The following is a 288,358-nucleotide window of genomic DNA, read 5'->3' as shown; positions in this document are numbered from 1 at the left end:
GTTAACTAGGTGGCTAACGTTAGCTAAGCTAGAGGATAGGGTTAAGGTTAGGGTTGAGGTTAGGAGTTTGGTTAAAGGGATAAGGTTAGGGGAAGGTTTAGCTAACATGCCAAGTAGTTGCAAAGTTGTTAGCAAAAATGTTAAAGTTGTACATGATGAGATTCAAAGACACAACCTTTGGGTTGCTAGACCCAACCACCCCGACCAACCACCCAACTTTTGTTTTTGCCATAATTAACCTTCTGTCTTATGTAACCATAGCAAACATAACACATCATACTAATTTGGAGGTCCCGGATTTACATTTACTATGTTACGTCTAGTCTATGAGACCAGGCTGAGATAAGGCATACTTTCACAAACTGTCTCTATCCCTCTCTCATTGTTGTGTTGTGTACATCTCCTATGTGGTTTATGCAGTCTGTGTGTATCTAACCTAAAGTAGCAGGCGTAAAAGTTTATCTCTGTCCGAGCTGGAAAGAACAGCCAGCTTGCAGTGGTGCAAAATGTACTCAATAGTCATAGTTGAGTAAAAGTAAAGATACCTTAATAGAAAATGACTCAAGTAGTAGTGGAAGTCACCCAGTAAAATACGACTTCAGTAATTAGATTTTTATTTAACTAGGAAAGTCAGTTAAGAACAAATATTTATTATTTACAATGACGGCCTACCCTGGTCAAAACCGGACGACACTGGGCCAATTGTGCGCCACCCTATGGGACTCTCAATCACGGCCGGATGTGATACAGCCTGGATTCAAACCAGGGACTGAAGTGACACCTCTTGCACTGAGATGCAGTGCCTTAGACCGCTGCGCCACTCGGGAATAAAAGTCTAAAAGTATTTGGTTTTAAATATACTTAAGTACCAAAAATAAATGGAATTGCTAAAGTAAAAATAATTTCAAAATACTTATATTAAGCAAACCAGATGGCACAATGTTCCTGTTTTTTTATTTTTTTATTGTGGATAGCAAGACAGACATCTGCCTCACCTGCCCTAAATGACGGGTTGCCACTGGCTAGTACACATTATTCAATTATTTTGGATAAGATCTAGAATATTTGTATTTGTCAAAAGGGCAGTTGAGCATCGTGTCACCAGAATAAGACCCTCGATATTTATTGGAAAGGAGCACCAAGCTCATCACCGTGCACTTTCAACGCTGTGAAATTCCTCATAATATACTTAATCTGTTGCCTAAGAAACTGCATGGTTTCCTGAGTAGTAGTGGGAGGGCCACACTCAATATCATCGCGTGACAAGTTTACTTCGATATGATGGAAATGACATAAATATTTGAGCATAAAGGCGTTTCCACCGCCATTTCTCGCATAATTAATTTTACAGACAAAAATATCCCACCATGTCGAACGAACAAATTAAAAACTGTTGATAAAAACGTGGTTAATGTAGTTAATTACGACATTTCTGCGCTGAACTAGGTTGAATATTTGGTTAATGAAAACTACAACTCCCTTCAGCCCAGTGTCCCACATAGTTCTTGACTTGATTTCTCTCGTGAATGATTTGATTTCTCTCTGGAGAAACGGCGCGTTGGGATCACAGAAATAACGAACTAAATGGAATTCAAGTCATTGAACCCACATCGGTCAATTAGTTGTTGAATAACCGGAGAAAAAAAAAACGAAATTTCGGTTAATCGCTCAGCACTTGCCCTCTCTCCAGTACTTAATTTTAGCCGGATCCTACTGGAACAGGATCTGGCACCTCTCCGTCTTGAACAGTTTCGTTTTGTCCGGATCCGGTACCTCTTCTGGCATAAAAAATAATTGTCACTTTTTGCAATGTAAAGATTCTAATAAACGTGATCAAAGTTCTTTCGAGTTGCCTCTTCTTTAATCCCCCCCATCTCTCACTACAATGAGATTCACTTTCTATTATCTCTCTCTCCCGCTCTCTACTCCGATAGACATGAGCCTGCAACTCTCATCTCTCCAGCATTGCAGTTCATAATGTCCGTATAGAGCCGCGCAAAGGGTTGAAATACATTTGCCAAAGTTATGGTTACTGCTGTCGAGAAATAAATTAAATAGGCCTAGGCTATTGATGGATTCAAGGTCGTTTTCATTGATCTCAGATTCTCAGTTTGTCAGCGTCTAAATTGCCTGTCATTTATCATTTTGTGCTTTCAAGACAACTTGGAACTCGAAAAAAAATAAGCCGAATCATGATGTCAGTGATCGTCGGAGCTCTAGAAGAGGCCAGAGTTCCCCATGTGGAATTTCAAATTGGATGACCATCCAAAACACATTTTTCCAGTCTGAGCTCGTTTTTTCCCCAATTTCGCAGTTGTCTTGAACGCACTGAAGTCTGAAGTCGTAGATTGCCCAGCTCCGAGTTCCCAGTTGTTTTGAACGCAGCATTAAAAAAGATTGTGCCAAAATCTCCAGTCGTAAAATGACGTAGAATTGCATTAAATGCGTTTATAAAAAGGCCAAAAATGTTCTAGACCCTAGGCCACAAACCTTTTTTCCCATGTGGGCAACTTCTGTAAATGCCTCTACTTACTGTTCTATGCCAATACGCAAATGTGATGATATGCATGCAATGCAGGTCACCCCCCTCTCGTGCTCACTTGTTCCTGCAACTCCTGATTTACAAATTAGGCACTGTCTAGCTCTTTTTTCTCCCTCAGTCAACAACGTCTAGCCTAGGGGTGTCAAATTTGATTCCCAAGTGCCTGTGGGTTTTTGGTTATTCCTTTCAATAAAGACCTAGACAACCAGGTGAGGGGAGTTCCTAACTAATTAGTGACCTTAATGAATCTATCAAGTACAAGGGTGGAGGGATAACCTGCAGACTCTTGGCCCTCTGTGGAATGAGTTTGACACGTGACTAACCCTTACCTAGCTCTCTCTCTCTGTGGCTTGTATTCTTTCCCCTGGCTTCCTTGTTTGGGCACTCTCTCCCTCCCCTACTCGCTCTCTCCTCTTCCCCCACTCTCTCTCCTCTTCCCCCTTTCTCTCCTTTCTCCCCCTCTCTACTCTGTTCCTCTCTCATTCTTCCACCCCTGGCAGTGCACTCTTAATCCCCCCGCAAGAGTCCATGCCCTTGTAGAGCAGAGAGCATACGCTGGCGACCATCAGCCCAGCTCCAGTTGATGAGGTAGCAGCATATCGCTTAGGGGCCCTGGCATGGGTCACATCCTGCCACGGCCCTGCCGCAGCCTTCAGGGAGGCACCATCCTAGTCAACTCCCCCCTCCACTATCACTGCACTTCATGTGTAAGCACTGAGCATTCATGGCTGCTTCACCCAATCATAATAACTTATCACAATAAAATAACAGCTTACAGTCAACGGTAGATCCACCTAGCCAGGTAAACACTTCTTCAATCACTAGATTGTAATACTGGGGTGGTGAACTATTAATGACTTATCACATAATTGTTAACAATATATAAATGAACGTCATATAAATGCACACACTCAATCTCATAGCAATATAACAAGGTCATTCTTCTTTCCGATTTGGATAATCTGGCAACGTCAAAGCATTCCCCCTAGCATGTCCATGTTTGTCTTGTCTTATAATGCATTTGTGTGGTATGGAGTCCACATACCTACAAATCCAGAAGGCTAAATTAAAATGGCGTGCTGACTGTTAATGGGGTGGGACAAACATATGACTTCACTGTCTGTTGTGGCTTCAAGCTCATGTAATGAATAATACAACAGTCTCCACCTGTATCAGTGCAGTCAATGGGCCTGACAGTTGCTATTTATATGTATATTTTCAGCACAGTGTCTTCCCTCCACGATCACACTCAGTCAACTTGTCCTTGAATTACACAGACAAGATAGCAAAACAATACCCAGAGAAAAGACAGTTCATTATCCTCTTTTAAAAGCTAATCAGCATGTAGTGACATAGCCTGATGCAAAATAGAAATTCCAGGAGAAAAACTCTCCATGTAACTAAATTATGCTTTGAATGAAAGTAAGCTCACCCATGCGGTTAATTTGACTAATTTTCTGAAATGACTTTTGTTTCTCATGAGGCGATGTAGCTAGCTAATGAGTTTGTCGGTCCACTCCAGCTGAATAATATGTATAGAGATCCTATTAAATAACTATTCTAGTATTCTAATTCATAATTCTATGGTCATATGACCCACAATGAGAGACAACTGGGGAATGCAGCTGATCGGTAGACTACTACGCTGACATCACAATGTCAGACCTGGGAAGCACTGCTCCCATTGCCTTCCCATGCCCTCCGCCCATTTTCTCGGTCAGTCACAGCACCCCACCCACCCTTTTCCCCACCCCCTCCCACTTAATGACCCCATACCTCATTATGATCTGCAAAGTCCCTTGGTGTCCTCTCACCATATTTATATTTATTTTTAATTGAACCTTTATTTAACTAGGTAAGTCAGTTGAGAGCAAATTCTTATTTACAATGACGGCCTACCAAAAGGCAAAAGGCCTCCTGCAGAGACGTGGGCCTGGGATTAAAAATTTAAAATAAAAACAATATAAATATAGGACAAAACACACATCAAAACAAGAGAGACAACACAACATATGGTCCCCCACAGCACAGCACACCCTATCTCTTTAAAGGTACAGCACTCTGGTAAGAATGTACTGTATTTTCAACCACATGGCTGTCAGGTAGAGTCATAGCATCTGTACTGAGAGTGGTGTTATTGATATTTTTGCTACGAGTGCTTTACTATGTAGATTCTCCTCTTGTCATTTGTGAATTATTCCATCCTGTCTCAGAAGCACTCTGCTGTAGCCAATGGTAATCTGCAGTGTGAACCATAACAATGTTTTAGTAAAGGGATGAGGGATGGGACTGGAGAAATGAAACCACTTTCAAAATTATAGACAGAGTTATGAATGCAAGGACTGACCATCCACGGTATCAAAGTTATAGTTTTAACCATGTTTTGAGGCTATACAGTGTTTGTTTACATTCACATTGTTTACAAACAATGGAGTTAAACAAGATTATATTTTGCATTCTGATGGGGTACAACAGTTAAACTAAGGTCATAAATAGATGTATTGAAAAGTTGTTGACAAGCAGCCAGCAGCCAGTCCTCCAGACTGCTGCCTGAGCATCTTTGTCTGCTCACACAAGCTGTGCTCTGCTTTGATACCAACACAGAAATATATAGAAAGTCACTGATTTAATATTTAATATTTCTAACGAACATCTAACAACAGATGTCTGTTTGTATGTGGTCTGACAGAGGTTTGAGGACAGTGAAGGTCAAATGCGTAAGCATCATAAATGATTGCACTCTGAAGCAACAAATCTATAAATTAAACTGTTGACAGGATTATATCTTTGCCCCTTGGTGGAGTCAATCAAACTAAAAGACGTCAAGAAAAGTCAAGAAAGTCCACAGCCCACTTGCCTGACTCCTGCTATTCAGAAGAGTAACATTTTTTATTAAGGGTCTGGAAAAATACACAACACTATTTACATAGATAGAGAGGCTCCTCAATGGGAGCAGCACTTGTGAATACAATTAATTCAACTGAAATACAATGAACTCTTATGACTCAGAGCAATGGATTTGAAATATTCTTTCAAAATAAAATATAAAAGAAATGAATGACGTCCAGAGTTACAAAATTCCTGTAGTTGTCATTCAAGACTATGTGATAACTTGTTGATCTAAGGAGGTTTTGAATGTTATATGATCACATATGACTCAGGCATTTGAGTCACCTGGTTCAAAGGGACAGTTCACCATCCTTTGATTGGCAATCAGTGTGTGGTGTAAACCTTTGTTGATTCCGTATTGAATAGCAGTGATTGAATCAACATGAATAGCTTGAAACATTCATGACTAAGACCTTTGTATAGACAGACATAGCTATCCTGATTTGTGCTGCAGCGAAAATAGAGAGGATGCATAGTACAGTAATGCATAGTACAGCAACGTGAAAGTGCAACCATACAGAGAACAGCTGAAGAGTAAAGGCTGGTAACAGTGCACCAACTCGTCTCTTTCTCCTGCTTTAAAAACCTTTTACTGCAGAGGACTAAATCAGTGTCACACAGAGTGTTTCTTGGTAGTCAAACAAATCTACTTTGAAACAAAAGTACTCCACTCGTAGGAGTGGTTTGTTCATAACCATCCTCCTTTTTGAGGCCACTAGGTCATTTGACTGCAGGAAAGGGCTACAGCTGGAATCCTTAATTGGTGAAACTGCCACATCCGTTTGGGATTACAACAACAAAGAAGTTACAGCAAACAACCAACACTGTTTTTCCCTCTGACATTATTGCATGCGTGATAGAACAGCACAATATGTACTGTAATTTTTTGACGTCGTTGCCGGAGTCTCCTCTCCTCTGTTTCAACAACAAAACAAAAACAATAACAAAAAAGACGCACACACACACACACACACACACACACACACACACACACACACACACACACACACACACACACACACACACACACACACACACACACACACACACACACACACACACACACACACACACACACACACACACACACACACACACACACACACAGATTTGGTCCTCAGATCCTCAAGAAGTTCTAAAGCTGCACCAATGAGAGCATCTTGACTGGCTGCTTCGCCGTCTGGTATGGCAACTGCACCACCCTTGACCACAAGGCTCTACAGAGGGTGGTGCGGACAGCCTAGTACTTCTCTGGGGCCGAACTCCATGCCATCCTGGACGTTTATACCAGGCGGTGTCTAAGGAAGGCCCAGGAAATTGCCAAAGACTTCAGCCACCTAAGCGCATGGACTGTTCTCTGTGCTACCGGAGCAACGGGTCTCAGACCAACAGGCTCCAAGATAGCTTCTATCTTGAAAGCAATTCGACTGCTGAATAGCTTCTCAGACTATCTGTACTGACTCTACCTGCACTGGCTATATACACATACACATGTCTCTATCCACACACACAACACACACACATAACACACTCACGCATAATGACGTCACATACACACACACACACGCCACCACAGACTCACACCCAGCATATGCACTGCTGCTACTTTTCACTCTTATTATTATATTTATATATATACTGCTCAAAAAAATAAAGGGAACACTTAAACAACACATCCTAGATCTGAATGAAAGAAATAATCTTATTAAATACTTTTTTCTTTACATAGTTGAATGTGCTGACAACAAAATCACACAAAAATAATCAATGGAAATCCAATTTATCAACCCATGGAGGTCTGGATTTGGAGTCACACTCAAAATTAAAGTGGAAAACCACACTACAGGCTGATCCAACTTTCATGTAATGTCCTTAAAACAAGTCAAAATGAGGCTCAGTAGTGTGTGTGGCCTCCACGTGCCTGTATGACCTCCCTACAACGCCTGGGCATGCTCCTGATGAGGTGGCGGATGGTCTCCTGAGGGATCTCCTCCCAGACCTGGACTAAAGCATCCGCCAACTCCTGGACAGTCTGTGGTGCAACGTGGCGTTGGTGGATGGAGTGAGACATGATGTCCCAGATGTGCCCAATTCGATTCAGGTCTGGGGAACGGGCGGGCCAGTCCATAGCATCAATGCCTTCCTCTTGCAGGAACTGCTGACACACTCCAACCACATGAGGTCTAGCATTGTCTTGCATTAGGAGGAACCCAGGGCCAACCGCACCAGCATATGGTCTCACAAGGGGTCTGAGCACAGGGCGCCAGTGGCGAATTTGCCAATCTTGGTGTTCTCTGGCAAATGCCAAACGTCCTGCACGGTGTTGGGCTGTAAGCACAACCCCCACCTGTGGACGTCGGGCCCTCATACCACCCTCATGGAGTCTGTTTCTGACCGTTTGAGCAGACACACGCACATTTGTGGCCTGCTGGAGGTCATTTTGCAGGGCTCTGGCAGTGCTTCTCCTGCTCCTCCTTGCACAAAGGCGGAGGTAGCGGTCCTGCTGCTGGGTTGTTGCCCTCCTACGGCCTCCTCCACATCTCCTGATGTACTGGCCTGTCTCCTGGTAGCGCCTCCATGCTCTGGACACTACGCTGACAGACACAGCAAACCTTCTTGCCACAGCTCACATTGATGTGCCATCCTGGATGAGCTGCACTACCTGAGCCACTTGTGTGGGTTGTAGACTCCGTCTCATGCTACCACTAGAGTGAAAGCACCGCCAGCATTCAAAAGTGACCAAAACATCAGCCAGGAAGCATAGGAACTGAGAAGTGGTCTGTGGTCCCCACCTGCAGAACCACTCCTTTATTGGGGGTGTCTTGCTAATTGCCTATAATTTCCACCTGTTGTCTATTCCATTTGCACAACAGCATGTGAAAGAAATGTATTGTCAGTCAGTGTTGCTTCCTAAGTGGACAGTTTGATTTCACAGAAGTGTGATTGACTTGGAGTTACATTGTGTTGTTTAAGTGTTCCCTTTATTTTTTTGAGCAGTGTATATTTATTTAACCTTTATTTAACTAGGCAAGTCAGTTAAGAACAAATTCTTATTCACAATGACAGCCTACCCGGCCAAACCCGGACGACACCGGGCCAATTGTGCGCCGCTCTATGGGACTTTCAATCACGGCCGGATGTGATACAGCCTGGATTTAAACCAGGGACTGTAGTGACACCTCTTGCACTGAGATGCAGTGCCTTAGACCGCTGTTCCACTCGGGAGCCCCAGCCTCCTGTACATGTACATATTTACCTCAACTACCACGTATCCCTGCACATTGATATGGTATTGGCACTCCTTGTATATAGCTTCATGCTTGTGTGTTTTATTTCTCACATGCTTTTTTTAATCATTTTATCTAAAACTCTACATCTTTGGGAAAGAGTTTGTAAGTAAGCATTTCACTGTTGTATTTGGCGCATGTAACAAATAACATTTGATTTGACACACACACACACACACACACACACACACACACACACACACACACACACACACACACACACACACACACACACACACACACACACACACACACACACACACACACACACACACACACACACACACACACACCCGTGAAATGCTAAATGTAATGTAATGGCTGCTGGCAGATGGGTGTTTTTATCTGTACACGTACCTGTACATCATGTCCTGTCCTGTAGTGTGATACCCAACACAACACACAGGTTCCAGTCTGGAATCACAATGGGTGACTTTCTAAGGACAGTAAGTGGTTCTGAGATTGTGACATAGAGCCACAATGACCTTACCAGTCTTATGTAACATCAGGCACTAAGAGCATGACAGTTCAGAGACATCAACAGCATTACAGTGCCAGGCAATCCATCCCTCTGTCCTTGCATCAGTCATTGCGTTATGCCAGCCCGCCAACTTGTTTCAGAAACATGAATGAATGATACCGATGAGACCATCTGAGAGACAATCTGCTAACTCGTTAGCCCTGACACAGTTCCTATTAACAATGGCTGTTTTATATGCTTTAATTACACTGATGAGGTACATGATACTGTTCAGCCAGTATCAATCCCTAGATCTACAGCAATATAAGTACACGACAACATACTGTACGTTGTACGCTCACCTCTTTGCTACAAAGCACTGCAGCTTTTTTTCTGTTTGTCAATGAAAGCCTCTCATTTTACATTTAATCGATACTATAGCAAACTAATTTTGCACGGACAAAAAGGAGGATGGCTATGAACAAACTACTCCACTCCAACGAGTGGCCATAAGAATGAGATCGCACACTGATGCATGTCAGAAGGTGCTTTCAACTGGGATGTGGTAGTAGCCCTGTCCTGCAGTCAAATTATCTAGTGGCCTCACGGGTGGAGTGATATTCTTATTTTTCATAATTTAATCATTTATAAACATTATTAAAAAAAAATTATGCAGAAAATCCGGTGTTTCTATGTCTAACAGTTTTGTTATATTCAGTATTCTATGATGTATATAAAGTGTAATATTGGGATGCAAACTCAGAATTGAATACATCAGATAATGACCAGATCTCCCAGTGGAAGAAATACTACAATTTCTTTCCCCAACACCAGCAAATTCTTTAGTTGCAAGGCTGGACTTTTCCTAATGTTGTTGAGAGACAAGAAGCATGGCAAAGAGACAGACTACTTGTTTACTCAACTTTACACTACTAGGCTACCTGTTCTCTCTCCCTCTGTCAACAGCCAAGTGGAATTCACATGATTTCACAAAGCTGGAACTCAGTCAGCTGTATAAGGAAATAAGCAAACAGGAAACCACTCACCCAGAGGCGGTGCTCCTAGTGGCCGGAGACTTTAATGCAGGGAAACTTAAATCAGTTTTACCAAATTTATATCAACATGTTAAATGTGCATCCAGAATTCTAGATCACCTGTACTCCACACACAGAGACGCATACAAAGCTCTCCCTCGCCCTCCATTTGGTAAATCCGACCACAACTCTGTCCTCCTGATTCCTGCTTATAAGCAAAAATTAAAGCAGGAAGCACCAGTGACTCGGTCAATAAAAAAGTGGTCAGATGAAGCAGATGCTAAACTACAGGACTGTTTTGCTATCACAGACTGGAACATGTTCTGGGATTCTTCCTATGGCATTGAGGAGTACACCACATCAGTCACTGGCTTTATCAATAAGTGCATCAAGGACGTCGTCCCCACAGTAACTGTATGTACATACCCCAACCAGAAGCCATGGATTACAGGCAACATTCGCACTGAGCTAACGGGTAGAGCTGCCGCTTTCAAGGTGCGGGACTCTAACCCGGAAGCTCATAAGAAATCCTGCTATGCCCTGTGACAAACCATCAAACAGGCAAAGTGTCAATACAGGGCTAAGATTGAATCATATTACACTGGCTCCGATGCTCGTCTTATGTGGCAGGGCTTGCAAACTATTACAGACTACAAAGGGAAGCACAGCCGCGAGCTGCCCAGTGACACGAGCCTACCAGACGAGCTAAATCACTTCTATGCTCACTTCGAGGCAAGCAACACTGAGTCATGCATGAGAGCATCAGCTGTTCCGGACGACTGTGTGATCATGCTCTCCGTAGCCGACGTGAGTAAGACCTTTAAACAGGTCAACATACACAAGGCTAGCCTCCCGGGTGGCGCAGTGGTCTAAGGTGCTAGCTGTGCCACCAGAGATTCGAGGTTTGAGCCTAGGCTCTGTTGCAGCCGGCAGCGACCGGGAGGCCCATGGGGCAGTGCACAATTGGCCCAGTGTCGTCCGGGTTAGGGAGGGTTTGGCCGGCAGGGATATCCTTGTCTCATCGCGCACTAGCGACTCCTGTGTCGGGCCGGGCGCAGTGCACGCTGACCAGGTCGCCAGGTGTACGGTGTTTCCTCCGACACATTGGTGTGGCTGGCTTCCGGGTTGGATGTGCATTGTGTCAAGAAGCAGTGCGGCTAGGTTGGGTTGTGTTTTGGAGGATGGCTCTTGAAATTTGCCTCTCCCGAGTCCGTACGGGAGTTGCAGCAAAGAGACAAGACTGTCACTACTACCAATTGGATACCATGAAATTGGGGAGAAAAAAGGGGTAAAAAATTATAAAAAATAACATACACAAGGCTGCGGGGCCAGATGGATTACCAGGACGTGTGCTCCTGGCATGTGCTGACCAACTGGCAGGTGTCTTCACTGACATTTTCAACATGTCCCTGATTGAGTCTGTAATACCAACATGTTTCAAGAAGACCACCATAGTCCCAGTGCCCAAGAACACAAAGGCAACCTGTCTAAATGACTCATGCACTCACGTCCGTAGCCATGAAGTGCTTTGACAGGTTGGTAATGGCTCACATCAACACCATTATCCCAGAAACCCTAGACCCATTCCAATTTGCATACCGCCCAAACAGATCCACAGATGATGCAATCTCTATTGCACTCCACACTGCCCTTTCCCACCTGGATAAAAGGAACACTTATGTGAGAATGCTGTTCATTGACTACAGCTCAGCGTTCAACACCATAGTACCCTCAAAGTTCATCACTAAGCTAAGGATCCTGGGACTAAACACCTCCCTCTGCAACTGGATCCTGGACTTCCTGATGGGCCAGGTGGTGAGGGTAGGTAGCAACACATCTGCCACGCTGGTCCTCAACACTGGAGCTCCCCAGGGGTGTGTGCTCAGTCCCCTCCTGTACTCCTTGTTCACCCATGACTGCATGGCCAGGCACGACTCCAACCTAATCATTAAGTTTGCAGTCGACACAACAGTGGTAGGCCTGATCACCGACAACGACGTGACAGCCTATAGGGAGGAGGTCAGAGACCTGGCCAGGTGGTGCCAGAATAACAACCTATCCCTCAACGTAACCAAGACTAAGGAGATGATTGTGGACCACAGGAAAAGGAGGACCGAGCACGCCCCCATTCTCATCAACGGGGCTGTAGTGGAGCAGGTTGAGAGCTTCAAGTTCCTTGGTGTCCACATCAACAACAAACTAGAATGATCCAAACACACCATGACAGTCGTGAAGAGGGCACGACAAAGCCTATTCCCCCTCAGGAAACTAAAAAGATTTGAAATGGGTCCTGAGATTCTCAAAAGGTTCTACAGCTGCAACATCGAGAGCATCCTGACTGGTTGCATCACTGCCTGGTATGGCAACTACTCGGCCTCTGACCGCAAGGCACTACAGAGGGTAGTGCATACGGCCCAGTACATCACTGGGGCTAAGCTGCCTGCCATCCAGGACCTCTACACCAGGCAATGTCAGAGGAAGGGCCTAAAAATTGTCAAAGACCCCAGCCACCCCAGTCATAGACTGTTCTCTCTACTACCGCATGGCAAGCGGTACCGGAGTGCCAAGTCTAGGACAAAAAGGCTTCTCAACAGTTTTTACCCCCAAGCCATAAGACTCCTGAACAGGTAATCAAATGGCTACCCGGACTATCTGCATTGGGTCCCGCCACCCACCACCCGCCAACCCCTCTTTTACGTTACTGCTACTCTCTGTTCATCATATATGCATAGTCACTTTAACCATATCTACATGTACATACTACCTCAATCAGCCTGACTAACCGGTGTCTGTATGTAGCCTCGCTACTTTTATAGCCTCGCTACTGTATATAGCCTGTCTTTTTACTGTTGTTTTATTTCTTTACTTACCTGTTGCTCACCTAATACCTTTTATGCACTATTGGTTAGAGCCTGTAAGTAAGCATTTCACTGTAAGGTCTACACCTGCTGTATTCAGCGCACGTGACAAATCAACTTTGGTGAAAATCTCCTAGAGATTTACTTTGGTGTAAAAAGTGCAAATCAATCCCAGAACAACAGCAAAGGACCTTGTGAAGATGGTGGAGGAAACAGGTACAAAAGTATCTATATCCACAGTAAAACGAGTCCTATATCAACATAAGGCCACTCAGAAAGGAAGGCCGCTCAGCAAGGAAGAAGCCACTGCTCCAAAACCACCATAAAAAAAGCCAGACTACAGTTTGCAACTGCACATGGGGACAAAGATCATACTTTTTGGAGAAATGTCCTCTGATCTGATGAAACAAAAATAGAACTGTTGGCCATAATGACCATCGTTATGTTTGGAGGAAAAAGTGGGAGGCTTGCAAGCCGAAGAACACCATCCCAACCGTGAAGCACGGGGGTGGCAGCATCATGTTGTGGGGGTGCTTTGCTGCAGGAGGGACTGGTGCACTTCACAAAATAGATGGCATCATGAGGTAGGAAAATTATGTGGACATATTGAAGCAACATCTCAAGACATCAGTCAGGAAGTTAAAGCTTGGTCTCAAATGGGTCTTCCAAATGGACAATGACCCCAAACATACTTCCAATGTTGTGGCAAAATGGCTTAAGGACAACAAAGTTAATGTATTGGAGTGGCGATCACAAAGCCCTGACCTCAATCCGATAGAAAATCTGTGGGCAGAACTGAAAAAGCGTGTGTGAGCAAGGAGGCCTACAAATCTGATTCAGTTACACCAGCTCTGTCAGGAGGAATGGGCCAAAATTCACCCACATATTGTGGGAAGCTTGAGGAAGGCTACCCAAAACCTTTGACCCAAGTTAAACAATTTAAAGGCAATGCTACCAAATACTAATTGAGTGTATGCAAACTTCTGACCCACTGGGAATGCGATGAAAGTAATAAAAGCTGAAAGAAATTATTCTCCCTACTATCTTTCTGACATTTCACAGTCTTAAAATAAAGTGGTGATCCTAACTGACCTAAGACAGGGAACTTTTACTAGAATTAAATGTCAGGAATTGTGAAAAACTGAGTTTAAATGTATTTGGGTAAGGTGTATGTAAACCTCCGACTTCAACGGTATATCTCCCTGACTAACTTCAAGCATCAGCTATCTGAGCAGCTTACCGATCATTGCAGCTGTACATAGCCCATCTGTAAATAGCCCATCCAACTACCTACCTCATCCCCATATTGTTTTATTTACTTTTTTGTTCTTTTGCACACCAGTATTTCTACTTGCACATCATCATCTGCACATCTATCACTCCAGTGTTAATTTGCTAAATTGTAGTTACTTCGCTACTATTGCCTATTTATTGCCTTACCTCCTTACTCCATTTGCACACATTGTATATAGACTTTTTCTATTGTGTTATTGTGTACTTCTGCTTATCACACGTGTAACTCTGTGTTGTTGTTTTTTGTTGCACTGCTTTGCTTTATCTTGGCCAGGTCGCTGTTGTAAATGAGAACCTGTTCTCAACTGGCCTACCTGGTTAAATAAAGGTGAAATACATTTTTTTGTTTATAAAAAAAATGTCTGACATCAATGTGTGAGCAACTACAATAATTGAATATGGTCAATTTCAAACATTTGTATATAACATAAACATACTGTTGACATGTAGGCTATGGTGTAATGGAATGTTTTGCCTTGTGTGGTAGGTTTTGTGAGTTTTGACACTCTTATGTAGGTGTTATAACCAGCCATAAAATAACTCAATATATGTCACAACAGGTCCAAATATGTGTCATAACAGTGTTATGACCATATTATAACAGGCTATGACAAGTTATGTCAGCTGTTATAACATATTATGACATGGTTATGACTGTGTCATAATGTTTTATGACGCTGGATGTCAAGTACAGTGTTACCAATGTGAGTCGTAAACAGCAAATGTGAGTCAACAACAAACAACAACAACTATGACGGTATCACATTTTTTAAATAACACACTCTGATGCGGCATTTATATGCACCTCATTTACTTTCAATAAACCAAATTGACACACAAATTATAGATGTGCTGTGTCCTGTTCTGATTTCATAATTCATACCCTATGAAATGATTTATCCCTCAGATGGTCTTCTCTGATACTAGTTGGCTGTGGCTGAGCTCCAGATGGGGCCAGGGTTAGGGTTTGGACACGATTCCAATAATGGGTTGGCATGAACAGAGATTTTGCAATCTCTCCGATTTTCGGGAATCAGAACTGAAGCTGTGTCCAGCAAAATTCCCAGCGGTGGGCAGACAGGGGGTGAGTTCTCTCCTCAGCAGATATAAGGCCTTGGTCCTATAACTTCTCACAGAGTACATCGTCTTTACAGAGGAGACACAGCTCAACATACAAACTGATAAACAGATATTTCCATCAAAATGTGGTATGTTATACTTTTCATATTCTTTCCTCAACAAAACCCTAGTTGCCTGGCAATTGTTGTCATTGCAGTACCAATCCAAATGAATCTCTGAAATGTCTTTGGACAATGGATCTTTGTAAAATGGCAGGGAAACACAGCTACTTAAATCTTTCAAAAAACATTCAAATTGCTCTAGCTAGAGACCTTTTCTAAATATAGGTTAACAAGCAAGCCCAGAGACTTCCTAAGTAAAGGAACCGTTAGTTGTGGTACTAGTGAGTGTTTGGGCGCTGTCTGTCAGTTGGCTCTGTGTGTGTGTACACTGTACTTATGTGTTCCTTCTGTCCACAGGTCATCCCTAGCAGTGCTCCTCGCGGCCTCCTGTGTCTGTCTGGCACAGGTCAAAATCAAAATCAAAATCAAAATCAAAAACAAATTAATTGATAAGATGTCAGACAATTCAGGTAGCTATCTGTCTAACTGACACATAACCAACTCCCTGCCTTATGCCAATACGGGCTTACTTTTTCTGATTTAGATTGAAATGTCAACAAAGTGAGAGGGATGAAACGTTTTCAAACAAAAACATGTACATTTTAAAGATCAAGGCGCATTGACAACCTTTCTTATCCCATGTCTATGTTAAGGTGGGTGTTAGTGACACCATTGATGCAGAATATCGCCCCAAAAATATTGGACTTACACATTACACGTGTGTTTTCACACGTGCAATTTGTCTATTTCCGAAACATATTATATTTGCTGGCCCATTGTGACTGGTTCGTGTAAGGATATCACTCACATTTCAATTACACTGTCACTCTCATCGGATGTTCTGAAGCCAATCTTCACTATGACTCCCCTTATGCAACTCTGAGCTGAGCAGACACAAGCTTTCCTATTCAGCCTGTTGGAGAATACAGTAGCTGTGGCCAAAATGAGGATGTCACCATCACTTTCAAGTGAGAACCTTGTTAAGTCTCACGGCTCACAGCTATTATCCCGATTATCTTAAAAATCGATTCAGCAGCGACACACATGAGATGACAGGGATCAAAGAGAAGGCAAGCAGGGAGGAAAGGAAGGAGAGATCCTCAGTCTCAGCTTCCTCCAAGCTGGATGGTAAAATATGTCATTAGGAAAATCTACAGAGCATGAAAGCCTTGAAAAGTAAAATTCCTCAAAAAATCCACCTCTCATCAAACGTTTCAGGAAAATGTTTGAGAAGAGAAATGACACTAATTCCATCCTCATCTAGGTTTCTGCGTATTGTGACCTCCAAGGTAATTCTGTGAAAGCTAGCCTTGTCTGGCTCAAGTCATGACAACACTTTTTTTTTTTTAGATAATAGTAGATGATTAATGAATTTACTGAACTTTTGTCAGGTCAAAGCTAAAAGGTTCCAGAAAGCTATTACCAAATGCTATGTGTATTCAAGTGAATAGTGTTGATTTTAGCAAACTCAAAGTCAAACTAAAACCAAGGCTGGAATTGTATTGAGGCACATTTCATTTTTCTGCAATAATCTTTTATGGTTGTGTTTGAGTTGCACAGCAGTAAGTGCTAGGTGGTGCTGAGTTGGGGATGTTTTAACCACATAGAGATTGTATAGAAATAATGTTGTTGTGTTTCTTGCCCAGACCTGCGCTTCAGGCGTATGGTTGGGGGCACCCTGGCCCCTCATGTCCCCTGGCAGGCCATGGTCTATTTGAGTAAAAACGTCATGAACGGGGGCTTCGCTGGAGGAGCTCTAATCTCTGACCGTTGGGTCCTGACCGCTGGCAGGAACTTGTTTGTCAGGAAGAGTAGGAAGGACACCCAGGGGAAAGAACCAATCATCCCCAAGGTGTACCTAGGCATCACGCGATACTCCCAAGCCAATGACTCCAAAGAAGTTGCTGTAGAAAAGGTGAGCTAGTATGCCCATTACCATCTCTTTCAAACAATATACAGACAATTCAGTATTTTCAGCAAGCAGAACTGCACTGGGCTCTCTCACCTACATCATCATTTGCAGTCTTACAGGTAGTTAGAGCACAAATACAGTAGATCATCAAAAAGAGGTCCTATGAATTATTCCCTTCCCCTTCTAGGTGGTTCTGCACCCAGGCTTCCAGAGCGTGTCAGACTGGGACAACGACCTGGCTCTGATTCAGCTGAAGGAGCCATTCACCCTGAGCGAGGCTGTGATGCCCATCCCTCTGCCTGAGAGGGGTGAGGACCTGGCTGAGGCAGCCCAGAAGAAAGGCATCATCACAGGCTGGGGTTGGGGGGTCCACTTCACCCCCGCTGAGTCACTGAAACACCTGGTATTGCCTGTGATACAGCATAGCTTCTGTAAGGCAGAGTACAACCGCGGTGGCAGCACTCCAACCATAGACGACAACATGTTCTGTACTGGAGCCAGCAAGTACCAGGAGAATGTGTGCTTTGGGGATGCAGGCGGTGCCCTGGCAGTCCAGGACCCCAAAGACGGCAGAGTGTATGCTGCAGGGATCCTGTCCTTCGATAAGTCCTGTGCCGTGAGGAAATACGCTGTCTACATGAAGCTCTCTGCCTACATGCCTTGGATCAACAGTGTCCTCAGGGGTGACAGTGAGAAATCAGCCAGTCTCCGCTCCAGTGTAATGTCTGAGATGTTTTCGAGTCAGTTGTAGCCTCCACTCAGCACAGTTTCAGATATGAGAGCCGGGGCTCATAATCTCCATTATGCCTTTGCTAACAAAGTCATTTTCTGACTTGATCTTGTAAAACTCTCTCAAGTTTCGACTTTCATTGAGTGTGTGCCCCCGCCTGATTGAGTGTGTCTTCCGATGTTGATTTCAAAGGATTTTCAATAAATTAATCACTCCTAAGAAGTTTGGTTTCCGATGTTTCACCTTATAACTTGTATTCACATTTTCTTCAACTCATATTAGAATGCTGGGAAACATGTTTTAGATAATCTCTACAAGCTGGAACCTGAGAGCATGTTAGAGCCATTAAAACAAGTAGCCTACAGCTAGGACATGAGACGATTTTGAAGTTCATTTAAGTAATGGAATTATTAAGGACAATTGTTATCTGGCCAATGAGGATATTGTGTTGAGACCAGCAAGGGTTTTTTAGTAGATTTGTCATGAAAATCATTCAAGAAGGAAATAAGTTGTTCTAAAATAGAGCTACATAAACGAGGGTCTAGAATCCCTCCCAGCAGGGGAATGGAGGTCATGTCACTCCTGGTTAGTGACTAATTTAAATACAGAAGACAAAAGGCTTGTCATCATAGCTCAACACTAGTTAATAGCTCTCTTGCTTTGGAGCAGCCTGCTGTACCACAATTTGTTCAGTTTCAACAAGAGATATCTCAGAAATGGCGCCGAAGAGTATGGCTGATGTTTTACATGCCCGTAATCAATTGTGCTATTTTGTTCATTTTTTTGTGTTGTTTGTAACTTATTTTTTTACTTATTTTGTACATAATGTTGCTGCTACCGTCTCTTATGACCGAAAATAACTTCTGGACATCAGAACTGGGATTACTCACCACGGACTGGTAGAAGCTTTTTCCTTTAACGAGTCAGACGAGAAAGATATACTGCTCTCCCGGGAACAGGCCCAAATCCCTGTCATTTGCGTGAAGAAAAGATGGAGGAAAAGAGGACGCAGATTGTTCTGAGAATCTGTAGGCGAGTGAGTAAACTCCCATTGCCATAAATTCTACTTGCTAACATGCAATCATTGGAAAATAAAATGGATGACCTAGGATTACGATTATCCTACCAACGGGACATTAAGAACTGTAATATCCTATGTTTCACCAAGTCGTGGCTGAACAACGACACGGACAATGTTGAGCTGGTGGGATTTTCAATGCACTGGCAGAACAGAGAAGCTACGTCTGGTAAGACGAGGGGTGGGGGTGTGTGTCTTTTTGTCAATAACAGCTGGTGAGCGATGTCTAATTATAAAGAAGTCTCGAGGTATTGCTCGTCTGAGGTAGAGTACCATATGATAAGTTGTAGACCCACTATCTACCAAGAGAGTTCTCATCTATATTATTCATAGCCGTCTATTTACCAGCACAGACCGATGATGGGACTAAGAGTGCACTCAACCAACTCTATAAGGCCATAAGCAAACAAGAAAATGCTCAGCCAGAAGCAGCACTCCTAGTGGCCGGGGACTTTAATGCAGGCAAACTAAATCAGTTTTACCAAATCTTTACCAGCATGTCACATGTGCCACCAGAGGGAAAAAAACTCTGGACCACCTTTACTCCACACACAGAGATGCATACAAAGCTCTCCCCCGGCCTCCATTTGGCAAATCCGACCATAATTCTATCGTCCTGATTCCTGCTTACAAGAAAAAACTAAAGCAGGAAGTACCAGTGACTCGCTCAATACGGAAGTGGTCAGATGCCTCGGATGCTACGCTACAGGACTGTTTTGCTAGCACAGACTGGAATATCTTCCGGGATTCATCCAATGGCCTTGAGGAGTATACCACCTCAGTCATCGGTTTCATCAATAAGTGCATCGACGACGTCGTCCCCACAGTGACCGTACGTACATACCCCAACCAGAGGCCATGGATTACAGGCAACATCCGCATCAAGCTAAAGGCTAGAGCTGCCGCTTTCAAGGAGCGGGACACTAATCCGGACGCATATAAGAAATCCGGCTATGCCCTCAGACAAACCATCAAACAAGGAAAGCGTCAATACACGATTAAGATTGGGGCCAGATAGATAACCAAGACGTGTACTCAAAGCATGCGCGGACCAACTGGCAAGTGTCTTCACTGACATTTTCAACCTCTCCCTGACTGAGTCTGTAATACCTCATGTTTCAAGCAGACCACCATAGTCCCTGTGCCCAAGGAAGCAAAGGTAACCTGCCAAAATGTTTACCGCCCCGTAGCACTCACGTCGGCAGTGATGAAGTGCTTTGAAAGGCTGGTCATGGCTCACATCAACAGCATCCTCCCTGATACCCTAGACCCACTCCAATTTGCATGCCGCCCAACAGATCCACAGATAACGCAATCTCAAACGCACTCCACACTGCCCTTTCCCACCTGGACAAAACAAATACCTATGTGAGAATGCTGTTCATTGACTACAGCTCAGCGTTCAACACCATAGTGCCCAAGGACCCTGGGACTAAACACCTCCCTCTGCAACTGGATCCTGGACTTCCTGACGGGCCGCCCCCAGGCGGTAAGGGTAGGCAACAACACGTCTGCCACGCTGATACTCAACACTGAGGCCCCTCAGGGGTGTGTACTTAGTCCCCTCCTGTACTCCCTGTTCACCCACGACTGTGTTGCAAATCACGACTCCAACACCATCATTAAGTTTGCTGACGACACAGCAGTGGTAGGCCTGATCACCGACAATGATGAGACAGCCTATAGGGAGGAGGTCAGAGAACTGGCAGTGTGGTGCCAGGACATCAACCTCTCCCTCAATGTGAGCAAGACAAAGGAGCTCATCGTGGACTACAGGAAAATGTGGGCCGAACAGGCCCCCATTAACATCAACTGGGCTGTAGTGGAGCGGGTCGAGAGTTTCAAGTTCCTTGGTGTCCACATCACCAACGATCTATCATGGTCCAAACACACCAAGACAGTCGTGAAGAGCGCACAACAAAACCTTTTCCCCCTCAGGAGACTGAAAAGATTTGGCATGGTCGGTTGCATCACCACCTGTTATGGCAACTGCTCGGCATCTGACCATAAGGCGCTACAGAGGGTAGTGCGTACGGCCCAGTACATCACTGGGGCCAAGCTTCCTGCAGTCCAGGACCTATATAATAGGCGGTGTCAGAGAAAAGCCCATAAAAAAGTCAGAGACTCCAGTCACCCAAGTCATTGACTGTTTTCTCTTCTACCGCATGGCATGGCAAATGGTACCAGAGCGCCAAGTCTAGGACCAAAAGTCTCCTTAACAGCTTCTACCCCACGCCATAAGACTGCTGAACAATTCATCAAATGGCCACCGGACTATTACATTGACCCCCCCCATCCATTTGTTTTGTACACTGCTGCTACTCGCTGTTTATCGTCTATGCATAGTCACTTCACCCCTACCTACATGCACAAATTACCTCTAACCTGTACCCCCGCACACTTACTCAGTACCGGTACCCCCTGTATATAGCCTCATTATTGTTATGTTATTGTGTTACTTTTGATTATATTTCACTTTAGTTCATTTGGTAAATATATTCTTAACTCTTCTTGAACTGCACTGTTGGTTAATGGCTTGTAAGTAAGCATTTCACAGTAAGGTCTACACTTGTTGCATATGACAAATAAAGTTTGATTTGATTTGAAATACATTTCATTTCAAATAAGTAAGTGAATTGATAGTCCATTTCAAGAATTGAAAAATCCTCTTTGATGATAAACGGTACCTTATGGTACTTTCCCCAACCCTGATCTCTTGAGTTGAAGTATTGAAGAGGTGCCAGCTTGACATAGCGATAGCATAGCCTTGACATAGCATAGCCTTGACATAGCATAGCCTATACATATAATGGAATATGTTATCTAGCCCCCATAAAAAACTGAAAGTGAAAATGTTTCAAACTCCTTGTAAAACCTAAATTGCATAATGTCAGACATACACAGTTCCATGAAAGATTTTAGCTTCTGCCAGTCACGAGAAACTGTTTTCATGTGTGTGCATGTGCTGCACAGAAGAAGGGATCGAGAGAGTGAGAAGGAGAAGAGAGAGAGATCAATTGTTGCGTAATTACTAGCCCTTCCCTCTGGAAATCCAAGAAACTGAGAGTGTTTGTATCTTTTCTGCATTACATTGGAGGGACAGACAGATTGAGCTATCTTTCATCCATTTAACAGTGGGAGCTCTTTGTCATGTCATTTGTCGCTGTGAAGTTAGTGAGCGATGAGACTCTGACAGGCAGTAATGAGCCTCTGGCCACTGCTGCATCATGACGTTCCAGAACCATGGAACATCACAGACAAAACAGTTCTGCCCAGGGACATCGTGAACCCCAAAAATCTGTGTGTGGGGGGGGGGGGGGGGGGGGGGGGGGCACAATGTATGTGAGGATGGCTGGGGGTGGTCCGGAGTGGGGCTATGCCCCCCCCCATCCGGAAGTTGGAGCATTTGGGATTTTTTAAACACCTGAAACAGCTATTACATGCAATCTAGAGCCATAATGATTATGCTTAATTCTACAGGTATGCATATCTAAGCATACCTTCTTGAGCTGTCTGTATCTTACTGGTTCTTTTTTTTAAGAAACTAAATATGCTTCTCTGCATTTCTGTTCAAATCTGGGTAAAATATTGAAATTAATGTGAGTCTTATTTAGTATATTTAGTTATTGGTTGTTTTTCTAAAGTCTACCAGCCTTGCCAGAAGGCATGCCAGCTAAGATAGTTAGACAAGCTTGCTACTTTAACTTGATTGATAGCTTTAGTTATGAGGTTGGGAGATTAGGAACCTATCTGGGCTAGCTAAAGCTTCTAACCACTAGGCTACGGGGTGGCAGGTAGCCTAGTGGTTAGAGCGTTAGGCCAGTCACTGAAAGGTTGCTGGATCAAATCCCTGAGCTGAGAAGGTAAAAATCTGTCGTTCTGCCCCTGAGCAAGGCAGTTAACCCACTGTTCCCAGGCGCCGTGGATGTCGATGATGACAGCTCCCTGCACCCCTCTGATTCAGAGGGGTTGGGTTAAATGCAGAAAACACATTTCAGGTGTGAATTAAAAGCGAGGGTCGACCGCTGCCTGAGATCAGTTTCATGAAGACAGATTAAAAGATGAGGGCGTTCAATACTAACTTCAATCAAAAGTATTGCTGGTTAACAGGGAGCCTTTCACCAGGCCGCCTGTATTGCTGGCCTTACCTGCTTTTTGGAAAGTCTGAGCCTTGGTCGAAGGGGGTGCAGTGACCTTTACAACATCAATCGTTCAGCTAAATGAAAAAACAAAGGGGGCCATGCAATAATTTGCTTTTAGGAGGACACGACGAGAGGGAAAGCTCCGTTAACAAGGGCAACTACAAGGAGCTTGCAGAGGTAATTGCACATTATGATGCTTTACTGGGATGTTGAAAACAATTCAGAATGATTTGATAGCTTCCATCGCCTCATTCATTAAAGTTATATTAAAGAGAGAGGTTGACGCGGCGCATTTATTTTGCGTGTGCTCAGGTAGGCTTTCCACTTTCCTCTGGTATTTATTTAGCAAAGATAACACATAATCACTCTGGAAATACACAAGCAAAAACTCATGACATAAATGTTGCAGCAGCCTAGGCGACACCTAAACATTAGAAATCTGACATGCCGTATCGGATGAAAACGAGACTATTTTTCAGTTTGATCAACTATTAAAAATTGCCCCACCGCTCTGGGACCTATGGTGCCACCAGTCGGCTTGCAGTTGTCCGTTATCGTCAGGTATGTGGATGATCAGGTCTTTTTTCAGGAACGTTTCTTGGGCCACTTTGTTGTGTCAAGTGGGCGAGATGCGCAGTCTGTGTTTGACTTTATGAGTTTTTGAGATGTCTGAGTTTAAGTTCATAGAGAAACTCGTTGTCCCAACCTAAGATGGTGCAGCTGTAATGGAATGTATCTGCTATTTGTATTTCCAGCTAAGTCCCCTCCTGTTCCCTGATTAAGAGGTGATGACTACTCCACTCCACTACCATTATCAACTTTCTCCTGACATGATCTGAAGCCTCGTCTCATGTGCCCGCTCATCCACTGGCACATTGAATATTTCCCCTCCAAGCACTGTGAGTACCCCTATCAATTTTCTCTCGTTACTGTATGTAGAGTCAATCACATACACATTCATATTATTACACATCAATGATTATACTCCTTGCTTGGACTAACTCATTCTTAGCTCTTTTGTCTAACTGTGTAGTGTGTTGTCTTATAGTTTTTGTCTTCCCAGTCAAATCCTGTCCTGCACTGGTCAAGCCTCTGAACACCTCAACTCATGCCTCATACCTTCATTCAGTCACTGCTGTGATCCCTTTCCAACACGGTGTAAGTAGCTGTCTCATTCCCATTCCCCATAATATTGTACTTTAAATGTCTTTATTAAATGCTTTAGGTTAAAATAATTAGTCTTTGACGATTTTTAAAATACACTTTATCATCTCTGTGCGTTCCACGGTATAGGCGCGGGTCTCACATCCTCCTAATTATTTTCAAGTCACCAGCCTCCACTGTTGTTTAGTAACAGGTCCCAGAAAAGAGAACATTATCACTCAACTGATATGCTCAGCTTTCCACCAAAATGTCTCAAAAGCCTAGCTTGATAGGAGCAATACCTCCTCCTTGTTTAGCAATATACAAGTGACAGCATTTAGGCTAGTATTGTGAGATATCAAATTCTGAACTAAATTGAGCTTCTTGATGTTAGTCTAGTGGGATCTGATAAGCAAGACACAGTAGATGCAATATGAAGATGTCCATGTGGCTCCACAGTAGGACGTAACATTCTGTAAACTCATCACCACCTAGTGTTGAGAACTGAGGAGAACAGAGGAGAGGGCCATTTTGACATAATGAAATTCCAAGAACGAGGAGCGCTCTTCCGCTGCCACATGTACAAAGATGACGCGCTGTGGTTCTTGGTACTTCAACGTCTACCTCTGTTGACAGCAGGTTGTCCAATTCCCTAAATGAAACAGTGGGGGGACGGAACCATTGATCTCAGGAGAATACAGTAGCTTACCTAAGATATCAACCCAGAGGCTGTTATGACAGGTGGGAAGATTCAATTCATACTTTGCCATTGAAAATGTACTTTAGCCACTCTTCTATAATGTAGCTATTTCATTACAAGTAAGTGTGCATAGCAACAGGAAATGGTTAACCAATCCTATTACACTACCAGAATGACTCAACATGATTTCGAAGCCATTTGTCAATGAAAACACAACCTTCATGTTTGAGGATTAAGAAGGCATTTTTAAAGCATTCGGTAACAGAGTGACGTGGTGGGTGCACCTCTGTCAAGTTCAAATATTAATGTCCCTGTCAGGGTACATTACGCTCTACTAGTCTCAGTGTGTGCATCCTCGCCAAGACTGGTGTTCCTACTGTGCTGACAGAGTTACATTAACATTCCCTCGCCCCCGGATCAAGGGCTAGGCCTCATGGTTTCTTGCAGCACATTGGTGCTTAGACGCTGCAGCTTGTTCGTTTCATCACCTTACCCTTAACACATCGTCTAGCCTAGGCCGGGTTCCTCAGGGGCCTACTGATAAAGTGCTCTCCCTCATCATTGTTACTACAAGCCTTGCTGTGTACACTTGACATCTGTGTGAGCTTTTGAAATTGTGTTGTCTTTTCCTGCAAGGATACACCGACAAACAACTGCAAAGCTACAAGTGATGCAACTATTATAAGGAGAACATCAGGCACAATTAGTACTCTGTGTTAATGTTTGTACCTATTTTAAATACACATTTAAACACAGACAGTAAGTTCTGATATAATCACAGTCTTCTGAACAACTCTGATCTCCTTCATGGTCAACAGTGGAGCCCTTGTGTGCAGCGGTTGGTGTACCATTAGGTAGAAGAGGCAATTGCCTGAGGCCTCATATTGTATCAAGGGTGAGCTGGGCATAATTTAAAAAAAAAATAACTTAGGTAAGCTGATATTTTTGTTTAACTAATTTCTTCAGTAAAAAGACAGGTGCTGCTGATAATACTGCCGTAGTCGTTGAGGCAGAGACCATGTGTCTGATGCTGTCTGGCCAAAACGAGCATGGCATGTCAGACCTCAGACTGGACTCTGCCTGGAGCCTCCAAATCACTAAGTCTGCCCCTGCTTGCGTGCAACTCTTTGAGGAAGGTTTACAGTTCCATACATTACATTTCATGCACTATTGCCCTCTCGCACACAGTTGAAAGCACTGCCTCCTACACCTCTGATCCACTAACTGGCCTCTATAACATAACACGACCTCAAGGGACCAAGACCACAGAGGAGAGTGGGTATAAAGGATACTGACACTCACTAGTTTCAATACCAGCATATCCCCACTTATATAATCAGAGGCTAAGCAACCAAGAGAATTCCTCTGTGTTAAGTAGCTGACAATTTGGCCCTGACATTTTTTGGACATCTTTTCTTTTAGACTCTGAACTGTGAGTTTTGAGGGTTGAGAAAAGCTCACTAAGTTTATATACAGGGCCTTCAAAAAGTATTCATAACCCTTGACTTATTGCACATTTTGTTGTGTTACAGCCTGAATTCAAAATGGATTAAAAAAGTATAATTCTCACCCATCTACACACAATACCCCATAATGACAAAGTGAACGCATGTTTTTAGAAATGTTTGCAAATTTATTGAAAATGAAGTACAGAAATATTTCATTTACATAGTATTCACACTCCTGTGTCACACCCTGATCTGTTTCACCTGTCTTTGTGATTGTCTCCACCCCCCTCCAGGTGTTGGCCATCTTCCCCATTATCCCCTGTGTATTTATACCTGTGTTGTCTGTTGCCAGTTCGTCTTGTTTGTCAAGTCAACCAGCGTTTTTGTTCTCAGCTCATGCTTTTCCCAGTCTCTCTCTTTCTTGTCCTCCTGGTTTTGATTCTTGCCTGTCCTGACTCTGAGCCAGCCTGCCTGCCACCACCATGCTTGAAAATATTAAGAGTGGTAGTAAGTGATGTGTTGTTGGATTTTCCCCAAACATAATGCTTTGTATTTAGGACATAAAGTTAATTTCTTTGTCACATTTTTTGCAGTTTAACTTTTTAATAGATTTTTATAAGTGCCCTTCTTTGTGAGGCATTGGAAAACCTCCCTGTTCTTTGTGGTTGAGTCTGTGTTTGAAATTCACTGCTCGACGGAGGGATCTTACAGATAATTGTATGTGTGGGGTACAGAGATGAGGTAGTCATTAAAAAAGAATGTTAAAATACTATTATTGCGTAGTGAGTCCATGTAAATTACACTTGAGTGTATATATACACACACAATAGTATGTGGACACCCCTTCAAATTAGTGTATTCGGCTAATTTAGCCACACCCGTAACTGACCGGTGTATAACATCGAGCACACAGCCATGCAATCTCCACAGACAAACATTGGCAGTAGAATGGCCTTACTGAAGAGCTCAGTGACTTTCAACGTGGCACCGTCATAGGATGCCACCTTTCCAACAAGTCAGTTCGTCAAATTTCGGTCCTACTAGAGCTTCCCTGGTCAACTGTAAGTGCTGTTATTGTGAAGTGGAAATGTCTAGGAGCAACAATGGCTAAGCCGTGAAGATGTAGGCCACACAAGCTCACAGAACGGGACCGCCGAATGCTGAAGCACGTAATGCGTAAAAATAGTCTGTCCTCGGTTGCAACACTCACTCCGAGTTCCAAACTGCCTCTGGAAGCAACGTCAGCACAATAACTGTTTGACAGGAGCTTCATGAAATGGGTTTCAATGGCCGAGCAGCAGCACACAAGGCTAAGAATCTGGATTTGGCGGATGCCAAGAGAACGCTACCTGCCCCAATGCATAGTGCCAACTGTAAAGTTTGGTGGAGGAATAATGATCTCAGGCTGTTTTTCATGGTCCGGGCCACAGCATACAATGACATTCTAGACAAATGTGCTTCCAGCTTTGTGTCAACAGTTTGAGGAAGGCCCTTTCCTGTTTCAGCATGACAATGCCCCCTACACAAAGCAAGGTCCATACAGAAATGGATTGTCGAGATAGGTTTGGAAGAACTTGACTGGCCTGCCCTGAGCCCCGACTGCAAGCTAGGGCTAGTCGCCCAACATCAATGCCCGACCTCACTAATGTTCTTGTGGCTGAATGGAAGCAAGTTCCCGCAGGAATGTTCCAACATTTACATTTACGTCATTTAGCAGACGCTCTTATCCAGAGCGACTTACAAATTGGTGCATTCACCATATGATATCCAGTGGAACACCCACATTACAATAGCACATCTATATATTTATTGGGGGGAGGGTGGGGGGAGGGTTAGAAGGTTACTTCTTTGGGTGTAGGGACTGATCAGAGCTTGAAGGTACGGAGGTGCCGTTCCCCTCACAGCTCCGTAGGCAAGCACCATGGTCTTGTAGAAGATGCGAGCTTCAACTGGAAGCCAGTGGAGTGTGCGGAGGAGCGGGGTGAAGTGAGAGAACTTGGGAAGGTTGAACACCAGATGGGCTGCGGCGTTCTGGATGAGTTGTAGGGGTTTAATGGCACAGGCAGGGAGCCCCGCCAACAGCGAGTTGCAGTAATCCAGACGGGAGATGACAAGTGCCTGGATTAGGACCTGCGCCGCTTCCTGTGTGAGGCAGGGTCGTACTCTGTGAATGTTGTAGAGCATGTACCTACAGGATCGGGTCACCGCCTTGATGTTAGCGGAGAACGACAGGGTGTTGTCCAGGGTCACGCCAAGGCTCTTAGCACTCTGGGAGGAGGACACAATAGAGTTGTCAACCATGATGGCGAGATCATGGAATGGGCAGTCCTTCCCCGGGAGGAAGAGCAGCTCCGTCGTGCCGAGGTTCAGCTTGAGGTGGTGATCCGTCATCCACACTGATATGTCTGCCAGACATTCTATTCGCCACCTGGTTATCAGAAGGGGGAAAGGAGAAGATGAATTGTGTGTCGTCTGCGTAGCAATGATAGGAGAGACCATGTGAGGATATGACAGAGCCAAGTGACTTGGTGTATAGCGAGAATAGGAGAGGGCCTAGAACTGAGCCCTGGGGGACACCAGTGGTGAGAACACGTGGTGCGGAGACGGATTCTCGCCACACCACCTGGTAGAAGCGACCTGTCAGGTAGGACGCAATCCAAGAGTGAGCCGCGCCGGAGATGCCCAACTCGGAGAGGGTGGAGAGGAGGATCTGATGGTTCACAGTATCAAAGGCAGCAGATAGGTCTAGAAGGATGAGAGCAGAGGAGAGAGAGTTAGCTTTAGCAGTGCGGAGAGCCTCCGTGACACAGAGAAGAGCAGTCTCAGTTGAATGACCAGTCTTGAAACCTGACTGATTTGGATCAAGAAGGTTATTCAGAGAGAGATGGCAAGAGAGTTGGCCAAGGACGGCACGCTCAAGAGTTTTGGAGAGAAAAGAAAGAAGGGATACTGGTCTGTAGTTGTTGACATCAGAGGGATCGAGTGTAGGTTTTTTGAGACGGGGTGCAACTCTCGCTCTCTTGAAGACAGAAGGGACGTAGCCAGCGGTCAAGGATGAGTTGATGAGTGAGGTGAGGTAAGGGAGAAGGTCTCCGGAAATGGTCTGGAGAAGAGAGGAGGGGATAGGGTCAAGCGGGCAGGTTGTTGGGCGGCCGGCCGTCACAAGTCGCAAGATTTCATCTGGAGAGAGAGGGGAGAAAGAGGTCAAAGCATAGGGTAGGGCAAAGTGAGCAGGACCAGCAGTGTCGTTTGACTTAACAAACGAGGATCGGATGTCATCAACCTTCTTTTCAAAATGGTTGACAAAGTCATCCGCAGAGAGGGAGGGGGGGAGGGGGAGGAGGATTCAGGAGGGAGAAGAAGGTGGCAAAGAGCTTCTTAGGGTTAGAGGCAGATGCTTGGAATTTAGAGTGGTAGAAAGTGGCTTTAGCAGCAGAAACAGAGGAAGAAAATGTGGAGAGGAGGGAGTGAAAAGATGCCAGGTCCGCAGGGAGGCTAGTTTTCCTCCATTTCCGCTCGGCTGCCCGGAGCCCTGTTCTGTGAGCTCGCAATGAGTCGTCAAGCCACGGAGCAGGAGAGGAGGACCGAGCCGGCCGGGAGGATAGGGGACATAGAGAGTCAAAGGATGCAGAAAGGGAGGAGAGGAGGGTTGACAAAGCAGAATCAGGAGATTGGTTGGAGAAGGTTTGAGCAGAGGGAAGAGATGATAGGATGGAAGGAGAGAGTAGCAGGAGAGAGAGAGCGAAGGTTGCGACGGTGCAATACCATCTGAGTAGGGGCAGAGTGAGTAGTGTTGGAGGAGAGCGAGAGGGAAAAGGATACAAGGTAGTGGTCAGAGACTTGGAGGGGAGTTGCAGTGAGATTAGTAGAAGAACAGCATCTAGTAAAGATGAGGTCAAGCGTATTGCCTGCCTTGTGAGTGGGGGGGACGGTGAGAGGGTGAGGTCAAAAGAGGAGAGGAGTGGAAAGAAGGAGGCAGAGAGAAATGAGTCAAAGGTAGACGTGGGGAGGTTAAAGTCACCCAGAATTGTGAGGGGTGAGCCATCCTCAGGAAAGGAACTTATCAAGGCGTCAAGCTCGTTGATGAACTCTCCAAGGGAACCTGGAGGGTGATAAATGATAATGATGTTAAGCTTGAATGGGCTAGTGACTGTGACAGCATGGAATTCAAAGGAGGAGATAGACAGATGGGTCAGGGGAGAAAGAGAGAATGTCCACTTGGGAGAGATGAGGATTCCAGTGCAGCCACCCCGCTGACCAGATGGTCTCGGGGTATGCGAGAACACGTGATCAGACGAGGAGAGAGCAGTAGGAGTAGCAGTGTTTTCTGTGGTAATCCATGTTTCTGTCAGCGCCAAGAAGTCGAGGGACTGGAGGATAGCATAGGCTGAGATGAACTCTGCCTTGTTGGCCGCAGACCGGCAGTTCCAGAGGCTGCCGGAGACCTGGAACTCCACGTGGGTTGTGCGCGCTGGGACTACCAGGTTAGAGTGGCAGCGGCCATGCGGTGTGAAGCGTTTGTGTGACCTGTGCAGAGAGGAGAGAATAGGGATAGACAGACACATAGTTGACAGGCTACAGGAGAGGCTACGCTAATGCTAAGGAGATTGGAATGAAAATTAACTAAACAACTGGGGAAGCGAGAGAGCAGGGCCTCCCTCACTAACCATTCACTGAAACACTCAAATATAACTTTTCCAACTTCCACTTTAGAAATTATAATTGATGTAAACTACAGTGGTTCAATGTTTCCAGGAATAGGCTCAAACTTAGTTTATTCAGCTAGATAACTTGGTACAGTATTCTTCTGTGAAACCCACCCAGTGCACCGTGTCCTATGACGCCGTAGCTAACTAGCATGCTAGCATCCAATAACACACGGTTAGCACCAATACACAATGTTAGCACCAATACTTGGTTACAACAAACTACCAATGGATCGTTCGTGTCCGTGTCTAGTTCCTTTCATAACGCAGAAGTAATTAAACGTTGGCTAGCTAACACAAAGTCAGTCCTGCTGGCTACACAAGTCGACTACACAACTCGAAAGTTCAGAAAGTTAAGCTTCCGTTGCAAAAATCTTATTGACTAAAAATGATACAGTACTGCTAGCTGTAGAGTTGGCTAGCTAGCGGTGGCTGCGTTTACCTTTATCTTTTATCTTTGATACAGAGACAACTATGTAGCTAGCTAACATTACACTAATCAAATCGTTCCGTTGTAATGTATTTAGTTTCTACAGTACTGCTAGTTGGTAAAGTTGGCTAGCTAGCAGTGGCTGTGGTGTTGTGGTGTTGACGCCGTTTGGAAAACGGCGCGAACGAACGAATACAGCTGGCTAGCTAACCTTGTTAGTTTCTCAAAGTTAGTTTCTGAAAGCTACACCTTTAGCTACACCTTTGTCCTTGATGCAAAGACAACTATGTAGCTAGCTAGCTAACATTACACTAATCAAATCGTTCCTTTGTAATGTAATGAAATGTAATATTTCCCGCAGACCGAGGTACAGCACGACTACTCACTCCAGCAGCCCTCCACACATCTAGTGCAGGGTTGTCCAACCCTGTTCCTGGAGAGCTACCATCCTGTAGGTTTTCACTCCAACCCTAATCTAGCACACCTGATTGTAATAATTAGCTGGTTGATAAACTGAACCAGGTTAGTTACATACAGGAAGGTTGCTCTCCAGGAACAGGGTTGGACACCCCTGATCTAGTGGAAAGCCTTCCCAGAAGAGTGGAGGCTGTTATAGCAGCAAAGGGGGGACCAACTCCATATTAATGCCCATGATTTTGGAATGAGATGTTCGACATGTAGGTGTCCACATACTTTTGTTGTTGTAGTGTATTGTGACTTGTTAAGCATATTTTTACTCCTGAACTTATGTAGACATGCCATAACAAAGAGGATGAATACTTATTGACTCAAGACATTTCAGATTTTCATTTTATATTAATTTAATAAAACATAATAAAAATGTCAAACATAATTCCACATTGACATTATGGTGTATGTAGGCCAGTGTGTGTAGCCCAATGACACAACATCTCAGTTTAATCAATTTAAATTCAGGCTGTAACACAACAAAATGTGGAAAAAGTCAAGGGGTGTGAATACTTTCTGAAGGCACTTTACTTCCTCAAAACAGACAGTAGTGAACATTATTATACCATAGGCAGGAAAATTCAATTGGTCAACCAGTGGAGGCTTGTGGGAGGAGCTATATAGGAGGACAGGCTCATTGTAATGGCTTGAGTGGAAAAATGGAATGGTATCAAACTGATCAAACATACGGGAACCATGTTTGACTCCGTTCCATTGACAACATTCCAGCGATTATAATGCACCCATTCTCCTATAGCTCCACCCACCAACCTACACTGTGGTCAACATGCTATGTAAGTAACCGGTGGTGCGCGCTAATAGCGTTTCAATCAGTGACGTCACTCGCTCTGAGACTTGAAGTAGGGTTTCCCCTTGCGTTGCACCCCTTGTGGCGCGATGGGTAACGATGCTTCGTGGGGTGTCAGTTGTTGATGTGTGCAAGGGTCCCTGGTTCGAGTCCGGGTTGGGGCGAAGAGAGGGACGGAACCTACGCAGTTACATAAAGACATTAAAAACAACAAACCCCATGTACAAAAATACACTTAAGACACATGTATCCTGTCCATTGTTTAGGGAAAGGAATGTGCCGCTACCTCGCTCTACTGTACAACCAAAGATGATGAATTGAGGCGTGAACTGCTTGCTGTCAATATTTTTGAAGAAATGTTCTACCTCTTGTGTGTATTATCATCGGTGTAAATTAAACATGCTTTTTTTTTGGGGGGGGGGGGGGTGTAACTATTTGACAATCATTTCATGCAACTGAAATAAAGTATTTCTTGATTTACCATGGCAAATCTACCTTGGCAATTTACCCTCCATGTTTTATGAATGGATAACTCGTTGGTGTAGCCCACTCTTTTTATTTCCATTTATGTAATCGATTTAATTACAACTTGTCTTGAAAAGTAGTGTCATTTCTTATCAAGATTGCGGGGGAAATATCCCTGCACTCTCCATATTTGAAATGTGTAACTAAATCAACCCAATTGTGATTGAGTAGAATCTATTATTTAATACAATTAAAATGTAGTCTAACAAGGTTATTTCAAATGGCACAAATATGATTTGGTAATTTAAGATGAAACGTTTGAATGAAGTGTAGACCTACTATTTCTATACTGGTATTTTACATTCATCAGCCTTACGGTTTCCGATCCCCTGATTTCAACTGGGACGGGAAAAGATAGCCTAGACTAGGAAAGTTGCAGCTGCCTAGTATCAACGTGAGATCAGCTAAATCGCTGGTTTATGTATGTGGGTTTTGCGTTGCAAACAAGCTTCTTTTAGCAAGCTGGTGCATGTAATCTCCCGTTTTAGTATCGTTTTAAGAAAGCCATCGCTAACACTTTCTGCCTCGTCTTTAAACGTGCGTAAGACACTCAGTCTCTCTCTCTCTCTGTTCTCGTAGTCTCACCTACACATCGCAGTGCCCTGTCGAAGATACTGGAGACTTGAATGCAACTTCTGGGGCTATGTGCCAAACACAGAGACACACACACACACACAGCTCATTCCCCAGACATTTGTCTTGTGTTTATGAAACGTGAGGCGCTTTGTACTTTTATGTTGATATTGGGTGATCACAATGTGTTCTGAGGTTTGATTGGGAGACTGACTTTAATTTCCTGTCTTCCTGTTTCCCTTCTCATCTGCATCCCCATGAGTTCCTGTGTGCGTGTTTGTGTGTGCATGTGCTTCTGAGAACGTGTATGTGAGTAAAAAACATTTTATTTCCCATAGGGCCTGAGTTCTCATACCATTATTAGACGAGTAGAATGTGGCTTTAGAGGGAGCCTTATCGGAAAGCCTTTCATGTTGCTGAACTGACAAATAAAAGTCAAACGGCCATTAATAATATTTGTTATCAATCGCTCTGACGTTGTGGAGAGGACACTGTGCAAACAGCTGTTTGGCTTTGTCTCATGTCCTCCACTGTATCTGGGAAACTAATATCTGCCAAGCCAACCAGGAAACATTCACAGTTGACATATTTACAGTGCCCGACCACACAAATGTGCCTTTACAACATGCAACAATATCAGAGATACTGTATATCCACAGAAGCCTGTGAACTCTACCAGAGCAACCCCGTCTTCCACAGAAAACTCATATTGAACTAGTCCGATATTTAATTGTTATAGATATGGCCGGTATACAAACACGCATTTGATAACGCTAGTACACACTTAAAGAGGGTTCGTCGAGTGTTCTTTGGTAAGGGTAATGGTGTTATGTGGAATCATAATGACTCAACAAACCCTTCAAGCCCTTCAATGGTTATTGTCCTCCAGCCACACCTGAGAAGCTGGGACAGTTCTGACTGGTTGTGGTGACTGTGGCTAACTCTCCCATGACTAAACTACTAGACTAAATGGTGTTGTATGAGTGACAGCCCCTCACTCCAGGTGAGAGCTGAGGGGTAATGTTTTCCCAGTGGACAGAATAAAGAAAAAGTAGAAAAGAGAGCTTTATATGGAGTTGAGAGGATTGTATGACAGGATGCCAGAGACACCAGCATGCGGAGATCAAGTCACTGAGAGATATGATGTAAGACAAAGTATTATCATACATGGAATCAGAAAAGTCTTATCATACATGGCATCAGAAAAGTCTAACTAGTGAAAATTAAATACAAACTGGAAAATATTGCACCTTTTTGACAATTCTTCCATGTGTCCGAACCCCCTGCAACCCCAATCCCCTCCTGTTGAATGTAGCGTTTTATATCACACATACAGTGGGGATAATTGAATTAAGTCACTAATAAAGACAGGGAGTTATCACTATCTCCAAAAGCAGATGATCTGATTTGCTTATATCCCTGGCCTGTGCATAAGGGCTGAACAAACCTTCACTCTAAAAGTTACTGGATTTAAATAGATTACTATTCAGTGTTGCAGATATCACTGTGTATGTGTGACATATTTCATCTGTCCTTCTGTGGTTTCTCTGCCTTTGTCATCCATTCTGATTGAGTTTGCAGATGAGGTTATATAACATTACACCATCAAAACATAGATACGATAGATACGCAGCAAAATAATTACAATCAAATCACATCAAATAATAACCAGAATTCCCTATTAGTTTTGTCTGTACCTGTCGGAATAATAGAATGACTAGCACGTCCTTTAGCTATTATTAGCAGAATCCACAAATTATTTTCCCTTCTGACCCTAGATTGGCATATCTCACCCTTTGACTGCACCAAGTGTAATTCTGTCTGACTACTGACATTACAAACACTATGACCTTCAGTATAGCATTAGAGACCTTTACAACAGTATGACTGGTAAAGCTCCCTGTAATGATGCTGTCTCTGTCGGAGGACACCAGCTTTCAGTCGCTTGATCCTGTTTGAGAATCCATTTTACATTCAGATGAAGGACATGATTAATTATTGACTCAGGAGACGACATTTCAGAGTTGTTACTTACTTCACTGTTTCTTAGTTCCTGTATGTCAACATGCTGCCCAGACAAGGTCTGAAGATAATAAAAAAAATAAGGAAGTTCAAATACGATATTGAAGCCAATTGGCTGAGAATATCAGGCATGAAATTATGTTTTTGACGGTCTGAATCGCTTACGGGAAACGTTGTGGTTCTGTTTCAACTGACCAGCAGCCACTGTGCACAAACTCAACTGCTTCACTCGTCATTCATTCAAAAAAAAATTCTTGGGTCTGAGAGGCAGTGCTCATTGGCTTTGATGTCATTTGGTAATGCATTCCCGATTTAACAAGGTTCTGGCTGACAGAGTTTGATTGAACAAAAAGGCCAAGGCTTAACTTCCTGAGAAGTGGATGAGATTATGTTGTAATTGGGACCAATTTGGATAGAGGCACAGAGAGGAAAGGCAACTTACACGCGACACTTACCTCGAGTCCCTTTCTATGCTGAAGTGAGTAGCACAGCCAATGAGGTTGACTTTTTAGGGAAAATCAAAATACTAATTATTCTGCTGCTGTTGGGAGTGGTTTGATGGTCTCCCCTTCATTACATTTTACATTTTAGTCATTTAGCAGACGCTCTTATCCAGAGCGACTTACAAATTGGTGCATTCACCTATAATATCCAGTGGAACAACCACTTTACAATAGTGCATCTAAATCTTTTAAGGGGGGGGGGGGTAGAAGGATTACCTTATCCTATCCCAGGTATTCCATGAAGAGGTGGGGTTTCAGGTGTCTCCGGAAGGTGGTGATTGACTCCGCTGTCCTGGCGTCGTGAGGGAGCTTGTTCCACCATTGGGGTGCCAGAGCAGCGAACAGTTTTGACTGGGCTGAGCGGGAACTGTGCTTCCTCAGAGGTAGGGAGGCGAGCAGGCCAGAGGTGGATGAACGGAGTGCCCTTGTTTGGGTGTAGGGCCTGATCAGAGCCTGAAGGTACGGAGGTGCCGTTCCCCTCACAGCTCCGTAGGCAAGCACCATGGTCTTGTAGCGGATGCGAGCTTCGACTGGAAGCCAGTGGAGAGAGCGGAGGAGCGGGGTGACGTGAGAGAACTTGGGAAGGTTGAACACCAGACGGGCTGCGGCGTTCTGGATGAGTTGTAGGGGTTTAATGGCACAGGCAGGGAGCCCAGCCAACAGCGAGTTGCAGTAATCCAGACGGGAGATGACAAGTGCCTGGATTAGGACCTGCGCCGCTTCCTGTGTGAGGCAGGGTCGTACTCTGCGAATGTTGTAGAGCATGAACCTACAGGATCGGGTCACCGCCTTGATGTTGGTGGAGAACGACAGGGTGTTGTCCAGGGTCACGCCAAGGCTCTTAGCACTCTGGGAGGAGGACACAAGGGAGTTGTCAACCGTGATGGCGAGATCATGGAACGGGCAGTCCTTCCCCGGGAGGAAGAGCAGCTCCGTCTTGCCGAGGTTCAGCTTGAGGTGGTGATCCGTCATCCACACTGATATGTCTGCCAGACATGCAGAGATGCGATTCGCCACCTGGTTGTCAGAAGGGGGAAAGGAGAAGATTAATTGTGTGTCATCTGCATAGCAATGATATGAGAGACCATGTGAGGATATGACAGAGCCAAGTGACTTGGTGTATAGCGAGAATAGGAGTGGGCCAAGAACAGAGCCCTGGGGGACACCAGTGGTGAGAGCACGTGGTGCGGAGACAGATTCTCGCCACGCCACCTGGTAGGAGCGACCTGTCAGGTAGGACGCAATCCAAGCGTGCGCGGTGCCAGAGATGCCCAGCTCGGAGAGGGTGGAGAGGAGGATCTGATGGTTCACGGTATCAAAGGCAGCAGATAGGTCTAGAAGGATGAGAGCAGAGGAGAGAGAGTTAGCTTTAGCAGTGCGGAGAGCCTCCGTGACACAGAGAAGAGCAGTCTCAGTTGAATGCCCAGTCTTGAAACCTGACTGATTAGGATCAAGAAGGTCATTCTGAGAGAGATAGCAAGAGAGCTGGCCAAGCACGGCGCGTTCAAGAGTTTTGGAGAGAAAGGAAAGAAGGGATACTGGCCTGTAGTTGTTGACATCGGAGGGGTCGAGTGTAGGTTTTTTCAGAAGGGGTGCAACTCTCGCTCTCTTGAAGACGGAAGGGACGTAGCCAGCGGTCAAGGATGCGTTGATGAGCGAGGTGAGGTAGGGGAGAAGGTCTCCGGAAATGGTCTGGAGAAGAGAGGAGGGGATAGGGTCAAGTGGGCAGGTTGTTGGGCGGCCGGCCGTCACAAGACGCGAGATTTCATCTGGAGAGAGAGGGGAGAAAGAGGTCAAAGCACAGGGTAGGGCAGTGTGAGCAGGACCAGCAGTGTCGTTTGACTTAGCAAACGAGGATCGGATGTCGTCAACCTTCTTTTCAAAATGGTTGACGAAGTCATCCGCAGAGAGGGAGGAGGGGGGGGGGAGGGGGAGGAGGATTCAGGAGGGAGGAGAAGGTAGCAAAGAGCTTCCTAGGGTTAGAGGCAGATGCTTGGAGTTTAGAGTGGTAGAAAGTGGCTTTAGCAGCAGAGACAGAAGAGGAAAATGTAGAGAGGAGGGAGTGAAAGGATGCCAGGTCCGCAGGGAGGCGAGTTTTCCTCCATTTCCGCTCGGCTGCCCGGAGCCCTGTTCTGTGAGCTCGCAGTGAGTCGTCGAGCCACGGAGCAGGAGGGGAGGACCGAGCCGGCCTGGAGGATAGGGGACAGAGGAGATCAAAGGATGCAGAGAGGGAGGAGAGGAGGGTTGAGGAGGCAGAATCAGGAGATAGGTTGGAGAAGGTTTGAGCAGAGGGAAGAGATGATAGGATGGAAGAGGAGAGAGTAGCGGGAGAGAGAGAGCGAAGGTTGGGACGGCGCAATACCATCCGAGTAGGGGGAGAGTGAGAAGTGTTGGATGAGAGCGAGAGGGAAAAGGATACAAGGTAGTGGTCGGAGACTTGGAGGGGAGTTGCAATGAGATTAGTGGAAGAACAGCATCTAGTAAGGATGAGGTCAAGCGTATTGCCTGCCTTGTGAGTAGGGGGGGAAGGTGAGAGGGTGAGGTCGAAAGAGGAGAGGAGTGGAAAGAAGGAGGCAGAGAGGAATGAGTCGAAGGTAGACGTGGGGAGGTTAAAGTCACCCAGAACTGTGAGAGGTGAGCCATCCTCAGGAAAGGAACTTATCAAGGCGTCAAGCTCATTGATGAACTCTCCAAGGGAACCTGGAGGGCGATAAATGATAAGGATGTTAAGCTTGAAAGGGCTGGTAACTGTGACAGCATGGAATTCAAATGAGGAGATAGACAGATGGGTCAGGGGAGAAAGAGAGAATGTCCACTTGGGAGAGATGAGGATTCCAGTGCCACCACCCCGCTGGCTCGATGCTCTAGGGGTATGCGAGAACACGTAGTCAGACGAGGAGAGAGCAGTAGGAGTAGCAGTGTTATCTGTGGTGATCCATGTTTCCGTCAGCGCCAGGAAGTCTAGGGACTGGAGGGTAGCATAGGCTGAGATGAACTCAGCCTTGTTGGCCGCAGACCGGCAGTTCCAGAGGCTGCCGGAGACCTGGAACTCCACGTGGTATGTTTTAGTGATTCAAATGAATAATTCACCTAATTCACATTTTTTAAATGTTCCATCTTACCTCTTCCAAAACATTTTCAATAAATTGATGCAATTTACAGAAACTTTCGGAATTGGATACAGCCGATGATTCAAATTACTACCCTAGAGCATCCCAAATCTCCGGGTGGTCTGTTTTTACCCAATTGTAAATTATATATTTTTCATATTGAGTTCCCCATGGAAAGCTTTCAAAAGTTGCATAGTCATTTTATGTAAACATGTTTCTCTGGCTAAAAGCTCTGATGTGTGAGAATCGAGTGATGATGATGATAATCATTTGGACAAACAGACAGGGATGCAGACAGGCAGGCCTGGTTTGGAACTATAAGAACTGGGGGCGTAGGTCCCAGATGGCACAGGAAGCCTGGCTGTCTCAGTGGCTCTTCCAAGACACCCCCTCCACTCAGGAATGAAACTCTCATTATTGCCCAGGCCAGGCTCTACACAGCTGCCCCATTACAACCAGGGTGTGCCGGACAGAGACACTCTGTGTGTGTGTGTGTGTGTGTGTGTGTGTGTGTGTGTGTGTGTGTGTGTGTGTGTGTGTGTGTGTGTGTGGTGTGTGTGTGTGTGTGTGTGTGTGTGTGTGTGTGTGTGTGTGTGTGTGTGTGTGTGGCTCTCTGTCTTTCTTTCTTTCAGTCATTAGCATCGCGACAGACTGTGGAGTAAGGAGCTGCTGTGACACACACTGTACCCAACACCGTCACTCACACTCCATTACAGAGGAAACTCATTCTGTTGCATGGCCTTTTAAGAGTCCTCTGTCTCTGAGGCTGAACGTCATGGACCAGCAGCTAATTCTAACAATATGTTCTATTCAGTATTCCAGAGACACTCAACACTGTCTGTCTGTCTGTCTGTCTGTCTGTCTGTCTGTCTGTCTGTCTGTCTGTCTGTCTGTCTGTCTGTCTGTCTGTCTGTCTGTCTGTCTGTCTGTCTGTCTGTCTGTCTGTCTGTCTGTCTGTCTGTCTGTCTGTCTGTCTGTCTGTCTGTCTGTCTGTCTGTCTGTGTGTTAGCACATGCATGTGCGCTTGCATATGTCTTGTATGTTGTAAATATACTATAAGTACTAGTCTATATCTGCGGAGCCTGTGCCTGTCTCTGAGCAGGAGTGACTGTGTTCTGTCTCTGTGGGTGGTTGGTGGGTTATAGGCACTGGGCCAGGCTTCTTTTCTTCACAGCTCCCTCAGTGGCTAAGTGCCTTTCCACGTTCTGACATGATGGGACATTACGATGGTCTAAATGAGAGGGGACAGGTATTAAATGTCTGTCACACCTGTTTTAGGTAGCAGCCTGCAATGGCCTTCTCTCTTGTCCTCACCCAGCCTTATTTACAGGAGAGGCAGCTGGACCATGGGTAGAAGGGGTAGAGGGGGAGCTTTCTCTCTCTCTGTCTCTCTCACTCTCTCTCTCTCTGTCTCTCTCTCTGTCTCTCTCTCTGTCTCTCTCACTGTCTCTCTCACTGTCTCTCTCACTCTCTCTCTCGCTCTCTCATGTTGTTTCATACTCATTTTCTGTCATATATTATATATTGCTCTCTCCTTTGCTTGATATAGAACATTCAATTTCTTGCTCACGACAGTTTTCTTGATCATCTCTCTCCCTCTCTCCTCTCTCTGACGCACATGCGCACACACACACACAGGGTCATCACCCAGGGAACAGTGGGGACATTGAGGGTGGGCATTGTGTTGGGTATTATGTTGGCTAAACACCCCAGAGCATGTCACACAGTTCCCCTGACATGAATCCATGTGAAAACATGTTGATATTAAGATGGCTGGAGCCTGGTCTGGTCTATAACGGCATGGGTGACATGTGGACCTCAGTAGGGCAGATAGGGCTCTTGGATGTGAGAAATATGCTCTTGATTCAACCATGATGAATAATTCTAATGGATTGCATAAACAGTATAGTGCACAGTGACTAAACACTTTGGTCACACAACCATCAGTGTCAGGCTACTCTCTGAAACCGAGGAGGGTTCTTCAGACAGACAACTGTCCCAACAAATCGCGAGGTTTGCTAAGGCAGGGCTTAAAATGTGGGCGGGAGTTGTTCTCATGTTTAGCTGGGGTAACAAGCAGATACGGCAGTGACGTCACCGGTGTGGCGCATCCCATTTCCAACTTGTCCTCCATGTCCCAACTCACGCCGGAACTTCTACAGACGCGTATGCAGGAAGATTGGTACATTGTGGGATGCAACCGTCTGTCTAGAGAGACTATTGTCATGCCATCTGAAGGTCTGCTGAGATTTGTCTGACTTCACTCCCACACAACAATTTCTCTGTTACTTAATCAAAGAAGAAAGTGACTCAGTGGAGTCTCATACAGTGAAAGCTGTAAAACTACCAGTACATATATTCACCAAAGGTTGCGACAGATATTCACAGTGACACTTATCTCTCCTCTTAGCCCAGTGTACAGGTGGAGTGGTGTGAAGAGGATCCCCACAAGCGCTGTGTGTGTGTCTCAGTCGGAGCCTAGTAAAACAGGTGTTCTCTGGACAACAGGAGGACTCCAGAGTGTCTTATCACAACAGAGTTTTTCTCCTCTTAGCCTGTTTCCATTCATTGTTTCACTGCGCATAGCTTAATTAGCAGTTGTTACAATAACACATGCACTGCACAGTGTGCATTAGCATAGCTATGGTAATTCTATGACGTGAATGTGAGGACGGCTATTGTGATGATTTTAGCCCTTTGCTGTCCTACTCCTCACTCAGTTCTACCTGTTTGCTAGGTGCAATTCCACGACAGGTTGGACCAAAGATATTTATGATGTTTTGGATCTTCCTGAAATAAAACCATATGAAGGCCCGTTGGGGGAAGGATGTTTTGAATACCTTTTTGAAGTCTAAATCCAAAATTATTCATGAGAAAAAATGTATTAAAATTGGGAATCTTTAGATGCTACAAAGTCAGTCTTGGTGTCATTTGAAATATGAGTAGTGTTTAGATTAAGAATAGCTAAATGTCTTTACATTCATTTATCCAAAACATTATAAATATCTCTGTTATGTAAATTAAAATTCAACATACATTATATGTACAAAAGTATGTGGACACCCTTTCGAATGAATGGATTCGGATATTTCAGCCACACACGTTACTGACAGGTGTATTAAATCGAGCACACAGTCATACAATCTCCGTAGACAAACTTTGGCATTAGAATGGCCTAACTGAAAAGCTCAGTGACTTTCAACGTGGCACTGTCATAGGATGCCACCTTTCCAACAGCTTGAGCTGCCCCTGTCAACTGTAAGTGCTGTTATTGTGAAGTGTAAATGTCTAGGAGCAACAACGGCTCAGCCGCGAAGTGATAGGCCACATAAGCTCACAGAATGGGACCACCGAGTGCTGAATCGTATAGTGCGTTAAAATCGTCTGTCCTCAGTTGCAACACTCACTACCGAGTTCCAAACTGCCTCTGGAAGCAACTTCAGCACAATAACTGTTTGTCGGGAGCTTCATGAAATGGGTTTCCATGGCCAAGTAGCCACACACAAGCCTAAGATCACCATGGACTCTGGAGCAATGGAAACGCGTTCTCTGGAGTACTGAATCACGCTTCTCCATCAAGCAGTCCGACAGATGAATCTAGGTTTGGCAGATGCCAGGAGAACGCTACCTGCCCCAATGCACAGTGTCAACTGTAAAGTTTGGTGAAGGAGGAATAATGGTCTGGGACTGTTTTTCATGGTTCGGGCTAGGCCCCTTAGTTCTAGTGAAGGGAAATCTTAACGCTAAAGCATACAATGTTATTCTAGACAATTCTGTGCCTCCAACTTTGTGGCAGCAGTTTTGGGGAAGGCCCTTTCCTGTTTCAGCATGACAATGCTCCGGTGCACAAAGTGAGATTCATACAGAAATGGTTTGTCGAGATCGGGTTGGAAGAACTTGACTGGCCTGCACAGAGCCCTGACCTCAACCCCATCGAACACCGACTGCGAGCCAGGCTTAATCGCCCAACATCAGTGCCGACCTCACTAATGCTCTTGTGGCTGAATGGATGCAAGTCCCCGCAGCAATGTTCCAACATCTAGTGGAAAGCCTTCCCAGAAGAGTGGAGGCTGTTATAACAGCAAAGGGGGGACCAACTCAACATTAATGCCCATGATTTTGGAAAGAAATGTAGTGTATATTCATCCAAAGACCCATCTATTCTGAACTATAGATTCATAGAGTTATATTTGGATGGTGTATGAGGGCGGCAGCAGGTCTCCACAGTGGAGTCTGTCTGGCAACACAACCACATGCCACCCTCCGGGTGGCCAGGTGCAGTACTCTAGCTCTGGCCCCTTCCCCTGATAAACACTACTCATCAAAGAAACATTCCTGCCAGGTATGTACTCTCTGAAGCACCACTTTTACATTTACATTTACATTTAAGTCATTTAGCAGACGCTCTTATCCAGAGCGACTTACAAATTGGTGCATTCACCTTATGATATCCAGTGGAACAACCACTTTACAATAGTGCATCTAAATCTTTTAAGGGGGGAGGGTTAGAAGGATTACTTTATCCTATCCTAGGTATTCCTTAAAGAGGTGGGGTTTCAGGTGTCTCCGGAAGGTGGTGATTGACTCCGCTGTCCTGGCGTCGTGAGGGAGCTTGTTCCACCATTGGGGTGCCAGAGCAGGGAACAGTTTTGACTGGGCTGAGCGGGAACTGTGCTTCCTCAGAGGTAGGGGGGCCAGCAGGCCAGAGGTGGATGAACGCAGTGCCCTTGTTTGGGTGTAGGGCCTGATCAGAGCCTGAAGGTATGGAGGTGCCGTTCCCTTCACAGCTCCGTAGGCAATCACCATGGTCTTGTAGCGGATGCGAGCTTCAACTGGAAGCCAGTGGAGAAAGCGGAGGAGCGGGGTGACGTGAGAGAACTTGGGAAGGTTGAACACCAGACGGGCTGCGGCGTTCTGGATGAGTTGTAGGGGTTTAATGGCACAGGCAGGGAGCCCAGCCAACAGCGAGTTGCAGTAATCCAGACGGGAGATGACAAGTGCCTGGATTAGGACCTGCGCCGCTTCCTGTGTGAGGCAGGGTCGTACTCTGCGAATGTTGTAGAGCATGAACCTACAGGATCGGGTCACCGCCTTGATGTTAGTGGAGAACGACAGGGTGTTGTCCAGGATCACGCCAAGGTTCTTAGCACTCTGGGAGGAGGACACAAGGGAGTTGTCAACCGTGATGGCGAGATCATGGAACGGGCAGTCCTTCCCCGGGAGGAAGAGCAGCTCCGTCTTGCCGAGGTTCAGCTTGAGGTGGTGATCCGTCATCCACACTGATATGTCTGACAGACATGCAGAGATGCGATTCGCCGCCTGGTTATCAGAAGGGGGAAAGGAGAAGATTAATTGTGTGTCGTCTGCATAGCAATGATAGGAGAGACCATGTGAGGATATGACAGAGCCAAGTGACTTGGTGTATAGCGAGAATAGGAGAGGGCCTAGAACAGAGCCCTGGGGGACACCAGTGGTGAGAGCGCATGGTGAGGAGACAGATTCTCGCCACGCCACCTGGTAGAAGCGACCTGTCAGGTAGGATGCAATCCAAGCGTGGGCCGCGCCGGAGATGCCCAACTCGGAGAGGGTGGAGAGGAGGATCTGATGGTTCACAGTATCAAAGGCAGCAGATAGGTCTAGAAGGATGAGAGCAGAGGAGAGAGAGTTAGCTTTAGCAGTGCGGAGAGCCTCCGTGACACAGAGAAGAGCAGTCTCAGTTGAATGCCCAGTCTTGAAACCTGACTGATTAGGATCAAGAAGGTCATTCTGAGAGAGATAGCAGGAGAGCTGGCCAAGGACGGCACGTTCAAGAGTTTTGGAGAGAAAAGAAAGAAGGGATACTGGTCTGTAGTTGTTGACATCGGAGGGATCGAGTGTAGGTTTTTTCAGAAGGGGTGCAACTCTCGCTCTCTTGAAGACGGAAGGGACGTAGCCAGCGGTCAAGGATGAGTTGATGAGCGAGGTGAGGTAGGGGAGAAGGTCTCCGGAAATGGTCTGGAGAAGAGAGGAGGGGATAGGGTCAAGTGGGCAGGTTGTTGGGCGGCCGGCCGTCACAAGACGCGAGATTTCACCACTTGTCTTGCCGTGTAAGTACTAGTCAAGCAGCCGGAGTCTGAGAGCAGCAGATGAAGATTTTTGTCATTAGTTACTGAGGGGACACTCATTGGATCAGCTTGACACACTGCCTCTCATTGGATCAGCTTGACACACTGCCTCTCATTGGATCAGCTTGACACACTGCCTCTCATTGGATTAGCTTGACACACTGCCTCTCATTGGATCAGCTTGACACACTGCCGCTCATTGGATCAGCTTGACACACTGCCTCTCATTGGATCAGCTTGACACACTGCCGCTCATTGGATCAGCTTGACACACTGCCTCTCATTGGATCAGCTTGACACACTGCCGCTCATTGGATCAGCTTGACACACTGCCTCTCATTGGATCAGCTTGACACACTGCCGCTCATTGATATAAACTGTGATCGGAGGATTATGACCTTTTGTTAGTGTTCGCATAACTTCCTCATCTTGGTCCCATGAGCTGACAGCTTGACAGACCCAAGAGGGATAGGGACACATGTTACTTGGAACTCACCACTTGTGAAATAATAGACCACTTCCTCTTTGACTAAACCACTTCCTATACTTGTGTTGCTGATACATGTCACTTGGGGACAGAGTTCATGCTGACCCCCAGCAACAGCTCTGCCACACGCCTTTGTAATGGAATCCAGTGGTGAATCCTGACGTCCCTGACAGCTGACCACAAGACCCATGACGCACAAGCCCCCGCAAAGACAACTTCAACAACCAACCCAGACTGAATAACATGACACGCATTAGGTGGACATACTGTATATGGTTGTATATTTTAGCCGCATCAATGAGACAACCGCAGCACTATGATAAAGGCACTTGACCGCAATATCTGGTCGGTGAGACAGTACTGTCTTGAACGCTTTCATAACACAACTCACCATCTTTCACATTATTTTAGTTGAGCAGCACATGGAATCTGGGATTAGATAGGCCTAATGATGATATATGCCCATATGTTAGCATCAGTCACATAGTTTCCCAACAACTCAGGGCTATAAACCTTACTGATGGAAATACAGTCCGTAGATGAGCTATATATGGGAAATCCAGGTTGTTCGGAATCAAGCTATGTGACTGATGTAACAACAGCTTTTTATGTACACGTCAGCCTTTCTGGAGTTAATATATCAGCCCTTCTGCTTGATGCACTGCCACACACTGGGAGGATTTCCAATGCGTCAATGTCAGGGAGTTAAATGTGTGACCCTCTCGGATCCCATCAACAGGCTAATGAGAGGGACCGGCGGACAGCACTAGCTAGGGAGGAGACATGGTTTATTCATCTAGGTATTGCTAGATAGGGCCCTATCCTGATCCCCAGAAGCCTGTCCTCCTCCTCCTCCCCCACAGGACTCAGGAGGACACTCCCACATGAAGGTCAGGGGACAGTCTTGCATCTGGTAGCTGTAGACGGTGTCGAAAAGACCAATCTGCTCCTCTGTGAAAGTGTTTCTCCAGTCACCAATTTTACCTGTAAACAGAACAAAGCCTTCATTGTTATGGCCAATCTCTCTCAACAGCACTGTAATTTTTTAAATTTTTATTAGGATCCCCATTAGCTAAGGCCATAGCGCTAGCTAATCTTCCTGGGGTCCAACACCAATTAACAAGATATTACAAACAACCACAATCAAGACTTCACAAACATTCAACAAGTTGACAATACAGATAATTAAAATACCTGACAGTAAACACATTTAACATTCAGTTTATACTTTCTATTTGCTGTCCAGTCATATGGTCTATCGCATTAGATGTTCTTTTATTTTTTTTCTTGAAGGTGGATTTACTTTTGCCTGAGAAATATGGATTGGTAAAAAATTTCATTCAGCTATAGTTCTATATAAAACTGTAGATTTAAGGCGATTTGTCCTTGGCTTGAGTTGTTTTAGCTGCCCTGAATTTGTCTGTCTGGTTTGGTGGTTATGCGTGTTGCTAGTATGTACTAATTGGACTGAAAAATACTGTGGTTTTTTTAAAAATATAACATTCCTAAAGAAAATAAGAAGACTAGATAGTAATTTGTTTTTAACGTGAAGCCATGAGAGATTCTGATGCATTTTAATAATATTCATTCGGTTAGAGCAATGAAGAGGTAATCTACCAGCCCTGTTTTGAGCCATTTGGAGCTTTTTTATATCTTTCTTTGCTGCAGATTGACCATATAACTGGACAGTACTCTAAGTGTGATAGGACCAGGGATTGACCATATAACTGGACAGTACTCTAAGTGTGATAGGACCAGGGATTGACCATATAACTGGACAGTACTCTAAGTGTGATAGGACCAGGGATTGACCATATAACTGGACAGTACTCTAAGTGTGATAGGACCAGGGATTGACCATATAACTGGACAGTACTCTAAGTGTGATAGGACCAGGGATTGACCATATAACTGGACAGTACTCTAAGTGTGATAGGACCAGGGATTGAATCACCTGATTCAGAGTGCTAGATGTTACATAGTCTGAACATTTTCTTGTAACAGCAATTCCCTAACCCATCTTAATAACAATGTTATCTATGTGTTCTGACCATGATAAAGCTGCGTCCAATATGACACCTAGCAGTTTTTTTTCACTTGCTCTACATGTGTTCTATTCATCAACACATTCAATTGGGGGTCATCAGCAAGCATATATCTAGAACCAAATACAATACATTTAGTTTTAGAAATGTTCAACACCAACTTGTTCATATCAACCCACTCAGACACCATTCTTAATTCACTGCTCAGTACATCTGTTAGCTCATTACATTCTGATGCTGCACTATACATTGTAGAGTCATTAGCATACATGACCACTCTTGCTTTGTTCATTACTGAAGGTAAATCATTAGTAAAGATAGAGTAGAGTAGTGGGCCTAGGCAGCTTCCTTGAGGAACACCACAATGTATATCTTTACTATTTGAAAAGCTACCATTAAAGAACACTTTTTGACTTCTCCTGGATAGATAGCTTTCCATCCAGGATAGAGCTGCATCCTAAAACCATAACATTTTAGTTTTCCTATTAACAGTTCATGATCAATTACATCAAAAGCAACACTGAAATCCAGCAACATTGCACCAACTAACTTCCTATCATCCATACTCTTTAACCAATCATCTGTCATTTGTGCTAAGGCCGTAATCGTAGAATGCCCTTCTTTGTATGCATGCTGGAAACCTGTTCAGACCATTAAATGAGAAATAATCCTTGATTTAAACAGATACAATTTTTTCCAGTAATTGACTTAACACAGGCAGCAAGCTTATATGATGACTATTAGGAGCAGTGAATGCAGATTTTTTATCCTTAGGTAGTGGAATAACCTTTAACTCTTTCCAGACTTCTGGGCACACCCCATACATAAAGCACTTATTAAAAGTATGAGACATTGGTGTAGATATTTGATTAGCTGTAACTCTAAGCAATTTGGCATCTAGATTATCTGTACCAGGCGACTTGTTATCTGAAAGAGACAACAGCATCCTTTCTACCTCTTCCCTTTCTACTTGAAATTTGAACCTGCATTGCCTCTCCTTCATGATACAATCTTTTACAAGGGTATATGACATGGAGCAATCAGTTGGAATCATAGCATTCCTCAACTTGTCCACTTTGCCTGTAAAATATTAATTCAAGTAGTTTGCGATGTCATGTGGTTTTGTAATAAATATACCCTCTGATTCAATAAAAGAGGCAGACGTTTGAATTCCTACCCATAATAGTGTTCAACGTTCTCCACAGCTTTTTCCCATCACCCTTTACTTCATCAATTTTGTGCTGATAGAATCCCTTCTTGTTTCCTTTGTTTAGCTTGGTCACAAGATTTCTTAATTTACAATAACTTTGCTTATCAAACAAGGTACCAGATTTATCATCATAATGTTGCTCATTAAATTTCTCAGCTCATCATCAATCCATGGGGCACCATTTGACCTCGCAGTGCATTTTCTTAAACCTCACTAGGGTAGGGGGCCCTATTTTTACCTCCGGATGAAAAGCGTGCCCAAAGTAAACTGCCTGCTACTCAGGCCCAGAAGCTAGGATATGCATATAATTGATAGATTTGGATAGAAAACATTTGGATGCAAGTTTACAAAACTGTTAAAATAATGTCTGTGAGTATAACAGAACTGATATGGCAGGCGAAAACCTGAGAAAGATCCATCCAGGAAGTGGGACTTTTTTCTTTTTGTAGTTTTCTATTGAATGCCATTACAGTATCCATTGCACTTCCTATGGCTTCCACTAGATGTCAACAGTCTTTAGAAATTGTTTCAGGCTTGTATTCTGAAAAATGAGGGAGTAAGACCACTTTGAATGAGTGGACCATTCAGTGTCCCAGAGGTTTTTCATCCGCACGACGAGAGCACGCCTTTCTTGTTTTCCTTTTATATTGACAAAGCTATTGTCCGGTTGAAATGTTATTGATTATTATGACTAAAAAGAACCTGAGGATTGATTATAAACATCGTTTGACATGTTTCTACGAACTTTACTGATACTTTTCGGATATTTCGTCTGTCTGTTGTGACTGCCTTTGAGCCTGTGGATTACTGAACAAAACGTGCGAATATATATGGATATAAAGAGGGACTTTATCGAACAAAACAAACATTTATTGAGTAAATGGGAGTCTTGTGAGTGCAACCATATGAAGATCATCAAAGGTAAGTGATTAATTTTATCACTATTTCTGACTTGTGTAACTCCTCTACTTGGCTGGTAACTGTTTGTAGTGATTTGTCTGCTGGGCGCTGTTCTCAGATAATCGTATGGTATGCTTTTGCCATAAAGCCTTTTTGAAATCTGACACCGTGGTTGGATTAACAAGACGTTAATCTTTAAACCGATGTATAACACTTGTATGTTTTATGAATTTTTATCATGAGTATTTCTGTTTTTGAATTTGGCGCTCTGCAATTTCACTGGATGTTGGCCAGGTGGGATGATAGCGTCCCACACCCCCTAGAGAGGTTGGGACGTGCTTATCAGCTATACTCATAAATAATTTCATAAACAAACTTAGCGACATTTCAGGATCATCCTTCCTACATACTTCTAACCATACTGTGAGTGCAGGGGAGGTCTATGGTACTGTTCTATCCTTCTGACACTGACTGACACACAACTCTAGTCAGGATTGTACTCCTGTTGAGCAAGGGAGCCTCACCTTTCCTCATGAATTTGCCTTTGCTGTGGTCCATAATCTCCTTTGGGATCAGAGTGTAGTTCACCATGGCGTTATCTCTCATGCTGCTGAAGCTGCAGTGTCTCAGGGAGTTGGTTAACTCCTCGCCCACCAGGGGGCACTGCAGGAAAGAGCTGATCCTCTCCATCGAGCCTTGCAGGTCCTGAGGAAAGTCAATACTCTTATTATAGATATGGACAAAGAGGGTGGTTTTCACAAAAGGCTGAATTGATCCTCTATGTCTAGTCTATCAACAACATTTGTGGCATACTAAGAGATGCTCATTAGGTTGGAAACAGTTGGTTGGTGCAACTCCAAGATGGCGTAGCAGTGCAGACGTTGTTTGTCTTTCTCCCATGTAAATTTTGTATTTTTCGTCTTTTTTGTATATATTTCAAAATATTTTCAATATCTTTTTCCATTTTTAAAAATTAAATATATCTTCCGGCAATATCTTCTTCTCTCCATATCCCCGGATTTCTACCGCAAGCTCTGGACATTTACACCTGGATCTTGCAGCTAGCTAGCTGCTATCCGAGTGATTATTGGCTAACGTCGGTCCCGGCGCTAACATCAATTATTCCGGAGCTAGCCAGCTGAAGAGTTCCATCAGCCACTCCTGGGCTACAATCACCTATCCGGACCTGTTTTACTGCCGATGCGGAGCCCCATCGGGCCTTCACGACTGGACTACCGACGTTATCTGCCCGAGGGAGTTATCCAACTGGACGCCTGAACACCTGAACGCCCATCTGCGGCCAGCTAATCGTTAGCTGTCTTATCGGCTGCTATCTGAATAGGTCTATCGGCCAATTTTCTTGGGCCACTATAACTATTTTGCCAATTGGATTGGTCCCCTCTACCACACGGAACCCCACTAATCTACCGACGGAAACGCACTAGGTGGCTAATAACAGACCATCTTCTGCCAACTTGCTACCCATGGCCCGGCTAGCTGTCTGAATCGCCGTGACCGCAACCGACCTCACTACTCACTGGACCCTTTTGATCACTTGGGTTAGCATGCCTCTCCTTAATGTCAATATGCCTTGTCCATTGCTGCTCTGGTTAGTGTTAATTGGCTTATTTCACTGTAGAGCCTCTAGCCCTGCTCAGTATACCTTATCCAACCTCTCAGTTCCACCACCCATACATGCGATGACATCACCTGGTTTCAATGATGTTTCTAGAGACAATATCTCTCTTATCATCACTCAATGCCTAGGTTTACCTCCGCTGTATTCACATCCTACCATACCTTTGTCTGTACATTATACCTTGAAGCTATTTTATCGCCCCCAGAACCCTGCTCCTTTTACTCTCTGTTCCGGAAGTCCTAGACGACCAATTCTCATAGCTTTTAGCCGTAACCTTATCCTACTCCTCCTCTGTTCCTCTGGTGATGTAGAGGTGAATCCAGGCCCTGAAGTGCCTAGCTCCACTCCTATTCCCCAGGCGCTCTCTTTTGATGACTTCTGTAACCGTAATAGCCTTGGTTTCATGCATGTTAACATTAGAAGCCTCCTCCCTAAGTTTGTTTTATTCACTGCTTTAGCACACTCTACCATGTCCTAGCCGTGTCTGAATCCTGGCTTAGGAAGACCACCAAAAACTCTGAAATCTCCATCCCTAACTACAACATTTTCAGACAAGATAGAACAGCCAAAGGGGGCGGTGTTGCAATCTACTGCAGAGATAGCCTGCAGTTGTGTCCTACTATCCAGGTCTGTACCCAAACAATTTGAACTTCTACTTTTAAAAATCCACCTCTCTAAAAACAAGTCTCTCACCGTTGCCGCCTGCTATAGACCACCCTCTGCCCCCAGCTGTGCTCTGGACACCGTATGTGAACTGATTGCCCCCCATCTACCTTCAGAGCTCGTGCTGCTAGGTGACCTAAACTGGGACATGCTTAACACCCCAGCCATCCTACAACCTAAGCTTGATGCCCTCAATCTCACACAAATTATCAATGCACCTTCCAGGTACCACCCCAAAGCCGTAAACACGGGCACCCTCATAGATATTATCCTAACCAACTTGCCCTCTAAATACACCTCTGCGGTTTTCAACCAAGATCTCAGTGATCACTGCCTCATTGCCTGCATCCGTAACGGGTCAGCGGTCAAACGACCTCCACTCATCACTGTCAAACGCTCCCTGAAACACTTCAGCGAGCAAGCCTTTCTAATCGACTTGACCCAGGTATCCTGGAAGGATATTGACCTCATCCCTTCAGTAGAGGAAAATAAGCATGCCCCATTCAAGAAATTTAGAACCAGGAACAGATATAGCCCTTGGTTCTCTCCAGACCTGACTTCCCTTAACCAACACAAAAACATCCTGTGGCGTTCTGCATTAGCATCGAACAGCCCCCGTGATATGCAACTTTTCAGGGAAGTTAGAAACCAATATACACAGGCAGTTAGAAAAGCCAAGGCTAGCTTTTTCAAGCAGAAATTTGCTTCCTGCAACACAAACTCAAAAAAGTTCTGGGACACTGTAAAGTCCTTGGAGGATAAGAGCACCTCCTCCCAGCTGCCCACTGCACTGAGGATAGGAAACTCTGTCACCACCGATAAATACACTATAATTGAGAATTTCAATAAGCATTTTTCTACGGCTGGCCATGCTTTCCACCTGGTTACCCCTACCCCGGTCAACAGCTCCGCACCCCCCGCAGCTACTTGCCCAAACCTCCGCAGCTTCGCCTTCACCCAAATCCAGATAGCAGATGTTCTGAAAGAGCTGCAAAACCTGGACCTGTACAAATCAGCTAGGCTAGACAATCTGGACCCTCTCTTTCTAAAATGATGCTCCGCCATTGTTGCAACCCCTATTACCAGTCTGTTCAACCTGTCTTTCGTATCGTCCGAGATCCCTAAAGATTGGAAAGCTGCCGCGGTCATCCCCCTCTTCAAAGGGGGGGACACTCTTGACCCAAACTGCTACAGACCTATATCTATCCTACCCTGCCTCTCTAAAGTCTTCGAAAGCCAAGTCAACAAACAGATTACCGACCATTTCGAATCCCACCGTACCTTCTCCGCTATGCAATCTGGTTTCAGAGCTGGTCATGGGTGCATCTCAGCCACGCTCAAGGTCCTAAACGATATCTTAACCGCCATCGATAAGTAACAATACTGTGCAGCCGTATTCATTGACCTGGCCAAGGCTTTCGACTCTGTCAATCACTGTATTCTTATCGGCAGACTCAACAGCCTTGGTTTCTCAAATGACTGCCTAACCTGGTTCACCAACTACTTCTCAGATAGAGTTCAGTGTGTCAAATCGGAGGGCCTGTTGTCCGGACCTCTGTCAGTCTCTATGGGGGTACCACTGGGTTCAATTCTCGGGCCGACTCTTTTCTATGTGTATATCAACGATGTCGCTCTTGCTGCAGGTGATTCCCTGATCCACCTCTACGCAGATGACACCATTCTGTATACATCTGGCCCTTCTTTGGACACTGTGTTAACCTCTATGGGCTAGGTGGGACGCAAGCGTCCCACCCGTGGTGCACTCCATCAACAGCAGGTGCATTTCAAGAGCGGCAAATTTGAATCCAAATAAATGTCAAAATTCAAATTTTTCAAACATACAACTATTTTACACCCTTTGAAAGATAAACATCTCCTTAATCTAACCACGTTTTACGATTTCAAAAAGGTTTTACGGCGAAAGCATAAATTTAGAGTATGTTAGGACAGTACATTTACAAGAGTTGTGTGTAATGTTTTGTCAATTCAAAGACAGGGTCACCAAAACCATAAAACCAGCTAAAATGATGCACTAACCTTTTACAATCTCCATCAGATGACACTCCTAGGACATTATGTTAGACAATGCATGCATTTTTAGTTCTATCAAGTTCATATTTATATCCAAAAACAGCGTTTTACTATGGCATTGATGTTGAGGAAATCGTTTCCCTCCAATAACCGGCAGTCAAGTCAGTACCACAAATTAAATAATTAAAATTAGAAAACATTGGTAAAATATTATATTGTCATTTAAAGAATTATAGATTTACATCTCTTGAACGCAATCAACTTGCCAGATTTAAAGATAACCTTACTGGGAAATCACACTTTGCAATAATCTGAGCACTGCGCCCAGAAAAATACGCGTTGCGATACAGACTAGACGTCATGTTGGGGAGATCTAAAATCGAAAATACTATGTAAATAATCCATTACCTTTGATTCTCTTCATCAGATGTCACTTCCAGGTATCACAGGTCCATAACGAATGTAGTTTTGTTCAAAAAAGCTCATCATTTATGTCCAAAAATCTCCGTCTTGTTAGCACATGACCTAAGCCAGCTGGACTTCTCGTCATGAACGAGGGGAAAAAATATATTTACGTTCATTCAAACATGTCAAACGTTGTATAGCATAAATCATTAGGGCCTTTTTTAACCAGAACATGAATAATATTCAAGGTGGACGAATGCATTCTCTTTTATACCGTATTGGAACGAGGGTACCCAACATGAACTCGCGCGCCAGGTGTCTAATGGGCCATCATCGTTCCAAGGCTCTTGTTCGGTCAGATCTCCCTCCAGAAGACTCAAAACACTTTGTAAAGGCTGGTAACATCTAGTGGAAGCAATAGGAAGTGCCAAAATATTCCTCAGCCCCTGTGTTTTTCAATGGCATAGGTTTAAAGGTAATACAACACATCAGGTATCCACTTCCTGTCAGAAAATGTCTCAGGGTTTTGCCTGCCAAATGAGTTCTGTTATACTCACAGACACCATTCAAACAGTTTTAGAAACTTTAGAGTGTTTTCTATCCATATATAATAAGTATATGCATATTCTAGTTACTGGGTAGGATTAGTAACCAGATTAAATCGGGTACATTTTTTTTATCCAGCCGTGCAAATACTGCCCCCTAGCCCTAACAGGTTAACAAACCTCCAAACGAGCTTCAATGCCATACAACACTCCTTCCGAGGCCTCCAACTGCTCTTAATCACTAGTAAAACTAAATGCATGATTTTCAACCGATCGCTGCCCGCACCCGCCGTCCGACTAGCATCACTACTCTGGACGGTTCTGACTTAGAATATCTGGACAACTACAAATACTCTCCTTTCAGACTCATATTAAACATCTCCAATCCAAAATTAAATCTAGGGTCTGCTTCCTATTTTGCAACAAAGCCTCCTTCACTCATGCTGCCAAACATACCCTCGTAAAACTGAATCCTACCGATCCTCGACTTCGGTGATGTAATTTACAAAATAGCCCCCAACACTCTACTCAGCAAACTGGATGCAGTCTATCACAGTGCCATCCGTTTTGTCACCAAAGCCCCATCTACCACCCACCACTGCGTCCTGTATGCTCTGGTTGGCTGGCCCTCTCTACATATTCGTCACCAGACCCACTGGCTCCAGGTCATCTATAAGTCTTTGCTAGGTAAAGCTCCGCCTTATCTCAGCTCACTGGTCACCATAACAACACCCACCCGTAGCACGCGCTCCAGCAGGTATATCTCACTGGTCATCCCCAAAGCCAACACCTCCTTTGACCGCCTTTCCTTCCAGTTCTCTGCTGCCAATGACTAGAACGAATTGCATAAATCGCTGAAATTGGAGACTTATATCGCCCTCACTAACTTTAAGCATCAGCTATCTGAGCAGCTTACCGATCGCTGCAGCTGTACACAGCCCATCTGAAAATAGCACATCCAATCTACCTACCTCATCCCCATATTGTTTTTATTTACTTTTTTGTTCTTTTGCACACCAGTATTTCTACTTCCACATCATCATCTGCACATCTATCACTCCAGTGTTAATTTGCTAAATTGTAGTTACTTCGCTACTATGGCCTATTTATTGCCTTACCACCTCATGCCATTTGCACACACTGTATACAGACTTTTTCTATTGTGTTATTGTGTACTTCTGCTTATCACACGTGTCACTCTGTGTTGTTGTTTGTGTCACACTGCTTTGCTTTATCTTGGCCAGGTTGCAGTTGTAAATGAGAACTTGTTCTCAACTGGCCTACCTGATTAAATAAAGGTGAAATAAAAATTAAAAAATAAACAGTGAATATCTACAACGCAAGCATTTATTTTTCCTAAAGCTATGTTCACGTAGTATTTCATAATGTCACTTAAAATAGCATTTCACAAAGGTCTATTTATAATCTATGACTAATATTTTCATGTCTGAAGGATAGCCTATTTCTGTAGTTAACACAACCTCAGAGACTCTTGAGACTGTAATACAACTGCTGTGATGCAAGTGTTGTGTTCTGATGCGCTTAAATGGACATATGGTTAGGGGTGACACAACTGCAATGAGGAAGAGAGAATGTAATGGGATGTTTGCAATTGATGACATCAACAATACATAGCAGACAGTGATAGACAAGAGTTATCCTACCAGCCACATCTCCTCATAAGAGATATAAAGAACATTTGCCAAGACTCCTGTTTGACTCGTCCAGCCTTTCACATGATCGAACCAGGACCCATAACTCACTGTAAAAAGGGTAAACGTTGGATTAGATCTGACATAACAGTAGGATTAAATCCCAGAATTGCTCAAGGTACAAATCATTAGTGTCAACTCACCTGATCCCTCCAGAAAACTACCCAGAAACTCATCAAATGAATTGGGTTCTGGGAGGAACTTGGCCATTTTATGGAAGTGGTAATATGACACAACAACATCTTTGGGGTTTCTGGCGACATAGATGACCTGAGAGTCGGGGTGGAGATAGTGTCACTAACTATCAATATATTATTTCCATTAGAGTTGCTTTACAAAATAGGAAATGTCTCACAGCTTTGAGAATAGTCTCTTCAACATAACCACATCCTACCTTAGCTTTGGAGCCCTGGAGTGCAGAAGCCAGCAGGTTGTAGGGCAGGTGAGTGGTGATGATTCGGTGCCCCTGGGTGGCCTCCAGCACCTTTGCACTGTAATGCTGTTCCAGCCAGGGGGCTCGGGCCCAGTTGGGCACCGTTTTGGAGAGTTGTGGGTCCCCTCTGTTTTTCACAAGAGTGACAATCTCCTGCATCCAGGTAGTCCCTTTAACCAGAGATCACAGAGGGAAAGAAAGAAGAGAGTTAAAGAGAGAGAGAGAGAGAGAGAGAGAAGAGAGAACTGTACATCTAATACCTCTGTCTTCATTGAATCCCTCTCTAAACCACTACTTCCATAAAGACAGATGGTCTGAGAGAAGTGGATCTTGAAAGCAATTAATCATTGAGAAGTAAAACCAACAGTAACAATACAATAACCTACTGGAGTCTGTGCATATACAGTTATTAAAACCCTGACCGTTTGCTTCAACTGCAAAGTGTGTGAACGAGGGAGAAGTACTGTAGTTGGCTAGTGTTGCAGCATGTCTAATGTGTTGTGACTCCGAGCAGTGGTGTTACAGAGCTGTCCTGTCTCACCTGATTTGGGGTAGGTGGCGATGACAGTGTCACTGTCCTGGAACTGGAAGTGGAGGGCACACTTCAGGGAGTCCTGGGTGTGAATGTGCCCAGGGAATGAGATGTGATGGAAGGTCTCTGTCACGTCCAGCCTGGCCATGTCTGTCTGCCTGTGTCTGCTTGTCTACCTAACTGCCTGTCTCTCTGTCTGTTTTTCTGACTATCTGTGAGGAGGGAAGTGTGAGATGATCTGGCTTCCTACAGACCTTAAATAGCCAAGCAGTACGATACAACGGGAACTGTAAGAGGAACTCGTGGGAGAAAAGCTGAGTAGATGTCGCTGTAGAAATCGTTTAAAAAGTCTGGGAATTTCCAAGGAAAACCTTTACTGTACGGTAGGTACTGGTACTACGGGAATTACCTGGTACTACGGGAATTACCCGTAGTACCAGATAGATCATTTTCTTTTGTACACCTGAAGTTGGGGCTGAGGAAAATTATCCGCACTGCCTGTACATAGAAACTGTCTGGTGGTCTGGGTCGTAAAGCTGGAATCCTTAGTTGCTACATAAATTTTTGGACTTAGAAATTAATTATATATACTCAATGATGCTTAAAGAATATAACTTATAAATGCCTCATGAGCTCAGTTCAACTGTCGTACCCCATCAGAACACAAAATACAGGTTTGTATTACTCTACATTTACATTGTTTACAAACAAACAAACACTATATAGCCTCAAAACATGGTTAAAGGCCCAGTGCAAAAATATTTTTCCCCCTATGTTTTATATATATTTCCACACTATGAGGTTGGAATAATACTGTGAAATTGGAGAAATTATGATAATACCCTTTAAGTGTAAGTGCTGTTTGAAAAGACCACCTGAAATCTCAGCCTGTTTTGGTGAGATGGAGTTTTGACCTGCCTGGTGACATCATCTAGCAAAATTCTTGCTTGAGAAATTGCTATTTGCTTAGAAGCTATTTTTGTTTCATTTTGAACATTTTAATTGAAAACAATCGCAGTAAGGTATTTAATTGTAACTAATAAATGATTTAATATTGAGATAAAAATGGCTGCATTGGACCTTTAAGGGCTCCTCTTTTCCATCCTTACAGTGGAAATTCAGTGTTACAGAATGATTGAAATTTAAAGGCGATGTTCCTGCGTTAGTGGTGACAGCATTCACGGTAAACACTGCATGTGTCGGCTCAATCGGAAATTACCTTTACATTTATATTGCGCAATCTGTAATGCTCCAGCAATACAAATCGAATAGAGCCCAAAACTATCATTTTGATATCATTGATGGTCCATCCTTGCATCCATAGCTCTGTCTATAAGTTTGAGAGTGGTTACATTTCTCCAAGCCCATCCCTCAGATTTTTACCAAAACACAGGCAGGGTGGCCACTTTGTTATTGTTTCAATTAAGGATTCTAGCTTTAATACTACAGTACTCTCTGCCAGACTGCAGGATTTGCTTGATTCATGACGAGGGTGACTGGGGGTCCCTGATTATACTACAGTGTTGAGTTTTATTTTTGCCACTGTTTAATTGACTCAAGGACGAGAGTTGTTAATGATGAGCGAAGAGTCCTGAGGGCGCCCTAAGGATGTTTTATCTAAGAGTTGATTATCATAATGCAAACAAGTCATGACCTTCGCAGCTCATCTCCATGGTCATGGATGGATAAGACCCAAGGCTCTCTTTACTGCTCCTGATAGAGAGCTGACTGTAATCTGATTCAAATTAACCTCTTACCTCCAAACACTTATCTTAAGAGTAGACTTCTAAGTAACCATCAATAAGAGGCTATTATGGGACGGTCCTCACGATAATCAGGGTGATAAGCTAATGGTATCCATAAAAATTCTGAATTCAGTCATAAATGAATAAACCAATACAGCGGCCTTGCGGCTAGAGTGTCTGCACTGAGATGGGTGGTTCCATCCCTGGTCAAGTCATACCAGGGATTGAACCTCATGCCTCTCTTCTTGGCACTCTGCATTAAGGAAATGGATTGGGGTTGAGGTCCTGCGACCGACTAGCGTCATGTCCATGGGGTGTACTTGCTCCTCGTTCTGGCTCGGACAAGGCTTACTTGTCTAAGGCTTTACTATTTAGGATTATTAGGAATACCTGTAATGTATCATGTGCTATTTAGCAGCAAAAGTTTCCAGGTGTAAACTCAACATGTCTGAATGTTCCTGACCTGAGCCCTCTATCTTCCAGATCCCATATAGAACAGTGAGAGGATGAAAGAAAAGGTCTTGAGAAGACCACAGAAAACCCCGGATTAGCTGAGTCAACCGTTCATTATGCCTTAATTCAGAGTGGGGCTCCAGAAATATGGACGTACACAGACCACTCTGCTCAACACGTATGTGGGCCACAATCATCTGTGAACACGAGTGGTCTAGATGAGCATTTATACAGCCAAGGATCCACAAGGGACTTGCTATAGGGTACAGATAAAGGATCTTAATTTGACCAGTTTCTCACAGTAGGAAAATAATCCTACAGCAACAGGAAATGTGAATTATTGTATGGATTATAATTATTGGACATTTTTGTAGGGGTTGATAAAGTTTTAGTTAGGATAAATCAAGTCTGACATTTTTAAGTGGAAATTACAAACTTTATAAGCCTTTTAAAACCTCGAATACAGTAGAAGTTTGCATTTCCTGACTTCTCTGCCGGCAGCATTTCCTGACTTCTCTGCCGCCAGTACGCACCCCTTACAGTTAGAGAGCTACCATGAAGCAGAAGCTGTGCAGCGACAGCATAGCAAAGCAGCATAGTCTGGTTAAAGTGTGGCCTAAGAGGGATTAAAGCAAGAATGACAAGAATGTTCCTCTATAATTATAATTTTCACTGAGGGTGCAGAGGTTAACCTTGTGTGAATTGAAGAATTGTGTGTTTACTCATGAGCATACATTTTTTTTCTATTTTTACTGATGTTTATTTAAAAAAATTTTTTTTTACAAATGTTGTAATTTAGCAGATGCTCTTATCCAGAGCAATTAGGGTTAAGTGCCTTGCTAAACTGCACATTGACAAATGTTTCACCTAGTTGGCTCAGGGATTCAAACCAGCAACCTTTCGTTTACTGGCCCAACACTCTTAACCACTAGGCTACTGTACCTGTTGCCCTGTGTTGTCGAAAATTCATACTGAGAGACTTTGTCATTTCTTCAAACTATCATCTTTATTTAATATCAATTCATTATTGCAATAATGAGACTAGTCAACCCAACAGTATTGACTTTTGGGCCCAGTAGCCTAACCTTTACAGACAATGCAGTTTCTATATGGTTGGCACTAAAGATGCTTATCTGCCTCTGGTGTTGTTTCTCAGATGCAAGAATGAATAGACACAATAAGGGTTTTGTTCTATACAATAGAATAGAATAAAACTTTATTGTCCATCCAGGATGGACATTTTTCTTTGGCATCACCTTCATTAAAAGAATCACATACATACATATATTCTTACACATTTAAACCAGTCAGTCCATCATGTTGCATGCACTAACAACATAGAGGACATTAATACATTCACTCACAAACGACCACTGACCCAACTGCACTAGATAGATAAGTACATATACCGATACAATTTACTTTGCATTTAGTAGTCCAACAGCACAAGGAACGAATGAATGTTTGAACACATTCTTCTTGGCCATGGGTATTCTGAAGAGCCGGCCAGAGGGAAGCCTCGAACTGAGGGTGTAGAGGGTGGGAGGGGTGACAGCCAGGGCCTTCTTTTTGATTGGCTTGTGGAACAGAATGCTCAAATGTGCTTGTGGTCGACCAATTACTTTGCTGGTTCTGTTTACTATTCTGGTCAGTTTGCTTTTGCTCCTCTACTCTCAGATTACCATACCAGACTGTCATATTGAACATGAGGATGCTCTCCACCAAGCTGCTGTACACCCTCTCCAGAACATCCTGGCTAACCCCAAACCCCTTTCATTTCCCGATTAAGAACAGGCGTTGGCTTGCTTTTTCTTAAAATTCCTATTCCTCCAGGCTCTCTTTATCTCAGTTACGCCCACCACATCTTATCTATGGAATGCCAGCTGTAGGTTTTTAGGCTCCTCTCCGTTCACACAGACATTTCATAGAACAGAAATGTCTTACTATTGGTTAAGTATATAATCGTTAACTATTAATATTTTTAAAAAATCAGGTAAATATGTCATTTTTCTATCACACCTGTCATATGCAGGTATTGTGACTCAAATATAGATGTATTTATATTTTTAGATGTATAACAGTGACTCCACTCCGAGTAGAGCAAAGGTTAACCCATCTGATTAAACTTCCCCTGACCCCTGACCCCGTCCGACCCTCAGCACATATTGTTGATGAGGTGCTCTCTGCAAATATTTATAACACATTTTTATAACATTTCTTATTTGAGTGGTCATGTCATCATTGGGCACTTTCCAATGTTAATCCACATCTATATCATTACTGGGGTTGTCTTGCTTATGGATTTCAAACTTGAGGGAGTTGTACTGAACGTTACACATTAACCAATATGCTTAACTTGATGTGTTTACTTTACAACCAAAGAGATAATGACAGAGAAACGGAGGAGGCATAATAAACTCTCTCTGTATTTGAGCCTGACCCACAAAGAGACACTTTGGGAACAGAGGAAGAGTTCGGAGGGAACACAGAGAACTGTGAAATCTGAAGAAGCACCAGACAGACTAAAGACAAACTAACTTAGTGTCGGCTGAGAAATGTATTGAAACAAGTCAAAATACACTTTTTTTGAGTTATTAACAAACAGAGTTAGAGAGAAAACCATAGCGGCTGTAGTGAACCAGAGGCTGTGAACCAGAGGAACAAGTCCAGGTCAGGCTGGATCCGCTTGTGTGTTAGTTAGGGTGTAGTGAGCGAGAGTAAGAGATGTTGTCTGGAGGTAGTGTATGGGGGACTCTGCTGGTACTGTCCTGTGCTCTCAAACTCTCCTTGACACAGGATGAACACATGAACAACGCACTGAGGCTAATGTCAGAGACACCACTGATTGATGGGTAAGTGACTAACACATTTTTCTCTCCTCATAAGACCCTAGGATGGGTGATTTTGAATGTTTAAACCAAAATGAATCTTTTATAATACATTACATCTACACATATTTGATGCATACTGTAATGTTAATGGCACAAAACACGTACCAATGTAAGGTGTGTATTGTGTATGTAAAGACTGATGCTGGAGATGAGAAGCAGGTACGGGGAGTTGAACATTTAATGAGGAACGGACAGGTAACAGGACAGGAACAGCGTCAGCACACGGGTAAACAAGGACATATGACAATCAATGCAAAAGCGGGGAACAGAGCAGGGGACCAGACAGATATAGGGGAGGTAATGCCAGAGGTGATTGAGTCCAGGTGAGTCCAATGATCGCTGATGCGCGTGATGGGGGGAAGGCAGGTGTGCGTAATGATGGTGGCAGGAGTGCGTAGTGCTGGGGAGCCTGGCGCCTTCGAGCGCCAGGGAGGAAGAGCGGGAGCAGGCGTGACAGTATGTGCTTCGATAAGATTTTGGAGGCTGTTTTTTAATGTTTCAAGATGGTTCTGTCCTAATGTACAGTTAAATAAGGGCTGTGTGTTAGCAGCACTGACTGGCCTGTATGAATAGTATCCTGCATTGATCTCTCTGTCTGACTCCACAGCCATAATGATCTGCCCTGGCAGTTGAGGATGAAGTTTAACAACCAGCTGAATAAAGTGGATCTGTACACCCTCAACAACACACACACCAACATCCCCAAGATCAGGGAGGGACGACTGGCAGCACAGGTACACACACGCACCCACACAAACTGACAAGGACTCACAAAACGGTGTATGTGAGGGTGGTTGATAATAATACATGTATTACATCAGGGATCCTAGATTCAGCCACGAGTCGATTTCTTTTTCTTGAGCGGATGGTCGGGGGGCCAGAACATAATTACAAATAATTTGTAGACTGCAAATTGACCGCAAGAAGCCCGCCAGTTGGGGAACTCTGTATTACCTAATAAACTGATCAAACGTTTACTGTCCACTTGCAGTTCTGGGCAGCATATGTACCATGTGACACTCAGTACAAAGATGCAGCCAGACAAACTCTGGAGCAGATTGACGTCATCCACAGAATGTGCATGAAATACCCAGAAGCCTTCATGTTTGCTACTAGCAGCAAAGGTGAGAGTCATCTACAAAGAAAAGTGTAATCAAAAGTTATACAGTAAGGGCTCTACTCAATATGTAAAGTGAAAGTGTCGTAGATTCCACAATCTACATTTAAAGGTCATTTCCAATTGAGCCAACATATGCAGTGTTTACCGGGAATGCAGTCTCCACTAACGCAGGAACATTGCCTTTAAATTTCAATCACACTGTAGAGCTGAACATCCGCAATACGGATTGAATGGAGCCATACATCTGGTTATGAGAATGAAACCCCTTTAGAACACTCAACTGTGAAACACCATAGATAACCGAGTTTTATTCACCCACCTGTATTATCAAGTATTTCTTTTACCACAGATATCCTGGATGCCTTTAGTCAGAACAGGACAGCCAGTCTGATCGGGGTGGAAGGAGGACACTCTTTGGACAGCAGCCTGGGCACCCTGCGCACCATGTACCACCTGGGGGTCCGCTACCTCACCCTCACCCACAGCTGCAACACACCATGGTGAGTAGGCTCTGCTACCCTGCTGACGACAGGGCCACCCTGGTCTGGGGACTAGGTGCCACAGATTATACTTACTAAGTGACAAGGTGATCAACATTTTTTTGTAGTACTTCATAGTTGCGATTCCTAAGTATATCAACGCTTTACGCACCATATGATGCTCTATCAAAGAGCACATACAGCTAAGATAGAAAGGACAAGAATGTAAATGAATGAGACAACAGGTAACAGCTGAAACTGCTTATTAATAGACAACAACAAAAAAGACTGTATTTCACTGAATTCTGTGGTGGGGAAAATAGGGGATTCCTGTCGCCACCTGTTTCAGAGGTGTCATATTCTGGGAGAGTCGTCTAAACAGATGGGCTAGCTAATCAAACCATGGCCCTGGACAGACTACAGAGCCTAGTGAATCCCCCAGCCCCTCACTGACTCATATCATGTTAGCAGGATATAGGAGAGTGGAAGGGAACGATCACTTCCAGAAGCTGGCCTGGTGTTTTACTGTGGTTGTGTGTGTTTTCCCCCCCAGGGCAGATAATTGGCTCGTGGATTCGGGAGCCGAGCCATCGCAGCACAATGGACTGTCTGAGTTCGGCAAGGTTGGTCTATCACACTGAGCCACACACACATTACAAATACCCACTCATAACAAAGGTCAAATCTATGATACTTTTTGGGGCATCTTTTAGTACTTCTGCTTCTGAGTTTAATTGGAAATCAGATATAAATGCCTGTCATAAACATAGGCAATATTCCAAGTAAATATTTTTGTCAAATGAGTAATTCCTCAGAATCTATTGGGTTACCCTCAAAGACTCATTTTCGTCTAGTTTGCCTTTAGATGTTCATTTGTTATAGCGTTATGATATCACTTGTATAAAACACACTGGATGAAAACATGTTCATTCTCTTGATCCTAGCTACAAACCATATCATTAGGTTTGATAGGCTGAATGAATCACATATATAATTGTCTCTATAACACCAGTAGGGCGACACAGTAAGAGGGTCATTTCCCCGGTCCTGGCAGAAACATATATCATTTTTTTTCACCCGACAGCAACTGATATTTGAGATGAACCGCATTGGGATGTTGATTGACTTGGCCCACGTGTCAGAGAAAGTGATGAACCAGGTTCTAGAGCTGTCCAAAGCCCCAGTCATCTTCAGCCACTCCTCTGCCTACGCTGTGTGCCCACACAAGAGGAACGTCCCTGACGACGTCCTGAGGAAGGTGGTGAGTGAAGGGGAAAGGGCCAAGGGGATAGTGGATTACAGAATACATATGAGGAACTTGGTCATTCCTTCTCCTTAGACCTCATCCCTTCCCCGAGGAGGGTGGCAAGTCAGGGGATAAGTGTGAGAGACGAGGGGATAGAGAATTGGGAGTCGGGTAGTGAGAGGAGAAGGACTAGGGGTGCAGCAGAGTGAGGGGATTGGAGGGTGAGGTGTATAAAGGAATTGGACCTGAGATTGAGTGGTGAGTGGACATGTTATCGGATGAAGGGGTATGTGACAGGGGGGATAAGGGGAAGGACATGGATTGAGAGAACAGACAGGGAACTGAAAAGAGGTTTAAGAGTGAAAAGGAGGTGTCTGGGTATATAGGCTGAGGGGAGGATGAGAAAGGGCTTAGAGGAAGGTTGAAGCAAAGGCAAAGAAAAGTAAGCAATAAGACTGCAACAAAAAAATGTGGTAATGTCTGCAGTGATATTAAAACTACAATGATATCAAAAAGAAGTTGGAAAAGCCATCCGATCTTTCCAATGCCTTGGAAAACAGACACAAACTAAAACGTTTTATTACATTATTAAACCCAGCTCACGTCAGAAGCATTTATTGTGAAATCTCTCAAGCTGACAATAGCTTACAAACAAGAGTCCGGGAAACATTTTAGCTATTCAGCTGTAAGGGCCCATAAAACTACAGATAAAGGAACATTGTGTTTCTGTATAGCACCATAAAATGTTAACAACAGAAGATAAAAGCCCAACTGACTACACCAATATGGTAGCTACAGTTCTTCATCGTAATGGTTAGTGAGTTAAGTTTATAGTTCTGACTTATCATACAGTTACGTGTCTGCGTCCTTTTTCTCACCAGCAAGACAATAAAGGAATTGTCATGGTGAACTTTTACAACGACTACGTCACATGCAGCAATACAGCCAACCTATCACAGGTGGCAGGTGAGTAGCTGAGTCATGGTCATCGCTTTTATCATTACTTTTTTACTCTCCACCACTCACTCACCCAACCTTGTCTCTCAAATTTTTATTATACAGTTTCTTCAGAAAGTATTCATACCCCTTGTCTTATTTCACATTTTGTTGTGTTACAGCCTGAATTCAAAATGAATTAAATAGATTTTTTTTCTCACTCATCTACACACCATACCCCATAACGACAAAGTGAAAACATGTTTTTGTACATTTTTGCAAATGTATAAACCATTTACTGAAATATCACATTTACATAAATATTCAGACCCTTTACCCAGTACTTTGGTGAAGCCCCTTTGGCAGCGATTACAGCCTCGAGTATTGACGCTACAAGCTTGGGACACCTGTATTTGGAGAGTTTCTCACATTCTTCTCTGCAGATCCTCTCAAGCTCTGAGGTTGGATGGGGAGCGTCGCTGCACAGCTATTTTCAGGTCTCTCAAGAGATGTTTGATCGGGTTCAAGTCTGGGCTCTGGCTGGGCCATTCAAGGACATTGAGACTTGTCCCGAAGCCACTCCTGGGTTGTCTTGCCTGTGTGCTTAGGGTCGTTGTCCTGTTGGAAGGTGAACCTTCGCCCCAGTCTGAGGTCCTGAGTGCTCTGGAGCAGGTTTTCATCAAGGATCTCTCTGTACTTTGCTCCGTTCATCTTTGCCTCGATCTTGACTAGTCTCCCAGTCCCTGCCGCTGAAAAACATCCCCACAGCATGATGCTGCCACCACCATGCTTCACCCTAGGGATGGTGCCAGGCTTCCTCCAGATGTGAAGCTTGGCATTCACGCCAAAGAGTTCAATCTTGGTTTCATCAGACCAGAGAATCTTGTTTTTCATGGTCTGAGAGTCTTTAGGTACCTTTTGACAAATTCCAAGTGGGCTTTCGTGTACCTTTTACTGAGGAGTGGCTTCCGTCTGGCCACTCTACCATTAAGACCTGATTGGTGGAGTGCTGCAGAGATGGTTGTTCTTCTGGAAGGTTCTCCCATCTCCACAGAGGAACTCAGAAGCTCTGTCAGGGTGACCATCAGGTTCTTGGTCACCTCCCTGACCAAGGCCCTTCTCCCCGGATTGTTCAGTTTGGCCAGGTGGCCAGCTCTAGGAAGAGTCTTCATGGTTCCAAACATCTTTCATTTAAGATTGATGGAGGCCACTCTATTCTTTGGGACCTTCATAGCTGCAGAAATGTTTTGGTACTCTTCCCCAGATCTGTGCCTCAACACAATCCTGTCTCGGAGCACTACAGACAATTCCTTTGACCTCATGCTTGGTTTTTGCTCTGACATGCATTATCAAATAGACAGGTGTATGCCTTTCCAAATCATGTCCAATCAATTGAATTTACTACAGGTGGACTCCAATCCAGTTGTAGAAACATCTCAAGGATGATCAATGGAAACAGGATGCACCTGAGGTCAATTTTGAGTCTGAAAGCAGAGAGTCTGAATACTTACATAAATAATGTATTTCTGTTTTTAATTTTTTTTAACTATGGGGTATTGTGTGTAGATAGAAAAAAATATTTAAATCAATTTTAGAATAAGGCTGTAACGTTAAAAAAAATTGAAAAAAGGAAGGGGTCTGAATACTTTCCGAATGCCCTGCATATTCACCTTTCTTTTCATGTTCAACCTAGATCACTTTGACCACATAAAGAACGTGGCTGGACACAGTATCATTGGTTTTGGTGGAGATTATGATGGAGTGGGCAGGTGAGTCGAATGAATTGACCTAGGAGTTATTCACCTAGTTACAATAAAACACCAATGAACATGATTGAGCAAAGTGTATTATCTTAAAAGGTGCTAATTGTAATATACCAGTAAAAAAATATAAAGTCATATGTCTGAGTAGTTTTTTTTTTTTTAATAAAAGTAATGTCTGAGTAGTAGTATTTAAAAAAAATATCAAAAGTCATGTCTGAGTAATAGTAGTAAAATATTTTATAAATGTTTTACATGGAAAGAAACTCATTCTGCTGGGGGAGGAGTGCAGAAGAATTGCATAATATTGGCTTCAGTTTGACACACAGACCCCTCTGTACCTGTGCTGTCTGTCAGGGTACCGGTGGGGCTGGAGGACGTGTCTAAGTACCCTGCTCTGGTGGCAGAGCTGCTGAGGAGAGGATGGACAGATGCTGAGGTGAAAGCTGCTCTGGGGGACAACCTGCTCAGAGTGTTCAGAGAGGTGGAGCGTGTGAGTACTACAGTAAAAGTTACACACTGACCTCTACAGCTTAGTACCATTCACAACACCACTGTTTCCACAAGATTGACATCAACACACAAGCCTTCATAGATCTATTTAAAAAGGTCTGATGCAATACAAAATACAGTGGCATACACACAGAGATTACAGGCATATTTAATGCACTATTTGGTCCAGTGCTTTGTTACCCTCCCTGACTCTGAACTCCTATCTTCCAGGTACGAGACAGCCTGAATGGTACGGCTCCAGATGATCTGCCCATACCTTATGAAGAAGTGAAAAACGACTGCAGGACCAGCTATGGCTACCCTGTCCCCAACCCAGACAGTGCTGGGACGATTCTCTCCCTCAGCCCTCTGGCCCTGGTACTAACACTGACTCTGAGTAGCCTGCTGTCCTGGTCTCTATAAACCCCCTCTACATAGACCATGCTGGGTGTGATGGTATTACCACCCCTTGTCTATGGCAGTAGGCTTCCCAAGGCATAGTAAGACCTTACCACTTGAGTTCTGCGGTCACTTCATCTTTCACAAGTTATATTGGTGATGTAGTCCATGAAGTGTTTGAAGGATTTGTACATAGTAACGTTAACATTACTAAACCAGTAAATTATTCTGAAACAGTGTTATACACATCACTGTTGACCTTATATCAAGTAAATCCATGACCAGGCTACTTTACATTTTAGAGTTTAAATTGAACGGTTAAATGTGGCCCTCAATAAACAAATAATCAGGAAAATTGTGTATTTTTGGGGTATAATAATAAACATCTAATAACTCTACCATGTTGTTTTACACCTTTCACTGCATTACTGACTTTTTTTACTTCAGTGTTGTACCATGAGCCATGTGACACAGGAAATACTAAACTGACCGCAAAGCTTTCAGAGGGGAGTTTATGGTTGATAGACAACAGTGAGCATCCCAAATAATTGATAGGCTGTTCCAGATGGGATTTTCTGAAGCCCTGACTGAGACAACTGCTCTACTTCCGTCTTCCTTTCTCTGTTCTTATACAGCCCTAGTCACGGAACACTGTCCATTGAGCACAATTTACTTCATTTTGACATAAACAAACTCAACGGCAGGTTAGAACGGTGTTTCATTCAACAAAACAGTGTCTATTATCCCATCTGGCTCAATCATTCTGAGAATGCTGTACAAACAGACAACCTGAACTAGGCAATGGTGTGTTTGGACTAACTCCAAGCTATTTTATTTACACTGAAATACATTTCCAATTCTTCAAAATATAAAAATCTGACTTTGCTGATAATCAAACATAACACACAGTTGAGAAAGACAAATGGTGGATTTTGTACATTCAATACATTTATAAGAGAACGGCACCATCTTGTGGTAAGCATTGTATCGGACATGAAGCACAGGGCAGAACTCAACACATTTTCAGTTTAGGACATTCAAATGTACTGTTTTAACAGATTTAATTTTTGAAAAGTGAGGCGAGCAAGCGAAAAGTAAAAAATTAGAAGTGGCTCAGCTTCAGAAAAATACTATAGCAACTTCAGTTCAACACCCAGTGACCTCGTTAAGACCCCATTGATGTCAAAAGTGGAATAGCATGAGAGACAGTTTTCCATAATCTGAAAGGAAGTTGTGTATCTCTTTACTTGATGCTTGAGGACATTTTTATTCTATTTATTTTTCTATGAGACATGTGAAGAGGGGCAAACAGTAAATCAACATTGTATGGACTCAGCTTCCTCAGCTTCCAAATAACTCAATTTGAACTTTCGAGAGTCAGACAACTTATTCATAGCTGAAAATAATAATACTTTGTATATAGAATTTAATATAAGTATTTTTAGAAGGACAGAATATTGTCCGCTGTGGGGAAAAGTTGAGCAGTTGCATTTATATTTTTTCCAAATAAACTTACTGTACAGGGGGGCTATGTTCCCATGCAAGCAAAAGAGAGGGGGATGAAAAAGGAAGAGCGAATGAGTTAATACAAGTGTAAACATCCTATCCAACAATAATGTAAAACAGTTCCACAGCCAGGCCAAGAAGGGCAACAAACCTCAAACCACAGTCAAATACCAAAGAGAGCAGTGAAATGTGGTTTAATAGTTGATCAAATGTATTTAATTACTTATAGAATGTTAAGTATCATGTCCTAGCAACTGCCTTCTTTGAACAGGAAAGTTCACAGTTTAAGGCAGAGAGATGGATGTGATACAACTAAACACAATTTGAGGTAAAGTCCCATTTGAAAGGTTATAATGACTCAGAGTAGAGGTCATGACCTGTTCACATTTCAATAATTAACAACTTTGTTCCTGGTGCAAATCATGTGACAACATCTCATGTTCTTAAACCATGTCCAACAAGTGGACAGGATGAAATGACCTTTCATTGCTTAGGTCATATTATCAGTGACTGATAGTTCATTGAGTCCCCCCCCCCAAAATCAAACAATTAGCCAATACATTCCAGTTTGAACCAAACTGACTTCTATCTCTGAGTTCCCCTCGTTGAGTCACCAATGAATCAGATTAAGTAACAGCCAGGACCCTGCTCTCTCTCTCTTTGCAGTCACAGGCACAAGACAGCAGTAATGAAAAGCATGAGTCAACAATTAAGTGGACAAACAACGCTTGTCAAGTGAGCCTTAGTGGTTAATAAAGCCACAGCTCCATGCTGCACAACCTGGAGAAGAGAGGGTGTTAACACCGTCTAGAAACAGCAGATCTCAATCAGTACAAAAACAAAGGACTAGCACACAGTCTTTCAGCAGAGTCTGTGCAAGCACACACACATCGTTTTTTTTTAAACACTTGGCACAACAACAAATAAGACTGACACAGTAAATACACACATCTCCAACTCCAAGAAGACCCGTCGTTCAGAGCGATACGAGTCTGGACCACACTGTCTCAGTCTGGTGAAAGGGAACCAGCCAGCTAGCCCAGGATGATATCAGGGAGAGATATCCAGTGGGTTGGAGGTGAGGTCTCTCTGTGGGAGAGGAGGATGGATGATGGTAGTTAGAAGCTGCTAAGATAAGTCCTCTCTTAGTGCCTCTTCCTCCAGTGTGCAGTGCACCTCGCTGTTGGAAGGCAGCAGTGGGGACTGGGAGGGCACAACGATCTTATAGGGTAAATCGTCTTTGATGAGCATCTTCCTGGTGGCGGAGACCAGGCGGGAGTAGTTATCAGGGTTGTACTCGGAGGCTCCACGCCGGGTATAGAGCAGGGGCAGGTTGTCTTCACGAGACAGGAAGAGAGGGGGCCGTCGCTGGCTCTCCCCGTCCTTCAGGGAGTCGGGTAGCGGCTTGCGCTTGCTCTCCGGCAGCAGCATGATGGACAGCACCGAGAGAACGGCGAAGGAGGCGAAGATGACGTGGTGGAGGAAGTAACCCCTGTTGTTCTGGAGCTCCATCATAGAGGAGGCAGCCATCCCCATACAGCCAGACGCTAGCACCAGCCCCAGACAACCACCACTGAGACAGAGCGAGAGAGAGGGTCAGGAGAGATATAGAGCTCACTAACATTGTCAAGGGCACCTGACCCAGCATTCTGCATTTTGGTTCAGACACACAACCCACATTTCATATGCCTCCCTCAGACAGACAGATGTCCACATACATGAAAAACAAGCACAGACAAACTAATGGCAGTTTAGTGTGATCAGGACAGTAGACATAATACTTACCGGACTACGGTGGGCATGACCTCACTGGCGAAGAATGCACTGAGCATGGCCAGGGCCTGGGAGAAGAGGAGCCCCAGCACAGACAGCCCCAACACCAGCACTCCATGCAGATCTAGAGAAGGACAAGGACACGTCTTTCTGATGACTCACTAAACTAGGCAAACTAGGAAACAGGCAATGTAAAACAAATTGACCTGAAATCACCTGAATAAATCTAATGGCCAATCAGAATCATAACAGTGACATCATTATGAATGAGGTCATCATGGCAAACCTATGGCTACTGTATGAGGAGAATAGTTACTAATGAACCATGTACAGGGGAGAGAAGACTGTATGAGACCCTGCAGAGGCACTTAAATATGTGTATAGAAATAGTATAGCAACATAGCATCATCATCATAGCACAGATATAAAACAGGTTAAACCTACACTGTGTGAGGGCCAGCAGCAGCAGTGAGGACAGGCCGGTGATAATGGCAGACAGAAGCAGGATACCACGGCGACCAAAGCGGTTGACGGACAGGCAGAGGAAGATACACCCCAGAGCTCCAGTCAGCACACGCAGGAAGTAACTAAAGTAGAAGTTGTGGGAGTAGCTGTGGAGGTTCCTGATGAAACAGTACTGGATGCCTGTGCCTATGAACCTGGAGCAGGAGAGTTAGGAAAGGTTAGGTCCTTGGCCCAAAACATGAAACTTACTCTGTCCAAACAGTACTGTTAAAAGCAGCTGCGGTAAATGGTAACATTATCATTCCTCGTGGCTGTATTGTTCAGTGGAGGGAGTCATATAGAAGGTCATAAAAGCTGTGTTAGATCCTAACTCACATAGTAAAGCTAAGGATGAGGCAGTTCCTCCAGATCACTCGGGTGGAACGCAACTCCAGGACTGAGTGGTAGCAAGGCTGGGTATAATCTGGGTACTCCGCATCTATCTCTACAGAGAAGAAAAGGAGAGGGGGGGAGAGAAGGAGAGATATGAGCCTGCATTCACACTTCCAATACCAAAGCCAAAGGGCACTTGACCCAAACGCTGTTCACTTGGTACAAACATATAACCCACATAGGAAATGTCTCTCCTCGGAACCTGTGCCTACTATTAAATCACACTAAATGGAACCATTCAGTCAGCCTAGCGGTTAAGAGTATTGGGCCAGTAGTTGAAAGGTCTCTGGTTTGAATCCCTGAGCTGACTAGGTGAAAAAGCTGCCGATGTGCCCTTGAGCAAGGCACTTAACCCTGATTGCTCCTGTAACTCGCTCTGGATAAGAGCATCTGCTAAATTGCCAAAATATAAAATGTCATGTGTATTGATTTGGACTAAGGTAATTCCAGTTCGCGATTTAGTACACTACGGTCATATTGAAATGTCCAACAAACAAAGAGCTCTTATCGTGACTACCACAGGAGAGCACATCTGTTGGATGCGCTCACTCATTAAGTGACTGGCTGCCTGTGAAAGGTGGGGCTGTGAGAGAGCTCAGTTGTCTAGCTGGCACAGGTAACCAGGCACACCTCTGAACCATCTCAGAAATGTCCAATGCTACGTGCACCTCAAACAAAGTTCACTAATATTGGATATGAGGGAATGCTGTGAGTGGACTGGATGGGTTGTTTGTTAGGTGTTGCTGTGCTGATTGTGGATGAGTGAAAAACAATAACGTAACATATGGGGAAACCGGGGCGTTTGGATGTATTACCCAAAGCATTAGTTAACCTTGTAGCTGTATTGTTAGAGGTAAAGATGAAGATTGTTTGTTTGGGTCCCAGGCAGGTGTTAACCCTGCCGAAATGAAGAGAGTAGGATAGAGAGTACAGCTACCATACACACACACACAGGCAGAAGAGACTGTCTAGAGTGTAGCCTGTTTGCCAGATATCCTTTCTCTCCACTGGTTGGGTTACACCACAGGGGTAACAACAACAAAAAAGTAAATCAGCTTCAGTGTAAAACACTGGAGCGAGAGAGGGCTATGTCTTAGCTATAAACTCCAGGCTTTCAGTTGCACTCGTCTGCCAGTCTGATACACCTGTTGGTTTGTTGGTTTATTTGTCAACGCTTCGCAACAATGTTGCTACTAATCCATGTGATCAATGACACGAGCGGTTCCAACAGATTCAAGACGCGACATTGAGCGGTAACACCGGCGATCGATTGAAACACCTAACGAACTAAGCATGCTGAAAATAAACAAAACTTCTGCAAAGAGATACACACAGTCAAAATTACCGCGTCAACCAACAGCTCTCACAGAGCGGAAGAGTCATTTTCATTTCCTCCTTCCTGACTGCTGATGCGCTCTTAAAGTGGCAGCACACCGTAAAGGCTCCGTGCAGGATTTCGCCGCAACCGATTACACTACCAAAGACTGCAGACATTATTCATTGACACAGACCAGCTAAAAGGGTCAGGATAGTGTGGGGGATGATGATACCTGAGAGCAGGTTCTCTGCAGGGTAGATGTCCTCACTGAGATACACTCTGTTTCTGGTGGAGAAGCTCTGGAGACACCTCTTAGCCTGGTGGATCTGACCTGTGGCCAGAAGCCAGCGGGGAGACTCGGGAAACACTGATGGACAACTGAGGGGGATACGAGAAAACAGGAATATAAAAACACACCTCTCTCCATCCATGACTCTCTTTCTCCATTCATGACACTCTCTCTATTTCCTGTCCTTCCACAAAAATGCATAATAATTATAACAAACATCCCTCTTTCTCTATCCACGCCTTTATACGTTCTGTCCCATGACATAAACAATATACACTATACCAGGGGTGGGCAAACTTCTTGGCTCGACAGCCACATCGGGATTTTGAAATTCAACAGAGGGACGCATTTTTTGGGGGACCAATTGTTTGTTCAAGTCAATTTGCGGGGGCCTCCATAGTTGCGCAGCGGTCTAAGGGACTGCATCGCAGTGCTTGAGGTGTCATTACAGACCCGGGTTCGATCCCAGGCTGTGTCACAGCTTGCCGTGACTGGGAGACCCATGAGGCGGCGCACAATTGGCCCAGCGCCGTCCGGGTTAGGAGAGGGTCTGGCAGGCCAAGATTTCCACTCTAGCGACTCCTGTGGCGGGCTGGGCGAATGCATGCTGACCAGGTCGCCAGGTGTACGGTGCTTCCTCCGACACATTGGTGCGGCTGGCTTCCGCATTAAGTGGGCATTGTGTCAAGAAGCAGTGCTGCTTGACTGGGTCGTGTTTCGGAGGACATACGGCTCTCGCCTCTCCCGAGTCCGTACGGGAGTTGCAGCGATGGGACAAGACTAACTACCAATTGGATACCACAAAATGTATGAGAAAAAAAACAACAATTGTAAAAAAAAAAAAGTCTTAAAAAAAAATAATAATTGTCTCGCGGGCTGGATTGAAGTACCCGGTGGGCCGTACTTTGCCCCCCCTTGCACTATACTGTGTTCACACAAAAAATGCTTATGACAGACTCACCACCAATAGGAGAGCAGCAGGAGCAGTGGCAAGGTAGCCACTGCCTGAAGAACTGGCCAATCACGACACAGCACCACCAGCCCTGGCAACAAGAGCTCTGCCACGACGGCAAAGAAACCACTGACCATTTCAACCATGAGACGATGGGGAGGATCACACAGCTCCAGTCCTGGAGAACACACAAAGGGAGATGCAGAGAGGATGAAGAAAGGAGATAGAGGAAAGAGAGAAGGAAAATGCAACTAGTAGCCTGACTGACCATAAAACTATTTGTGATCATTTGTGTGGTGTGAAATTCCTCTCTACTTTGACCTAAACTCCAATGCACTCAGCAAAGAATTGTCCACATACAAACACACCAGTTCACACAATCACAGGAAGGTTACAGCAAGAAAACCCCAACCCCCTAACAATGGAACAACATTGGGGAGGGGACAACTCTTGGCCTAGGGGTGGGCCTAGCCCAGAGAGCCTTGAGTTACCTCACACTCAAGCCATCTCAGAGAGGGAGGGGGTGTAAAGGGGGAAGGAGAGAGTCAGTGAATAAGTAATGCTCAGCTTGGCTCAAGGCTGTGTGTTCCAACCAGTGCCCTTTGAACCCTAACAAGACAGCAGTGCAACAAGATGGCACCCAGTTACCCGGGTATCCGACCCCCAACACGCAGTCAACCCCTAACCTGTCACCCTCCCCGATCCCTTTAACATCCCCCAATCACTTTTCCCACCAGTGATCCTTGATGTTTATTGGCAACAGAGGGAAACCCCCAAGTGAGAAATCCAGAGGCTAGGGGTTGGTGTGGGATCATAAGGTAAGGACTTTCTAACCCCCATAGCAGCAATAGAGGGCTATGGTCAACCTGGAAGTAACAAACATAAATCCGGGACTTTCCAAATAGTATGACATGTTACGTTTCGTATGGTATGTATTCATTTGTGGCTATGCATCATCCATTTCGTACAATATGTTATGAATTGCAATTCGTACAATATGTTACGAATTTACAAAACTTATATGATACGAATTCCAATTTGTTGTAGCTAATGTTAGCTAGGTGGCTAACTTTAGCTGGGTTAGAAGTTAAGGTTAGGAGTTAGATTAAGGTTAGGGGAAGGGATAGCTAACATGCTAAGTTGCAAAGTAGCTTAATTTTTTTTTAGAAAGTGTTAAAATCAAAAGTTGTCAGTGATGAGATTCAAACACACAATCTTTGGGTTGCTAGATGTTGGGCATTCGCGTTATACGCCCACCCACCCACCCCGCTTTTGTTTGCCTTAAGTAACCTTCTGTCTTATGTAACCATACCAAACATAACATACTAATTTGAGTGTCTCGGATTTACTTATACTATGTTATGTCGAGTCTATGAGACCAGGTTGCTATGGGAAGTATGGGGGAATGCCACACAGCCTTTTTTTTTTTACAACATCAATATGTATTTGTTCTCAATGTATGGACGTGAAACTGGTAACAGTTGTGAAAAAAGTCAATAGTTGGAAGAGTTGCAGAGTTAATTGAAAATAATGCCATTGTTGATTAGATACTTTTTCATTAGACTACTTTCTCTTTAACCATATGGACAATATTGAGACACAAAAAATTAAAACTATATATGAATACAGTTATCCAAGTATAAATTACCAGAGTTACGATAGATTACCAAAATGACTGAAGATTCCCGTAACTTTGGTAAATTACCAGTAGCTTGGCAGTACTTTTAGAAGAGTGCAAATGACATGTAGTGGCAGCGAATTGTCTCAGTTCCATTGATTTCTATACAATATTGGCGTGATTGATTAATCTGTGTGCGCTATTGATTAAAGTAGAACAAGCTAATCAATTTCAGTCTGGAGTGACCGTTTGGTAACTGTTGATGGGTGAGCAGTTAAGGTACTAATTTAGCAAAATACAATGGACAAAAATATAAACGCAACTTCAAAGATTTTACTGAGTTACAGTTATTATAAGGAAATCAGTCAATAAAAAAATCAATAATTAGGCCCTATTCTATGGATTTCACATGACTGGGAATACAGATATGCATCTTTTGATACCTGATACCTGAAGAAAAAGAAAAAAAAGAAATGTAGGGGCATGGATCAATATCTGGTGTGACCATCATTTGCCTCATGCAACACGACATCTCCTTCGCATGGAGTTGATCAGGCTGTTGATTGTGGCCTGTGAAGTGCTGTCCCACTCCTCTTCAATAGCTCTGTCAAGTTTCTGGATATTGGCAGGAACTGGAACAAGCTCTCACACACACGTTGATCCAGAGCATTACAAACATGCTCAACATGTGACATGTCTGGTGAGTATGCAAGCCATGGAAGAAGTGGAACATTTTCAGCTTCCAGGCATTGTGTACAGATTCTTGTGACATGGGGCCAACATCAGGTGATGGCGGCGGATGAATGGCACGACAATAGGCCTCAGAATCTCGTCACAGTACCTCTGTGCATTCAAATTGTCATAGATAAAATGCAATAGCGTTCCTTGTCCGTAACTTATGCCTGCCCATACCATAACCCCATCGCCACCATGGGGCACTCTGTTCACAACGCTGATATCAGCAAACTGCTCGCCCAAGCAACGCCATACACTCTGTCTGCCATCTGCCCCGTACAGTTGAAACCGGGGTTCATCCGTGAAGAGCACACTTCTCCAGCATGCCAGTGGCCATCCAAGGTGAGCATTTGGCAACAGCTCTGGTGGACATTCCTGCAGTCAGCATGCCAATTGCACTCTCCCTTATTAAAACTTGAGATATCTGTAACATTGTGTTGTGTGACATTTTAGAGTGGCCTTTTATTGTCCCCAGCACAAGGTGCACCTGTGCACATGCCATTTAATCAGCTTCTTGATATGCCACATCCGTCAGGTGGATGGATTATCTTGGCAAAGGATAAATGCTCACTAACAGGGATGGAAACAAATTTGTGCACAAAATTTTAGAGAAGTAAGCTTTTTGTAACTACGGAAGATTTCTGGGAAATTTTATTTCAGCTTATGAAACCAACACTTTACATGTTGCATTTATATTTTTGTTCAGTACACAAGTGTGATGTGTGTATAGTGAGTTTTTTTTTAATCTATTGTCTTCAACATCAGGACTTATTTCAGCATATTGATATGAATTTGGACATTTAAAACTGGTGTTTTGACACCATGACAACAGGAAGCAGCAACAGTATTTCTCAACTTATGTTTTAGTAATATAAACTCAGCAAAAAAAGAAACGTCCTCTCACTGCCAACTGTGTTTATTTTCAGCAAACTTAACATGTGTAAATATTTGTATGAACATAACAAGATTCAACAACTGAGACAAACTGAACAAGTTACACAGACATGTGACTAACAGAAATTGAATAATGTGTCCCTGAACAAAGGGGGGGGGGGGGGTCAAAATCAAAAGTAACAGTCAGTATCTGGTGTGGCCACCAGCTGCATTAAGTACTGCAGTGCATCTCCTCCTCATGGACTGCACCAGATTTGCCAGTTCTTGCTGTGAGATGTTACCCCACTCTTCCACCAAGGTACCTGCAAGTTCCTGGACATTTCTGGGGTGAATGGCTCTAGCCCTCACCCTCCGATCCAACAGGTCCCAGACGTGCTCAATGGGATTGAGATCTGGGCTCCTCGCTGGCCATGGCAAAACACTGACATTCCTGTCTTGCAGGAAAGAACGCACAGAACGAGCAGTATGGCTGGTGGCATTGTCATGCTGGAGGGTCATGTCAGGATGTGCCTGCAGGAAGGGTGCCACATGAGGGAGGAGGATGTCTTCCCTGTTATGCACAGCGTTGAGATTTCCTGCAATGACAACAAGCTCAGTCCGATGATGCTGTGACACACCACCCCAGACCATAACGGACCCTCCACCTCGATCCCGCTCCAGAGTACAGGCCTCGGTGTAACGCTCATTCCTTAGACGATAAACGCGAATCCGACCATCACCCCTGGTGAGACAAAACTGCGACCCGTCAGTGAAGAGCACTTTTTGCCAGCCCTGTCTGGTCCAGCGACGGTGGGTTTGTGCCCATAGGCGACGTTGTTGCTGGTGATGTCTGGTGAGGACCTGCCTTACAACAGGCCTACAAGCCCTCAGTCCAGCCTCTCTCAACCTATTGCAGACAGTCTGATCACTGATGGAGGGATTGTGTGTTCCTGGTGTAACTCGGGTAGTTATTGTTGCCATCCGTTACCTTTTTTTAAATGTATTTTTTATTTAACCTTTATTTAACCAGGTAGGCTAGTTGAGAACAAGTTCTCATTTACAACTGTGACCAGGCCAAGATAAAGCACAGCAGTTCGACACATACAACAACACAGAGTTACACATGGAGTAAAACAAACATACAGTCAATACAGTAGAAAAAATAAAAGTCTATATACAGTGAGTGCAAATGAGGTAAGATAAGGGAGGTAAGGCAATAAATAGGCCATAGTGGCGAAGTAATTACAACATAGCAATTAAACCCTGGAATGGTAGATGTGCAGAAGATGAATGTGCAAGTAGAGATACTGGGGTGCAAATTTACACTTGCTAGTTATCTACGTAAATGGCTGAATTAATAAGGAGACGGGGCATCATATAGTGTTAGCTTTCTTCTGTGTTTGAGATGTCAAAGCCCTTTGGATGACTTATCTGTACAGCTGCCCCTGCCATCATGGACAGTTGCTGCTTTGCGTGATGCATTGTTGTCTCTACCTTCTTGCCCTTTGTGCTGTTGTCTGTGCCCAATAATGTTTGTACCATGTTTTGTGATGCTACCATGCTGTGTTGTCTTAGGTCTCTCTTTATGTAGTGTTGTCTTTTGTTATGATGCGTGTTTTGTCCGATATTTTTATTTTATTTAAACTGCCCTTTTAGGCGTGTACTCAGGAGTGAGCGGTATTAGTAGGGTAAGTCAAGTGTACTTACTGGCGAGGTAAGAGGAGAGGAAGACCCCAGCCAACATGGCGCCCTGAGACAGGCGTAGCAGCAGAAACACTACAGGGCTGTTGGACAGACACACAGCTACTCCTAACAGACTGGACAGAGACACAGACAGCAGGAAGCCCTGTTGACGACCCAACCTGAACATAGAGAAAATAATACAGTTAGAGATATATAGCTTCCCATGCACACATATTAAAACACTCCTAACAGCCTAATACCATTAATAACATACACATGAAATATGTATGGTGAAATTAATACAATTGTAGTTTACAATTATACAAACATACAACAGAAACATCATGCACACACAAAATGGGGGGGTAGCTACCAGTCACACATTGTGCCCAGGAGGACATATCCCACAATCCACCCTGTCATGAAGCAGATGTGCTGCAGAGGAATCTTCCAGTAGTCACCACACACTAGGTTCCACTGTGGAGTAGAGACAGAGAGCGAGATGGTGAGTCATTCCACCTCAAAAAGAACAATAAAACCCATGAGGCGGCACACAATTGGCCTAGCGTCGTTCGGGTTAGGGGAGGGTTTGGCCGGCTGGAATGTCCTTGTCCCACCACACACTAGCGACTCCTTGTGCTGTACGGTGTTTCCTCCGACTCATTGGTGCAGATGGTTTCCAGGTTAAGCGAGCAGTGTCAAGAAGCAGTGCGGCTTGGCAGGGTCGTGTTTCGGAGGACGCATGGCTCTCGACCTTCGCCTCTCCCGAGTCCGTACGGGAGTTGCGGCGATGGGACAAGACTAACTACCAATTGGATATCACAAAATTGGGGAGAAAAAAGGGGTAAAAAGATCCGTAGCATTCCTGAAACATTATTTGTTGAAATATAATTGAATTGGCCATTTTAAATGTACAGGATTCATATAGTAACTATTTGGTTGCAATCAATTAGCTTAATTTCTCAGAGATAAAATAATGTTTCAGGAAGGCTAATCTTATCTGTTTCTAACTACAGAAACGATTTCAGATCAATCTGAGATGGCGGGTTGTCATGGCTTTCTGAAATGACATGGAATGACCCTTTTGCCACATAGTTAGGAATGGAGTAAAAGAGCCAAGTCAATGGAGCCACTGAAATAATGACATAATGGGTGGTCTATTTCTTCGTCCAGGATTGCATTTCCAGGGTAGAAAAATTCCAGGGGCAGATTGAGCATACCCTATTTTTAAGGACTGTTAATAAACATGCTTGGAAAATGTTTGAGACTGTTTGAAACTGAAGCTCCATTATCCCTTATTATTATAGAAGTAAGAATTATAGGTCAGTGGCACACACACACACACACACACACACACAGACACACAGACACACACACACACTTGAGGGCAATGGAAATCCTTGTGCGAAGGAGGAGGAATTCAGCTGTGTGATAGATATCATCTCCTGATTGAATAAGAGTGACTGCAGATAGGTTTATCACATTAGAGCCACTGCACTGTTTGGTTTCCAGTGCCTTCCACCATTCTTCACCCTACTCGAACGCTTTCTTTCTTCCTCCCTCCCCCATCTCTTAATTTCATTGGCTCCTTTTCCCTCCCTTGCTTCATCCCTATCATCCCACCCCTTACAACTCAGGGCCAGAAGGACCTCCATTCCTGCTGTATGATGTTGATACCCCTGTGGGGACATGAACAAATGTCCTGTGACATCATGGAGAAGGAAAGCCGGAGGGGGGGGGGGGGGGGGGGGGGGGGGTCAGGGCTGGTTGCTTCCTATCGCCAGGGAAACATGCGCGAGAAAATACACCACATCAGGGCTACTGTCTGCCTTGTTGAATTCCTGTACAGCCCGCACACTCCGTCTCTCTCTCACACACACACACCAGTATTTGCCTTGTGTCTGGACATTAGAGTAACTGCTGATACTTTTGTTTACTAAGATCCCGTTCCAGTATTTGCAGTGGGATGGGCCTGCCCCTTTTTTGATATTATAAATGGGCTGGTGAGGCTTGTCCAGGTGCAATAAGTCAACATTTAGTTAACTTTTCCCAAGAAGCAAAACAGGACAACGTTAGAGAGGCATTGACTGTACTAGTCTGAAATAATAATATAGGCCTAGTAGTAAGAAATATGGAAAGGGTTCCCTTAGAGCCAAATAAATTCAGTTGAACTCGAGTGTTCCTTGGTTATGAGATGGCTAAGGGTCAGTACAGAAAGATGAATTCTCATCCTAAGATTGACCTCTCATTTGCTCTGTTGAGGACATATCTTCCCAGGAACTCCATCAGGGTGGAAGAACACTGTTGTCCCTGCATTTCCTGTTGTGCTGCTATCATCACATAAACACACATTCACCCATATTCCATGGCTCTGCACAGCAGTTTCGTAATGTAATTATTATATAAAACAGACTAATGTGATCTGATAAATAGTGCTAATAGGATATTTTTTTATCTGGTAATCAAATTCAGCACATAACCAAAACACCATGTATCCTAGAGTTACAAACTCTAAAGCATGTTAACCAACATCAGACTTGAGCAATGAGTAGGCCTAACAGGGCATGCCGTGTCATCTATTGATGTTATCTAGTAAAGGCCTATTGATGACCGACTCTAGCCCCAGCAGTCTGTCTGGGACAAGATCAATTAACACAAATGGGAATTCAAAAGTTGCAAACCCCGAAGTTATAGGCTAAACCCAAATGTACTTTGAGTAGCGACTTTGAAAGGATGAATAACATTCGACAGGGCTTGGCATAGATATTTACACATTAGCTTGAAAAGGCTGCTACTTCTAAACCAAATTAGGTAAGGTAAATGCGTCGTCATAAAAACATCACTAGTACACGAATGATTGCTAATCTGGCAAAAGCACAAACTCTCCAAAAACAACCACCAACCATCGAATCCAAGTATATATTTGTTTACCTCTGTCACGTAGTTGCTCTGAAGCGCCGCAGCTTGGTCGTACTCCCATCCTCTCGTGCACGGCACTATCTCCTTTGGAATGCTGTCTATGAAGTTGGAGACGTTTCTAGGGTACTTGTAAAGTTTACAGTGACTCAGTCCAGAACCATTCACCCACGGTATGGCAAAATTGAGATAGCCTTGTCTGGAATAATTACTGAAAAGAAAACCCGAAGGTAAGAGGGTCGGGTCGGGTTTACAGTGGTACGACCCGGGAATCAGGGTGTAAAAAACGTCGCAAAAAAGATTCAGCATCACAGCAAAGTTCGGAAACCAGCTGAATATGGAAACAATTCTGTTATATCGTCCATATCCACCGATTTTGGTATAAATCTTCGTTTCAAAGTTCATTGTTAGAGACAATGCCGAGACAGCTGTTAGTCAGTAGTTGGACATCCACACACACCGCTGGGCATGGCAGGACAGGCTAGATGAGATAGCACAACTCCAGTCAAGTGGGCAGGTCGGTGAGTAACCGAAATGTCATTGGTGGGAAGTCTATCTGCTCGTAAATCAGTGTTCGTACGCACTGTAGCCTAGACCTATTTCGCACTGACAGATCGCCATATGTGTTAACTTCATTCAGAGGATGGCAGAAGGGATCAGGTTGTCAAATCTATTTGTACTGTGTCATTAAGTTAACATGGTCACCAAACACTGCTCGAGGAGTCGGGTAACAGGTGAGGTGAATAGAGGCCTACTGGAATTATATTTTGGAGTGGATGTGTCACTGTCAATAGAAACGCTTGTATGATTTCAAATGGTTACCCTCTTCATATCTGGTTCATAAGTAGCCTACTATAAATACTTCTGTGTTAAAAAATATAATGGCATCTACTGGTCATATTGCATGGCAAAAATAGCCCTGTTATACCCACAGGTCTTAACGTTTTTCTCAAAAGTCTAAACCCCTCATGATCATAGATCAGCCTAAACATACACTTTTCCAGGCATCCCCCTGCTGGCAAAGCAAATGATAAGCGGCAGTGTTTCAGCTACATTTGTATAGACAGTTTTCTAAATTGGTTTCAGTTGACCACTTTGGTGCCACAGAAGCCTGAATGTTGCCTTGAGGGCCTTTGGGACAAACTAGGGATGAAATTAAAATGTAAATTAGCTGTCAGCTAAATCTGGTGCAATGCATCCCTTCTCATACTCAGACTGATGATTTGTTGTACATTGTCCCTGCTAAATAAAGTATACATAGGTGTAAAGTGTTACACATGTGTACACTGATTGGTATTCTATCAACTTAACTTGCCTGTGATCAATGTGCTAATCAATCTTATTAATAAAAAATGAACTGTTGTTAAAGTTCCTCATTTGGCTCAGAAACTGTGTGCGCGTGTTGGCATGGTGCTAAAATAGATGTGCCCATCTCCCGAATGACACAAGGCATATTTAAGAGTGAATGAATGAGGACAAAGTAAAAGCAGAAAAGAGGAAATATTTCAAAATTTTATTTACGAACATAATCTCTGAGGAACAACAGCAGTTCTCGCGCTCTCTGTACATGCAACTGTAGAAAATAACAATTTAGAATTTTTCTTAACAGTTTAGTATTTTTGTTATTTTCTCGCCTTTGTTTTTGCAGGAAATCAACACAGCTAGAGGTGAAAGTACTGGATCTTTTACAGCACTGACGATAGCATCAACAAACCCCTTCCCCCATAGCTGCTCCAACAATATGTACACAATTCAACTACATTGTACAAATAAAAAAAGTTACATTGTTACATCACCTGCAGCGAGCGCACTGTCTCGTTGCTGTTAGAACCCCACATTCTACGCAAGTTTAGACTAGTACAAAGAGGAGGGTGCAAAACGTCCTGGGATATTTATTTACAACTATGTACAATGTCTCCAACGCATTACAGGAGGAAAATTTACACAGCGGAGACCTTTAACTTTAACATACCACAGGTGTCAGAAAGATAATAAATAGGTTATTTGTCACCATTTAAAGAGTAGTTCTCCATGCTTTATTAGTCATTTCCCATTCTAAAGAATCAGCTACTGTCTTGTTCAATAAAGAAAAACTAGAAAAAGGCTTGAAATTGTGATTCTATTATGTAAAATAACAGTATGTCCAGTTAAAATAAACAAATATTAAATGAACAGTAGAGGTAAGTTGTTGCAGACTGATGAGGTCACAGGGTAATCTAGGGCATGGCCAAGTGGTTCACTTTAGGGGGGAGATGGGAATGAGACCGGTGTTTGTTACATTTCCTAATATAAATTATTCTTCACTGGTGTGTCTTGGAAATAATATTTGGACGCGTGTACGAGACACCGGTGTCTGGACAAAAATCACAGGGGATGTTGTCTTTCTTAACCAAATGTATAAACAAATTCTCATGAAAAATAATTTGAATGGTTAAAACTATTGCTCTGTATGTTTGCTGCAAGCTTTGAATACCGAGGTTAGATTTGACACTAATTAGCCATCACAATTTCAAGCCTTTGTGGTTCAATAAATGATGAAATAAAGAAATCAAGGCAGGGCTCAAACCGTTAAGGTGAGAGAGACGAAACCGAAACACACTTGATGTCTTGTAAACAATATTGAGGGTGTGAGGGTGTTGTAACGGTATACATTCTGCTCATAAGAAGTTATTGACATGCCACTGGTGTTTTATGCTTCGTACAGAAGAAAAAACCCAAGACAAAAAGACAACACAACATACTCTGATCTAAAACACACAAGGATTCTGTTGACAAAACTCCCCCGCAGAAAAAAAAGCTAAAAAACTAAATCAAATCAAAAAAGAAAAACAATTGAAGGCTTCAAATCAAACTGCTGAAGTCTACATGACCCTGACTACCTGTGCTATGACATTTATTTATGCGTTTACTGCTTTATGACTAGATTTCCCTCTTTCAAAATGTCCAGGTGTACAACTAGTCAACTGCCCATACACTGGAGTAGCAACACACATTGCACTTGAATAGACACATACACAGCTATGTTGAAAGTGTGTACATAACGTCACACAATGTCACTTGATATTGCCATTAGGATGAATGTGCAGATCAGACAAAATATTTTTTTTTCTTCTTAAAAAAAATAAAAATAAATCAGGACCAACCAAAAAACGGAAACAATCAATTCTCACAAATCAATATTCCAATTGGATAAAAAAAAAAAAAAACGGAAACATCCTTAACTATCACTTTTGCACCATTCTTCCCCCCTTTGTGTACGAGTTAACTTAGTCTGCTTTTTGGTTCATAAAATTGAGGAGGTCAAAGTTTTATAATAGTCTAGGCCTTACTCTTAGCATGGTAAATAACCCAATAGAGCAAAGTATGATGGCCTACTGAATATGAATCAAACGGAACATTAAAACTTCCAGAAACCCCTGACAAATACATACACCTACACTTGGTACACTTGAGAAGCTAACGTGAAACAAACTACCTGCCTGTTAATATCACTGTCCACTAAATAGTTCTGAATAAACTATGATGAAACTCACTTTTAGAGTGATTGGTCATAGAAAGGTTTATTGACTTTAACAAAAAAGGAATTTGATTTAAAAGGCAAATTTAAAAAAGATCTCATTCATGGGCATGCAAGTCAAACCTAGTTCTTTTCAAATCAAAGAAACAATTTACCTATGTTACACAGAGGAGTATGATCTTTATTTTGGCTCCACCCTTTGAGTATTCGAAGAGCAGCACCTTATACTGTAAACTTATCTCCACTACTGTACAAAACTAGATAAATAGAGGGGGTCCATACTTGCGAACATTAGAAAAAGTTTGAGTTTAAACTTTCTCTGTCTCGAAATATGCATCAGCCAATTCAAATCACTGACATAGTTGCATTTGACAACACTACGTTAGCTGTTGCACATTACATAACCTGGCACATTTAGCCCTATGCTAACCTGACCAGTTGGCAGTGATTATTTCCTGTAACAAATTCCACATCAGCCTATCAAAGATCTGACTATACATCCACCAACCAATGGAATTTCTTAATATAGATCAACTTGGCTACCAAAGGAATATTTTAAGCCTCCAAATTCAAGGTTTACATTTGTTCAACTTGGTCTGTAAAGTATAGCCTCCCAATATTGCATGACACATCCTTGACTATGCTGCTACTAACGTTGGACAAAATTCAAAAGGCATGTTTTCACATATGACAAAATCACAAGTTTTTGCTTATCCGTTTCACACACATCCATGTGCTTTTAGGGGAAAAAAATATAAGGGTCATTTAAGTTTATCGTACATTGGCCAAAAAAAGTCCAAGCGTTATGGTCTTGTCAAATAGCTGTCATCGCAGCGAGGAGTCATATGCTGCTAAGGCGATTAGAGGCCCCTTCATGTCAAGCTTTTTTGTTTAAGATTCAATGGCAACATTTTTCTCTCAATATCTGTATCAATTAAGTACCCTACTGTGATTGTTTTCAATAAAAAAATGGTCAAAAATACAGTAGCTTCTAAAAAATTAATTGCTTGTCCAGCAAGAACTTTGCTAGGACTGTCTGGGAGTGGTCAGAGGGGCCTAATTGGAGGAACCTAATGAAAGGGATGTGTCACCTGAAAACTAAATTATTGGCAGAGAGGAGGGCAAACTCTGTTATTGGTCTATTAAACTTACATTCACCAGGCAGTCTAAAAAACCCACCCAGCCAAACAAGCTGACATTTCAAACAGCTCTTACACTAAAAGTGCATTATAATTGTGATCATATCTGTATTATTCCAACCTCACTGTGGAAATATATATAAAACACAGGAAAATGTTTGACTGCACTGCCCCTTTAAGGAAAAAACTTTACTAGTGGTCCTCAAAGCTCGATTCAAATAACTAATATGAGACGATGTGGAGGATTTTTTATAATGCATATAAAATGTTGTAGCCTAAATAAGAGGTGTTTTTGGTCTAACAGTAGCGTTATACTATGCTATTATATTTGGTACGTTAGGCCTATGTAGAATACTAATGAATCATTAAGTGATCTTGCGAGACATCGATTCAGCTTTGATCTAAACTTTATTCAAATCCTTAAGTCTATTGACGTACCTGTGCAACAATCTAATTAACATAAAAAAATCCCAATAAAAATCTGTCAATTTAAGCTAGAGATATGTTGTTTTGCATGGGATGCATCTCAATCCACCGCATCCACCCATGTCGGCCTTCCGCATCTGCGGTGGAATGTGGCAGAGCTACAGCACTGTTTGTCAGACCAGGAGACATTTTGAAAATCAGTCCTCTCACGAAAATGTCTGTAGCGTCCAAACGGTTGGCCGACAAACTAATATGACCACACTATGGGAAGATGAGACTATCAAGAACACGATGGGGTTTTAGTTTTGCTCTACAACCCCCACAACTGTCACGGGACATGTAACCTGGTATCGGTAATAAAAAAAAATGGAAGTATGGAGGTAGTTTTGTGCCAAAAAAAGGGGTAATATATATACACATTTCCTGATCGCCTAGATATAGGACAGACACTTCAAAACCTTAATCCTTATAAAAATGTTTTTTAACTGTCTGTTTTTCCATTTACAAATCAGTTATTCAATTTGTTTCTATAGCATAGTAGTAAAGCCTAAATTCAATATTTTATCAAATAATTGTATATATTTTTCATACCTAGAGGGGTCCTAAAATTCTAAATCAAATAGTTAAATAATCTACGGTATGACCATGTTAAAACAATTCCATACGTTAAACTCCCCTCACCTCCAAAGGCTTTGAGGTTCAACAAGCACCATTCTGAGAAGTGGCAGACAGTTGCAAATGGCAAAAATGACCAGGAGCCAGGCTCGCTACATTGAGCTGTTGGTCCAGTTGAAACTTCATGTGTGTTTTTGTAACTTTGATTAGCAGATGGTGCCGGTTGACATCTGTTAAGGATGCTCTCATGTAAAAGGGTTCTATTGCATCCATCTAAGTCAAGATTTGAAATTGGCTGATGCAGAATTTGTAACCTGACATAATCACTGCCTTCGGGTCAGGTTAGCATAGGGCTAAATGTGCCAGGTTATGTAATGGGAACAGCTAACATGGAGCATTTTATCACATGCAACTACGTCAACGATTTGAATTGGCTGATGTGCATTTTGAGACAAACATTTTTTACTTAAAAAAATAAATCTTATGTTCGCAAGTATGGACCCAGGGAGTTTGGAAGCTAACACATTCCATAATTAAATCAAGAATACATTTTTAAAACCAATATGGAATGAGGCCTGTATCTTGTGGATAAACAGCTTTGCTAAAAAATGAAGATTCTAAACATTTCTTTAGTTCAGTAGTTTTAGGTGGTATACAGAAGAGATCAGGAACAACAATGCCAATCTGATGTGGCCTGGAAAACGATTAACCTGTATATGATGCCTACGACAGTGACATTCAAAAAGGGAAGTTAAGGATTTCAAATATTGAGTTGGCTGTCAGATCCCAAGTCTTGTGGCCTGAAAGTTCTTCAACATCATGATGAATATTATTCCTAAAGACCCAAACATACAATTAAAGTCAAATTAAATGGGTAGGTGAAAAAAAAAAAATGAAGACAAAAAGAAAATCCCATCCAGAATGATAAAATAATGTGATGCTTTTGCTTGTTAGTGGCATTTCTTTCTTGACCAATCCAGATGTACCCTTGTTTGACTTGCCCAACACTGAGTAAATAAAAAATATTCACTGTAAAAAGGCATTTTCTTGGTTTAGATTTTTTTCAGATATAATTGTGTAATAAAGCAATGACTAATATAACTATTCTATTCTTTAAATAATTTTATAACCATTTTGCTACATCTGAGGACTATATTTGTGGCCCTTAGTTTGGGCATTGTTCAATACGGTGGGGTTTTGTACTACCTATGTACGTTCTGGTGATTCCAACCCAGGTAACTAATTTTCACCAGCCCAGGACAAAACCTATAGATGGGAACGTTACAACTGTGCACTGGAGTCTTTAAAATACTGACAACGTGTACACATTTTGGCCCATGGGTATGAGGGGGAAAGTGCTGCCCGAAAGTGAACTGTACATACAAAGATAATTTTTATTCATTTATTTTTTTACACTTAACTGAGTGATGTTACAGTACATACGTTATTTACAACTGTGCAGTAATGTGTGGCAAAATAAATTATCTAGAAGGCAGCAAGTATACATTGGTTAACGAATATAAAAACTGTACATAATTTACGGAATACAATTTTTTTTCAGTTTTCTTTTTTCCCATTAAACTAATATTGGCTCTGTAGTGTTTCAAGTCACTTCCTCAGAAACAATTAAATGCCCAAGTAAAGAAACAGACAAAAAGAAGAATATTCTCCTCTAAACCACCATCTGTTTAGTCTTGAATCGCAACATTCTTGTATTATTCTTTTATCCTGTTTTTCCATTTGCAGTCATAGTTGCAGGTGAACAGGTGTGTGTGTTCTACCTATCTTGGCAGAGTGTCAGAGGCTGGTTCTTCCTGCATGCAGAACCAGGTGACCAGACTCTAGTGGGGATGCTCCGGTTCATCCCCATTCTCTGCCTCACTCCTCTGCCCAGGCCATGAGGTGGAAGATGCCGTCTCTTCCCCTCCGACATTAACCCCCGACACACTATGGACCCTTGGCTGTACTCTGCTCTGCTCCGGGGCAGGATGCTGGTTCTACCGGGTGTGGTGGTGGGCTGTGGACAGAGGGGACTGAAGCTCTCTGACTGAGTGTGGCCTTATGGTCCCGACCAGAGAGAAAGCGTCCACACAGACCCTCCTGTCCTTTCAACAGGAAGAGGCTGGAGGTCCCGCAGATATCACATGTTGCACCACCACATCGCACATGCATGCCCTTCAGGCCATGTGCTGCGTTCTCCTCCTCAAGGCTCACCTGGAGCTCTGTGTAGTGCCTCATTCTCATCCACCAGGAGATGATCCAGAATGGTGGGAGGGCTCCTCTCCAGCGTTCCTTTGTTGTTTGATTTTACGGGGACCAAAAAAATTCAGAAAAATATTTCTATATCTTATCCCCTATTCTCTGTCCAAACATCACCTAAAAGGGAGGTGGTGTTGGGTGGTTCAAAGCAAAGCCGTTTTGCTTTTTATATTCTGAACAAAAGCATAAAAACTTGAGGGATGAAAGTGCAAGTTGTGTTTTTCCCCGGTAAAAAGATGCTTCCTCCTCTCATGGAAGGGAATCATCAGCAAGTTTTTTTTTCTTTGAATTTTTTCTATATAATATATAGGTTTTATTCCTCTTCAAACCGGCTAGCCCTTACCATACGTTCTGTTTGATGTCTCTTTGAAAAGTGATGATATTTGACCTCTAACTCTGAACGAGTGCATGTTTCTGTCACGCGGGCAACAGCACAAAGTCATCGTTGACGTCAACCATTGGCACGTAGAAGGAGGGGACCTCGTTGACGCACAGAGACTTGTGTACAGCAGGGTCCAGCTCCTGCACCTTCAGTTGCCACTCCATCCTCTGCACTGCGTTCAGGGCAGCTGCCTCATGCTGCTGCCGCATTAACAGACACGTCTGAGAAGAGAGAGAGGACATAATGAACCAGCAGAAATACAACTGCCATTCTCAGATAGCCCGCATTTCAACCACATAGCAAATGTGCCATAAAAGATGAAGTACAGTCATATCGTTACCTTCATTCGGTCATATTTGTCATCCACGTCTTGGATCCAGGAAATGAACTGGCGAGCGTTGAAGCGATCTCTCACTGACTTGTTCTCATCACCCTGAGTTAAAGATGACAAGAATTAAAGCATGTCAGATTAGATTTTTTTATATGTACACTACCGTTCAAAAGTTTGGGGTCACTTAGAAATTATCTTTGTTTTTGAAAGAAAAGCACATTTTTTGTCCATTAAAATAACATCAAATTGATCAGAAATATAGTGTAGACATTGTTAATGTCGTAAATGACTATTGTAGCTGGAAACAACAGATTTTTAATGGAATATCTACATAGGCGTAGAGGCCCATTATCAGCAACCATCACTCCTGTGTTCCAATGGCACATTGTGTTAGCTAATCCAAGTTGATCCTTTTAAAAAGGATAGATCATTAGAAAACATAATTGCAAAAGGGTTAGCACAGCTGAAAACTGTCTGAAAACCAGAATATGCTGACGAGTTTCAGAAGAAAGGCCTTTGTTTCTAGACATTTTGAGCCTGTAATCGAACCCACAAATGCTGATGCTCCAGATACTAAACTACTCTAAAGAAGACCAGTTTTATTGCTTTTTTTAAATCAGGACAACAGTTTTCAGCTGTGCTAACATAATTGCAAAAGGGTTTTCTAATGATCAATTAGTCTTTTAAAATGATAAACTTGGATTAGCTAACACAACGCGCCATTGGAACACAGGAGTGATGGTTGCTATGTAGATATTCCATAAAAAAATCTGTCGTTTCCAGCTACAAGTCATTTACAACATTAACAATGTCTACACTGTATTTCTGATCATATTGATGTTATTTCAGACAACAAAAAATGCTTTTCTTTCAAAAACAAGGACATTTCTAAGTGACCCCAAACTTTTGAATGGTAGTGTATATAAAATATTAAGAGTAATTGGAAGAGCTGACTAAACAAATCCTATGTGAATGGCCCTGTCTGTCAACTTTTTGCCCACCTTTTTTACCACCCACAGACGCACCTGACTCTCTGTTGGCATGTTGTACACCTCAGAGTCCAGTAACATTGTGCAGGCACTGAATGGGACGGCCTGATTGGCTATCGTCCTTGCTGCTCTGCAATGGACCCGCAGTACTTCTTGCTCACATGAGACAATAAGCTTTTCCTGGAAGGAGAGATATAGAAAGTCAATACAATAAGACTGGAGACAGACTGGACTTTCAACTTTACTTCAAAATCTTTTTGAGCAGACTGATAAGGTTAATGTGAAATGTCACAAATTTGTACGATTGCTTGGTTGGAGAAATGCATATTGCAGTTTGGATTTCTATTACATAGCAGCTTTGAACATTCATCAAAGGATTGTTCAAAGCACTCCTCAGTGCGACTTCAGAAGTGAGATGGATAGATATTAGGGAGGGTACAGTGAGCCCGTGTTCTTACCCTCTCTATGCTGTGCTGCAGTCTCAGCTTCCCCCTCACTGCCTCCTGCTGTCTAAAGAGCTCCTTCAGGGGCTCCGATAACGATGGAGGTGGAGCAATCTGAGAAACCATGGCAATGATTTGAGGTTATGATGTAACCAATCTTTCCATTGCAACAAAGTTCAAACTTTTGTTGTAAATGTGCTGTGCGGTTATTATAGGTTACAGAATGCAGTTACTTGACGTGCATTATTGTAATGAAATAAAATCTAGGAATCAACAGAAGTGTGAACATTTGGAGGGGAAGGGAGGTACTCACCACTGGGATGTGCAGCTTGCTGAGAGGCTTGCCATCCAGCAGGTAGGAGCCTGTGTAGGTCACGTACTCAGCGTAGCACTGAGGGGCCTGTGGTGTGATGTAGCACAAGATCTTCCTCTTCTCCTCAATTTTTTTCCGTATCTGCAGGTATTCGAAGTAAGGGTTGGAGCGGTCACTGTGGTAGGGTTCTATGTCATCCAGTTTGATGGCATTGACAATGACAGCCAGCGTCTGTTGAATCATCTCCCTGGTCTGCTGCATGGCTGTGTTGACCAGCTGAACCTGCGGTTTCGGGAACTTCCTCTTGCGTGGATGCTGCGTCTGGGATTCCTCTTCCTCCACAGGCCGCCCTTTAGTTTTGCTGACCACTACAGGAAGCGGCGGAGGGGGAGCCGGGGTAATGGTTGGTGTGGAAGAGATGGTGGTGACAGGTTCCTTTTCTTTCTCCAGAACAACAAAGGGGACAAAGGTAGGGGTGGGGATAGGGGTGGTTGTGGTTGTGGTTACAGCCATGCTCATGGTGACAGGGGTAGGGACAGGTGGAGGTATCACACTAGCAGGTATAGTGGTGGTGGTTGTACTCTCTGCTACTACTCTACTACTCTGCTTTTTTGTGGTGGTGGTATTCTCCTGTTTTGCCAGCATCTGAGCTCTGTTTCTGGTCATCCTCTGTGGGATCTCCTCCACCTTCTTGGGAAGGTCAGTTGACAACGTTGTCAGAGTGACCGTGAGCTTAGACGTTGTCTCAAGAGCCTCTGAAACATGGACTGTGCCAGAAATCGTGACAGCAACTGGCAGAGGAACTGAGGGGACTGGACTGCAAGTTGGCCCAACAAAGGGATCTGATACCTGCCCACTTTGTTCTGGTTTAACAGTTGTCAAGGAGCCCATACATGGAGTAATTACAACTGATAAAGACTCGGTCAGTGACATCTGCTTGTGATGCTGAGTATTGTTTGTATCAACAGCTGAGAACATGTTTCCATCGCTCTCATCAGTCTTTTCATATGTGGCTCTGTTTTCGAAGACCTGTGTTTTCACTAAGTTAATTTCTGGGACATTCTGAGGCTCAGGCTCAAATTCTGGTTGGAAATTGTGTTTTGGTGAGGGCACAACCAAATCCTGCAAAGAATCATTGAGTGTTAGGACCTCGGGAGGGCACAGGGGTTTGGCCAGGATAGGCAGGTCAACCTCCATAAGCTCTTCACCCTCTATTGTTTCAATAGCAGGAGGCCTTATATGAGCAGATGGAGGCTTGTAGTCGGCTGGCTCTGCATCTCTGATGTCAAGCTCTGGCATCTCCTTGTCTGGCAGGGAGGTCGGGAGGGAGAGAGAAGGGAGGTCAGGTAGAGAGAAAGGGCCAAGATCATCCAGCTCATCCACTGTAGCTGAGAATGGGTCTGTCCAGGGCACCACTGGCTCGTTGCTTACTGCTAGAGGCATATGGCTCTCAGAAGTAAAGCCATGGGAGTTTTGTCTGCCGACTTGTACTGCACAAGAAAGCTCTGAGTCCATCTGGTGATTATCCTCCAAGTTTGGCTTGCAGTCTGTGAAGAAAGACTCTAACCTTGTGGAGGATGAGGTGGTTGTCAAGTAGTTTGGTTCCAATTCCATGGGTGTCATTTCAGGTCTTGCTGGAGAAATTGGAATGTCCTCCACAGCCTCTTTTTGCTCGTCAAAGTCAGGGTCAGGTACATAAGACCTGTAAGCAGCATATGGAGGGATCACTGATGGATGGCCAGGTATGGCAGTAATGTGCTGCAAATCACTGTCTGAATGCGAGAAGGGGCTGGTTATCTTGGAGACAGCTGCCTCTATTTCTCCATAAGTCCTTTGAGGAGATTTCAAAATCATCTCAGAGTTCCAGCTGATGGTATGATCACTGGAGTTCTCCACCAGATTGGGTGGTGGATGTGGGGGAATCAACTGACGCACCTCTGTAACTCTTCTGTCTGGAGATTCAGCCCAGCTCTTCCTCAAAGGCTCTTCAACTCTTGGAGGAGAGAATGAGCAGATGTCCCTCGTCTCCTCAGCAGCATGATGATTAGTATCTGTTGGTTCTTCAAGATCCCCTTCTTCCTCCTCCTCCTCCTCTTCTTCTTCTTCCTCTCCATCCTCTTCGTAGTCCTCTTCTTCCTCCTCCTCCTCCTCCACAACAGGGGGCAGATACTCACTGCCACTGACTGGGTCAGAGGGAACAAGACTGCGCTCACTTTGATGAGGCTCAGAAAGGTCATCAATATCCAGGGGAGGAAGAGCAGCAGGTGCAGGGGTGGGTGGAGCAGCAATGTCCAGACACGGCTCCTGTGGGTCAGGTCTGTGGACTGGCGTTGAGGGCTTCATCAGGAAGTTGTTGTAGACACTCTCAGGTAGGTGTTCACAGGTCTCTGTGCCAGCCATTGCTGTGGTGGCCCGATCTAGTGCTGGTTCGGCAAGTTCCAGCCCGGGAGACAGCATTCTAATAGGTGAGAAGTAAGGAGGAGACAGGCATTCAAGTCTCTCCACTGATGCTGCCTTGTCTTCTGGAGGCTGGGAGGCTGCCAAGTCAAACTCAGAGGTGTCTGGCAAAATGTGTTGTAGAAACTTGCCAGCTTCAGCTTTGAACTCATCTTCCAGGGGTCTTCTAACATCAGACGAAGCTGATCGACTGACATGGGGCAACTGGAGATTCTTAGCCGGAGTTATACAAGTCCCTTCTTGGAAGGTGTGTGATGAGTTGGAGTACCTGTCAAAGAAGGATGGTGAGCAGGCATTCATAGACATGGTCATGGCTGATGAGTTCTGACAATCTAACCCATCAAACATATCAGGGTAGTCCTCTGCACTGCAGGATGGAGTCCGTGGCGTCTGCATGATTTCCTCATAGCTGGGACAAGAGATTACAGATGTTGGGGTGGGAACACCCGTTGGTCTATTCTGATCTTGCCTAGGTGAGGCAGGGAGATTTTCTTTCATCTGATGGCCTGCAAGCCAGTCCTTTGAATTTTGAGTGTCAATGGGTAGTGGCTTTCTTTCCGGAGACATAATTTGGGCTGGGAGACCAATATCTTTGAGCTTCTTCTCTTTCAATGCAGATTCTAAACTATTCGATTTTTTGGATGATAGTTCATTGCGATTTTTCTTTATTTCCTCAGTGGACTTCGTTTTATCCCTAAGTTTGGGATCCCCTGATCTGTGTCTTAGTTTCTCCATCTGCTTCATCCTCTCCTTATGCTTCTTATGGCGTTCTTCAATCTCCTGGTCTTTTAAACCTAACATTTGCCCAAAGCTAGTTAGTCTGAGATCCCCATCAACCAGAAGCTTTGAACGTGGACGGTTGTCTTTGCGAGCTGTGTCTTTAGACTGAATTACTTTTTCATTTTCTTCTTTAACCTTGGACTTAACATGGTCCGCCCTACTGTCTTTGTCCAAAGAGTCTCGGTTTCTTTCTTTTTTCACATCAAATTTGGGACTGTCTTCCTTTGATCTTTCCTTCAGATTGGTAATTTGAGGGCTCTCTTTCAATCCACATTTGATATCCTCCTTGGAGTGTTTAAGTGATCCAAAGCCATCCGTGTACTTGTGCTTCTCCTCTTTGACTTTCTCCTTATGTTTCTCTTTTTTCTTTTTGTCCTTGATCTTATCACTGATGACAGTACTCAATTTGTCTTTGTCAGCTTTTTTAGACATCTCCTTTTCAAACTCCAATGTCTTATCAAATTCATCTTTATCACCCTTAGACCCAAATGGAAATGTGTAAGGGTCCGCTTCTAACGGCATAGGCTCTTTCTCAAAGGGCAGACTTTCTCTGCGTCCATAGGATTCTCTTATTTCCTCTATCTTGTCTTGTTTATCCCCCTTTTCCTTCTTGACTTTGTCCTTCTCCTTGTCATGACTCTTTTTGGACGATGATGAAGATGAATGCCGGTGCCGCTCTTTCTCTCTGAACTTGTCTTGAGGATTAGATATGGAGAGTGAGTCTCGTCTCTCATCAGTAATGTCTGGAAGGCTGATGTTGGAGGAATCATAGTAGCTGCTGAGCACTGGCTCATGACCCTGATCAGTGAAGCTGTCTGAGGATAACTCACTGTTCTTGTCATTGGAGTCATCCTTGTAGTCATTCATGGCCTCTTCCTCCAGCTTCTCCAAGAGTGACTTTTCATTTTCCCCACTCCCCTTTGAGGGCTTTCTGTCGTTAACATGATCTTGCTTGTCTTTATATTTACTCTTGGTCTTTTCCTCACTGGCTTCCCTCTTGTCCAACAGCTTCTGTTTGTTTTTCTTCTCTTGGTTTGAGTCCACAGACATTCTGTCTTTGCGTTCCTTGTGTTTTGCATCAACAGCATCCTTATCTTTCTTATCTTTGTTGTGTTTTTCTAAGGAACCCTTCCTCTCTTTCCCCATATCAAATGTGGTCTTGTCTTTTTTCTTGTGGTCTTTTTCTTTCTGTTTTTCTGTTGTGTGTTTGGCCTCAGCAGAATATTTTCTGGGTTTTTCCGTTTGGAAGTGATCAAGCTCATCCCTGTCAGATGTGGAGTCTTTCCTGTGAGAATCGGACAACCCAAGGGAATCACTTAACTTGGCCACACTCCCATTGTAATTGTCTTCTTCATCCTCACTTTCATCTGTGAAAATGTCTGCTATCTTGTACCACGTTTTCTCAGGTTTAACTTTCTCAGGTTTTCTCTCCTCCTTCTTTACCTCAAGGACATCTTTATCCCGGTCAGCATGCTTGTCCTGTGAAGCCTTTTCTTTCTTGTCCTTAGTTTGTTCTGAAGACATCTTCCTGTCCTTGTCTTTGCTGTGTGTGTCTTTGTGTTTGTCTTTAGCTCCCTCCTTCTTGTCTTTAGAGCCTCTATCTGTGTCTTTTTCCTTCAAAAGCTTCTCAGTTGAGATCTTCTCAGGCTTCTCCTTATCCTGTTCTATGGATCGGTCTTTAGGCTTTTCCTTGTGTTTGTCAGCTTTTGTCTTTTCTCTCTTTTCCACCCCATCTCCCTTTTTCTCCTTCTCTTTTCCAGAGTGGTTCCTCTCTCTAATTTCACATGGTTTGCTGACAGTTTCAATTTCTTTGAAGGAGGCATCGTTCCCATAATCGTCTCTTATGGACTCCTGTTTGATTTTCAAGTCCTTTCTTTCTTTAGTGAACTCATAGGAATCTTTTCGGTCTCTACTGCTGTCCGTGGAGTCCTTCTCTTTCTTCTCTTTGACAGTATCTGCAGATTCCTTTCGCTTCTTCTCCTTTTCTACAGAGTGGCTGGTGTTGAGTTTCTGTTTTTCAGTCAAATCCTTTTTCTTGTCACAGATTTTTTCTGAAGAGTCTCTCTCTTTCTTCTTGGAGGTAGGCTCTTTCTCTGACCGTTTGTCATTATGATCTAATTTCTTGTCTTTGATTTTGTTCTCCTTCCTCCGGTCTCTGCTCTCTATTTTTTCAGTCTCAACGATCAGCTTTACAGTGTTGCTTGCTTTATATTCTTTGTAGTCCTTCACAGGAGGAGCATCCCAGCTGTCATCTCCATATAGGTCGCAGTCAGAGGAAAGGTCTGACGCCCATCGGTCATGGTGGTCGTCTGAGGCACTGAGCTTGGTGTCTTCTAGGTTTAAGAAACGGTTACTGACATCATAGACTTCATAATCAGGCTCTTCCTTCAGAACCTTTTCTTTCTTAGATTTTTCTTTCTCCTCCCTGGCATTTTTCTCCTTCTCCACCTTAATATGTTTTTCTTCTTTTTGCTCACTGCTCTTCCTGTCTGGTTTAGATGTCTTGTCCTTTGACTTTTTCTTCTTCTCCTCTTTATGAGTCTTTTGTTGTTTCTCCTCCTTGGGCTTCTCTTTTTCCTTGAGGCTCCTTTCTTTTTCAGTTTTCAAGGGCTTTTCCCTCTCCTCCTTGCTAGGCTTCTCCTTGGTGGACTCTTTTGTTTTCTTGGATTTCTCCTCCTTAGCAGTTCTTTGCACCTCTTTTCCAGAAGACCAGTCTCTGTCCTCAGATTTGCCCTTCGACAACCTGTCCTCCTTTTTCAAATGCTCTTTTTCATGTTTAGACAGCTTGACCTTGCTTTCAGCTGGGGACTCAGTGTCAACAAGGAGTGACTTCTGCCTTGAATCATCAAAATCAAATGAGAAGCTTTTAACAAATTTCTCGTTCATGTCTTGATTGAGCACTAAACTGGGAGCCTTTTCTTTCTCTTTGTTTTTGTGCTTGTGTTTTACTTTATGCTTTTTCAACACTTTGCCATCTTTATCCGTTTTGGAGACCGTACTGTCTGTGTTGGAGTTCTTGTGAAAGTCAGAGTTCTTTTTGTCTAGTGCATTGGTGTGCACATTGTTTTTCTTTCTGTTTTCCTGTGCTTTCTTTCTCACCTGTTTCACTGACTCGACACTTGAGTCTGCAGAGGAGTAGTCCGACTCACTGGAAAGCCTTGTTCTAACCGAGTCAGAGAGGGAGCTTACATCTGACCATACAGGAGATGACACAGTCTTCCAGCCATCTGTCCTCCACTGCTTTGGGTTATGTTCTGTCAGCGAGGGTGTCAGTTTCTGAGAGCTTATGCTTCCATGAGAAGAGGAAGACGAGGATGCAGAGTGAGTACTGAACGCAGAGGATTCTTTTAGGCTCATTGTGGAGTCCTTTATACAGTTCGAGTTCTTCATAGAGCCTTCATCATCCTCACTCCCTATGTCCCCACAATCAGAGTCCGAAGTGCAGAATTTGTCATTGACTTTACCAAATCTGACCTCCTTACTGACATTTTTTGTCTCCTTCTTCCTCTTCTTCTTAACTTTAGTCTTCTCTTTCTGCTGCTTAGTGCTCAGCGTAGCAGAGTCCCGGGCCTTGGTATTAGTAGGTGGCGCTGGTTGCCGTGGTGTGGGCATAGTTGTGAAACACAACGTTCCATCATCCTCGTCTGAGCTGTCAGAGAGAATCCGTCTAACAGCCTTCTTTGGTGTGAGCGAGTTGCTTTTGGAATAGGTTTTGACCACCTCCCCCTTCGGTACTGAAATTAAGCCGCTAGCCTTAGTGACACTGGGAGACTCCTTGCGGAACTCTTTCTTGAGCAAGTGCTTGTCGTCCACCGGAGGGACGCGCTCTTCCTCATCATCCTCGTCAAATTCATACTCGTCCTTGACGGGGGTAGTTGTTGTGGATAGGGGCTGATCCAGGCCTTTCTTCCCTTTCAGCTTCAGGCCCTTCTCAAACTCTGAGTCTGTGTTATTTCCATCAACCGAACTGGATGGTGCAAACGATGGGGCATCTTCTTCCTCTGAGGATTCTGAAGGGGAAAAAAAGAAAGAAATAACAGTTAAATAACAGCAAAGATCTGTCACACCCAGTGGTTAAAAGAAAAGCAAGGAAGTTAAAATACAAGTAACAAATGGCAGAGTGAAGGTGTTCAGAGCTACTCATGGTATAAAATGTCACACACCTGACGAGCTCTCCTCACTGGAGGTATACGTGCCTTTTCCAAGCAACAGATTTAGCATCGTTGGGGAGTTAGCAACCTTCAACGCGGTTTCTCCCCTTCTGTTGCTTTGTCGAGGGTCCCCTCCATACCTTAAAAGCAACTTTACCACCTACAAAGAAACATCGAAACATTTGTCTCAGTCCTAAACACGGCCGTTGGCTATCTACATGAGCAATCACAAACGTTACTGAAGTTACCTTGAAGTGCCCGTTGTTTGATGCGTCATGCAGAGGGGTGTCGTCATCCAGGCCCTTGGTGTTGACCTCTGCACCGGCTGCCAGCAGCTGCTTGGCCACGTCGTAGTAGCCTCGGTTGCACGCTTCATGCAATGCAGTCCAGCCTGTGAATCCCAAACACAGTTAAATAACAGCTCTAATGTTCCTCAAACGTAGGATTCAAAATTATTACAGCACTCAATTCTGAACATTTTAGATTGCTAGAGAAGCTAGAAATGTGCCACTATTTTCATGAATATAAAATATAATACAGAAGTATGGAGATATGATGTGAAAGGCAAGCGGTAGAGAGATCGAGAGAGAGAGGGGAGGAGGAGCAGCGAGAGAGCGAGGAGGAGGAGCAGAGAGAGCGAGGAGGACGAGCAGAGAGAGCGAGGAGGAGGAGCAGAGAAAGTAAGATGACCACCAGCCTGCAGTGGCAGCGACTCACCTGCAAAGTCTTTTACATTCACGTCAGCTCCCTCACTGATGAGCTCCTTGATGCGGCGTGCCTCTCCGCGGATGGCTGACCGGTGCAGCCTCGTCTCGCCCCTCTCATTTCTCTTATTTACTTTGTCTTTGGTTTTAGATGCAGAGTTTGGCGTTCCCTTCTGGCCCAGACTTGACTGTGACTGATGCTTTGGTGTTGTGTCTACAAGAACAGGACAAAAACAGAGTTTTAATAGAATTGGCATGATTCATTTCTATAGTAAAAACATAAGCCAAATGAGCATAGGGCTACATATTACAGTACCATTCTGTAACAGTGCAGAATATTTCATTGAAAAACAATTGTTACAACTGCATCGCCTGTAGGTGGCGCTCTTGCTCAGGACATCAGAAGGAGAACTCCAAGACTCCCAATTTCTCAAGTTCATTTCATCACATTTAGTGGATTAAACCAAAGCCTTAACCACATTTACATTATTGAGTTTGCAGAGCGTGGTCCTGAATGCCATTTGAAACTCACTTCGTCTGGGTTCTGTCTTTAAGGCACAAACTCAGGCACGGCTGTTTAACAGCAGCAACCCGCCAAATAATACAAGCAGGAAACATATAACCCAAATCAGAAGCACAACATAATGACTAACCCACAGAGATCAGCTCTATTACTTAATAAGAGGAAATATAGACTACTAAAGCCTATGTTTCCTAAACGTTTAAATCGCAATGTTTTAACGACAGAGCGTAAGTACAGCACTTGAAGAGGAAATGCTAGATCTGATTTATCTAATAACAGATAGCAGATATGAAATGAACAAAAAGCCTGGGTCTGGATATTCTGTGGTTTGGCCCAGATCTGATATGGCACTATTAGTCCCCTCAGACTCAATCCCTGGGGTAAGCTACTTTCATTTCCCTCATGGTTGAACGCTACATCCTAAAACAAAGCAGCACAATTTACCATACAGGAATGTGATTCCAACTTCTAGAGCCCAAAAATCTCCCCACAAACAGCCAGTCCCAGAAAAGAACATTGGATTAAGACAGCAGAGGCCCATTTCACTGCAGTAATGGAAATTGATGAGGGTTATCTTGTATAATTGAATTCTAATTAAGCAATGTGGTCTGTTCTTTAATGAAGCATGGCGCAAACGTGTGGCTGGGACGCTGAGCACCAGGGGACACAGCACCCCCCCCTTCACACCACCCCCCGCTGAACCCTCAGAGACGTGGCATCCATGACAAACACGCACCTGGACTGTTGACTGACTCTTCAGCCGTCATCTGCATGAGAAGAGCCACCTGCTGCCGCTCAGAGAGGGGGTACCCGGCCCGGATCCCTGGCATGCCCATCCCAAACGGCAGGCCTGACTTCCTGGTGTTGGTGGGCTCCTTTTTAATGCGCTTCCGTTCCGGACCTTGCTTTTCTGCGAGGAGAGAGGGGAATGGACAATGTGAGGCCTATGGGTAGCACAGACACACATACAAACACAGGATAGCAAATTGCTCAGGTTATAAATCGGCTTTTACTTCAGCAGTCAAATTGAAGTGATTTCATTTCTGACCACAACAACAGTCATTGATAACACTCACTCAACATCTCCATGGCAACAGGTCAGATAAATGTCCTCTGATGTTCTAAGGAACACTCTTGGTGAAACCCCTACCAACTTCTAGTCCAGTTTAGCCCACATCCATCTTCTGAGGCAGCGGATGGTGGTGGGCATTTAAACCCAGCTGCCACAGAGGCAGGGAGTCTGATGTTTACGTCTCTCTCAGGGGGTGTGTGACTTGGCAGAGTGACAGTGATTACTAAATGGCCGGTGTTCATTTCAATGTGGCCGAGCCAAGGTCATCACAATGGCGACTTGCTGCTGGACAAAATCAGCAAGCTCCTCAAAGACATGCCCATCAATTATTTTCAGTGTCATGAGGAATTATCAAATCCCCACAGCCAATGTCAGTCTTACTTTGCTATTGAGACACAAATACATAAACATTCTACATGTGCAACTCCTGGACGATTTGGAGGTACGCTCTGTCAATGTATGAAGCCCAAACTGCGCCAGCTTCAAGATCCTTCCAAAACATTCTGACATCCATAAAAACAAATGGACATGTCCTTCAACTGCGTCCATGGAGACAACACACATCGTCTAATCAAAAGGGGAGATCTACAAGCCTGCTCACTGTAGCACTCAACAGAGTGGATCGCTCAAGGCCACAAACACAATTAATAGGAGTAGGAAACATGGCAGCTCACGCTTCCGGTCACAAAACCCTTTCCAGAGATTTTCCATAGTCAGAGCTGATGAACTTTCACTAACATCTGTGAATACTTATGTCTAATGTTCCCCCACCCCTGATACACACTCACATTCTGAAAGGAATTTGCCATTTAGACACATTCCTTTTAATTCAGACTTAAACAGCATGAACCACAGCAGTGGATGTTTCAGGCGGTGGATGTCGAGGACTGAAAACGCTAGAGTTGCTTTTCCAAGCCTTTACAGTGGGCCCCAGTCAGTAACGAGCCCGCTTCAGTACTTGAAAAGGGCTGCTATCAAACTACATACAAGCTGCTAATTACAATGATTTTTTCCGACCAGATTTTGGACATGCATTGAGTAGGCTAAGTAGCATGCAAACATGTGTGATGCATCTTCAATGTAAACAAGATAGTGGGAAGATGGGAAAAACAACAAAACAGCAGGATGAGCCTCACACAATTCCATCCTTGTAATCCATGTGGAATAAGACAGAGGCATCTGAAAATGCAATGAAAGCCCATAGACATCCGTAGCTGCATCCATTTAAACAATTAAATAGTTAAGAAACATTTAAGAATATATATATATATATATATATATATATATATATATATATATATATATATATACATACATACATATATATATATATACATACACATATATATATATATATATATATATATATACATACATACATACATATACATACACATATATATATATATATATATATATATATATATACATACATATATATATATATATATATATATATACATATATATATATACACACATACACTGGCAAAAGAAGGCCTATGTTTACAATGTCATTTGGATTTTTCCTTTAACTTGAGAGATCTGATGGCAAAGTTGGAGGGAGACCAAGCTACCTCACTGTTCCCAAGAACGCCAACCTAGGCCAGGGGCGGGGCCCACAGCAAGACAACAGTCAAGTTACAATTGGCCCATGATGCCATTGTGTTAGCCTATTGTGGATACTTTGCTATCAGCTTCCCACAGTATGGGCAGGCAGAACCAGCTCGACCAGAGGAACCAGGTAGGCCTAGTCCGTTTGTTGTGTCCCCAAATTCAATAGGACAACAAAGATGACAAGCTCATATTTCTATCATTCCACTTGGGACATCAAACATGCTAACAGCCTGTCTTTCTCTGAGTGACAACTATGAATATATTCCGAGCAGTTGTGTCAGTTGGGGTTCCTGCACCACGGGAGAGAATTATTATTAGAGATAGACCTGATGAGCTCTGTTTGCTTTACTGCAATGTGTATGTAGGACTGGCCTTCCTGTGTGTTATATTACGTAGAACATGGGAATCAACTGTGAAGGCACAAGTGGGGCGACTAGGCAGGGTGAGATCTCATGGTCAATATGTAAATATATTAGCGCCACAACTCGGTCTTCATTCTTAAACTGAGATCGAAACTGAAAACAAAGCATGAACACTACTAGCGCTTACTACCACACACACACACGTCACCACCACCATGTACAGAGTAGACTGGGCCATCCTGATGTAGGCTACAGTACACAAGGGGTCAAAGATAGTCTGGAGAAACAATGGAACCTTTTCAGAACGCCTGGACAGAGTGCAACTACTAGCCTATCTAATACACCCAGTGGAGACTCAAGCTCCAAAACAACTGAACCCAGACCAAATCTGATTTCAAGTCAAGTAACAGTGAATAATTCATGGATCTTCCAAAGGATGGGAGATGAAACATTACAAAAACATTTCTCCCTCCAGGGATCTGAATAATAGTGGTGTGCAGCAGGCAGACAGGGCTGATTTGGGATGTGGTGGAGAAGACCTCAAGCCAGCAGCCCCTCCACCCCCGTCCCTACTGAAAGCAGCACCTGCTGCACCTGCTGATAAGACAGGATCCTGTATTCCTGCCATATCGTGAAGGTGATGTGTGTGCTAGCCTGCAAGTAGCTGATCTGCACTCATGACTGTCTCTTATCCGTCTCCCGCTCCTCATAGCTTTATCCAGAGCAGTCCCCTCGCTGAGCAGTCCTGGCCATGACTCCTACACTCCTGCTGCAAGGCCTGTGGATGGGCTCTACACCAATACAGGTTACAACAATCATCTGCTACACAAGCTACCATCTCTAGAAGAATGTCTTGTAAACTGTCAAATCCGGTGTGTTCAAGATAACAGAGCAATCACTGCAATTAGCTACATCATTCATCTAACAGATGCCTCGGGGAGAAAACCTTCAGCAGAGATCGAGTGCCCTGTTATAACCATAGAAATGGATGTTATGCACTCAAATAAGGCTCCACTACACACACGGACTTTACTTTATGTACTGACAGGGTAGTACTAGGCCTAGATAACTCACACAGTAGGAACACTGTCATCTTGTGGGTTTGGAGAGTGCAAAGACAACACAAATGCAGAATGCAGTAAATCCCTGTCTACAAAATGACCAACCGTATGAATTACGCATTTCAAATGGAGTATGTAGCCTAGTCCATGTTCGATGAGCTCCCTGTGTCCTCTGTCTGTTTCCATCAAAACTAGCCAAATAATAAGCGGATCTGAAGGGTCTGACTTGCTCATCTTTCATAGCTGAACACAAATCAAAAGTAGTCACGCTGTACATTTCTCAAAAGCCAAAATTATGCTACAAATTCAACACTAGCTGCCTCAAGCTATAGCTTCAAAACACTCTCTCATAGGCCAACTATGGTAAGTTGTGTTACAGATCCCATGCAAAAACACTGAGCATAGCCTCAGTCTGAACTCTCCATCAGCACACTAGCGCGAGGAGCTGGAAGCACAGGGGTGTATTCTCCCAGCAGCCCCGCAGCACAGTGAAAACAATAGACCTGCAGTTCCTTCTCTGAGTAGGAGAGGAGCCACGCTGGACTGACGGCCATAACCTCAAGGCAGATTGAGAGAGAGAAAATAGATATGACGTCATTAAGGAGGTTTCTGTTTCATCACTTGCGCTCTGTGTTATTTCTTTCCACTCAGGATGAGGGTAGAGCAATGTGAAGGCTCTCTCTCCTTCAGAGGGTCATATGAAGTGGAGAGGACTGCACAGCCTGCACTTCCCTCCACATTCTCAAAGTTCACTACTGGAATCCTTGTGGCTTTTCTGCAGGCACAAGGGAGCAGGCCAAGGGGCACACAACCCCTCCATACACGGGCCTACTGGGCCACAGGCTAGACTCTATCCCCACAATGTAGGGCCGTAGAAGGAGAGCTCACCATATCAAGGGGAGATACAGTATCACCAGAAAGACAACATCAACGTCAGGGGGAGGGGATAGGGCTGGCTGTAAAGCACTTACATTCCATAGGGTAGAGACAATAACACAGCATGAAAGGAACTAGCTATCAAGGCCAAGACAACAGAAGAGGGATGTGTGCGTGAAACCACACACACACACACACACACACACACACACACACACACACACACACACTACAGTGTGTATGGGTTAAATAAGGCAGCATGGAGACAAAACTAACACAATGAAGGATGAACCATTTAATGAATTTTTCCATTTTACAGCCAGGTTTAAGACATGTGGATGGAAGACACTGAGAAGGATAACACACACATTTCCACCCCGAAAGTGTATAAATTACAGGCAAAGCCAATGTATGAATTATGGTCTAGTTAATGTGAGAGACTGACAGACATCCAGCCTAGCTGTAGAGGCAGAGACTCCACCCTAACATTAGCATGACAATAGACAAGCAGAGCAGTGTCCTAGACAGGGGGAGGGGAGAAACTGAGGTGGGAGGCAACCTTTCTCTGCCAGGCTGCTAACAGGTTACAGGGTCACTACCACCAGCATACACACAAATACAAAACCAAGCCACTATAGCTGTGACTAAACAGTGATGACCAGGGGAATTTACTACGCTCCTGATTTGGTCACTCAAGCTGCACTGAGAACACAAATTCTATATCCAATATCTCTGCAAAACAGAGAAATACCATTTTCAAACGTTTTCTGCAAAAAAGCCAACACACGTCACCAAAAAAAAAAAAAAAGAAATGTACACAATGGTTTGGACTCCATATTACCCAAAGAAATAACAGCTGAAGTTCACAGCTGCATTTCAAACCAACCCAATAACCCAGCACACAGAGATGTGGGTTCCATTACCGTACATGTTATTACAGACCATCATCAACAAATCATTTCAAGATCCTCAAAGCCCAAACAAGCTGGAACAGTAGGTCCCCCTTTCTATCTTATTAAAGAATAACACAAGTGAGTGTCTCACCCCAAACCTTTTCAGGCCCTCGTGATTGACAAATCCTCGCTTAATTGGCCCATGTTCCGTGTGACTTTTTTCCTCTTTTTCCCAATGATGGATAGTTGAATCATGTTAAACCACGGCTAAGCAAAGCACACAGCCTTCTTTGAGGTGTTCTTCTTTGAGGTTATAAAGAAACACCGCCTGCAGGAGCTCCTCCATCACACCTCTCAGCCCAGTGCCTCTTCAACCTCAGGAGGCTGAAGAAATTCAGCTTGGCACATAAGACCCTCAAACGTTTATAGAAGCACCATTGAGAGCATCTTGTCGAGCTGTATCACGGCCTGGTACGGAAACTGTACTGTCCGCAACCACAAGGCCCTCCAGAGTGGTGTGGTCAGCCAAACGCATCACCGGGGGCACACTGCCTGCCCTCCAGGACACCTACAGCAACTGGTGTCACAGGAAGGCCAAGAAACTCATCAAGGACCTCAGTCACCCGAGCCACGGCCTGTTCACCCCGCTACCATCTAGAAGGCGAGGTCAGTACAGGTGCATCAAAGCTGAGACCGAGAGGCTGAAAACTGCTTCTATCTCAAGGCCATCAGGCTGTTAAATAGCCACCACTAGCTGGCTACCGCCCAGTACCCTGGCCTGAACTTCAGTCACTTTCACAAGACAGCTACCACCCGGTTACTCTACCATGCACCTTAGAGCCTTCTGCCCTATGTACATAGTCATGGAACACTGGTCACTTTAAGTCATGTTTACATACCGTTTTACCCACTTCCTATGTATATACTGTATTCTAGTCAAGGCATATCCGATTTAACTATTGCTGTACATATACTATACTTCATATATACACTACATATTCTATCCATATACTGTCCATATTGACTATACATCCCATCCACACACAGTTATACTCCGGACTCCGACATCGCTCGTCCTAATATTTCTATATTTCTTAATTCCATTCTTTTTCTTTTTAGTGTGTATTTTTAGATATTACTTAACTGTTGGAGCTCTGAACGCAAGCATTTCGCTACACCCCGAGTAACAGCTGCTAAATATGTGTATGCAACCAATAAAATATCATATAATTTCATTCTTCCAGCATGCAAAACTACACTTCCTGGCTGCCAGGCTGAGGAAGTGATGTCACATCCCCTCCCCCTCCAGTCTTACCTGAGTCAGAATCTTTCTGGTCTCCATTGGCTCCAACAGTGAAGGGTAGCTTCCTCTTGGATGCCTTCTCTTTCATCTCTTTGACGCCATCGCTGCGGTCCAATTTAGGAGTCTTGTTTGACAATACTTTATCCTGGAAAATAAAAAATAAAACATGAACACCGTATTGCACAGCTAAACTCAGCAAAAAAAGAAACGTCCTCTCACTGTCAACTGCGTTTATTTTCAGCAAACTTAACATGTGTAAATATTTGTATGAACATAACAAGATTCAACAACTGAGACATAAACTGAACAAGTTACACAGACATGTGACTAACAGAAATTGAATAATGTGTCCCTGAATAAAGGGGGGGGGGGGGGGGGGGGGGGGGGGGTCAAAATCAAAAGTAACAGTCAGTATCTGGTGTGGCCACCAGCTGCATTAAGTACTGCAGTGCATCTCCTCCTCATGGACTGCACCAGATTTGCCAGTTCTTGCTGTGAGATGTTACCCCACTCTTCCACCAAGGCACCTGCAAGTTCAGACATTTCTGGGGGGAATGGCCCTAGCCCTCACCCTCCGATCCAACAGGTCCCAGACGTGCTCAATGTGATTGAGATCCGGGCTCTTCGCTGGTCATGACAGAAATCACGCACAGAACGAGCAGTATGGCTGGTGGCATTGTCATGCTGGAGGGGTCATGTCAGGATGAGGCTGCAGGAAGGGTACTACATGAGGGAGGAGGATGTCTTCCCTGTAACGGACAGCGTTGAGATTGCCTGCAATGACAACAAGCTCAGTCCGATGATGCTGTGACACACCACCCCAGACCATGCCGGACCCTCCGCATCCAAATCGATCCCGCTCCAGAGTACAGGCCTCGGTGTAATGCTCATTCCTTTGACGATAAACGTGAATCCGACCAGCACCCCTGGTGAGACAAAACCGCAACGTCAGTGAAGAGCACTTTTTGCCAGTCCTGTCTGGTCCAGCGACGGCGGGTTTGTGCCAATAGGTGACGTTCTTGCCGGGGATGTCTGGTGAGGACCTGCCTTACAACAGGCCTACAAGCCCTCAGTCCAGCCTCTCTCAGCCTATTGCGGACAGACTGATCACTGGGGGAGAGATTGTGCGTTCCTGGTGTAACTCGGACAGTTGTTGTTGCCATTCTGTACCTGTCCCGCAGGTGTGATGTTCGGATGTACCGATCCTGTGCAGGTGTTGCTACACTTGGTCTGCCACTGCGAGGACGATCAGCTGTCCGTCCTGTCTCCCTGTAGCGCCGTCTTAGGCGTCTCGCAGTACAGACATTGCAATTTATTGCCCTGGCTACATCTGCAGTTCTCATGCCTCCTTGCAGCATGCCTAAGGCACGTTCACGCAGATGAGCAGGGACCCCGGGCATCTTTCTTTTGGTGTTTTTCAGAGTCAGTAGAAATGCCTCTATAGTGTCCTAAGTTTTCATAACTGTGACCTTAATATCCTACCTCCTGTAAGCTGTTAGTGTCTTAATGACCGTTCCACAGGTGCATGTTCATTAATTGTTTATGGTTCATTGAACAAGAACGGGAAACAGTGTTTAAACCCTTTACAATGAAGATCTGTGAAGTTATTTGGATTTTTACGAATTGTCTTTGAAAGACAGGGTCCTGAGAAAGGGACGTTTCTTTTTTTGCTGACTAACAGTAAAGACACACAGATGATAATTTTTTTAAACTGTATTTATTTAACTAGGCAAGTCAGTTAATAAGAACAAATTCTTATTTACAATGACGGCCTAGGAACAGTGGCCTTGTTCAGGGGCAGAACGACTGATTTTTACATTGCCAGCTCGGGGATTCGATCTAGCAACCTTTCAGTTACCAGCCCAACGCTCTAACCACTAGCCTACCTGCCGCCAAAATGGGGTACACTACTAGCTGGGAGGAATATTCTTTCATTAAAATAAAACAGTATTTTAAAATGAAAGGGACGATGTGGAAGGATATTTGTAGAACTTCCTCTAGATCAGTGCCAAGCTTTACCCTAATGTTGGAGACTTCCCTTAGCACTGGGAGTAGACAGAGCCTGGACAGACAGAGACACAGGGACACAGCCCATCCAGGACAGGACACACTGACAGAGGGACACAAAGAGAGACAGGCAGGCGGCAGCTGCGTATCCCAAAGCTTTACACTGCAGCGTGCTTCTGTCTGCCCCGAAACTTTCAGCGATTAGGGGATTTGCAGAGCGTGACTTTTCCATGGAATTTCCTCTCGGCGCTCCGGCAGCAGAGCAGCACAGAGCAGATGCAGACAGTCCCAGATGGGAAGAGAGAAATGGAAGGAGCGGTAACACTGCCGGGGTCTGTGGTCCACGGCAACTGGAACCCATCAGAAGACCCCTATTCTGCCCTTGAATTGCGTTCCCATGCAAAACTAGACAGAATAGTGAAAAAACATCACGGCGGGCTCAAGCACAAGAATAACCGCACACGGTGGTTATGTTTCTACGTTCATCAGCCAACAAAGCCTCTTATCCTAGGGAAGACCAGCAGTCTACGATGCAACAACCAGAGCCAGGTGTTCAACAGAAAGAGATGGAGGAGCCTCTTCAGCACATTGGGACCAAGTCTCAGTCTACAAGATCAAGGTCATCAAAACAGTCAAGCAGATCCTCAACGGCGAGTTCTGCAGCCATCAAAGCACACGCCAAGGTGGACGCAGCGCATGCTCAAGTCTCCTATGCTGAGAAGGAAGCTTCTGTGATGAAGCAAAAAGCTGACCATGATGCAAGTTTATGTTCTCCAATTTGAGAGAACAGCTGCTGCTGCGTTGGCTGAAGCTGCCGCCCTTAAAGAAGCTGTAGAATCAGAACGCAGAGAGCTTCGTGAAGAACTAGACACAGGGACACAGCCCTTAAGTCCAGTCCAACGTACTTGTGAGTATGTGCAACAACATGCTAGGCCCTACTTTTCTGAACTTCCATTTGAAGTAGAGAAACAAGAGCTTAGTGTTGACCTAGCTACATGCCATAATCCAGAAAGTAGCAAACGGAGCATGAGCAGAGACTCTCCGTTCAAAAGAAATGAACAGCAGCATGGTGGAAATGGAAAACAAGCCCACTTCCAGTCACATACACAAAGCGTCCCTGAGTCACAAGTGGCACCAGACCTCATCAAGTACCTCCTACGCCGTGAGATTGTGAGTTCCGGACTCCTGAAGTTTGATAATCGCCCTGAAAATTATTGGGCATGGAAAGCATCCTCTCTCAATGCGACCAGAGACTTGAATTTATCAGCCAGGGAAGAGTTAGATCTAATTACCAAGTGGCTAGGGGCAGAGTCGTCTGAGCAAGCAAAGAGAATTAGATCTGTCCATATTTTCAATGCAACAGCAAGGCTTAACATGGTCTGGCAACGACTAGAAGAGTGCTATGGTACACCTGAAGTGATCGAGAATGCACTGTTGAAGAAAATTGATGATTTTCCAAAACTGGCTAACAAAGACTATCACAAACTAAGAGAACTAGGTGACATTCTTCTCGAACTGGAGTGTGCTAAAGTAGAAAGGTACCTTCCAGGCCTCGCTTATCTGCACACATTTCGGGGGATAAACCCTATAGTAGAGAAACTTCCCTTCAGTTTACAAGAAAAATGGATAGCACAGGGATCCAAATACAAGGAGGACTATCGGGTAGCATTCCCACCATTCTGGTTCTTCGAGAGTCATCAGGAACCAGGCGAAAACTAGAAACGACCCCAGTTTCACCCTCTACACCTCAATTAACCAGGTGTCTATGAAAGGTGAGAAACCTGCCAGGTACAGCAGCAAGACACCTGTGACTGTATACAAAACAGATGTGTCATCAGAGCCCTCAGACCACCAAACCAAACCCAGTAAGACAAAGGTTGAAAGCCCTGACCATCACTGCCCAATACATAACAAGCCTCATCCTCTTAAAGTGTCGTGGGTTTAGATACAAAATTCTAGATGAGCGCAAATCATATTTCAAAGAGAATGGCATTTGTTTCCGATGTTGTGGGTCAACTCAGCACAGAGCTAAAGACTGTAAGGTGTCAATCAAGTGCTCTGAGTGCAACAGCGACAGACATCTTGCTGCTCTGCATCCAGGTCCAGCCCCTTCAAATACAGACACCGCTACAGCAGAGAAAGAGCATGGCTGGGAGCAAGGTGACGATGCTCTTCTATCTATCACCTCAAAGTGTACGGAGATCTGTGGTGAGGCAGTCAATCCAAGATCATGTTTAAAAATATGCCTAGTCAAAGCTTATCCAGCTGGGAAAAGAGAGAAAGCTGTCAAAATGTATGCATTGCTTGATGAACAAAGCAACAAATCTCTGGCCAAGACAGTTTCTCTCAATCTCTTCAACAAAAATGACAACTCTGCTCCATACACCATGAAGACCTGTTCTGGGGTAACAGAGACTTCAGGCAGGAGAGCCGTCAACTTCATGGTGGAGTCTATAGACGGACACATGCAGCTCACTCTCCCTACTCTGATAGCGTGTGACATGATGCCAGACGATAGGATGGAGATTCCCTCCCTCGACATTGCGTATCATCATCCCCATCTGCAACCAGTGGTGGACAAAATTCCAGCAGTGGACCCAGACGCTCTCATCCTCCTGCTCTTAGAACTAGACATCTTAATGGTACACGAGGTACGAGAGCAAATAAATGGGCCCCACGACACTCCTTAAGCACAGCGACTCGACCTCGGGTGGGTCATCGTGGGTGAAGTCTGTCTGGGAACGGCTCACCGACCAGCCAATGTTAACGTGTTCAGGACAAACATACTTCAAAATGGTCGCACATCCTATCTGAGCCCTTGCCCTGACATCATCCAGGTAAAAGAGAACTACAACAGTGTAGCTCAGAAACACATCTCTCCCTCTACAGTGCACTCAAGAGATCCAAGCACAACTGTGAACACAGACAGCCTGGGATGTTCCGTGTTCGACAAAACACAAGACGATAATAAACCAGCACCATCAGTGGAGGACAAAGCCTTCTTGGACATTATGGACAAACAGGTTTTCCAGGATGATGGAAACAACTGGGTGGCTCCACTACCCTTTCGCCCCACTAGACGTCACCTTCCTAATAACAGGGAGCAGGCCATGAACCGTCTCGCTTCGCAGGACTTTAAACAAAAAGCCTGACATGAAGCATCATTGTGTCAAGGCGTGTCACTTAACGATGTTCTGCTCAGTGGTCCAGACTTAAACAACACACTCTTGGGTGTCCTAATGCGCTTCTGCAAGGATTGCATTGCACTAACGGCAGATGTGCAACAAATGTTTTACTGTTTTGGTGTACGTGAGGATCACAGAGATTACTTAAGGTTTCTCTGGTATGAAGACAACAATCCAGATAGAAACATAACTGAGTACAGGAAGAAAGTCCATGTATTTGGGAACAGCCCCTCACCAGCCGTAGCCATCGACTGCATGAGACGAGCAGCTCTACAGGGTGAGAAGGAACACGGGTCAGAACCCAAGCAATATGTAGTGAGGAACTTCTACGTCGATGATGGGGTGACATCAGTAGCTACTACAGAAGAAGCCATCAACATTTTTAAGAGAAACACAAGCAATGTTAGCGGAGTCCAACATTAAACTACACAAGATTGCATCCAATAGTAAAACAGTTATGGAAGCCTTCCCTATGGAGGAACGTGCAAAAGACTTAAAAGATCTGAACCTAGGAGTGGATCCTCTCCCCTTTCAACGGAGTCTGGGACTTTCCTGGAACCTGGAAACAGACAGCTTCTCATTCCAGGTGTCCCACAATGAGAAGCCTTTTACACGGAGAGGCATCCTGTCCACAGTGAATAGTCTTTATGACCCCCTTGGGTTCGTGGCTCCAATAACAATGCAAGGTAAAGGCTTAATCAGAGAACTCTCTTCTGATCAGAGTGAGTGGGATGCCCCTCTTCCCACAGAAAAAGAAAAGAAGTGGAAAATGTGGAAGGAATCTTTGATAGAGTTGGAACATGTGTATATTCAACAGACCTACATCCCAGTCTCTTTGTCTACCACTCAAAGAAGAGAGCTACACATCTTCTCGGATGCCTCTACAGTAGCCATAGGAGCGGTAGCCTACCTGAGAGTTATTGACTCGGAAGGTCAATGCCATGTTGGATTTGTCATGGGGAAATCAAAATTGGCCCGTCGTCCAGCCCACACTATCCCACGCCTAGAACTGTGTGTGGCTGTGCTAGCTGTTGAGATGTATGAACGGATCAGAGACGAAATGGACATTGATGTAAATGCAGCCAAGTTCTACACAGACAGTAAGATAGTTCTCGGTTACATCCACAATGTCACCAAAAGATTCCATGTGTATGTTGCCAATAGGGTAACTCGCATCAGGAAGTCTACCCATCCAGACCAGTGGTGTTATGTAAACACTGACAGCAATCCAGCAGATCATGCAACCAGGCCCATACTAGCTGCACTCTTAAAGCACACCAGTTGGTTCTCAGGTCCACCTTTACTGACCCAAGCAAACTCAAGTGAGCCTGAGTCCATCAATTTTGACCTTGTAGAGACTCACGCAGATGCAGAGATTTGACCAGGTGTCACTGTCTTTGCCACTAAGGTTTCTGGAGCTCAACTCGGCTCTCATTGCTTTGAGAGGTTCTCAAGCTGGAAAGCTCTCAATCGAGCCACAGCACGACTCATTCATGTTGCCAGATCCTTTCATGACGGCGCGGACAACACCAGCTGCAGGGACGCAGAAAATGGACAGCAGAAAAGCCTAATGTAAAAGTAGGAGATGTTTTCTTATTGGAAGACAGTCAGGCGCACAGAAATGTCGGGCTTGTGGTCAAAACCTTTACCAGTAATGACAAAAAGGTTAGGAAAGTTGAACTAAAAATTGTCAAGCAAGGAGCTGTTAAGGTGTTTCTGAGACCATTCTCAGAGATTGTTGTTGTTCTTTCTGAAGCTTCCTAGAGACAAAACATAAAAATAAAAAGGACATGATTTGTTTCTTAATACATGTTTTATCTCATAGTGGCACAATTTCATTACACCAGGCGGGGAGTGTGCTGCCATCCTGTTAGAAGGTAACAGATCATTTTATTACAATGGTTAAGATGGATTTTCATTGTGTTCCATGGTGTTAATCGCCCCCTAGTGGAGCTTTCTGGTACTTAGAAAGACTGTACGCAAACAGGAAGTAGAGAATTTGTTTTGCACATAGAGAAGCAGCTAAAAACAACACTACGGTGCAGGTCTTTCAGTGTAGCCATTTCTTGTCACGCTTCAGCCTCGGAAAATATTTGTTTGTAAGTTGGATTCAAGCATTTAGCTAGTGATGATAATCTTGTTATTGATAGAGTTGCTTACATATCAATGTTGGTTGGTTGTATTTACTCACAAATTGCAATGCCTTTCATGTATGCCGTCAGCTGTATTACTTTGCTCGACTTGTAAAACATACAATACTGAAGTTTTGTTACAGTTTCTAGTGTAATATGCTTTGTTATTCTACAGAGATGTTGTACATTAGAGTAATAAAAGGAGATAGCCAATTACCATATGAGTAACAATTAGCTATATGGTTGGCGTCATGCCAGATGCATGATACCTTGGCACGTGCTTTGTATTTTCATGCAACTTGAAATGTATAATGTACAGCTACAGTATGTCTTCGTGAATTGAATACTAAAGTATATTCTTTTCTGTATTTTGCAGTTTCACAACATAAACGTTTTCAATATATTCATTCAAGAAAAGTCACGCCTTGGGAGTTTTAGTGAAGACTTAGTTGTTAGCTATCGGTCTTGTTTTGCATGGGAACGCAATTCAAGGGCAGAATAACCCCTTCGCTCCGTCAGCAAGCGGCCTGCTCCGGCACCAATGGCTCCCTTCGGCAGGACGTTCTGTCTATACAGCACAGTGCTGCCTCTCCCTCAAAAGATCGCTGTTGAAGGGCCATGTAGCAGGTCTGCTCGGGCCTGTCTGCTCCCAAACACTCCCATTTAGCTCTAAGAAGCGCAAGGATTTCAGTGTACAGAGTTCCAAAGACAGGAAAATAGATCTCTCCTCTATGCAATATCCTGCTTATATATTCAAATATCAGGCTAGTAAACTGCAACTTGATGATTTAAGTTTGTAGTCAAAGTTAAAAGAACTCTGAACTCAGATTTGAATGATTGCTATAATTAAAAACATCTCAAATGATTATAAAACAAATAAAACCTTATGTAATGCCTGTTTTTTCTAACCACTAGATTTAAAGGAGGGCCAGAGCAGCTGAGTTGTTGGCCGGGTGCTGACTGTGGTAAGGAAGGCTAATTAAAGAGCTCTGTGTAGGTGGCTGTTTACCACAGAGCTGCGATGCAGGACCCGATCAGGACAGATAAAAAGGTGGCATGTAGCAGAACGCTCGCTCTTTCTCAGGCTAGTTCCCACTGCTGCACACTGCACAGTGGCACGCTCTGCAGCCCGCCCTGGCAAGTCCCAGCCCCCAGCCCTCCTACAGTCATGAGACTATGATGTCATCCTTACAGTAGAGCGTAGACACACAGAAAGCTCTTCCTGCTGCTTAGAGCTGGGCTTAGCAGTAACTCTGTACACCAGCGAGAGGGAGGGAGGGAATGAGAGACAACATACATAGGTCTACATGTAGGAGGAATTTCCAAACAGAAAGACAGTACACAGTATACAGACAGCTGACACAGGCACACACCTACACAAAACAACATGTCAAGACAGACAGAGGCGTTAGCGCTAGGCAGAGCTAGTCTTGCTGCAACACACAGAGAAACGAGCTGGATTAAAAGACAGCTGTGAGCCACTGCTTCAAGGCTGCCTTCATGAGAAACCGTGTTTACTGGTCTCCTAGCAATGCTCTCGCTCCTCCTCTCCCTCCCAGAGTCTGATGCAATTCTGTGCGGAAGGCTGTACATAGCCGACACGCGTGTAAGCTGCACCTCTGGGTTCGCTGCTGAACCACGATGTCATCATTCTGCGTCTAAGCTCACTGTTGCCAGCATGAACAGCCACACGTCCACAAAAACACAGGCTGGCTTTAGCTGCCATTTGAAGGGACAGCTCTCCCCACTACCTAGGGGAAAACACCACTGAAATGTCTCCCTAATCCCTAGTATCACAACCATGTGGAGAAACAATAACACAGGAAATGACACCTGTTATTACGTTACCATTATAACTCTGTTCACATCTAATTAACAGCTCTGTTCATTAGAATCCACTCCTGGGAAATGATTTCAGTGGTCTAACATAGGATCTAGGGTGAACATCTCTAGGATCCATTCTCTCTTGTTTTGTCTGAAAGAGTACAGAGAGTCTCAGTGTCAGGTTGACTGTAGCAGAATGCCCTGGCCTGCCTGCCAACTTAATGCTGCGTTTGATGCATGAGGATCTAAATTTGCCACACAGTGCCAGAACCTCCGCTTCATTGATCAAAAATAAAGAAGATTAGTTCATAGATAAAACCTTGACTACCTACTCAGACGAGCCATATATAGCTGGCTGGCTAAAGCACATAACCTATGCTATATCATTAGTCATTAAGCTGATGCAACCCTACATACAGCCATTTCCCTGGCTCTAGGCTACATCTAGAAACACAGAAAGCATGTCCGTGTTTAAAGGGGAGGATTGTGTGATGTTATTCATAGTGCATTCAATATAGTAGCAAGGAACGTTTCAGAGAGCGGGACACGTGTATAAATTGCAAGTGATGCAATAATTCACGTAGGTAAAAAAAATTAAAAGTTTGACATAGTGCACTTTGCAAACTTGTATTTTAAGTGTTCTCAACAAGCTTTTTCTTCTACTGTAGAAATGTCACCATAGCCTAAGCCCAAAATGGGACCTCAGTCATAAGAAATAATCCCCAAAAAACCGACAATGGGCTCTTAGCCAGTTGAATGCCAACTCCCATCGAGCTGCTTATAAAGTCCATAATGATTTTTACCGTGTAATGAGGACATGACCCCTCGATGCAGGACTCAGCAGCAGGAGCGGTAAGGGGCTTGTGTGTGTGTGTGTGTGTGTGTGGATATATATGTGTGTAGATTTGTGGTGTCAGTACGTGTGTGATGCATGTGTTTCTTACCTTCTTCCCACCCTGCTTCTCCACCATGTCAGTGTTGAGTGGGAAGTCTTCCAGCTGGGGGGTTTTTGAACCCCCACCCTTGGGCATCGTTCAGCTATCGCCACGCCAAACCTCATTCACGCTTCCATCGCATCGTCATCGACCGTCTGCCAAAGGAGAGAGCGTGCGAGATAGAGATGGAAAGAGAGACGTTAGCACCGGGCCACTCGCCTCCACAGAAAACACATTTCCGCCTCGCCACACATTGCTTCCATTAGCAGTAGATCAGGCTACCCAATATCAACAATTACACCTGCACTCTGGTTTCAAAAGGTGAGGAAGAGCGCGGGATAACGGCCCTGTTCCTGACCCACTCTCCGCCCTGGAAGAGTAGGGTGTTTCAATGCTCTGCCATGTCCATAGGGTGAGAGAGATACTATAGTGGTCAATGCCGGTGAAAGACAGGCCTACAGAAGTAAGTCTAAGCAAGATTTTAATACAATCCTGACATGTAGCTAATCCCTTATTCACACAAAACACATTCCTAAATGAAACCAATGTAATGATCAAAAACATGAGAATTATATAGGTTGGGGGAAATTGTGCAATGCCAGTAAAACGGTTTTTACTGTTGGACAGGAGGAGACAAACATCTCTGCTTCATGACTCTCGGTAACAGCTGAGGAATGTCTTCAGGGATATGGCACGTCTGGACAACAGCCCTGCTGCCCTACCCTACCCAACATACATACTACACAGTGTTGGTGTGCTAGCAGGGAGTGGTGTGCTAGTGTGATGCAGGGAGTGGTGTGCTAGCAGGGAGTGGTGTGCTAGTGTACTCCAGGGAGTGGTGTGCTAGTGTACTCCAGGGAGTGGTGTGCTAGCAGGGAGTGGTGTGCTAGCAGGGAGCGGTGTGCTAGCAGGGAGCGGTGTGCTAGCAGGGAGCGGTGTGCTAGTGTACTCCAGGGAGTGGTGTGCTAGTGTGGGAGTGGTGTGCTAGTGTGGGAGTGGTGTGCTAGTGTGGGAGTGGTGTGCTAGTGTGGGAGTGGTGTGCTAGTGTGGGAGTGGTGTGCTGCAGGGAGTGGTGTGCTGCAGGGAGTGGTGTGCTGCAGGGAGTGGTGTGCTGCAGGGAGTGGTGTGCTGCAGGGAGTGGTGTGCTAGTGTACTCCAGGGAGTGGTGTGCTAGCAGGGAGCGGTGTGCTAGCAGGGAGCGGTGTGCTAGCAGGGAGCGGTGTGCTAGCAGGGAGCGGTGTGCTAGCAGGGAGCGGTGTGCTAGCAGGGAGCGGTGTGCTAGCGTGGGAGCGGTGTGCTAGCGTGGGAGCGGTGTGCTAGCGTGGGAGCGGTGTGCTAGCGTGGGAGCGGTGTGCTAGCGTGGGAGCGGTGTGCTAGTGTGGGAGCGGTGTGCTAGTGTGGGAGTGGTGTGCTAGTGTGGGAGTGGTGTGCTAGTGTGGGAGTGGTGTGCTAGTGTGGGAGTGGTGTGCTAGTGTGGGAGTGGTGTGCTAGTGTGGGAGTGGTGTGCTAGTGTGGGAGTGGTGTGCTAGTGTGGGAGTGGTGTGCTAGTGTGGGAGTGGTGTGCTAGTGTGGGAGTGGTGTGCTAGTGTGGGAGTGGTGTGCTAGTGTGGGAGTGGTGTGCTGCAGGGAGTGGTGTGCTGCAGGGAGTGGTGTGCTGCAGGGAGTGGTGTGCTGCAGGGAGTGGTGTGCTGCAGGGAGTGGTGTGCTGCAGGGAGTGGTGTGCTGCAGGGAGTGGTGTGCTGCAGGGAGTGGTGTGCTGCAGGGAGTGGTGTGCTAGTGTGGGAGGCCTTTCTGAACCACTGTTAGGTGCTAGCATGAACACCTCTATACACACTCTGCAGTGTTTTCATAGTAAAGGCCAACTCTGCAGTGAGCTAGTGAGGCCTTGCTAAAACCTCTGCAGTGTTTTCATAGTGAGGCCTATTCTGCTGTAAGCTTAGTATGGCCTCTCCTGCCCAGTTCCCTCCTGCTGAATCGCCATGCTACTAGATTAGCCCTATTCTCTTTAGTATCCACTGCCCTGTCTGCATGTGGAGAGGTCGCTTCCGAGCTCTTATGAATAAATTATATGTAAAGAGTTTCTCAATATTTTTTCTCCTTCATAATGCATTTTTCACCAGAGTGGGCCCGGGCTGGAGCCTGCCCCTCCTCCCTCTCCCTCTCCACTACCCGGGAACGCTGCTTGGCACTCAGCTCTGCCCTGGAGCCTGCCCCTCCTCCCTCTCCACTACCCGGGAACGCTGCCTGGCACTCAGCTCTGCCCTGGAGCCTGCCCCTCCTCCCTCTCCACTACCCGGGAACGCTGCCTGGCACTCAGCTCTGCTCTGGAGCCTGCCCCTCCTCCCTCACCACTACCCGGGAACGCTGCCTGGCACTCAGCTCTGCCCTGGAGCCTGCCCCTCCTCCCTCTCCACTACCCGGGAACGCTGCCTGGCACTCAGCTCTGCTCTGGAGCCTGCCCCTGCTCCCTCTCCACTACCCGGGAACGCTGCCTGGCACTCAGCTCTGCCCTGGAGCCTGCCCCTCCTCCCTCTCCACTACCCGGGAACGCTGCCTGGCACTCAGCTCTGCTCTGGAGCCTGCCCCTCCTCCCTCACCACTACCCGGGAACGCTGCCTGGCACTCAGCTCTGCCCTGGAGCCTGCCCCTCCTCCCTCTCCACTACCCGGGAACGCTGCCTGGCACTCAGCTCTGCCCTGGAGCCTGCCCCTCCTCCCTCACCACTACCCGGGAACGCTGCCTGGCACTCAGCTCTGCCCTGGCGCCATGGCCCTCCCTCTGCAGCTCTCCTACTCAAAGACAGCTATTTATATCCCAGAGCCAGCGACACACACAGTCAGAGGAACACTGCTCCCCTCTCCTCCTGGCATAAGGAAAGTGAGACGCGGCAAACCTCTGCCTCCACCCTGTTCTCTGGCCCCGTCCCCCAAAGCCCCACACACTCCAAGCAGCACAAAGTGGCAAAGGGGTCAACTACTAACAGAGATAAACAAAGATTCTATGATCCACACATTGTGCCGACCTAGTTTGAGCTATCTAGAACAATAAACTCCACACTATTTTAGGATAATCTAATCTACAACACCAAACCTCCATTGTAAATTCACACATTGTGACTGAAACCAGCCTTTGATGTTAGTGGTGTGAAACAGTTTCATATTAAATTGATATTACAATTATTTTTCTAATAACTTAACCAAGTACAATTTCCCCTCTGTTGGTGCCTGTAATGCCCATGGGAGGGTCAATAAGAACCTATTAAGTTTTCCTATATGGATTCCACTGTGTACTATATCAGTGACTGACTTAGTAAAACACTATTTATTGAAGCTTCTCTCCCCCTTTTTTTAAAAATCATGTAATAACTATATTATATACTACCACAGGCCTATATTATTATAGACATCACTATTCAGATGCTGTGCTTCTTGACGTAATTGTGTTATTAGGTTGTCTTCAAGGATTCCGGGGTGGTTTTGGCACAGGGGCTAAATAAGTGTATTATGTTATTGAGTCAGTCAGTTCCTCTATAGGGGTTTTTGGCGGAGAGTCTTCCATGTATTATCTGTGTGTTCTGAGCTTTCATCTCTTAGTGGGGAGAGGAACACAGACGACACAGAACCCTAAGAGGAAACACAATAACATCCATTCCAAAACACAGGCCTCATTTCCTCCGCCTTCCACCCCATTCAAAAGCTGCACAGCATCTGCTATCAGTCTGTGTGTGTGTGTCACACAGAGGGGCCCGCACTCCACAAGCCAACAGCTCTAATTCATCACATATGAGTAAGTCTATGCACTGTAAGGTACTGTAGAGAGGCCGAGGCCCTGGTCCAATGCTGGATCCTGCAGCATCCGCTTCCCGCTCTTTTACACGGGAAAACAACAAACCCTGGCTCTCTTCCTTCCAACCCCATAAAACACACACCATGTGTGCAGTCTGTCCACACTCCCCCAGGGGTCCCTTCCTGCCACTCTGTAAACAGGGTCCACCCTGGGGGTGGTCAGAGCTATTGATGCAATGTTGTACAGTTATCTTGCTTCAGCATTACTTACATGAGTAATGAAATTACATCACCGATTGAATTTCACTTTGACATTGTTTAGTCTGGGAGGCTAGGTAAACAAAGCCCACGTCATCCTCACAGCACTGCTTACAGTGGAAGAGCAGCTCACCAGGAGCCAAATTGCAAATGCTAAAGGCCCATTGGTGAGAAAGTTGATCTGCTATCAAGGAACAGCAAAATGGCGATAAGTGTGGTAAGTATAAATTTGGCATTTTAAGGCAAAGTAACGTACGTTCCTTATTTTGCTTGCAATATCTTATTGGAAATGCCTTATCCGTCCAATTTCAACAGCATAAACACGGTGCACATGGCAGCCATGTTAAAGGTCTACATAAACAGTCTTTGATGTGGGTTGTTTTGGTGAAAGCCCTTCCAGGCACCAATGTCACCTGACAGCAGTGATTGGTCATGTAACTAGGAACCACGCAGTTGAGGCATTAGACCAAGCAAAAAGCATTGGCTTGCTAGCTAGCTGACTATTCTCAACTATGATTGGTGCTTAGAGAGGGTGGGGGTGGGGGGTTCACACACAGGTTAGAGTTGTTACTCTTAGCATGAATCAGACTATCCCAACAGAGGCAGGGTTCATCGCACTGACCTAGTAGATGAGTGAAGAATGTGGTCTTTTATGGGTTCCCAATGGGGACGTTTTTACTGAGACTGACCCCTGGTCAGCAGAGCTGGAGGTTAGGCTCTAAAGTGCTTTCTCCTGCTTCAATACGCTACATCGAGAGCCCTCACCTCTTTCTCCTGCTTCTACACTACACAGAGCCCTCACCTCTTTCTCCTGCTTCTACACTACACAGAGCCCTCACCTCTTTCTCCTGCTTCTACACTACACAGAGCCCTCACCTCTTTCTCCTGCTTCTACACTACACAGAGCCCTCACCTCTTTCTCCTGCTTCTACACTACACAGAGCCCTCACCTCTTTCTCCTGCTTCTACACTACACAGAGCCCTCACCTCTTTCTCCTGCTTCTACACTACACAGAGCCCTCACCTCTTTCTCCTGCTTCTACACTACACAGAGCCCTCACCTCTTTCTCCTGCTTCTACACTACACAGAGCCCTCACCTCTTTCTCCTGCTTCTACACTACACAGAGCCCTCACCTCTTTCTCCTGCTTCTACACAGAGCCCTCACCTCTTTCTCCTGCTTCTACACTACACAGAGCCCTCACCTCTTTCTCCTGCTTCTACACTACACAGAGCCCTCACCTCTTTCTCCTGCTTCTACACTACACAGAGCCCTCACCTCTTTCTCCTGCTTCTACACTACACAGAGCCCTCACCTCTTTCTCCTGCTTCTACACTACACAGAGCCCTCACCTCTTTCTCCTGCTTCTACACAGAGCCCTCACCTCTTTCTCCTGCTTCTACACAGAGCCCTCACCTCTTTCTCCTGCTTCTACACTACACAGAGCCCTCACCTCTTTCTCCTGCTTCTACACTACACAGAGCCCTCACCTCTTTCTCCTGCTTCTACACTACACAGAGCCCTCACCTCTTTCTCCTGCTTCTACACTACACAGAGCCCTCACCTCTTTCTCCTGCTTCTACACTACACAGAGCCCTCACCTCTTCCTCCTGCTTCAATACTCCATTGAGAGCGCTCACCTCTTTCTCCTGCTTCAATACTCCATTGAGAGCCCTCACCTCTTTCTCCTGCTTCTACACTACACAGAGCCCTCACCTCTTTCTCCTGCTTCTACACTACACAGAGCCCTCCCCTCTTTCTCCTGCTTCTACACTACACAGAGCCCTCACCTCTTTCTCCTGCTTCTACACTACACAGAGCCCTCACCTCTTTCTCCTGCTTCTACACTACACAGAGCCCTCACCTCTTTCTCCTGCTTCTACACTACACAGAGCCCTCACCTCTTTCTCCTGCTTCTACACTACACAGAGCCCTCACCTCTTTCTCCTGCTTCTACACTACACAGAGCCCTCACCTCTTTCTCCTGCTTCTACACTACACAGAGCCCTCACCTCTTTCTCCTGCTTCTACACTACACAGAGCCCTCACCTCTTTCTCCTGCTTCTACACTACACAGAGCCCTCACCTCTTTCTCCTGCTTCTACACTACACAGAGCCCTCACCTCTTTCTCCTGCTTCTACACTACACAGAGCCCTCCCCTCTTTCTCCTGCTTCTACACTACACAGAGCCCTCACCTCTTTCTCCTGCTTCTACACTACACAGAGCCCTCACCTCTTTCTCCTGCTTCTACACTACACAGAGCCCTCACCTCTTTCTCCTGCTTCAATACTCCATTGAGAGCCCTCACCTCTTTCTCCTGCTTCTACACTACACAGAGCCCTCACCTCTTTCTCCTGCTTCTACACTACACAGAGCCCTCACCTCTTTCTCCTGCTTCTACACTACACAGAGCCCTCACCTCTTTCTCCTGCTTCTACACTACACAGAGCCCTCACCTCTTTCTCCTGCTTCTACACAGAGCCCTCACCTCTTTCTCCTGCTTCTACACTACACAGAGCCCTCACCTCTTTCTCCTGCTTCTACACTACACAGAGCCCTCACCTCTTTCTCCTGCTTCTACACTACACAGAGCCCTCACCTCTTTCTCCTGCTTCAATACTCCATTGAGAGCCCTCACCTCTTTCTCCTGCTTCAATACTCCATTGAGAGCCCTCACCTCTTTGTCCTGCTTCAACACTACATTGAGAGTCCTCACCTCTTTCTCCTGCTTCTATCGACAATGTACTGTAGCTGCGTTCTGTGTCTGTAAAAGTTTGTGGTAGATATAACGTCATTGCCCGGCAACACATATGTAATAGGACCATAATGTAATAGGATATCTATATATCTATCCATCGATCGATCTATTTGGAATGTGAAATGTGAAATGGAAAATGTTGAGCAGCAAAAAAGAAAATACAAACCAAAAAACTTGGTTAAAACTAAGAAAAATCCACAAATTCCGCATGAATTCCCAACGCAGCTGCTCTGGTCCAGCGATGGTTTGGGTCTCATGGTCTATCCCTTTCAGATGGTTAAGAATTGCATCTGTACTACCATTACTGCACGTCAATTCAACCTTGCAAAGTTTGCATTTCCTTCTCACTTAACTTCTCAAAGTATTGGCATACAGGACTTTGCTGCTGTCGCTTGCCTTTCTCAGCCATTTTACCAACCGTTAACGACAATGACAGTGGTGGAGAGTAGACTCCAAAATAATTGCTTCCTCGACTGCTTGCACGTCGACTCCTTTTGTCGACTCCCATTTCAGTCAAGATTCGATAGGAATCGACTCCTAAGCTTCAGTATTTTTGGAACAGAGTCGACTGATTAGTTGCGGTATTTCCGAGAACCAAAAATGGCATCTTTCATAGCGAACTAGGAAGGGATGGAGAGAGAAGGGATGGGCACTGTACAGGCAGGTTGACAGAGCCAGAGCCTATCTACCGGCAATCAAAAGCTGTATCTCGTAATGGAATGCTGTATCTCGCAATTTCTTGACTTGCAATATCTCGCAACTTCAGTAAAGCAGGGCCCACTATGCTGTTAACTATCTGCAGCCACACAAAAAAAGCATCTGAATCCCACCCCTAATATTTCTACGTAATTTGAAGTCTGGCTACATTTTCTGGTGCCTCCCTCATTTCAGCATCGGTGTGGACATGAGAGGGTGTAGCCAATATGTGTAGGCTATCACCTACAATTGACATGTAGGCAAATTATTTATGTACATTTGCATATATTTAAGTTTTTTTCTTAAACAGAATAGTGTTTTTTTTGGTCTTCAAATAAATGTCATTGGATATTTTGTGGTTTGGACACCAAAACACATTAAGACATTATTTTACTGTAATAGAGGAGAACTTAACATTTGTAACAATACCCTTTTTACATCTCGGCTCCCAAAATTAACAACAGAGCAGACCCTACTAACATGAAAGCTCAGTTTGTCACGCGGTGCCGCCAGCAGCATTTTAGCCACAGACTTGTGCTAGCTGTCTAGTCTGTGTTTAATAAACGTGCAATGAGAATAATCAAAAACATTTATATAAGGAATTGGGAACTCATTCTGAGAAATAATCATCTTATCCAGGTAGGCCACTTGATTTCAACGTTCTAAACAACGTGAACAGGCTGTTGTTCAAACAGTTAGAGACAAGAGGATGTACCGTTCTACAGTATTAGCAAGCAAATAGTGCCAAGTTGGCTAGATTGTAAATATAAAGATTAGCTGTCTATTCACGAGCGGGTGGGCATGTGCTTTAGAGATTGTTTATGAGACCTGTGTTCATTTTCTATAATGCCTGCTACCAGAAGTTCATTATTAATATATGTGCATTATGCATGGGTCTGGTCAAAAAATGTAATAACAAAAAGGGGGCATTTTCATAGACAGACTTGAAAGCCAGATCAGTGATTATAGCAAAAAGCAGGTTATACTATTTTGATAAAATAATTAGTGGGTCTTATGGTTGAAGGCTTATATTTAGCCGAGGTATAATTTGACAAAGCCCTGAATTCATTAGATTATTACCGACTGTTTGAAATGCAGTGTATTTACCTTTAAATTGTGCAACAAAGCTTATTTTGAGAAAACAAAAATAAAATAAAATCATTTAAGCCATATCATCCCAGCCCTACCCCTAACATCACAACATTCCAGGCCTTGTGACACACTGAATTACTCTTGCCTGGCCCTCATGGTCCCAGCTCTGTTGACAATTGAAAAATGTAATTACTAGTATAATTCTAGGAAAACTACTGTGGAAATAGTGTATAGTGCACTGTGTTTGCTATTATATTTGTTATAATTTTAGGCTCTAGATTGCAGGAAATGGTGTTTCAAGTGTTAAAAGATGTAAAAATCTCTGAGTCAAAACAGGGACACAGCACCCCTCCGGGCTTCACCTCAATAATCAGTACCAGCTTGTTAAAAAAAAAATATTTGGGAGAACCCTGGTCTGGAATACTATGGTAAACATATTCCATGTTAATTACATAGCCATGATACTAACAGATGATTATGTCGCTGCGCAAAAACCTAATTTCATTCTGAGACAGCACTGTGTGTTGTTCCCAGGTAGCTCCAATATTGTGAAGGCCTCTGTCCCCCTCACTGTCCACTGACATGGTAGGACCCATGAGGAGAACACACACTGCTAATAAATCTCCAGTCTCCACTCGCAAGCAACTGCATCTGGCTTACAAACACATTTACTGGACAAGCTGCTTATGAACATGAAACAGTCGGGATACACAACTACCGTAATTCCATTGGGATGATAAAACAAACAAGCCCCTAAAATTCTAGCAAGCCTTAGTAAACAGACACAGTCCTCTGGGAGCTTGTGTGCAGCGGTGGGGTTGAGTTCACTTTTTCCACTGCGTGGGCTGAGCCTCTCCATACGTTTAACAGTATCACATGACCAGCTAGCACGGATATACACACAGAGAAAGAGAGAGGACATATCTACTACTCCGCCATGGGCTGCAGGGACTATAGGTCCACACAGCAAAGTAAAGTTTCAATGAAAATCACAGAAGCGGGTTGAGGAAGCAATATTTCCCCATTGAAAGCAGTTCAGCCAAGCCTCTTATATAACTGGATAATAGCTCCCTTCCAAATGTTGTGAATGAGATATATAGAGATATGGATACACATACATGCATACCACACACACACACTGAACAAAATAATAAAACGCAACATGCAACTATTTCAAAGATTTTACAGAGTTACAGTTCATAAGGAAATCAGTCAAATCGAAATAAATTCATTAGGCCCTAATCTATGGATTTCACATAACTGGGAATACAGATATGCATCTGTTGGTTACAGATACCTTTTTTTTTAAAGTAGGGGCGCGGATCAGAAAACCAGTCATTATCTTATGTGACCACCATTTGCCTCATGCAGTGCGACATCTTCGTCGCATAGAGTGATCAGGCCTGTGGAATGTTGTCCCACTCCTCTTTATGGCTATGCGAAGTTGCTGGATTATGGTGGGAACTGGAACACGATGTCGTACATGTCGATGCAGAGCATCCCAAACATGCTCAACGGGTGACATGTCTGGTGAGCGTGCAGGCCATGGAAGAACTGGGACATTTTCAGCATCCAGGAATTGTGGACAGAACCTTGCCTCACGGGGCCATGCATTATCATGCTGAAACATGAGGTGATGGTGGCGGATGAATGGCACGACAATGGGGCTCAGGACCTCATCACAGTATCTCTTCAAATTGTCATCGATAAAATGCAATGTCCATAGCTTACACCAGCCCATACCACAACCGCACCACGAACATGGGGCACTCTGTTCACAACGTTGACATCAGCAAACCACTCACCCACACAACGCCATACGTGTTCTGCGGTTGTGAGGTCGGTTGGATGTATTGCCAAATTCTCTAAAACGACATTGGAGGCAGTTTATGGTAGGGAAATTAACTTCTCTGGCAAAAGCTCTTGTGGACATTCCTGCAGTCAGCATGCCAATTGCACGCTCCCTCAAAACATTGGGTTGTGTGACCAAACTGCCCATTTTAGAGTGACCTTTTTGTCCCCAGCACAAGGTGCACCTGTGTAATGATCATGCTGTTTAATCAGCTTCTTGATATGCCACACCTCTCAGATGGATGGATTATCTTGGCTAAGGAGAAATGCTCACTAACAGGGATGTAAACACATTTGTGCACAACATTTGAGAGAAATAAGCTTTTCGTGCCTATGGGCAATTTCTGGGATCTTTAATTTCAGCTCATGAAACATGGGACACTTGACATGTTGCGTTTATATTTTTGTTCAGTGTATATTCATGTCGTAGTTTCCAGTCAACTCCATTTCACTGAAAAGTTACTTCAACAAGTGAATGCTAGCGATGGCTAGCTATTCTACCAGTCTGTTTTAAATGAGTGTTATCATGCTAACAGCACACCCTGCACACGAAAACACACAAACATTCCCAGCTAATGATAAAACAGTCATGGTACTTCATTTAAGAGAATGAACAAGATTTAACAAGGCAACCTTGGGGTTAATTTGAAATTGGCACCAATGGCAGATTGAGGGATTATTACATCCGTACCCCAGTACGACCCACGTGACCGCGGGGAAACGTCACGCCGTGAGGAACTATTAATGAGCCAAAAAGATTCAACGGAGCTTCCTGGTACCCCAACGTCAAGCCACCAGTGATTGGAGGAGGACCACATCAGCATTCTGAGTGTGGCAAACCCTGTAGGGACAGGGTCAGAGACCCCAAGGAGAAGACAGGGCGGAGGGGGGGGGGAAGTCTGTGAGTCTGCCAGACTGGATAATAGCTCAGTGAGGCGCACACACAAACAAACAAAGACAACACGCGCACACAGGATGGAAATAGAGTGAAATAAATGCTGCGCTTTGATACGGTTTGGATGACGCCACTCCTTCTGGCACGCCATACCATGTGACCGAGTAAGAATTGGACGCACAAAAAAAAATAAACAATTGCAGGCATCAGAGAAATGGGAAAGGTGGTAGAAATAAGCAATCTCTGTTTCTGCCTGAGGAGGTGGAGAGGCCACAGCCAAGACACATTCCCTCTGCGTCATATCACTCTCTCTCTCCCTCCGCTTCTCTTCATGTCTCCCTCTATCGAGCCACTCCCTCTGCGGTCAGACAGAGGCCAACGCTTCACCTCACTGCGGGATGTCGTTGTTCTTCCACACACACACACACACACCGCACGCACGCACGCACACAGCGCCAATGAGGGGTATTCTGAAAGCCCCTGCTGCTACTGCGAAGATGAAAAGCAGATCGGTAGCCCTCCCCCCACTCCTAACTCAGGCCTGTCATCAGGTCCACACCACTGCATTTTCCACTACAGCAGCTGCTCTCATTCTAAAAACGTATAAAGCTAAACTGCCACAGACCCAGCAGCTGCACATAGTCATTCGGCATGGCGGGTGTATTTTGGGAGACTTGCCATATTATTCTCTCCATGCCTCTCTACTAGATACGGAAACAACTGCACAGTCTCTGGCATTCCATTTCTAGTGCTGTAATGTCTGTTATGGTTATAGTGTATGGTCAATCACCCCCTACACTGTCAATCATTCATCATTGTCATAATCATGGTTTGCTAGATCACAGGAGTTATTGAGAGCTACCTAATGAGGGGAGAGCAGGAGCAGTGAGGCCCTTCCTGCTGTGTGTACCATCCCGGCGGCTGTACAGTCTATTTACATTTCATATAGGAGAGGGGAGCAGCAGCTAGCCCTGTTTAGTGTGCAAATAGAGCCAGCCTGGCCCACTCCAGTATCCAGGCAACCAGGACCCAGATTGGCGGTGCAGCCCCTGACCCGCACAAATTCATTTCATTAGAGGCCTTTGTAGGGAGGGGGAAAGACAAACAAGCCGAGTAGGGATGCATTAAGGTGAACGGAGTGGCCTGGGGGGTGGAGATGGGATGGAGGGGGCTCTGTCTCATCTCTCTCACCTGAGAGACCATAGGCCAGACAGACAGGACAGGACCTCCATCCAGACTGGACAGCGCCACCTGTCCACCCAGCAGTCTCTGGTCTGAGAGCAGGGGGCTGGAATCCAATAACTTCATCTGATATTCGGAGCGTGACAGCATTCCCCTACACCTCTCTCTCCACTGTGGAGAGAGCACTCTGACCAATACAGCTCTGTGCTGCTGCTTGAATGCGTCTCTCTGGTAAATCATCTAGTCTTTCTCGGCCAGTGACCTCAGCAAAAGTGAGATTGTGCCATATATTCTGCCATGCATCAGGGAAAAAAACCTTGTATATTTTCTACCCTCATATCATAAGGCTTCATCTCTTTGTCGCTGACTCACTCATCTTAGTGCTCCTCCCCCTCCACGCATCCTTCCTTTCCTCATCCTCCTTTCTCTTCTCCAATCCAAAGCTCAGCATCTGATCCTACCATCTCCTGGACAAACAGAAATGAGAGAAAGGCAGAGCGCCTGACATAGCCACAATAATAATAATAATAATAATAATAATAATAATAATAATACTACACACTGGGCTTGTTGCCTAGCAACGCGGGGACAGGGCACATGTACCGAATGAGCTGACAGAAAGAGAGAGCGTGTGAGGGGGGGAGGGATGGAGAGAAAGCCAACAGCGCTGGAGTAACCATGGTAATGTATGCCTCTGCATACTAAGCCTAGCCAGCGATGAGGATCCATTTCTGCCCTTCACCTTCTGAAAGAGTAAGACTATTTTCCCTGTGCAGTCTCTCCACCCTAGTCTTACAGAGATGGGGATATTCCACATTAAACACCACGGAAACACAGACATCCACAGCGACACGTCCGGGGCTCGAGAGATGCTCGAGGTGTCACAGTCGTCATGCTGCCCGGTCCTAACTAGCCTCTGGAAGGAAAGATAAAACACCAATCAAGAGCAGTAAGGAGACTGTGTAGTTTTCCCGAGCAACCAATGCTAGCCAAGAAGCTACCTAGTTTGTTTTGATTCAATGGAGAGATGGCTGGCTGATTATTATTGAGTAGCTTGTATCTAGGAGCAGGATGGGCATGGTATGGTTACCAGCTATACTGCACACTGAAATGTCACCATCCTGTTATCAACATACAGGGTACTGGGATTGGTGGCAATTGCACACGCTTATTTACCTTGATTGACTCCTTTTAAATGAAGTTAACGGATTTAGAGGCACTTCAGCTAATTAAGGGCTCTACCAGTGATGAGGGGAGGCCCCTGATCCGAAGGAGGGGAACTAGGGTAGTAGAGCAGGGATTGGGCGGAGACAGACGGATTTACGGAACAACAACAGTAAGGCGAGGGAGGGCAACACGTTACTCTAAAAGTCACACGGTCTCTACATACGCCTGGTAGATTTCACCCTCTAACTTACACTAACATAAAACATCGAGGCCAGGCTGGAGCTTTAAATCATGAATTCGGGAGGAACGTGCATGCCGAATCTCAAACAAAATCAGAAAATGGGCCAGTCGACTACTCTGCCTAAGCATTATGCATACACGCCACACACACGCTTAAAACCATGCACACAAAGCACCCAGCTAGCTTCATACCTGCAGCCCAGCAGGCCATCTCCATAATGGATAGTAAATCTGCTTTCCTCTACGATAGCTCTGGCATCACTAGTAGGATGCTCTGAATGGTTATTGGATTTCCACCTAGTACTGCACACGCATTGGCCATATAAAAAAGGCCATTTCATAATGCATATTCATACAGATCAATGGAGCGTGTAACAGGGAGTCCATCAAATCAGAAGTGCATTTACATTGGGCCTATCAGCAGCTAGGAGGCCGGTGCTATTGCCATGGCAGCGAGCTAGATAATGCCATGCTAGATGAGGATCCCAGCAAAACAAAGCCTAGCTCACTGCTACAATGGCACTGCTGTAGTATTTACTTACGTCCATGGGACCTGTTTAGTGTCATTACAGTAACTCACTAGGGGCCATCATCCCACCGAACCTGCTTCTCAAAGATCTAGAAATGAACATCAGTGGATCCCAACGATGACAAACAAGACTGGGCCATCTCGCTCTACTTCCTCTGAATGTAGAAGGCAGCTGGGGGTAACCACAGCAGTTCCTCAGAGCTCAACGGCCGATCTGGAGGGCCACGACGGGATTAGCTTTGAGCAGCTTCTCACAAGCTCCTTCACACGCATGTAGGCTAATACACACAGTAACAAGCCTCCGCACCTCACTCAACCCCTTACACCCACCTCACTCAACCCCCATCCCCCTCACTCAACCCCCATCCCCCTCACTCAACCCCCATCCCCCTCACTCACACCAACGCACTCCACAACTAATGAGCTGAAGCCTGAGCCTGGAACTCACAGCCCTGAAGACCTGCCGTGCCTCAGTGGGGGAGGAGAGCATACACACATACATGAACAATGTAGGCTTACGTGTGTGTACGTAGATCAAACATGCACCTATGGAGGGCAAAGAGCAGCACGTCATTGCATGTCTAGGCCAGGCTGCAGAATGTAGAGCAGTCAGAAACCAAGCGCTGTTCCGTTTATAAATTGCTGAAACACTGCCCTTTACAATGCGCTGTGACCGGCACCAGGGACAAATCAACTAAACTCACGTTGGCAACACAAAAACACACCCACATTCACAAAGCTAGGAGACATAAACAACCTGTTAGTGCGTGACACACCCACATTCACAAAGCTAGGAGACATAAACAACCTGTTAGTGCGTGACACACCCACATTCACAAAGCTAGGAGACATAAACAACCTGTTAGTGCGTGACACACCCACATCTGTGGAGGGAGCTGTGTGTTGTTCTCCCTCACGCTGCTATGTTTATACGCTAGGTGTTGGTTGGCTGATGATCACGTGGCACCTGCACACACAATAACTGCGGCGTCGGCGTGGTCCTTCTAGGAAACAGTGAGAATAGCCATGACATGCAGACTGATAACAATTGGAGTCAGAGTGCTGTGGCCAGCCACGAGGTGAGGGCTGCGGCTCCTGCCAAGCCAAATCTTGTCAGGATGAGACTGCAGCCAAAGAAAGGCGGGGGAACGGCAGAACGACCCCCGCCCCCATCAAACATACCCCTTACGACCTCACACTGGACATTTGGCCGTCTTTCAATTCCCTACTCCTGAACTGAAATGAACACACGCTATGGGGACTGACACATTTCCGCCTTTGAAATTATATTACCATCTCTAATCAAAACGCTAGCGTTAAGGAACACCAGGGTAGTATCAACATGGTTTCTGTGCACTGAAAGGACCCAAGTATCCAAACTCATGACAGTTCTGCACAGGTGTTTCCCCATTTACTGTGCTACAGATGAATCAAATGAAAGGAGAGAGAAAGAAGAAATAGCTAGCATGGTTTCTCACAGATAATTCAGCAGGAACGTCACTGCCTACCAGTGTGTATGTGTGTATAATCAGTGTGTGTGTGTGTGTGTGTGTGTGTGTGTGTGTGTAAGAGAGATAAATGCGAGGCGCTGTGACTAGGGCTCCATTAATTAAGGATTATGGGAGGAGGTAAAAATAACTGTGGAGCGGAGCTGGGTAATGAACAAAGCACGGGGGAGGAACACAGGGAGACGGGATGTGACCTTTACCAACATGAGTATGAAAACATCATCAAAACAATTCGCCATCAAGCGCTGCCTGCACCCATCTTGTCGTGCCAGGATGAAAAAGCTGTCAAAACCTTTCCCGACGTAACGGGATTACGGAGTCATGTGTGAAAGACACTCAGTAGATTACTGATGGGATGGGAAGCATGGGGCTGGCAGGTTTACCAGAGACAACATGGCTGGAGAGGTTTCTCAGGCCTCTCAGCCATACTAGTGTTGTAAATGTCTGCCACTGCTAGGTTAGCTCCTCGTGGGTCAGTAGCCTAGATCTTACTGGGAGTGTGTTTGTGTGTGTTTCTGGGGCTCCTAAGAGCAGGCTCGGGCGCCAAGACAGGCCGAGGCCCCAGAGCCCAGACCACAGGCAGGCTGACAGGGGACAGTTGGCAGGGCTGCCTGAGACAACAGCATAAACAACACAGTGGAAAAAACCCCCAGCGCACCAGGCAGGCAGAACAGCAGAGAAAACACTGTCATAATACCACCTCATTCCACATGGAGCCTCTCTGGCTGGGGAGCAGATTCACAGGAATCCTGGCCTGACAGACACACACACACGTCCTCTCTTGCTCTATGGGGAAGTTGATTGGGAGCGTTCCGGGGGACCAAACAGAATTCTAATTTGTCCTGGTTCAGCAGTAGCAGTGGCATGAGAGGAGCCGCTCCCTCAGATCCCAGATGAATTATATATCTATAAGCCAGATGAAAGGCCTCTAACAGCACAGCATGGCAGTCTGAGAGCTGGGGCGGGGCCCGGGGTGCTGCTACGCACCCCCAACTGCCCACTGGGAGGTGGCTGGCTAAAAAGGGTACAGCCAGGGATACATCGTGTGTGTGTGGCTGGACTAAGGGAACCAATGGGCTGGAAAACACTGAAAGCTTGGCCAAGGTGAACGTCACACTCTAACGGGCTCAGAAGTTATTTCCCAGCGCCCACGCCCCTGGGGATCGCTGTATAACTTTGGAACATGTTCCCCACCAAGCACACAAGCAATTACAGCCACAGATGACCTGGAGTAAGCTGGCTCTACTAAATATGCTCTTTCCTTCTGAATACATTCCACCTCAAGCTCTGTCATTCAGTCACTCCCTGGTTTCCCCTTTCTATCCTCTCTGCAATGTTGTCCTCCCATACATGTATTCTCATTGCTACTAAATTAAATCACCATTGGCCACCACTGAACCCCACATATCCAGGGCAGCCCCCTCCCTCAGACAGACACACTGCGTCCACAGCCGGCCAGATCTGAGCCACACAATGGAACAATCAATACTCTCATTAGACAAGTAGACCCGCACCAATTAGTGGTTTGGACTCGTGCCATCCAAGAACCCTTCCACTGAACCAATGACAGCGGTCAACAAATATGGCAGTTTCCAATGACTAGGCTACCTGCATGGCTGGTCACAGGGGATGTGAATGGATTAGTATGGAGTGTTTCTCTCTGCTGTCTGCAGTGGATTCTAATGCAGGTCTCTTATACCCAATTCACATAGGACTTGCGGTACATTGCCTGAAAAAAAGAATTGGGCAATGTTTATAGGGTCCCCATTCAAAACGCCAAATGTTTACCACATTCTTGTCACCATTCGCCTTTCATGTCGCCATTGCTGATGCCAGGAAGGAGCGTGAGACATTAAACGTGGACCCTGTTGTGATCGTTGTCATGATAACCGGAGTGACAGGAAGCTCGTGAATGCAAATTAATCCGACAGAAATATGATTATCTTTTATTTAATTAGGCAAGTCAGTTAAGAACAAATTCTTATTTTCAATGACGGCCTAGGAACAGTGGGTTAACTGCCTTGTATTACGCGGTCGTTTGGTGGAAATAAAAGTCTCGGCTTTGATACCGGAAATACCTTTCAGATAAAGAAAATGCGAAAAATAGTTGGCGGTATGGTAAAGTTGGTGGTAAAATGTTTTGGTATGAAAGGGATATTCTTCCCTCCTCAGTGAAGCCAAGGCAAGCTGAAGCATCACTGAACTGTGACTGGCTGCCCATGTGTGTGTCACTGGGCAGTAAACAAACTCTACACATGTGTAAGGGGAGAAGAACGAGTAAAACACTTGATTAAGAGACAGAGGGTGTATCCCGTTTAAATAATAAGTATGTGGACGCACAGGCAGAGAGAGAGAGCAAGAGAGAGAAAAATGAGAGAGAGGAGAGTGATTGAGAAATAGGCCTACTAGCTAAAAGCTCACATGATCTCACAAGGCTGAAGGAAAGATGGAATGAAAGTCCTCCTTCCCCCTCATAGCGGACTACTAGACGGTGTGAGAGCAGCAGCCACTCTGAATTCAGAGCACAGCCTCACGCTACAGTGCATTCTGGGAAGCCCTCTCCATTAGCAGCGCTGGAGCGGCGCGCACACACACACACACACACACACACACCCTTGTTCAAGGGAGCAGATGGAATTGGGAGGTGGTGGGGGGAGGAAAGGAAGCCCCGCTACCTTCCAGTCAACATCACCTCTTCCTTCTCAGAAAAACAGCTAAGCTTGGAGAGATACCTAGCTAGCAAAGAGAGCTGCAGCGCACACATCAGGGTTTTAGCCTGCGCTAGGCAGTGGAGACACAATGGCAACAGACTCACATTCGGAGCTTGAACAGAATCATGGACATCTCGAAGAGCAGCTTGGCAGTGTCATTCCCTGGGGCAGCACTGAACCAGACTAGCACCATTTGCCCTGGTGCTCCCTACCCCACAGTGACTGCAGAGTAGAGCAGGCCTTGAGGCCGGCTGGCACAACGTTCCTGGAGTAAATATCAGTAAATTGGGAAAAGTAATGACTCATCCTCGCTCCCAGCAGCCAGTATTGGGTCTGAGTGCTTTTAAGAGACTCCGAGCAGAGTTCCTCACTGATTTTAATACAGGCCTTTAATGCAAGTGTTAACATAAAGCCAACCCGTTCACCACTTTAACCCAGGCCTCCTCCATTATTGTGGCTCCTGCAGAATGTACTATGTGGAATACCATACATCTGTACCCAGTGAGAGACTGTCTGGCCCTAGTATTACAGAGGTAGAACGAGGGGGAAGACTGACACAGTGATACCACATCATTTCTCACAGGAGCTATTTGCATTCAGTAAGAAGGCGTAACGTTCTTCTGGTCACCGTTTACGTTAGTGCAATGCCAACAGGGCACAGCTCTGCTGTATGGTTCCCTATAGGGGTGGCTGGCTGGGCTAAAATGGCTCCCGTGTGCTCAAGCCAGTGAACCAGGGCTGTGTGGGCGGCTTCAGCAGGATATCAGGGTCTTTGGGACACACTCACTCCAGCTATGAGCGGAGCCCTCTGTGTAAAACAAAATATCTGAGTCACAAGACCGGCCCGGCGGAGCTGGTCAGCTGAACACGGCAGTCTGTCCACAGTCACCACATGTGGAGGGGTTAGCGTCAACAATGACTTCACAAATCCAGACCAATGTTTTCCTTTGACAACCATACATCAAATAAACTGTTCTCTTGCACTCTGGGCCAAGAAATGTGCTTTCCTTCAATGTGTGCCTCGGTTGACTGTAGTGGAAAAACACTTGTATAGCTGTGGCTTGTGTTCCCCCTTCCCATAGTGTCTGTATTTGAGGCTTGCGCCTGCTCCTGGCCCCAGGCAGGACAAAGAGCCCTGGCTATTTAGCCCAGGCCTGATTTAGCCCAGGCAGGGAGCAGCAGTGTTTGGCCCCTATTGGGTTTCAGCTCAATGGCTGGACAGGCTTCTCTGTCACAATGGCCACTCTGTTCTGGAGCCTCATTGGGGGAGTGGGGATGCCATGACCCCTCAGACTCAGGGAGGGGGTTGATGAGGGTAAAAAGGGGGGCGACAGACAATTTGGCTCAAACCAGTGCATTGTGGATCTCGTCGCAACTTATTCCCTCTCTCCTCTTTTCCATGTCAAGAATACAGATGAATGACCTGTCCAGCAGAAACCATGTGACGTACTAAACACCAGAAAGGCCTCGAGGGACACGCCCTTCCAGCCAATGATGTGTCTTTTGGACATTTCAAGCTGCGCTTATCTCGTCATACAATCTCACAATTCATAGTATTGTCAGCTATCAGACTATTGCCAATTTAATCTTGTCGTTAGGCTAACTCTTAATATCTGTGAAATGAGTTTCAATATAGTTTAGGTATAGTTTTGATTTGCCATCTGCGTAGGCTGGCTGGCTGGCTGGCTGTGAATGACTGGTGGTGAATGGGGGGAGGGGTGATATGTCCTCTTAAAACTACATAACACAAATTACTGTTTGTGATATTAAGATTCTAACAACGACAGTGTTTTGTTATAGACTTATTTAGGGAAAGTCAAGGGGGGGGGGGGACTATAAAAACGGCAGAGTAATTAAACATGTAAATGAGTTGTCCACGTTGTGGGCTTTTCTAGTGTTAAAAGCACACACTTCCTCATTCACATGGATTCTGTAGCTTGCACTTTTACACACCCTGCTATAGCCTTGTTATTGTGTTACTTTTTATTATTACTTTTTTATTTTAGTCTACTTGGTAAAAATGTTCTGCTTAAACTGCACTGTTGGTTAAGGGCTTGTAAGTAAGCATTTCACGGTAAAGTCTACACTTGTTGAATCGGCGCATGTGGCAAATAAAGTTAGATTTGATTCGCTATGGCCTGTGTTGGCCAAGCTTTTAACCCCATGACCTCAAATATAAAGTGAGTCAAAACACCAGCCTGACTCATCACATTAATGGAGGGAAAAGACATGAACGCCAGCGCCACAACACCCTTTCCCTGTGTAATTGTGTCTGTGTGATTGAGCGAGAGTGTAAATCTCTCTCTGCGTGTGTGTGTGTGTCTGTGTGATTGAGCGAGAGTGTAAATCTCTCTCTGCGTGTGTGTGCGTGTGCGTGTGCGTGTGTGTGTGTGTGTGTGTGTGTGTGTGGTGTGTTCCAGCTCTGCAGTCCTGGACAGAGGCACAGGCCTGAGGGGATAGTTCTTCCCTTTTTCACAGGGCATCACCACTCTGTCTGTAATCAAAGCTGCAAGACACTTCCAGACACCAACTCCAACCAGATGTATGCAATTTAGACAATTAAAGCTTTCCCCTAACACTTGGCAGCTCTACTGCAACACAGGCACTTCTCATCAGCCTGAGCCTCACATCGTCCCGACCTAACCCAGGGAGCTACATCAGCTCTCTCTCACGCTCTACCCGTGTCGCAAACATCCAGCCGCTCTCTTTTATGTCTGAAAGCTTTACACAGCAGAAAGAGAGGCAAGAGACAGGCAGGCCTCTCCTGAAGCTATAAGCTCTCCCTCTCCTGCCGTGCTCCCGCTCTCCTTCCCTCTTTCAGCCTGGAATTTCCTGTTGATGGCCCACTGCTAACACCCCACTCACTCATGGAAAAATTCGACAAGCTGCAAACATTTTATCGCCACGAGCAGGAAGGTAATCAGCCAATCAGCGAAGAGAGGGAGAGAATGACAGAGTGGCGAGAAAAAGGAGAAACGTGTCGTTGAGGGTTTTGGTGTACCAGGAGTTGCACCACACCAGCCCAGGGTCCTAATTACCCAGCCAGAGACAAGGCCTGGGAGGGCTGTAATGATGCACCGCTGCTCGTGATACAGACACCTCTTGATAGCACAGAGATTAGGCCTCCGCTGGTCTTGTCAGGCAGCCTGGCAGCCTGCAGCATGTGACTGGGCCAGCAGACATGTGAAGTACAGAGCGAAAGAGCTGCTGATATAATACAGCTCTATCAGATAAGCCAGGCCAGGGAGAGAGAGGGGGACGTGGGAAGAAAGGGAGAGAACATCAGGTAGGCTGGTCTGGGCTGAGACGGATAGACATGTGGGCAACAGATTGGGTGCGTTAGCTAGTGTCAGTGGTGGTGGTAATTGTTTTTTGTTTGGGCTGGGTGGAAAACAGAGCCGAGGAGGGCGGCCCCGGGTCTTACCAGTTGAACAGCAGGGGCACGGGATCCACGACAGCCTGGGCGCTCACAGGACAAGGGGTGCATTGAGACTGGGGAGAAGGGAAAGATGATACACGCATGAGAATGTGCAGACTGCATACCCGGCCACTCATGTTCCCTCCACAAAGCTCCCATTTTCCCCCAACCTCCCACCTCCCTAGTGGTTTCCTGACGCTCTCCCTTTGCATGTCTCTCTTATGTTCCAGTACAGCGTTGCTCCTAAATGGACTTGGCCAACACTGTGAAAGGTAGTGTAATACATCTCAGCCCAAATAAGGACGTAACGACGGGATGTTTTTAGAGTGTGGTTGAGTGACTCATCAGTGTGCTCCTCACATCAAGAGGCACGCTCACACTGACATAAAAGAAGACACAGAAAGGGGAACACAAAAGGACACGTGCGCACGCTAACGGCTCCGAAAAGTAGGCCAGGGCATCTAGCTGTTCTTCAAGGCCTCTGCGTCATTTCTAAACGCCTGTGACAGGCGTCTGCATCCAGCCAGCCTTCCATCCTCCACCACAAGACTCCTGTTTAGTGTTCCCCTGACACACATCTTTCCAGGTCTTCCCTCTTCAGTGTCGTAACACGCACACACGATTGCATAACAGCATGTGGGGAGCGGGGGCCCCTGTGCTGTGAGTGGGGGGGGGGGCATAGGGAGAGGGCTGGGGCTCCACTCAGTCTGAGCAGAAGGCCATATTCATATGCAGATACTGGGGGCCATGTGTGGAGAACAGGAGAAGAACTGCCTTCCCACACTGGAACCAATCACTTGTTCACAGTGAAGACTTCCAGGAAAACAGAAATGGAAACAAATAGAAACAAAGCAATTACACACCTTCTTTCCACCCTTTAACTTAAATAGGGCTGCCTTTATAAACAGTCCCAGACACATATGAAGAGGGGCTTAAAGCGGACTTAAAATCTCATCTGCCGGGCCGCAGCAGCCAACAGGTTAAAAAAGATTGGGGAAAGTTGCATGGAGGCTCAATCTGAATTTGGCATAATGGCCCCATTTTAAAAATGTCATTTTATCAGTAAGATGGCAACTTAAAGAGCAGAGCACATCCACTATGGCTATTAGCTTGAGTTTACAGCCAAAACACTTAAGATTACTACAAGCTCTACGGAGATGCAAGATTGAGTGTTGCTCGCCCCTACCTGGGCTCAAACCAGGGACCCTCTGCACATAGACAACAGCCACCCTTGAAGCATCGTTACCTATCGCACCACAAAAGCTGCAGCCCTTGCAGAGCAAGGGGAACAACTACTTCAAGGTCTCAGAGCGAGTGACGTCACCGATTGAAATAGCGCGCACCCCGCTAACTAACTAGCCATTTCACATCGGTTACATCAGCAATTGTTCAAACAGTAAACCAAACAACTAGAATACACCCAAAAACGTATTTTGTTTAGAAATAATAACTTAGCGTGTAATAACTGATTACAGTTATGTAATGTGATTCCCATTAGAAGAAAGTCGTTTCCCATTAGACAAGGAGAACGCACGATAGGTCGTTTCCTGGAGTCAGGGTTTGCATTAGCTTTTAGAAACATGCGTTATCAAAATGAAGACCATCAAAATCTGCATTTGAAACCATTACACCTGCATTTTATATTGAAAGTCAACAGTGTTCAATTGCTTCAATAGATTGATCAAGGACGTGAAACTATGGGTATTTTCTCCACACAAAATAAATTCATGCAAAACATTCAGCAGAAATCCGATGACAACAGAAGTGCAACACTATTTGGCTAGCAGCCACAAAAGGAAATTAGAATAGAAAAAAAGGGATTTTTTGCTAAAATGATGCATGGCCATCAGATTTCATTCTCATCATAGAAAGAATGTCAGCACCTATATTTCCATATGTTAATCGTGCATTTTAATTTGCTACAGGAGAAAAACTACACCAGAGAAAAGTACTTCAGTGAGAGCGTTGACGGAATGCCCGTTCGTGAATGCAGGAATCAGATTTATCAAGACAATAGTAAATATTTATCAGCGTGGAGAAGTGCAACTGAAGCGCACTAAATTAGTCCATTTACATCATGATTTGGGGGCTAAATGTGACCGAAGCCGAGGAGAAATTACAATAAGAATTTCAGATCTGCGTTTATAAAACGCAGCAAAATAGTTAAGTGGTTTTTTTTCTTTCTGCGTGACAAACGCAGAATTCTAAGTTAACGCGAACCCCATGTGAGTTAGCTGGAGGCATAAGAGCTACGACCTACTGTAGGCATGGTTCTCCCTCCAGAATGAAACAGCTGTGCTCCCTTCAATAACTAACCTCTGCCTCTCCTCTGCCAAAAGGTAACATAGAAACACTAAGAATTGGTCCTAATGTATGAGACAATCACGGAAAGTGCAAGATATGTCTGCACACTTTTTCCACTTCACATAGGCATAAACTCCGCACTCCAGCCTGCTAAACGAATTAGGGCAAAATGTAATGAATTTAAAAGCACATAAGTCTGTTAGTGTCGACCAGATAAGGTGAGAGCAGAGGCAGAGAGTGGGCCAGAGCTCTCTCGGGTAGGCCAGCGTCTCAGCTCAAAGTCTGTCACAGACGCAGTCAGCTTAGATCAGAGCAAACCCCAACTCACTGTACCGTGCCGTCCCATACAGCCCCTGCCCTACACAGCCCAAATCCCATCAGGAGAGCTGGGGAGACAAACACACAGAAAAACTGTCCTACAATAGGTCAGCCAATCACTCACTTTACCAGAGTGCATAAGTAAACACACAGCTAATGACCAGTGTTTCACACTCTGATTCTTGGAGATCTAGCTGACAAAATTGGCAGGAAGTTACAGACCAGCACAAACTAAGTAACAAGCTATTCTGCTCCCATGTGATTTAAGCAATCAACAATACAACACCCAGTGGAGAAGATTCCTACATTTCGAAAACAGGATATGTAGCCTACGCTTTCTGGTTGGTTGCTAGTGGATTTTAGCAATTAGGTCAGAGCGAAGTCTGCAGGCTGTGTAGAGGAGAAGAGTTGTGTTTAAACATGACATGTTCCCTCTGCTTGGCATTCCTTGATTTTAGTTCTAGTACATTGAAAGGCCAGGTGAACATGAAACTCCGGGACAAAATCACCATAGAACTTCCCATGGGAACTGGCCTGGCAAATTTCACACAAAAACAACACTGCATGACAACACCATGTAGCATGCTTCCAAAATGAGAACACAAATCAATCATGACAAATAGCTCACAAATCAGAGACAACCTCAGCAAAAAAATTAACATCCCCTTTTCAGGACCCTGTCTTTCAAAGATAATTCGTAAAAATTCAAAGAACTTCACAGATCTTCATTGTAAAGGGTTTAAACACTGTTTCCCATGTGTGTTCAATGAACCATAAACAATTCATGAAAATGCACCTATGGAACGGTCGTTAAGACACTAACAGCTTACAGACGGTAGGCAATTAAGGTCACAGTTATGAAAACTTAGGACACTAAAGAGGCCTTTCTACTGACTCTGAAAAACACCAGAAGAAAGATGCCCAGGGTCCCTACTCATCTGCGTGAACGTGCCTTACAGGCTGACTACACCGCTCGTGTGTGCGAGCATCGCAAAATAAATGTAGAAATCTATATTATTCAATTATTGCACCCACATTGCTTGCGCACGCCGACGAGCGTCTGCGTTGCCAAGGGCTAAAATAGAAGTCAGTTCTATTTCTGACGCAGATTGTGCTGCAAGTCCTGCCTCTCCCATCTCCTCATTGGTTTATAGAAGCAGGTATCCACGTGCCATCTCCTCTAACCACGTGGGTGACTGAAAGACAAACGAGGTCAGTGGCGGTAATACACCAAATTTATGAAAGTTGCCAATTGCAATATTAACTCAAGAGAAGAAAAAGCCTAGAAGGAGGAAAGATGACTAGAAATGATTCGGTTGACCGTGGATTCATGTGTGGATTATGTGTAGAGGTCGACCGATTAATTAGGGCCGATTTCAAGTTTTCATAACAAATCGGTAATCGGTATTTTGGCCACCGATTTGCCGATTTATTTTTATATTTCTTTTTTTTTTTATCTTTATTTAACTAGGCAGTTAAAGAACACATTCTTATTTTCAATGACGGCCTAGGAACGGTGGGTTAACTGCCTTGTTCAGGGGCAGAACGACAGATTTTTACCTTGTCAGCTTGGGGATGCAACCTTACATTAACTAGCCCAACGCTCTAACCACCTGCTTTACGTTGCCAAGGTAAGTTGCTAGCTAGCATTAAACTTACCTTATAAAAAAACAATCAATCATAAACACTAATTAACTACACATGGTTGATGATATTACTAGTTTATCTAGCCTGTCCTGCTTTGCATATAATCGATGTGGTGCGCATTCGCGAAAAAGGACTGTCTTTGCTCCGATGTGTACCTAACCATAAACAACAATGTCTTTCTTAAAATCAATACACAAGTATATATTTTTTAAACCTGCATATTTAGTTAATATTGCCTGCTAACATGAATTTCTTTTAACTAGGGAAAATGTGTCACTTCTCTTGCAAACAGAGTCAGGGAATATGCAGCAGTTTGGGCCGTCTGGCTTGTTGCGAACTGTCAAGACTATTTCTTACTAACAAAGACCGCAGACTTCGCCATACGGGGATGATTTAACAAAAGCACATTTGCGAAAAAAAAGCACAATTGTTGCATGACTGTACCTAACCATAAACATCAATGCCTTTCTTAAAATCAATACACAGAAGTATATATTTTTAAACCTGCATATTTAGCTAAAAGAAAGAGAGGTTAGCAGGCAATATTAACCAGGTGAAATTGTGTCAGTTCTCTTGCGTTCGTTGCACGCAGAATCAGGGTATACAGAATCTGGCTCGTTGCGAACTAATTTGCCAGAATTTTACAAAACGATGAAATAACATTGTAGGTTGTGCGATGTAACAGGAATATTTAGACTTATGGATGCCACCCGTTAGATAAAATACGGAACGGTTCCGTATGTCACTGAAAGAATAATGTTTTCGAGATGATAGTTTCCGGATTTGACCATATTAATGACCTAAGGTTTATTATATTATAGTTAAGTCGATGATTTGATATTTGATAGAGCAGTCTGACTGAGCGGTGGTAGGCAGCAGCAGGCTCGTAATAGTCAAAGGTATATGGTTTAGAGAGAAATAGTCGACGCGTCATAAGTCCTGTAATAACTTGCGGCTGAACTTGAAAGGGGTTCCTTCGTTATTTTACCGTTCATGTCTTCCATAGAGAATGTCTTGATCTGCATCAAATAAGGTCTGTGTTTTGTACTTAAACCGCCTCGGCGTTTTGATACCCGTGTAAATCTCACTTTGTCAACATATTTTCATAAATCCACTCTACAAAAAAAAGTATCTTCGCTTATATTGATCAGAGTTATATCCTATGGATATCTACACAGTTATAAAATTGGCAAGGTGGTGTAAGCCTAAACCAAACACAGACCTTATTTTAAGTTAATCTAAATATATCCTATGGAATAAATGAAGGAACCGCTTTTCAGATTTTGCTAGAAGGTGTCATGGGAATTATGACTTGCACTTTGGTAGTCAATTCTTACCATGCCCATTATTAAAATAGGATTTCCTGCATATAGAAATTACAGTTTTTGTTTTCAGCATTCATCACAGGTAACTTAACCTGTTAGGGCTAGGGGGCAGCATTGACACGGCTGGATAAAAAAAACATACCCGATTTAATCTGGTTACCACTCCTACTCAGTAACTAGAATATGCATATACTTATTACATATGGATAGAAAACACCCTAAATTTTCTAAAACTGTTTGAATGGTGTCTGTGAGTATAACAGAACTCAAATGGCAGGTCAAAACCTGAGAGATTCCTTTACAGGAAGTGGCCTGTCTGACCATTTGTTGAACTTCTTTTCCATCTCTATCATTTACTAAGGATCTCTGCTCTAACGTGACACTTCCCACGTCGTCCATAGGCGCTCAGAGCCCGGGAAAAAACAGAATGTCGTCATTCCAGCCCCAGGCTGAAACACATTATCGCCTTTCTCAAGTGGCCCATCAAGAGACACTAGCTTATGCGCGTGACCCCGACCGCCCCCGCCTTTGGGATTTTTTCCTCTGTTTGCCGAAAAGGAGATTCCCTGTCGGAATATTATCGCTTTTCTACGAGAAAAATGTCGTAAAAATTGATTTTAAACAGCGGTTGACATGCTTCGAAGTACGGTCATGGAATACTTAGAATTTTTTGTCACGAATTGCGCCATGCGCGCGACACTTCTTTACTATTTCGGATAGTGTCTGGAACGCACGAACAAAACGCCGCTATTCGGATATAACGATGGATTATTTTGGACCAAACCAACATTTGTTATTGAAGTAGCTGTCCTGGGTGTGCATTCTGACGAAGACAACAAAAGGTAATGAAATTTTTATAATAGTAAATATGATTATGGTGAGTGCTAAACTTGCCGGGTGTCTAAATAGCTAGCCCGTGATGCCTGGGCTATGTACTTAGAATATTGCAAAATGTGCTTTCACCAAAAAGCTATTTTAAAATCGGACATATCGAGTGCATAGAGGAGGTCTGTATCTATAATTCTTAAAATAATTGTTATGCTTTTTGTGAACGTTTATCGTGAGTAATTTAGTAAAATGTTAGCGAATTCCCCGGAAGTTTGCGGGGGGTATGCTAGTTCTGAACGTCACATGCTAATGTAAAAAGCTGGTTTTTGATATAAATATGAACTTGATTGAACAAAACATGCATGTATTGTATAACATAATGTCCTAGGGTTGTCATCTGATGAAGATCATCAAAGGTGAGTGCTGCATTTAGCTGTCTTCTGGGTTTTGGTGACATTATATGCTGGCTTGAAAAATGGGTGTCTGATTATTTCTGGCTTGGTACTCTGCTGACATAATCTAATGTTTTGCTTTCGTTGTAAAGCCTTTTTGAAATCGGACAGTGTGGTTAGATTAACGAGAGTCTTATCTTTAAATGTCTGTAAAATAGTCATATGTTTGAGAAATTGAAGTAATAGGATTTTTAAGGTTTTGAAAATCGCGCCACAGGATAGCCGTGAGAGGTTAAACTCTATTTTTATTATTCAAACAGTTGAGAGTATTTGTCTCCTAAGCAGACTCTTCAGTATCGTTGTCACTTCAGAGCTGTGTGTGTGTGTGTGTGTGCGCACACACAAAAGCACAATAATAATCGGCCGATTAATCGGCCCTCCAATAATCGGTATCGGCACCGAAAAAAAAATAAAAAATAATCTGAATCGGTCGACCTCTAATTATGTGTGGATTAATTGTCGGAGTAGAGGGCCTTGTGTATTTCAGGTAAAATAAATGTTTATATCCCAGTACAAATTAGCTAGCAACAGCAAGCTAGCTAAATAGGACAAATTAGCTAACAAGTGCAAGCTAGCTAGCTAAATTGCCATAAAGGCTTAATGCTTTTAGAACTGTCCCCAAATTAATGTAATTGGTTCAGAGTTTGTTTTGATATTTTAACCTGCGTGTCGTGATTGCGTTTGGTGTGGGGGGACAAAATAAATTTATGCACGATGTCGCGCAGCCGGTTTGGGTTCCGTGTTAGGCATGCTGCAAGAAGGCATGAGGACTGCAGATGTGGCCAGGGCAATAAATTGCAATGTCCGTAGTGTGAGACGCCTAATACAGCGCTACAGGGAGACAGGACGGACAGCTGATCGTCCACGCAATGGCAGACTACGTGTAGCAACACCTGCACAGGACCGGTACATCTGAACATCACACCTGCGGGACAGGTACAGGATGGAAATAACTGCCCGAGTAACACCAGGAACGCACAATCCCTCCATCAGTGATCAGACTGTCCGCAATAGGCTGAGAGAGGCTGGACTGAGGGCTTGTAGGCCTGTTGTAAGGTAGGTCCTCACCAGACATCACCGGCAACAACGTCGCCTATGGGCACAAACCCACCGTCGCTGGACCAGACAGGGCTGGCATAAAGTGCTCTTCACTGACAAGTCGCGGTTGTGTCTCACCGGGGGTGATGGTTGGATTCGCGTTTATCGTCGAAGGAATGAGCGTTACACCGAGGCCTGTACTCTGGAGCGGGATCGATTTGGAGGGAGGGTCCGTCATGGTCTGGGGCGGTGTGTCACAGCATCATCAGACTGAGCTTGTTGTCATTGCAGGAAATCTCAACACTGTGCGTTACAGGGAAAACATTCTCCTCCCTCATGTGGTACCCTTCCTGCAGGCTCATCCTGACATGACCCTCCAGCATGACAACGCCACCAGCCATACTGCTCGTTCTGTGCGTGATTTCCTGCAAGACAGGAATGTCAGTGTTCTGCCATGGCCAGTGAAGAGCCCAGATCTCAATCCCATTGAGCACGTCTGGGACCTGTTGGATCGGAGGGTGAAGGCTAGGGCCATTCCCCCCAGAAATGTCCGGGAACTTGCAAGCGCCTTGGTGGAAGAGTGGGGTATCATCTCACAGCAAGAACTGGCAAATCTGGTGCAGTCCATGAGGAGATGCACTGCAGTACTTAATAATATGTCCCTTTGTTCAGGGACATATTATTCCATTTCTGTTAGTCACATGTCTGTGGAACTTATTCAGTTTATGTCTCAGTTGTTGAATCTTATGTTCATACAAATATTTACACATGTTAAGTTTGCTGAAAATAAACACAGTTGACAGCGAGAGGAGGTTTCTTTTTTTGCTGAGTTTACTTGGTCAAAATTATTCAAATTTAATAATGGTGCTCTAACCCAATCCAAACCACATTCATTTTCTCTCTTCCTTGCCTTCTGAATGTGAGAATCTGTGGAGTGCAAAAATCCGTGGGCATGTGAAACTTTGTCATGGTGACCTACATAGGCAGTGTGTGGAAGAGAAGGTTGTGCTTCCGCATATAAAAGTATTTACTTGGCTCCATTCTGCACGCACCTTCATTAGGGGAGGAGGAAAAACAGAGGAGAGAGAGAGGGGAGAAGGGGCTATGAACGAAGAGGAGAGAGGGAACAGAGGGAGAGGGAGAGAGAGAGCAACAGAACTTCAATAACATTGCAAGGTAGAGTATTGAGATGACTTTAGGGAGCGATTCTCTTTCTCCAACAGAAGAGGCCAGAGAGCTTGAGGAGGGGAGGACAGGGAAGTTAGTTGGAGAGGGAACAACAAGGGAGAGGAAGTCATCTTTGATTCAGCCATTATTAGTGGACCTTCCTGACTGCACCCCTGCCCAAATCTCTAGTACTTTCCCCACTCTCAGACACAGCACTTGATCGATTCAAAAGATGGACAGGCACCGGCGCCAAACACATTCCCCACAATGCATCACAGAGTCGCGTAAACACGCACAGACACACAAACACACTTCAGTCAGGGTCCTGGTAGGAAACAGGTCTGCACTCTCTCCTCTTACAGACAACACATTCTTAAAAAGGCTTCCGTGGCTGCATTCACAATAATCCACTCTTATACTTAAGGAGAGCATAGCACCATTAATTGAAAGAAACGTAGATGAATCTGCTCACCGCCTTGGATCTATAGGCACATATATATATAGAGCCTTTCCTAGTATAAGCCTATTGACCTGCCTCTGGAGCACATGAGGGCAACAGCATTCCATTTTTAATCAATAGGCTCTGCAGAAGTATTCAGTTCCCTTTGAAGCCCAGCCCTGGATCTGGTTTCCTAATCACCTCCCCATCCCCCCAGCCTTTCCAATACAATGTCGCTGTTTTCACACACTGCATGAGGCCGAGCTGGGTCAGTCTGTTTAGGGAGAGGGAGAGGGGGAGAGGGGAGAGAGACCTTTCCCTGGCTCAAACTCAAATTGACAAGATTGGACAAAAACCCAGACGCGGGCCAGCATTCAACACATCTAGCGTCCTGCACACAGCTAGCTAATGGTGGAATTATCTTCCTCCAATGGTCGGCCTGCTTTACTGAAATCAATTATACAGCTCTCATCCAATCACAACAGCAGGAGACGTTTCTGTCTGATATTTGAATAGCCAACAACATTCTATGCAGCAATGTGTTGAGAATGAATAGCTTTTCTAAGGTGTCATGTAGGAAAATATCTTTATACAAAGAAACAAAACCACAAGAACAAAGCGTGGGTTTGTGTTATGCTGAAACGATAACTAAACCCAAGGGTCTTAAAAGGATACTTTTGGGATTTTGGCAATAAGGCACTGCATCTACTTCCCCAGAGTTGGATTAAGTCATGGATACCACTTTTCATGTCTGTGTCCAGTATGAAGGAAATTAGACATTAGACCAATGCTAACTAGCATTAGCGCAATGACTGGAAGTCTAAGGGTATCGACTAGCATGCTAGCAGAAACACAGACATCCAGTCATTACGATCTACTGGCATGCTAAAAGACACCCATAGACTTCCAGTCGTTGCGCTCACGCAAATAAGCAAATTGCCCTAGCGCTAGTTGGCAACTTCCTTCAAAGTGCTCGCAAAGACATAAAAAAAGGTATCCACAAGTTTATCTGACTCTTGGGAAGTAGATAAAGGACCTCGTGGCCAAAATCCCAAAGTATCCCTTTAAGAGTGGTAGCAGGTTAGCTCAGAGAAAAACACTCTACGGTGAGGGAGGAATTGCTCAGCAAAAGACAAAAACAGGCTAGTTCGTGTGCTCATCCCCGTACAGCCCAAGCAGAGGCCTAATTGTTCAGCATTTCCCGACAGAGCTAATTAAAAAAAAAAGAGAAGAGGTGGAAGAGGAAGCAACAGAAGCAGGGCATTGATCAGCCAGGAGGGGAGGCCTAACAAACTCAGCAAGAGCTGCAGTGATACACACTACAATATTGATGGGCCTACAAACAGAGCGTTTAACAAATACAAACCAAAGACATGGGTTGTTATCAATGACGTGTATAAACCCTGGATTGCTGATTCTATGTATTGGCCGTGGAGATGCTTTGAAGCCACCAGTCGGCCATATTGGCACTCCCCAGTAGCAGCAGCCCTCCATAGGAATTAATGGAATTCTACGGTATTTCAATTCAATGTTTCAAAGACAAAACAACATGTATTTAAGTATTTTTGTTTGGTAGTAGTAATGGGGACACTAACATCAGTACTCCCCAAAAATATAATTTAAAAGTATTCATAAGGGTATCTAATAGAGTAAACGTGTCAAAAACAAATGTAGACATTAAATGCATTTAAACAGCTTGCTAATTCTTTTTTACAATGGTGGAGGAGTACCAAGATGGCTGTGCGGTGGCTTCAATACAGTGCCCCCAATGTCAGTCACCCAGGATGTATATACATCATTGGTTGTTATTGCCTAGTACTCTGGCTAGGCCTAGCATTGTGCAGAGTGAAGCCCGGACAGATAAGTGTTGTTCTGGGTCAAGATTCTCCAGCTTGTCTTACTGCATTAAGAGGGGAGGAGAGGAGACTGTTCTGAGGAGAATCAGCTTTCCTCTCCTCTCTGTGTCTGGTTTCTGCTGTGTCACCACTAAAGCTGGTGGGTCTGATCACTGCCAGAAACCTGAGGGATCACACAGCCTCAGCCTGAGAGCACAGCCAGCACCAAAACCAACTCACTTCGTAGACGCACGCACACATGAACGCACACACTTACACACAGCTGTAAAACTAACAACAGGGCACAAGTAGGACAGAGCCTAGCTTAATCCCTGTGAAACCAAAGACAACTGGCTTTGACCACCCAAGAAACAGAGGAGCAACAAGAATGCTCATGTATTTAAATGCAACATCAAGGTAGGAGTGTGTGGCACTGACAGCTTCAAACTTGTACCTGCTGGTTCCAACCTACAAACACCACAATCATCATCTTCGGGTGGTAAATTGGAGACCAGACAGGTCGTCTCCTCATCCCCTCTCATCCCAGTCAGAATGGTGAGAATTGAGGACAAGCACATTGAGGCCCAGGATGTCTGCTTTCAATCACAGCCCTCTTTTACAACGAACCTCTGACACGGTCTCCTCTGAAACCCTCTCCTCTGCCCCCTTTCCCCTAGATGACCTCTGTTGCAACAGGCAGCGGTGGAACCAGGACTTTATTAAATGACTGTAGTAGTGTAGTGCCTCGCCCTAATAGGGGCTTTAACATTTCAGGCTATTCCGTTAAAAACAACCAGAGCCTATGTGCACTGTGTAATCAAAATTAAAATCTCCATCGCTGCATTTCAAAACAGTCTTTTGGTGAGGCGCAGCCAGGAACTACTTCTATACGATGGCGAGTAGCGGGGTGGATAATCCAGGAGGATTCTCCATCATTTCAAATCTCCAGTTTGGGAATAGTTTGGCTCCTCAGATAAGGGCGATGGACAGAGAGTTGTGGATAAAACATGAAGATAATAATTGGCACCGCTCAACCAGAATAACCTATGTAGCTGTCAACACCTCAAACATGTTGACACGTTTATGCCAAAATCACCCCAGTATTCCTACCACCATCCCCCCGTATTCCTACCGGCGGAGTGAGACGAAAACAGAGAAACAATTGTCTCCCCACTCTGGATTCAAGCAGACCTTTGCAGCTGATTCTGACCGGGCCAAAGAAATTACAAGAGCAATAGGGGTTTATAGCCGCAAACATGCGCCCATTCTCGGTGGTTGATAAGGGGTTTCATTCAGCACCTCGTTAAAGTGCTCGAGCCACACAACTTACCTCGCCCACCTATTTCAGCAAACAGGTAGTACCTGCTCTATATAAGCAAGCTAAAGACGCAGTTGTCAATGAATTGGGCAATGCACCCGTGTTTGAGCAAACTACAGATGGATGGACCTACAGAGAGCTACTTAAAAAAAATGAATGAAACATTCACCCATTTTGAATGCTATATTGTTTTGTGCATCTGAGCGATGTTTTATTGATTCCCGGGGTCATTTCCTGTGTGTCTGAGCTTTTGCCATTCAAGAAGGCAGGAAATTGGCCGGTATGACATAGCAGTGCAATAAAGCCACTCGTTACACTGGAAGTTATACGAATAGGACTTTAAGATCGCGAAAAAAGTAAATCATATGTCAGATTTCAACACTGGCCAATGTCATAACGCAGGAGGTTGTCTTCTCTTGAATGAGCCATTGATCGTATTTTTGTGATATTCCTCCCGCACGAAATGTGTAACCTAATAAAGTGTCCACCACATTTCTCCTATTTGTCTGCCTCTTCAGTCAATAATGTATTGCATGGTGCCGTTGGCCGTTGCGAATCTCAGACTCCACTCTGCGTGGAACATCGATCTGCAGGTTGAACATAGTGAGATTGCAGACTTCTAAATTGATGGTGCAGTGTGTTTGGGAGATTTTACAGCCAACTAGCTACTTACTTCACATGTTGACATTGACTTTGGTATTATTGTGGGTAGCTAAGTTTGCTAGCCATCTACACTTAATGACCAAAAGTATGTGGACACCTGGTCTTCGAACATCTCACTCCAAAATCATGGGCATTGATATGGAGTTGGTCCCCTCTTTGCTGTTATAACAGCCTCCACTCTTCTGGGAAGGCTTCCAACTAGATGTTGGAACATTGCTGCGGGAACTTGCTTCCATTCAGCAACAAGAGCATTAGTGAGCGGGCACTAATGTTGGGCCATTAGGCCTGGCTCGCAGTCGGCGTTTCAATTAATCCCAAAGGTGTTTGATGGGGTTGAGGTCAGGGCTCTGAAGGCCAGTCAAGTTCCTCCACACCGATCGACAAACCATTAATGTATGGACCTCGCTTTGTGAACGGGGGCATTGTCATGCTGAAACAGGAAAGGGCCTTCCCCAAACTGATGCCACAAATGTGGAAGCACAGAATCATCTAGAATGAGCCGTTATTGCTCCGAGATGTCTTATTTTACAAACTGACTTGTTGGAAAGCTGGCAACCTATGACGGTGCCACTTTGAAAGTCACTGAGCTCCTCAGTACAGGCCATTCTACTGACAATGTTTGTCCATGGAGATTGAATTGCGGTGTGCTCGATTTTACGGACCTGTCAGCAACGGGTGAGGCTGAAATAGACGAATCCACTAATTTGAAGGGGTGTCCACATACTTTTGGCCGCATACTTTTAGTGTACCTTGCAAGCCAGCCCTTAGAGAAAGGGGGATACCTAGTCAGTTGTACAACTGAATGCATTCAACTGAAATGTGTCATCGAGAGCATTGCATTGTGGGTTTTGTAGTTGACTAGCGCTGCAACAAATCTCCACAATGATTGAATTGCTACCAACCTTAAAATAACGACAAAATTAAACATTTGTTCACCAGAAATGTAACAGCGTAAATGATGGGATTGGTGGTTTTAGGAGGATTTTTCCTTTAACAGTGACAGCTCATCACTTAACCCCAGAGTGGGAGAGGATACAGACACCTTCACCAGTCTACATATAGATTTCACATGCATAGTGCACTTTATTTTAGTGTTGTTTTTGACGAGTAATCATGTGTTTTCACAAAATCAGGAATACCAACACTGCATTTTCTTTAATAAACCAAAATTAACTACAGTAACTGCCGGCATTTTAATTTTCCTGCTGTACCAAAACTGAACCTTTATCCCAAAACCAAAATACGTACCGAAAGATGGGTTTGGTGAACCGTTACACCCCTAAGCTCGCGAGTGGCGCAGTGGTCTAAGACACTGCATGCCAGTACCTGGTTCAAATCCACGCTGCATCACATCCGGCCGTGATTGGGAGTCCCATAGGGCGGCGCACATTTGGCCCAGCGTCTGAGTTTGGCCGGGATAAGCCGTCATTGTAAATAAGAATTTGTTCTTAACTGACTTGCCTAGTTAAATAAAATAAATATGCCCTAGTGTAAGGTAAGCGCTTAATAAGGAGTTGATTGGACTGCATGCTTGGAGGAGCATGTTGACTGGGCAGTGGCAGGAAGCAGCACTGAGGTGTGACCAGTGGGGGGGAGAGTGTTGGGGGGGTAAGAAGCACTAAAAGGATCATGTGAATTATTGATGATTGAGCCAGCAGTCCAGGCCACAGTGCTAATGCAGAGAGCCTCTACATAAAGCAGCCTGGATATGATTACACATTACATCATCCCTTCCCCCACCCCTGCCGCCAGACTCTGCTCCCCCATCCGCAGCACACACTCTTTGGGATGCATTGTTAAAATCAGGCCCGGGGATTGCACAGGCCTGCTGAATTGAGATGCACTACATTTCTCTCTTCCCCTCTCGTTTTCTCTCCCTCTCCAACACACACAGATAGATCAAACAAGTGCTTCACCAGCCAGGAATTATGGAGGAGCGGATGCGAGATAAGTACTGAGAATAAAGAATGAAAATGCTATGTCATGTAGCCCAGGTGCAGCATTAGCTTTTAGAAAAATCAGCATTTTCAAAACGTAGAGCATCAACAACAAAAAAATCTGCATTTGAAACCATTTCACCTGCGTTTTAAATTGAAAGTCAACAGCGTTTGCGCAGGTAACCTAGCGGTTAAGGGCATTAGGCCAGTAACCAAAAGGTTTCTGAATCCCTGAGCCGGCAAGGTGGAAAACTCTACGGTTCTGCCCTGAAGCAAGGCAGTTAAACCCCAACAACAACTTCTCCCCAAGCAACGATGACGTGGACGTCGATTAAGGCAGATTGAGGGTTGGGTTAAATACAGAAAACATTTCGGTGGAATGCATTCAGTTGTGCAACTGAGTAGGTACCCCATTTCCCTTACAGTGATCAGGGACATGCAACTGTAGTTTTCTTTCACACAAAAAATGAATGCAACACAGTCTGCAGAAAAGACCTTTGTTTTCATCAGATGACGACAGAAGTGCAACACTATTTGTCTAACGGACACATAGGTCAATTAGCTTACAATGAAAAAGCAAGCTATTTCTTCTTTGCAAAAACGATGCATGGCCACACAATTTCTTATGTTTATCGTAGAATGTAGCCAGCTACATTTCCTAATGTTTTGCTTGAAGTTTATATCTTGCTACAAGAGAAAAACTACACCAGACAAAAGTACAGTCAGAGCGCTGTCTGCTGATCGAATGCCCGTTTCTGAATGCGTGAATCTGATTTATCAACAGACAGCAAAGATTTCTCATCCGAGTGGAGAAGTGCAACTGAAGCACAAAATCAGTCCTTTTACATTCATGATTTGGAGCAAACTGACTGAAGCCGAGTAGAAATTACAATAAGAAGCATTTTAGATCTGCGTTTACAAAACGCAGCATGACTCAGCGTTAACTTCACTAGGATAGGGGGCAGCATTCGGAATTTTGGATGAGAAGCGTGCCCAAAATAAACTGCCTGCTACTCAGGCCCAGAAGCTAGGATATGCATATAATTTGGATAGAAAACACTCTAAAGTTTCCAAAACTGTTAAAATAATGTCTGAGTATAACAAAACTCATATTGCAGGCAAAAACCTGAGACAAATCCAACCAGGAAGTGGGAAATCTGAGGTTTGTAGTTCTTTTAAGAAATTGCCTATCCAATATCCTGTGTCGGTGGGGTCAGATTGCACTTTCTAAGGCTTCCAGTAGATGTCAACAGTCTTTAGAAGTTGTTTCAGGCTTGTATTGTGAAAGGGGATCGAATAAGAGCTGTTTCAACAAGTGGTCAAGCTGAAAGACATTAGTTTAGTTGCGCGCGTGGCCATGAGCGCGACGCTCGTTCTCTTTCCTTTCTAATGACAACGGAATTGTCCGGTTGGAATATTATTGAAGATTTATGATAAAAACATTCTAAAGATTGATTATATACATCGTTTGACATGTTTCTACTAACTTTAATGGAACTTTTTTGACTTTGTCTCGACTTTGTGCCCGCGCTTTGTGGATTTGGATTACTGGACTAAACGCGCGAACAAAAAGGAGATATTTGGACATAAAGATGAACTTTATCGAACAAAACAAACATTTATTGTCTAACATGGAGACCTGGGAGTGCCATCAGATGAAGATCAAAGGTAAGTGATTCATTTTAATGCCATTTCTGACTTTTGTGACACCTCTCCTTGGAAAATGGCTGTATGGTTTTCTGTGGCTAGGCGCTGACCTAACATAATCACATGGTGTGCTTTCGCCGTAAAGCCTTTTTGAAATCGGACACTGTGGCTGGATTAACAAGAAGCTTATCTTTAAAATGGTGTGAAATACTTGTATGTTTGAGGAATTTTAATTATGAGATTTCTGTTGTTTGAATTTGGCGCCCTGCAATTCCACTGCTCACGTCCCGAACGATCCCAGAGAGGTTAACGCGACTCCTGGTAGCCTAGTTCCCAAACAACTTCACAGGGTAGTGCCTGTGCAGCTCAACGGCAACAGACAGCTGGACTGAACCATTCCACACTATGCTTAGGTAGGAGTACTGAACCACCCCCCCCCTGCTCTGCACAGAACTCATGTGAGCTCTGTGTGAGCATGTTTGCCTCTAGCCAGCACCGTGTGGCCTGCAGGAAACGGTGGGAATGAGACAGCGGAAGGAAAGAGAGGAGGCCTGGAGGAGAAATGAACTGGAGGAACAAAGGGACAAAAGGGAAACAGGGAGAGAGGGTAAGATAAGGAGTCGGATGGACCTAGGGCCTGTTTAAACCACGGTTTTAAGACTGTTGGACAACGGATGGGGACTCAAAAGATATTTATGATGAGTGTGTATCACAAAAACCGTTGTACAACTGTGGTATTACCGCATAAGAGTACGAGTAAGAAGGCATCACCTGCATACTTTTGTCTGTTTGTGGGGAGGCGATCACACAAGTAGTTGGCAAAATATCGCACAACAACTAGTCTTCCTCATGAGTCAATTGCCAAAGTGTAACCTAGGCTACACCACTGGAGAGACAGTGTAAATCAAAGTACACAAAACAACTGCTACAGAAAGCAGAATGAGGCTTGTGGACACACATCTTATTCCCAACCAGTATCGAACCAAATCACAGCTGAAGCCTGGATGTTGTTTCAGTGTATTTACCAAGCAGACCTCCCACCCTCCTTATGCACACAAAGTACAAACATGTAGAGTGCTTGCTTGGCGCCATCAAACATAGATTGCAACACCCGTTGGCCACCGCTCTGTGCCTCTCCCACAGTGAAAAGTGCACGGGCTCATGTTTGCGAAAGAAGCGAGGGAGACAACAGGAAGCGCAGAAGAGAGGAGAGGGGGTGCAGCCTAAAGCCTCAGACCAGGAAAGAAAAGAGCGAGAGAACGAGAGAGGGAGGGAGAGAGAGAGTGTAGGCCGAGCACAGAAATGAATAAAGATAACGTAACCTCTCGAACACGGAGGCAGAGTGAGATGTCTATTCAGTGTGTTTCAAGCCTCAAGGCCACACATTCTATGAGCTTTTCAACATGGAAATACAATTGTATGAAAAGAAAAACAAGCCAGGGAATGTGTGTGAGCGAGTGTGTTGACTTTGCAGTAGACCAGCATCAGTCTGTTTTGGTTAGAGGAGTGAGTGTGTGTGTGTGTGTGTGTGTGTGTGTGTGTGTGTGTGTGTGTGTGTGTGTGTGTGTGTGTGTGTGTGTGTGTGTGTGTGTTTCTGCTGCAGCAGTTAGCCAGTTAACAGCCTGCACACAGCACAGCAGAGCACCATGAGCCTGAGTTGCTGCCACTGCCTCCAGATATTCATTGTTGCCTGTGGAGCCTGAGCCGCCAGCCCTTCCCCTCCCCCTCCCCTTCACTGCGGCAGCGCAGATGGTAGCTCTGTGACCTCGCCATTCCTGCCTCCTTGTTTTGATCCTGCAGTCCTGATTGTTCAGGCTTATCCCACACTCCCAGGGTCCTTGGCAGAGTGCCAGGACTGTTATTAAGCACACAAAGGCTTTAAGTCCCAGCTACTGTCATCACTGCCCCTCTGTCTCTGGTTCTCCCCCTCTGTGTTGATGAAGCAGGCTCGGCCAGCCTCTACCTCCATGGCTCTCCCCAGACGTGTCTGATCAGGGAGATCCACCTCGCCTCAACATCTCCGTGCCTACAGTTCTCACAACACTGAGACCTGCCTCTCCCTGTCACAACACTGAGACCTGCCTCTCCCTGTCACAACACTGAGACCTGCCTCTCCCTGTCACAACACTGAGACCTGCCTCTCCCAGTCACAACACTGAGACCTGCCTCTCCCAGTCACAACACTGAGACCTGCCTCTCCCAGTCACAACACTGAGACCTGCCTCTCCCAGTCACAACACTGAGACCTGCCTCTCCCTGTCACAACACTGAGACCTGCCTCTCCCTGTCACAACACTGAGACCTGCCTCTCCCTGTCACAACACTGAGACCTGCCTCTCCCTGTCACAACACTGAGACCTGCCTCTCCCTGTCACAACACTGAGACCTGCCTCTCCCTGTCACAACACTGAGACCTGCCTCTCCCTGTCACAACACTGAGACCTGCCTCTCCCTGTGACAACACTGAGACCTGCCTCTCCTCCTCTTCCTGTGACAACACTGAGACCTGCCTCTCCTCCTCTCCCTGTCACAACACTGAGACCTGCCTCTCCCTGTCACAACACTGAGACCTGCCTCTCCCTGTGACAACACTGAGACCTGCCTCTTCCTGTGACAACACTGACACCTGCCTCTCCTCCTCTTCCTGTGACAACACTGAGACCTGCCTCTCCTCCTCTCCCTGTCACAACACTGAGACCTGCCCCTCCTCCTCTCCCTGTCACAACACTGAGACCTGCCCTTCATCGTCTCCCTGTCACAACAGAAACCTGCCTCTACTCCTCTCCCTGTCACAACAGAAACCTGCCTCTACTCCTCTCCCTGTCACAACAGAAACCTGCCTCTCCTCCTCTTCCTGTCACAACAGAAACCTGCCTTTACTCCTCTCCCTGTCACAACAGAAACCGGCCTCTCCTGCTCTCACTGTCACAACAGAAACCTGCCTCTCCTCCTCTCCCAGTCACAACAGAAACCTGCCTCCCCTCCTCTCCCAGTCACAACAGAAACCTGCCTCCCCTCCTCTCCCAGTCACAACAGAAACCTGCCTCTCCTCCTCTCCCAGTCACAACAGAAACCTGCCTCTCCTCCTCTCCCTGTCACAACACTGAGACCTGCCTCTCCCTGTCACAACACTGAGACCTGCCTCTCCCTGTCACAACACTGAGACCTGCCTCTCCCTGTCACAACACTGAGACCTGCCTCTCCCTGTCACAACACTGAGACCTGCCTCTCCCTGTCACAACACTGAGACCTGCCTCTCCCTGTCACAACACTGAGACCTGCCTCTCCCTGTCACAACACTGAGACCTGCCTCTCCCTGTCACAACACTGAGACCTGCCTCTCCCTGTCACAACACTGAGACCTGCCTCTCCCTGTCACAACACTGAGACCTGCCTCTCCCTGTCACAACACTGAGACCTGCCTCTCCCCGTCACAACACTGAGACCTGCCTCTCCCCGTCACAACACTGAGACCTGCCTCTCCCTGTCACAACACTGAGACCTGCCTCTCCCTGTCACAACACTGAGACCTGCCTCTCCCTGTCACAACACTGAGACCTGCCTCTCCCTGTCACAACACTGAGACCTGCCTCTCCCTGTCACAACACTGAGACCTGCCTCTCCCTGTCACAACACTGAGACCTGCCTCTCCCTGTCACAACACTGAGACCTGCCTCTCCCTGTCACAACACTGAGACCTGCCTCTCCCTGTCACAACACTGAGACCTGCCTCTCCCTGTCACAACACTGAGACCTGCCTCTCCCTGTCACAACACTGAGACCTGCCTCTCCCTGTCACAACACTGAGACCTGCCTCTCCCTGTCACAACACTGAGACCTGCCTCCCCCTGTCACAACACTGAGACCTGCCTCCCCCTGTCACAACACTGAGACCTGCATCTCCTCCTCCCCCTGTCACAACACTGAGTCCTGCCTCTCCATAATACAACAGAAACCTGCATCCCCTCCTCCTGTAACACTGAGACCTGCCTCTCCTCCTCTCCCTATCACAACAGAAACCTGCCCTCCCTCCTCTCCCTGTCGCAACAGAAACCTGCCTCTCCTCCTCTCCCCGTCGCAACAGAAACCTGCCTCTCCTCCTCTCCCCGTCGCAACAGAAACCTGCCTCTCCTCCTCCTCTCCCCGTCGCAACAGAAACCTGCCTCTCCTCCTCTCCCCGTCGCAACAGAAACCTGCCTCTCCTCCTCTCCCCGTCGCAACAGAAACCTGCCTCTCCTCCTCTCCCCGTCGCAACAGAAACCTGCCTCTTCTCCTCCTCTCCCCGTCACAACAGAAACCTGCCTCTTCTCCTCCTCTCCCCGTCACAACAGAAACCTGCCTCTTCTCCTCCTCTCCCCGTCACAACAGAAACCTGCCTCTTCTCCTCCTCTCCCCGTCACAACAGAAACCTGCCTCTCCTCCTCCTCTCCCCGTCACAACAGAAACCTGCCTCTCCTCCTCCTCTCCCCGTCACAACAGAAACCTGCCTCTCCTCCTCCTCTCCCCGTCACAACAGAAACCTGCCTCTCCTCCTCCTCTCCCCGTCACAACAGAAACCTGCCTCTCCTCCTCCTCTCCCCGTCACAACAGAAACCTGCCTCTCCTCCTCCTCTCCCCGTCACAACAGAAACCTGCCTCTCCTCCTCCTCTCCCCGTCACAACAGAAACCTGCCTCTCCTCCTCCTCTCCCCGTCACAACAGAAACCTGCCTCTCCTCCTCTCCCCGTCACAACAGAAACCTGCCTCTCCTCCTCTCCCCGTCACAACAGAAACCTGCCTCTCCTCCTCTCCCCGTCACAACAGAAACCTGCCTCTCCTCCTCTCCCTGTCACAACAGAAACCTGCCTCTCCTCCTCTCCCTATCACAACAGAAACCTGCCTCTCCTCCTCTCCCTATCACAACAGAAACCTGCCTCTCCTCCTCTCCCTATCACAACAGAAACCTGCCTCTCCTCCTCTCCCTATCACAACAGAAACCTGCCTCGCCTCCTCTCCCAGTCACAAGAGAAACCTGCCTCTCCTCCTCTCCCAGTCACAAGAGAAACCTGCCTCTCCTCCTCTCCCTGTCGCAACAGAAACCTGCCTCTCCTCCTCTCCCCGTCACAACAGAAACCTGCCTCTCCTCCTCTCCCTGTCACAACAGAAACCTGCCTCTCCTCCTCTCCCCATCACAACAGAAACCTGCCTCTCCTCCTCCTCTCCCCGTCACAACAGAAACCTGCCTCTCCTCCTCCTCTCCCCGTCACAACAGAAACCTGCCTCTCCTCCTCCTCTCCCCGTCACAACAGAAACCTGCCTCTCCTCCTCCTCTCCCCGTCACAACAGAAACCTGCCTCTCCTCCTCCTCTCCCCGTCACAACAGAAACCTGCCTCTCCTCCTCCTCTCCCCGTCACAACAGAAACCTGCCTCTCCTCCTCCTCTCCCCGTCACAACAGAAACCTGCCTCTCCTCCTCCTCTCCCCGTCACAACAGAAACCTGCCTCTCCTCCTCCTCTCCCCGTCACAACAGAAACCTGCCTCTCCTCCTCTCCCCGTCACAACAGAAACCTGCCTCTCCTCCTCTCCCCGTCACAACAGAAACCTGCCTCTCCTCCTCTCCCCGTCACAACAGAAACCTGCCTCTCCTCCTCTCCCTGTCACAACAGAAACCTGCCTCTCCTCCTCTCCCTATCACAACAGAAACCTGCCTCTCCTCCTCTCCCTATCACAACAGAAACCTGCCTCTCCTCCTCTCCCTATCACAACAGAAACCTGCCTCTCCTCCTCTCCCTATCACAACAGAAACCTGCCTCTCCTCCTCTCCCTATCACAACAGAAACCTGCCTCGCCTCCTCTCCCAGTCACAAGAGAAACCTGCCTCTCCTCCTCTCCCAGTCACAAGAGAAACCTGCCTCTCCTCCTCTCCCTGTCGCAACAGAAACCTGCCTCTCCTCCTCTCCCCGTCACAACAGAAACCTGCCTCTCCTCCTCTCCCTATCACAACAGAAACCTGCCTCTCCTCCTCTCCCCATCACAACAGAAACCTGCCTCTCCTCCTCCTCTCCCCGTCACAACAGAAACCTGCCTCTCCTCCTCTCCCAGTCACAACAGAAACCTGCCTCTCCTCCTCCTCTCCCTAGCACAACAGAAATCTGCCTCTCCTCCTCCTCCTCTCCCCGTCACAACAGAAACCGGCCTCTACTCCTCTCAGTCACAACACTGAGTCCTGCCTCTCCATAATACAACAGAAACCTGCATCTCCTCCTCCTGTAACACTGAGACCTGCCTCTCCTGCTCTCCATATTACAACAATAACCTGCATCTCCTCCTCTTCCTGCCACAATACTGAGACCTGCCTATCCTCCTCCCCCGTCACAACACAAATCTGCCTATCCTCCTCTCCCTGTCACAACACAGATCTGCCTATCCTCCTCTCCCTGTCACAACACAGATCTGCCTATCCTCCTCTCCCTGTCACAACACAGATCTGCATATCCTCCTCTCCCTGTCACAACACAAACCTGCATCTCCTCCCCTCCCTGTCACAACACAAACCTGCCTCACCTCCTCCTCTCCATATCACAACAGAAACCGGCCTCTACCCCTCTTCCAGTCACAAAACTGAGACCTGCCTCTCCAAATCACAAAAGAAACAGTCTCTCCTCCTCTCGCTGTCACAACACCGAGTCCTGCCTCTCCGAAATACAACAGAGACCTGGCTATCATCCTCTCCTCCTCACAACAGAAGCCTGCCTCTCCTCCTCACAACAGAAGCCTGCCTCTCCTCCTCACAACAGAAGCCTGCCTCTCCTCCTCACAACAGAAGCCTGCCTCTCCTCCTCACAACAGAAGCCTGCCTCTCCTCCTCACACCTGCCTCTCCTCCTCACAACAGAAGCCTGCCTCTCCTCCTCACAACAGAAGCCTGCCTCTCCTCCTCACAACAGAAGCCTGCCTCTCCTCCTCACAACAGAAGCCTGCCTCTCCTCCTCACAACAGAAGCCTGCCTCTCCTCCTCACAACAGAAGCCTGCCTCTCCTCCTCACAACAGAAACCTGCCTCTCCTCCTCACAACAGAAACCTGCCTCTCCTCCTCACAACAGAAACCTGCCTCTCCATCACAAGTGAGAACTGCCTCTCCATCACAAGTGAGAACTGCCTCTCCATCACAAGTGAGAACTCCCTCTCCTATTCTCGCTGTCACGACACTGAGTCCTGCCTCTCCATAATACAACAGAAATCTGCCTCTTTTCACATAAACCTGCCTCTCCATAATACAACAGAAACGTGCCTCTCCCTTTCACAACGCTGAAACGTGCCTCTCCCTTTCACAACGCTGAAACCTGCCTCTCCCTTTCACAACGCTGAAACCTGCCTCTCCCTTTCACAACGCTGAAACCTGCCTCTCCCTTTCACAACGCTGAAACCTGCCTCTCCCTTTCACAACGCTGAAACCTGCCTCTCCCTTTCACAACGCTGAAACCTGCCTCTCCCTTTCACAACGCTGAAACCTGCCTCTCCCTTTCACAACGCTGAAACCTGCCTCTCCCTTTCACAACGCTGAAACCTGCCTCTCCCTGTCACAACGCTGAAACCTGCCTCTCCCTGTCACAACGCTGAAACCTGCCTCTCCCTGTCACAACGCTGAAACCTGCCTCTCCCTGTCACAACGCTGAAACCTGCCTCTCCCTGTCACAACGCTGAAACCTGCCTCTCCCTGTCACAACGCTGAAACCTGCCTCTCCCTGTCACAACAGAAACCTGCCTCTCCCTGTCACAACAGAAACCTGCCTCTCCCTGTCACAACAGAAACCTGCCTCTCCCTGTCACAACAGAAACCTGCCTCTCCCTGTCACAACAGAAACCTGCCTCTCCCTGTCACAACAGAAACCTGCCTCTCCCTGTCACAACAGAAACCTGCCTCTCCCTGTCACAACAGAAACCTGCCTCTCCCTGTCACAACAGAAACCTGCCTCTCCCTGTCACAACAGAAACCTGCCTCTCCCTGTCACAACAGAAACCTGCCTCTCCCTGTCACAACAGAAACCTGCCTCTCCCTGTCACAACAGAAACCTGCCTCTCCCTGTCACAACAGAAACCTGCCTCTCCCTGTCACAACAGAAACCTGCCTCTCCCTGTCACAACAGAAACCTGCCTCTCCCTGTCACAACAGAAACCTGCCTCTCCCTGTCACAACAGAAACCTGCCTCTCCCTGTCACAACAGAAACCTGCCTCTCCCTGTCACAACAGAAACCTGCCTCTCCCTGTCACAACAGAAACCTGCCTCTCCCTGTCACAACAGAAACCTGCCTCTCCCTGTCACAACAGAAACCTGCCTCTCCCTGTCACAACAGAAACCTGCCTCTCCCTGTCACAACAGAAACCTGCCTCTCCCTGTCACAACAGAAACCTGCCTCTCCCTGTCACAACAGAAACCTGCCTCTCCCTGTCACAACACTGAGACCTGCCTCTCCTCCTCACCCTGTCACAACACTGAGACCTGCCTCTCCTCCTCTCAGTCACAACACTGAGACCTGCCTCTCCTCCTCTCAGTCACAACACTGAGACCTGCCTCTCCTCCTCTCAGTCACAACACTGAGACCTGCCTCTCCTCCTCTCAGTCACAACACTGAGACCTGCCTCTCCTCCTCTCAGTCACAACACTGAGACCTGCCTCTCCTCCTCTCAGTCACAACACTGAGACCTGCCTCTCCTCCTCTCAGTCACAACACTGAGACCTGCCTCTCCTCCTCTTCCTGTCACAACACTGAGACCTGCCTCTCCTCCTCTTCCTGTCACAACACTGAGACCTGCCTTTCCTCTTCTCCATATCACAACAGAGACCTGCCTCTCCTCCTCTCCCAATCACGACAGAAACCGGCCTCTACTCCTCTCCCTGTCAGAACAGAAAAATGCCTATCCTCCCTGTCACAACAGAAACCTGCATCTACTCCTCTCCGTCACAACAGAAACCTGCCTCTCCTCCTCTCCCTGTCACAACACTGAGACCAGCCTCTCCTCCTCTTCCTGTCACAACACTGAGTACCAGCCTCTCCTCCTCTTCCTGTCACAAAACTGACACCAGCCTCTCCTCCTCTCCCTGTCACATCAGAAACCTGCCTCTCCTCCTCTCCCTGTCACAACACTAAGACCTGCCTCTCCTCCTCTTCCTGTCACAACACTAAGACCTGCCTCTCCTCCTCTTCCTGTCACAACAAAAAACTGCCTCTCCTCTTCTTCCTATCACAATACTGAAACCTACAGTGGGGCAAAAAAGTATTTAGTCAGCCACCAATTGTGCACGTTCTCCCACCTAAAAAGATGAGGCATGTAATTTTCATCATAGGTACACGTCAACTATGACAGACAAAATTAGGAGAACAAAAATCCAGAAAATCACATTGTAGGATTTTTAATGAATTTATTTGCAAATTATGGTGGAAAATAAGTATTTGGTCACCTACAAACAAGCAAGATTTCTGGCTCTCACAGACCTGTAACTTCTTCTTTAAGAGGCTCCTCTGTCCTCCACTCGTTACCTGTATTAATGGCACCTGTTTGAACTTGTTATCAGTATAAAAGACACCTGTCCACAACCTCAAACAGTCACACTCCAAACTCCACTATGGCCAAGACCAAAGAGCTGTCAAAGGACACCAGAAACAAAATTGTAGACCTGCACCAGGCTGGGAAGACTGAATCTGCAATAGGTAAGCAGCTTGGTTTGAAGAAATCAACTGTGGGAGCAATTATTAGGAAATGGAAGACATACAAGACCACTGATAATCTCCCTCGATCTGGGGCTCCACGCAAGATCTCACCCCGTGGGGTCAAAATGATCACAAGAACGGTGAGCAAAAATCCCAGAAGCACACGAGGGGACCTAGTGAATGACCTGCAGAGAGCTGGGACCAAAGTAACAAAGCCTACCATCAGTAACACACTACGCCGCCAGGGACTCAAATCCTGCAGTGCAAGACGTGTCCCCCTGCTTAAGCCAGTACATGTCCAGGCCTGTCTGAAGTTTGCTAGAGAGCATTTGGATGATCCAGAAGAGGATTGGGAGAATGTCATATGGTCAGATGAAATCAAAATATAACTTTTTGGTAAAAACTCAACTCGTCGTGTTTGGAGGACAAAGAATGCTGAGTTGCATCCAAAGAACACCATACCTACTGTGAAGCATGGGGGTGGAAACATCATGCTTTGGGGCTGTTTTTCTGCAAAGGGACCAGGACGACTGATCCGTGTAAAGGAAAGAATGGGGCCATGTATCGTGAGATTTTGAGTGAAAACCTCCTTCCATCAGCAAGGGTATTGAAGATGAAACGTGGCTGGGTCTTTCAGCATGACAATGATCCCAAACACACCGCCCGGGCAATGAAGGAGTGGCTTCGTAAGAAGCATTTCAAGGTCCTGGAGTGGCCTAGCCAGTCTCCAGATCTCAACCCCATAGAAAATCTTTGGAGGGAGTTGAAAGTCCGTGTTGCCCAGCGACAGCCCCAAAACATCACTGCTCTAGAGGAGATCTGCATGGAGGAATGGGCCAAAATACCAGCAACAGTGTGTGAAAACCTTGTGAAGACTTACAGAAAATGTTTGACCTGTGTCATTGCCAACAAAGGGTATATAACAAAGTATTGAGATAAACTTTTGTTATTGACCAAATACTTATTTTCCACCATAATTTGCAAATAAATTCATAAAAAAATCCTACAATGTGAATTTCTGGATTTATTTTTCTCATTTTGTCTGTCATAGTTGAAGTCTACCTATGATAAATTACAGGCCTCTCTCATCTTTTTAAGTGGGGGAACTTGCACAATTGGTGGCTGACTAAATACTTTTTTGCCCCACTGTACCTATCACAACACTGAGACCTGCCTCTCCTCCTCTCCCTGTCACAACACTGAGACCTGCCTCTCCTCCTCTCCCTGTCACAACACTGAGACCTGCCTCTCCTCCTCTCCCTGTCACAACACTGAGACCTGCCTCTCCTCCTCTCCCTGTCACAACACTGAGACCTGCCTCTCCTCCTCTCCCTGTCACAACACTGAGACCTGCCTCTCCTCCTCTTCCTGTCACAACACTGAGACCTGCATGTCCTCCTCTCCCTATCACAACAGAATCCTGCCTCTCCCCTTCTCAACACAGAAACCTGCTTCTCCTCCTCTCCCTGTCACAACACAGAAACCTGCCTCTACTCCTCTTCCTGTCACAACACTGAGACCTGCCTCTCCTCCTCTCCCCAATTCGATGGGCTTTATTGGGATGGGAAACATGTTTACATCTCACTCTATCATGTTGTTCCCTTCCTGCCCTTTTTACGCCTAGCTTGGTGAGAGAGGTCATTTTTCTTTTGCCTAGATGACAGATGGAAAATAATTACGTGAAGTCAAAGGGCTTAGGCCTGGACTGTAACACACAGCTCTGTCCACCTCCTTCCAACCTTCTCAGGCTATGAAATTAAAGATACCCGAACCTGAGAATACTAGAACAGCATGTTGCTTAGCAACCCATGCAAGCCACACTGAAAATGTCCATGTAAGGGGCTAGGCAGAGTGTGACGTGCACGCACACGGATATATGCACACACGTTCCAAGTCCTGGCTGTCAGGCAGGTTCATAGGCGTGTGTGCAGCCAGGACTAAGTACACCGCCAATATCAAGTCAATTTGCTTGTGCTTTAAAGCTTCACAGACGGAGACCCCTGTACAGCCAGGTTGGACAAAACATAACGCAGCTGGCAAACTGTTCTGGCCAATTTACCTTAGATCGATGTGCTAAATTAACAACATTGACTCTAACGTAGCATGCTACAATCACAGTTCTTCCGAACGGAATATAGGCCGTTCCTATAGGTGTGTGTTAGTGCTCTGTGGGTTGTATGTCTAGAAGGTTGCAGCTTTTGGACTACAGAATACAGAAGGCGAGCACGTCCCAACCCCATCGACCGGGCTGTAGTGGAGCGGGTCGAGAGCTTCAAGTTCCTCGGTGTCCACATCACTAAGGAATTAACATGGTCTACGGATGATGTATTGCTGTCTCTACCTTCTTGCCTTTTGTGCTGTTGTATGTGCCCAATAATGTTTTGTACCCCGTTTATTGCTGCTACCATGTTGTGCTGCTGACATATTGTGTTGCTACCATGTAGTTGTCATGTGTTGCTGCCTTGCTATGTTGTCATCTTCGGTCTTTCTTTATGTAGTATTGTCTGTCTTGTCGTGAAGTGTGTTTTGTCCTATATTTTGTCCCCGCAGGAGGCCTTTTGCCTTTTGGAAGGCTGTCATTGTAAATAAGAAGTTGCTCTTAATTGACTTGCCTAGTTAAAAAGGTTAAATACTGTTAAAGACTCCCGCCAACCTAGTCAGAGACTGTTCTCTGCTACCGCACGGCACACGGTACCAATGCACCAAATCCCAAACCAACAGGATCCTGAACAGCTTCCACCCCCAAGCCATAAAACAACTATATAGCTTCCTGCATTGACCCTTATTGCACTAACTCTTGACGCTGCTGCTACTGTTTATCATATTGCCTAGCCACTTTACCTCTACTTATATGTACATTACATTCTACCTCCGCACATTGACTCAGTACTAGTACCCTGTGTATATAGCCAAGTTATCGTTACTCAGTGTATTTATTCCTTGTGTTTCTCTAGGAAGGGCCCGTAAGTAAGCATTTCACTGAGTGTGTTCACCAAGCATGTGACATACAATTTGATTTGATTGAGCCACACAGCTGTGATGTTAGGCGGGTTGCTGGGTGAGGCACGGCAGGAAAGGGGTGTGAGGGGCTCAGCAGCAGGAAGAGATCAGACAAAAGGAAACAGAGGCAGAGACGCAGACTGAAGACGCATCGTAAACGAGAGCATTTTTACACTTTTACAACACCGCCATATTTACCAACACAAAAGGCCCGGCGCAGAGTACTGCCCTCTCACCCAACAGCTGTCATTTACGGAGCCTGAGTAACATCTACGGTGGCCCTTCTAAACCAAAATACCACTCCATACAATACAACTAGTTTTTCCTCCCCTGAAAATATACAGTAAAGACTCATTCCAGCTACATTTAGTTTGTTGGAAGGCAGGGATAGGGTCCATGAGAGACTGTCTTGGAGGAGGTGGTGATGGGCTATTGCCAACCGCCTTCTGTACTTACCAATCAGGTGTAACAATCAATATGAAGAGGGCGCTTCTTTGTGCTGTCGCTGCCACATCGCAATAAAAGTCTGGGCCTGATATGAAAGCAGCTCGGCTCCCACGGTACAGCACAGCTAAGACACTCACTTTCACACATCAGTCACACACTCACAAAGCCCACAGTCACATTACGACCACACTGTTCAGTTCAGTCACATGCACACTAGGCTCCAACTCCCCTCTTTCTCGCTTTCTCTCTCACACGCGTCCTCTGACAGTGGGGCATACAGAGGACTAATAGCATAAACAAGTCTCTCTGGTCCGTGTTAAAATAGGCCTGTGGCTGAGGAGAGGAGCTGGGTGTCAGGCAGCTGCCCACACGCCTGCAGCAGGATCTGGACTCCAGTTTTGGAGCCAAGTCCCAGGCTTTTATACAGTATCAGATTTCATATTAGAAAAGCTTTCTGAAAGAGCTAGGCTATATGACGACTATGTGAGGAGGTAATGCTAGTAACGACTGGATGTGTATCATGAGTTCACAAACACTCCAGCTTCTCGTGAGAAGAGGAGAGGTGCAGCCAGTGTGACGCGCGGGTGTGTGTGTGTGTGTGTATATAGGTGGGAGAGCATGTCAGGGCCTGATGACGGACAGGAGCCATCACTGGGCTACAGGGTAGCACAATGTTCTCTCTCACGTGACTCAATGCTAACAAAGGTGTGAAAGGTAAACCGGGGAGGGCAGGACCCAGCCAACACCTGCTCCAGCAATCCCTGACACTCCAAGGATCTAGCTGCTCCCCCCAGCATTGGCCAACACCCACACCAACCAACCAGTCAGTCGGTCGGTCAGTCAGTCGGTCAGTGTTGTGTGCTGCTCCCTAGTCCTACTGTCAGCCAGGCAGGACTCTAAACTATGGTGCCTTAACGCTGAGCACACTGCTGTCAGGTCAGAATGACCCCCCCCCCCCCACACACACACAGACAGAGACTGGACCTTGGATCATAATGAGGTGTTATCCCAGATTGAGCGTTTGAACCACTGGCAGAGAGTGACCGTGCTCTGTTAGCCAACGTGTGTTAGAGTGAACCTGCACCACGCCTTCCTGTCCTTGAGGAAGCAGCAGCGTTTCGGTTGCTGCGTCACTCTTGGGTCAACAAGACTCATGCCAGCAGCACAGTCTGACTTCATATCGGCCTTCCCTAGAGATTGAAATAGTATCCTCCCTTACGCCATGCAACACGCACCAGTACATCCCTAATCCACACTCAAAACACCCTTCCCGTCACAATAGCAACATCAGCTGACACACACACACACACACACACACACACCCTCTAATCAAAGTGAGCATGAGCTGTCAGGGTGATGTTGATTTGACCTGAATTGAGTAGTAAAAGACAAGCATTTAGAGAATAAATACATCTAAGTTCTAATCCTTATTTTTCAAAAACAAACATTTCTCAATGCACGCTTGCCAACAGCCTTAGACAAAATCGGTTTCCTTTCATTTATCTAACGCTCATTTATCCGTCTCCCAGAGCTGACGGTAAAACGCTGGGCAACTGAACTCAGCAGCGCTCCACCTCTCCTCTGGCCCATGACATCACTCCTCCAAAGCTGCTCTATATATAGCTGCTCACCTCCTGCTGTGTCTCAGTACTCTCAATGCCCAGGCCTGGCTCCCTCCCTCCCTACGATGGCTCATCTCTCAGCCAGCCGGGGGGGAGGATGGGCCACTCGTAAAAGGATTGAGGGGAAAGGGAGAGAAGGAAAAGGCCATGGTTGAAAGAAGAGATAAGAAGGAGAGGGGGGTATTGAGAAAGGGGTCAGGGAGGGGGGCTGGGATGGGGTGAATAATACAGCTGTAAAATCAGGCTGTCTATAAACTCTGTTCCATCTCTGTGAAACCCGCTCACATGTTCCCTCATTACGTTTCAGAGCGCCCCACTGTCCCTGTCTACCCATCCACATGACTTCAAACAAAGCATGAAGAGCACAGCTCAGCTCTGGGCTCTGCTACGCTGCCATACTACGCTCTGCAACAGCGGTCTGCCTGCACAGAGAGGAGCAGCTGGGGTAGGGGCAGGCAGGAGCAGTATGCACCATGAGCCTTGCTGTGACTGCCATTTCAAACATCCTACCTCCACAGAATTACATCCTGTGAAGCTAACCAGTAGAGTGATAAAACCATTGAGCAGGAGGAAGTGCAGGAGACGAGCAGTGCTTCTTCTGTCTAGCGACTCTCCACATTCAGAGCAGTACCATTTAAAGATATGTATACCACTTCACCTGTCCACTGTGACACTTTGGGTAACGAGCATCAGAGAGCGTTTGACTCCAAGTGTGAGGTAGAATAGATTCCCAAAGCAGCTGCTAGAGAGGGAGGGGCAAGGCTGACAAACATTCTTCTGTCCACATCTCCCGGAAGCCGATCCCCATGGAGAGAGGCCGCTCCCCACGTGTCTGACATGAAAGGCCCTTATACAAGGCACCAGGAAACAGCAGCACTAGCCCCGTAGTACCCAGCACCCTATAGGCTTACAGCCACAGGGCTCCAGAGAGCAGCCTGAGAGAACCAGCCAAGGGAAACAAGGCCTAGAGAAAAACTACCAAGCCACGGTCAAGGAGAGAAGAGAAACCGGACATTTTGTCCCCAAACAACATATATTCACTCACATCTGATAGATTTTTTTCAGCTGTGCTCCCACAGATTCAATTAACAAATTGGACATTGTAAAAGGGAAGAACTAGCTAGCCTATATTTATGTTCTCCTGCAAAGTACCCTCATTGCCAATGGATGATTTTACCATCTAAAAAGAATATCAGTTTGAGTGGCGCATTAAAATCCCTCACCCATCTCACCACGTGGCCACAGCCTGCAGTAAAATCTCCCATGACTCAACAGGGAGGTTTCCCCTGGAGTGAATGGTTCCTCGCTCCGTGGTCATGCCCAGCAACAGTGACAAGCCAAGGGCTTTGAAAGCCCAGCAGCTACGGTCAGAGCAGAGGCCTGGAAAAACCCAACTCTTCCAGTCACGTCTTTGGAAAGGTCATCCTGACCAGACAACACTGGGCCTTTCATTCCCCGCTCCAGTGCCTGTATTTACACCATGAAAACCGTGGAGCTTGGACAAATCAGCCACTCGAGCAGCCCAAGGTCTCTCCTTTAGCTCAGTGTCAGGGAAGGGCAACAGCACAAAGCCTCCCAGGGCAGAGGGAGAATGAAACATGTTCAGAAAACACATGCATCACCATGACCCAACAACACAGTGTTAGCATGTAGGCCCTATTATGAAAAGCAGTGCCTAAACCAGGGGGCAGTGTGAATGTGTGGTGCAGAGTGAAGGAGTCTCGGAAGATATGCTGCAGCCTGCAAGCAACACACACACAACATGTAGCCTAACCGCAAAGGCACGTCCATTCCGTCAAGCAGAATATATCATCAATTTCTTTGATGTATACATAATTTGGAGCCTCAAATCCCAACACATCCACACTGACCTTATCTACTGTTACACTCCCAGGCAGCCAATTCTACCCATCCATTCTCATTCCATGAAGTCCCATTTACATTCCCCATGAGTCACTGGTGAGATGAGAAGAACCACCAAGAACAGCTGCCCTCTCTCACCTCTTCAAACAGACACACCACAAGTCCACACTCCCATCTCTCCACTGTGTTGGGATTGGGGACTTGGGCCGCAGTAACAGGTGGGCTTGCATGCAATTCAGAGTTTAGTAGATTATCTGGTTGAGGCTCCGGAGAGAGTCAGAGAGGGAGAGAGTCAGAGAGAGAGAGGGAGGCCTGTTCTGCTGCTGTTGTGGGTGTCTCTCTGCAGGGCAGGTGAACAGCAGATCCACCTCATCTCATTCCCTGTCACGTACAGCGCCAGCGCTCACTCCATTACCCCCTCGCAGCACCGAGCGCCGTCCACCAGGCAGTTGCCATGGCAACGCCCGCTGGGGGAACGTGGAAGCGAGGAGATGGAGAGGGCCGTGTGTGTTGCCTGCCAGCCTGCCTTGGACCCATTACTGTAGACTGAGGTTCTGCAAAGGAACGGAAAATCTGCATCTCCTCAGAGACTGGGAAGAGGGAGATAGAAATACCTTACAACCCACTGTCTTGCTAACGAGGTTATCTTCCAAATATAGAGAGGATGAAAAGGCAACATGATGAATTGTGTGTTGTGATCATTGGCTCTAGGAGCAGCCAGCCTTCCTTCCCTTCACTCTCTCAGGCCTGTGATGGGGGTTGCTTTCCACTGTGCCTCACTAATGAGGAGAGCACAGGAGATGAGATGCACACCCAACTGGGGGACAGGTCAGCCTATCAAACCATATTGAACACCTCCAATGCTGGAAATAAACCAGAGCCAAACCGGTCTGAAAAGAGATCTATGTAGATAACAATGCAGCCAGTTCCCCAGTCTAACCCGAATGCCACAACTGAACTAAATGACCCAACAGGAGGAAACCAGATTAGATAAACATCCACATTAGCCCAGGCCTCGTCGCACACTCACACAATCCAAACAGTATTAGGCTACCACTACATCACCTCCACCTTTCCCAAACAAGAACAGTAGGCTAATTACTAAGACAAAACACACATTACAGCAGTCTGTCTCAGCAGAGCTGCTGTGTGGCTGGGCGTTGACTACAGTAGCAATCTAATACGAGACCAATTAAATAATTAGCTTCTTGACACAATGCCCGCTTAACCCGGAAGCCAGCCGCACCAATGTGTCGGAGGAAACCTGGCGACCGGGTCAGCGTGCATTGCGCCAAACCATCCCCTAACCCAGGGCGAAGCTGGGCCAGTTGTGTGCCGCCCCCTTGGTCTCCCGGTCGCGGCCGGCTGCGACAGAGCCTGGACTCGAACCAGGATCTCTAGTGGCACAGCAATGCAGTACCTTAGACCACCGCGCCACTCAGGAGGCCCAAGGCCTAAATATTTTCAACAGTAGGAATGGCAGGATACAGCTGACGACCCAAACATCCCTGCAGGTAGCTCTCCAACAGAGCCAAGCACTTGTTATGCACTCTCCCTGAGCTCCCCAGGGGCCCACTGCACCAACAACTGGACCCTGGTGAGGCTCCAACCTGGGCTGGGCTCCCCAGGGGCCCACTGCACCAACAACTGGACCCTGGTGAGGCTCCAACGTGGGCTGGGCTCCCCAGGAACCCACTGCACCAACAACTGGACCCTGGTGAGGCTCCAACGTGGGCTGGGCTCCCCAGGGGCCCACTGCACCAACAACTGGACCCTGGTGAGGCTCCAACCTGGGCTGGGCTGAGCACCGAGCACTAAGCCCTGATCGAACGTGTCAGCTGCTCTTACACTGATGATAGTATCGATCAGCTCATTGCGTTTCTTTTACACCCACCCAACTAAGAGAGGCTGGGATCACACACACACACAGGATTCCCCAGATCATCATTCCCAGGAGAATAGACCGATTTGTTTTCATTATGAATACACTTAAAAATATTTGTTCGTTTTTTTTGAGACGCTCCAAAATCGTACTTTTCCTGATGATAATAAAACGGTCCAGTGAAAACACAACATGTCACACTGATCATCGTACGAACGACACCAATAACAAACCCCGTGCAACCGGATCCTCCTTCCTCCATGCTCTGATGGTATAGCTTGTAGCCGGGCGGATTACAGCACCATGTGCATTTAACGCTGTATCTGAATAAACGCTGTGGGTTCTGTTCTCTGGAAAACAGTCATGATGCAACTAGCTTATGTCCTTTAATCAACTGCTGCTTTCTGCCTGATGAGCAGCCCCACCGTGAATATGGGGATATGAACAGTTCGGAGAAAGGGTAGATTAGACTGGCTGTTGTTTACCTTCATTTATATGGCTCAGAGAACCAAGGACGGATTAATACCAAGAAGAAAAATGACAAAGGGGAGGAGAGCGGTGGTCTAGAAGGGGAGGAGAGCGGTGGTCTAGAAGGGGAGGAGAGCGGTGGTCTAGAAGGGGAGGAGAGCGGTGGTCTAGAAGGGGAGGAGAGCGGTGGTCTAGAAGGGGTGGAGAGCGGTGGTCTAGAAGGGGAGGAGAGCGGTGGTCTAGAAGGGGAGGAGAGCGGTGGTCTAGAAGGGGAGGAGAGCGGTGGTCTAGAAGGGGAGGAGAGCGGTGGTCTAGAAGGGGAGGAGAGCGGTGGTCTAGAAGGGGAGGAGAGCGGTGGTCTAGAAGGGGAGGAGAGCGGTGGTCTAGAAGGGGAGGAGAGCGGTGGTCTAGAAGGGGAGGAGAGGGGGAAATGACCGGAGAGATAACAGAGTGGAGTAGCCGCTATACGCTAGGAATTTACAGCTAGAGTTTAAACCACTCAGCTGAAATAGTACAGTACTCGTCTAGACAGTGTAACAGCAAAACCCTGCTCCATCAGCACTTACAGACCTGGAAGCTGCAGCTCTCGGTCTAGAAAATGAACAGGCCTAATGGCCTTCATAGTTATGATTGCCACATTTACCAATGGCACGATCTCCAGATCAAATCGGGTGGATTTCTGCGTAAGCTTCTACTTAAGTTACAAAAAAAATGCAGAGAGGAAAGGACACAGGATTATTCTTTACATAGTCCTTTGAGCAGAGGCAACCAACATCCCAGGTGTCCCACTTGACCACAGTGCTGCCACATAAGCCATTCCATTTGCTACCGTTGGTGTGTGTGTGGGTGGATTGATGGATGAGTGAGTCACTCCTAACAACTGTCCTTGGCTTGGATGAAAACGGAACACGAGGAGGAAAGGTTTAGGATTAGAGAATACATGTAGCCTGCATCGTAATTCTGTTGTGCCATTTCAGCATTCAATAACAAGCATGTGATCTCATATGTGACCGTCGGCCTACACTACGAGGACCATAAAGTAAACATAGAGTGTGAGACTGTAAAGTAGAATATTTGCAGCCTGGGAAACCTCTACACCTCCACAAGACATGAGTGCTAGTAGGAAACATGCATTGTGTTTCCCTGCACACCGTTCCTCCAGACAGTGATCAGTGCGAGCTGGGCCGTGCTGCAGACAGGACTAAGGCCTCACACGGCGGCTGTCTGCTGCTACCGCTGACATATGGCGCTCTCCTTCACGACAACAGCCCCATTCACACCACTGCCTCACTTAATAAAGGCAAGGAAGGAGGGGGGGTTATTATTAAAAATATGTCTGTCTGTCTAAAAACCATGGGAGCGGGATTCATTCATGGTGCAGCTCAAGTTCCTTATCTCAGAGCAGCTCAGATGAGTTTCCTCTGCCATAAACGAGGTTCACAGGTGCGAGGCCCAGGACCCTCAGCTCCTCTCCTCCCTCCCTCTCCGTCTACAGAAAGGAGAAATGCCCCCACACCAGATCCTGTTTCCCCGAACAACCCCCTTCGTATCCTCCCTCCTGCAGAATCCGGAGCCCAGACCACAGATCGGTGAGAGAGATGAGGAGCACAGCAATAAATCTGGCTGATGCAATCTAATGGAACATTGTATTAGGGCGGGCTCAGTGCTCTGCTCGGTAAATAATGGAGTTCTTGCAGCCAGGAGAGATAATGCTCCCACCCAGGGGAGAGAGAAAGCCTCAGGAACACTATTATGAGTTTCAATGGAAACTCAAAACAGGCAGGCGCTCCTGGATGGCTGGAGGCTGGCTCAGTCACGTCTGTACTGTTTGCTCACCACTGATACAGCCACTGATACAGCCACTGATACAGGTCAGGACCAGGAATGAAGGATACACTAATGTAAACTAATGTAACTAACAGAGAAAACCCTTGAAGAAATAGGTCTTACATGCGGACCAGGCCGCCCACGTTGCAAAATAAAATGTACACATATGCTATTCAATCATTTCATCCAAACTGCTCGCGAGCCTCTGTAGTCAGGCGCTAAAATTGAAATGCGCTATATTTAAGACGCTTGAAGCGCCACAAGTGCCGCCTCATTGATTTTAGGAGCATATAACCACGTGGGTGATTGAAAGATGAACGAGGTCCACATTCCAGTCCAGTTGGTGGCGGTTCTGCACCTTAAAAGGGTGTTTGCCAACCGCCACAGAAAATCCACAAAAAAAAGAATGTGGATTAATTGTAGGAATAGAGAAGACACGATTTTGTATGACTCAAAATAGGTCAAAATTCTAGAAATAAACGGGCAAAAAAGACCATACGCATTTCAGGTATAAAAAAAAAAGTTTCTCCTAGGATAAATTAGCTAGCAACAGCAAGCTAGCAAAATGTCCATGAATGTTCCATGTGTTTTTCAACCTGTCCCCAATTTCATATGTACTTACATACTTACTGACTTTGTCCCTATGGGTAAATTTTGTTGCAGTGTCATGTACACGTTTAAAGTGGCGTTTAAATACAAAACAAAATTGACAATACAACTTTCATAACAGTTACATACCAAAAAAAAAAGACAACTAATATTGTTGGTTCACCGTTGGTTTTGCCATTTGAACCTGTACGTCATGAACGCGTCTGGCGCAGAAAGGCAAAATCAACATGCGCATGATGGCTGAGTCAGTTTGGTCAGGATGTTAGTATACAGGCCTATACCCAGAGAGAGAGATCATCAACAGTTGAACAACTGATGTAATTGAAGAGCTGCAGACAGATCTCACATACAGTGCATTCGGAAAGTATTCAGACCCACCTTCCAACAGGACAACGACCCTAAGCACACAGCCAAAACAACACAGGAGTGGCTTCGGGACAAGTCTCTGAATGTCCTTGAGTGGCCCAGCCAGAGCCCAGACTTGAACCAGATCGAACATCTCTGGAGAGGTCTGAAAAAAGATTTGCAGCGACGCTCACTATCCAACCTGACAGAGCTTGAGATTATCTGCAGAGAAGAATGGGAGAAACTCCCCAAGCTTGTAGTGTCATACCCAAGAAGACTCGAGGATGTAAAAGCTGCCAAAAGTGTTACAGCAAAGTACTGAGTAAACGGTCTGAATACTTAAGTAAATGTGACAGTTTTTGATTTGTCATTATGACGTAGTGCGTGTAGATTGATGAGGGGAAAAAAACAATTGAATCCATTTTAGAATAAGGCTGTAAGGTAACAAAATGTGGAAAAAGTCAAGGGGTGTGAACACTTATTGAATGCATTGTATCTACACTTAACATATAAACAACCTCCAAACTACAGCAGCACTCAGGCTATGTGGGTGATTATCTCAACCTGCCGTGATTGGCAGTCCCATAGGGCGGTGCACTATTGGGGTAGGCCGTCCTTGTAAATAACAATTTGTTCTTAACTGACTTGCCTAGTTAATAAAAGGTTAAATGAAAAACAAATGATTCTATGTAGAGCAATTACACAGGAAGCACATAAACCACATTTTTCTTCCAGAGGAGAGAAAGAGAGAAGGAAAAACACATGGAATTAAAATATGATAATTGACGTACTATTTCAGTCCAGAATATATCAGCTATTCCTGTGTTGTGAGTGACTCCTGGGACTACCATGACAAACAAGGCGAATGTGGAGTACTCTGAACCCAGAGGGACCTGCCATTTTGACAGGAACACATTCCTGGCTGAGGGAAATAGGAAGAGCTGGTCAAAGAGCTGCTTGAGAAGCAGAGGGGAAGTTGTTGCTGCTGCAACAACAAAACATGGTAGTTTCCCCAACAACGCAACACTCAAAATGACCTTGCACAACTGTTACAAATAGCCTACTGAATAATAAAGCACATGATGCGCTGGATGAAATGAGGGTGAGTTTATATAATTTAGACTAAAATAAATAATTCCTCGTGGGCCATGTCTACGGCAAAGGAGTCCAAATGAGGTAAACAGAAACTTGGTATTTGGCAATGCCACTCCGTATCCTTGAAGAATGCGAGACTTAATAAGGAAAGTTAATTTCAATTAATGTTGTAGTTTTGCTTAGCTAGAATACTGCTGTAGCAGTATAACGAGAACTACAGCACAATACTCTGAAGCCCAGAATCCATCAGGAGAAGCAGGGCTGCCACTGGAGAGAATCCAGACCATTCCTTCAGAACCTCTGGCATGAAAACACACACACACACACACACATGCAATCCCCTCTCTCCCCTTCACTGCTTCTTTCAGAGTGGAAGTCCAAATTCCTAGCTTCACTAAGTCCAAGTCAAACACAAGAGGCGGTGACAAGGGTAGCGAACCATGTCCAAGACAGACACTGTAGGTTCCTGGCAGGCACCATTGCATGGAAGCAGACAACATAATCTGAAAAGTAAACCACACCAAAACCCCTTCAATCTGGGGCTAATGTGAGGCCCTCTGTCCTCTGGGTTCTGGACCGGAGGCTGGGCGAGAGCCATTTATTTAGGCCCTATAGCAATGGGCTCCATGGTCCAAGTGTTCCATCTCATCAGTCACACCATGCATCATCAACAGCTCCAGCCATCACCGTTCCAATCCAGACCTCAAATGAACAGAGACCAAGAGCTGCTTTCTGTTCCCCAAACAATAACAGAATGAGAGGGGGACATAAAGCCTCCCTGGCGATCATTGGGAGGTCATTAAGTCTTAGCCAGAGGTCACCAGAAAAGCCACTTTTGTCCAGAGAGCCTTGAGAAGTGAAATGAGAACAAAAGCAGGACAATGGGAGAGAGGAGAGAGCCCCCCTACTGCCCTGCATCAGGTTGGGTCAGGTTGAATAATGCACAGCCTCCCCTCCCCAACAAACAAAAAGGAGAAGCCAAGCCTAAACAGCCCAGAGGACGCCGTGGATGGCCAAAAGGGTGAGGTTGGGGCCTCAGGGGGGGCCTATAGCGTGGCCCTTTGTTAAGAAGTAGCAAGAGATTGTATCACCGACTATAGCTTACTCAAAGATTAAACCATGGATGAAATGACTGTTTGGCTGCTATTCTCTTCACTAATAAGTAAAGCTAGTATTCATTACAGAACCAGAAAGAGATGCTGCCAGATAACAGCATTGGTCAAATGGCAGTGCAACAGATGGAGACTATCTGGAAAGGGAACAAAATCTAAGACACAACCTTGAATTCCCTGAAAGAGAAAAGTGGATCCAAATAGCTTTCCAAGCAGTGGACACCTACAGACAGAGCAACACACTAGGGCTTCTCCAAAAGAGAAAGATTAATATGCATGTGATGAAACCTGCTTCCCACCTTGTAATCTCCTCAGGTTCCCACTTGCAGGGTGCAGGTCGTCACAGAGCTTGCCTCCTCTCATCAATTACCCTGGAGTTTGTATCGATCCTCCCAGGGGGGCTTCTATTTAAAGCACTGGGGCCAGGAGGGAGAGGGAAACCATCAAAACAGTTGGCTGAGCAAAAATGGATTAACAGGTAGCAAGGGACCTGGGATCCCAGGCCCTAGATCTGCATTTGGAGATAGCAGGTGAGCATGCTTAGGCCTAGTAGTATGTAGACCAGAGATTCTCAGTAGCAGGGTAGTCAGATTCAAACTAAGCCCATGTTTACCGCCCAGTGAGACAGACAGACTTTTCGCTCACAGACAGCGGTCATCTGACCGAGTTGGCAGGCAGCCAGTGGTTATCACAGGGGTGTGATGTGTCTTCATTTCCATAAACCTGGAGCGGCAGTACACCAGGCCCTTTCTCAGCAGGAGAGAGGAGAGGGAGATGGAGTGTGAGAGAGCGGATAGGGGGACCGAGAGAGAGAGAGGATGAGGGAGCACACTCCATGGAGACGGCCATATGTCACCCTGACCACTTCTCATCAGACACCGATGGTCCGCCATAGTGGATATCACATGGCTTGGATGAACACTGAGGTGGCTAAAGCGAGCCATGAGAGCGTTCCTTCCTTCCTGCCTGGACAGACAGGCCCGTGAGAGGCGTGGGAAGGGTTAAGTCCGAGAAGGCCCATCTGCTGCCTCGTCTGTTCCCCTGCTTGGCTCCGTCAGAGAGCATGGAAACACAGAGATGCTCAGTGACTCGATCTCTCCCCCCCCCCGCTCTTTATCACCATCTCTGAGAACAGCTGAACAACAACTCAGTCCAAAACATCAATCTACTGCTCTGTTTCTCAGGATCCATCTATATCCCCATTATACTGGCCCTAAGGGCAAAGCAGGAGCAATGAGTTAGCCAGATAACTTGTATTTTTTGGAAAGAGAAGCTTGAATTAGGCATGGACTAATTGACCCAACAACCAAAAAAACGCATATCTAAGTTTATCTTTCTTAATGAACCAGAAAATCTATAGCAATTTCTGGTAAACTCATTGATTCTGCTTTGTAGTATACCCCCCTGTCGTAAGAAGGTCCATACCAACCCAGAGTGCTAAGAGCTTATGACAGGGCAACACATTTTGTTTACATCAAAGGAGGTAGATGGAAAGTGCAGGGCTTTACATTATTTTTATTATATCAAGAGTTTGTATAAAAAAAAAAAACAGACCCCCAAGTTTACATAATGTAACAAGGCACTTTAAGCAATAAACCCCCCCCCCCATTAGCTAAAATGGAAACTTAGTGAGATGGGGGACATCTTCACATAAAACAGCAATTACAATTCCAAGCATGAATTCTCCCCAGCATACAAGCCTGGGCCGATTCAGAGCCGATTCCAGTCGGCCAGCTGGAGTGAATCAAAGCCAGGAGCAGAGATGGGGCACACACACACACACACACACACACACACACACACACACACACACACACACACACACACACACGGCCCACATTAAGTGTCTGCTGTCTGTCGCTGTGAGCCCACTGATAGAGGAACACCTGGATCCGGAGAGAGCGAGCAAAGAGAAGCCCGGGCCCCCTAACCTTCTATGTTTCTCTGCATGCACGGGCCAGGACACACAACAACAACAATAAATGCCCTGCACCCCTCGCAACAGAAAAGGAAACACACGCTTTTAGGTTTCATGCAGATAGTCCTAAACCGTTTAAAACAGGCAGGCACAACAACAAACTGCTTCATTGGTTGTGTACAGATATGAGACCGAGCACCAACCGCATCATGGAGACTGAGGCTGCACCAACACCACAGTGACAACTGAGGTGGTAGCTGGTGGTAATGCAGCTGGCCTAGGGGAGGAATTAACAGGAGGAAGCCTATGAAATCAAATCTTATTTATCACATGTTCTGCCACCAATGCTTACTTACGGGTCCTTTTCCAATAAAGCAAAGTTAAAAAATATCGAATAAAAAGTGACGAGGAATAAACACACAGTGAATAATGAGTTAAAAATAACATGGCTATAAAACAGGGAGTACCGAGTCGATGGGCAGGGGTATGAGGTAACTACCGGTGTGTACATATAGGTAGGGTAAAGTGACTAGGCAACAGGATATATAATAAACAGAGCAGTAGCAGCAGCGTATGTGGTAAATGTAAAAGTGTGTGTGTCGGTGTCAGTATGTGTGAATAGAGTCCAGTGTGTGTTTTTGCAGAGAGTCAGTGCAGGAGTGTTAGAACAGGTGTTCCCAAACTGAGGTACAGGTAGCCACGTCAAATAATAAACATCCAATCACATTAACCGTTACTATCTCGCGGGAAACCTTCACTCTTGCGCAGACATTTAGAAATGAAAGACGCCAATTTGAAAAATAGGTCACGGGAGTTTTTGGAGCGAGAATAAATAGACGACTTTCGAGTAGTAAGACTGTTTCATAACGCATCAGTGACATGGCAGGAGATGTTTTGAAACAATTACTGCTTCGCATACAAACCAGTGAATTCTATGCGTTACAGCTGGATGAGTCAACAGACGTGGCGGGCCTGGCACAGCTCCTGGTCTGTTACGTTTATGGGGGGTCAATTAAGGCAGACATCCTCTTCTGGAAACCACTGGAAACCAGGACAACAGGAGAGGATATGTTTAAAGTACTGGACAGCTTTGTGACATCAAATGGACTTTGGTGGTTAAGATGTGTTGGTATCGGTACTGATGGCGCAAAAGCCATGACAGGGAGACATAGTGGAGTGGTAACGGGCGTGCAAGCAGTTGCTCCCGACGCCACTTGGGTACACTGCAGCATCCACCGAGAGGCTCTTGCTGCCAACGGAATGCCTGACAGCTTGAAAGACGTTTTGGACACTACAGTGAAAATGGTTAACTTTGTTAAAGTAATGCCCCTGAACTCTCGTGTATTTTCTGCATTACGCAATGATATGGGCAGTGACCACGTAACGTCTTCACAACATACAGAAGTGCGCTGGTTATCAATGGGCAAAGTATTGACACATTTTTTTTAATTGAAAGACGAGCTTAAAGTTTTCTTTACTGACCATAATTTTCAACTTGTCTGACCGCTTGCATGATGACAAGTTTCTCACCTGTCTGGACTCTCTGGGTGATGTTTTTTCTCGCCTGAATGATCTGAATCAGGATTACAGGGACTCTCAGTAGCTCGGCTAACTGATTTGAGGGGGTCAGAAGCATCTGCCAGATTTCTGGATTGGGCTGCGCTCAGGGTGTCCGGCCTTGGCAAATCGGCTGTTAAGACACTGATGCCCTTTGCAACCACGTACCTATGTGAGAGGGGGGATTCTCAGCCCTCACTAGCATGACAACTAAATACAGGCACAGACTGTGTGTGGAAAATGACAGACTCAAATACAACCCAACATTTCAGAGTTACGTGCATCCTTTCAAGCACACCCTTCTCATTAATCTGTTATTCTGTTATTATTCACAATTGTTGATGAACAAGTAAGGTTTTATATGTAAAACGGCTAAATAAAGAGCAAAATTATTGATGATGATTATTATGATAATTATTAGTGCCCTGGTCCTATAAGAGCTCTGTCACTTCCCACGAGCCGGGTTGTGACAAACTCACACTCATTGTTATGTTTAATAAATGTAATAAACGAGTGTGTGTGGGGCAGGCTTACAATGATGAAGAAAAAAAATAACATTTGAGAGTGCGCTGACCCTGGTGCTAGAGGGGGTACGCAGCTGGAGGTTGAATGTTTGAAGGGGTACGGGACTATAAACAGTTTGGGAACCATAGTGTTCGAAAAAACTAAAAAAAGGGTCAATGCAGGTAGTCCGGGTAACCCTTCGATTAGCTATTCAGTAGCCTTGTTTAGCAGTCCTATGGCTTGTTCAGGGTCCTGTTGATTTCAGACTTGGTGGAATGGTACTGATTGCAGTGCGGTAGCAGAGAGAACACTATGGCGTGGGTGGCTGGAGTGCAGAACTGGTCATGAACCCGTAAGACAGCTGACATCCACTTCAGCGACATCATGATTTAGGATGCTGAAACAGGATGCTGACGAGAGACCGGTCCAGCTGCTGAACTAGAGGTCCTTGTTGTTCAGTCAGATACACTGCTAGTACCCACTGGGTTTACATAAGGCTTTTCCACTCTGTGACAACAAGCATGTGGCTCAATAACCAGCATAAGACAACAGTGATTTGACACAACAAACCTCAACCACAAAAGAAGCCATAGGATTTCACTAAGAGAGCATATCAGTTAAATCAAATTGTATTGGTCACGTTGGGGCGGCAGGGTAGCCTAGTGGTTAGAGCATTGGGCTAGTAACCGAAAGGTTGCAAGTTCGAATCCCCGAGCTGACAAGGTACAAATATGTCGTTCTGCCCCTGAACAAGGCAGTTTACCCACTGTTGTTATTGAAAATAAGAATTTGTTCTTAACTGACTTGCCGAGTTAAATAAAGGTAAAAATAAATAAAAACATACACGTGATTGGCAGATGTTGTTGGGGGTGTAGTGAAATGCTTGTGCTTCTAGCGCCGACAGTGCAGTAATATCTAACAAACAGTTAGCCTAGCTACTGAGCAGTTCCATTCATTCAGACAACATTAAAACGTGCCGTTATCAACTCCCTGTATCAACGATAAGACACAAACCTACACAGTTCCAACCCAGGCAAGGGGCCAAATGACAGGTGTACTAGACTAGAGGGAGCTCATTTGATGGTGACGTAACAGTCTTCTGCTGTAGCCAACACACAGGGAACCATGGAGGGCACCTGTAGAAAAACCATCACAGCCTCTCAGAGCAGAGCCCAGGACTGGTTAATACCACATTCAACAACCTTCATGCAACCAGCAGCAGGACAGGGACAATGACAATCCAATGACTCAATTTCTTGTTTTGAATGATCACAGCAAGCAAAGGTCACCCCCTCTGTCAAGGGGGGAGAGAGGCATGCAGACGTACAGTGGGCTGGTGAACAAGGTCACACCATCCCAGGAGTGGTATTGGCTTACTACCAAGCCAGGGCTACTTGAAACCAAGGTCACAGTGCTCTGGCTGCTGGAGTGACAGCGGACTGAACCGAAAAGCTGGAAATAGGATTGGGTTGCCACTGCTTGCCATTGGGCTGGGCTGCCATGCTACAGTTCTGTCCGCCCAGGCCCGAGCACTTTGCTCCAGGCTCCCCTGACAGGTGGGCTGGGTGGGGAGCACAGGGAATTCAGATTACTGGAAGAAGAAAAAACATTCACTGCAGAGTTTCCTGAAATCAGATCCCGCCTGACATAAATCAGAAACGGAGCCATTATGGCTGCCATTATGGTGAGAAACCAGAGACGAGGGAACAAGCAACTCCACTCATTCAACCTTTAATAAGTGGCTCCCTAAAACAGGCCCGTCTACTACCAGAGCACTCGGATAGAGCAGGAGATTAGGCTGTGTGTGTGTTTAATACAAACTCAATACATTCCATTCACCGCCACAAGGGTATAGCTTACCATGACGCTGTCAGGCTCTCGCCAGCACAGCCCAGGCCCAATGTTAGGGGGTCTGCCCTGTGTTGTTCAGCAGGCCCAGGCCCCATCACTGTATCTGTCTGTGCCTCAGCTTCTCCTCTCCCACTCAACACTACATTAGCCTGCTAATCTCCAGCCCCGTGCAAACAGCTCAGTCATCATGACCCAGAGAGAAGAGAGGGGAGGGAGAGACCTGGCAGCAGTCAGGGGAAAAACCACAGCGTCACTCAGGGATGGGGGAAGGACAGGGAAAAGGATAATGGTTGTTGTGGCTCCTTTTTCCCGCTCGCTTACTTCACTGATTTCCAGACACAATCATCTCAGAAATTGTAAACAATAGCTGCAAGTGAAATAGTAAGAAAAGTAATGCTATCGAAGCAAATCGTTGAGGCAATGTTTAGAAATATTTATTGATCATGTTCTTTAGATCTTAAAATATGATTCTCTATTTTCCCCATTATTCATTGTAATATTGAGTACTCAAATCACACAGACATTGACAGCAAAGTCAGAAATATATGAAAACCCTAGTGTTGTGGATCGAGAAGTCTGGTGACATTGACAAATTGTATTTTTTTATTTAACTAGGCAAGTCAGTTAAGAACAAATTCTTATTTACAACGACAGCCTACTGGGGAACAGTGGGTTAAACTGCCTTGTTCAGAGGCAGAACGACAGATTTCTACCTTGTCAGCTCAGTGATTCGATCCTAGTTACTGGCCCATCGCTCTCTAGGCTACCTGCCGCCCCGCCCCAGAGAGGGAGACACAAAGGCAGAAATAACCAATTCATCTGCACTAAGTCCCATCACTCATATCAAACTGTCCTTTCCCGTAAATAGAAGACTAACAAAGTGCAGAAGAACTGTGGTGTAGGCCTATTCACAGTCAGGCTGCTGAGCTGACACTATACTCCACCAGTCAGATAAAGAGAAAAAGGTCCATTCCTTCCATATTTCCAACATGTTACATTACAAAGAATCCAATTACAGCTTGCAGATTGAGCTGAAAGGGTCAGATAAAGAAATACATGTACAGTGTCTCCATGTTCCTTAAATCACCCAGCCAGAGTTCTAAACACCCTAGCAAACAGGCAGAAACACAGGCTGCCAGGAGATGCTGTGGGAAGGCCCCTTTAACTCACATTAGAACAAACGCAATCATTTGTTCCACTGGGTTTTGTGGTTCATACCCCCCCCCCCCCTCCCCTGTCAGATTTGATGGGGGGAGTGTTTGATCCTCTGAGGAGACAAGGGGTGGAGGAGGTACAGTAGAGAGGCCCAGAGAGGGAGACACTGGGTGCCTGGCGGGTACATAGCACTGTTCAGAGGGTATTGTACTGGAGGGAGAGGGGCAGAGGGACAGCGAACAGGTTAGGACCAGTCACTCTGGTCTCTTGGACCCTGACTGAACAGAATCACGTGAGGCCATTGTCTAGTCTTGTCCAACGCACTGTCATATCTTTTGGTTAAAGGCACACAGCAGTCCATAAAAAGGCTACTGTTATTCTCAGCTCTAAAAATTTGACTTAAGATCTAAACACAGACTTTGTGGACGGACGATGGGAACTTAGCTTTGGAGAAGGGGAGGTAGAACATTTAAAGACATTCTGTCCCATCTTCAAAAACAGCCAGCCAACTCCTCGGCATCCAGACACACACTACACATCTGACCAGTTCAGAGTAGCACTGGCTATCTATCATCACAGCCAGTCAGCCAGTCCCCTCTCCTATGCAGTCAGTAGGTTGCTGTGGTGGGCGAGCTTGGTTCTGACCGAGTGTGTGGGAGTGGCGGGACAAACGCTGGCCTGCCTGGCTGTCAGCAGCTCTGAGCCATACCCTTGAGCAGAGCTTGAGAATCAACCCTGACCTTCTAGCAGCACATTCTTTTCAAGCAGGCAGCATAACGTCTCTTAATTAAAAAATGGATACGTCCTGTTCTCCTCTCCACCACAAACTGCATTCAAAGCACTGTTCTCTTCTGACATATTCAAGACTTAAATATTCTCCCTTCCCATTTCATCTCCCCACCGCTTCCCTTTGAAACCACTTCCTACCTCACAGGAGAGTGCCCTGCAGTCGGCACTTACAAACTATTTTCTATGTAGCCGGTGCTCTGTTTATCCTTTTCATTCTCACACCTACATGCTAATTTCCAAAGCACAGTGTGGTGCTAGGACCACCCTGCCATCAAAAACCATTTCAGTGGCAGAGTCGGACATGGCCCCCTGTACCTTCCTATTACTATGGCTACCTTCAACTCCTCTAGCAGCCATGGGGCTTCGCCATCTGCAAAGAGAAAACACACAATACAACGTTTCTGCAATCAAGCAATGCACCAAGTGTCGGTGTCTCAGCCCGTTTGTCAAAGGGGTTATGTTTGATTGGAGCTTGTAACCGCACACTTCCGAAATCCGCATTTATAGTGTCCTGTGAGTAGACAGAGAGAAAGACAGCTGGATGCTACCTACTGCCTAGCTACGGTGGGTATCTCCGATATGTGATGACTCCAAATCGGCATTACGGTCTGGCTAATGGAAAACGCAGCCATGCCTCTTTCAACTAACCTGCATTTGGCTATACTTTGTTCTCGAGACGGAAAAATAGTATCGTATAAACGCCTGTGTCCAGTTGCATGTGGTTCTACAAAAAAAACAGACATTTCTAAAAGATATTAAATCCATGTTTTGCGCTGCCCAAGTAGGTTCCTCGCCATCTTATCTGCCGCACACCTAGCATTTCCCAGCATCTTGGCAGGAACTAGGATTGTCTATGTGCCTCGACCAAGTGTAGAAGTAGATGACAGCACGTCACAGTTCGACCAAAACAAAGATCTACACATGCAAGAGGCATTTCTCACTCAAAACATGGACTTAATAGCTTTCAGAATCGTCTCTGGTTTTTATAAAGACACACCTTTTCCTGTTTCGAGAACAAAGAAAGAGTCGGCAAGTGCAGGTAAGTTGAAAAACACATGTAGGCGTTTTCCGTCAGCCAGGCCGTACCGCTGATTGGAGTCGTCACATTGGCGATACCTACCACGGCTACCAACATCCCTCCCTCTGCAGTGGGATATATATGAGAGAGCGAGAGAGAGAGAGAGAATTTGAACTTGAACCTGAGCCAATCAGCAGCTGCGCTGATTAATGGAACAATGACATCACCCTCTTGGATATCATCTTAAAGAATGGATCCTCCTCGGTGCTTAGCTCTAATGACTCGTTACAGAATGACCAGAAAAACCTTGGGCAAAGGCACCATTTTATCCCCTACCAATCCTGCTCTTCACATTATGCAGCAAGCCTACTAAATGAACAAACCGTCAAACTTCTGCTCAAATAAGCTACAGAATCCCGAGACATGGGCTTATACCAGAGAACAATACAACCACAACACAGGTCTGCACCCTAAGTGGTTGTTAATGGGGCACAATAGTCTAGTCAGAGGGGATAACCCCAAACAAGAATATTACAAATGAGAGAAAAACAATACATGACATGCCAACACCGCAAAGGTTCAATCCTTTGAACGGTCCACAACCTATATCATCTCATCATTCAACATGCGTACAAGAAAACCTAATCACACCAAAGTTCCCGCTCCGTCTGCCTCGAGTTCACATTCCTCAGCTAAAGATATGAGTGAAATGCCAATTTGCAGGGTAATGATGCAGAGTTTCTCTCCTCCCTGGCCACAGAGCCATGCCTGTTTGGAGCACACAGACTCTTTCAATCGAGCATTAGCATGTGGCCTGCCAGGAGGAGAGGTAGGCGGGTGGGAGCGGGTCTGGGGAAACAAAGCCCCTATAGTTGTCTCAAGCCAGGCTATGAGAGTTATGTAATAAGACAGGCAGGGCCCACTTTCCTGTTCAGAGTGCTGCAGACTAATCCCATTGAAGAACAGGCCTACCTTAGAAAGGGGAGGAGGGAGAGAGAAAAAAAATAAACACTGCTGGTAGGGAGTTGAGGCAAAACGGTGCAGGGAGAACATTCACAGGAGACACACTTTCATCTGCACTACCGTCCAACACAGCACAACTCCCAACCAGCAGATAACGCCGACAATAATATCAGTACTGCCGAGGGCTGGGAGCAGGCTAAACACAGAGAGACAGAGAGCGAGCGAGAGAGAGAGAGAGACAGGGAGTGGCAAAGAGAGAAAGGAGAGAGGGGGGGGGACAGCGCATGAAACAGAGGGAGAGAGAGGTACACAGTAATCCTACGTCTGTTTCTGCTAACCATTGGCAAAGTGGAGGATGTAGAGCAGTTAAAAATAAAATCTGATTCTGATTTACTCTACTGGTGCCTGGAAACCATGTGACTGGCATCACATGAGGAGAGGTGGGGGTGGGGAGGAGAGAAACGGTACTGGCAGCATAATGAGCTTTTTGATCAGTTTCCTTGGTTTCCACTGACAATAAGCAGATACGGTATGATTCCAGAGGTAAACGTCACCAGCTCCCGATGCACAGAGTCTGGCTAAAGAGAAGGCTACAGGAGAACAGAACCAGAGTAGGGAGAGAACGAGAGGGGAGATGGATTGTACAGCCCCCATGCTGAAAGTCTCTGTGTGCCGTGGGGAAAAGGCGGCCGTCTCTTCAGAGGCGTGGGGCTGCCACTACTTACTGATCAAGCAGCACGGTCACATGAGCCGCATGCAGGAGAGGGACTCTTCATTAGTGACACTGAGCTCTACGGGAGCTGTGACCTACTTTCCAAACCAAGTTGCTCACCACACAAACAGCCATGCACACACACCAAATCACACACACAAAAGCCCACACCAGCCCACACCAGCTAAAACACAGAACCCCTTTAACAAAGGGACAGGAAGGCAGGGCCTGGGCTTGCACTAAGTCCTACTCTTAATACACACATTCCAGTCGAGAGTGCAGGGCTTTAAAGCTGCCAGTTGGTACTAGCACTGCTCCTGTCTGTCTCTGTCTCAGTTCCACAGCAAACCCTCTCTATAGTGCCTTATGAGTGTAGTTTATTTAGCATCAGTCAAAACAACTAGACTGCTGGATTACAGGAATACAGGCCTTAGAAAACAAACCCATTTCTGTAAACATTCTACTGCGTGTTCAATCCTTCAGTACGTCATGACAAACACAGGACCAAGAAACAGAGATGGCTCCAGAGACAAAGTGGAGAGAATGTAGCGATACATACCGATTCCATGGCTGTCCGCGGATGGGTGACGTTAAAATCCTGCTTAAAAAAGGGCTGCAGTAAGGAAGTCCAAAGAATCCTACAAAACAAAAGAACACCGGAGGGTTAGTTACCGAGATGCTAGCTGGCGTTTCACATTCCTACTGAGATCTGGCGTAGGGAGTCATCTTCCCCCATTCAGGTTGTGCTATTCCCCCAACACAGTATGGCTTCCAGAAGAGGCTGGTCTTAGTGCAACCTTTCAATGGTCAAAGCCTCACTATGCCAGCCTCTCCTAACCCTGTAGACAGCCCCTCACAACCAACCCCACAGCCACAGCCCCACAACCCCCCCAGCCACAGCCAGCCCCTCAACCCCCCAGCCACAGCCACAGCCACAGCCAGCCCCTCAACCCCCCAGCCACAGCCACAGCCACGCCCCCCTCAACCCCCCCAGCCACAGCCAGCCCCTCAACCCCCCCAGCCAGCCCCTCAACCCCCCAGCCAGCCCCTCAACCCCCCAGCCAGCCCCTCAACCCCCCAGCCACAGCCAGCCCCTCAACCCTAGCTTTGTCCCACCTCTGAGGGCAGGGGTTTATCAGGATTTGAATGATAGAGGGGCTTTTCAAAGGCCTTCAGTTGTGCCACATCGGTTACATTCCTGTCACCTAGCCCCTCGCTCACATTTCTTCCATGGCAGTTGTTCAAATAACATTGAGTGTGTCCACTAGCACAAAAGTTGACTCAAGAGGACCACACCCCAGCAGTTAGGCTCAGTGGTATTGTGGAAAAATATAGGTGTAAAGGATAGAGAATAACATGATTTCAGTCTTAGATGGCGTTATTAACCAAGACTTTGTTCTTTTCAGAAATTTATTAAATATAAAACGGGCTTTCGCTTGCATCTTGCCCTCTTCCCTTCTGAAGAGAACAGGTGCAAAGCTGACCAAATCTGTCAGACTGTCATTACACTGTGCGAGGCCATGAAAGCAAAATCGCATCCCGTTAGTAGAGACGTTAACGGTTACATCGGTTAGAAAACATATTTGACCGGTCACATCCAGTCTATAGGTTCATTTGCATCATTTTGTGGAATTACATTGCAGCGTGTGTATTTTCGTTAGTCGTCATGCATCTTATTTATCACACGCGCAAACCTTTCAGAGCCTAGTGTGAGGAGCAGAATAGCCTATTGCCTGTCAGACAACGCAAGACGAGCTCCTCAAAAAGCTGGTTCTGGTGTGCTTTTATAGGCAGTCATTGCACAACAAATAAGCAATGTAAAAAAAATGTTTTTAAATAATGGTTTTGACAAATAAATGTTTTGATGGCCACGATTAAAAACAGCTAGTATTTGTATTTCTCAATCTCAACTGGTAATTAAAGCGAGCCCCTAAATCTCCATTTGAGTGCATAGACTATAGTCAACCGTAGGCAGGCTGTCAGCGTGTCACCCACCAATATGCAATGTGAGCTGGAGGCAGCATAATAGTTTGAAACATGAACATCTGACTTCAAATGAGAAACGTCTTACCTTGCTTCAAAGTAGCCTAGCCAAAATCCAACCATAGAAAGGTGGAAGCAATTATTTCATAAAGACTTCCTGACGTCATTAACCAGCATTTCTCTGCTGTTCTATTGGTTTTCATATCAACTTTCTTTCGCTGTCCAGAACCCAAAGGCACAATCCTAGTCATATTAGCAACCCATCCTTGTTGTTGCTATTAGATTCCCCCTCTGTTTCTAACTGAGATTTTCAGCTCGGCTGGCACTAGGTGCTCTGTTCAGAACAGCGTTTTCAGCTCGGCTGGCACTAGGTGCTCTGTTCAGAACAGCGTTTTCAGCTCGGCTGGCACTAGGTGCTCTGTTCAGAACAGCGTTTTCAGCTCGGCTGGCACTGGGTGCTCTGTTCAGAACAGCGTTTTCAGCTCGGCTGGCACTGGGTGCTCTGTTCAGAACAGCGTTTTCAGCTCGGCTGGCACTGGGTGCTCTGTTCAGAACAGCGTTTTCAGCTCGGCTGGCACTGGGTGCTCTGTTCAGAACAGCGTTTTCAGCTCGGCTGGCACTGGGTGCTCTGTTCAGAACAGCGTTTTCAGCTCGGCTGGCACTGGGTGCTCTGTTCAGAACAGCGTTTTCAGCTCGGCTGGCACTGGGTGCTCTGTTCAGAACAGCGTTTTCAGCTCGGCTGGCACTGGGTGCTCTGTTCAGAACAGCGTTTTCAGCTCGGCTGGCACTGGGTGCTCTGTTCAGAACAGCGTTTTCAGCTCGGCTGGCACTGGGTGCTCTGTTCAGAACAGCGTTTTCAGCTCGGCTGGCACTGGGTGCTCTGTTCAGAACAGCGTTTTCAGCTCGGCTGGCACTGGGTGCTCTGTTCAGAACAGCGTTTTCAGCTCGGCTGGCACTAGGTGCTCTGTTCAGAACAGCGTTTTCAGCTCGGCTGGCACTAGGTGCTCTGTTCAGAACAGCGTTTTCAGCTCGGCTGGCACTAGGTGCTCTGTTCAGAACAGCGTTTTCAGCTCGGCTGGCACTAGGTGCTCTGTTTAGAACAGTGTTTCCCACGAATGGCATTTTGGCAAATGTTTGAAAATTATGTCTTATTAGCAGCTTCATTACAGCAGTTGCATGTTCAATAATAGGCAATATAGCCTTTTGACTGTAAGATAGAAGCATATTGTTGCATGCGTTCATTAAACTCTTAATGAAAAATGTCAGTTCCTTGAATGCATGCATAGCAATTTCTGTAGGTCACGTCTTCTTACGGTTTCAATAGTCATAGATTAAGAAAATATGTTACATCTGCAATCAATTTTAATGTCTTTCAATCTTTGCAGCTAGAAATGGGACAGCAAGAATCTCAAGTTAACATACCAACTGAAGTGACTGAAGTGGATGACACTAGAGCCCAGGCCAGGCCAGGCCAAGGGCTGGTGGTGCCAGGGCAAAAAAGGCAAGCAGGCCAGATTAAAGGGGCGAGGCCTCATTGGGATGGATTGGGAAGGGGGGGGGGCTGGGTGATGTGTCTGGTAAAAATCAGAACCCTGTTGGTTCTCCCAGCAGGAATCCAGGGATTGGACTAATCCAGAATGGAGAGCAGAGCACTCCCTCGTAATGGGGCTTGAATACAGGCTTGTAATCTTACTAAGAAAATCCCCTGACCACACAGTAACAAAATACACTCCCTTTAAGCCGGGTCATGTTAAAACACACAAGACATCGCTCATGGATAACACAGATCAGTCTCTGGCAGACCGACCCAGGGTAAGCTCTTGGTTGGGTAGACTACGGACATCTGAGGATATCATGCCAGGGTTAAATTCAACTTGACACTGAGTGAAATGTCGGATTTAGAACCCGTATGGAGGTTTAAATCCTGATTGAAATAAAATAAACTCTGCGATAAACGCCAAACTCACTGATTTCCCTTTGTGCACTTAGGAACAAATGAGCGAGACATGTTTCCTTTCAGTCACAGATAAGAACCCTTACTACTAGCAAACACACTGCACATTAGAACTCCATTATGTGTCTACGGAGGATCTCTCTCCCTCTAGGGCTGGCCAGAGGTTTGCCTCCACTCGTAGGGTGCACACTACGTTGACCTTAAAAGGGAAACATAGAGCCTGAGAAGCTAAGCTCCAGTGCTTTGCCGCAGCTCTCGGAGAGCTGGTGATTTTCCTCTTGAAAGAGGATGCTTCCACAATTATTCATACACTGGGAGGGATTACCAAAGACAGGAGTTCAGTTTCACCACAGGGCATGGGCCAGGCTCTGCAGACTTCATGCCAACATAGTTGTGACTGTTTAAGCTACCAGTCATTGCAAGGAGCCCAAGCCTAGACTTCTCTGATGACTCAGTCAAATACACATGGCTCCTACCTTGTGGTAATGTGGTGGCCCCCCCATGCCCTCAGGGCAGGCACAAGACTCAACGAGAAGAGACAGCTCTGTCTGTAGGCAGGGGGCAGGGAAGACCAGGTATTTTAAGAACGCCAAAACAAGTTCATCCTGTGTCAGTATTTGAGCACTTCCGGTTTGGAGCGAGCAGTCGCACCACGCTTCGCTCCACAGGTAATATTCCACTTCGCTACATTACAACGGCTTGATTTGTTTGATCTGAGCAATTCTTCTTAGCTAGCTACATAGCCGTCTTTGTATCAAAGATAATTGTGTAGTTTAGAGTAACTGAGTAATTATCGAGGCTAGCTATCTTCGTCCTCCTAATGTAGTCAACACTGCTAGCTGCTAGCTAGCTAGTCATCACCGTTAGCTAGCCAACTTCTACCGACTAGCAGCACCGCAGAAACTATTACATTACAACGCAACGACTTGATTAGTGTGGTGTTAGTGTTAGTTAGCCAGCTACATAGTTGTCTGTGCTGTCTCTGTATCTAAGATAATTGTGTAGTTTGAGTATTATCGAGGTGTGCTAGCCAGCCGCGACGCGGCGCCAGACTTACTCAACACACCTAGTCATCATTAACCCACTGCCAGCTAGCCATCCGTTACCGACTAGCAGCGCTGTAGTTACTAATACTAAACAACGGAACGATTTGACTAGTGCAGTGTTACCTAGCTAGCTACCTAGTTGTCTTTGTCATAACTTGATAATTATTAATTGATAATTGTTAGCTAGCCAGCCATCGAGGTTAGCTAGCCAGCTATTTCCGTCCCCCGCGACGCCATTTTTCCTAACCTAGCCAACTATTACCGACGAGCAGCATTGTTGAAACTAAATACACTACAAGGAACGTCTTGATTAGTGTTATGTTAGCTAGCTAGCTACAAAGTTGCTTTGTATCATGACAAGGTGTAGTACTGAAACTACCGAGGTTACCTAGCCAGCTACACGTTCAAAGTCAACAACGCAGCCACTGCTAGCTAGCCTACTCCACCAGCCAGCAGTACTGTATCATTTTAGTCAATAACATTTTTGCAACATAAGCTTAACTTCCTGAACATTCGAGACGTGTAGTCCACTTGTCACTCCAATCTCATTTGCATTAGCGTAGCCTCTTCTGTAGCTTGTCTACTATGTGTCTGCCTATCCCTGTTCTCTCTCCTCTGCACAGGCCATACAAACGCTCCACACCGCGTGGCCGCTGCCATTCTAACCTGGTGGTCCCAGCGCGCACGACCCACGTGGAGTTCCAGGTCTCCGGCAGCCTCTGGAACTGCCGGTCTGCGGCCAACAAGGCTGAGTTCATCTCAGCCTATGCTACCCTCCAGTCCCTAGACTTCCTGGCGCTGACGGAAACATGGATTACCACAGATAACACTGCTACTCCTACTGCTCTCTCCTCGTCTGACTACGTGTTCTCGCATACCCCTAGAGCATCGAGCCAGCGGGGTGGTGGCACTGGAATCCTCATCTCTCCCAAGTGGACATTCTCTCTTTCTCCCCTGACCCATCTGTCTATCTCCTCATTTGAATTCCATGCTGTCACAGTTACCAGCCCTTTCAAGCTTAACATCCTTATCATTTATCGCCCTCCAGGTTCCCTTGGAGAGTTCATCAATGAGCTTGACGCCTTGATAAGTTCCTTTCCTGAGGATGGCTCACCTCTCACAGTTCTGGGTGACTTTAACCTCCCCACGTCTACCTTCGACTCATTCCTCTCTGCCTCCTTCTTTCCACTCCTCTCCTCTTTCGACCTCACCCTCTCACCTTCCCCCCCTACTCACAAGGCAGGCAATACGCTTGACCTCATCTTTACTAGATGCTGTTCTTCCACTAATCTCATTGCAACTCCCCTCCAAGTCTCCGACCACTACCTTGTATCCTTTTCCCTCTCGCTCTCATCCAACACTTCTCACTCTCCCCCTACTCGGATGGTATTGCGCCGTCCCAACCTTCGCTCTCTCTCCCCCGCTACTCTCTCCTCTTCCATCCTATCATCTCTTCCCTCTGCTCGAACCTTCTCCAACCTATCTCCTGATTCTGCCTCCTCAACCCTCCTCTCCTCCCTCTCTGCATCCTTTGATCTCCTCTGTCCCCTATCCTCCAGGCCGGCTCGGTCCTCCCCTCCTGCTCCGTGGCTCGACGACTCACTGCGAGCTCACAGAACAGGGCTCCGGGCAGCCGAGCGGAAATGGAGGAAAACTCGCCTCCCTGCGGACCTGGCATCCTTTCACTCCCTCCTCTCTACATTTTCCTCTTCTGTCTCTGCTGCTAAAGCCACTTTCTACCACTCTAAACTCCAAGCATCTGCCTCTAACCCTAGGAAGCTCTTTGCTACCTTCTCCTCCCTCCTGAATCCTCCTCCTCCCCCCCCCCCCCCCCCTCCTCCCTCTCTGCGGATGACTTCGTCAACCATTTTGAAAAGAAGGTTGACGACATCCGATCCTCGTTTGCTAAGTCAAACGACACTGCTGGTCCTGCTCACACTGCCCTACCCTGTGCTTTGACCTCTTTCTCCCCTCTCTCTCCAGATGAAATCTCGCGTCTTGTGACGGCCGGCCGCCCAACAACCTGCCCACTTGACCCTATCCCCTCCTCTCTTCTCCAGACCATTTCCGGAGACCTTCTCCCCTACCTCACCTCGCTCATCAACGCATCCTTGACCGCTGGCTACGTCCCTTCCGTCTTCAAGAGAGCGAGAGTTGCACCCCTTCTGAAAAAACCTACACTCGATCCCTCCGATGTCAACAACTACAGGCCAGTATCCCTTCTTTCCTTTCTCTCCAAAACTCTTGAACGCGCCGTGCTTGGCCAGCTCTCTTGCTATCTCTCTCAGAATGACCTTCTTGATCCTAATCAGTCAGGTTTCAAGACTGGGCATTCAACTGAGACTGCTCTTCTCTGTGTCACGGAGGCTCTCCGCACTGCTAAAGCTAACTCTCTCTCCTCTGCTCTCATCCTTCTAGACCTATCTGCTGCCTTTGATACCGTGAACCATCAGATCCTCCTCTCCACCCTCTCCGAGCTGGGCATCTCTGGCACCGCGCACGCTTGGATTGCGTCCTACCTGACAGGTCGCTCCTACCAGGTGGCGTGGCGAGAATCTGTCTCCGCACCACGTGCTCTCACCACTGGTGTCCCCCAGGGCTCTGTTCTTGGCCCACTCCTATTCTCGCTATACACCAAGTCACTTGGCTCTGTCATATCCTCACATGGTCTCTCATATCATTGCTATGCAGATGACACACAATTAATCTTCTCCTTTCCCCCTTCTGACAACCAGGTGGCGAATCGCATCTCTGCATGTCTGGCAGACATATCAGTGTGGATGACGGATCACCACCTCAAGCTGAACCTCGGCAAGACGGAGCTGCTCTTCCTCCCGGGGAAGGACTGCTCGTTCCATGATCTCGCCATCACGGTTGACAACTCCCTTGTGTCCTCCTCCCAGAGTGCTAAGAGCCTTGGCGTGACCCTGGACAACACCCTGTCGTTCTCCACCAACATCAAGGCGGTGACCCGATCCTGTAGGTTCATGCTCTACAACATTCGCAGAGTACGACCCTGCCTCACACAGGAAGCGGCGCAGGTCCTAATCCAGGCACTTGTCATCTCCCGTCTGGATTACTGCAACTCGCTGTTGGCTGGGCTCCCTGCCTGTGCCATTAAACCCCTACAACTCATCCAGAACGCCGCAGCCCGTCTGGTGTTCAACCTTCCCAAGTTCTCTCACGTCACCCCGCTCCTCCGCTCTCTCCACTGGCTTCCAGTCGAAGCTCGCATCCGCTACAAGACCATGGTGCTTGCCTACGGAGCTGTGAGGGGAACGGCACCTCCGTACCTTCAGGCTCTGATCAGGCCCTACACCCAAACAAGGGCACTGCGTTCATCCACCTCTGGCCTGCTCGCCTCCCTACCTCTGAGGAAGCACAGTTCCCGCTCAGCCCAGTCAAAACTGTTCGCTGCTCTGGCACCCCAATGGTGGAACAAGCTCCCTCACGACGCCAGGACAGCGGAGTCAATCACCACCTTCCGGAGACACCTGAAACCCCACCTCTTCAAGGAATACCTGGGATAGGATAAGGTAATCCTTCTAACCCCCCCCCCTTAAAAGATTTAGATGCACTATTGTAAAGTGGTTGTTCCACTGGATATTATAGGTGAATGCACCAATTTGTAAGTCGCTCTGGATAAGAGCGTCTGCTAAATGACTAAAATGTAAATGTAAATGTAAGTGTGTTTGCCCTGGCTATAGCAAGGCAGAAGTACACAACTGCTCGTGCAAATATCCATAGTCCCGTCTGGCAGAGGCAGCTAGGCAGGATGTGACATATGTTTGGCGCATCGGCTCATGTGAAGACGGCAGAGACAGCCTACTGGTTTAAGAAAAACACACACCCATGAGGTAATTTACTACTTGTTGACGTTGAGCTGGACTAGAAGTCACCTGTTCACACACAGAGGCAGTGCAGGGAGCTGCCAGTCAGTCCAATGTGTCCAGGAATTGTACATTTATGACTGGGGAAGTAGTAAAGTCTAAAAGGACCAAACTGGACCTTTAATCTCTACCACATGGGGGGGACAGACTGCTGGGAGCACCGACACGCCACCATAGGTTTGGCCATTCACTCAAACCCAGAAATCCTAGTTACTTAGACTTAACTGAAGGTTTTGCAGGGCATGTGGGGAGCCTGGGCTATTTCTGGCCCATTTTAAGAGCCTCTTTGCAGGGGCAGTGAGGCTTGAGTGAGGCCTGTCTGCAGAGAGAAGGGAGATGCTGAAGTTATTCATTTTCTTTCCCTTTTGGTTCTGTGCTGCAGCTCGGTGCCCCTCCAGGGTCTCACACCAAAGAGAGTGTGTGTGTGTGTGTGTGTGTGGTCTACAGTGACCATCCAGGCGCAACGTCTCCAGGTTCCTACTCCAATGTATTTCTGTGTGGTATTAGACATGTTTAACACGGTTCTCTGGTGAATGAGACCGGTTCCCCAAAACCAGCCGTGTTTACACGACTCGTGTCGAGCCACACTGAGGCTTTGACGTGCTCATTTGTAACGGCTGCATCTATCCTGGCTAATTAGGTTTGACTCGATGGGAGTTTGAGAAGGCAGGCGACAAGTAAAAACTGCCGATTGAGGCAATAAACCTGGCACAAAAGCTTCACAAAAATCCAGAGATACTAATCAGCATGGCTTTTAGGTGAGCCTACCAGAAAGACCAGGCTTAGAGAGCACAGTCAGCACACAACTAGCCTGTAGCTTCACATCCAAACACCCTTGCAGGACATAGGCCTACAAGTACTAGCTAGTTCTCTCTCCTTCTGGCTAACATCCCTGTTGTGCTCCTACAGGGGTAAGGTTTTATGATATGGCCAAGTTGATGAGAAGAAATACAAGTAAAGCAGGACATATAGGAGTTGACCTAAACATGCAAAAGGTCAGAGGTAAGAGTTCAAGCCTCCCCCTCCCTTCCCCCCATCCTGACAGTAAGCAGAAACAGCTCAGGACAAAGGTGGTGTTCTTTCGCATGTTTGGCTATTTGAAGTGAAAATACTAACACCGTCTTCTAAAACAAATCCCTACTAGATATGGGGTATTTCAACATCAACAGGGGAATGCCAAATACTGGACTTTGTTCATGAGGAGTGGTGTGCACATATGTGCATGAGAAGGCAAGTCATACTTCTGACAAGTTTGAGAACCTGGCCAGTGTTGATTTCAACTACGGTCTCTGTAGACTCATGAGTCCAGCTTTGAAGCCCAACGTCCAGGGTTTTGGAGGAGTTGGGAGAGCAGTCATGGCCAATCCTAGGACCTAGCCTCAACAACAGACAATGGCTGCCAGAGCTGCTCTGTTACAACCATACCATACTGTGTCCAGATAACTGCCTGGAAATAAGACAGAGGGAACACACACACACACACACACACACACACAACAACGTTAAAACTCAGACCCTCGATCTCAAACAAAACAATTCCACATGCCATAGAGCCATAGCTATTTAAAGTGTATATTTCCGGTGATTAGTCTGTTGCAATGGTGATACGGCTGAAAACACTGGCTGTGTCTGCGGGGGGGGGCATACTGGACGCAAGAGTGCATACACATGCTATTCTGATGCCCAAAGCTCAAAGCAAAGACAGGAAAATATGGAAAAGAGAGCCGAGCTACTGAGGGGAGAGGTCAGCCCCCTTTGAGCTTTAGTAATATGGCTGGGGGAGGGTAAAGTGAGTGGAGCTCTAAAAACAACAGGCTGGATGGACTGTGTTGTTTCAGCCCGGGCTGCCACTGTGTGTCTGCGGCCTGGCCCGTGGCTTGTGCGAACATGCAGGCTTATGTGGGGCACCAGTGCATTGTGGGATTACGGAGGAGACGGGTGGTCTAATGGTCGCCTGAGGGCATGCACAGCCATCCTTTATTGTGCCTCTTTTCTGTTGTCCCCCCCATACCCTCCACTCTATTCTGCTCCCCAGGGCATCGGATTAGAGGAAGCGCCACCATTTTCACAATCTGGTCAGCTCCATTTATCTGGGAAATCTGGACGATGAGGCAGGCCCACCCCCCTCCCTGCTTTCCCTGTGTCCCTGGGATACAGAGCACCTCTCCAGTCCTCTCCGGCTGCCCTATCAGAGAACAGATCTGACGGAGCTGACAGCAACCTGGGACTGGGACACTAGCTCCGACCTTTATGTCTGAATACTGAACATGCATCACAGAGCAGACACGGACACAGGGGGACAGGGAGAGTCTGCACTGCTCACCTACAGAGCAGCATGCACAACGACAGCATTTCCCTTAGCTCCATTTTTTTGTGGGCGGGGCACCAAGCTGCTCAGGGTGGCGTTGTTATTCAACACTTGTTTGTAGAGTGCATTTTTTGTAATCTGTCCCAAAATACAAGTATTACTAAATAGAATACAGGAATAGACCTACTGTTGTGAATTAATCTTGAAAACAATATGTTAACCAAGTCACCCAAATAGCTGGAGTGTTGGGTACCAGGGATATATTTTATTTCCAGTGGAATCTAAAAACAGCAGGAGCGCTGTAAACCCAAACATAAACTGAAAACAATAATGAGACTAAATGGCAATTCGGGTTTCAGTTATTTACATCAGTTGTGTTAATACCGTGAATGATTCACTACATTTACATTTACGTCATTTAGCAGACGCTCTTATCCAGAGCGACTTAGAAATTGGTGCATTCACCTTATGACTAGACCAAAACACACAGCTAGCTCTTACAGTTTCACTTCAAAATTAGACGTTCAGCCATGTTTCTCAAACGTCAAATTTAGAAGGTGTTGCAAACGTCAAATTTCAAAGTGTAAGAATAAGTTTAGGCATTAACTCCGAATGGTTAAGGGTTAAGGTTTGGGATAGACTTAAAACTAAAATCTCAAAAACAACTTTCTATCGCTGGATTTGAACTTGCAAACTTTGGATTCAGAGGCAGATGCTTACATCCATCTGCCACCCCAGTTCACAACGACCTAGCTAAACCTTGAAGGTAACAGCGCTCACGGCTGCCCCAGTGACCGATTTTCATATAATCTCCTGATGTCCTCAGACATGGATAGACGTCTTATACTGGCTTGTATCATGTGTGACCTGGCTGCAAAAACAAGTACGAGTTCAAAGCAATTCAAAACATGATAAATAAGTAGTATGGCATGGGTGTGTGAAAGGAATCAATTGTGTGTTGGCAGCCTGCTATTCTAGCGGTCCTCATTTTTTTACATTGGTGCACACAGCGCCGTTTATTGGCTTCTATTCTTTATGCTGTGGGACTGCGGCGTGGAACCAGGTGACTTAAGGCTCGCAACAAATGTGCATCTAGCTTGTCTATCAATAGTTCAGCGTGCGGGGTTTTAGAGCCCACCTTCTGTAGACGTCTGACTGGCTACTTTATCCCCCAAACGATTATTCAGAAAGTATTCACACCGTGACTTTATACACGTTGTTACAGCCAGAATTTAAAAGTGATTAAATGGAGATTGTATGTCACTGGCCTACACACAATACCCCATAATGAAAAGAGGAATTATGTTTGTAGAAATGTTAACAAATTCAATAAGTATTCAACCCCTTTGTTATAGCAAGTCTAAATAAGTTCAGAGTAAAAACAATATAACATGTCATAAGTTGGATGCAATAATAGTGTTAAAGATGATTTTTGAATGACTAACTCATCTCTGTACCCCACACATACAATTATCTGTAAGCTGCATCAGTCGAGCAGTGAATTTGAAACAGATTCAACCAAATCGTGTTTAGCAAATGTTATTGCGGTTGTAGCGAAATTCTTGCGTTTCTAGCTCTGACAGTGGAGTAATATCTAACAATACACACAATCTAAAGTAAAGGAATGGAATTAAGAATATATAAATATTTGGATGAGGAATGTCAGAGCGGCATAGAATAAGATACAGTAGAATAGAATACAAATGAGATGAGTTAAGCAAAATATGTAAACATTATTAAAGTGGCTAGTGTTCCAATTATTAAAGTGGCCAATGATTTCAAGTCTGTGTGTATATAGGGCAGCAGCCTCTAATGTGCTAGTGATGGCTATTTAACAGTCTGATGGCCTTGAGATATACTGAAAAACAGCTTCTCTCTGTCCCAGCTTTGATGCATACAGACCAGGGAGGTTTTCCAATGCCTCGCAAAGGGCACCTATTGGTGGATGGGTAAAAATAATAAAATCAGACATTGAATATCCCTTTCAGCATGGTGAAGTTATTAATTACACTTTGGATGGTGTATCAATACACTCAGTCACTATAACAGATACAGATGTCCTTCCTAAATCAGTTGACGGAAAGGAAGGAAACCGCTCCGAGATCTCACCATGAGGCCAATGGTGACTTTAAAACAGTTACAGTTTAATGGCTGTGATAGGAGAAAACTGAAGATGGACCAACAACATTGTAGTTACTCCACAATATTAACCTAAATGACAGTTTGCAATAAGGGACTAATGTAAAACTGCAAAAAAATGTGGCAAATAAATTTACGATATGTCCTGAATACAAAGCATTATGTTTGGGGAAAATCCAGCACAACATCACTCAGTACCACTCCATATTTCCAAGCATGGTGGTGAATGCGTCATGTCATGGGTATACTTGTCATCGGCAAGGGAGTTTAAGATAGAAAAAATATATATATAAAATAAATGGAATAGAGCTATGCACAGGTAAAATCTGATATTTCTCCATTTCATTTTCAATAAATATGAAGGAGAAAAAAAATCAAAAAAGCATGTTTTCACTTTGTCATTATGGGGTAATGTGTGTAGATAGGTGAGAAGAATTTTTTTTTATCCCATTCTGAATTCAGGCTGTAAAAATGGACTAAGTGAAGGGGTATGAATACCTTCTTTAGGCGCTGTACATGTAAAATCGGTGCCCACTTGGCTCGCAAACTACATTTAGAGGTGCTAAGTACTCTCGTCCACCACGCTATTGGAGTGTCTGAACCCTTACAGAATGCCTTATTTCTGGAGTTCATACGCAAGGTGCAAACCTTGCATATAAACTCCAAATATGCACAAAATTGCTTAATGTAACAAAACAGGAACATGCAGCCTAAACTAGCATTGCTAAATACTGTATAAAGTAACGTGACCGCATTCACAAAAGCAAAGCCTCCATCTACCCTCTGACGAGACACAGGCACTTACTATCGAGACCTGGATCGCGTAAGAGTTCAGAAATCAGCATTTTCCAAAAAGCAGACAGTCCCCCAAAAAATGTAAACCATTTCAACCTGCGTTTTATATTGAAAGTCAGTGGGGTTTTTTGCTGATCAGGTGCCTGCAACTATAGTTTTCCACAGAAAATACATCAGTGCAGCACATTCAGAAAACAGCTTCATTTTCATCAGATGACAGAAGCGCAACGCTATTTGGCCAGGAGCCACACAAGTAAATGAGCTACCAATGAAAAAGGTATTTTTTGCAAAAACTACACATGATCATCATATTTTGAAAATGTTTATCATAGAAGAAAATGCAGCCAGCTATATTTCTTAATGTTTTGCTTGAAATGAATCTAGCATTTTACCAGAGAAAAGTAGACTACACCGAGAAAAGGACAGGAGAAAAAGTAGCTACACATCTGTCAGAGTGCAGTCTCGTGATAGAATACTCATTAGTGAATTCTCAGAGTATGTAAACAAGGGGAGCATGCTATGTTCCACCTTATCCAATATCTCACCCTGTCCGCCTCTCAAAGCCCCCACAATAACTTACAGCTCTGAACAACAGCAGCTCAATAAGACTGACGCCAGAGTCTAGTGGCAGCCTGCTATATTTCAAGCATCAAGTATCAGCTGCACGCTTATTTTAATATCTTACTGAGGCAAATTAGATTCAGCCATCCCATCTGTCCTCCACATTGGAGAGGAACCTGACACTGCCACCTGAGAGAGGGGGGGGGAAGTGGAGGGAAGGAGGGATGTGCGCTGCATGTGAGAGAGACCTGCACACTGCCCTTCTTCAAAAACCATCTACATTATTGATCAAGCTGGCTTCTGCATGCCAAACCACCTCACCGCCAGCGCAGGCAGGCGAGGCTGCAGAGAAGCAGTCAGGCAGGCAGGGGGACTGAGAACAGAGCCAGGCAGGCAGCACCACAGGCCCTTTCACACTGCGGGAACACAACACAGGCACAAACACACCTTGCTGTTTGCACTCACGTGCACATCCATGTACATGTTCTGTATTCTAAAGGTTGCAGTGAAATGGGAAATTACCTACCATTTACTGATTATTCAAGAACAATAACATATGCCCCATCCTTTCTTACATCATGGCCTTTGATAGGTTCTTAGCAGAATAAAAAAAAATGTTCAACAAGGTACTTAAAGCTACACACTGAAATAGGGCAAAGTTTTAGTCCTAAACATGATATTGATGACAGAGTTTGACTACTGAAAAAAAATATATATATAATCATTTCAAAAAAGCTATTTGCATATGGAAAAGATAAGCTTGTGCCTTCAACTAGGCCCCCATAACAGGCATTCCAGAAAAATGACCATTGCACTTTGACCACAGTTCAGACATATGGATCTCATTGATTTCTAAACTGGAATCCAATTCAATACGACTTTGAACCTCCCCAAAACATGCGACTTCATAAAAATGTCCATCTGAATGGACGTGCATTATTACCCAAGGTCCACGTAAAGAAGGCCTCTAACATGGCCAGGGTAGTTTAAGGATAGAGGGTCCATCTGTCTAATACTATAGGAAGAATTAGTCATACAGACATCCACATACCCTCTGAATTCTATCTTAAGATGAATACTCTAAGTTGCTCTGGATAAGAGCGTCTGCTAAATCACCGGAATGTAAATGGAATGAGGAACAATTATGAAGGGAAGATGAGCAGAGTGATGCAACCAGATGGTGAGGGGAAGATAATGTTAGAAAATAAAAAGGACGAAATGAAGGGATTTTATAAAATGAAGGAAGAAAGCGAGGAAGGAGAGAGAGGAGGGTTGAATTGAGCATCAGCACCATTCCTGACAGTGACCAGTACTTGTTTGTTCAGCGCAGCCACACCGGGCTCACACACTCCATCAGCAAAACACCCAACATTCTGCTGTTGTCAAGGTAACCATTTCTCCGTACTGCAAAACCCACATTCCCCCTGGCCCGAATCTAAAACGTGCGCTTTCTCCTGGGGAGTTTATGCTTCCTTTTTAAAGAAATAAGAAAACCCTTTACAGAATTCAAGAGGAAACGTGAGTATGATAAATGAGTGGGTTGTGGACGAGGAGGTCAAAAGGAAATCAAACCTCGCCTCAGGGGGGCAGACATCCCTGGTCTCCTGTTGATACGGTCTTCTGAGATTACAGACAATAACACTGCCATTTCAAAATGGCCCCTATTTAAAACATAAAGACTTTCTAAATGTCAGGCAGGCAGCAGACATGCACACACATCTTCACTACGGCTGAGTGCTTGTTTGTGACTGACTAGCTCACAGACACGATGGGAGGGGTTGATGCCCTTCCCACCAGCTGTCTACCACATACACATGCCCTAGTGCAACAGCATGCCCTAGTGCAACAGCAGAGGTGGATTGAGGGTCAGTCAGAACACAGATTAACCCCCCCCCCAGCTCACTAACATCACGTTTTAGAAGAACCAAAAATGGAGACTTCAGAAATTGCACAAAAAAAATTAAATCTAAACCAACCCCATAGTCTTCCCTAATGTAAAACTCAGCAGCACATTTCTCAGTACCAACTCCAAACCCCATCTCATTCCACAGCCCATCATCGCCATCACCACGGTGATGTGTACATTGATATTACATTTACACTCCTCTGCAGAAGCAATTCAGAGGCTGAATGCCAGGTTGTTAGAATGCCTGCGCAGATTTAGCCATGACATTTAAGACATTTTCCGATTTTACCGTATTATTCATTGGAGAACAGCAGTGGATAGGAAGATGGTTTTAATTTTTTATTTTCACCTTTATTTAACCAGGTAGGCCAGCTGAGAACACGTACTCATTTACAACTGCGACTTGGCCAAGATAAAGCAAAGCCGTCTGACAACAGAGTTACACATGGGATAAACAAACCTACAGTCAATAACACAATAGAAAAATATATATACACATTGTGTGCAAATGTAGTAAGATTAGGGAGGTAAGACAATAAATAGGCAATAGTGGCCAAATAATTACAATTTAGCAATTAAACACTGGAGTGAGATGTGTAGATGATCTGCAAGTGGAGATACTGGGGTGCAAAAGAGCAGAAATAAATAACAATATGGGGATGAGGTAGTTGGTTGGGATATTTACAGATGGGCTGTGTACAGGTACAGTGATCGGTAAGCTCATCTGACAGCTGATGCTTAAAGTTAGTGAGGGAAATATGAGTCTCCAGCTTCAGTGATTTTTGCAATTCGTTCCAGTCATTGGCTGCAGAGAACTGGAAGGTGGCCAAAGTAGGTGTTGGCTTTGGGGATGACCAGTGAAATATCCCTGCTGGAGTGCGTGCTACGGGTGGGTGTTGATATTGTGACCAGTGAGCTGAAATAAGGCGGAGCTTTACCTAGCAAAGACATATATTACCTGGAGCCAGTGGATCTGGCGACGAATATGAGGCGAGGGCCAGCCAACAAGAGCATACAGGTCGCAGTGGTGGGTAGTATATGGGGCTTTGGTGACAAAACGGATGGCACTGTGATAGACTGCATCCAGTTTGCTGAGTAGAGTGTTGGGGGCTATTTTGTAAATGACATCGCCGAAGTCAAGGATCGGTAGGATAGTCAGTTTTACGAGGGAATTTGCAGCATGAGCGATAGAGGCTTTGTTGCGAAATAGGAAGCCGAATCTAAATGTAATTTTGGATTGGAGATGCTTAATGTGAGTCTGGAAGGAGAGTTTACAGTCTAGCCAGACACCTAGGTATTTGTAGTTGTCCACATATTCTAAGTCAGAACCGTCCAGAGTAGTGATGCTAGCCAGGCGAGCGGGTACGGGCAGCGATTGGTTGAAAAGCATGCATTTAGTTTTACTAGCATTTAAGAGCAGTTGGAGGCCACGGAAGGAGTGTTGTATGGCATTGAAGCTCGTTTGGAGGTCTGTTAACATAGTGTCCAAACAAGGGCCAGAAGTACACAGAATGGTGTCGTCTGTGTAGAGGTGGATCAGAGAATCACCAGCAACAAGAACGACATCATTGATATATACAGAGAAAAGAGTCTATTCGATGCTAATGCAGACCGCCACAGGATGTTTTTGTGCTGGTCAAGGGCAGTCAGGTCTGGAGTGAACCAAGGGCTATCTGCTCTTAGTTCTACATTTTTTGAATGGGGCATGCTTATTTAAGATGGTGAGGAAAGCACTTTTGACGAATAACCAGGCATCCTCTACTGACAGGATGAGTTCAATATTCTTCCAGGATACCCGGGCCAGGTTGATTAGAAAGGCCTGCTCACTGAAGTGTTTTAGGGAGCGTTTGAAGGCGGACCCATTACACACGCAGACAATGAGGCAGTGATCGCTGAGATTCTGGTTGAAGACAGAAGAGGTATTTAGAGTGCAGGTTGGTCGGGATGATATCTATGAGGGTGCCCGTGTTCACGGATTTGGCGTTGTACCTGGTAGGTTCCTTGATAATTTGTGTGAGCTTGAAGGCATCTAGCTTAGATTGTAAGACGGCCGGGGTGTTAAGCATGTCCCACTTTAGGTCACCTAACAGTACGAACTCTGAAGATAAATGGGGGGCAATCAATTCGCATATAGAGTCCAGGGCACAACTGGGGGCTGAGGGAGGGTCTATAGCAAGCGGCAACAGTGAGAGACTTATTTCTGGAAAGGTGGATTTGTAGAAGTAGAAGCTCGAATTGTTTGGGCACTGACCTGGATAGCATGGAAGAACTCTGCAGGAGATTGGGACCCCTTTGGCAGTTCTATCTTGGCGGAAAATATTGTAGATCTCAGAATTTTTGGTGGCCTTCCTAAGCCAGGATTGAGACACGGCTAGGTCATCCGGGTTGGTGGAGTGTGCTAAATCAGTGAATAGTGAATAAAACAAACTTAGGGAAGAGGCTTCTTATGTTAACCTGTTAGGGCTAGGGGGCAGCATTGACACGGCTGGATAAAAAACATACCCGATTTAATCTGGTTACCACTCCTACTCAGTAACTAGAATATGCATATACTTATTACATATGGATAGAAAACACCCTAAATTTTCTAAAACTGTTTGAATGGTGTCTGTGAGTATAACAGAACTCAAATGGCAGGTCAAAACCTGAGAGATTCCTTTACAGGAAGTGGCCTGTCTGACCATTTCTGGAACTTCTTTGCCATCTCTATCATTTACTAAGGATCTCTGCTCTAACGTGACACTTCCCACGTCGTCCATAGGCTCTCAGAGCCCGGGAAAAAAGAGAATGTCGTCATTCCAGCCCCAGGCTGAAACACATTATCGCCTTTCTCAAGTGGCCCATCAAGAGACACTAGCTTATGCGCGTGACCCCGACCGCCCCCGCCTTTGGGATTTTTTCCTCTGTTTGCCGAAAAGGAGATTCCCTGTCGGAATTTTATCGCTTTTCTACGAGAAAAATGACGTAAAAATTGATTTTAAACAGCGGTTGACATGCTTCGACGTACGGCAATGGAATACTTTGAATTTTATTGTCAGGAATTGCGCCAAGCGCGCGACACTTCTTTACTATTTCGGATAGTGTCTGGAACGCACGAACAAAACGCCGCTATTCGGATATAACGATGGATTATTTTGGACCAAACCAACATTTGTTATTGAAGTAGACGTCCTGGGTGTGCATTCTGACGAAGACAACAAAAGGTAATGACATTTTTATAATAGTAAATATGATTATGGTGAGTGCTAAACTTGCCGGGTGTCTAAATAGCGAGCCCGTGATGCCTGGGCTATGTACTTAGAATATTGCAAAATGTGCTTTCACCAAAAAGCTATTTTAAAATCGGACATATCGAGTGCATAGAGGAGGTCTGTATCTATAATTCTTAAAATAATTGTTATGCTTTTTGTGAAGGTTTATCGTGAGTAATTTAGTAAAATGTTAGCGAATTCCCCGTAAGTTTGCGGGGGGTATGCTAGTTCTGAACGTCACATGCTAATGTAAAAAGCTGGTTTTTGATATAAATATGAACTTGATTGAACAAAACATGCATGTATTGTATAACATAATGTCCTAGGGTTGTCATCTGATGAAGATCATCAAAGGTGAGTGCTGCATTTAGCTGTCTTCTGGGTTTTGGTGACATTATATGCTGGCTTGAAAAATGGGTGTCTGATTATTTCTGGCTTGGTACTCTGCTGACATAATCTAATGTTTTGCTTTCGTTGTAAAGCCTTTTTGAAATCGGACAGTGTGGTTAGATTAACGAGAGTCTTATCTTTAAATGGCTGTAAAATAGTCATATGTTTGAGAAATTGAAGTAATATGATTTTGAAGATTTTGAAAATCGCGCCACAGGATGGCAGTGGCTGTTACGTAGGTGGGACGAATTCGTCCCGCCGGTCCCATAGAGGTTAACATGCATGAAACCAAGGCTTTTACGGTAACAGAAGTCTACAAATGATAGCGCCTGGGGAATAGGTGTGGTACTGGGGACTACAGGGCCTGGGTTAACCTCTACATCACCAGAGGAACAGACGAGGGGTAAGATAAGGGTATGGGTAAAGGCTATAAGAACTGGTCGTCTAATGCGTTGGGAACAGAGAATAAAAGAAGCAGATTTCTGGGCGTGGAAGAATAGATTCAGGGCATAACGTACAGACATGGGTATGGCAGGATGGGAGTACAGTGAAGGTAAACCTAGGTATTGAGTGACAGAGGTTTCGTCTCTGGTGGGACCAGTTAAGCCAGGTGAGGTCTCTGCATGTGTGGGGGGTGGGACAAAAGAGATATCTAAGGCAAGGTGAGCGGGACTGTGACTATACAGTGAAATAAAACAATAAGGACTAGCCGAGACCGCAGTAGACAAGCCATATTGACAGAGAGAGGCATAAAGCAGTCACAGGTGCTGATCAGGAGAGCTAAAACAACAAGTAAATGGCAATGAACGGGCAGAGCGGGTCAGTTAGGTACATACAAGACCTGAGTTCGAGGCTGGGGCCAACAGATAAACAAAATGAGGTAGTGTTATTGAAACCGTCCAGGGGGCATCAGCTGTGTAGCTGAGTGATCATCGGGTCCAAAAGGACAGCAATAGTTGAGTCAGGGAGCCGTTCAGTAGTCAGTACTACGCTAGGCGAGTGGGAGACACGGCGCGTAGAAGCTAGCGAGCCGGGGCAAGAAGATGGGTCTTCGGCGGCATCGCAATGGAAAAGCCCGTTGAGACCACATCGGGCGACCATGTCGGCAGACCAGTCGTGATGGATCGGCAGGGCTCCGCCAATTGGCTAAAGGCAAAAGAGGTATTGTTGCCCTAGAATTAGCTGGTATATGGGCCTAGCTCGTGGCTAGCTCAAAGCTAACTGGTGCTTGCTTCGGGACAGAGGCGTTAGCTAACAGTAGCCACTCGGTAGCAGCTAGCTTGCTGCGATGATCCGGTGTAATGATCCAAAGCGGCAGGAATCCGGTGATGTGGTAGGGAGAAGCAGTCCGATATGCTCTGGCTTGATATCACGCAGAGCAGACTGGCATGTATTGTTCGAGCTAAAGCTGGCGGTGTCTGAGCTAAAAAGGTGAAGACCGCTAGCCGTGGCTAACAAAGACTAGTAGTTAGTTAGCTGGCTAGCTCCTGACGGAGGTTCCAGTTATAAGGAATAAAAACAGCAGATCCGTACCACATTGGGTGAGGTGGGTTGCAGGAAAGTATATTTAGTTCATAGATGGAAAGTGAGATTAAAATGTATACAAGAAAAAAAAATTAAAAACGGCTACTCACACGGGATAAGACAAACACAACACACGACCGACTGTTACGCCATCTTGGAACGAAAAGTTAACTAATAAACTAAAGCGCACTTCTCCCATAGAATAATATTCAATGTCTTGACAGGATGGGTGGGTAGCTCTTTACATGAACAATTAAGGGGTTTAAATCCATTTGAACCCCAGGAAAGAATGAGAGGTGTACAGAGATGGTGTAGCAGAATAATTAACACTACTATTACCACCAACATATCATTTGACATTGATACGCCCAGAGGAAACCAATAGGTAGAACACATATGGTAAGAGAGGCTACATGTGTGAGAAAACATTTTAAAATGAGCATTATCCTCCACCCATCTCCAGCCCCCTCATGTTGGACCTGTGATGGCTGCACTGAAATAATGAAGTAAACACCATCTGACTGAGTCACAGCAGAAATGGAGGCAGGGAAGGGAACAGCGCTGTGTTTCTGTGGAGCAGCTCACTGCATAAGCAGCCTCACGCACTTAACATTCTGAGACGAACAGGGCTGCAGGAGCCTTGGCTGGTGCACTGACACGGTCTTCGAATGCAGAGAGAGATGGCAGCGAGAGACCAAGAGAGAGAGAAACAGAAAGGGCGGTGATTAAAAATGGAATGGAAAACATGGTTGAGGAGATTTACTAGAGGACGAGCCCTGGGGGAGTAAAGGCGTCAGCATGCTTCAATTCGGCTGGTACCTAGACAAACTGTGCTTGCATTCTCCCTTAAAAGACCGTTGCTTGAAAAACAAGAAAAAGCCGGCTAGGATGTTTGATGCAGTATTTCTCAAGTTAATACATTTGCATGAGGACGAGTTGTCTCTCGTTGAATGACTACACACACTTCGTTGAAGACTCCCTACAGACTTCAGCTTGCACGGAGAGAAAAATGTGTGACCGAACAGCCGAAAAAAAACACCTTATCGAAGTCCAAAACGAACAAAAACATCAAAATGTCATCGTAATATATGCAAACTCTTCCCAACTATATCGGCTGGGAAGCATGCGGACGCCTTAAGAGTGACATTATGATGAGAAAGGAACGTGACATGAGGGGAACTGTGACAAGCTTCTCAGAAACCCATAAAATGGCCTCAGTATCGTAGGTTATACTAGCAGCAACGACTCCACTCACCCAAGTATATAGGAACTGAGGTGGCCAATTACCCTAGAGAGACAGCCAAGTAAAAGAATTTAAAAAAATATTCCTCACATTGGAAGATTTCTTTTTCTCACTGATGTTAGATCTACTGCCAGAGAGCCTACCTGACCGTTTCAAGGACCATTTTGTTTGTCATTTCCTGTTCCCATGGCAGCAAAGGCAGAGGGATTTCAATGATGGCTGAGTGAATCTGAAGATGGGAGGGAGGGAGGTGGAGGCAGCAGCACATGGCACATCATCCCCATACAGCCACCCTAAATCAATTCTGCATTAAGACTGCCCATAGCCATCCACCCACTCACCAGCTCTCTCTCAGCCAGGCAGCCAGACACAACCGATTAATCTAATCTGCTGCTACACCAGCTGACTTACAGGACGTGGACATAATACCTGTGGTGCAGAAACCAATGACTGTTATGGTTGTTTAAGCACAGTCAACACTCTTCTCCCTCATCAAGGCAGTATGGGCCGGGTGGTAATGTGCTCTGAAGGTAATTTCCATTCCCATAGCTTTGAGAGGCACGCCGTCCCTGGACAGGGGCCTCACTGTAACGGTAGCTGACCACCATGGCTATTGGCTAACTGTGGGTGTCAGGTGTGTGTGGGGCGGAGGAGGCATTTCAGAGGATCTCTGTCCTCTGTGTCACTTCCAATCCTCCCCCATCAGCCAGGAGCCAAACTACCAGCCACCAATCCCCCACCCTCCCCCTCTAACAGACAGTCCCTGTGATTTCTCATTTTCTCCTCATCGGAAACCTGTCTGCCCAGAAGAAGTGGATATGCATGAATTAAGGCTGGGCAGAAATTACTGCCAAGTCCACAGAGGGGATGGGGAACATTTGTGTGGCAGTATGCGTGTACATGCTTGTGTGTGTGGTCCCTACTGAAGGGTCTATTTAGTTCTGCTTCCCAAGTACCACCTGGAAGATGAAGCATTGAAAACATCACAGATTGCAGCTACAGCCAGCCTTAAGAGGACTCAGAACAACACGATGTGCGGAGGTGTTACCAAACGCTCATTCACACACAGAATCACACAGGACTCTAACAGGCAGAGGCTACGCTTAAGGCCGTGGTGGTCACTCTCACTTCACCACTAGAGCACTGATGGTGCTGGGCATGGGGCCTGGTTGTGGGAAAGACGCATTAACTTCCTGTTCTCACAGGCAGGGCTGGCATGCAGCACTGTACAAAACACTACAGCTAGCCCTGACAGGCTGTCATTAAGGAACGCAATAAGCCTTCATAACAAACCTCTCCACTATCATTCTGTGCTCATACCGCCTCGCTCTCTCTCTCTTTTAAGGGCACACATACATTCAGATTAATACACGTTTAAGCTTGAATCGTATGTCAACATGTTGTTCCTTTTTTAGATTAGAGAGAAATCAATGATGACGTCGCAAAAAGGCAGGAGAACAGCATGTCTACTGCCGTAAAAAATGTTTTAAAAATAAGCTTTAGCCTATTTAAAATCTTGGTAATATTGTCTTAAGTGGTAAGAATCAGTGTCAAATGAAAAGCGAAGAGCTCACAGCCGCTAGCAGGCTGACTATTCTGGCTGAAGAGTCATTTTTTTCAGAATTTAAGGCCATGCATATGTTATCAGAAGCACCATTAGCCATTCTTCTAACCTTCCACTGCCAGGAAACACAAACACACACACACACACACACACAGCATCCCAATGAGCACAGATGAATCTGAGGTTGGAGCATGTTTGCTAAAAAAGTGCTTAAAAGAAGTGCACGCTGCAGAGGCTTTGATCACACAGATTCAAAGAGAGTCTTTCCACCTCCTGCCTTACATTTGAGGTGCTGCATACCTGGCGTTCTCTCACTGAAGGAGAAGTGAACTTTCACAACAGCCTTCTTTCACTCAGAATTTACATGTTGCAGAGACACTGTAGGAAACCTATGACTTGGCAAACCAAGCTCTGCAGAAACAGTGGGGATGGAAAAAAAACACTGGTACCGCATAGCCCCTCCCCCAAACACGCTCAAGTGTGTCAGTGATTTACTCAATGAAGGAAACGAGGAAAACAGTTAGCTCCAACGCCCTTCACTTCCGGTGAACAGCGCTTCCTGAAGAACTCGAGCTATGCATAGGTAGAGTGCCTTGCCAACTGTGTGAGGAAGTATAGCAGCACCTTAAGCAGAGACTAGCTAGACCATCCTGAGCAGAAAAGTTGTTTGTAGTGATGTGACCAAGTATCGATTTGTAAAATAAATAAAACGATCACTAGGTAGCTTTAGTCAGCTGTACCTGTGTCAAAGGTGCATTAACTTTCACCCTATAACTTGTTCTACGACCTTTTAAAAAAAATAGTAAGCCAACATGTTTCAAGAACTTATTTCCATGACTGATCAACTCATTTTCTCATGCTCTCTCGTGTCTATATAGCAGACGTGCACTACTGGTCACCTACTCATTCAAGAGTGTCTCTTTATTTTTACTATTTTCTACATTGTAGAATACTAGAAGACTTCAAAACTATGAAGTAACACATATGGAATCATGTACTAACCAAAAAAGGGTTGAACAAAGCCACCATTTGCTTTGACGACAGCTATGCACACTCTTGGCATTCTCTCAACCAGCTTCATGAGGTATGCATTTCAATTAACAGGTGTGCCTTCTTAAAAAGTTAGTGTTGTGAAAAGGTAAAGGGGTATACAGAGGAGAGCCCTATTGGGTAGTTCATTAGAGTTACCAGCCTCAGAAATTGCAGCCCAAATAAATGCTTCAGAGTTAAAGTAACAGACATCTGAACATCAACTGTTCAGAGGAGACCACATGAATCAGGCCTTCATGGATGAATTGCTGCAAAGAACCCACTACTAAAAGCAAACCAAGAAGAAAGACTTGCTTGGGCCAAGAAACACAAGCAATAGACATTAGACCAGTGGAAATGTGTCCTTTGGTCTGATGGGTCCAAATTTGAGATGCTTGACTCCAACCGCCGTGTCTTTGTGAGACGCAGTGTGGGTGAACGGATGATCTCCGCATGTGTATTTCCCACCATAAAGCATGGAGGTGGTGGTGCTTTACTGGTGACACTGTCTGATTTATTTAGAATTCAGGGCACACTTAACCAGCATGGCTAACATAGAATTCTGCAGCGATATGCCATCCCATCTGGTTTGCGCTTAGCGCGACTATCATTTGTTTTTCAACAGGACAATGACCCAAAACACACCTCCAGGCTGTGTAAGGGCTATTTCACCAAGGAAAGTGATGGAGTGCTGCATCAGATGACCTGGCCTCCACAATCACCCGACCTCAACCAAATTGAGATGGTTAGGGATGAGTTGGACCGCAGAGTGAAGGAAAAGCAGCCAACAAGTGCTCAGCATATGTGGAAACTCATTCAAGACTGTTGGAAAAGCATTCCAGGTGAAGCTGGTTGAGAGAATGCCAAGTGTGGAAAGCTGTCAAGGCAAAGAGTGGCTACTTTGAAGAATCTAAAATATATGTTGTTTAACACTTTTTTAGTTACTACATGATTTCTAATCTCTAATTTAAAATATATTTTGATTTGTTGAACACTTTTTGGGTTACTACATGATTCCATAGTGTTGATGTCTTCACCATTAGTCTACAATGTAGAAAACTAAAAATCTAAAACCTTGAATGAGTAGATGTTCTAAAATCTTTTGACCAGTAGTCTATAGTGAGCAATACATTTGGAACAGCAAATCACAATTTTTTTTTTTTTTATTATATAATAATAATAATAATAATAATAATAATAATAATAATATTGCAGAATCTAAATACATATAGACTCATGAGAATCGCAATATCTTATTGTGAGGTCCCTGGCAATTCCCAGCTCTAGTTGTTTGTGTGGTGTGGGTGTATGTGTGGTTCAGGAGGGGGTTTGTTTAGCTAGCATGACTGTGCATGACATGGCCACACCTGGCTGTGCTGGGGCCAGCCAGGAATGCAGATAAGCATGACTGACAGTAGCAAGAAGGGGCACTGCAGACCTCGACCCTGTGAAGTTTCTCAGTGGGTGGCTGGTCAGCCCTCTTACTGCACTTTCAAGTGCTCCAAAAATAACCCTGGTACACACAATTGAATAATTCATTATGTAAAACATTCCTAATAGAACAGCAATAGCCTTAAATAGATTCCAATGTGGACCCTGCAACTGGAATGGTTCTCTGAAAGTGCACCGTAAGTTCCACATGAAATTGAAAACCGGCAACTACAGACTATAGGATCAGCCAATATTTTCAAAATCTCCTGTGCTATGTTCAAAACAAGAGATCATTCCGAGAAATTAGCATGGCATTTCAAACCTAAGGCATAGTACAGGCATGTAAGGCTTTCTATATGGAAAATAACATCTGTGCCATAATTGTGGGTGAAAAATGGCGTTAGAAGCATACATAATTAGCAAGTAATAAATTGTTCTGTCCTACTTACATACATACTCCAGCAAGATAAGGCTGGCATGTTTCTATAAAAAGCAACACTACCGAGTGGAGTTTGACACACGCAGGACAAATAATGAAAGTAGGCCTACATTTGGCAGTAGGATGATTAACATTCTCAACATCAAAACAAGAGCATGGGGACTATCGTGATAACCTAAACAGTAGTGATGGGGTGGGTCAAGTTACTTATCTGAATACTATGTTGATAGTTTGATTCCAAGTACTGATTTTTGCTAGGTAGCATTAGCTAACGCTAGTGGGCTGTTTAACAAGGCTGTAGTAGTGACAGGCATCAGCTCCACTCTAGGTTGCCTTTAGAATGAGAAAATTAACTACCAAAGGACACATTTTATTACTTCTCCCATTGACTTACCAAACCCCAATTTGGTTTGTCGAGTCGATGTTGGCCTCAGAGTATGAAAACTCAGTGCTGAAGGTGTTTTTCCCCAAGCGGACCATTCCAGTTAACTGCAGGAGGTACAGTGCATTCAGAAAGTATTCAGACTGCTTCCCTTCCTGCATTTTGTTACATTACAGCCGTATGCTAACATTGATTAAATACATGTTTTTCCTCATTCATTTACACACACACACACACACACACCACACAAAGAAAAAACATGTTTAGAATTTACATTTACATTTACGTAATTTAGCAGACACTCATCCAGAGCGACTTACAAATTGGTGCATTCACCTTATGATATCCAGTGGAACAACCACTTTACAATAGTACATCTATATCTTTTTTTTGGGGGGGGGGGGGGGTTGGAAGGATTAAGGAATACCTGGGATAGGATAAAGTAAAGAGGTGGGGTTTCAGGTGTCTACGGAAGGTGGTGATTGACTCCGCTGTCCTGGCGTCGTGAGGGAGCTTGTTCCACCATTGGGGTGCCAGAGCAGCGAACAGTTTTGACTGGGCTGAGCGGGAACTGTGCTTCCGCAGAGGTAGGGAGGCGAGCAGGCCAGAGGTGGATGAACGCAGTGCCCTTCTTTGGGTGTAGGGACTGATCAGAGCCTGAAGGTACGGAGGTGCCGTTCCCCTCACAGCTCCGTAGGCAAGCACCATGGTCTTGTATCAGATGCGAGCTTCAACTGGAAGCCAGTGGAGTGTGCGGAGGAGCGGGGTGACGTGCGAGAACTTGGGAAGGTTGAACACCAGACGGGCTGCGGCGTTCTGGATGAGTTGTAGGGGTTTAATGGCACAGTCAGGGAGCCCCGCCAAGAGGGAGTTGCAGTAATCCAGACGGGAGATGACAAGTGCCTGGATTAGGACCTGCGCCGCTTCCTGTGTAAGGCAAGGTCGTACTCTGCGAAGGGTCGTACTCTGCGAATGTTGTATAGCATGAACCTACAGGATCGGGTCACCGCCTTGATGTTAGCGGAGAACGACAGGGTGTTGTCCAGGGTCACGCCGAGGCTCTTATCACTCTGGGAGGAGGACACAATGGAGTTGTCCACCGTGATGGCGAGATCATGGAAAGGGCAGTCCTTCCCCGGGAGGAAGAGCAGCTCCGTCTTACATAAGTATTCAGACCCTTTGCTATGAGACTCAATTGAGCTCAGGTGCATCCTGTTTCCATTGATCATCCTTTAGATGTTTCTATAACTTGGAGTCCACCTGTGGTAAATTCAATTGATTGGACATCATTTGAAAAGGCACACACTATATAAGGACCCACAGTTGACAGTGCATGTCAGAGCAAAACCAAAGCCATGAGGTCGAAGGAATTGTCCGTAGAGCTCCGAGACAGGATTGTGTCGAGACACAGATCTGGGGAAGGCTACCAAAACATTTCTGAAGCATTGAAGGTCCACAAGAACACAGTGGCCTCCATCATTCTTAAATGGAAGAAGTTTGGAACCACCAAGACTCTTCCTAGAGCTGGCTGCCCGGCCAAACTGAGCAATTGGGGGAGAAGGGCCTTGGTCCATTGATTATGGACATCGTTTGACATGTTTCTATGAACTGTAATGGAACTTTTTTTACTTTTCGTCTAGCCTATGCGCCCGCGCATTGTGCATTTCGATTAGTGAAATAAACTGAAGTAAACATGCGAACAAAATGGAGGTATTTGGACATAAATATTGCTTTTATCGAACAAAACAAACATTTCTTGTGGAACTGGGAGTCTTACGAGCGCATTCCGCCGAAGATCAGCAAAGGTAAGTGAAGATTTATAACGCTGTTTCTGACTTTTGTTGACTCCACAACTTGGCGGGTAACTGTATAGCTTGCTTTGATGGCTGAGCGCTGTACTCAGAATATTGAACAATGTGCTTTCGCCATAAAGCTGTTTTGAAATCTGACAAAGCGGTTGCATTAAACTTCTCCTTATCTTTAATCCTATGTAAAATACTTGTATCTTTAATCAAAGTTTATGTGTATTTCTGTAAATTGATGTACTCATTCACCGGAGGTTTTGTAGGCAAAACATTTCTGAACATTATGCGCCAATGTAATTTTTTTTTTTTAAATATATAAATATGTACTTTATCGAACAAAACATATGTATTGTGTAACACTGAGTCCTGGGAGTGTCATCTGAAGAAGATCGTCAAAGGTTAGTGATTCATTTTAGCTGTATTTCTGTTTTTTGTGACGCCTCTCCTTGCTTGGAAAATGGCTGTGTGGTTTCTCTTGTCTAGGCGCTGTCCTAACATAATCTAATGGTATCCTTTCGCCGTAAAGCCTTTTTGAAATTGGACACTGTGGTTGGATTAACGAGAAGTTTCTTTAAAAACGGTGTATAATACTTGTATTAGAGGTCGACCGATTATGATTTTTTTTTTATTATATATATTATTTTAAATCTACGCCGATACCGATTATTGGAGGACCAAAAAAAGCCGATGCCGATTATTAAAATAATTTTTTGGAAAGCCCATTTTTGGGGGTTTGTAATAATGACAATTGTAACAATACTAAATGAACACTTATTTTAACTTAATATAATACATAAATACTATCAATTTAGCCTCAAATAAATAATGAAACATGTTCAATTTGGTTTAAATAATGCAAAAACAAAGTGTTGGAGAAGAAAGTAAAAGTGCAATATGTGCCATGTAAAAAAGCTAACGTTTAAGTTCCTTGCTCAGAACATGAGAACATATGAAAGCTGATGGTTCCTTTTAACATGAGTCTTCAATATTCCCAGGTAAGAAGTTTTAGGTTGTAGTTATAGGAATTATTGGACTCTCTCTATACGATTTGTATTTCATATACCTTTGACTATTGGATGTTGTTATAGGCACTTTAGTATTGCCAGTGTAACAGTATAGCTTCCGTCCCTCTCCTCGCTCCTACCTGGGCTCAAACCAGGAACACATCGACAACAGCCACCCTCGAAGCAGCGTTACCCATGCAGAGCAAGGGGAACAACTACTCCAAGTCTCAGAGCGAGTGACGTTTGCAACGCTATTAGCGCGCACCCGGCTAACTAGGTAGCCATTTCACATCGGTTACACCAGCCTAATCTTGGGAGTTGATAGGCTTGAAGTCATAAACAGCGCAATGCTTGAAGAATTGCAAAGGGCTGCTGGCAAAAGGCACGAAAGTGCTGTTTGAATGAATGCTTACGAGCCTGCTGGTGCCTACCACCGCTCAGTCAGACTGCTCTATCAAATATCAAATCATAGACTTATTTATAATAAACACACAGAAATACGAGCCTTAGGTCATTAATATGGCCGAATCCGGAAACTATCATCTCGAAAACAAAACGCTTATTTTTTCAGTGAAATACGGAACCGTTCCGTATTTTATCTAACGGGTGGCATCCATAAGTCTAAATATTCCTGGTACATTGCACAACCTTCAATGTTATGTCAGAATTACGTAAAATTCTGGCAAATTAGTTCGCAACGAGCCAGGCGGCCCAAACTGTTGCATATACCCTGACTCTGCGTGCAATGAACGCAAGAGAAGTGACAATTTCACCTGGTTAATATTGCCTGCTAACCTGGATTTCTTTTAGCTAAATATGCAGATTTAAAAAATATATACTTCTGTGTATTGATTTTAAGAAAGGCATTGATGTTTATGGTTAGGTACAGTCGTGCAACGATTGTGCTTTTTTCGCAAATGCGCTTTTGTTAAATCATCCCCCGTTTGGCGAAGTCGGCTGTCTTTGTTAGGAAGAAATAGTCTTCACAGTTCGCAACGAGCCAGGCGGCCCAAACTGCTGCATATACCCTGACTCTGTTTGCAAGAGAAGTGACACATTTTCCCTAGTTAAAAGAAAATCATGTTAGCAGGCAATATTAACCTGTTATGGCTAGGGGGCAGTATTTTCACAGCTGGATAAAAAACGTACCCGATTTAATCTGGTTACTACTCCTGCCCAGTAACTAGAATATGCATATAATTATTGGCTTTGGATAGAAAACACTCCAAAGTTTCTAAAACTGTTTGAATGGTGTCTGTGAGTATAACAGAACTCAAATGGCAGGTCAAAACCTGAGAGATTCCTTTACAGGAAGTGGCCTGTCTGACCATTTCTTGAACTTCTTTGCCATCTCTATCTTTTACAACGGATCTCTGCTCTAACGTGACACTTCCGACGTCTTCCATGGGCGCTCAGAGCCCGGGAAAAACCTGAACGTCGTCATCCCAGCCCCAGGCTGAAACACATTTTCGCCTTTCTCAAGTGGCTGATTAAGGGACTGTGGGCTTAGGCGCGTGCCCTGGCCGCCCCCGTCTTTGTGATTTTTCCTCTGTTTGCCGAAAAGGAGATTCCCGGTCGGAATATTATCGCTTTTTACGAGATAAATTACATAAAAATTGATTTTAAACAGCGGTTGACATGCTTTGAAGTACGGTAATGGAATATTTAGAATTTTTTGTCACGAATTGCGCCATGCGCGCGACCCTGATTTACCATTTCGGATAGTGTCTGGGACGCACGAACAAAACGCCGCTATTCGGATATAACGATGGAATATTTTGGACCAAACCAACATTTGTTATTGAAGTAGCAGTCATGGGAGTGCATTCTGACGAAGACAACAAAAGGTAATCGAACTTTTATAATAGTAAATCTGATATTGGTGAAGGCTAAACTTGCCGGGTGTCTAAATAGCTAGCCCGTGATGGCTGGGCTATGTACTTAGCACATTTTGCAATATTCTTTCACCAAAAAGCTATTTTAAAATCGGACATATCGAGTGCATAGAGGAGTTCTGTATCTATAATTCTTAAAATAATTGTTATGCTTTTTGTGAACGTTTATCGTGAGTAATTTAGTAAATTGTTAGCGAATTCCCCGGAAGTTTGCGGGGGGTATGCTAGTTCTGAACGTCAATGTAAAAAGCTGGTTTTTGATATAAATATGAACTTGATTGAACAAAACATGCATGTATTGTATAACATAATGTCCTAGGTGTGTCATCTGATGAAGATCATCAAAGGTTAGTGCTGCATTTAGCTGTCTTCTGGGTTTTTGTGACATATGCTAGCTTGAAAAATGGGTGTCTGATTATTTCTGGCTTGGTACTCTGCTGACTTAATCTAATGTTTTGCTTTCGCTGTAAAGCCTTTTTGAAATCGGACCGTGTGGTTAGATAAAGGAGAGTCTTGTCTTTAAAATGCTGTGAAATAGTCATATGTTTGAAAAATTGAAGTTGTATTTTTGAGGAATTTGTCATTCGCGCCACGCCTATCATTGGATATTGGAGCAGGTGTTCCGCTAGCGGAACGTCTAGATGTAAGAGGTTAACTAAATATGCAGGTTTAAAAATATATACTTGTATTGATTTTAAGAAAGGCATTGATGTTTATGGTTATGTACAAGTGGGAGCAATGAGTCCTTTTTCGCGAATGTACACCGCATCGATTATATGCAACGCAGGACAGGCTAGATAAACTAGCAATATCATCAACCATGTGTAGTTAACTAGTGATTATGATTGATTGATTGTTTTTTATAAGATAAGTTTAATGCTAGCTAGCAACTTACCTTGGCTTCTTATGCATTCGCGTAACCTCGTGGAGTGCAATGTAAAGCAGGTGGTTAGAGCGTTGGACTAGTTAACCTTAAGGTTGCAAGATCAAATCCCCGAGCTGACAAGGTAAAAATCTGTCGTTCTGCCCCTGAACAAGGCAGTTAACCTACCGTTCCTAGGCCGTCATTGAAAGTAAGAATGTGTTCTTAACTGACTTGCCTAATTAAAAAATATTCCTTAAAAAATAATATATAAAAATTCGGCAAATCGGTGGCCAAAAATACCGATTACCGATTGTTATGAAAACTTGAAATCGGCCCTAATTAAAAATCGGCCATTCCGATTAATCGGTCGACCTCTAACTTGTATGTTTGAGGAATTTTAATTATGAGATCTCTGTTTTGAATTTGGAGCCCTGTTATTTCACTGGCTGTTGGCGAGGGGTTCCGCTAGCGGAACGTCTTTCCGCAACAGGTTAAGGTGAAGCATTGTGGTGGCAGCTTTATGCAGTGGGGAACTTTTTCAGCTGCCGGGTACTAGGAGACTAGTCAGGATTGAGACAAAGATGAACGGAGCAAAGTACATAGAGATCCTTGATGAAGTACTGAGCGCTCTGGAGCAGGTTCTCAGGATGAAGCAAAGGTTCCACTTCCAACAGGACAACGACCCTAAACATACAGCCAAGACAACGCAGGAGTGGATTCGAGACAGGTCTCTGAATGTCCTTGAGTGGCCAAGACTTGAACCTGATCGAACATCACTGGAGAGACCTGAAAATAGCTGTGCAGCAACGCTCCCCATCTAACCTGACAGAGCTTTAGAGGATCTGCAGAGAAGAATGTGATTAACTCCCTAAGTACAGGTGTGCAAAGCTTGTAACGTCATACCCAAGGAGACTCCAGGCTGTAATCGCTGCCAAAAAAGGTGGTTCAACACAGTACTGAGTAAAGGGTCTGAGATATCTGTTTTTAATATTAATACATATGCAGAATTTGCTACAAACCTATTTTCTTTGTCATTATGGGGTATTAACGAGGAAAAGTTTATTTTTATTTTTTTATCAATTTCAAAATAAGGCTGTAATGTAACAAAATGTGGAAAAGATCAAGGGGTCTGAAAACTTTCCGAATGCACGGTATGAGACACTTTAGGAAAAGCAGGTGTCAACCAGCACCTCAGCCAGCAGGGGTTGACTATCTATAGACTCAAACACCACAAACTGGTTTGAAGGGCAGTTGGCTTGGCTTCAAGAGGAAACAGTATTTGGGTGCAAAACAAACTGAAGCATGCTTTAACCTTAGAAGGAACTATGCAAGGCAATCTCAACAGTTAGGTGAAGGTGCCCACAGGGTAAGTACGACAAACATAAACCTGTCCAAATGAACAGCATGTAGAAAAACATCCCACCACCCCACCAGACAGAGCCTCTAAATCAGTGTCACACTTCACAAAGGAGCTTCAAGCAATCCTGGAAAGCTAGCTATACCAACCTAGTCATGACACAGTGGCCTCATTTGTCTGAAACACAGTTGTCTATCAAACCCTAATGAGTAACAGAAAGTTCCTGTGTGCAGGCTTAGTTTAACATCCAAGATCACAGTATGACACCCATTAGAACTGGCAACGGGAAGGACTGAATGCAATGCATAATAACAACCAGAGTATAGGCTAGTGGAAACAAGCCAGAGAATATGGTGGAAACAATGTGATGAAAGAATCATAACAAATGTGTGGTTAAAATACATTGGCAATGTGCAAAGCACAAAAGCAAACAAAAACTTCAGCTGCTAATTGTTGGAAAGAGATTGACCAACAAACAAACTCCACAAATCAAAGCGTGGTTGTATAGATATATATATATTTTTTTTTTAAAGAATAGCTGAGTGGTGAAAATGTCCTTGGTGGTCAAAGGAGGGTGCTTAGGGCCTTTGTTGGATGTATATGGCACCACGGCTGGTGAAAACAAAGCGTCATGGCCCCGTGGTGGACGTCCTCTTTGGTTAGGTCTGCTTTTCTGTCACGCACTGCCCCACGTCCCCCTCCCCCTTCCTGTCGCTGCATTTCAATGTAAATGGGACGATTGAATGGCTGCAGCTGCCCCGTCAAAAGGACAGCAGAGCTGAAGGCCCCAGCTGAAGGTCCCAGTGATTGAGATTCAGCCAGGCCACGCTCCCCCACCCACCCCATCACAGGGGATATACGAGCCCACAACAACCCACAGGCAATTCAACTGGCTACTGCTCCAATTCTCCAGCACAACTCTAGCCAGTAGCCTAAACTCATTTCTAAAATGGCAGTCCTCCACCCAAGCATGTTTTTTGTATGTGATCGAGAGGCATTTCAAAACGCTGGATAAAACTCTGCTCACTTAGAATTTGAGCAACAGAGAGAGAGAGGAGAAAAAAAAGAAAGAATAAAACATTTAAGAGTGAGGAGGAGTGATTGAAGCAAGGCAAGCAATTCCATGTGAGCTGAGCTTGGCCTCTTTCTGCCCAGACAGCAATAGAGGACACGTCAGAGCTCTCCTCTTTCAGGGGCTCACAGGCAGTGAATGAAGAACTGGCCGGCCAGGCCAGCTACAAAAGGACATTCTCAGTGCCACGTATGGATAAAACATCACAAAGTGCTCAGCACATCCAATCAAAACACCAACTGTTGTCTTCAGCTTTATACGACCACCCCCCGTGATCCTTCCCAGCTCACATCTGCCCATGTTAGCAATGCTGTAGCCCTCCCCCACACTCGAAACAGTAACTGCTCTCTCATACGCAAACAACTTCTTGAACATAAAGTGCTGCACTTTTTGGGAGGAAATATACAACAGTATCCATCTGTAAACAAGGAAGCAAAAGCCCATCATTAAAGCGTTTGCGTCATGACAATGTTTGGAAAACAACGTACTGGTCTCTGAAAAATAACACTGCGTGCCTCTCACCTAAAAGCAATAACAAAATGCTCTACTTCAAGTGTGCCCTTAACAAAAGATCAAAAACAAAACGGTTAAAAGTTATGTTTTAAAAATGCAGCAAACCAGAGGATGGGAGACCCGTTCCCTTTAATCTAAGAGTCAAGGAAGAAATATTATCAGAAGTGCTGCAGTGGAAGACGTGAGCAAAACCTGTGACCAGTAGAGGAGGCATCAGACACAGGACTACCCAAACCCCAAATGAGGCTTCCCTGTCCGTGGGGCAGAGCAGGGAGAATGGGACACAGCCATGTTGTTATTTGTGTGTGTGTGTGTGTGTGGACGGGAACCAATTTCAAAGAGGTTTAAATGGCATTTGACGGTCCAGAGAGATTGCGCTAGCTGGGAGAAAGCTATAAAAGATTTTTTCTTGGCAGTGTCAAAGGGAACAAAAGAGAAGCAGGAGTAGACATCCTTGTTTGCCAACAGACCAACACTCAGCACTGGGGGAGAGTTTGGTAGGAAGAAGCCAGACCGTGTGAGGACTTTGAGCTGTATTCTCCCTGTGCCTATACACAATGGGTTCTTCTTTCCCATTTCAACTAGAATAAGTAGGTTACGTCAACAACACGCACCCTACTGCTGCTTATGTCAGGCACTGTCAGTACGGTGGACCCACATAATGTTGCATGGTAAGCATTTCACTGTTGTACTCGGCACACCCGACAAATAAAATTTGATTTGATCAACAAAATGTAAAAGCTCCATTCTGTGGGCACAGAAGCTTTTGAAGCACTGCTGGCCAATGTGGAACACTGGCTATACCTAAATAGTGTCCACAGTATTGGTGGGGCCAGCTAAATGACTGGGTTTCTCATCATAACAAAACCTTCCTTCCCACATTCAAACATGTGGCCTGGAACCAGAGTAAACAAAAATAAAAAAAACATTGTGATTCAAGATCCAAAAGCTTGTCAGAGCTATGACTCAAGCCAATGGAAACAATTGCCTGTGTATAAACATTGTTCATCTTTAGGTGAGCAGTTTCTCAGCCCTGTATGTCACAACAAGCGTGGCGGCAATGCAGCTACTGCACACTGACCTCAGGGCAAAAGCGTAGAGAGAGGATGTGGTGGGACGAACCACAGACAGTCGCAGTTCTGATGTTTTGCTGTGTCTTTCCTGCACTGCAGGTTTAGATAGTCGCACACAGCAGCGACGTAAACACAGTAGAGGGCTGCAAGACGGAGGAAGTACAGACTTGCAGAAGCCACGCCACTCTCCTCTACACAAGATATAACATACCAAACTGAGCAAGGCCGTCCAATCAGACTGCCAGAGAGGCATTGTGAGGGACGCTCATTGTTCCCCACCGCGATTTATATTTGTACCCGTTATTAGCCTACCTGACAGTGCTGAAGGTGTCACGTTACACACTGTAGGCAGGAGAGGGCACAGTGGGACCATGTCAAATAGTGGCTCTGCCATGACCACAAATAGGCTAAAGCTCAGAAGACTTGGGCTAGGACACAACAGGAACCACGGTATGTGAACCTGAGTAAAAGAGGTTCACTTAGGCAGCTGAAGACGGGTCACACAGGATGGCTGCCTTGAACAGGAAATCGTTCTGAGACATCCCAGCTCTCAACACAGCTCCTGACCTCACTGACCTAGGCAGGACACAATTTCCTGTCTCAGGCTTACACACAACACGACACTCTGGTGAAAATCTAGGCTATAAAGTTCTCCAAAACCTCATCCTAAAGCTGAAACTAACATGGGGAGTGTACAAGCGTATACATCAAGTAACTTCTGTTGTACAAGGGTACTAGGGCTACATATTGCAGAAAGTTCATTTAATACATCCAACACAGAGCCAAGATGTATTTACATCAAAAATGAAGGGGGACGAAGTTGCAAAATAACTACAGAAACTAAGATACATGAAATTGGCACTTCCAACATCTTGACAAAGGTGGTGGGGATTATATGCATTGCTGCGTCTGCAATGAATTTCAATGTGAACGCCCAACAAGCCGAAGAGCTCAGACTATCTCTGTAAGGAAATACAGCCAGCAGCTCCACTGCAGTGTTTTCAACAGAACTGATACTGCACCAAAACGTTATCAACCACAGTCTACTCCAAGTAGAGTGGTCGTTTGTTAGGAACCTTGCCCTTCTTTTCATGCTCTCCCACAACCAGAAGTCAAAGCCTTACTGTTGTGACTTCTTGTTGACTTGAAATATTCATACCCTTCCACAGCCACTCAAATGATAGAGCCTGTCAAGCAATGGTTTTGGCACTAATATGAAAACACTGCACACCTGTGTTACTTTAATGACAACCATAATGATGTGCTTGTTAGGACAGAGTAAATGACACATTTCACAGTAACTGTGTTAATACATTACAGTAAAATATTCGAATCAAAGTACCAATCCTGGATCCATGGACCATGAGTCGACCAGGAAAACACGTTGCCAAATCGAGAAGTCAAGCAACTTTGGAGAGCACTAACGTTCATTTATTATGAGGCACGTCTTAGTTGATCTCACCACTGCATTACACATCAACATAACCAATTATTTCATCCCATCTCAGTGTCTTTTTCCAAAAAGAAATAAACAGATGAGTTGTATGAAATAACGTCACTGGCAGTGATGCAATATCCCCTTGAAGATGGTGTTATTCTTTTTTCTTCTTTTTTTACAAAATACATCAATCGTCGAAGAGAAGTGTAGGCTATTACATGGATGGCACTGAAGCCATTCAAATACATGTGAGTATATCCCAACTACCTATGCAACTACATATCTAGCTATAACATTAACAGCCTATGTAGGTCAACAAACGACTCGCAGGCTAGTTAGGTAGTATGCCACACTTCTCGCCTAAATTAAGTCCTTACCTGTCATCTTACTAGTTAAACGCGTACGCAGTTAGAATGCTGGGTGGGGGGGTGGGGGGGGGGTCATCTAGCTTCATAACACATTTCTTCGACTCGAGCATTAAACCATGTTATCTAGTTAGCTTAACAGCTAAGGCTAACGGTATAACTAGCTAGCATATCGAGTAACGTTATTCGCAGCTAGCTAGCCAACTAATGTTATTGTGTCTTACCTTCAACAGAATCCGAGTTACGTCGACAAGCTTATCCCCGATATTCCTGTCCGATGCTTGTTTTTCCCATTTGAGGCCCTCTGGTTCAGCAATCTGCCGTCCGTAGACATCCGAGAAATGCTGCAAACATCTCAGTTGAAAATCAGACTATTGGAAGCTAACGTTAGCAAGCCAGGCTAGCTAGTATTTCTAGGCTAGTGCTAACTAGCTTGCTAATTCCTGAACACCAACAACCGACAGAGAAAGCTTCAAATCTCCTCGAAAACGTCCTTGTACACTTTTTATTTTGTCACCGTGGTCTGAATTGAAGATTTGTATGCTCAGTAATCAAAACTGGAGCATTGAAAGGTAAACTTAAAGTAGCTAAAAACGATATTTTGTTTCGGCTTAATCTTCTTTAACGACCCCTTGCAAACTGTTTCCAGACGGGCTTTGGCTTTGATATGCGTCTGAAGGAAAGAGAAAGAGGCCAAATGAAACAGTGATTGTGATTGGCTCTTGAATGTGGGCGGGTACTATTTGTGCACCGATGAAACCGGCGCCATTATGGATCAAATCAAAGTACTAAATCTACATTGATACAATAATATGAAGGCGCGAACATGGTTGACCGAGTACTTCAGTTTCCATGGTTGGGGACCCATCTCCATTATACAGTTGGGAGAGCAAGCAAAGGAAATGGAGTACGAAGGTTGGGTGCACTTGACTTACCTCGCCCATCGTGATGGAGTGAGACACCTCATATCGTATTATTATCATTCACCTGAACAAACATATTATTGCATACTTGAATCTTATCGTAGTCCTACTCATGATGTCAGTTATAACCAAAGCACCTTTACAGGTAACTAGCACCCTAGTCTGACCCAAATGTCCAGATCACAGGTAGGACAGGTCTGAATAGCCTATTTCACTTCCAAAACACTCTTTCTCAGTGCGATCATCAATACATGATTTCTTACCGTTGACAACTACAGTCTCAATATCGTAATGTTGTTGATGATGATGATCTCTGCACACTTTGAAAGTGAGACGGGTTTGGGTTGTTTGGTAATGCATATCGATTGCACCCATTGAAGAGCGTCCTCTGCTGGGCGACAACATGACATGCACGGAGATGTAAGAAGCGCTATCATTGGTTAAGATAAAAAAAATATATATTGAATCTATTTCCTCATTGGCTTATTTAAATGTTCGTCACGGTGATAGGATGGGCCTTTATTTTCTTTCAAAACATGATTTGTTTTTAGGTCCTCTACCATATTAAATGGACATACACGTTGTACTGCATGCTTTTAGGATAACTTTTTTTTATGTGACATGCTTCGTAAACAACAGGTGTGGACTAACAGTGAAATGCTTACTTACGGGCCCTTCCCAACAATGCAGAGAGAAAGAAAATATAAAAATAATTGTAAATAGTAAAGTAAAACACATAATAATATTAGATACACAATAAGTAACAATAACTTGGCTATATAGAAGAGGTACCAGTACCGAGTCCATGTGCAGGGGTACAAGGTAATTGAGGTAGATATGTACATATAACTAGAAATAAAGTGACAGATAATAAACAATAGCAGCAGTGTATGTGATCAAAAAAGTTTATGCAAAATAGGTAAATGCAAATATTTGGTTAACTATTTAACTAATCTGTACCTCTATATGGTTAACTATTTAACTAATCGTTACCGTTTGCCATGCGGTAGCAGGAGAGAACAGCCTATGACTTGGGTGGCTGCAGTCTTTGACAATTTTCATGCTTTCCTCTGACACCACCTAGTGTAGAGGTCCTTGTAGACTATACCAAAAATGATATACTCTGTGGTACAAGACTGAAGTAGAGCAGTTTGGGTGCTTCCTTGGTGTCCACATCACTAAGGATCTATCATGGTCCAAACACACCAACACAATTGTGAAGTGGTCACGACAACACCTCTTCCCTCAGGAGGCTGAAAATAATTTGCAATGGGCCTTTCAGATCCTCAAAAAGTTCCATAGCTGCACCTTGACTGGCTGCATCACTGCTTGGAATGGCAACTGCTTGGAATCTGACTGCAAGGTGTTACAGAGGGTAGTGCGTGTGGCCCAGTACAACACTGGAGTCAAGCTCCCTGACATCAAGGACGCAGCTATGGAACTTTTTGAGGATCTGAAAGGCCCATTGCAAATTATTTTCAGCCTCCTGAGGGAAGAGGTGTTGTCGTGACCACTTCACAATTGTGTTGGTGTGTTTGGACCATGATATATCCTTAGTGATGTGGACACCAAGGAAGCACCCAAACTGCTCTACTTCAGTCTTGTACCACAGAGTATATCATTTTTGGTATAGTCTACCAGGCAATTTAAAAAAAATTTAACCTTTATTTAAAGGTCAGATTTTGTCTGGTATTTCTTAGGCAGGGCAGCTTTTACAATCACAATGTCATACACAAACCTTTAGGAACAAGAAAACAACAACAAAACTCTCAAAGCTGTTTCACCATGATCTTACTGATAAAAGTATTAGAAATTTTATTTATTTCTAAATATAAACACAATGAATGCTCGATGCCATAGCTACCTCTGGTGGCTACTTTTGTAACTACAGCAGAGAAGTCCATAGAGACATTATTTAGCATACACAAGAGGCAGATACAGTAAAATACAATGATGTATCAGCGCACAAACACATTGTCAATAATAAGTGTATTTTTGTATTTTATTACAGTTAGCATCTATTCTTTGTGCCATTTTTATCTCAAGGAACGTGTTTGCGGGATGTGAAAATCCTGCGCAGGTAGAGCGCTCATGAAGCAATATCGTGACGTAACCCGATAAGGGTCAAAGGGCCGTTCAGTACTGAATATTTTATTTGATGTACTGTAGCTACTGTAACTGTGAGCAACAGGAAAAGGTCCTAGTCTAATATTAGTTTATTGACAATAAATTCTATATTTTCCGCAAATTGAAAGTTATGTCTATCTCAGCGTGAACATAGAATCAAATCAGATATATAGATACTCTTTGGTCAAGGGATACGTATCTCTTGGGGTTAAAGTTCGGGGTTCAGCAAACACTTTTTAAATGTGTCAGGATATCTATGTGCTTATTTGCTCTCGTGGTCAGCCTAACAAGGAATTGGAATACCTATTTAATTCACTGACCTTGCTTCAATGATACAAATTCGTTACCAAAACAGAATGATGGGTACATCTACATTTCAGAGCATATCAAAGGATTTGTGAACGAAACCTTGTCGTTTAAGATACATAGACAGTTGTACATGTACTGAGGACGGATCAGTGTAAGGAGTGATATGTCTTTAATGTAGCAAACCATATTTATTATACTTATGTTGAATAACAACAGCTAGCTAACTATGTAGTTCTCTTTTTTATAACAAAATACCGCGCTGACCACTGCTGCAATCTCAAGGTCGAAAGCCTATTGTCATTACTGACGTTGGCTAGCCAGGTAGTGAATGCACTGTTAATGGTGACCATGTCAGTTTTATTAGCTAGCCAGCTATACTGTAGTTGTATCTAACCTGTGCGAATGTTCGGTAGCCTAGCAGGCAGGGAAATGGCAGCTCTGCGACGTGCCAGTTCTTGTAGAAATTACAAGACGATAATATGGACGGTGTCAGGACGCAGCAACTGTCAATTTGTCAACAAGTGCCCAAACAACGATGGCGCCAAACTGCAGCTATCGACATGTATGAACTGTAAAATGTTATCATGCTCACTTCGTCCATTGGTGACTCAACCATATAATGGCCTCAACCCTGGGCTCATTCAGGTTAGTTGCCTGTCTTTGTTTCCACCATGACAGTAGCTGACTGTCATTCATATCACACATAAGTACATATCCTTTGTCATGTACTTAGCTACTGTAACTGTGAGCAACAGGAAAAGGTCCTTGTCTAATATTATGTTACCACTTCTTTCTCCAGCAACTGCTACACAGACCCATGAGTCCCGGATTGACTGCAGTAAGTAAGCTACTGATCAAGAACAGCTTGTTCAAAAACCCTGTTGGCCTGTGGAATATTTTAGGTATGCAGCCACCCCCACCCACTAATTTGAAGATGATCTAATATTTCCCAGTCTGATGACACTGACTAGTAACCTATCATTGCAGGTTCCACAAATAATTTCAGCTCATCTCAGTCTAAACAACAAGATCAAAAGAACAGTGATGGACCCAAGGGAAAAACTCCAGAGGAAGATGAAGGTCAGTAAGAAACCTCAACACAGCATTGCATTCAGGCTACAGTCCTTTATACTAGCTATCTTGTGCCATGATGACACAGGTGAGTTGTTAGCTGCCCCTCTTAGTTCCCCATTGTCTTTCAGAGGAGAAGAAGCGGCGGGAGCAAGAGGATCAGATGTACAGGGAACGTCTGCGCACTCTCTTCATCATCGCCCTCGTCATGAGCCTCCTCAACTCCATCAATACCAGCGGGGGAAACATCTCCTGGAATGACTTTGTCAATGAGATGCTGGCCAAGGGTGAGGTATCTCGTGTGCAGGTGGTCCCGGAGAGCGACATGGTGGAAATCTACCTCCACCCTGGAGCAGTCATCTTCGGAAGGCCTGTACGTTCCTTTTCCTCATTCTAGAATCTGGACACTGATGTACAGTATACCACCAAGCAGAATCAAGGGGTTTGCCAGTTAACTTGCCTAAATATTCAGATAGTTTTTTAGAAAGATGAGCTTGGTCTAATGCGTTTTCATTTGTTGAATCAATATCTAAATTTAGCTTTTTAATTAACCAGAAAATCAATAGTTATTGCTGGTTGCTTATCAATGTTAGCTGGCTAACTCATTGATCCTACTTTGTAGTCTACCCCTCAGCTTTTAGAATCTTGATACATTCCATCCCCACTTTAATGTTGCGATGGCCATGTCACCTATTTATAAGCACAGGAATCTAGATGATGTTCAGTGAAATATGCCCCCCCTTCACACGCTTCCTCCATCCATCTGTGTGCAGAGGCTGGCTCTGATGTACCGTATGCAGGTGGCCAACATTGACAAATTTGAGGAGAAGCTCAGAGCTGCAGAAGAGGAGCTGAACATTGACGCCAAGGACAGGATACCAGTCTCCTACAAGCGCACTGGCTTCTTTGGAAAGTGAGTACCTGACTCTCAACCAACAGATGTATCTGTGATGTGATCATGAAAGAATGAATATCACATTCATGCCATGGTTAGGTAATATGTTTATACCGCAATAACATGTAATATGATTTTCCATGGCATTGGTACAATGCTGCTTTTGTCTCTGTGCACTTTACAGTGCACTTTATGCCCTTGGAATGGCTGCCATTGGGGTGGCAATCCTGTGGTATATTTTCCGCCTGGCCGGCATGGGTGGAAAAGAGGGAGGCTTCAGTGCATTTGTAAGTAGGGGCTGTTGAACTGTTTTTTTCTTTACTAGTGGTCTTAGCCATTTTGTTGTGTTTCTCATGCTTGTCTGTGACGTGCTCAACAGAACCAGCTGAAAATGGCCAAGTTCACTATTGTGAATGGCAAGTCTGGGAAGGGTGTGAGTTTCAAAGATGTGGCGGGCATGCACGAGGCAAAAATGGAGGTGAAGGAGTTTGTTGACTATTTGAAGGTAAGATGGAAAATGTAAAGAGGTGATTTGTGTGACGGTTATTAGCAATGTCACCAGGTACCTCAGTGTCTTGCTGACCCCTGATTTCTCTTGGCAGTGCCCAGACAGGTACCTCAACCTGGGGGCCAAAGTCCCTAAGGGCTCCCTGCTGCTAGGGCCCCCAGGCTGTGGAAAGACTCTGCTGGCCAAGGCTGTGGCCACAGAGGCACAGGTACCCTTCCTGGCCATGGCAGGCTCTGAGTTTGTGGAAGTCATTGGGGGTAAGATTTGCACTGTTTCCAATCAGAAGTCATATCAGTAATCACTTAAGTTGTCCAAAGAAGACTGCAAGGTGGACAGAAAGTCAAAGCAATAATAAAGTATCTTTTGTCTGTAAGTGCAGGTCTTGGTGCTGCCAGGGTGAGGAGTCTGTTCAAAGAGGCGCGTGCCCGAGCTCCCTGCATCGTCTACATAGATGAGATTGATGCTGTGGGAAAGAAGCGCTCCAATAACATGTCTGGCTTCTCGAACACGGAGGAAGAGCAGACCCTCAATCAGCTGCTGGTGGAGATGGACGGTGAGGAGGGGGTTTGTTCTGAGTTACACAAATGATCGTTTTCCGTTACTTCGTCACGGTTATCAATCTCTTTTATCATAACTGACATGTGAAGGTTTAAGTATTTTTTGGGGGGGGGGGGGAGAGACATAATATATGTATCTCATGTCTTTTTTTGGGGGGCTATTCAACAACATTGTTTGCACTTATATACTGTTTATTACCGTTCTCCCAATAGGAATGGGCACTACTGACCATGTGATAGTCCTGGCCTCTACAAACCGGGCGGACATTTTGGACAATGCTCTCATGAGACCAGGGAGACTGGACAGGCACATATTTATCGACTTCCCCACTCTGCAGGTACAGTGCCCTGTCCTCTGAAGGTATCTATGTCCAGAAGATCTCCAACGTATTACCTGTGCATGAGCTGTTTCCTTGTGCATTTCAGGAGAGGAAGGAGATCTACGAGCAGCACCTGAAGATACTCAAGCTCACCCACCCAGCCAGCAGCTATTCCCTGCGTCTGGCAGAGCTCACCCCAGGGTTCAGTGGTATGTACACACATGGCTGAAGTTAATCAGTGGGTCTCTCCCACACTCACAAATACAGACTATTATAATCTGGGTGGTTCGAGCCCTGAATGCTGATTGGCTGACAGCCATGGTATATCAGACTGTATACCACAGGTATGAGAACATTTACGTTGGTAACCAATTTATAATAGCAATAAAGCACCTCGGGGGTTTGTGATATATGGCCAATATACCACGGCTAATATACCACACCTCCTCGGCCTTATTGCTTAAATGGCACCCCTCTAAAACAACTGTATATTCACTTTCTTGTATGCTGTCACTAAACATAGGCTCACAGTTTTCAGAATACACTGATTTACTAACGGGATTGTGTATTACTCTCTCAGGGGCAGACATTGCCAATATCTGTAACGAAGCAGCCCTGCACGCTGCCAGGGAGGGCTACAAGTCCATCGACACCTTCAACTTTGAGTACGCTGTGGAGAGAGTCCTAGCCGGTACGAGGTCATTACGATGTCTATGAATGTCTGCCACCAAATTTGTTGTGGTAGAGATTGATTTCTGGTCCCTTATTGACTTTCTCTGTTTGTGTACAGGAAGTGTGAAGAAAAGTAAGATCCTGTCCAAAGAGGAGCAGAGGATTGTAGCGTTCCATGAGTCTGGCCATGCCCTGGTTGGATGGTTGTTAGAGCACACAGAGGCACTCATGAAGGTGACACCACCTCCATAGCTGTCTGTCCACTAATGTCAGTGTGCCTTTGCTCAATGTGATATTGTTGAATACTATGGAGAAATGAACAGGACCAAGAACATAGTAGATGGCCATATATTGTACAATAGTGATATATTCGCTGGTTGTCTTGTTTGCCAGGTGTCCATTGCCCCCAGGACCAACGCTGCCCTCGGCTTTGCCCAGATCCTGCCCAGAGACCAGTACCTGTTCTCCAAAGAACAGCTGTTTGAGAGGATGTGTATGGCTCTAGGAGGAAGAGCCTCGGAGGCCATCACCTTCAACAAGGTCACCACAGGTAGGCTGTCTGACCATTCATCACAACATACACACACCTATAGCATTCAGTCTGTGAGACGTTTTTCTCTGCGCTAGGTGCCCAGGATGACCTGCGCAAGGTGACTCGTGTGGCCTACTCCATGGTGAAGCAGTATGGCATGTCCTCCAGTGTGGGTCAGATGTCCTTCCCTGAGACAGAGGAGCAGGGGGCTGTCGGACGCAGGCCCTTCAGCCAGGGCCTCCAGCAGCAGATGGACCACGTAAGTCTGCACCCGTGAAACAGTACGAGTAGAAGATGCCCCTGTTGTAAGTTGACCTGTAGTTCTGTTCACTGGAGATAACCTTGTGAAGGATGGCTTGTATTTTGGTTCTTGCAGGAAGCTAAGCTGTTGATAGCACGTGCCTACAGACAGACCGAGAAACTGCTTCTGGATAACAGAGACAAGCTGATAATGGTAAGACCCTCATTCCACATTTGTTAGCCATATTTTTGTGTGGCGTGGTGTCTACATAGCTACCATCTTTAAACACTCATGCATTATATTCCATTGTCAAACATAACTTTGCTTTCACAGTTGGCTTTCTCTGTGTGTATTTTCAGTTGGCCAATGCTCTTCTGGAGCGGGAAGTGGTGAACTATGAGGACATCGAGGCTCTGCTGGGACCCCCTCCCCACGGGCCCAAGAAGATGATCGCCCCTCAAAGCTGGATCGAAGCGGAGAAGGACAAGCAGGACACAGGGGAGGATGATGAGCCACGCCCACGTCCTCGTAGGAAGGACGATAATGATGAACATCTGAACCCGAGGACTGTATGACCCGGTCAGTCTCAACACTCCTCTGCAGGAATCTGTACACACACTTCTCCAGCAATATAATGTAGGAGGACCAGAGTGCCTCTCTGTGGGGCTGCAAGTTTCCAGTACACAAATCACTATAAACAGTTAAGTGCCACCTCACCTGCTTTTCCTGGTGGATATCAGTTCAGTTTGTTGATCAATGTCCATTCACTACAGTGAGGTGTCTGTTAGTGGTGAGGAACAGTGAACTCATAGACCTTTTGAGACCAAGGGTCCTTTTTCACTTCCTTGGTGGGCCTTTTTTTAGGTTTGAAGAGTATTTCAACCATACTCCGGGTAAGTGGCACTGAAAAGGATGCTTCTGTTTGATTAACTTGGTCTGGGTCAGCCTTATAGCATGGCATAAATGGTGTACCAATAAAGGTTGTTCATTGCTGCAGTGGATATGCAGTTCATTGTATTATGGGAAGAATCCTACCTTGAGTTGTAAAATGGTGATTTGCTCCAAAATCCCTGTGATGCTCAGGGGTGTTTAAATAAAGCTTCATTTCAACTGTCCTATAGTTGCCAGCGCCATCTTGTGTTCTGTTTACCAAAGTTCAATATGACTTCAAGACAATGTCCTCTATTTTGAGTATTTATAAATGAATAGTAATATGAGACAACTGCTTTGAAACATTTTTATGTATTGTGTAAAGATGTCAGTAAATAATTTATACATGTCAATCAAGAAAACAAAAGTGTCACATCCAAACCATTTGGTTCTCACAGGAGTTTGAGTATTGCATGATGTTGGAAGGAAAATCGTCCACCAAGCCATATCTCCTCAAATGTAAAGGCGTCGGTTATTGGCTTCAAATGTTAGAATTGTAGGTGTCAAACTGAAATGGCAGGAGAATTAACAAATGATCAAGTGTATAGACCTCCCAAGTGGATTTTGTTTTAGGAGTTGAGGATTAATGTAATATTGTTAGGGGGAAAAAACTAAAAGAAGTGGAAAATATATGTACAGAAATATTTATAAAAAAAGGAAAACATAACACTAACAGCATTTGGAAAATCAAAATGTTTTCAAATGGTAGTGGTCACATAGAGTATTTAAAAGTTAATACCAGACATGGGTACAATCCCACAGACGTTCTGTGCCCCTTAGCATGCTTATCCCTTTCTGCTATCACTGTTCAAGTACATGGTCAACCTTTCTCTACATTCCTCCTACATATAAAGCTTTCTACAAAATACAAACCAAAAATGATTAGAGAAACCTCAAGACAACACACCTGACTGGTAAAGCCACTGTGGTTTTAAGTGGCTCTATGGACTGACTGACTGGAGGACTACAGTGCATATTTCTCTCCTCTCATTGCTATGCTCTACCATGTTTCCTTCCCTCCCGTCGCCATTCACGCGCATACATACCACTCAGCACAAGGTGATCCGTTCATATGCTGCAGAATGCTGTGTGGTTGTCTCATCAAACCTGTCAGAAACTCACTGAAATGTGAGGAGAATATCAACATTACCCATGATAGTCCTGAAAATGACAACGGTGACCTTTACAGTTACAAACAGAGGGATTGGAGGAGGACAATATGTAGTGTCAACAGAGCCTAAAGAATTGAGCTAATGCACTACTGGAGACCATTGGAAACATGAAGGAATAGGAACACAGATCTGCTCTAACCTTCTGCCAATCAGTCAAAATCCTACCCTGTCCTTCACCGAGGGGATGATATCAGGTTCTAGCTTCAAGAAGAAGAGGGAGGATGTATGTTGAAGAATAGGGAGTTGGGGGGGAGTTCAGGAGAAAATAGATGGCATCTGAAGATAAAGCTACGGTTAAGTGTACTGGTCGCTAAATAACCAGGCAGTCTCCTTAGCGTGGGTCGTACATGTTGGCCAGTTTCTTAAAGCGTGGTCCCCAGTCGTTGAGGTAGTCATAGTCCTGGTCGCCGTCTGAGCTGGCTGAGGCGATGGAGCTCAGGCTGCCTGCCAGGGAGCCATCACCCTCGTAGTCATAGATCAGAGCTGTGTCGTAGGGAGGGACGTTGGGGTCATGGTCTGCTGCCTCCAGGCCCTGTGGAGACACAGGCAAGAAATACATTAGTTTCTCTCTGGGGATTTGGACCGTTCTTATTTCAACTGACTAACAATAGTCCAGGGCCATGATGGAATCCTCTCTCTCACGTCATTGATGAAGTCCTCAATGTCAGTGGGGTCCGCTGGGGGTTTCCGTGGATACGAGGGGGAGGGCAGGTTGTCTGGGTAGTCTTTCCTGAGTGGCTGCTTTCCCCTGGGGATGCCAGAGACGGGTGGGTAGAAGGATATTGGGAGTGGTCCCACATCCGCTGGGTTCCTCAGTAGGTCAATGTTGAAGGCATTCTAGTGAGAGTAAAGGATGAGGAATATGAAGTGTCTACAGGACAAGAGAGGTGATATTGTCACCAGATAACTTGGTTCTGCCAGCTGCGACGTGTTATAATGTCTGACCTCATCCTCCTCTCCACCACCCTGCTCGTCATAGTTCAGGACGTTGTCACGAATGTCTTCGTCTGAATCCCCCACCAGCAGCCCCTCTCCTTTCTTCATATGATGCCGTCTGCAGTTACCCACAGCTACAGCCAGGAGCAGCAACACTGAGAACACAGAGACCCGTCTCACTGCACAGAAACATTTGGGAAAATGTGTGTGTTCATGTAGCGATGTGCTTTGTTCAGGTGTTGTGAGGGTTTACATGAGGTATAGCTTACAGAGCAGGAGTGCGATGCTGGCCATGATGACCAGTAAGGCGATGAAGCTGACACCAACTCGTGTTCCGAATATGGCAGCAGCTTCGGCCTTACATTCACCGTCTTTCCCACACGGACACACAGTCACATTGACCTGAGCGTATGCACCGAGACTTGGGGTGCCAGAGTCATTCACCAACACAGTGACAGCATACTCTCCTGTCTCCAGCTCTACCAGGGGTCGCAGCACTGCATGAGTCTCTAGAGAGAGAACGACACAAACACACAGAGAGAGAGAGAGGGAGTTAGAATGAGAAGACATAACATATCCTGCGTGGACTATAGGAGTGTCTAATTCTGTCCTTACCATTGACCTGTATGATGGTCCAGTTGGCAGACACATTGATGTCTTGCAGGTGGAAGGTGAAGGGTTCAGCATGAGGGGGCAGGTCCTCATCCACAGCACTCAGGAACAGACCAGATGTCTTCCGGCCTGACTCGCTGCACACCGTCCCCATCAGGGGGAACAGCTTAGGGAGGAAGTCATTGGTCTCCCACAACGTGATCACCAGAGACGCTGTGGTCGAGATTCCACCAGCATCTAGGAGGAAATGGCATCATTATTCACTGTCACTTCCTGCTTGACCTGATGTCTCAAGTTATGTGAGGTGAAGCAGTGGCTAACTCGGGATACTCACCTGTGTCTGTGACTCTGATGACTGCATTGTAAATGTTGTTCTTGACGTGAGGGGAGCGGACATTGAACGGTTTCCTGGCTGTGATTTCTCCAGTATTGTGAATGATTTTAAGCCATCCCTCAGGATCTCTGAGTATGTCATACCTGATTGATATGACAGCAATGTTTTCATTTCCTTATAGATGCAGATAGTATATAAACTTATATTCTTATATATTCAGTGTAAACACAAATGAAAGAGTTCTCCAGTGCACCAATCTTACTTGAGTTTTGTATTATCAGGATCGTAGGCGATGTTACTGGCCAGCACTGTGCCAGGGACCACAGACTCAGGAACCAAGATCTCTATGGGGTCTTTAATAAAGCGTGGGGCCTCGTTCTCATTCACCACGGTCACCACCACTGTGGCACTGCTTACGGGGTTCTTGGGGGCCTTGATGCTGAGAGGGTTCACATTCTCCACTGTCAGAGTCAGAGTATACACCTCTTGGGACTCGTAGTCCAGAGCCTGCAATTAAAAAAAGGCAGAGGTTTTGAAAGACAGCTTGAATAGTTAGTCACCACTAGATGGGGTAACAGTGTCATGTATCAAGGCCTGTCTCTGACCACTGTGTGTGAACACATGCTCTATACTCTATATAGGATCTATATAAACTGGATTAACTGATTGTCATGTTTGTCATTCTAACATGGAGCCAGAATGTCCCCCCACACATTCCCTCCCGTCCTCCTGCCGGATGGAGAATAACTTACCTTCACCACTGACAGAATACCCTCATTGGTCACAGGGTCTGTGTGAATGGCAAAGTTCCTCGAGGGGTTGCCCTTGGCGATGGTGTATTTTGTCTCCCAGTTTCCTGTCCCTGGCTCATCATTGTCTGTGGCGTTGACCCAGCCAATCACGAAATCTACTTTGTTCTCCACAGCTGACATAGTGTACTGTATTCAGGAAACAGAGACACAAAGCAGTTGTGTTGTGTTTAGTTTATATAAACACATGTGAATGTGCATGTCTATATTTTGAAGCTGGTCTGAATGATGTGTCCATATCGTTTATATCATCTGATAAAAGTCAATTGATGGAAGGGAGCTAACAGTTTCTGAGATTAAACAGTCAAACTCACCAGGTATGAGGAGAATCGTGGTGGATTGTTGTTGATGTCAATCACATGTATGACAGCATTGGCAAGACTGGTTAACCCCATGCCTGACATGTCAGCAACCTGCAGTATCAACCTGAAACCTTTAACCACCTGTAAGGAATGCACAGACGTTCACAGTCATTTATGGTATATTATTTTACATGAATTAGTTTTTCCTTTCAAACACCTTTCAAAATAATGTGCTTCTGTTGAACCAGAAAGGGCATGACCTAAATAATGGGTCAATGAAAAGACAAAGGAAGAGCCCCTACCTCCCGGTCTAGCCCCACGTCTCGTGTGTAAATGGCCCCTGTCTCGTTGTTGATGCCAAACATGGTCTTATTGATGCGGAGAGGCGGGATGCTCTCCTGGCCAATGATGGAGTAGCTCAGGATAGCGTTGTCTGTGGTTGGGTCGTCAGCATCAGTCGCAGTCACAGACATCACAGATGTGCCTGTTAAAACAACATCAATCACTCTCTCAGTTCACTACCCAATCAGTTGACATTTTGTGTACCGACTGCGTGTACATCCACCGTGTGTGTAGGTGATGCATCTGTTTACCTGGTACGGAGAATTCATAAACGGATCCAGCAAACTCTTTCTGGGAGAAGTTGGGCCGGTTATCATTTTGATCCAGTACTACGATCTCAATGGTGGAGGGATTCTCCAGTCTCTCTCCACTGGGCGACAGGGCAAAGGCTTTCAGCTATAGAGAACAGAAACAGGACATTACTCATATGTTTCTCGACATCCTCTTTTCATTCATAGTGTTTGCTGCTCTTACACGATTCTCAGTTTATTGACTGTGATTTGATTTGGGTCTATATTCAGCTGCTCATGTATACCTGCAAAGAAAACAACCCACTATAGTAACCTACTTCCTTCCTCACTCAACTAAGACAGTCAATTTAATAAAATCGCAGTGGTAGATGTTTAGTTGAAAAACATTGAATGACATGCTAACATTGAATAACATGCTATTATGTCATGTGACATTCCTTGTTACCCAAACAAAAGAAGGGTTCTGGCTGACCTGCAGCGACATAGTATAATTTTCGTGTCAAAGGCAATAGTGCTAATGTCTCTCCTGTGAGTTGTACCGTGAAGCTTCTGTATTTCTCTCTGTCCAGAGGAATCATGCTCCTGATCCAGCCTGTTTTATCGTCTATCTCAAACAGGTTCTTAGGGTCCTGGTCAACCCCTGGTCCTTCCAGCTTGTAGATCACTTCTCCGGTGAAAATCTTGTCTGATTTGATCTGGAGGAACAAACAACACAGGAGGATGTCTGGGTGAGAATCTCCTTGGAAGGGTGAGAGGAGAGTGAACTGAACAGAACAGCACATAGAGTACCAGATGTGAATGTGGTCACTGATGGGAACAGAGAGGGAGAGCAACAGCACATAACTGGTTAGTGGTTCTGCAGGTCAGAGAGGCCAGCGTGGCTCTTTCATGCTCAGTTTAAAGGGCTGCCTGTCTGGATAATAACCATGTTCACTTTAGTCTGAGAGCAGTGGGTTGTCTTGATCCCGTGACTGATCTTACATACCGTGTTTGGTAAGATCACTTTCACTGGACCAAAAAGTGTCAGTGTTACCCTAACATTTACATTGTAGTCACTTAGCCAAAACTCTTATCAGTTAATGTGTACAATATAGAGGCCCTAACATCAGTATAGATGAGATGTCGTAATACAGTACCTGGACCAGGTTTTCAGGGACTTGCTTGCTGTTCTCCAGCACCCTGATTGGAGGGATGATCCAGTCCCTCTTCACCCTGCTCAGACCCCCACTGCTCCTCTGTCTCCATGGATACAGGACCGCTGGGTTCAGGTCCTCCCTGCCCGCTTGGCCGCTGCTCCCGACCTGGGGGCAACAGAATGGGATTCATTTAAGAGAGCCAGTATACCCAATTCATTCAATGACAACTTCCATGTAGATGGTCAGAGTGAGGGCCATACATTTCTGGATGAATGAAGTCATTGAAATCATGATTCACATTCTTCATGTCAAGGAGTACAGAACCCAAATACATTTGTATATTTTTGGTAGTCGTGTTGTGGCTACTAATATCAGTTGGTGAGGGGTGCAGCAGCTGGCCTCTCTCTGTGGCCTGGTGGTGGTTGAATGGTGACCCCCCCCTGCCCCGTCCCTAAAGTGGGTGAGGGGGTGGAGAGGCATGCGTTCAGTTTTCACACACTACATCTCCAGCGCTTAATTTGTAAAGTGGGAGGTGCCGGAAACAAAAAGAGGGGGTGCTCTGGGGGGGTGCTCTGGGGGGGGGTGCTCGGAAGTACCAGAACGTATCAAAAGAAGTCACTTTTATAATAAAGCAAGGTGCTTGCATAAGTTGCACATATGGGGACAATTATTTTGTGGCCTAGCATCCGGGAAAAATGTGGCCTTTTATAAGCGCATTTCATGCAATTCTACATCATTTTAGATGACTGGAGACTTTACCGGAGACTTTACCTCACAAATGATCTAAATGACAGGCTACTTTTACAATGACAGACAGAATCTGAGATCAATAAAAAAATGACATTGTCTTGAATCCCTCAATAGCCTAGGCCTAGGTGTGTGGAGACATACACTGAGTATACCAAACATTAGGAATACATTCATAATATTGAGTTGCACCCCCCCCTTTTGGACTCGATTCATCAGGCATGGTCTCTACAAGGTGTTGAAAGTGTTCCACAGGGATGCTGGCCCATGTTGACGCTAATGCTTCCCAGAGTTGTGTCAAGTTGTCTGGATGTCCTTTGGGTGGTGGACCATTTTTGATACACACGGGAAACTGTTGAGCGTGAAAAACCCAGCAGTGTTGCAGTTCTTGACACAAACCAGTTTCTCCTGGCACCTACTATCCAGCCTGGTCTCATAGACTAGACGTAATATAGTAAATGTAAATCCTGGACACTCAAATTAGTATGATATGTTACGTTTGGCAGATGGTTACTTAAGGCAAAAACGAAAGTAGGGTGGTTGGATGGGTGGAACAACCTTAGCATTTTAGATAATTAGCAACTTTTCAACTACTTACTACTTTTTATCTACTTTACAACTACTTAGCATGTTAGCTAACCTTAACCTAACTCCTAAACTTAACCCTAACCCCAACCCCTAGCCTATCTAATGTTAGTCAGCAAGCTAACATTGGCCACCTAGCTAGAATTCGTAACATATCATACGTTTTGCAAATTAGTAGCATATACAGTTGAAGTTGGAAGTTTACATACACCTTAGCCAAATACATTTAAACTCAGTTTTTCGCAATTCCTGACATTTAATCCTAGTAAAAATTCCCTGTCTTAGGTCAGTTAGGATCACCACTTTATTTTAACAATGTGAAATGTCAGGATAATAGTTGAGAGAATGATTTATTTCAGCTTTTATTTCTTTCATCACATTCCCAGTGGGTCAGAAGTTTACATACACTCAATTAGTATTTGGTAGCATTGCCTTTAAATTGTTTAACTTGGGTCAAATGTTTTGGGTAGCATTCCACAAGCTTCCCACAATAAGTTGGGTGAATTTTGGCCCATTCCTCCTGACAGAGCTGGTGTAACTGAGTCAGGTTTGTAGGCCTCCTTGCTCGCACACGCTTTTTCAGTTCTGCCCACACATTTTCTATGGGATTGAGGTCAGGGCTTTGTGATGGCCACTCCAATACCTTGACTTTGTTGTCCTTAAGCGATTAAGCGATTTTGCCACAACTTTGGAAGTATGCTTGGGGTCATTGTCCATTTGGAAGACCCATTTGCAACCAAGCTTTAACTTCCTGATTGATGTCTTGAGATGTTGCTTTAATATATCCACATAATTTTCCTTCCTCATGATGCCATCTATTTTGTGAAGTGCACCAGTCCCTCCTGCAGCAAAGCACCCCCACAACATGATGCTGCCACCCCTGTGCTTCACGGTTGGGATGGTGTTCTTCGGCTTGCAAGCCTCCCCCTTTTTCTTCCAAACATAACCATGGTCATTATGGCCAAACAGTTCTATTTTAGTTTCATCAGACCAGAGGACATTTCTCCAAAAGTATGAACTTTGTCCCCATGTGCAGTTACAAACCGTAGTCTGGCTTTTTTATGGCGGTTTTGGAGCAGTGGCTTCTTCCTTGCTGAGCGGCCTTTCAGGTTATGTCGACATAGGACTCATTTTACTGTGGATATAGATACTTTTGTACCTGTTTCCTCCAGCATCTTCACAAGGTCCTTTGCTATTGTTCTGGAATTGATTTGCACTTTTCGCACCAAAGTACGTTCATCTCTAGGAGACAGAACGCGTCTCCTTCCTGAGCGGCTACTTGTGTCATGCACAAAGTAGATGTCCTAACCGACTTGCCAAAACTATAGTTTGTTAACAAGAAATGTGTGGAGTGGTTGAAAAACAAGTTTTAATGACTCCAACCTAAGTGTATGTAAACTTCCAACTTCAACTGTGGTATGTTTTGCAAATTCATAACATATTGTACGTTTTTGAAATTCGTGTCATATAATACGAATTGTATTTCATAACATGTCATACGAAATAGGTGATGGACATCCACAAATAAATACATACCATACGAAACGTAATATACCATACTAAATGGAGTATCTCGGATTCACGTACAGAATAATACGAAATGGTCTGAGACCAGGTTGTACTACCATACCCCATTCAAAGGCACTTAAATCTGTTGTCTTCCCCATTCAGCCTTTGAATGGCACACACACAAGCCATGTCTCAAGGCTTAAAAATCCTTCTTTAACCTGTCTCCTCCCCTTCATCCACACTGATTGAAGTGGATTTATTAAGTGACATCAATAACGAACCAATTCACCTGGTCACCTATGTCATGGAAAGAGCAGGTGTTCTTAATGTTTTGTATACTCAGTGTATATTGTACACTGAACAAAAATATAAACGCAACATGCAACAATATCAAAGATGTTACTGAGTTACCTAATCTATGGATTTCACATCTAGGAATACAAATACAGTATGCATACAGTGCCGTGAAAAAGTATTAGCCCCCTTTCTGATTTTCTGTACTTTTGTATATTTTTGATACTGTATGTTATCAGATCTTCAACCAAAACCTAATATTATACAAAAGGAACCTGAGTTTACAAATAACCCCAAAAATATGATACTTATTTTATTTATTTAATGAACAGCTATGCAACACCGAATTCCCCTGTGTGAAAAAGTAATTGCCCCCTTACACTAAATAACTGGTTGTGCCACCTTTAGCTGTAATGTCTGCAGCCAAACGCTTCCTGTAGTTGTTGATCAGTCTCTCACGTCACTGTGGAGGAAATTTTGCCCACTGTTCCATGCAGAACTGCTTTAACTAAGCGACAGGGTTTTTAAGCATATACTGCTCGTTTCAAGTCCTGCCACGACATCTCAATTGGGATTAGGTCTGGACTTTGACTAGGCCATTCCAAAACCTCAAATTTGTTGCTTTTTAGATGTAGAACTTTTTTTTCATGTAGAATTGATTGTGTTTTGGATCATTGCCTTACTGTATGACCCAGCTGCGCTTCAGCTTCAGCTCACAGATGGATGGCCTAACATTCTTCTGTAGAATTATCTGATACAGAGCCGAATTCATGGTTCCTTCTATTAAGACAAGTCATCCAGGTCCTGAGGCAGCAAATCATCCCCAAACCATCAGACTACCACCACCATGCTTGACCGTTGGTATGAGGTTCTTACTGTGGAATGCAGTGTTTGGTTTTCGTCAGATATAATGGGACCCATCTTGTCCAAAAAGTTGACTCAAGTTTGCCAAAAAGCACCTGGAAGCACCTGGATGATCATCAAGACTCTTGGAAGAATGTTCTATGAGTCAAAAGTATAACTTTTTGGACGACATGGGTCCCATTATGCCTGCCGAAAACAATTACTCTCATGTTCATTCTCATTCTCTATCACGCACGCTCTGCCTTTATCTCAAGCACACACTCAGACACACTCAGACACACTCAGACACACACACACCAGCTGTCACCTATAGATTTAGTTCCCATGCTTTCCCACCCTCTCTCTTTCTCACACTTACAGACTCCCCTTTATGTTCAACTTTGCACCTGACTAGGGGTTGGGGGTCACCTTACGAATCCGCTCTGACAGAATTCTTCACACACACATTCAAACACACATTCCTTAAGAAAGACACCGCCTGTCATCACTCCTCAGAAGAAAAATCTCAGCATTTAGTGGTAACAAGATGATCACGGTCATTGGCAGATGTCTATATAAAAATTTGCTTGCTAAAAAGATAAAGGAAAGATAACACTTTTTGTTCTCATTCAGCTCTTCATCGTCAATCTTGAAGTCTGTAGTAACAACTTGTAATTACAGAGTAATAACATGCTAATACAACTAAACAGAATATGGAACATTGACCATAGCCCATTCCTCATGTGACTCTTTCCATACATAAAGACACTGATATGCGAAATACATTATTAGATTGAATCACTATTGTGTATTGGGACATGGTGGCCCTTCCCTGTCTCTTAGGCCTGGAGACATGGCATACTGGCACTTTGTCACGCTGCTGTAACGTACAGTCTGAGGAGAATGTCAACTATGAGTGCCCTGTGCAGGCTGAGTTAGGAGCAGACTATACTTAGAGTGCTCTATATTCCTGACCCCGACCCTAAGCCACTGGTATAGCCTCCCTACGCTCATACAGAGATGTTTACACTCACATACCAGGCTAGACAGCAAATCCTTCTCACCTTCCACTACCGCTCTGATCACAGATCAGAGATCAAGCTACGGCCAGTCAGAGGCAAAAGGCCCTGTTCAATCAAAATCTGTAACTGGATGACGCGGTTAAGACTGAAACTACATTCCTGTTGAATTCCTGATTCATCCGCTCTGCTCGGCAACTTATGAATTCAAACTGGCTTTTTGTTGTTGTGGGGTTACTGGTTTTGATTGAATACAACAACAGCTCAGGAAGAATAACTCAAGTAATAGCATATACTATCAGAATTAGAGAAATAGATGTTGCGGGCTAGCCTTGTGAACCAGAACTGACCACTGTGATCCTGTTTAGTTTCGTGAGATCAGGTTGTTGAATGGGACTCGAGGTCTAATTTGGAAAGAGCCTGCTACATTCTGAAGAGGATCGGTAGACAGACCCAGTTAAAATCATTGTGTTATCTCCTGTGGTCTCTACTCCATCTGGGTGGCCAACAAACCCAGGAGGGCTCTGTAATGTTTCCACCTCTTTTCCAGTTCAGCATGGACTGGGCTACACCTAGGAGTCATCTTACCAATTAGCACCAGTCACCTCTGACAGCTAGGGTGAAGGACAGCAGACCTTGTCTTTCTTCTCACCAACATGAACTGTTTTAGGGACTTTTTCCCGATACTTTTACACCTTGGCCTCTCACCCTGTGGCCAGCAGTTGCCTGGTGTCTCTTGGGGGTCAACACCCCCCGTTAACACAGTGAGGAGTACTGCGCTCTGAAGTAGGTAGATAGAGTAAGGAACCTTTATCTATGAGTCTGCTGTTGACATAAAGTGTTTCGCGGTACCAAACCAGATCATACTTTATACACAACCTTTCATTTGTTTATTTGTGTTGATTTGCAGCCTGGTTAATGACACGGCCAAGAGGAGGGAATAAGCTGGCAAACGTATTGGGGAAGTTAAAGTATCAGAACAGATGTGTTATTGCAGTCAGTGTTGCTGATATCAAGGTCAACACCAAGCTTGAGATACAATTTATTGAGATACTCTGCATAGTTGTATTTCAAAATCACTGTGTATTTCACAATCAAAACATCCAGGATGGTCCCATGTGGCTCAGTTGGTAGAGCATGGTGTTTGCAACGCCAGGGTTGTGGGTTCGATTCGCACGGGGGACCAGTACGGAGAAAAAAATGTATGAAATGTATGCATTCACTACTGTAAGTCGCTCTGGATAAGAGCGCCTGCTAAATGACTAAAATGTAAAAATGTAAATGTATTCGCGGTGTGTGATAACGTTTACAGTCAAAAGGTTTGCGGCAACGTTTCGACATAATAATTGGTTGCTGTGACGAAAATACTGCTCAGACTGACCCCACACTGAGGAGCTGAAGCGAGACTGTCACACTGTCATGGGTAGTGCCAGCAGCAAGGACCCTTGGCAACTCTCTCGGTTGTCTCTAAAAATAGCTTTGAAAGTGTGCCAATCTCTCAGACTCATTTAGATCCTGCATTTTGTGAATGAAACTTAGCTGCTAAGAGACCAACATCTGTCCCATGGAGTGGACAATTATTTACTGAGGCTTGGTAGATAGAACATTATGCCGTTGTCTACTATAGTATCCAAGGATGAAATTATTCCAATTCATGCTTTTGAGTCAAGGATGCTCAGTCGAGGGAGGGATTTCAAATGATAAACAACAACAAAAAACAAGTGCCTTGAAAATGAGAGAGAGAAAAAAAGTTACACACACACACCCATGGATGGGACATGGTGGGGGAGCATGACTGATGCCCTTCCCTTATATCTTCAGAGCTATTACAAGCTTGCACCAACTGTATGAGGTATGTCATGAGAGTAGTAACTCTGTTTGAAATGTGTATTTTTGGTTTACAGTAGTAGCTGCTGTGTGATAAAACACTTATTTTTGCTTAATTCCCTCCATTTACCGCGGCTGGACATAGTCAGTGCAAGAGACACAGATATTTGCCGTTACTCATTCATATCTAGACAGAAACATAAGGCTTTTATAATTACAGTGTGATTTTGCTAGAGTTCCAATTCTATGTCTGCTTTGTTACAGATTCAAACAGTAAGTCATAGCTTTAGAGACTTGCCTCTCTAAAATAGAATAGAAAGTAGACCCCTGAGTCAGCCATGTGCTAGCTGAGTGGAGGTACAGTCTGTGTATGTGAGCTGGCCAGAGTGCCACAGCATGAGCAGGAGGGGAAGAGGGAGAGAATGCAGGCAGCATGCCTGACAATCCCTCTGGCCATGGGGTGGAGGGTCAGACAGGTGCCCCTGTTCCCCTCATGGTCCCCCTTCGTCACTGTTCCAAAGGCTCATTCATTGTCTTGTAATGAGCAGCTATCTACCTCGCTTCCCACCCCCTCAGCTATGGCTTCTTGGGCCTCCTATTTTTGGGGGTACGGGCCAGGGTTTCACAAAAGCAGATGTCTGAGCTTCATGAATGCTGACCTAATGGGAACGATGAGAGTTACTTAGGACTCCGCACCCAGAGTGTGGGAGTGAAAATAGCGCTTGTTAATTTGGCGTGCAATTTTATATAAACCTGGGAGGTTGTACCAGGACCGAAACCACTTCCTCATCTCATGATGTCATCGTTATTTCTCTCTCCCAGCTCTGGCTCAGGAGTCTTCCCACCACCACCACCACCTTTACCACCACCACCCTCACCACCACTCCTACCACCACCACCCTCACCACCACTCCTACCACCACCCCTACCACCACCACTCCTACTACCACAACCACCACCCTCACCACCACTCCTACCACCACCACCCCTACCACCACCACCACCCCTACCACCACCACCTCTACCACTACCCCTTCTTCGCTCCAGGGTCAGTCCTCTTTCAGAGGGTCATGATAGAAGTCCAAGGAGAGACCATTACTGTGCCCATTAACACTGCTGTTTTTGTTCCATCAGCCTTGTCTGCCACTGCCATTCCCTTATCTCATTCAAAAGAAAATACATGACCTTTTGTGTCAGAGAGAAAACATCCTTTGATGCAAGGCATCAGGTGCTCTGAATGAGATGGGATAACAAGTGTCCCATTTCAAAAATGTATTTTCCTGTTCCTTTCCATGTAATGTTTGTCACATCTGTTGTGAATGGAACATGAACACAAAGACTAAATGGAACCTGTTTTCTAACAACATGAAGAGAGAGACCCTATCCTTTGAAGGGTCACTAATTGGTCAATGACTCAGCTGGTGAAAATGGAGGTAACACCAAAGCCTGTTACAACATTGTCTCTTTCCTAATTTGTCTTTCCTTCATCTTCGTGCCCTTTCTCCTCACCTCACATTGGAGGGGAAGATCCAAGGCCTATCCACTCAGATCTTTGAGAAAGAGGTGAGGAGAGTGGATGCCAGCAATCAAGGAAATATGAATTGGGAAAGAGCCCTTGCGAAAGATAATCTCTGGTAACAGTGCACTGGCATAGTGGTTTTAATGTTGATTCTGCCCCTGTAGTGGAGTCCCTTCCTGTTCCTGAAACCCAAGTCTGTGTAAAACAGAAAGCATCCACACAGACAGAACAGGCCTGTGATTCAGACGCTGAGCAGCTGTACTGAGTGATTTCTTCCAATGAGCATGAACTCAGCACCGGCTGCTGCTTTATGGACGGATTTGTCCCTGATTTCATGGTTTAGGGAGTGGCCGACTCCTCTTTCCGCTGCGGGGATTACTGAGCAGGACAAATGGCATCAAGATCGCATCTGCGAACAGCTGCTGGCCAACATGACCGCCTCTATGAACAGAGCCCACGCTCTGTAGGCAACACAACCCTCTTTCCCAGGGATATTCTCAAAAACAACACAACCTTCCTCCCATTGGGGTAGATGTAGTAGGTGTTTGTGAAATCTCACCAGCCACTTTCCACTCACTGGGTTGTAACACCTCAAACTCACATAGGTTAAACTTACACACAGAGCTAAAATAGTTATCTGATGTGCTGTATGTAACCAGAGTAACTAGGATCCTCTGGTATGAAGGATCTTGTTCTGTGGTTTTAGGTCTCTCACATCGGTCCACTCACAGATAGATTACTGAAATAGATTACATAATTCTATCCTCCCGATTCCTGCTTGCAATCAAAAATTAAAGCAGGAAGCACCAGTGACTCGGTCTATAAAAAAGTGGTCATATGAAGCAGATGATAAGCTACAGACTGGAATATGTTCAGGGATTCTTCCGATGGCATTGAGGAGTACACCACATCAGCCATTGGCTTCATCAATAAGTGCATTGATGACATTGTCCCCACAGTGACCGTACGTACATACCCCAACCAGAAGCCATGGATTACAGGCTACATCCGCACTGAGCTAAAGGCTAGAGCTGCAGCTTTCAAGGAGTGGGACTCTAACCCAGAAGCTTATAAGAAATCCCGCTATGCCCTCCGACGATCCATCAGCAAATAACACAGAAACATGCATGAGAGCACCAGCTGTTCTGGACGACTGTGTGATCACTCTCTCCGCAGCCGATGTGAGTAAAACCTTTAAACAGGTCAACATTCACAAGGCCGCAGGGCCAGACTGATTACCAGGACGTATACTACGAGCATGCGCTGACCAACTGGCAAGTGTCTTCACTGACATTTTCAACCTCTCCCTGTCCGAGTTTGTAATATCAACATGTTTTAAGCAGACCACCATAGTCCCTGTGCCTAAGAACACTAAAGTAACCTGCCTTAATGACTACCGAACCGTAGCACTCACGTCTGTAGCCATGAAGTGCTTTGAAAGGCTGGTCATGGCTCACATCAACACCATTATTCCATAAACCCTAGACCCACTCCAATTTGCATCGCCCTAACAGATCCACAGATGATGCAATCTCTATTGCACTCCACACTGCCCATTTCCACCTGGACAAAAGGAACACCGATGTGAGAATGCTAGTCACTGACTACAGCTCAGCGTTCAACACCATAGTGCCCTCAAAGCTCATCAACAAGCTGAGGACCCTGGGACTAAACACCTCCCTCTACAACTGGATTCTGGACTTCCTGACGGGCCGCCCCCAGGTGGTAAGGGTAGATAACAACACATCTACCACGCTGATCCTCAACACAGGGGCCTCTCAGGGGTGCGTGCTCAGTCCCCTCTTGTACTCCCTGTTCACTCATGACTGCACGGCCAGGCACGACTCCAACACCATCATTAAGTTTGCCGATGACACAACAATGGTAGGCCTGATCACTGACAATGACAAGACAGCCTATAGGGAGGAGGTCAGAGACCTGGCCGTGTGGTGCCAGGACAACAACCTCTCCCTCAACATGATCAAGACAAAGGAGATGATTGTGGTCTACAGGAAAAGGAGGACCGAGCACGCCCCCATTCTCATCAACGGGGCTGTAGTGGAGCAGATTGAGAGCTTCAAGTTCCTTGGTGTCCACATCACCAACAAACTAACATGGTCAAAGAACACTAAGACAGTTGTGAAAAGGGCACGACAAAACCTATTCCCCCGCACGAGACTGAAAAGATTTGGCATGGGTCCTCAGTTCTTGAAAAGGTTCTACAGCTGCACCATCGAGAGCATCCTGACTGGTTGCATCACTGCCTGGTATGGCAACTGCTCGGCCTCCGACGCAAGGCACTGCAGAGGGTAGTGCGTATGGCCCAGTACATCACTGGCGCCAAGCTTCCTGCCATCCAGGACCTCTATACCAGGCGGTGTCAGAGGAAGGCCCTAAAAATGTTCAAAGTCTCCAGCTGCCGTAGTCATAGACTGTTCTCTCTGCTACCACATGGCAAGCGGTACCGGTGTGCCAAGTCTAGGTCCAAGAGGCTTCTAAACAGCTTCTACCCCCAAGCCATAAGACTCCTGAACATCTAATCAAATGGCTACCCAGACTATTTGCATTGCGCCCCACCCCCTCTTTTACGCCGCTGCTACTGTCTGTTATTATCTATGCATAGTCACTTTAATAACTCTACCTACATGTACATATTACCTCAATTACCTCGACTAGCCGGTGCCCCCGCACATTGATTCTGTACCGGTACTCCCTGTATATAGTCTCATTATTGTTATTTTACTGCTGCTCTTTAATGACTTGTTCCTTTTATTTCTTATTCATATTTTTTAAACTGCATTGTTGTTTAGGGGCTTGTAAGTAAGCATTTCACTGTAAGGTCTACACCTGTTGTATTCGGCACATGTGACTAATGACATTTGATTTGAAGTATATGGATAATCCAAATCATGAATATGTATGTATGGGCCTTCAAGTGTGGAGTGGGCATTGGGCTATAGTCTATTGTTGATGATCCTGGTGTTCATGTTCTTTGGTACGTGTTTGTACTTAGTGTATTACTTTCAGATTACACATTTTGTGATGCAAGCTAAGGCCCATAGGTTGCGTCATCACATACCTGTTCCTCTAAATCACAGTAAGACACATGGCCGATGGCCGGCGGCAAACTGTAACTAACTGGCATTCCCCGCGGCTGTTTCAATGATCTATTACGACCATCTTCTACAGCTTATGTCGTTTACCATGTGCTTCTCGAATTGGATACACTAATAAAGAAAATGTGACTCAGATAGTTGCCCTTACCCATTTCAGAACTTTGTCATTATAGAAATATACAGTAGGCTACACACTCTGCCATCATCAATTCAAAGTCATTGCTTAAAAAATAGTTTGAAGTGTTGCTATCCATACTTTTGGAAATGAATTAGCTGCAAACCTGCAACATCCATAATGATTTCAGGCCATTCAACAGAAGAGGTTACTGAGGGCCAATTGTCTAAGTCTCCAACCTGGGTTCCATTACATGTATAAACAGCCGTAGTGACTGAATGAGTTTTGAAGTTATGTTAGTAAAATGTCTGTTTACAATGTCATCCATTATGTGTCTTATAAATGGTGTTGATGACAAGCCTGCTAACAGTCGAGCCCTGATTTCCGCCTGATGTATAAAACATCAGTATTCGTTGGTAATTTACAAGAGTATTCATCATCTGATCTACAACGGTTCTGAAATGTTTAGATTAGCCAATAGCCACATTCACCTCTTCACATGATGTTTATCACTTCTATTGATGAAAATCAGTTTATGTTAAACAAAGCATATTTCATAAATTCAAACATAAACCATAGATTTACTAAATAAACAGCTAAAAGTTTGTCCCACCACAGCTAACCCCTAACTGTGGAAATATAGAACAAACACAGCTAAAACGACTTAAATCACATTTAAACTGCAAGTCTGACAAGCAGACTGTGAGAAAATATCAAATGTAGCTCTTTGTAGCTCAGTTGGTAGAGCATGGTGCTTGTAACACCACGGGAGTGGGATCGATTCCCAGGACCAGCCATATGTAAAATATATGCACGATGACTAAGTCGCTTTGGATAAGTGTCTGCTAAATGGCATATATTATAGCCTGAAGTTGAAATGGTTCCAATTCTGTGTGATTTAAGAAAGTGTAGGCCATGAAGCCCATAGAGTGACACCACAGTACTCAGAGTAGTATGATGTTTCCTACCTGACCAAGGCCAGCCACCAGCACACACAGCACTGCCAACCCTCTTGATGTCATCTCCTGTGCCAGCATGTGATCTTCTCAACGAACCCCAAAACGTACTGTACCCAATGACCACGGTGGATCCTCTTTCTCAAACCAGTTTTAGGAGAAGCTCAGGGTTCCTGACAGTACTGGGCAATGGAACCAAATGTCTCAAATCCAAACCCCCTGTGTCTCTCCCTCTCTCTCTCTCTGGGCAGTGAGTGCAGAGGCGATTGAGTGACAGCACATGTGCGCTGGGGTGCATGGGAGGGCTGAAGTCTGAAATTCTAACCCCCTAGCCCTCCGAGTCTCCAACTGGGACACACCCCAGCTATGGGTAGGGAAATAGGGGGGTCACTGGATGCAGAGAGAGAGATAGAGAGAGAGAAAAGGCGAGAGAGAGAAAGATGGATATATAGAGAGAGATTGAGATAGCGAGAAAGAGAGCGAGAGAGAGAGAAAGAAAACGTAAAGAGAGGGACAGAGGGGAGAGAAAGAGTAAAGGAGAGATGGAGAGAAACATAAAGATAGAAAGAGAACGAGATAGTGAGGGAACGAGGGAGAAAGAGGGAAATAAAGGAGTGTGGAGAGGAGAGCGGAAGAGCAGCTGGTGGCTGTACTGTGTGGAGAGAGCCCTGGGGAAGGTCAGTCCTCAGCAGAAGTGTTCAGTCTGTCACTGCTCTGCTCTGGCCTGCCTGCTGTCCCTGACCCTGGGCCACACAGCCCAGGAGGAGCCTCTACTGTATGTACACACTCACACTTAACATTGCACTCACCCTCAATGTACTAATAAAATATTCATTGTTGCAAACAGAACACATGTCCACAACTACGTCATCTGACTGAACTCCCTCAATTCAGTTAGTGAAGGTCCTCTCTCTACTGTTCTGAACAGGTCATCTGCTTTTCACTAACTCTGGCACAGACACAAGCCTGTTGCCCAGCTGGAGGTAATTAAATGTCCTAAGCGTGCATATGGAACCTTTACTGTCCATGCAGTTCTGTTATGTGTATGTTGGGCCCTCAGAAATACAGACCATTTTCCCAACACCCTTTCATTTTCAGCTGTTTGGAACGCCATGTCAAAACAGCGGGTGAAGAAGATCTACTGCTCTCTGTGCATTATAGTATGGCACTTCTTTTATGGCAGTGGGGGATCTTTCAATGTGCTGAATCTCTCAAAAAGCATCCTTGAAGGGTGCCTGACTCTGCTGTTGTGAGGAGTCTTTAAAGAGCAGAGAGGAGGAGGTAGTGTTACGTTTGTGGAGCTAGGCCTCTCACCCAGTCCAGACTGTTGTTTTTCTCCTCAGAGAGTGCTGCTCACTTACTGATCTCTGTTTTTCACCCTGTGTGCTGACTGCTGATTGATATGAGGCGGCCAGAGGTGAGGAGAGGGGAGACTGAGGGGAGAACGGGGGAGCCGCGAGGGATCTGAAAACCAGACTGTTCTCTACGCTACTCTCAATGTTCATCACCCCTGTCTCTGAGTGTTCTCTAGGGTCAGACGTTAAAATGAGTAGTTGGGAGTAAACACATTACACCTTTACACCAGGCACTTGCACATTCGTTCTATCGATTTGGTTGCTAGAGACGCAACCCAGTCGTTCAGTCTTTTTGTTCTGTATCTATGGACACGACCCAGTCGTTCGTTCTAAATGTTCCTTGCTATACTGGCTGGAAACTGTTCTTATTCCTTGCTTGCTAGCTAGCCAACTACAGCTAACGTACAGTCACATCAGCCGGAATAACAGCAAAGTATCTGCATTTGCATTTGTTTAAGCGGTTTTCTAGTGACATTGATTTGAATAAATCCATAACAATGAGCTAATGAGGCGCGATTCCGCCTGGCATAGAAAATGTGCTCTCTCGTTAGGACACTGTTGTTCAGAGGAGTTAACCAACAACACAGCTAACACAATCACACAGACTGAAGCTGGAAAGACTGTAAACTAGCTGCACTTTGTTTTGTTTGACCTTTTTTTAATTGACATTTATTTGTATATATTCATAAACATTATGGCAGCTGATTCATGATTTCGACTTGCTGAGAAATGCTGCCTGCCTGTCTGTCTCATCCTGACTCCCGACACATTCATTACTATGGGACAGCTGGAGATGGAATTTGAAAATTGAAACACTGTTGCAAATGTTGGAGAAACAGACAGCAAGGTTTCTACAAATATCCACTGTTGAAAACTAAATGTTAGTCTAAAAGAAATGTGAGATAATGTCTAGATGCTTTTTATAGTGGAGATCAGGTTTATAACTTCCCTGCCTGGGCTGATGAGACAGTGGATTGCACAATCAGATGGAACAGAGTAAATAGGCATTTTAACGTCATAGATTTAGTTGGTGGTAACTTGTGGAATAGACAGTCACCAGCTGGAATGTGGTTTTAACCAATCAGTATTCAGGATCAGACCCACCAGTTGTATAACATTTGATTAACGCTTAATATACTGTACATCATCATGAATATTCGGTCTGATTCGCTGACATGTGCAGCAGAGAGAACCAGAGCGACCAGCCTGGTCTCATAGACTAGATGTAACATACTAAATGTAAATCTGGGACAGTCAAATTAGTATCATATGTTACGTTTGGTATGGTTATATACTAAGACAGAAGGTTACTTAATTTACTGCAGCAAGGTAAATCAGGGTCACACATTGTGTTTATTGGTAGTCTTAAACAAATCTACTTGGAAATAAAAGTAAACACCTTACACTCGGGGTTATGGGCAACAACAACAAAAAAGAAGACAATTGTACCATGTCAGATGTAGAGTTGAAATGTATTCAATTTTGAGTTTGCATCCCAATATAACACTATATACATCACAGAAGACTGAAATATAACTAAACCGTTTGACATAGAAACACTGGATTTTCAGAGTAAAAAAGAAGAATGTTTATTAATTATGAAAAAATTCATAACATTCCACCTATGAGGCCAATAGAGGGCGATTTGTTAATTTGACTGCAAGAAAGGGCGACAGCAAAAATGAAAGGTGGGTGGTTGGTGGGGGTGGATTGGTGGGCATATAACGCAAACGTCTAGCAACCCATAGGTAAGCGTTAGCCACCTAGCTAACGTTAGCCACATCAAATTGGAATTCATGACATATCATATGTATTGCAAATTCGTAACATATTGTACGAATTGTAATTCATTATATATCATACGAAATGGATGATGGACATCAACGAATTAATACATAACATACAAAACGTAAAATATCAAACAAAATGGAGGCAGACAGATTTACATTTACTATGTTACATTTACACCTGAGTCCAGGTTCCAGCGACAGAGGGGAGTGGCTGCATCAACGACCCTCCGTCCGACCTTAGCTCCATTCCTTCCTCAGTCGGCAGCAGAAACACAGGTAGGCCTAGTCTATACTAAAATATCCACACAAGCCACTAGCCAGCCAGCCATATATCTTGAGTTACAAGATTATGAATATTACATTCTGAAGTTAGAGAGAGAGCTTTGAAGATAAAGAGCTTTGAAGATAAATTACAAAAACAATAGGCGTATGCCCTTTTTTCAGTTTGAGTACCTGTCCCCTGAAAGGTCTGTGCACGGCCCTGCATTACACCATGTTTCCCAGTGTACTAAAGCTGTCCATCCAGCATGGTTCTGGGAGGCAAGATCCACAGCTACACTGTGGTTTAAAGGTTGTTTAAATCTACTTGTTTGGGGTAGTGGAATTATTATGGAAATAATAAGGTGATTTGTAGCAAAAGTGTGAAACAGACTATTGAAACTAATGTAACAGTTGAAGTGTGTTAAAGTTGAAGTATATACCCACTAGGCACACACTGGTTGAATCAACGTTGTTTCCACAACATTTAAATGAAATTTCTTTGAACCAAAGTTGAACAGACGTTGAATTGACTTTTGTGCCCAGTGGGTACAGAAGGCCTATAACAAGAGTGAAAATAGCTGGTGTGTTTGTTGGCTAACCCTGGTATGTGCAATGAATGAATGTCTGTCCATGAATGTGTCTCTGTGTATGTGTCTGTGGAAGTTCCTGGGCTGACTGAGGAATGAATGTGCAGCACCTGTCTCTGTCACGTTAGGGGAGCAGCTGGCAGGAGCGTCCCATTCCCCGCTCCTCCGCCCCCGCATGCCCTTCATCACGCCCACAACACAAACTCTATCCCCCCATTCCTCCGCCAGACCACGGGGGGTGGAGAGGAAGTGGTTAGATTCCCCTCTGAACACAGGGAAATAGTCTACTGCCCACTTCTGGCCATCCATGGTCTCACGCCAACTCTACATTTCGCGTTAGACTCGAGAGTTCCATTGCTTTCTCATTGTACAAAGTATAACCCCAAAATGCAGTTTTTTTTGTAAGCAATACAAAAAGAAGCTGTTCTTGTCACAGATAATTTCAAAAATATACAGTACCAGTCTGAAGTTTGGACACACCTACTCATTCAGGAGTTTTTCTTTATTTTTACCAATTTGTAAGTCGCTCTGGATAAGAGGGTCTGCTAAATGAATTAAATGTAAATGTAAATGTATTTTCTACATTGTAGAATAATAGAAAAGACATCAAAACAATGAAATAACAGTGGAAATCTGTCCTTTGGTCTGATGAGTCCAAATTTGAGATTTTTGGTTCCAACCGCCGTGTCTTTGTGAGACGCAGAGTAGGTGAACGGATGATCTCTGTATGTGTGGTTCCCACCGTGAAGCATGGAGGAGGAGGTGTGATGGTGCTTTGCTGGTGACACTGTCTGTGCTTTATTTAGAATTTAAGGCACACTTAACCAGCATGGCTACCACAACATTCTGCAGCGATACACCATCCCATCTGGTTTGCGCTTAGTGGGACTATCATTTGTTTTTCAACAAGACAATAACCCAACACACCTCCAGGCTGTGTAAGGGCTATCTGACCAAGAAGGAGAGTGATGGAGTGCTGCATCAAAAGACCTGGCCTCCACAATCACCCGACCTCAACCCAATTGAGGTGGTTTGGGATGAGTTGGACCGCAGAGTGAAGGAAAAGCAGCCAACAAGTGCTCAGCATATGTGGGAAATCCTTCAACACTGTTGGAAAAGCATTCCAGGTGAAGCTGGTTGAGAGAACGCCAAGAGTGTGCAAAGCTGTCATCAAGGCAAAGTGTGGCTACTTTGAAGAATCTAAAATATATTTGTTGTTTAACACTTTTTTAGTTACTACATGATTCCATATGAGTTATTTAATAGTTTTGACGTCTTCACTATTATTCTACAATGTAGAAAATTGCAAAAATAAAGAAAAACCCTGGAATGAGTACGTGTGTCCAAACTTTTGACTGGTACTGTATGTATTAAGGAAGAAGTAGTCGAGCATTTGAGAAGAACAGAAAAAGTCCATCAAAAAGCTATAGAGAAAATGTCCAGCAGCAACGACGAGAGCAGCCGTTTGTGGTGTTACTCATGCTAGAGAACTCTATTAAGAGTATGGCTCACCTCTACTCTCATCTGTCCTTGTGGAGCTCTTACATGCAATGCCCATGGAGGTGATAATAGTGAGAGCAGCCTGTGGTGGTTTGGGGCTCATTCTCTATATCATTATACTCTGCTGGGGTGACAGGTGGCTCTGACCATTCTGAAGCAGCAATAAGAACAGTAACAAGCATAGTAACCTTTCTCCCCGTCAGGCCCAGAGATAATGAGACAGACAGTACAGGGGTGTGTCATTAGGAACATACTCTGGATGTCCTCATTATAATTATACTGCCTTAGGTGGATACGATGGTGCTGGAAATAAGAAGGCTTTGTGAATGGACACCACGGTTTTGTGTCTGCTCTCTGGATTGATCTCTAGCAATTGTTCAATAAAACATGTCTTATCAGCTTAGAAAGTATTTTCCGTTCTTCCATCTCTGTATATTTAATGTGTGACCAATTCATATTCTGCGTTGATATGATTAGGGGAGTTTGTTCTAGTTGGCATGTGAATAATAAAGGAGTTCACACTCACCAGAAGAGGGCAGTAGAAGACTATCTAACAGACACATTGGGCTACAGAGATGCTCCTTCACTGGTCCTAACAAATCTACTGCCTCCTATTGCTTATCATTAAACCATATATTTCACATGATCTTGATCTTCTTACTCCCCCCTCTCTTTCTCAGTGGCTATGAAGGATAACGTTAATCAGTGGTAATCTTCATCACCCTGTTTAGTTTCTGTATCACCTCAACTATGAGATACAATATCCAGGTTCAGCAAGCCCCATTTAGGATGAATGATGTGACCATTCATCCACAGCCTGTTGTAGGCATATAGCCTAATGATCCTATTTGCAATCAACTGCAGATACAATAGAGCAGGGTTACTCAAGTAGGGGAGGCCGGAGATGGTTGTAACACTTTTAGATTTTTTGGTCAATTTCTCCAAGATTGTTTGTTACTACTTTCAAAATGTGATAGGAACAACCTCCGTTTGTCTCTTACAAACTCGTATTGGTATTATCTCTCTAAATCAAACAGACACGGTGCGACTTTGTCTCAAATACAAGGAGTGAAATGTTACAATTTACCCCACCTCCCGGGTCAGTTGTGCTTGGGGTGAAATGTAACAGTTTAAAATCATGCTTAAATCATGACATGCAACAAGATACTGAAAGCCTTTATTGAGAACACGAGAACAACACTGCCATGTTTGACATTTTGTGTTGCATAAATAATGGTCATAATACAAATCGTTGTGTGTATGAGTGAGTGAGTGAGTGAGTGAGTGAGTGAGTGAGTGAGTGAGTGAGTGAGTGAGTGAGTGAGTGAGTGAGTGAGTGAGTGAGTGAGTGAGTGAGAAAGTGAGCGAGCTGTGGTAAATGTGTGTGAATGTTGGACATGTTCACTCAATCAGAGTCACAGTTGTGACCGTGTAATGGTAGTCCTGGGGTACAGGCTTGGTGGGCCCATCATTTGTATTCCCAGCACTGCACCCAGACCTCATTAGGCTTGCTACAACTAAACCTGACCCTTGCAGCCATTAGCTAGCTTCAATTTTAGCTACATGTTAAAACTTTTGCATTGCTAACTTACATAAAATATATCTACACAAACTGTTTATAAACCTGAAATACGTTTGGTAAATCTAACTACAAACCAGGTGATTTCATCACAAAAACAAATTTAGCCCCCAAAATTACTTTCTTACTTCAAAATCAGATTTTTGTCAATAAAATCTGCAGTTTATCAAAGTTATCTTGCTTCTTCACATGAGGCTTGAGGACTAAACTGAGCATGTGCACAGTGAGTCACATGATTTTAGCTTGTTCCTGATTGGAGATATTGAGAGTGTTACAACTATTCCGTGTTACAACCATCCCGGTCTCCCCTACAGTACTATTTGAGAAGGTCCGGTCACACAGATTTTCTAGGTGGCAAAGGTCCGAATGGATATTGTCGTCTATCGGCATAGTAACAAACCCCCACCACGCAACCCATGCAACCCCAAACTGTTCACACCGCTTTTGTTGGCAGAGAGAACAGCTTGCAGATTTAAAACCCATGTCCCGCAATTCTACACATATTCCATGGGGCAGAGGTTTCTTTTGCTGTTTTAAAGCTCATATCTGGCAATTCTACAAGTTTTTCCATGTCTTATGTGTGTTTATATGATACAAGGGGTCAAAGTCTGACCAAGTTTTTGTAGTCGGGAACAGCGGTTTGTATTGACCCCATTCAACCATCTGAGTATGGAGGCAATAGAGATGTGATAGCTCACCAATAAATTCAGTTTGAGATTATTGGCATCACCCAACAGTTAAAAAAAGAACAATAAAGTGTTAGAATTCTGCAGTATCATGTTGTTGAAGTTGAGTCCATTCTAAGGTTTCCAGGAAAATCTGCCCGTTGATACTTATCTTTGTTATGAGAGCCCATTTAGGTCTATGGTCCTGAACGAGCTCAGCCGAGGTGCTTTCAATGTCTTTGTTAGATTCCCTTTTAGAAATGAACAAACATTACATCTGTCCGCATTATACATAATTGTCGTTATCAGCATTAAGATGAATATGGTCTGTCATTAGATTTTTTTCCAATAATTGTAATGTTTTATAACAGGATAATAAAGACAAAAAATGTACAAATAACAAAACATCATATGCCACAGATCTTCAAGTTAAAATATATTATTGATAACTAGAGGAGCCTCCAGTTATGGGGAATAATTCATAAACAAATTTCAAATCAATCCTGCTCTGTGAAGTGTCAAATCCAGTGTGGGTGTGGTGCAGATAAAAATATGGTTTCTAGCAGTGATCAAAGTCTGTTTGTTCTGCTCCCTCTTTTTGATTCATCCTTTAATGACCTCCCTGAACAGGAGAAGAGCGGAGTGAGAAAGGAATAGAGACACCCAGACCCAGGAAAGATCAGTCCATTCTGACATGAATCACTACCTATCTGAATAAGATCAGTCAGGATCAGGAGGGTCAAACAGCTATGGGAATTAAACACATGTAAAACCAAACTATTAACAATGACATGGGATGAAGCTGTGGGTTTTGAAGAGGGAGCACTGTATTATTGAGAGACAGTGGTGGGCAGACAGACAGGGGAAGTTGAGCTAGCTGGAGCTCCACTAGCTAGAGCCAATTAAAGCTAACACGTATGACACACTTGACTCCCCCGTTTGAACCGTGGGCAGGGATAATGGGCCTCTTCCTGCAGCTCAATCGATGACACCGAGTCCCTGGGCGGACATCTACCTCACTACACCACCAACACACACACACACACAACACCGCCGCATCTACCGCCTGTCAGGAAGGCAAATGTCAGCTCTCTCTTGTACACGCGCACACAATCAATCAAATTCAATCAAATGTATTTATAAAACCCTTTTTACATCAGCAGATGTCACAAAGTACTATACCAAAACCCAGCCTAAAACCCCAAACAGCAAGCAATGCACACACACACACACACACACACACACACACACACACACACACACACACACACACACACACACACACACACACACACACACACACACACACACACACACACACACACACACACACACAATATAAATTGTATGAAAACAGATGGACAGACAGACACACACAAATACATACTCACAGATAAACATACACAAATAAAACAAGAGCCTTTCAGAAAGTTGTTCCATTCTACAGCCAGCCATAAGCTACAAAGCATGCCTCCATCTATCCCCAGAGGGGGTTCCTGGACTGTCTGAGGGCAGCCGTGTCATGGGGATTACACACATATTAATGCATATGTAATATACTGTGTATATAAGCCCACTGCTATAGAAAGGCCTCTGTCTGTGAGATACTGTTACTGACTGGGATCAGATACCTCTCTGCTGTTATTAGTCAAGACGTCAAGACGCCGTCATATGGTAATGTAGTACTATAGAGTAACCATACCATGCATACTCATGAGTCATTTTGAAATAGGGAACATGAGAAGAAAACTAACCAAATCCAAGGTAAGTTTTTCCACAGTAACTCCAGTGCTGGCTAACAGTGTTGTGAGAGCAATGTGACAGAAGAGTTGATTTGTGACTGGGGTATATGTGTGTGTGTGTGTGTGTGTCAGTGGAGGACCATCCTCCTCAGTGAAAATCATAAAAATTAAAATAGTGAAACATTAAAAAAGATCAAACTAAATATATTCATATGTCACCAAATAATTGATTAAAACACACTGTTTTGCAATGAAGGTCTACAGTAGCCTCAACAGCACTCTGGGTTTGCACCATGGTGTAGCCGGAGGACGCTAGCTTCCGTCCCCCTCTGGGTACATTCACATTGACTTAAATACAAAACCTAGGAGGCTTATGGTTCTCACCCCTTTCCATAGACTTACACAGTAATTATGACAACTTCCGGAGGACATCTTCCAACCTATCAGAGCTCTTACATCATGAACTGATATGTTGTCCACTCAATTAAAGGATCAGAGAATTAATCTAATACTGAAAGCATAAGCTACAGCTAGCTAGCACTGCAATGCATAAAATGTCATAAAATGTAGTAGTTGACTCAAAGAGAGAGAAAAACAATAGTTCAACAGTTTTCAACAAATTAATTTCTTCAAAAATGAAGGAGAAGCAAGAGAGAAAGAGAGCTAGCTATATTTTGTTGTACTTTTTTAAAAACGTTCACTTACTTAGCTAGGGGATGCAGCTAGCTCGTTTAGCCTACTCAAACACCAGGCTCAAACAGAGAGGGATGCTATGTTAGCTAGCTGGCTATGGCTATCCAACACTGGAACTTTTCTAAGTCAAGGTAAGCTTTTGGTTTTATAAATGTATTGCCACCAGAGTCCACTGATGTAACTGCTAAACTGCTTGCTGTACACTGTACTGCATGATTGTAGCGGGTTTACTAACATGTTAGTTCTAGTAGCTTTGTTGACTATGAGGTTAGCTAATATGGTGACAACGATGCAGGCTGTGTGTAGTGGCTAGCGGTTATGATATGAAGGCTTGACTTGGAAAGGTTTTTTCACCTGGTCATAGACAGCTGTTGTGTAGGGCAATTCAGTCCACAAGCGAAAGGAAAAGGTGAGAGGAGAGCGCGTAGATTCGAGAAGGAATTATACAACGAGCAAAGTGATCATCCTGTTTGTATGTGGCTGCTATGAAAGTGAACTGCATTTGCGGGTGATCAGGGGTGTATTCATTCCGCCGATTCTGTTGAAAAACGTTTCTTAAAGGGAAGCAAACGGAACGAAACAGGGATAAACATACTTGCATTTGTCCAATAGACAATAGACTCTTGTTTGCAACTGTTTTGACTAATGATTACACCCTAGATCAACTAGATGCAGGCAAAAGTGGGCAAGACGGTATTGAATGTGTTACTGTCTGTTACCTTGATTACTACAATTTTTCTCTTGACCTGTGCACTTACATTGTAAACTTTTATTCTTATTGTAGCAACCTCATGATGGGTTTAGGGAAAATTAGAGTATCATGTAGTAGCCTAAACCTATCAATGTTACATTGAGCTGGGTGAGTGGAATATGAATGACAGTCATCAAATATGCTATAATAGAAATAAGGCCATGCTCGTGTGTGTGTGTGTGTGTGTGTGTGTGTGTGTGTGTGTGTGTGTGTGTGTGTGTGTGTGTGTGTGTGTGTGTGTGTGTGTGTGTGTGTGTGTGTGTGTGTCATCAGTCACTGAGTCTTGCGAGACTAGAGACTGCCAATTTACCTTATATTTAAATTATCAGCATGCCTTGTTATTTTGCCATCATCTCTATTTATGAGAGCCTTTCACTCAAGTGAGCTGTGTGTTACAATGATTGCATTTGCCTAATTTCTGACATCCTCACGTGTGAAATTGAATTGCATTAACTATTTGTTCACTTGCATGGTGTGCTGTGATCTCCCAGATAGACATAAACTACATTGACTTGAGTCTGCTTGTGCCAATTCCATATCACCTCCTCCCTCCCCAAACTAATTGCTAAACACGCCTCAGAACTATAGTTAAAAGGAACTGAAACTTACCTTCAGGCGTCATTCGAACGTCCACATCGTTTTGCTGCTGCTCATCTCCGTCTGCTGTGGGAAAAAGACACAAATTACAACGCTCTCTACAGCACTACTAAAGGAAAGTGCTTGTTTCAAACGTCTCAGTGTCACTCCAATTGTTGGCCAGTATATGCTGTTATTTGATGTTTTGTGTCCCCCATGGCTGTAAACACAGGGGAAATGCCTAATGGAGCTGCGAGAGACTACATCCAACACTACAACCCAGCAGGCCCGGCGCAAATCGAGAGACAGACCAGCAAGCAGCAACCAATCCAGGCTGCCAAGAGCTCAACTCTTAAAACGCTCTCCATAGCACTGCTAAAGGAAAGGGCATATTTCCAGTGAGTGAGTGTGACTCAAATATTTGGCCAGTACATCCTCTAATTGTATGTTTTGTGTCCCTCGCCACTACACACCACACGCCCGACGCAACTGCGAGATGTTACACCCAACACTACCACACAGCCGGGCTAGTGTGGAGCGAGGGACAGCCGGCGATCTGCCATTGACCACCGAACCAGCCATCGACTAACGACCCCTCTTCGGGAAGGAATTACCGAACCCTGCTCCGGTAGAGCCGAACGAACGAACCCTGCTCAGAAAGAGACGAATGAACTAACATTGGCCACCACTCAGTGAGTGAATCAACTGTTGCGTTAATTTTCCCCAGTGCTCATAGTTACCCTATAACCCCAAATCCTAGCCCCTTGCCAAAGCAATACGGAGTGCCTGAATACAGCCCTTAGCCATAGTATATTGGCCATATACCACAAACCCCCGAGGTGCCTTATTGCTATTATAAAAGTGGTTACCAACGTAATTAGAGCAGTAAAAATAAAAGTGTTGTCATATCCATGGTATATGGTCTGATATACCACGGCTGTCAGCCAATCAGAATTCAGGGCTCGAACCCCCCCAGTTTAAAATTGTATACAGTGCCTTCACACTCCTTGACTTTTTCCACATTTTGTTGTTACAACCAGAATTTAAAATGTATTAAATGTAGATTTTTTTGGTCACTGGCCTACACACAATAATGTCAAAGTGGAATGATGTTTGTTTGTAATGTTTACAAATTAATTCAATTTAAAGCTGAAATGTCTTGAGTCAATAAGTATTCAACCCCTTTGTTATGGCAAGCCTAAATAAGTTCAGGAGTACAAATTTGCTTAACAAGTCACATGAGTCTCATGCGCAATAATAGTGTTTAACATGATTTTTGAATGACTACCTCATCTCTGTACCCCACACATACAATTATCTGTAAGCTACCTCAGTCAAGCAGTGAATTTCACACCGATTCAACCACGAAGACCAGGGAGGTTTTCCAATGCCTCGCAAAGAAGGGCACCTATTGGTAGATGGGTAAACATTATTTCTTTTTTAAAGCAGACATTGAATATCCCTTTTGAGCATTGTGAAGTAATTAATTGCACTTTGGATGGTATATCAATACACCCAGCCACTACAAAGATACAGGTGTCCTTCCTAACTCCGTTGCCGGAGAGGAAGGAAACCACCCCAAGATTTCACCGTGAGGCCAATGGTGACTTAAACAGTTAGAGTTTAATCGCTGTGATAGGAAAAAACTGAGGATGGATCAACTACATTGTAGTTACTCATAATATCAAATCAAATGTATTTGTCACATACACATGGTTAGCAGATGTTAATGTAAGTGTAGCGAAATGCTTGTGCTTCTAGTTCCGACCATGCAGTAATATCTAACAAGTAATATAACCTAACAATTGCACAACAACTACTTTATACACACAAGTGTAAACGAATGAATAAGAATATGTACATAAAAATATATATGAATGAGTGATGATATAGAATGGCATAGGCAAGATGCAGTAGATGGTAAGAGTACAGTATATACATATGAGATGAGTAATGTAGGGTTTGAAACATATAAAGCAGCATTGTTTAAAGTGGCTAGTGATACATTACATCAAGATGGCAAGATGCAGTAGATGTTATAGTGTACAGTATATACATATGAGATGAGTAATGTAGGGTATGTAAATATATGAAGTGGCATGGTTTAAAGTGGCTAGTGATACAGTGGGGGAAAAAAGTATTTGATCCCCCTGCTGATTTTGTACGTTTGCCCACTGACAAAGAAAGGATCAGTCTATAATTTTAATGGTAGGTTTATATGAACAGTGAGAGACAGAATAACAACAAAAATATCCAGAAAAATGCATGTCAAAAATGTTATAAATTGATTTGCATTTTAATGAGGGAAATAAGTATTTGACCACCTCTCAATCAGAAAGATTTCTGGCTCCCAGGTGTCTTTTATACAGGTAACGAGCTGAGATTAGGAGCACACTCTTAAAGGGAGTGCTCCTAACCGCAGCTTGTTACCTGTAAAAAAGACACCTGTCCACAGAAGCAATCAATCAATCAGATTCCAAACTCTCCACCATGGCCAAGACCAAAGAGCTCTCCAAGGATGTCAGGGACAAGATTGTAGACCTACACAAGGCTGGAATAGGCTACAAGACCATCGCCAAGCAGCTTGGTGAGAAGGTGACAACATTTGGTGCGATTATTCGCAAATGGAAGAAACACAAAAGAACTGTCAATATCCCTCGGCCTGGGGCTCCATGCAAGATCTCACTTCGTGGGGTTGCAATGATCATGAGAACAGTGAGGAATCAGCCCAGAACTACACGGGAGGATCTTGTCAATGATCTCAAGGCAGCTGGGACCATAGTCACCAAGAAAACAATTGGTAACACACTACGCGGTGAAGGACTGAAATCCTGCAGCGCCCGCAAGGTCCCCCTGCTCAAGAATACATATACAGTGGGGCAAAAAAATATTTAGTCAGCCACCAATTGTGCAAGTTCTCCCGCTTAGAAAGATGAGAGAGGCCTGTAATTTTCATCATAGGTACACTTCAACTATGACAGACAAAATGAGAAAAAAAAATCCAGAAAATCACATCGTAGGATTTTTAATGAATTTATTTGCAAATTATGGTGGAAAATAAGTATTTGGTGAATAACAAAAGTTTATCTCAATACTTTGTTATATACCCTTTGTTGGCAATGACACAGGTCAAACGTTTTCTGTAAGTCTTCACAAGGTTTTCACACACTGTTGCTGGTATTTTGGCCCATTCCTCCATGCAGATCTCCTCTAGAGCAGTGATGTTTTGGGGCTGTTGCTGGGCAACACGGACTTTCAACTCCCTCCAAAGATTTTCTATGGGGTTGAGAACTGGAGACTGGCTAGGTCACTCCAGGACCTTGAAATGCTTCTTACGAAGCCACTCCTTCGTTGCCCGGGCGGTGTGTTTGGGATCATTGTCATGCTGAAAGACCCAGCCACGTTTCATCTTCAATACCCTTGCTGATGGAAGGAGGTTTTCACTCAAAATCTCACGATACATGGCCCCATTCATTCTTTCCTTTACACGGATCAGTCGTCCTGGTCCCTTTGCAGAAAAACAGCCCCAAAGCATGATGTTTCCACCCCCATGCTTCACAGTAGGTATGGTGTTCTTTGGATGCAACTCAGCATTCTTTGTCCTCCAAACACGACGAGTTGAGTTTTTACCAAAAAGTTCTATTTTGGTTTCATCTGACCATATGACATTCTCCCAATCCTCTTCTGGATCATCCAAATGCTCTCTAGCAAACTTCAGACAGGCCTGGACATGTACTGGCTTAAACAGGGGGACACGTCTGGCACTGCAGGATTTGAGTCCCTGGCGGCGTAGTGTGTTACTGATGGTAGGCTTTGTTACTTTGGTCCCAGCACTCCGCAGGTCATTCACTAGGTCCCCCCGTGTGGTTCTGGAATTTTTGCTCACCGTTCTTGTGATCATTTTGACCCCACGGGGTGAGATCTTGCGTGGAGCCCCAGATCGAGGGAGATTATCAGTGCTCTTGTATGTCTTCCATTTCCTAATAATTGCTCCCACAGTTGATTTATTCAAACCAAGCTGCTTACCTATTGCAGATTCAGTCTTCCCAGGTCTACAATTTTGTTTCTGGTGTCCTTTGACAGCTCTTTGGTCTTGGCCATAGTGGAGTTTGGAGTGTGACTGTTTGAGGTTGTGGACAGGTGTCTTTTATACTGATAACAAGTTCAAACAGGTGCCATTAATACAGGTAACGAGTGGAGGACAGAGGAGCCTCTTAACCTCTATGGGCTAGGTGGGACGCTTGAGTCCCACCTACTCAACAGCCAGTGTAATCTCGTGGCGCGATATTCAAATACCTTAGAAATGCTATTACTTCAATTTCTCAAACATATGACTATTTTACACCATTTTAAAGACAAGACTCTCGTTAATCTAACCACACTGTCCGATTTCAAAAAGGCTTTACAACGAAAGCAAAACATTAGATTATGTCAGCAGAGTACCCAGCCAGAAATAATCAGACACCCATTTTTCAAGCTAGCATATAATGTCACATAAACCCAAACCACAGTTAATGCAGCACTAACCTTTGATGATCTTCATCAGATGACAATCCTAGGACATTATGTTATACAATACATGCATGTTTTGTTCAATCAAGTTCATATTTATATCAAAAACCAGCTTTTTACATTAGCATGTGACTAGCATGTGACTAGCATTCCCACCGAACACTTCCGGTGAATTTACTAAATTACTCACGATAAACGTTCACAAAAAACATAACAATTATTTTAAGAATTATAGATACAGAACTCCTTTATGCACTCGCTATGTCCGATTTTAAAATAGCTTTTCGGTGAAAGCACATTTTGCAATATTCTGAGTAGATAGCCCGGCCATCACAGGCTAGCTATTTTGACACCCACCAAGTGTGGTACTCACCAAACTCCGATTTACTATTAGAAAAGTTTGATTACCTTTGCTGTTCTTCGTCAGAATGCACTCCCAGGACTTCTACTTCAATAACAAATGTTGGTTTGGTTCCAAATAATCCATAGTTATATCCAAATAGCGGCGTTTTGTTCGTGCGTTCAAGACACTATCCGAAGGGTAAAGAAGGGTGACGCGCCCGACGCGTTTCGTGACAAAATATTTCAAAATATTCCATTACCGTACTTCGAAGCATGTCAAACGCTGTTTAAAATCAATTTTTATGCGATTTTTCTCGTAAAAAAGCGATAATATTCCAACCGGGAGTCGTTGTTTTCGTTCAAAGAGAAAGAAAGTAAACATGGTGTCGGCTCGTGCACGCGCCTCCAGTCTCATTGTCCTCAGATCGACCACTATCCAAATGCGCTATTGTTTTTCAGCCATGGCCTGCAAAGCCACCATTCATCGTTCTGGCGCCTTCTGAGAGCCTATGGGAGCGTTAGAAAATGTCACGTTATGCCAGAGATCCCCTGTTTTGGTTAGAGATGATCAAGAAGGCCAAGAAATAGTCAGAGAGAGTGCTTCCTGTTTGGAATCTTCTCAGGTTTTGGCCTGCCAAATTAATTCTGTTATACTCACAGACACCATTCAAACAGTTTTAGAAACTTTAGGGTGTTTTCTATCCAAATCAAATCAAAATTATATGCATATTCTAGTTACTGGGCAGGAGTAGTAACCAGATTAACCTGTTGGGGCTAGGGGGTAGCAATGAACCCTGAGACGGGATTGCTAGCAAGGCTGGAAATTCAAAACATCAAAAATCTAATTTCAATTTCTCAAACAATCAACTATTTTACACAATTTAAAAGATAAACATCTCCTTAATCTAACCACATTGTTCGATTTTCAAAGAGGCTTTACGGCAAAAGCATAGCCACAAAAGTACAAACATCCATTTTCAATTCAAGGTCAGGCGTCACCAAAAGCAGAAACCAGCTAAAATTATGCACTAACCTTTGACAATCTCCATCAGATGACACTCCTAGGACATTATGTTATACAATACATGCATTTTTTGTTCCATCAAGTTCATATTTATATCCAAAAACAGCATTTTACAGTAGCGGTGAAATTCAGATTTTTTTCTTCTCTGAAATGCTTCCGGTGAACAACGTTACAAATTACAAAATTACTATTCGAAAACATTGGTAAATTATAATATTGTCATTCAAATATTCATAGTTTAACATTTCATAAATGCTACTGCATTGCCAGATTTCAAAATAACTTTACTGGGAAATCACAATTTGCAATAAACCGGGTGCTGTGCTAAGAACAATAGGCTAGGCTATACAGGTTAGCACCATCTTGTAACCATGTAATATCAAAATTACTATTGTCAATAATCCCTTACCTTTGATTATCTTCATCCATTGGCACTTCCAGGAATCCCATGTCCACAACAAATGTGGTTTCTTTCAACAAAGTTCCTAATTGATGTCCAAATAACTCCAAGTTGTTAGCGCTTCGGTAGGCTACTAAAAAGTAGCGCGGGGGGGGGGGGGGGGGGGGGAGTCACGGCGAAAAGTAAAAAAAATAATCTATTTACGTTCGTTCAAACATGTCAAACGTTGTTTAGCATCAATCTTTAGAGCCATTTTTAACGTGAAACATCAGTAATGTTTCAACCCGACCTCTCCTGTGTCTTGAAAAACGTATTTGAAAAATGTATCGCATCACATGATTGCGCAGGTGCAGCCAATAATGAAGTGACGACATCCCAGGGAGGTCAACTTCTCTTCCTTGTCATTCGGTCTCTGTTCATCATAGTAGACGCTTCAAACAACTTTATAAAGATCGTTGACATCTAGTGGAAGCCGTAGGAAGTGCGAAATGAATCCTTTGTCACTGTGTTATCTATTAACAATGACAAAAAAAAAATAGTACAGCCACAAAAGTATTCTTTTTTCTCAGGTTTTTGCCTGCCATATGAGTTTTGTTATACTTACAGACACCATTCAAACAGTTTTAGAAAATTCAGAGTGTTTTCTATCCAAATCTGGTAATAATATGCATATCCTAGCTTCTGAGTTGGTGTAGGAGGCAGTTAAAAATGGGCACATATTTTTTTCAAAATTCTCAGTACTGCCCCCTAGCCCCAACAGGTTAAATCGGGTACATTTTTTATCCGGCCGTGCAAATACTGCCCCCTATCCCCAACAGGTTAAAGAAGAAGTTACAGGTCTGTGAGAGCCAGAAATCTTGCAAATACTTATTTTCCACCATAATTTGCAAATAAATTCATTAAAAATCCTACAATGTGATTTTCTGGATTTCTTTTCTCATTTTGTCTGTCATAGTTGATGTGTACCTATGATGAAAATTACAGGCCTCTCTCATCTTTTTAAGTGGGAGAACTTGCACAATTGGTGGCTGACTAAATACTTTTTTGCCCCACTGTACATGCCCGTCTGAAGTTTGCCAATGAACATCTGAATGATTCAGAGGACAACTGGGTGAAAGTGTTGTGGTCAGATGAGACCAAAATGGAGCTCTTTGGCATCAACTCAACTCGCCGTGTTTGGAGGAGGAGGAATGCTGCCTATGACCCCAAGAACACCATCTCCACCGTCAAACATGGAGGTGGAAACATTATGCTTTGGGGGTGTTTTTCTGCTAAGGGGACAGGACAACTTCACCACATCAAAGGGACGATGGACGGGGTCATGTACCGTCAAATCTTGGGTGAGAACATCCTTCCCTCAGCCAGGGCATTGGAAATGGGTCGTGGATGGGTATTCCAGCATGAATGTGACCCAAAACACACGGCCAAGGCAACAAAGGAGTGGCTCAAGAAGAAGCACATTAAGGTCCTGGAGTGGCCTAGCCAGTCTCCAGACCTTAATCCCATAGAAAATCTGTGGAGGGAGCTGAAGGTTTGAGTTGCCAAACGTCAGCCTCGAAACCTTAATGACTTGGAGAAGATCTGCAAAGAGGAGTGGGACAAAATTCCTCCTGAGATGTGTGCAAACCTGGTGGCCAACTACAAGAAACGTCTGACCTCTGTGATTGCCAACAAGGGTTTTGCCACCAAGTACTAAGTCATGTTTTGCAGAGGGGTCAAATACTTATTTCCCTCATTAAAATGCAAATCATGTTGTAACATTTTTGACATGCGCTTTTCTGGATTTTTTTCTTGTTATTCTGTCTCTCACTGTTCAAATAAACCTACCATTAAAATGATAGACTGCTCATTTCTTTGTAAGTGGGCAAACGTACAAAATCAGCAGGGGATCAAATACTTTTTTCCCCCACTGTACATTACATGAAGATGGCAAGATGCAGTAGATGGTATAGAGTACAGTATATACATATGAGATGAGTAATGTAGGGTATGAGAACATTATATGAAGTGGCATTGTTTAAAGTGGCTAGTAATACATTACATCAAGATGGCAAGATGCAGTAGATGGTATAGCGTACAGTATATACATATGAGATGAGTAATGTAGGGTATGAGAACATTATGGCCAAGGCTTTCGACTCTGTCAATCACCACATCCTCATCGGCAGATTCAACAGCCTTGGTTTCTCAAATGATTGCCTCGAGTGGTTCACCAACTACTTCTCCGACAGAGTTTAGTGTGTCAAATCTGAGGGCCTGTTGTCCGGGCCTCTGGCAGTCTCCATGGGGGTGCCACAGGGTTCAATTCTTGGGCCGACTCTCTTCTCTGTATATATCAATGATGACACTCTTGCTGCTGGTGAGTCTCTGATCCACCTCTACGCAGACGACACCATTCTGTATACTTCTGGCCCTTCTTTGGACACTGTGTTAACAACCCCCCAGACGAGCTTCAATGCCATACAACTCTCCCTCCGTGGCCTCCAACTGCTCTTAAATACAAGTAAAACTAAATGCATGCTCTTCAACCGATCGCTGCCTGCACCTGCCCGCCCGTCCAGCATCACTACTCTGGACGGTTCTGACTTAGAATATGTGGACAACTACAAATACCTAGGTGTCTGGTTAGACTGTAAACTTTCCATCCAGACTCACATTAAGCATCTCCAATCCAAAATTAAATCTAGAATCAGCTTCCTATTTAGCAACAAAGCATCCTTCACTCATGCTGCCAAACATACCCTCGTAAAACTGACCATCTTACCGATCCTCGACTTTGACGATGTCATTTACAAAATAGCCTCCAACGCCCTACTCAACAAATTGGATGCAGTCTATCACAGTGCCATCCGTTTTGTCACCAAAGCCCCATATACTACCCACCACTGCGACCTGTACGCTCTCGTTGGCTGGCCCACGCTTCATACTCGTCGCCAAACCCACTGGCTCCAGGTCCTCTACAAGACCCTGCTAGGTAAATGTAACAGTGTAGGTTCCGTCCCTCTCTTCGCCCCAACCTGGGCTCGAACCAGGGACCCTTGCACACATCAACAACTGACACCCCACGAAGCATCGTTACCCATCGGGCCACAAAAGCCACGGCCCTTGCAACGCAAGGGGAAACCCTACTTCAAGTCTCAGAGCGAGTGACGTCACTGATTGAAACGCTATTAGCGCGCACCACCGCTAACTAACTAGCCATTTCACATCGGTTACACTCACCCCCCCTTTGACCTCCTCCTTTTCCGCAGCAACCAATGATCCGGGTCACGGCACCAATGTAACAGTGTAGGTTCCGTCCCTCTCTTCGCCCCAACCTGGGCTTGAACCAGGGACCCTTGCACACATCAACAACTGACACCCCATGAAGCATCGTTACCCATTGCGCCACAAAAGCCGTGGCCCTTGCAACGCAAGGGGAAACCCTACTTCAAGTCTCAGAGCGAGTGACGTCACTGATTGAAACGCTATTAGCGCGCACCACCGCTAACTAACTAGCCATTTCACATCGGTTAGATAAAGTCTCGCCTTATCTCTGCTCGCTGGTCACCATAGCTGCACCCTCCCGTAGCATACGTTCCAGCAGGTATATCTCACTTGTCACCCCCAAAGCCAATTCCTCCTTTGTCCGCCTATCCTTCCAGTTCTCTGCTGCCAATGACTGGAACGAACTTCAAAAATCTCTGAAACTGGAAACACTTATCTCCCTCACTAGCTTTAAGCACCAGCTGTCAGAGCAGCTCACAGATCACTGCACCTGTACATAGCCCATCTATAAATAGCCCAAACAACTACCTCTTCCCCTACTGTATTTATTTATTTATTTAGCTCCTGTGCTCCCCAGTATTTCTACTTTGCACACTCATCTACTGTCAAATCTACCATTCCATTGTTTTAATTGCTATATTGTATTTACTTCGCCACCATGGCCTATTTGTTGCCTTTACCTCCCTTATCTCGCCTCATTTGCTCACATTGTATATAGACTTGTTTTTCTACTGTATTATTGACTGTATGTTTGTTTTACTCCATGTGTAACTCTGTGTTGTTTTATGTGTCAAACTGCTTTGCTTTATCTTGGCCAGGTCGCAGTTGTAAATGAGAACTTGTTCTCAACTTGCCTACCTGGTTAAATAAAAGTGAAATAAAAATAAATAAAATACAAAATAATATAAAATGGCATTGTTTAAAGTGGCTAGTGATACATTTAATTACATCAAGATGGCAAGATGCAGTAGATGGTATAGTGTACAGTATATACATATGGCATGAGTAATGTAGGGTATGTAAACATTATATAAAGTGGCTAGTGATAAATTGATTACATCAATTTTTCCATTATTAAAGTGGCTGGAGTTGAGTCAGTATGTTGGCAGCAGCCACTCAATGTTAGTGATGGCTGTTTAACAGTCTGATGGCCTTGAGATAGAAGCTGTTTTTCATTCTCTCGGTCCCCGCTTTGATGCACCTGTACTGACCTCGCCTTCTGGACGATAGCGGGATGAACAGGCAGTGGCTTGGGTGGTTGTTGTCCTTGATGATCTTTTTGGCCTTCCTGTGACATCGGGTGGTGTAGGTGTCCTGGAGGGCAGGTAGTTTGCACCCGGTGAAGCGTTGTGCAGACCTCACTACCCTCTGGAGAGCCTTCCGGTTATGGGCGGAGCAGCTGTCGTATCAGGCGGTGATACAGCCCAACAGGATGCTCGCGATTGTGCATCTGTAAAAGTTTGTGAGTGTTTTTGGTGACAAGCCGAATTTCTTCAGCCTCCTGAGGTTGAAGAGACGCTGCTGCGCCTTCTCCACCACGCTGTCTGTGTGGGTGGACCATTTCATTTTGTCCGTGATGTGTACGCCGAGGAACTTAAAACTCTCCACCCTCTCCACTTGTCACGATCGTCAAAAGGAGTAGACCAAGGTGCAGCGTGGTAAGTGTTCATCCTTGTATTTATTTTAAATCAGAACACTAAACACAAAATAAGAAACAATGATAACGACCGTCACGTCTTGCAGGCTTAACAAGCAGTACAAAAATAAGATCCCACAACTACAGGTGGGGAAAGGCTGCCTAAGTATGATTCCTAATCAGAGACAACGATAGACAGCTGCCTCTGATTAGGAACCATACTCGGCTCAACACAAAGAAATAGACACCATAGAATGCCCACCCCACACCCTGACCTAACCACATAGAGAAACAAACCGTCTCTCTCAGGTCAGGGCGTGACACCACTACTGTCCCGTCAATGTAGATAGGGGGCTGCTCCCTCTGCTGTTTCCTGAAGTCCACGATCATCTCCTTTGTTTTGTTGACATTGAGTGTGAGGTTATTTTCCCGACACCACACTCCGAGGGCTCTCACCTCCTCCCTGTAGGCCGTCTCGTCGTTGTTGGTAATCAAGCCTACCACTGTAGTGTCGTCTGCAAACTTGATGATTGAGTTGGAGGCGTGCATGGCCACGCAGTCGTGGGTGAACAGGGAGTATAGGAGAGGGCTGAGAACGCACCCTTGTGGGGCCCCAGTGTTGAGGATCAGCGGGGTGGAGATGTTGTTACCAACCCTCACCACCTGGGGGCGGCCCGTCAGGAAGTCCAGGACCCAGTTGCACAGGGCGGGGTCGAGACCCAGGGTCTCGAGATTAATGATGAGTTTGGAGGGTACTATGGTGTTAAATGCTGAGCTGTAATCAATGAACAGCATTCTTACATAGGTATTCCTCTTGTCCAGATGGGTTAGGGAAGTGTGCAGTGTGATGGTGATTGCGTCGTCTGTGGACCTATTGGTGCGGTAAGCAAATTGGAGTGGGTCTAGGGTGTCAGGTAGGGTGGAGGTGATATGGTCCATGACTAGTCTCTCAAAGCACTTCATGATGACGGAAGTGAGTGCTACAGGGCGGTAGTCATTTAGCTCAGTTATCTTAGCTTTCTTGGGAACAGGAACAATGGTGGCCCTCTTGAAGCATGTGGGAACAGCAGACTGGGATAAGGATTGATTGAATATGTCTGTAAACACACCAGCCAGCTGGTCTGCGCATGCTCTGAGGACGCGGCCGGGGATGCTATCTGGGCCTGCAGCCTTGCGAGGGTTAACACGTTTAAATGTTTTACTCACGTTGGCTGCAGTGAAGGAGAGGCCGCAGGTCTTGGTAGCGGGCTGTGTCAGTGGCACTGTATTGTCCTCAAAGCGAGCAAAAAAGTTGTTTAGTCTGTGGGAGCAAGGCATCGTGATCCGCGACGGGGCTGATTCTTCTTTTGTAGTCCGTGATTGACTGTAGACCCTGCCACATACCTCTCGTGTTTGAGCCGTTGAATTACTAACCTATTTGAGAGTGAAAAGAAGGAAGCCTGTACAGAATAAAAAATATTCCATAACATGAATCCTGTTTGCAACTAAAGTAATACTGCAAAAAAATTGACAAAGCAATTAACTTTTTGTCCAGAATACATAGTGTTATGTTTGGAGCAAATCCAACACATTACTGTGTACCCCTTTCCATATTTTCATGCATAGTGGTGGCTGCATCATGTTATAGGTATGCTTGTAATCAATAAGGACTGGGGAGTTTTTCATGATTAAAAAAATAATCGGAATGTAGCTAAGCGCAGGCAAGCCTGGTTCAGTGTGCTTTCCACCAGACACTGGGAGATGACTTCACCTTTCAGCAGGACATTAACCTAAAACACAAGGCCAAATCTAGACGAGTTGCTTGCCAAGAAGACAGTGAATGTTCCTGAGAGGCCGAGTTACAGTTTTGACTTAAATATACCTCAATCTATGGCAAGATCTGAAAATGGTTGTCTAGCAATGATCAACAACCAATTTGACAGAGTTTGAAGAATTTGGAAAAGAATAATGGGCGAATGTGGAAAGTTCTTAAAGACTTACCCAGAAAGACTCACAGCTGTAATCGCTGCCAAAGGTGCTTCTACAAAGTATTGACTCCGGGATGTGAATACTTATGTAAATGAGATTTCTGTATTTCGTTTTCAATACATTTGCAAAAATGATGGGGTATTGTGGGAGAAAAAAAAATATCCTCTATTTAATCCATTTTGAATTCAGGCTGTAACACAAAATGTGGAATAAGTCAAGGGGTATGAATACTTTCTGAAGGCACTGTAAGTGTGTGGCTGCCTGCGGCTTTTTGGGGTTGACAGTTGCCAGCGAGCGTGAGCCTAATCTCCTCCATCAGCTGTCAGAGCATGGGACGTCAGGGCCAGGGAGGCTCCACTCCTCGCCTCTCCTCGCTCTCTCACTCCACCGGCAATGTCATGTTGTCAGCCCACATATGCTCGTCTGCACTGGGGGAGATGTGGGGGAGACATGGGGACACGGGCAGCTTCCGTCTTTCTCCTGTCGCTCCAAACTCATCTCTATGCTCCAACACGGCTGCTCGCTCTCGCCTTTAACCCCTACTACTCTCCCCCACTCATGTTCTATCTGCCTCTCTCCCACTCTCTGTCCAAAAACACATACATTCATGTTAGAATAGTTCCTCTGCCATTCATTTTACAGTGCTAAAGTAAAACAAAAAATGCATTTCAAAATCACCCTGATACCAGATTTTCTGATAATAGTCCTAGGTTTTTCACACAATGTGAATAAACGGTAGGTCTGTGTCCTAAATAACAGGAAGGCCCATATGCCAATGACAGCAGAAGGGCATATGTCTGTGTTATTTGACTAAGGCTGACCCAGTGAACTGCCCCCCAGCACCAACCACAGGGGTGGTAAGGGACGCAGTGTGAATCACACAACACATGCAAGGCCCCTCCCTCAGTGCACAGGGCATTGGTGAGTCATTATATATGAGCCTGGGATAGAGACACACATACAGTTAGGGAAAAAAGTATTTGATCCCCTGCTGATTTTCTACGTTTGCCCACTGACAAAGAAATTATCAGTCTATAATTTTAATGGTAGGTTTATTTGAACAGTGAGAGACAGAATAACAACAAAAAAATCCAGAAAAACGCATGTCAAAAATGTTATAAAATTATTTGCATTTTAATGAGGGAAATAAGTATTTGACCCCTCTGCAAAACATGACTTAGTACTTGGTGGCAAAACCCTTGTTGGCAATCACAGAGGTCAGACGTTTCTTGTAGTTGGCCACCAGGTTTGCACACATCTCAGGAGGGATTTTGTCCCACTCCTCTTTGCAGATCTTCTCCAAGTCATTAAGGTTTCGAGGCTGACGTTTGGCAACTCGAACCTTCAGCTCCCTCCACAGATTTTCTATGGGATTAAGGTCTGGAGACTGGCTAGGCCACTCCAGGACCTTAATGTGCTTCTTCTTGAGCCACTCCTTTGTTGCCTTGGCCGTGTGTTTTGGGTCATTGTCATGCTGGAATACCCATCCACGACCCATTTTCAATGCCCTGGCTGAGGGAAGGAGGTTCTCACCCAGGATTTGACGGTACATGGCCCCGTCCATCGTCCCTTTGATGCGGTGAAGTTGTCCTGTCCCCTTAGCAGAAAAACACCCCCAAAGCATAATGTTTCCACCTCCATGTTTGACGGTGGAGATGATGTTCTTGGGGTCATAGGCAGCATTCCTCCTCCTCCAAATACGGCGAGTTGAGTTGATGCCAAAGAGCTCCATTTTGGTCTCATCTGACCACAACAATTTCACCCAGTTGTAATCTGAATCATTCAGATGTTCATTGGCAAACTTCAGACGGGCATGTATATGTGCTTTCTTGAGCAGGGGGACCTTGCGGGCGCTGCAGGATTTCAGTCCTTCACGGCGTAGTGTGTTACCAATTGTTTTCTTGGTGACTATGGTCCCAGCTGCCTTGAGATCATTGACAAGATCCTCCCGTGTAGTTTTGTGCTGATTCCTCACCGTTCTCATGATCATTGCAACTCCACGAGGTGAGTTCTTGAATGGAGCCCAAGGCCGAGGGAGATTGACAGTTCTTTTGTGTTTCTTCCATTTGCGAATAATCGCATCAACTGTTGTCACCTTCTCACCAAGCTGCTTGGCGATTGTAATGTGTAATGGAAATTATATGATTAAAGGTTTGACTAAATGATTTCACTCAGAAACCATATAACCTGTTGAAATGTATTCGAAATTACAAGGCTATAAGAATGGGTTAAAAACTATATTCCAATACTGTGTGTGAGTAAGACACTGTTACTATTTCAAAATGAACTGGGCATAGTTGATAAGACGCCCTTGTGAGAGGAACAGTTAGGGAGGGGAACAACTGCCCGAAAACGGCTAGGCTGGCAAAAGATAAGGAGACAGGTGGTCTGGGTACTGTGGAAAAATACAGCCGCCTAAAGCGGGGTGGAGTTCTCTACTGATGTAAGTTCATTTGTATGACGAAATGTGTAATATAAAAGGCTGTGTGCATTGTATGGATTTTAGAGCTCTCATAAATAAACGTTTTGACCATTGTAGGCTGGTTCTCCGTCTGCTTCATTCAACCAGAATCATTCAACCCCCCCCCCCCCCCCCCAGACTGAGTAGTTTAATTGAA

The 288,358-nt window shown here is 44.9% G+C and overlaps 7 protein-coding genes across 11 annotated transcripts; 3 read left to right on the top strand and 4 right to left on the bottom strand.

Annotated features, from left to right (window-relative positions):
• The first annotated feature begins 15,433 nt into the window (after positions 1-15,433).
• On the top strand, positions 15,434-18,408 carry hp (haptoglobin). The gene is made up of 4 exons (XM_014175485.3): positions 15,434-15,571; positions 15,902-16,014; positions 17,191-17,459; positions 17,644-18,408. The coding sequence occupies exons 1-4, from the start codon at positions 15,567-15,569 to the stop codon at positions 18,205-18,207; spliced, it is 951 nt and encodes a 316-aa protein (XP_014030960.1). The 5' UTR covers positions 15,434-15,566; the 3' UTR covers positions 18,208-18,408.
• A 28,821-nt stretch (positions 18,409-47,229) lies between these two features.
• LOC106587159 (sulfotransferase 2B1-like) lies at positions 47,230-58,757 on the bottom strand. The gene is made up of 6 exons (XM_082969929.1): positions 58,558-58,757; positions 57,978-58,186; positions 57,727-57,853; positions 57,536-57,633; positions 51,113-51,311; positions 47,230-47,417 (listed from the first exon to the last, which is right to left on the bottom strand). Exons 1-6 carry the CDS (start codon positions 58,694-58,696, stop codon positions 47,230-47,232), a joined length of 960 nt encoding a protein of 319 aa, XP_082826055.1. The 5' UTR covers positions 58,697-58,757.
• Positions 58,758-63,159: 4,402 nt separating this feature from the next.
• On the top strand, positions 63,160-70,467 carry LOC106587254 (dipeptidase 1). Its single transcript, XM_014175488.3, has 10 exons — positions 63,160-63,598; positions 64,245-64,371; positions 64,629-64,761; positions 65,107-65,257; positions 65,790-65,859; positions 66,321-66,497; positions 67,364-67,448; positions 69,112-69,187; positions 69,536-69,671; positions 69,902-70,467. Exons 1-10 carry the CDS (start codon positions 63,471-63,473, stop codon positions 70,091-70,093), a joined length of 1,275 nt encoding a protein of 424 aa, XP_014030963.1. The 5' UTR covers positions 63,160-63,470; the 3' UTR covers positions 70,094-70,467.
• A 404-nt stretch (positions 70,468-70,871) lies between these two features.
• LOC106587253 (putative solute carrier family 22 member 31) lies at positions 70,872-85,143 on the bottom strand. Of its 2 annotated transcripts, XM_014175486.3 has the most exons (9): positions 84,645-85,134; positions 82,087-82,190; positions 81,738-81,892; positions 76,814-76,982; positions 75,796-75,941; positions 74,189-74,297; positions 73,793-74,007; positions 73,361-73,472; positions 70,872-73,148 (listed from the first exon to the last, which is right to left on the bottom strand). In XM_014175486.3, exons 1-9 carry the CDS (start codon positions 85,032-85,034, stop codon positions 72,704-72,706), a joined length of 1,845 nt encoding a protein of 614 aa, XP_014030961.2. In that variant the 5' UTR covers positions 85,035-85,134; the 3' UTR covers positions 70,872-72,703. The 2 variants fall into 2 exon arrangements, with proteins under 2 accessions (XP_014030961.2, XP_014030962.2); XM_014175487.3 differs by lacking the exons at positions 75,796-75,941; positions 76,814-76,982 and having other exon boundaries at positions 84,645-85,143.
• Positions 85,144-86,128: 985 nt separating this feature from the next.
• LOC106587256 (ankyrin repeat domain-containing protein 11) lies at positions 86,129-234,263 on the bottom strand. 3 transcript variants are annotated; one of them, XM_014175490.3, is made up of 14 exons: positions 233,808-234,263; positions 194,921-194,999; positions 143,023-143,090; positions 120,934-121,079; positions 110,854-110,986; positions 104,395-104,568; positions 103,149-103,349; positions 102,680-102,822; positions 102,444-102,591; positions 95,044-102,290; positions 94,746-94,844; positions 94,300-94,467; positions 93,308-93,400; positions 86,129-93,188 (listed from the first exon to the last, which is right to left on the bottom strand). In XM_014175490.3, exons 4-14 carry the CDS (start codon positions 121,018-121,020, stop codon positions 93,003-93,005), a joined length of 8,679 nt encoding a protein of 2,892 aa, XP_014030965.2. In that variant the 5' UTR covers positions 121,021-121,079; positions 143,023-143,090; positions 194,921-194,999; positions 233,808-234,263; the 3' UTR covers positions 86,129-93,002. The 3 variants fall into 3 exon arrangements, with proteins under 3 accessions (XP_014030965.2, XP_014030968.2, XP_014030967.2); XM_014175493.3 differs by having other exon boundaries at positions 94,324-94,467; XM_014175492.3 differs by lacking the exon at positions 143,023-143,090.
• A 2,388-nt stretch (positions 234,264-236,651) lies between these two features.
• spg7 (SPG7 matrix AAA peptidase subunit, paraplegin) lies at positions 236,652-242,853 on the top strand. Of its 2 annotated transcripts, none has more exons than XM_014175494.3 (17): positions 236,652-237,587; positions 237,742-237,844; positions 237,930-238,022; positions 238,145-238,386; positions 238,787-238,926; positions 239,093-239,195; positions 239,288-239,413; positions 239,511-239,673; positions 239,796-239,969; positions 240,187-240,311; positions 240,400-240,502; positions 240,874-240,984; positions 241,084-241,199; positions 241,359-241,515; positions 241,593-241,756; positions 241,874-241,951; positions 242,098-242,853. In XM_014175494.3, exons 1-17 carry the CDS (start codon positions 237,345-237,347, stop codon positions 242,311-242,313), a joined length of 2,457 nt encoding a protein of 818 aa, XP_014030969.3. In that variant the 5' UTR covers positions 236,652-237,344; the 3' UTR covers positions 242,314-242,853. The 2 variants fall into 2 exon arrangements, with proteins under 2 accessions (XP_014030969.3, XP_014030970.2); XM_014175495.3 differs by having other exon boundaries at positions 236,653-237,587; positions 237,742-237,780.
• Positions 242,854-242,961: 108 nt separating this feature from the next.
• LOC106587258 (cadherin-15) lies at positions 242,962-261,365 on the bottom strand. Its single transcript, XM_014175496.3, has 14 exons — positions 261,105-261,365; positions 248,563-248,727; positions 247,966-248,121; positions 247,427-247,571; positions 247,136-247,317; positions 246,846-246,974; positions 246,475-246,660; positions 245,985-246,229; positions 245,723-245,865; positions 245,392-245,625; positions 245,046-245,285; positions 244,786-244,931; positions 244,483-244,677; positions 242,962-244,372 (listed from the first exon to the last, which is right to left on the bottom strand). The coding sequence occupies exons 1-14, from the start codon at positions 261,171-261,173 to the stop codon at positions 244,172-244,174; spliced, it is 2,436 nt and encodes an 811-aa protein (XP_014030971.1). The 5' UTR covers positions 261,174-261,365; the 3' UTR covers positions 242,962-244,171.
• Positions 261,366-288,358: the final 26,993 nt, after the last annotated feature.

This window comes from Salmo salar, chromosome 26 (genome assembly GCF_965601325.2).
Source record: "Salmo salar chromosome 26, fSalSal1, whole genome shotgun sequence".
Taxonomy (NCBI): Eukaryota; Metazoa; Chordata; class Actinopteri; order Salmoniformes; family Salmonidae; genus Salmo; species Salmo salar.
Note: the sequence above shows the minus strand (reverse complement) of the source record. Positions and strands in the feature narration are given on the sequence as shown.

What these genes read in the sequence shown, in the direction of transcription:
- hp (XM_014175485.3), top strand. An exon ending in TAAGATGTCAGACAATTCAG is followed by an intron (nt 16,015 to 17,190) that starts GTAGCTATCTGT and finishes TTTCTTGCCCAG; the next exon opens with ACCTGCGCTTCAGGCGTATG. An exon ending in AAGAAGTTGCTGTAGAAAAG is followed by an intron (nt 17,460 to 17,643) that starts GTGAGCTAGTAT and finishes TTCCCCTTCTAG; the next exon opens with GTGGTTCTGCACCCAGGCTT.
- LOC106587258 (XM_014175496.3), bottom strand. Translation starts at nt 261,173, where the DNA reads ATGCTGGCACAGGAGATGACATCAAGAGGGTTGGCAGTGCTGTGTGTG. An exon ending in TTATGAATTCTCCGTACCAG is followed by an intron (nt 247,318 to 247,426) that starts GTAAACAGATGC and finishes TTGTTTTAACAG; the next exon opens with GCACATCTGTGATGTCTGTG. An exon ending in CCTGATAATACAAAACTCAA is followed by an intron (nt 245,866 to 245,984) that starts GTAAGATTGGTG and finishes CATATCAATCAG; the next exon opens with GTATGACATACTCAGAGATC.
- spg7 (XM_014175494.3), top strand. Translation starts at nt 237,345, where the DNA reads ATGTTCGGTAGCCTAGCAGGCAGGGAAATGGCAGCTCTGCGACGTGCC. An exon ending in AACTCCAGAGGAAGATGAAG is followed by an intron (nt 238,023 to 238,144) that starts GTCAGTAAGAAA and finishes ATTGTCTTTCAG; the next exon opens with AGGAGAAGAAGCGGCGGGAG. An exon ending in GCTGCTGGTGGAGATGGACG is followed by an intron (nt 239,970 to 240,186) that starts GTGAGGAGGGGG and finishes TTCTCCCAATAG; the next exon opens with GAATGGGCACTACTGACCAT.
- LOC106587256 (XM_014175490.3), bottom strand. Translation starts at nt 121,020, where the DNA reads ATGCCCAAGGGTGGGGGTTCAAAAACCCCCCAGCTGGAAGACTTCCCA. An exon ending in GAATGTAAAAGACTTTGCAG is followed by an intron (nt 102,823 to 103,148) that starts GTGAGTCGCTGC and finishes TGGGATTCACAG; the next exon opens with GCTGGACTGCATTGCATGAA. An exon ending in CAGTGAGGAGAGCTCGTCAG is followed by an intron (nt 102,291 to 102,443) that starts GTGTGTGACATT and finishes TTTCCCCTTCAG; the next exon opens with AATCCTCAGAGGAAGAAGAT.
- LOC106587159 (XM_082969929.1), bottom strand. Translation starts at nt 58,696, where the DNA reads ATGGCCAGGCTGGACGTGACAGAGACCTTCCATCACATCTCATTCCCT. An exon ending in CGCCACCTACCCCAAATCAG is followed by an intron (nt 58,187 to 58,557) that starts GTGAGACAGGAC and finishes CTCTGGTTAAAG; the next exon opens with GGACTACCTGGATGCAGGAG. An exon ending in AGGCAAATTCATGAGGAAAG is followed by an intron (nt 47,418 to 51,112) that starts GTGAGGCTCCCT and finishes TTCTGTTTACAG; the next exon opens with GTAAAATTGGTGACTGGAGA.
- LOC106587253 (XM_014175486.3), bottom strand. Translation starts at nt 85,034, where the DNA reads ATGAACTTTGAAACGAAGATTTATACCAAAATCGGTGGATATGGACGA. An exon ending in TGCAGAGAACCTGCTCTCAG is followed by an intron (nt 74,298 to 75,795) that starts GTATCATCATCC and finishes TCTTCTCTGTAG; the next exon opens with AGATAGATGCGGAGTACCCA. An exon ending in GTCATGCCCACCGTAGTCCG is followed by an intron (nt 73,149 to 73,360) that starts GTAAGTATTATG and finishes GCTCTGTCTCAG; the next exon opens with TGGTGGTTGTCTGGGGCTGG.
- LOC106587254 (XM_014175488.3), top strand. Translation starts at nt 63,471, where the DNA reads ATGTTGTCTGGAGGTAGTGTATGGGGGACTCTGCTGGTACTGTCCTGT. An exon ending in GAGACACCACTGATTGATGG is followed by an intron (nt 63,599 to 64,244) that starts GTAAGTGACTAA and finishes CTGACTCCACAG; the next exon opens with CCATAATGATCTGCCCTGGC. An exon ending in CACAGCTGCAACACACCATG is followed by an intron (nt 65,258 to 65,789) that starts GTGAGTAGGCTC and finishes TTTCCCCCCCAG; the next exon opens with GGCAGATAATTGGCTCGTGG.